Genomic DNA, 288,358 nt, shown 5'->3' on the forward strand with positions numbered 1-288,358 from the left:
CTGGAGCTTCCAGTCCAGAAGCAAGTGACCCCATGCTTTGGGCCTCTGGTAGGGTGCCACATTATTACGGAGGCATGTAGTACAGCAAACTTTTTACTTTATGAGCCCTGAAATGAAGAGAAAGAAAGAAATCAAGGTTCCCCGTCCCTTGCAAGGGCATGTTCCCAGTGACCTGTGGACCTTCCATTGCCACCTATTACTACCCTAGGACCAAGCCTTTAACACAAGGGCCTTTTGGGGGCATTCAGCATCCAAACTATAGTAGTTAATATATACTTAGAATGTATTCTGCCTTCATTGCAATAACATATGGTCAGGGTTTATCATGCATGTGTTCAAATAATATACTAAGTTGATTAGAAACTATGGATAATTTCATTTAGAATTGAAAAAAGCTGGAAATAATTATAAGGACACCCATGATTTATATTATAAAAAAGCAATTAGGGATGCTGTGGGCAGTGTGTAATGGGAAATATGATTATAAAGTGGCTTAAACAAATGGAAAGTTATTTTCCTCATTTAATAGTAATAAAAAAAAAAAAAACTGGTACTATCATCAGGATGTTTGTGTTCTCCCTGTAAATTCGTATAATGAAATCCTAACCCCCAAGGTGATGGCTTTAGGAGGTGGGGCTCTGGGAGGTAACTAGGTCACCCTCATGAATGTATTTGGTACCCCTATAAAAGGCCCAAATGAGATCCCTCACTCCTTCTGCCATGTGAGGACACAGTGAGAAGGCACTCTGAGGAAGCTGGTCCCAAATCTCAAAGCACCTTTATCTTGAACGTCCTCCAAAAATGCCAGAGATAAATTTGTTTACCAATCACCTAGTTTATGGTATTTTGTTATAGCCCCTGGAATAGGCTAAGACATCTGGGTATAGGTAATTTGTCAATGTTTCTCAGATCAAGGTTGTGTTTCTGCAGTCGTCTTGATCTTTCCCTTGTGATTATAAGATAACTGGCTGGTCCTGGAAATACAGATACAGTCAAGATGACAAGATACAGGGGAAGGAAGGGCATCTCTCAGCTTCATCTATCTTATCAGAAAAGTATAACCTTTTTTCTAAGAGCCTCCAGTAGCTTTTATTCCTGCTGGTCTGGATCACTATGCATAACTGTAATGGTGACTGGGAACAAGCACAGGGCTCCTAGCTTCTGGGAGAGGCAGCTGACCATAACTGGAGAGTCATACCATCACCCACTGGATCAATTTTGGGAAGTGTGTGTAAAGCTCCGGTAGATGTTGTGTAGAAAATGATGGACCCTTAATGTGGAAATGAAAAAAATAGTCATTTGTTTTCTTCAAAAAACATTTTGAGCCCCTTCTAATGACAGATGCTACATGGCTATTTCTAATTGATGTAATGAGGTGATGGAATTTCCCCTTGTAGGTTGTTTGTTGATAATTGATGTCACATGGCATCCAACATGAATGATCTGTGTTTGTATTGTTGCCCTGTTTCTTTTACTTTGGACCAAAGGGTTCATATGGAAGGCCTTCATAGTGAAGCAAGGACAGAAAATGCTGAAAAATGAACTGCAGATATATCCCAGGAGATACCGAGGGTGGGTCCATACTACTTGTATTATCAGTTGTACACGTGATTAGAGAAGTGCAGAATTCTGTGATAAAAATATGGAGGAAGCAGAGGGTTTATGTTCCAAAATAGGCTTTTATTCATTCATATTCTTTTCCAGAAGCTTTACCTTCCTACTTGTGGGTTTTGTTTTGTTTTGTTTTGTTTTGTTTTAAGTCCAGGGCAGCTGACTTGATTAAAGGAAGGAAATAGTCTAGAGGTTGCACAAAACCAGAGTGAAGTAAAAATAAGGCAGGTTTCATATATCAAAAATTGATTAATTGATGGGGGACCATTTCCCTCAGTTCCTGCAATTCAGAGGTCTTTGTTTTGAATAAAAGTGTCTTCTCAACAAAACCAAGATTTTGGACCTAATGGTGGTGAATATAGCAAAATGTAATTCTGAGTTTATTGTTATTGAGAGAAGAAAAAGAATTGAGGCTAGATTATTATGCATCTGTCATAATTGTAGAGATTATGCAAAAATGTGTATGATATCATGACTGGTTGATGTAAAAAGGTCTACAATATGATTACAAATTTGTAAGAAAAGTAAACTAATACTAGAGAAAAAGATGATTGTTTTTGGAAAACATGGTAATTTTCTACTCTTCTATATTTTCAAATTTTTATAATGAATTATCAGTTTTTATTTGAATTGCTACCATTGTTTCTAGTAAATTGACTTCCCAATACTGAGAGAATTGGATGAATAAATAGTGTTTCTTCTCAGTCACTGTAAACTTATGAAGCCATTACCTTTCTGGATATGATATCTATTTAAATAAAATGAGCCTGTTGTATTAAATAATTACTAGTGTCCCTTTTTGATAATTTTATGGTCTTACTGTAAAGAAAATAAATATTTGAACACTCAGTGTTTAAAGAAAAGAAGAAGGAAAAAAAAAAAACTATAGCTGGGCACAGTGGTGTACAACAGGCTGAGCAAGAGAATTGCTAGTTTGAGGCCAGCCTCAGCAAGTTAATAAGGTCCTAAGCAACTTACTTAGACCTTGTCTCAAAATAAAAAATAAAAGACTGGAAATGTAGCCCAGTGATAAAGTTTGTTAGCAAACTTCCTCTACAAACTTCCCCAGTACAAAAAAAAAAAAAAAAAAACACAAAACAAAAAAAATAAAAACCTCAAAAAACACAAACATTAAACTTAATGTATGATTTTATCTGAGAGAATGGGAAAACACTCAAAGAATAATTCAGCTTTATATATCAGATATAAGGAAAATGTCCATGTGTCTCTCTTGAATCATGGTAACATTTCAAATCACAGAATGCAAAGTTTTGGTGGGCTCTTAGATGATTTATTACCATACTGTACATGCAAATTGCTTTACACATTTCCCAGTAGCAAGGTATAGGCTTTTGGCATGTTCTGACAATCTGAATAAACTTACACAAAGTAACATTGGCCCTCACTTAAGTCAGTTTCTAAAATTAATCTAACATCCACTTTTGCTGCCATCACACATTCTTTCTTCAAGTTTCTGGAAAACACTCCAACTCCCTTGCCAAATATTTAATCATTGAACTGGATTTTCCAACCTGAATCCAAGAAGATAGTGAGCTCTTGTGTTGTATACCCCAGTCTTTGGGCAAAGGAGAAAGAGCCAATGACTGTTGTGTCCCATCTATACAAAGTAGGAGCTCTGTGGTCAGGTACCACCATTGAAGAATATGGTAGCTCAACCAAAAGCAAATGGGCATGATTTTGATGAATTCTTTACAAACATTTTCTTTATTTACAGTTATGGCCAGGCTAGACTTAATATATGTACCTAAAAACATTGTAATATATCTTTGTATTAAGGAGTCAATAGCACCATTTGACAAGTTTTAAAAATGAAATGTTCACAGCTCCTTTTTTCAGTGCTTTTAAAATAGAAGTTGGGAAGGTAGCCTATAATCTTAGCTGTGCACACTAAAACATTTCATACTTTGTCCTCCAAATCCTACAGGCTTTTGCTGTTGGCTAATGCTTTGCAAGCTAAACTAGTGAAGTTGTTTCCTGTATGCACTATTTCATTAACTTAAGCCTCCATGTGCTATGGAGTAGCTTATGGCCCTTTAGCCCAGAAAGCTTTTGACAACCCAGCAGTGCAAACTTCACATCTAGGAAAGTTCAGAAAAGACACCCCAGATAATGTCACATAAGGCTGAAAACCCCTTTTAGGACATTTTTTCTTAGTACCTGCTAACTTAGGTTTTCTGTATGTTAACTTCTTAGTTTCTTTTTCCTTATTCAGATAATAGTTCATCTTTGTCCCTATGTAGTCATTCACTAATCACACATATTATCAGAGATAAGCAAAGTTGCAAGACAACCAAAAATATTTATACTGTGATCTGATTCTAATTGTATATGTTTTTAAAAACAAGTTTCTTGAAGATGAAGGTAAAAATACTGCCTGCAGTAAGTAACATAAAAAGGAACTGTGGAAGGTGGGGGTTGAACTGTCCAGATCAGATAACTTAAAGGGCTAAAATAATGATAACAGTAACCTTGATGTGGGCCTTCGTTAGCAAACTTCAGTAGGTGATTTTCTGGAGTAGCTTTTAGAACTCCAGTTCTGCAAAACTTAGGCAGATAATTGCTTTTATAGTTTCCTCTGCTTTATCAATGGAGACCTGGCCAATGCCGTTTATGCTTTCAGTGACTGAGTCTCTGCTTTAATCAATGACTTGTAAAAATGTCTTTGATATGTTGGATGATTTTCATTCTGCTGAGGGGCATACCAGATGAGCCAAGCATATATGGCAGATGTTCTGAAGAAAGGCTATACTTGTTTCTGACCAAAAACAAGAAAGGAGCAGGGAATCTAATTCAACTTTGTACCAAATCTGAGGCTTTACTGCTGATTTAGCAACACTGCCCTCTGGATTTTAGTCTTTCCTATCTAGTGTTATTTCTTCACCACTTTGTCTTGCCTTTCCCCTCTCTGCCTATGCTCTCAGGTTGATCTTCAGTCAGACATGCCCCCTTTTCTCCTGTCTGCAAAGATTCTTCTAGTCCTTCAAATCAGCCCATGTGCCCATGAAGCTTTCCTTGATCATTTGTAGCAAAAGAGAGCTTTTCCCTGTTTCCTAGAGGGCTACAACCTGTCCAGATTTAGCACAGGCTTGCCTTTTCTTTCCTACTAAAAGCTCACTTCTGGAGGGTGGCACTGGGTTTAATTCATTTTTTTCTTCTCCACTGCATATAATAGTTTCTCAGTGAAAGTTTACTGGGGAAATGGGTACCTAGAATAGGCTATTTCTGAAAATCTTCAACATTAGCCAATCATGTCCTTAAAACATGCTTCCATGTTGGCCTACTGTTCCCCTAAACTGTGCTGTTTGGTTTTGAGGACAAAACCCAGCTCTTTGGTCTACTCATTTCCAAGATATTTAACTCCATCAACAACAATCTTCAAACTCTGAGCAATTCAGAAAGTAGGAAGGTAAAAATGTAAAGTTCTTTATTTACGTTTTGTCATCTTCATCCTCTTCCATTCCAGTCCCATTCTAAATTGGAATAGCCAAATAGCCAAACAAACATTTCTCTTTCCTATACATACATCAACCATCCAACTGGTGGACGATTCATATCTTTTGTTCCTGTGTTCTATACTATTGATTCCTGCAGTCGCTTAAATAAAAGAGTATATTATTTAGAATCATAATATATATAATTTTAGTTATTCTTAATAATAGGCTGATAATGAGTTTTTTTACTTAAATATCTAACTTAAATATCCTTTAGACTACAGATGTTGAAAGTCAAACTGAAACACAAGAGTCATGAATGCCTAAATGTCTCTCAATATCAAGGTTACCTGCTTCCCTTAAGGCAGATATTTTGGAATGAATAGTTTCTCTGTGACAGAAATAGATGAAGAAAAGGGCCCTTCTTGAATTTCTAAATATGTAAGAAAAGTAAAGGAAGCATTTACTCAAGACCTTCTCTTCAAAGAAATAAAATATAGAACACTCAGAAAAGCATGGGGATTTAAATGTTGCTTTCTTACATAAAAGACTTGGTCATTTGCCTATTCCCTGGTCTGTTGATGAACAAGTCTTTATCAGAGAATATCACATAATAGAGCATATTTTCTAAAATTATTAATGGAAGTTCAATTGATATAAATTGTTTTAGAATATTCTAAGAGATTCAGAATCAAAGGACTCTCATTTCTTAGCTCATTAAGTAACAGCTTCAGATTGGCTTAAATGTGCAAATGCTAGTATAAGGTACAGATGATTATGTATTAAGGTATTTATATGATTTTTAAAATATAAGGATCAAGTTTCTAAAGCACGCTCAAAGTACCAGAAATCTTAACTTCCACTCTCAGCGAACTCCATTCATATAAATTTCTTTTTTGGGGAATGATGAAATTTTGAATTTTCAATTTTGTAGAGAAATTTCACTGTCTTGTGTCCAGCAGTTGTTGTGAGACTGTCTACAACATCAAACAAAACTCACCTAAGTTCTGATGAAGCAAATGAGAATCAGAACCTTAATCTCGGGGGGATGGGGAACTACGGTACAGAAAACTGCATTCCTAGAGGCCATCAAAAAACATGGGGTGCTGCTCTGAAAAACCAGGGCCATCAAATTTTTTTTTTGATTTTTTTTTTTTTCCTGTAAAGGACCAAATAGCCAAACAAACATTTTAGGCTTTGTGGGTTGTATGGTCATTTTTAAAAATACTCAACTTTCCCCTGATTGTATGAAAATAGCCACAAACAATAGTTTGGATATGTTCCAATGAAAACAGCCTTTGAAAGATTTGCTCTGTAAACCACAGTGACTCCTGAAAACTCTTCTTTGGAGATTTCAATTTAATTCCTGGAAAAATTTTGTGGAAATTGATTCTGTAAAATGTATGTAAGTTTTTATATGTATATCTCAAATATGTAAGTCATATTTCCATTAATAAAAGAGCTAAAAGAATGATTGGCATTCAGACAACTAAGAATATAAACACCAGCCCCTGACTCTTAACAATCCCTTTTGCTTATATTCTTAGTTCCTGATCATAAGGAATTACTTAAACCAGAAGTCAGCTGTCCCCACTAACTGAATTCATAAGACATTTTAAAAAATTGAGGGAAAAAGCAACATCTGTTGGACATAGAATGAAAAACTATTAAGTCATTTTGACCTAACTATTAATGAATGGACATAATAGAACATTTTTTTGGCTTACAGATAGCTATGAAAATAATACTGAGACTAATGGTGCCATGAAAAGAAAAAAATAATAAATATGCTATTTATAGTTGATGCCATGGTATATGAATTGTATTGTGGGTGTGTAAAATAGATTAGGTTAAATGGAGGCCATTATGAGATGATAGTTTTCAAGTATGACTATACTTATATTTTGCAAAACAGATGAACTATTATCCATGTATCAAGAAAAAAAGAAAGGGCAAACCTAGTAAATTTTTATCATTTGAAACTGATTGTTAGAATTAGGGGAGAGCTTAAGAAAAACAATAGCTTTCAAAAAAATCTAAGGTAAAGTCCAGGGTATTTGAGTAGCTTGTAATAATCTTTTGAATGGAAAGTAAGGATTATTCAGTCTGACCAAAGATTAAATATCTGTCATTATTAACACAATGAATCATAGCAAAGATCAGATTGGACACAAATATTCCATATCTATGGATTTTCCAGGTCAATCTTAAAATGCACTGAAAACAACTATTTAGAAGGACAAGGTGATTTTTAAGTCTTAATCTTGTTGTTGAGAGTTTCAAACTAAATTCTGGATTAATAAGGATCTTTGTTTCTCCAGCTAGTCTGGATGTTCCCGCCAGGGCTTTAGAGGATCTCACAACCCTATACAATGGGTGGCCACAGGGATGAAATAAAACATTAATTTGGGATTAATGGTAGCAAACCAAGACAAGGAAAGAGTCAACAACTGGTGGAATCTTGTGCCATTATTGATCAATGGAAATATACTAATATTGAAACAAACCACTTTCAAGGTTTCAATCAGAATGTGGGAAGTGGCTTTCTCTCACTTGGCTAATTTCAGCTCAACCAGGTGGCTGCTTTGAATCCTCTCTGGAGTAGCATCTGATTCTTGCAAGCTTCTTAGGTAGTCTGATTTTCTGGCAAGGCTTCTATCTTGCTCTAAGTGTACCTCTGGGCCAGATGATAGGAAACAGAATCAGGAAGAAAGCTAAAATTGTGCAATCAGATCAACTAGAATATCACAGAGCATTTATGAAAATCTTAATTTTAACCAGACATAAATTAATCACATTTGTTTTTGCTCCCAAAGTATGAAAATGACTGGAGTGACATATTATATGAGCTCATGTGATATTCACAAAAATTAATAACAACAAAATCTTGCCCTTAAAAATTTTAAAGTGCAGAAAGAGGATATGTTGAACTTGGTTATTATTGGGTTGTCTCTCCTCTTTTTTCTGTTTGTCAAGGTACTGGAAAATCACCTTAAATGTTTCAGGGAAATAAAAGGACTTAGAAATTTGTATAGAAAATTATTGGGTACATTTCTATTTATCAAATTGTTATGAATATTATAATACCAATGTTGAAATTACATGTCTATTTTTTTTTCAAAAACATTGCATATACACTCAGAGTCTAAACATTAAGCAGTGTTCAACCAATAAATGCTCAAATTTAGCAATGACCCTGAACAGGAGCATTTCACTGCTGATCATTAAGGAAATTGGAATATGACCTAATAGGCAGTAATTACAAGGATATTACAAATCCTATTACATAAGTAAATGCCTACAGACTTTGCATCCTCCCTAGTAGACCTAGATGACCAGACAGTATACTCTGCAATGACAAATATAATTACATAATGGCATTGTAATTATGCAATTGTCTCCATTCTGTATATTTTGTCAAGTATATATTAGGTCCATCTTCATCAAGAAAATCCTAGTGTTAATTCACTTTGTTGACCTCTTTTTAATTTTTTTTAAAATTGACTTTGCAAGAACAACCCTAAAACAGAATAAATGGTTTACTAATTTTATCCTTTGCCTTTTCTGGCATTTACTTTTCTTTTTCCAACTTGAAATGCAACCAGCTGCTTCTGTGCAATAAAAACTAGATTATGAAACAAAACAGCCCTCTTTAAATTTTCAGCCTGTAGGCAACCTACGATCAGTCACCTTGTATGTGAAACTGGAAATAGGCATTGCTAAACATTCTAAATTACAAAATATGTTTAAAATACTATGTAATTGAGGTCACAGTAAAAGGCAAACTTCATGTCTTTTAAAGTCTGCCACTAAAAATGACTATAGAAACTTGATGATTATTCTAAAATCAGTATTTAAAAATTTTCTAAGTCTATTTTTAAAATCCATGTGTAATGGCAGTGTTGATTAAACCCTTCTAACGACGTGTAAAAAATGAGAGCCAATAGTCATTTCAGGGTAACTGGCGTGATATCACCATTCTCATACAGTCTTCATCATGCTAATTTATAAGTTTCAGTAAATTTCTAGAAAGATATATTGCCTGTGACACAAGAATGGTATACTGGTTCAGAATTGCAAGTTGTATTCTGTGTGTAGTCCTTTCTCAATGGGGACACATAGTGGACCCACAGCAGACACTGGTAAGCAGGAATACTGTTGGCTTTTTGACAGTACTCAAGAGGCTCTAGTCTGTAGTTAGGATTACAGGGCCCAGAGAAAAATCAAGAGGAACTGTGGCCAAGAGATTACTTGGCAATGCTCAGGAAAGTGCTGTTTTTTGAAGTTGTGCTAGGAAACATTTCATCAAGCCAAAAGAATGGGCGGGAATAGCCAACAGCTTTTTACTTGTTGCAGTCTACAATATTTCTGAAATATTTTCTTCTTGGCCTCTCTTCAATTCATGAATGTGGGAAACTGAGGCAGCTCAGACATAAGCATAAAACTTCAAGTGTCACTTTGCTTAAAATAAAAAAGTACTCTAGACCAGTGCCATATGCAATAGCCATGAGCTACATGTGGGTTTTGACTGCTTGATATACTAAAGGTCTGATATACACTCCTGATTTCAAAAACTTAGTATAAAAATAAGCAATCCAAAATGTTTCATTATTTTTTGATGATTATATATTGATGTAGCAAATTTGATATATTAGGTTAAAAGATACTATAATTTCATCTTTAAATTTTTTTAAATGTAACTAATAGGAAATTTAAAATTACATATGTGGCTTTATTACAAGACAGCTCTTGTTCTATATAGTAAATGCTACAACCATTTTATTCTAATTTCTAGTCCATGTGTCCCTGGGAAAATGTTTCCTTAATAGTTTGAAAGAAACTACTGGGTTTTTTAAATGGGTTTTTTAGATTTTTTAAATGGGGGATGTAGTTCAGTATTGACTCTTATGGTAAAATAATGTAGTTTATACTATGCATATGAACTTCTCAAAATAGAAACCAATAATGCAATGTGAAATTGTCAGCTCTAAAATGCAAAATATTCTTTGCTGAAATTTTAAAAAATATCTTGCTTTGAGACTACATTGTCAGAAGCAACCTTATGAATTTTTTCCAAATTCTCTATTTGCCTACTGTTATTTAGCTAAATCATCCTTGTGATAGACAATGTATCCCATTTTAACAAGCAATGTTCTTTCAAAAATGATAACATGATGCTAGCTTAGATTTTATTTCTATGAAATCTGAATTACTTTACTGAAATGAACATTTCTGTGAAAGATTGACTTGTTTCCCACTGAAACGACTTCATTAGTTTATATGGGCATTATCAGGACTTAACATGTGGAGTAAAAATCTAAAATCTCATCAATATTTTAGAAGATGCAGTTTACAGATTTAAAAAGAGGAAATTACCTTCATGTTCTTGAGTACTCACTAAGGAAGGTCATGTACAATCATTTAAATGGTTAAAAATGGTTAAATTCACTCTGAAACACACTGTGTGGCTGTGGCAATGGTAATGCTGTTTCTATAATCCACAGGGCCAACTGATCCAGTCAGCCCCAGTGTTGGAAAGATATAACCTTCCCTTGGAACACCAGATGGGAGGGATGATATGGTCTGATCTTCCAACTAATTGCTGTTCTCTAATAGATCCCCATTTCCCTCTCCTATTTCCTCTTTTGACAAATGGAACACTTCACACACACACACACACACTCTCTCTCTCTCTCTCTCTCTCATGGGGAAAAGTTTACCAGGAAATTACTCTTCTTAAATGGAAATCTTAATGCTTAATGAAGAAGGCATTCTTGAAAGTTAAAAAGTGAGCCCTTTATAATAGCCAAAATTTTAATTCTAAGAGGGAATAAAAGAGGGAAGAAGAGGACAAGTACTATTAATAAAAATAAAACAAAAAAATGATCATCTGAACTCAGATTATGTGCTTTTTCAGAGTCTTTTCCTCTATGGCTGTGACCTATCAGATCCCTAAACTATGGAATACCAGAAGCCCTACCTTATTTCCTTTCTCTGAGAATAGGAGATTTGTGCTTGGAATGCAAAATGTACACTGAGATCCAATAACCTCCAGTAGCCACAGAAACTTTGTTTTCCAATGTAATGGTTTTGAGGAGGAGCCAAAAGAAATTAAGATTTCTTTATTTTATGAGAATTTTTATATGCTGGTCATTTTTGTTTTCATTTTGGACTTTGAAAATTATTCTTTTTAAAATTATTAAACCCACCACAAATGTATTATATTACATTATGCAAGATTTTGGTAAAATATTAATTTCAACTCAAATTAGAAATAAATTCGAGATACTTGGACTCAGTGTAATTTCTTTAAGGGAAAAATGGTTCTGCTATTAAAGTCAGAGAAAAATACACTGGAGATACAAATTATAATAAAATATTAGATTGTAGCTTCTCAAAAGTATGATTTGAAATCAGTGTTTTCTTCATTTTTGTTCACTTTTTAAGGCAAATAAAAATTTGTGTACTAAATTTCTTGACATGAAAAACTTTTTCGCTACATTCCAAAATGTGGGCACTTTCATTCCAAGTGTGAGAAAAAGATATACTATATTTCATAAGTATCCTTAAGCTTATAAAGAATTTATCTAGACATTGTCAATTGGAGGGGAAAGTTTTTATATACAATAATTGTCTTTTTCTAGTAAAGTCAACAATGAATGATCTACTCTATTCAGACATTTTGGCACCAATTTGTGGAATAGTTTTTTTTCTAAATATTTGAAACTTTGTAATTATAGATTTATCCATAAAAATGTTTCTATCTATAGGTTTTATAAATTCATGAATTTTATTTGCAAAATGAAAATGAATTAATTCTATTTACCCATTTCCTTCCCTGATTTTCTTTATTCTTTATTCTTCCTTAATTTTAATTCTTCCTTAATTTTGTCTACCTGAAGAGCATCTTATTGGACAATAGGTGAAGGGAAGAATGAAATTCATCATGTGTGTGTAAAATACTTTCTCCAGGATTGTTAAAATGTCAGAATTAATGGCAGAATTATTAATAACATTGATTTTTTTGATATGGTGTATATAAGTAAGAGGACATTCTCCACATAAACTTTAGGGGCATATGAATTCATGGCCCTTATAAGTATGCTTCAATTTCTTACCATTGTAAATGGAATTTTTTGCACATTCTGTATGACTGTCACTTATATATCTATTTCCTTGTAAACAGTTTTGAACACATTAATGCTAAAAAATAAATATTGGGAAGGCCATGGAAATATACTTTATAGCATATCTCCTAGTATTATCTGAGAAGCAGTTCAAAGGAATTACTACCTTGTGAAGAAACCCAAACGATGTAGGATGATGGCTAGGTTTTCAAAGGGAAATTAATTTGCTACTATTTACTTAAAATGTCTGCCACTGGTTGCTGAAAATGGGTGTTTTTAAGGGTTGTGTTTACTTGCAATTTCAAATTTAACTCATCGGTACTAGGTATCCATTACATGCCATAGAAAACACTATTATTTTCATAAAGCAGTCACATGCATTGAAGTTAGGATTACCAACTTGTATATATGTATTTTTTTTTTTTTTTGCACCTCAAAAACAGAATCACTATTAGTGCATATCATGCTTCCACACCCTTCCTTGCTGAAGGACAAAGCACATAAAATGCCAGAGTTTGACTTCCGGATCTAAAGGAAGTCAACTTAGTACTCTGGCAAGATCACATCTTGTTGTGGAACTCCAAGTCCCACGGCAGGGTTTTCCTGCCCTTCTCTGGGGTCTGCTGCTTCCTCCACAGTCTTCAGTTTCTCTTCCACTGGGCTCTCCTCCATTTCTGGGTCAGCAATCTTTATCTCGTCCTCCAGAGCATCGGGCTCCATCATGGGGACTTCCTCAGCATTTATATCTTCATCTTTCACCTCCTCTAAGGACTGCACCTTCATCAGCTCAGCCTCTTCACCCTCAACGGCCACTTGGGGCCCATCTCCTTGGGTGTTCTCTACTTCTGGCATAGCTTTGATGTTCTCGCTGCTGCTTTGGATTGGAGAAGGTTCTTGGCTAGTCTTCTGGCTCTCCTGGATGTTGCCATGGCTGCTGCTGGCACTTCCCAAGCGTGAAGAAGCCACCACAGCCTTCACGGCTGCCTGGTTGGAGACAGAAAGGCATCAGATGTCACCTCCACTTAAAATCCCCAAATCAGAGCTAAACCCCTACTTTGTTTTTAGGGAGTATATTTTATAAGTTAGTGTTCAGTCTTTCGAAGTATGTCATTCTAACACCATTGGATGAAAACTAGTTTGGAGAATGAACAACAAAATCTCTCTAATCTCAAATTAGAGTATTTCATAATCTGGATAACTGATGACTCATATAAAATTTTAGATTGTTTCCCAAAGTATTTGTTTCCTGGAACACTAGGATCCATGTTACATCAACACTTATCCAGGGTATTTCGAATTAATTTGGCCATGGAGACCTTCAGTTTATTTAATCTATATGAGCCAGTAAAAAAAGATTGAAGAGAACCCTAAGTTTGGAGATCCCTTTCTATAACTAGTTCTAAATACCATTATGTCATAGAAAAGTATATAGTCTTTGTTTTATAAGTGTTCTATAGGAAATGGACACATTTTGATGAATAATTTCTAATTTCAATCATGTTAATGTTTATCAAGTATAATTACTTATATTATGAAGTATAGTTTCAAAAATTGTTTTCCAGTTTTCACATATTCAGGAAGGAAAAAACTTCCTGAATAAACATCAGTTTCTTGAAAAATGCTGTTCCAATTGTTTAGCCTTAGTTAGATGAAAAACAACAATAGTGTATTTGGTGACCAAATTTCAGTATAAAAAAAACCTTTTCCCTACTATTAATGATGAATTTATGAGAAGATAAAGAAACTGGAAGTAGTTTAATGTCAGCACTGTTGGGCGCCACTGGTGCCACTGAAGATGGTTACTAGTCCTAGAAAGAGAACATGATTTTTTAAAATAATGTTATTGTATTTTTATACATTTATTTCTTTATTATTTATCTATTTATCATGTGTTGCTGAGGATCAAACCCAGTGCCTCACACGTGCTTAGGCAACCACAGCCCCAATAATTTTTTTTTAAACAAAAGAAAAAATGTCATTTTACCTTAAGTTTACGTCGAGCATTGAACTCCTGGAGCTTCTTTTGAGCAGTATCCATGTGTACAAAATTGGCTGCTTTACCTGTTACCCACGGGTGCTGGAGAGCTTGAAAGGTAGTCAGCCGTTTTTTAGGATCCAAAACAATTAATTTTCTGACCTGAAATGATAAAGAAACAGATTTAAGGAAACTTTTATGGTGGCTTGAACATGCCCCTAGCTTGTGAACTTCTAGGTCTTGTTCTATTTTCTGAGCAGTAGTACTAATTATACATTTTTAAAAAGGGTGTAAGCCCTCACGGGACACAGTGGACAGGAACTACTGCAGGTAGCAGTAGATGATATTGGGACCCTACTGAAACCTGTCCCCCAAGTGGCAGACTGCTTTTTGAGCAAAGGCCAAAGAAACAGGTCCTGCTTGCCTCTGATTCTTTGAAGGTAAAACCAGCATCTGAATCATTCTAAGCTGTACTTCAGAATCACCTAGGATTCAGAACTTAAAACACATCTCCATGGCAACAGAATCATTCATGCATCATCATTCTTTCCATGGAGATTAAATGGCAAACAAAAGGGGCAATAGTCCAACTATTTTATGATACTATTTTATGATACTTCTGGGATATGTAGTTCTTTTTCTTTAATCTCCAGAGGGTGCTCCAGCCCAGAGCTAGAGTAAAAGTCATTTTAGAATCAAAAATGTCACTGGCTTTGGGGTATGATTTGCTTAAAGGGTTAAACTCAACCAAAAGTAACCTGTTCTGAAAGGTCCATTTCTCCTTCTCAGAATGGCAGGCAATAAATTGCCAAGAAGATCAACAAATAAAATAGTTCCAAGCCTTGGACTCAGAAGGAGTGATCTGATATGAGAGATAGTCTATTTGAAGTCAAAAGATGTGTGAAAGTTCTGATTATGTCTCTACTTTTGAGACCTAGACAAGACACAAAGTGGGTGCCTATGGACACTTCCCTAGATCCTTTTCTTACATGATTGGATCTGATTAACAACTTAATTCCCTTGTTTATGCATTATAATATGCATATAATTAAAAAAACTAATATAATCTTTAGAATTAAGGTTACTTAGAATTACTAGCTCCAGTTCTCAAGAGAGGGATTAACAAACTCAGATTTAGTACTTGCCTAAGGTTAGACAATTTCTAGTTAGTAGAGCTTGGATTTAAACTGAGGTCTGTATTATGTCAGCATTCATCTCAAGTCCATCATAATGTCTCCAAGGGAGTCAATCTCTCTGGACTTTGGCCTGGTAAGAAATGAGGGGCTTTGGATGAAGAAGTGAACCCAGGCCAACAAAATCAAGCAGCAAGTAAAATAAGGAATAAATAATATCTGGTTTGCCTTTCAGTCTTTTCTGTAACATTTATAAAGGACTGCGTATTTGGGTTGGAGACACTGGATTTGTCCAGAGCAGAGACTTCCACATCCTGTGTGGAGTGTATTTAAGAAGGGCACAGGAAGAGGCAGGGAGACCCGAGAGGAGGTTGTGGTCCAGGTCCTACAGGATGGTGTCTTGGATTGGGATAGTGGTAACAGAGATGGAGAAAAGTGATGGATGTAAGAGATGTCTGGAGTGTGGTACAAAATCCTCACATGCCACACACAGCGCTCCTCTTCTCAGTCATGCAGGAAAAGCCATGGGCCCTAAGTGATCTGTTCCATGAAATAAGATGAAGTAAAAGGAAGAAATGTTTGATGGAGGAAAAGTCCTGGAACAGGGGTCTGGAAACTGTAGTCAGTTTTAATAATGTTCTCCTACTAGCAAGATGTATGATCTTTGGCTGTGCCTTCAATTTTCTTTTTCTTTTCTTTTTTTTTCTTTTTTCTTTTTCTTTCTTTTTTTTTTTTTTGTGCTGGGAATTGAACCCAGGGCCTTGTGAAAGTGAGGCAAGCCCTCTACCAACTGAGTATATCCCCAGCCCCTGTCCCTTCAATTTTCTGGTCTTTAGCACATTCATCTTTAAGATGAGGGAAAGATCAGATGACTCCCAAGATCCCTCTCAACCCTCTATGATTCAAAAGTCAGCTTTTGGTTATTTCTGTGTGGTTTTCCCCTAGATCATTGATGATAAATGTTTTAACCACACATTAGTATCATCTTTTTAAAAGAGGAGGACCCTCCGAAGAGAGTGTTTCCTGAATGCAAATGAGCTTCTATATTAGCTTATGTGAAAAGCAGTGTAAAAGAAACAAAATACACTATTACTATTTCATGACTGTATGTCAAGGATCCATAAAGGAAGAACTTGTATTACTGCCAGGATATTTTAATAAGTTTGGATGAAATTTCAGGAAGTGACATTATTTTATATGAAGTCTATCTAAATCTAGGTAATAACAAGCCATGTTAAAACAATTTTGTGTAAACTATGTTTGGATTTACCTAGCACAGTTTTTGTCATAAGCAAGTCTCTTCATTTGTCAGGTGGTAGAAACTCATTAATTAATACAATAACAATTGTAGTTTGTGATAATTTAGCTAATGATAAGTCAAAACATATCTTTCATTATCTATAAGAAAAATGCATTAATGCTTCTGCTGTCAAGAGTCAGAGGTTTTGAAGTCAGAGGGGACAAAAAAGGGACTACAAAAGGAATCCACATCAGGGTTTATGATATATATGTTGCCTTTGAAAAGACTGGGGGAATTAATTAACCACTAATTATTAATCAGAACATAATCTTTAAAACGTCCATTAGTTAGTTAAATATGAATTTATTCCATTGTGTTTCATTTTGTTTTGGTCACACTTACCAAGTCCTTGGCATTTAGAGATACTTCATCCCACCAGGGGGAGATAAAGTAATATTCGCAATTCAGAATTCTCCTGAACATGAACTGATCACCTCTTTCATCATAGAATGGTTCAAATCCACAAAGTCTAGAGGGGGAAAAATATAGGAAATAAAGTATCTTTAAAAGACTATATTTCATCAAATTTCTACAGAAATTCAAGACCTCCTTTTTCAATAGAAATAATATACAAAAGCAAGTCTACTCAGCACAAGCATATAATTGCCTTGTTACAATTCATGATCAATAGTGTAAAAACACAGTCACATCTCAAGGAAGTAAGAATAGTGAGTAGAATTTCTGAAAAAATATAATAATTATTATGATGACATAAAAAGAACAGCAATAACAATAGCATACATTATTATAAGCACTATGGTAAAGATTTTTCCATGAATTTTTTCTTCATGAGAATTAAGACAGGTTGATTAGAATTCCCATTTAGTATAAAATGGAAGAGTTAGAATTTTGAGATTAAAGAGGTTAAAAAATGGAAATAAGAGTTTTATTTATTTTTTTATTCATCTCTATTCACTGAATTCCTCTATAGAAATGTACGATCAGGCATGGTGGCTTGTGCTGGTAATTACATTGACTTAGGAGCCTGAGGCAGAAGGATCACAAGTTCAAAGTCAGCTTTGGCAACATAGACAGACCCTGTTTCAAAATTAAGAAATAAGAGAGAGAGAGAGAGAGAGAGAGAGAGAGAGAGAGAGAGAGAGAGAGACATAGAGAGAGAGACACATAGAGAGAGAAAGACATAGACAGATAGAGAGACAGAGAGAGACATATATAGAGAGACATAGAGAGACAGAGACATAGACAGAGAGAGAGACATAGAGAGAGACAGAGAGAGAGAGAAGGGGGCTGGGGATGTAGCTCAATAGTAGAGGACCCTTCCTGGGTTCAATCCCCAGTGCTGGAAAAAAGACTTAATTCAGTGACCAGATGCAGTCAACAAACAGTCTAAATTTGCCTCATCCTTGTAAGTGACCCTCTTTCTTTCATACATCTTAAAGATATTCCACCTATATTCATCTTCACTTTCCACCACAGGATCAACATGAAAATGAATAAGAAAAGTGGGACAAAAAGCAACAGAAGAACATTTCTGGCTTCCTAAAGAGAGGGTGAGAGGAAAAGCAAGTCGCCAATTCTCCACTGCTTGGAGACAGGTGGGGGTTCTGAAATCACGGGGACAAGAGGGGAACTGTCAAAATGAGCCCATGTGTTGCATATGTTGCTTTTGAAAAGATTGGGGATAAAATAATGAATAAAAGACATCTTCTCAAATTATTCCTTTCGTGCTGGCTAGGTTGGTGCAAGTGTATCCTAAAATGATGGGTTTTTATGAAGAATTATTTTCTTGTGTTCTTTTACTCATGGAATATTTCATTGGGAGAGTCTTTGTTTCCTCCAAATATCCTAGAGTCAGCCACATTCTCTTCCCCGCTGCTGCTTCAGGCTGCTCCTGACCTACCTATGGAAGGAAAGCATAAAGACAGAGGGGTGCTTGTCCATCTCTGGAGAAGAGGAAAGTCGTCCTTGTCTGGCCCTCCCACCCCTCCACACCACTAGAAAAGTGTTGCTAATTGTGGAGAAATTAGCCAGCTTTCCACACTCAGTTAAGGAAGCTCCTTGCATTTCCCCTTCTGAAACTCTGAGAACAAAAGTGATAAGCTAGAGTGCTTGAATACTTTTTTTCCATCTCAATTATGTCAACAATAGCAAACACACACACACACACACACACACACACACACACAGCGCACAAACCTTTCAGAACTAGTAATACTTTAATTCCAACAGTGACAGTTGAAGGAGATGCTGGGAGGATATAGGCCTGTATGTTTAAACAGGGAAGCCCCAGGCCTTTGGGAAGAACCACTGTGTTAAAACTGAAGGAGAGGGTTTGAACTTCATTTGCTAAGTGATTCTGGTATGATTGCTGCAGTAGTCAAAGGCCCACTCCTGCAGCTCTCTTAAAGAAAGACCAGAATTCCTGGGAGAAACAACAGAATGGCCTTGTTTCTAACTTAACCTCATCTTTAGAAATGGGCCATGGCACAAAATGGCCTGGTGGGGACAAACTAGAGCTTTTAAGGAGAGAGTAAAGTGTTAAAATGTAGAAGTCATAGATGAGGGGGGCAAGGGGAACAGAGGTATTTATATCTATAGTAAGAATCAAACTTCTATTCATGGCTTTATTCAAAGATAAGCACCAGAATTTATGTACACACAGATAAGTAGATGTAGAACAGATACCTCAACATTTGGGAGATGAAGAAAGGATTTAACTGAGGCTCATAATGTAGCTCTGTCATAACATTTACTTTCCCAGGAAGCATCGGCAAAAAGTCATCAGCTCGAATCCTCCCTTTGGTAATTTCTGTACTTCGCTCCCCTTTGATTCTAGGTCACTTGGTGCAATGAGACAGGTGTCTAGAGGGCACAGTCTCAGGCCATCAATAGGCCACTGAGTTTAGGAGAAAATGTGCCCATGAACCTTGCCAGGTGGATTTCATCAATTATTAATGAACTACAGATTAAGCAAGAGGTCCCCAGGTTTACAGGATGACAGAAATTAGTGTGAAACTTTAGTTCCAGATTAGTTCAAAGTAGCATCTCTGTGTTCATTTTTGGAGCCACTACTTTCACTTTCAATAAATTCCTGTTAATTAATAACCTACAGAGAATAAATATAAAGACTTGTTTGTATAATTTGGTAATGGACTAAGGAAAAGAGTTTGACAGGAAAATATTATCTTCCAGGTCATCATAAAATGTTTCTCCAATGATTGTATTTTCTCTTTTATGTTCCTATGTCAGTGACCCAATTCCATGGAATTTTCTTCAATCCATACTTCCATCTTTCAGGGTGCATGTAACTTAATTTCCTCCTTCCATCTCTCAAAGTTCTCTTATACTATCAATGCTTCAAATCTTCCTAGTACATTTTGACACGGATTGTCATAAGGTACATTTACACTTCATTCACACTCTAAGTGTGAAACCAAACCTGAATCCTTATTTGTATGGTTTGGTTTTACACTTAATGTGAAATTCAAATGCGTATATGAAGTATGATATATTTCCTGCATAATTCAGGGATAATATTCTTTCTCTAGTATAAAAGAAATCTCAAAGTAGAGTCAGGTATTTATTTTAATGAGTTAAGCATTTCATGTGACAAACAGAAGAAAAAATATGGTTCACTACCTGTTCAAATTCTCAAGCTTTAACACATTTCTAGAAACACAGGAAATTAAATATTGAAAATATCTTTTGCGATTATGTATTAGCAGATGCTATTTTATGGGTTGATTTTTAAACCTTTTTATCTGGGCCATCAACCAATGTACCCACCTGGGTGAACGTAGAGTCTACTAACTTGCCTGGAAGTTCTGTTTCAATTATGACATTCTGTTCCAATTATTCCTAGCTCACATGACCTACACATTGCACTTTCTAAGATCACTATTAAAAACAAAACAACAACAAATTTCTGCTATGGACTGATATGTTCTTCCCCGCTCCAAATTTACAAGTTGAAGCTGTAACTTCTAATATGATGGTATTTGGGGATGGGGCCTTTGAAAGGTAATTGGGTTTAGGGAAGTCATGAAGGTCATGATGAGGTTAGTGCATTTATGAGAAAAGACCACAGAGTTTGTGCACTTCCCTCCCACCCCTGCTGTGTGAAGACATGCTGACAAGGGAGTTTTCTGCAAACCAGGAAGAGATCCCCCTCACCAGAACCAGCCAGGCTGCACCCTGATTTCAGACTTCAAGCCTCCAGATGTGAGAAAATAAATGTCTATTGTTGAAGTCACCCACTCTATATGGCAGCCTGAACAAGACTAATAAATTTTGGGCTGGGATCATAATTCAGTGGTAGAATTCTTGAGGTCCACGGTTGGATCCCCAGCATGAAAGGAGAGGGAAGACAAATACACTTTCTTTCAAACCCTCAAAAATCTCTTTCCAGATTTGAACAATATGGGTTCCAAAAATTAATTATGCATTACCATCTAAATGGCAAATACATATGCTTATTGACATCTTGCTTTTCAGTTTTTCTAATGAAATCTTGCTTTCCAGCCAAACCTCTGTTTGGTTTATGACTTCCCTTGTCATTGCCTGTAATTCCATCATCATTTTGATAAATTTTCCAAAATTCCTTATTTTTTATTAGACAGTTGATCTATAATGGAGTTGGAGATACCAGAGGGTGAAATATTTAGCTCATTTGTTTCCTCCCAGAGAAAACTGTGTAGGGTTAGTTTGAAAAAGGAAACAAAATTGATAATGAAGATGCATTTAAAATATTCTGATAAAAAATATACCAATTTGGGATTGCATAAAAAATAGCCCTTTGCTCTCTTAAAAGGACTAAAGGCCTAATTGTTTTAGACAAGATGGCCAATAAAATAAAACAAGAGAAAGTGTAGTAGGTGGACTTGGATTTCACATTCTATATGGTCATCAAATAATGAATTGTTTCCCAAATCTGCTATACATTGCATAGCAAAAATGAGATATAGAAAAGCCCTGGAAGAGGTTCTGGTCCCAAGAAAATTATAAAAGAAAAAAAAATCATTTTGAGAAAAAAATCTATCACCAACTATATTTAGTGTGAACAGAAAATCACAATAATCATCTCCGTTCTTATGAGAACTATAGGTACCTAGAAAATGTTACACAAAGGCAAACAGCTTGCATAAAGATTGCTTGTCTTCACTTACAAGATGTAGGTAATTATTCCTACAGACCACATGTCCACCTCTGGTCCATAGGCACAGCCTCTAAGAATTTCAGGTGCTGCAGAAAGAATGAAAATTGTATTAGGTTGGAGCTTACATGCAACATTCACATGATAATAACAAGCAATGGAGAAGAAACGAAGTTCATCAACAAAACTTCAGAGCCCTTTCATAATCAGACTTCTCTCCCCACAGTATGAGGCTACAGTTTCTTATGTCTACTTTAGTAGGAGATCTTCAGTCTCTCCAGGTGTGGGATACATAAAAAATATTGATTATAAGATTCTTCATTGGAACCTCATGATATTGCTCGAATCAGAGATATATCTCTGCTCCCAAAGACCTCTTACTTTACAAAGAGCTTTGTTCGTAGAAAAGGAAGAAATCAAAGTCAAGCACAGTAAAAGGAAATGAAGGCACAAGGATGCCACTTTGAGATCTGCAGGGGCCACCCAGCAAATGCCTGTCTAAATGTATGTGGGGCAGGGCCAGGGAAGAGGGCAGAAGGATCAGCAAATTTCTGACTTTGGTACGCTGGAAAAGAAGCTGGGAGGGGTCTGGGTACTTGTCCTTGCATTAAGAATTACACGTGGGTCCTCAAGGAAAAGCTATCCCCAGTCAGTTTGGGGTCATGGACTGAGAAAGAGGGACTTCTCTGTGCACAATCAGCCTGCTTATATTACCCCTGCCTACTGTTGTGAAAAGGAAGGACTTCCCAGTCACGAAATGGCCCTGGAGTGGAGAATAAAAAAGTATTTTATATTTTTATTCCTCCAGAGATGTGAAAATGCAAAGTTAACTGGCTGTGGCAGTTTGCACTGAGGATTGGTGTAGTTAGGATTTGCATAACTAACAAAGGAAGAGGAAGAGAAGTGAGAAACCTGCCATCTACGGAGAGAGAGGGTTCAGGTGTACAATCCAGAATAAGATGTTCTTCTATTTTGAACTAAAGCACTATCTGTGCTTTGTGGGTTCCCTGAAGAAGGAGCAGCTTGAGAAATGCTGAGAGTTCCTTGAGGGAGGCCTTTGGGACCAGGACATCACACTCTCCTCCAGGGTGGAGGCTGGAGAGCAAGTGAACTGGATCCCTTTGCCATACAGGCTGTAAACGTCATATTCAGTGGGAATATTAATGTGAGCTCTGGAACAAGGCTGTCGTGATGGGTCTCTGGATTTACTTGAAGGATTACTGTGGATTTCCCACTGACATCTTTCAATACCATCCTCTACTGCACCCCTTTCCAATCAGGATTTTCTCTTTTCTGTAGAAATTGTGTTACATAAAATATAGAGATGAAGAGCATGTACTGTGATACGAGAGTGTGCATACTAGCACACCAAACAGCAATTCAGCAAGATGGGTCCTTAAAGATATTGTATCTGGATCTTTTCTTATCTACAGTGAACTATTCCTAGAAAATAGTCTTTTCAAGATTTAATTTTAAAAAAATTTTAAAAATGCATGCTCAATGCCTACTTTGTTCACTGTTAAGTAGTTCTCATTTCCTGGGACAATCTGCACCTCCCAAAAGGTGCTTTTAAATCTCAGCAGCCCCAACAGTGAACTCCCACTTGCAAATGTTTGTTTATCCCAGTGCAAAGGGAACTCAGATTAGGCAGCCACTTCCAGGAGGGCTGCTGCTGCCTGTATGTGTTCCTGGGAACTCTTCCAGGCTGGGAGCTGAAAGCATGCATAATTAACGTGAATATTTAACATGCATTAGTCCTTCCAGACTCAGGTCATCACATTAGATTTTTCTCTGGTCTGAAGTGTTATCAAATCCCACAATCACATTTAATTATAAATATAGAAATACTGGGAAGGATATTTTATTTACATTTTATGAGCCTTGGGTTTTGTACCTTTCAAATCTAAGTGAATTAGACTCACTGATGTTGAAGTTTAAGTTTTGACTTGCTACCCACTGTGGTATAAGTTAAGGATTAGTTACTGATCATCCAAGCAAAAAGAGAGGCCAGGCACCAGCATTCTGACCCTGCAGAACCTGCTGTACTTCCCACCTGTCCTGCTACTGTGGCTGCTGTGTAGGCTGTCCTGTGGGAACTCATCCTGTCAGCTCTGGAGAAGTCAGGCCTCCCATCCAGTGCTGACCAGTGACACATTCCCCCTAGGGCCAGGTGTTTTCTCACCATTTCTCATAGTTCCCAGCCCAAGAGGTCCAAACAGCCTGAACGTTGGAGGACAAAGTGCCTTTGGGATCCACTCTATGGAGCATCTGAATTTCTCACCTTCCTAACATGGGTGCCAACACACTCTCCACAGGCAGTTTATTTCCTTGTAAGGTATTATGCCGTAATGTGAGTAAACCTGTGGTGTGAAAGGCTAAATATCCCACAACCAGATTAACTGAGACAAAAGAAATATAAAATGGTCTTGCTCTTCATAATAAATTTCTCTTTAAAAAGGATGTTAAAAAAACCCTAGAACTTAAAATATTTTAATCAAAATATAAAGTTAGGGTGAAGCAAAGTCTAAGCACTAGACATAATTAGATATCATTCTCAATAGCCTTTAAATGTTTTCAAGTACTAGTTAGTTTGACCTTGACTTTCTACAGAATCAGCAGAGTACTCCCGTGTAATCTACCTGAGCCCTTTCCAAGAGTCAAAAGCTTTTCAAAATAAATTGTGGGCTCTGGCACTCCAGTACTTTAAGTCTCCTGGGTATCCAGTGTCTTCACAAGTGATTCTCTAATGTGATCTCAGAGTGAGAGATAGTTGGCTACTTTCAATTTAGTTCAAGAAAAGATATTCATTAGTCTACATTTTAATTTTATAAGCACTTGGTTGTTCTTCGTATCTTTTTTTACACCTCATTAGCAAAACAAACTACACAAAATTGGGGGAGAAGAAATCATTTCAAGGTATAAAACAGTTTGTTAAAATGTAGTTTAGAGGTTAAGGGTATAGTTCAGTGGTAGAGTGTGCCTAGCACCAAAAACATAAAAATAAAATATTTAAAAAATGTTAAAATACAACCATCTTTTCTGAATAGTCAATAATCATTTAATGATTTTTCTGGCTGCTTTCTAAGTGAGTCAAACTGTCTGCCACTTTTTAAAATCACCTTATCATTCATGTTACTGCTCATCAAACAACGAATTCCACAAAGTTCTCAGGATATCTCCTATCCCAGTCTCCAGCAGAGTCTAATTTTGGTAAATGATCTCAGAATTCCCATGATTCCAGATAAATCCTTTTAAAAGCAATTTCAATTGCATATAAAATTAAACAAAAATTCAAACTTGATATTTATTTACTAATGAGCACGTAGGCCAGGGAGTGTTGATTTTGTTTTTTTTTAATAAGATGATGACACCCTTAAAACATTTAGAGACTGAAAATCCATCTAGAGATTATAATGAATTCTACTTTATCAAATAAAATCACTGTGATCTGTTTGGGAAATTATCCTAAAATTAAAGTATCAGGTATGGCCAATCAATTACGGGGACCATTGATTCTCGATTTCCCCTTTTTTCCTAAAGTCCTGGGAGAAAAATAAAGGGACACTTGGTTATTTACTTCCTTCCTTTCTTCAGTGTCCTAGACGAGCTGTATGATCCTTTGTACTTATTGAGTTAAAACTACAGAGTGGCCTTCTTTATCAGATGACTTCAAGCTACCTAATAACTTTTGGAGAAAAATATGAAAGACACTAAGTTGAAAATAAGAAATAAATAAATTCATTAAAAAAAGAAATAATTTATTCACTCACTCATTGAGTAAGTCATCTAATAGTTATTAAGCATCCTCTGTATGATGAGCCCCAACAGGGTGTGCTGAAGGAATAATGGGGACCTAAAGGGAACAAGAATCTGCCATCATTGAGCTTACGGTTTAGTTGGGGAGACAAATGCTAATTTAAAAAAGTAAAAAATAAAAATGCAAAGTAACAGCTGGAAGTGCTTGAAGGGTTAATGCTTTCGGTAGGGAGTTCCTAGACTTCCTAGACACAGAGGTTAGGGAAGATGACTGGATGAAGCCAAGTTTGAACTGAGATAAAAAGGACCTAGAGAAGTTAACTAGGCAGAGAAGAGGGCAGTGGTTGAGGAAAGATAGAGAAGAGTTTTCAAGTATTGAGCACCTATGCAAAGATCCATTGGCAGGAGGGGGCAAGGCACACTCAAGGATCTGATAGAAGCCAGTGAGGCTAGGGCATGGCCAGGTGTGTAGTGAGGCCCAGGTGTAGTGAGCTCCCGTGAGGCCAGACTGCAGATTGGGTTGTCAGAGTTTTGGTTTGTTTTTAAATTCTCTCCTCTGCTTTCAGTTGAGCAATTCAAAACATATGGGAAAAAATACCTATGTGCATCTTAAAGCCTAAACTTGACTTTTCAGAACTATTCTCCCTTCTACAGCCGAAGGGAAAACGCAGGTTTTTCACTGTACAGCATTACAGTGGGGAGCCACAAAAATCTACTGTATTTTTAACTCAGCATCTGAAGTCTCATAAACTGTACCCTGGAGAAGCAGGGCAGAAAGAAGAAAAGGAGAGAGGGGATGTAGCTGTAGGAAGTACATCAATGTTTGGAATTCTCTTTCCCCTTCCTGTTCCTGACTTGACCTAGGAGCCAAAAGGGGAAGAGCGCACTCAGGGGCGCTGTCTAGGGCTGGCAGCAGTGTGGACAGCAGAGAAGACTCCAAACTGGGTGCTTTTCTTAGCATCTGTACCTTGTGAAGTCCTTTGTTTAGCTGTCACCTACATTGTAGGCTAAGAAAAGTTCATAGCCTGATTCAGATTTGGTGCACTTTTTGCTTTGACTGCTGATAAGAATGGTAACACTCCAGGCAAGTATGCCCAGTGCCATCCAAAGGAGCCTCTGAGACTGGAACACACAGGAGACTTCCAGAGGGGGTTGCCTCCGACTCTAGCAGCAGCCTTGTCATGTTACCACAGTGAATTTCAGAACAGTATCAATTCTATGCGTGCCTGCCACGCTGAAGGTGTGAAGGGCTGAGAAGGAATTTGAAGCCTCTGTCACTTTAGTTATCTATGGCTGAAGAGCAAACAAGTTAGAAGGATGTTTTCAAACACAACTGCTATGCTGTATGTTCTGAATCTTTCTTTCCATTATCCAGTACTCTCGATTTTTTTGTACTGCAAATACCAGTCAATCCAACTCCCACTTCATGTTTTTCACTTTAGCTGTTAAAACAGTCTTCCTTGCCACATGAATCCTGTAATTTTCTCTTTGTATAAATCCTAGAAATGGGTGAAGAAAGTCTATTCTTCACCACCTTTCTTTTAATTTTTTAAAATAATACCCTAAAGAGAATCAAATACCTCAGAACACCTAGTGCTTTCAGAGGAAAGAAAGGGTGGGGCAGGGGGGAAAGGAACAAGTTGTTTTTGTTAAGCTGAAATTGGCTTTTCTATGATACCATTGAGATAATCACAATTTTCTCCATGTGGTCATCTCACTATTGTGATGGATGCTGGCAAAGGACTATTTGGTGTTGAAAAGTTGCCTTTGGATTGTTGTGGGGTGAAGTACAGTATAATGAATGCAATTCATCCCAATACCAACATCACACAGGACTACCTTCTGTATATGGAGATGCAAGCATGAAGTAGTAGACTTATAATTTAAACTCTTAATCCTATGTTAAATATGGCAAATACTGTGCTTTTCTCTAAGGGATCTATAAACTTTCTGACTGATGATTATCAATAATTCTTTTGAAACTTTTTATTTTTATTTTATGCATATACTTTATGTAATAATATTCTAAAATGGAACATTTTGTGGGTGTTCAAGGCCAAAATAATACATTTTAAGCAAGTCTTCTACCCACTTGCCATCAATCACCCCTTCCTTTTGACCTCTTTTCCTCCCAGCATTCCACCCTCACATATGTAATAATAGAGCCGAATCCTCACAGAACTGTGAATTCTTTGGCACAGTTGGTTCTCTTCTTCAAGTAGTGTCTTATATAGAAGTGGGAATAGAAAATGACTTATGGTGTGGAGATCCAGAAGTTAAGGCTTGCCATTACATTAAAAGACTGTCTCTAAACTCAAAAGAGAGCAAGAGAGGTGAGGGGAGGGTGCTGTTGACAATCTCTTTGGATTCAATTTTATCAGCCATCTCAAACCAAAATATATTTGATTAACACTCATTTATGTAAGTGGTTGCCATAATTCTCAACTTAGTTTACATATACAGAACATATTGGTCGTTTTGTGATGATATTATTTAATACCATCTACTGTATGTCTATTGGGTGATAGACAAATTCACAGGAATTTTCTTTCCCTCCCCTGGCTGAAAGCCCCAGAACCTGAGCTTTTGTGAATATTTTCCAAGCCAGAGAGGCAGCCCTTTTGATTGCTGACAGGCTTAGTTTTGGGAATATTGTTTTGTATATGAACTCAAAAATCCGCGCTCTGGGTGATGCACATCTGTAATACCAGTGGCTCAGGAGGTGGAGGCAGGAGGATCGCGAGTTCAAACCAGCCTCAACAAATTAGCAAGGCCCTAAGCAACTCAGTGAGACAAAGTCTCTAAATAAAATATAAAAAAGATTTGGGGATGTGGTTCAGTGGTTAAGCACCTCTGGTTCCATACCCAGTACTAAAACACACACACACACACAAATATAAAAATATAAAAAAAAAATCTCTGTGCTTTGTGACATCCATTCATAACTCCTAATTCTGTTCTCTGGGGCTTCCCTTGCTACCTGAAGTTCTATAAATGATAAAAATGTTCCTTTTCTCTCCAGCCCCGCAATGGTAGTCCTTGCCCAGGAATCAGCTGGGGTTGTCTCCTTTCTGCCTTGAGCAAGCATGGTAATCTTATGATAAATCCCATCTGTATGTTGATAACACTACATCTGTATCAACAGCTGAGTTCTTGCCCTTGAACTTCAGATACACACCCTTCTGCTCACAGGTTCTCTCCACTTAGATACCTAATAGACATCTCAAAATTAACAATCCCAGACCTGTTTGTCCAAGGGTCAGTTCCATTTCAGTAAATGTTAACTCTGTACTCCTGGTCATGAGCTCTCCCCTCTCCTCCAACCAACCTGTCTCCTTGACGGATCTCACAGACATCCAGGTATATTCCTGTTGTCCCCTCTACAGGAATGTTCCTTCCTGAGTTAGCCGTGTGGCTTTCTCTCTCCCTTATATTGTTCAAGTTTTTATTCATATTTTCCATTTTCCCCATGAAGAGTTCTGTGGTCACTCATTTTAAACTACAATACAGGCTCCTTTCCCAGCTTTATATAAAATTACTCCACAGAGATGATCACATCTGTGTAACTTACCTATTTATTTTATTTGTCTTCTCCCAATAAAATGTGTGATCCCTAAAGAAGAGTTTTTGCTTTATTTTCTTCTGTTTAGTTGTTTGCTATATCTTTAGCACCAAATCTCATAGAAGCTCCGAAAATATTTTAGTAAATGAGAAAAGGACTGAATGTCTGCATAAAGAAAATTCCTCAGAATACACCATGTAGGGAAGCACCAAGCCAATGAAAAGACACAAAGAGACTCATTTTCTTCAAATATCAAACTTCCCAGACCACTTAATACAAGCTTGCACCCAACCTTCAGAGGCCCTGTCCTCTCCAAGGTCAAGAACAAGGTGAGCTATTGATGACCTTTTCTCACCACCCTTTGGGTGTCCACAGCTCCACCCTTCCTCCACCTGGTCTAACTCAAATGTAGCAAACATGCCTATGACAGATGATGGCTTAGGGAGATGATGGCTTTCTCCATACATCAGGGAGAAAGAAGGAGAGGGAGAAGGAGTATTTAATTAATTCTCGAGTGAGATTATTCCTTACTAGGTTAGATTACCAGCAACATTTGATTCACTTATATTTTATGTTAGCTATTCTTTTGGAAATGAACATAAATGTTCTTTTATAAAACTATACTGAAAGCTTCTATTTTAGATTATTCAATTTACTTCTTTTATTCCATTTAAATTTTCCTATATTTTTTTGTTACAGAAAATGTAGCTTATGGGTCAAGTTAACCTTTTTGTTGAGCACTGAAACAAACTTTCCTCTGTTCAACTGTAAACTATTTAAAATTTGTCTTAAATTTTGGCAGAAGTAACCTAATGAGTTATTTTCTTTAAAAAATAACAACAAGGCGAGGGAAAGGGAAAGTACAAAGAAATGATATTGGCCAAATTATGATGCTGTAGTGTACCAGTATGTAACAAATTTTATCATTACAACTATAGTACACCAATAAAAATGTGGAAAAAAATACACATGTAATTAAAAATGTTTAAAAAGTAGCAATGTGGCAACTTTGTGGCATAATTTCTGTAACCATAATTTCTGTAATTGGCACTAATGAAAGACCAATCTTGGAGAGGTGTTTTGTTAGTAGTATTTAAAAAAATAATTTAAGTAATAATATTCACATGAAATGTTGAGTGTTGGGTCCACTTAATATACTGTAGTAAGCTTCTTAAGAAATTTTTGTTATTGAGAAGTTTTCAGTTTCTGGATTCTTTAAAATGACTCTGTACTCTGTGTGCATGTGTATGTGTGTGTACATATGTGTATGTGTATATCTATGGTAGGGAGAGACTGAATTATTCTTCTTTATTAGCTACTAAAACATTAACTAAATTTTAATGTTTTTTCCTTCTGACTATAAAAATATTAGAAACCCATACTCCCAACAAATAAATAATTCAAATGAACTTTAATTCCCTTGATAGTCTGTGTACTCTGAAAAGCTCATTGCCCCCATAAATAAATACACAGCAATGAATACCAAATATATAAGGGGTACTGGTAGATTAGATGCGAAAACTGACTTACTGAATTTCAGCACCTTTCCAATTTCATTCATATTCTTTTTTAAAATCCTAATATTTCTAATTTTGTAAGAAAATTTTTTTTTGTGCAACTGAAAAAATATCAACAAAACTGTTACTTGAAATATCAACCTGGTCTTTAAAAGGTTTATATCTAATTTCTTTACTATTTCTTATGGTTAACTTTTTAAAAAATCTACTCTCCAGTTTTAGGAACCATTATTGATTTTCAGTGAGTTTAAAAATCTAGAAAAATATTTTAAAAGTTGTCATAAAACCATCAAAAAGTTCAGAAACTATCAGTGTGGGTTAAATCTGTGGGGAAATTTTTAAAAGTAAGTCTTTTATTAAAACAAACAAACAAAAAACTGGGCAGAGATGATGTCCTTTCAAAGACTTCAAACCCAATTCCCTAAACATTAGGACTTGTAAAATGAAAGGGACCAACCAAATAAACTAATATATTTTAATAGTAATAATAAAAATGATTATGATAACCCCAATCATTACTATAATTACTTTTATCATGCCTACCATTTATTACATGTTCTAGTTAAAAACTTTGCATATACTATCTTATTTGCTTGTTATCATAGTCCTATGAAAGAAGCATTATTATTTTCATCGTATAGCTGAGTAGACTAAGATTTAGATGTTTTTGCTACTGCATTAAGGTGAAGCCTATAGTATGATCAGGCATAAAACTCCTAAGCCTAGTAAAGTGAAAACACAGAAAACATCCAGCAGTTCCTACCTGATCAGCAGAAAAACACAACGTGGACAGCCCACACCACTAGCCATCCTAACGCTCTGTGGTGAAGGTGGATTGAGAAAGACACCTATTGTGCCTTAGTGCAGATGGGGAGTAGATACGATTTTAATATTGAACATCAGGTCCAAGAAAGTCACTTTTCTGAGTCTATCACTATTTGCTCTTTCTTTAGGAGGTATCATTCTGGAATATTTTCAGGGCTAGCTGGTGAGGTTGTCTCTCTTCTATCCCATGCTTTTATCTTGCCTTTACATGCTGTTATGGCGTGGATGTGAGATGTCCCCCAAAAGCTCATGTATGAGACAATGCAAGAAGGTTTAGAGGAGATAGGATTGGGTTATGAGAGCCTTAACTCAATCAGTGAATAATCCTTTTGATGGAGATTAACTGAGTGGTAACTGAAGGTGGGTAGAGTGTGGCTGGAGGAGGTGGGCATTGGGGACTTAGCTTTGAGCTACGTATTTTGTATCTGGTGAGTCTCTCTGCAGTCTGATCCTGTCGTGAGCTGATTCCCTCTGTCACACTCTTCTGCCATAATGTTCTGCCTCACTTTGAGCCCTGAGGACTGAAGCCAAGAGCCTATCAACTGAGACCGCTGAAACCCTGAGCCCCAAATATACTTTTCCTCCTCCACAATTGTTCTGGTTGGGTCTTTTTTTTTAATATTTATTTTTTAGTTTTCAGCAGACACAACATCTTTGTTTGTATGTGGTGCTGAGGATCGAACCTGGGCCGCACGCATGCCAGGTGAGCGTGCTACCGCTTGAGCCACATCCTCAGCCCTGGTTGGGTCTTTTAGTTACAGCATTGAAAAAGCTGACTAAAACACCATGCCAAAAGTTAAAGTTCTACCTTTAGCCATCATTTTTTTTTTTTTTTTTTACTGTACCACCTCCATTATGGCAGAATTCATTGGTTAATTAGGCAGCATTGGTTTTTAAAACCAAGCCAGCAGTAGTCTGAACATACAGAGTATATTTTTTCCTCTTTATATGGAAACTCCCAGAATATTACTTGTAGGAATAGGCACCTGTGGCCTCTAAGTGCAGAGATCTTTGCATACAGTGGCAGCTCATTCTTCAACTGTTGAACAATTATCTTTCATTCTGGTTTATGTAGAAGCACAACATATTCTTGCCATTGCTAAAACCCACCAATAGGAAACACTGTTATGCTCAGGTGCCTAGAACATGGGAAATTTTTTTATTAATATTTCATCTGAGTTATGCCAATAGAACTGTCTCAGGAAATAATGAGACCTTGGCAAATGTCAAAAGAAAATAAGTTCTTAACAGCTCTGGACTCTGAAGATAGAATTTGAATAAACATAAAAGTACAAATATGAAATATGAGCATACATAGTTTAATTAACTAAACTTATGAATATTAGGTAATTGGCATTAGACAGAAATATTCTTTTACTTAACTCATTACCATGTTGGTTTCTTTTCTACTTTAACAGTATTTAATTCTGTTCTGTGATTCCCATTGCAATTAATACTCATAGTTACATTGTAGCACGTCACTAAGAGTCAGTAGATCCTTCCTTCCTTCCTTCCTTCCTTCCTTCCTTCCTTCCTTCCTTCCTTCCTTCCTTCCTTCCCTCCTTCCTTCCTTCCTTCCTTCCTCTCTCTTTCCTGAGGACAAAGTGTTGAGAATCTCTTCAATGCTGAATATTTTGTGGTCTGCTTTAGAAAACTAATCATTGATTTCATTTATCTGGGCCACAGATTTTAATTTTCTAGTCTGGAATTTGGTTTTGACTATGTATATTTCCTAGGAAATAATGTGTGTTTGCTGAAACATGAAGCATCTATGATTTTTATTTTGTGATTCATTTATAAGTGAACCCTCTCTTATTAATAGCCTGGGGCAATGGTTCTATGAAAGAGACCTAATGGGTAGCTTTTCCTTTTTTATTTCCTGAGAATGACAAATGGTATACATAAACACTCTCTCAGACGATGTAATTTGGAAAGCCTTCCATTAAGAGTAGAAACTAGACACAGTGTATGTAAGAATAATTGACCTTGGATGTAACCAACCTTACAAGCAATAGATAAAGGTCACACCTTTCCTCTGGCAATTATATGGGTCTCAGACCTTTTTCCAAGTTAAGTGTAAAGTTTCTGTATTATAAATACTTAAAAAACTTTTCTGTATATTTTGATGGTTTTGACATAAAACTAACAAACAAAAAAACCCTTTCTGGTTGCAGAAAAACTGCCCCTTTGGGGGCTAGTTAATTCTTAAAGACAACAAAGGGCCCTTTTTGAGGCACCTATGCTTTTGATACACAAGCTAACCAGCCAATCCAGAGCCTTTTCTAGCTGGCTGTTATGTCCCAGGAGGCAATATTCCTCTGCCTTAATCATCTCCCTGCCAGGAGGAAGCAACTGGGACAACCCTGTAGCTTAGAGCCCATCAAAATTATTCAAACAAGCCAATCCTAAAATTCTCAGGCTACCACTTTCTTTCCCTCAGAAATCCCAATAAAGACCTTAACCCAAAACTTCCTTGACTCCTGAATCTTCTGCCTCCAGACTACCCGGGTGCCTTTCCCATGTGGCCCTGCGTGGTATGCTGTGCCTCCTGTTTTTAAGACCTGACAGTGTAATAAATTTCTTTTCCTGAGCCTCTTCTCTGTCTCTGGTGGCCATGCCCACCTGATTATATCATAAAAGGATACAAGGCCCTCTCAGGGTAAAGTTAGGCTTTCCACAGCAGGATAGCGATTCCTGCCAGTGTTGCATGTGATTCCTCCCAGCTCTCCTTATAGATGGACAGTTTCCTCTCCAGCTACTTATTCTTGGAAAACACATACTAGTCTGATGATGGTACTTATATGTGGTGAGGAGAGAAGGAGCTAGAATCGAGAGTGGTTGTCGAAGGTTTGGTTTTTTTTAATTAATTTTTTTTTTAGTTTAGATAGACATAATACCTTTATTTTGTTTATTTTTATGTGGTGCTGAGGATCGAGCCCAGTGTCTCACGTGCAAGGCAAGTGCTCTAGCGCTGAGCCACAACCCTAGCCCCTCAAAGCTATATACCTGAAAATGATCTAATTATTTTATAAGATGGAAAAATATAAATATTCATTTTCACATTAAAATTCTTGTTCTGTTTAAAGCCTAGATCTTGTTTATGGTCCAGGGACATGTGATTTTGTGCTTGGTGTTCCTATGGCTTCGGGTTTTCCATTGTTTCCTATTACTATACAGAAGTGAACCCTTAAAATCCTGCTTCCTCTTAATCCTCAATATTATGTCTATCTATAATAAACTAATTATATATATATATATATATATATATATATATATATATATATGTTTTTATTTTATATATGCTTATATAACACAAAAATCCAGCTTTCTCTCTACTCCCATTTTGAAGTAATATATCCATGTCTTTCCTTTGAGCCAAGAATTTGTATGAATAAATATGTATTTATTTATATACAATTTGAACCTTGCTTCTGTATATAAATATATTAACCTCACTCATTATTTACTTCCAAGTCTGCTTCATCCTATATAAATGATAGTAATTCCATAGGTATATTTAGAGTGCACAGAGCATTTTTATCTTCCCTCTCATCCCCAGAATATTCCCCTGAGATCAGCAGAGCTACCTACCCCACAGGCCTCTCCCCTCCTTACATTATGGCAAATAACTCCTTCCTGGCAAACCACTACCAAGAGCAGAACAGAAGGATTAGTGTAAGCCCTCTCAGCCACTCAACTTCCTCTTTTCCTATTCTGTAGCCTCAAGGGTGACATGTGCATCAGCAGGACAAAAATAATCAACAGAAAACAAACCTCCAAGATAAGATGACATTATCTATAAAATGAGCATATTTATGTCAAGGACAAGATAATAAACTAGTGTTTTTTTGTTTTGTTTTGTTTTTTACAATCATATTGTATTTAAAATCTGACTGGATTTAGGAGTACAGCAAATATGTTATCCCTGGAGATGGTATTTTAGGAGTGAGAGCACGTGTATACATTTCTCCCATTAGAAAAAGCATGAAAGAGCATTTAAAACAGCTTTGTAATTTGTCCATTTTTCTTTCTCTTTCCCTTTCAAATCCATCTGTTATGCCATAATCCAGATATTTATAAAATGACAAATGGTATACATAAACACTCTCTTGATTTCAAAATACTGTCCTGGCCAGGCGTGGTAGTGCATGCCAGCAACCCCAGTGACTTAGGAGGCTGAGGCAGAAGGTGTTGAGAGCCACAGCCAAAGGGGCCCCAGCAAACTTCCAGCTGCCAGCAAACTTTCAGCTGCCAGCAAACTTCCAGCTGCCAGTTGATGATTGGCTCACAGTGGCCCCAGCAAACTTCTAGCTGCCAACTGATTGGCTCCTCTGCGGTGATGCTCACTGGGCTGTTTCCCTGCCCTTTCAGACCACGGAGCTGCTCATTTTGTTTGTGGTTCTAAAAATAAAGTTCATTTCTTTTGATGAGTGGCTCCTGAATTGTGCCCAGCCAGACTGCGGCAAGAAGGATCAAAAGTTCAAGGACAGCCTCAGCAATTTAGCAAGGCCCTAAGCAATTTAGTAGACCCTGTCTCAAAATAAAAAATGAAAAGGGCTGGGGATGGGGCTCAGTTGTTAAATGACCCTGGGTTCATCTCTTCAAAAAGGAAAAACAACAAAAAAAAATCAAAACACTGTCTTGACTCAAAAACTTTTTGAGTCATCATTACCTACCAAATCATCAAATTCCTTAGCCTGAAGTGCAGATTTTTTAAAAATATAGCTCATCCTACTTTTCCAAATCTATCTATACCTTTGATCAAGAACTCTGTGTTCTAGTCTTACAAAGTGGCAAAGTGACAAACAGCCTCTGAACTTGCCAGGTGTTGCCGCTTCCCCATAACTTCACTTTCCCTGTGACCACTGACAAAGGAATGTCCTGCAGCCCCACTTGTTGAACTCCTATTTATCCTTCAATGTTCAGTTCAAATGCCCCTCCTTTAGAAGACCTCTTCAACCAGGATCAATAGTTCACTTCCTTCTGTTTTCCTGAGACTTTGGCTCAGATGAATCTTGACTTATCTGATTTACTATGTAAAGGCCTTTCTTCTTTTATAGACTGTGAAATCTTTAAAGAGCAAGACCACATTGTGTTTATCCTTGTAACCTCAGAAGTTAACATGGAGTCTATTAGACATTCAGTGTTGTTTGTTTTATCCCTGAGTGAATCAGCCTCTCTTGCAGAATGGACACTCTGTAATGCTATAAGAAAGAACTGCACTCATCACTAGTCCCTGAAAGGGTACTGCTTGTTCACAGTCACAAAAGGGATTCTGAGACATCACTAGTTGATCCTCTTTCTGATCCTCCCATTTCAGATATGCCCAGTTCTCAGAAATTTGTTGCAACCTACACACCTTCGGAGAATATTGAATGTTTAGAATTGGATGATGATTATTAAATTGTCCATCAGCTTTCTTCTTGTGGGGAATCCTTAATTTGTTTTATTGTTCTTTTCTCAATTCTCTTTCAATCCTCCTATCAATTGGTCAACATTAGCAATGATAAATATGCAAGGATTTGTTTGTTTTTGTTTTTTGATACTGGGGATTTACTGGGAATTTAAACTAAGGACTGTCTATCACTGAACTATATATATCCCCAGCCTTTTTTATTTTAGTTTTGCTGAGGTTAGTCTTATACTTGCAATCATCTTTCCTCAGCCTCCCAAATTGCTGGGATTATAGGTGTGTGCCACCATACCAGGCTAAGTGGACAGTTTTATTTGGCACATGGTACTAATTTAACTCTACCTCCATAGCCTTAGACACCTAGACACATGAAAGAAATACAGAAGAACAAATAAGGACACATGACTCAGAGACAGGGAAAGTATGTACGGCATTACTAGGAAGGAAGGGCCATAGAGGGATTGACAGAGGTCAGTTCTAAGGAAAATGAAAAGCATTAAAACAAAATAAAATAAAAGAATACCTATAGCAAACATGGTAGAGTGAAATGTTTTTCACTTCCCCCCCCACCCCGCAGGCATGGAATCTTATCTTGTAAGTCTATGATGAATTATGTAATCCAAACTCACTTAAAAAAAAATGTTTTTAGGTGCTATGGATAAAGCCCAAGGTCTTCTGCATTCTAGGCTCTACCACTAAGCCACCCCCCAAAATCCCTCAACCTCATTTTTAATGCTGTGGTCTAAATGTTTGTGCCATCTCAACATTCAGATGATGAAGTCCTAACATCTCCCAAGGTGGTGGATAATAGGAGATAAGTCCTCTGAAAGGTGATCAGATCCTGAGGGTCGACCCTCGTGAATGCAATTAGTGCCCTTACATAAAAAGCTCAAGAGAAACCATCAACTCAATAAATTTTTGTTGTTTATAAGTTATCCCATCTAAAGTATTTTGTTATAGCAGCCTGAATGAACTAAAACACTTAGTAACAGAACACTGAATTAACTTAGGATAGCAGCATGTCCAACCAAAAGAAATATTGCTAGCTTCCCAGACAGAGTAGAGACTGTGACTAAGTATGGCTATTAAGATATAAGTGGAAGTGACATGGGGCTTCAGCAAGTCTGTTTAATTACAAGAAAGTACATTTTTTTTCCATCTTTTAAAATTTCTGCTGATGTAATGACTGATTTCAAACAGCCATTTTGGATTGTGAGAGAGACTGGGTCCTTGATGCTGAGATCCATAGTACCTGCAGAGCCATTGCAATGGAAGCCACAAAGACTGTGTATCTCTAGACTTCTAACATGAGAGAAACTTCTGCCTTGTCTAAGGCACACAATTGGGGTTTTCTGAACTTACTACTAACTGAGATATTACTCTTAGCCTGGCACAATGTAAAGATTTAACAGAAAGACAGATACACCTAAATCTACGCAGTTATTGGATTTATGAAAAATTAAGTTGGAAGAAAATAGTGTGCAAAATTCACTAGGGAAACTAACTCATTAAAAGCAAAAATATAAAATGCTTACATGAACCTGGAGTCATAAGGAGAGGTATAGAAGAAGGTACATAAGGCTATTAATATTGACTACATGTTTTGATTTTTACTCTTTTTGCAATTACTTTTGCAAGTAATACTTCTGAGGTTTAAATAACTAAAATAGAAGACATTTTAAAATAAAAGGAATAATATACATACAATTTTATGACTTATCTATGTTGATTATTAAAGGGGAAATTCTGTGCATTTCTAGGCCCTTCAATACCTGGAGTCTCAAACCCAGGCCACTAATAACTAGATGTGGAATTTGGGGGAAGTCACTTAAACTCTCTAGACCTTTGTAAAATGAGAATGTTAATAAACTCAGGGTTCCTTCCAACATCTAATTCTGTAGATTTAATCATATTTTTATTATTTATTTTTTAGTTGTAGATGCACACAATACCTTTATTTTATTTTTTATTTTTATGAGGTGCTGAGGGTCTGAACCCAGTGCCTCACATGTGTTAGGCAAGTGCTCTAACACTGAGCTACAACCCCAGCCCAATTTAATCATATATTTGCTACAAAGAATATTTTACTGCCCTTCTCAAATCTGATTTCTACGTATCCAAAAGTTGCTAAAATGAGTGAGTTAGATAGTTCTTCTCTATTTCTGAGGGATGATTTAGAAGAACAAGTCCAGTAACTCCGAATGCCCCTCTTTGCCTGTGTTTTCATAATGATCCTTCCAAACACATAACCTGGTATTTCTCAAGGTGCTGTAAGTTGGGGGTTTGCACGTTCTGTCGGTTCTCACCGCCTGGAGTGGGGTTAGTGTAGAGATTCATCACCCTGGTGCCACGCAGTGGACTCACCATATAGTGCCAATTAATACAGGTTTGCTGAAGAAATGAGTGAGATAAAGATTTATGTAAAAAGTCTGATCGTGGGAGGAAAAGTCGATGACTGATAATCTTGTGACTGATGACATACAATTTTATCTTTTTTCCTTTTCATCTACATTAGGATTTTAATTGATTGGTGGCATATTCATTAATCACCAAAATTATATGAATTCTAGCTAATTTTGGCAAGCTTTGTTGGGTTTTTAGGTTATTGTTGGATTAACACAGCCATCAGGAAAAGAACAAACCACTACATTCATGCTAGGATGGACAAAAAGATTTTGTTCTGTTTCTGGATTGATCATAGACTATACATAGGGTACCTCCAGCCCGTTCTGGGAGATCAGGCAAGAGGATGTGAGGATCTTAGCATGGTTCACCTGCAGGATTGGAGGAACTTTCTTGCACCTGAAGTCTTTGTCTTGAGGGGCAGGGGTGGCTAGGCCATCGATATGAATGAAACCTAAAGATTATACCATTTTCATGTTATCCAGTATACCATCTGAATAAATTCACCCTGTTTCCCAAAATACCCTCCTAAGGAAAAGCAAATAAGAAAATGACAGAAGGCTCTTGGCCAACCACAAACTCTGCTACTTCCCTGTCCTATTCCTGGGGATTGCCTTTCTATTCTTGAGTGAGGCCAAGAGTAGCTCCTACCCAAAAGATATTTTAACAGAGATGTCCTAAAACCAACATCATTTTGAACCCCTCAGGAAGAACAGGAGGTGGTCATGGAGACTCACACCAGTTTTAGCCATTTATAAATAGAGATATTAGGTGTTAAAAATAAAAATTGGGTCATTAAATAAAAATAGATTTCAATAAAGGTAAAATATCAGTATCAAAGATCATACCGCAGTACCCTGGGGTTCCACATACTGTCTTCATGAGCACTTGATGTTCCACAATTTTAGAGAGTCCAAAATCAGCTATTAACACAAGAAAAAAAAAATCATGAAGCAAATCTTTTCTCAGTTTTTATAAATATTTTTTCTTTTTACAAAAATAATTATTTATTTGTTTGCTTTTGTAGTTGATGGTGGGGTACACATGTGTGGGGGACAAGTCACCTGAGAGGAAGCTAAGGAAAAAGTATTTAAGTAGAAGAAAAATATGAACTCCCCAAATACATTTGCAAATAAATTCATATTTAACCCTCATTCTTCTAAAAAATTCCAAGCCTTTACCAAATAAGCTATTTTCTTAAGCAACTATTAATTAATAGTTGTGACATCTTGTCTCTTGTTATTAATTCTGAGATTTATGTGACAGTAACTATAAGAGATGATATAGACTTAGTGGTATCATTCAGAATCTTCCATTGTTGAAGGTTAAAAAATTAGATTTCCATAAACGTCCTGGAAATAAACAGAAATGTCAAGACATTTTCTGACTGAAGAGAAATAATGTCTGGCCTATTATATTTGACAGATAATAATTTACTTTCATATGACAAATGTCTTTTTAATGCAAAAATCCTTTTTACTTAATCCACAAAGTATTACCTAAGTAATGTATTATCAAAGGAGCCACCATTGTGCTCTCTTGCTGGGCTACATCTCTCTCCCAGGAAACATCAGGAAGCTGCTCAAGGCCACTCTTCAAGAGAGGCAGGTGCAGAACCGAGACCATTTTAGACTTCAAAGATAAACCCACATTTCCAGGGAGGTGCCTGATCCTTATCAGTGAAAGCAGCAGGAAGCCCTTCAGAACGAAAGGCTCTCCTGCCTCAATTAGTATCTATCTATCCATTTAAAGAAATTTCTTGAAGGATCAAATCTTTGAAAGGGATGTCAAAGGAAATGGAAACTCCCTGCTGTCTGCTGCCTTTCAGGAGTGATTATGAGAACAAGCTTACTGCCAGCAGGACTTTCAGGATTTTTTTTTTTTTTTTTTTTTAGGTTCTTGCATTCATAAGGCACATTCTGTTGTCTAGGCTCTTCCCTCATAGAACAGCTTGATTTTCAAAGTTGGTAACGCTGGTGAACGCAGTGAACATGTCAGCTCAGCGCTGTGACAGAGGGCACCAGAAATACAATGCCTTTCAGAGGTCTTGGTACAGATTCTGCTAAGGAGAATTCATGCAAAGTTTTTAAAAATTTTTGGAAATGATGATGTGTTTAGGAAGGTCTGTGGAAAATAGCATTTAATACATCATTTCCTAATACACTGATTTAAATTTTTCTTTGGGTAGATCAGAATTTCTCAAAGTTCATCTTTGTATTCCTCCAAGATGTTTATTTGGGAAAAAAAGAGTCAACAAACTTTGGGGAAATCCTTGTAGTGCACTATATAATATGTCAGGCTATTCATTAATATTTTTTAAGGTTCTTGGAAGTGCTGCAGAAATACAAAGCCTACTTAAGTTTAAGTTGGCCATTTTCTAACTTATTTGACCAACCATAGCACCTCTGCAAACCACTCAAACCCACGCACTCCAACAAAAAGGTCTTATTCACTTTTATTTACCTTGCCTAGGCACCAGAGTTCTATGAAGTACATTTTGGGAAATACAAACCTTAATTTATATCTGGTTATATAAACAAGTGTCTCAGAGGCCAGATTCATCAATATGTACCAAGTATTTTGAATCAAAGTTCTTGATTATCTAAAATTAGACTCCAAATAATTTGTAAAATAGGAGTCAATAATCAAAGGAAGCATTAAATCTATCATCCCTCCCCCCCTCCATAAACTTATCTACAAAACACAAGGTCATCTCCTCAGGTATGTTATTGGTAAGGACCATAATTTCTTTGTGTCTCTAACAAAGAAGCACCAACTTCTAGCACTGATTTCTGGATTAACATTCCAGGATAAAGCATGAACTTCTAAAACAATGCATATTCCTCCAAAACTCAAATTAGGGATGAAACAATGTTTTAAAATTTCACAGAACAAATTTCTTCTGCTCTGGGTAAAGAGGTCATGAAACATCAGGAAATATTCTCACCGATTTTGAGTGGTGCATCTGGGGCTGGTGTTGCATAGAGAAGATTTTCTGGCTTGAGATCTCGATGTACAATCCCATTTTCATGTAGGTACTGCATAGGGAAAATACAAAGTACATTCACATAATTCTATTTATGTTTTCATCATAATACTTAATCTTTTAAGAACTATCATAATTTTATGTTTGTAATTCAACAACACATTATGATTTCAAAATAAATATCACAAAGTGATATTGTTTTAAACTATATACATTAACAAATAACTTAAGAGAGCTTAGGGTTATAGCTCAGTGGTAGATGCTTGCTTGAGGCCCTGGGTTCAATTTCCAGTGCTGTCAAAATAAATAAATAAATAAATAAATAAATAAATAAATAAATATTTGCTCCTCAGAGAATATCATCACTCTCTTTAGGCATAGTACTATATCAATGGGACATGTTTTATTATTATTGTAATAAAATCAAGGTGCTGTGAATTGAAATTTGTCTAGTTTATATCTGAAAAGGATAGTTGCATGTGTGACCTTTGAAACTCACACCCATAGCAAAGATATCATAATTATTGTTTGTCAGACTTTTAGATGTGAGTAGCTATTATTTAGGACTCTCTTTAATAGGATAAATGTTACTCCATGATGATGAATACTCTCATAAACTCTTCTGAGAATTAGGAGATCTATTAATATGGAAATTGAAAGTTATATTTGAGATGAATCGTAAAGATTACTTCTAGCAGCTATACTCATTTTATTGCAATTAAAATGTTTGTAAAATTCTGTATAATCACACATGTAGCATATTCTCATTGTAAATGCTAAAGTCCTACCTGACCTCTGCTCCCCATTTCTAGTCCTTTCTTCAAACAGAACCACTCATCAATTTAAACTATTTTTCATAACATTGGTTTGAACTTTTTTCTATGCATTTATAAATGTAAATATATGCATACATGCAAGGAAATATACCCGGTTTTCTCAATTTTCTTACTCAAATGTATCATTTATATATTTTTATACTGCCTTTTCCCCTACTTAATACATCTTTGAAACATCCACTTAGCACTTCAGCTTTTTTTATTTAACTTTTATACCCACTATGTTGGATGCATCATGATTAATTTTGTTATTCCTTTTTGATGGACACTCAAGTTTATTTTGATTTTTTAAAAAATTCCAAGAAATGCAATGATAAACATTTTAGCATTTGCATATTTGGGTAGTTCTGCTGGCATTTTTTTTTAGGACAGGTTTGGTAATTGGGCCAAAGTTACACAGAGTTTTTATTTTAATATACACTGAAAAATCACTCTCCAAAAAACACCATCAGTTTTCACTCACAAAACAGCTATGTGTGTATATATATATACACACACATATATATATGAATTCATATATATATGTATATATCAGGTCTGGTTCCTTTCTGCAGAGTCTTTCTTTCTCTCTCTCTCTCTCTCTCTCTCTCTCTCTCTCTATATATATATATATATATATATATATATATATATATATTATATTATATATATATATTTAAATTATTTTAAACTTTTAATTTCTCAGTTTAAAACATTACTGCAGTGAACAATGCTGTATGTAACTTATATAAGCAAAGGCTTATATATATAATCATATATGTATATATAATTACTGGCTCATGCATGAAAAACGGATAATATTATAATATCATTATATTATCATATAATATAATATTATAATATAATATTATATAAAAATATATACAATTATTATAATATAATATTATAATATTATAATATTATCCGTTTTTCATGCATGAGCTATATAATTACTTCTAGCAGTTATACTCATTTTATTGCTATACTCATTTTATTTATATTATATGTATATATGATTATATAGTCATATATATATATAATTACTGGCTCATGCATGAAAAACTGATAATATTATAATATCATTATATTATTATATAATATTATATTATAATATTATAATTGTATATAAATATATAATTATTATAATATTATAATATTATCAGTTTTTCATGCATGAGCCAGTAATTATATATATATTTTTTTTATATAAAAAAAATATATATATGCCTTTGCTTATATAAGTTACATACAGCATTGTTCACTGCAGTAATGGTTTAAACTTATAGTTTATGATAAGAATGTTTAGAAGTCAGAAAAGGAACAGAGTTTGTGGCAATCAGGATTTGAAACATTCTTGTTATGATTTTATTAATTACAAAACAAAGTTATAAGATACACAGTATTTGTCATTGATAAACAGTCATATTTCAAACCCTGTTAATTTGTTTTTGCTGGGTTCTCCCAGGATTCTTGGCAGTTCTTCAAGAGCCAGCCGCAGGGCTACTTGGATCTCATCCCACACCCTCCTACTTCCTGAGAGGCACTGGCCACACATTCTAAACTTCTCTTCACCTCTCCCTCTCTGAAATATCTTTCTTAGCTTTCATCATATAAATACATTCTATATGCTTTGGTCATCAAAAAGAAACAAGAGCCAAGCATAGTGGCTCATGGCTGTAATTTCAGCAAATCAGGAGGCTAAGGCAAGAGGATCGCAAAGGTAGCCTTATCAACTTAGCAAGGCCCTAAACAACTTAATGAGACCCTATTTCAAAATAAAAAGGTCTGAGAATATGGCTCAGTGATTAAGCTCCCCTGGGTTCTATCCCCAGTACCAAAAAAAAAAAAAAAAAAAAAAGAAACAAAAAGGAAACTATCATCACTGGCTGCTATGTCTGCCTTGAATGCTTCCTCATCCTTTGTCACCTGGCCAGTGCTCTGCACTCTCAGAAATCAATTGGAATGAATGTCACCTCCTCAGGGAGACTGTACCTGTCTTTCTAAACTAATGCAGGTGCTCACTGTTATGTCCACTTGGGATGCTTTCTGATTCTCTTCACAGCATGTAGATTTCTTGGCACCCTTTCCATTCAGGATGTCTCTTTCAATAGACTAGAAAAACTCCATGAAGATCAGAAAAGTTCCCCAGACACTTGGTTTCCTTCACAGTGCCTGGCTCTAAGTTTGTGCTCAATAAGTGGTTTTGAATGATTCACAAGTAACTAACTTTTGCTATGGATGTGAATGTTGTTTTAATTTTTAGTGACTAACATAGATATAGTCAAAGAATGATAATGTGAACCTTGTATTCATTTGCCATTTTTTTTTTGTTTGTAATGGAAGTTGAAGTTGTTAAGTAGAAAATTTTCTGCTTACATTGTGGCAATATATTTCCATAGCAACATTACTTTGATATATTTAGCTAAAGTAAGGCTTTTAGCATCTGTATGTTTATAAAACATATGGTATTCTTGTTAGGTAATGGTACTTAGTCACCTCAAAGGTGTTTGCTGAATATTAGATGAGATTGACATTGTCTCTTTGAGAAGAGCCCAAAACCGGGAAGAACACTTTAACTGTAAGATCCAGCAGAAGAGTTTCATCTTGCAAGTGACATTTTGAATAATCATATAATTAGTTTTTATCCTATAGTGGCACCAAGTTGGTAGTTATGGCTGGGTTAATTTCGTTACATCCTTTGAAGTTGATCAGAATATCCAGGACGCTGTATGCCTCAGAAGTTTGGAGAAGTTTGAAAATTCATCTGTTTCCTCTTCCCTCTCTTTTATGTCTGCAACACTCATGTAATTGTGCTTGCCAATGCATTAAAATGGAAGTGATACGGTGACTTAAGTGTCAAGTGGCTAAAGGCGTATTGATGTGACCAGCTGTAATATCCTAGAAAGCAGTGGGCAAGCTAAAAGGCTTCCATTTGTAGATGAAGGAGCCTGACGGAGTCCAGTTGCTGACCTTGCGGGTAGGGTTTGTATGGGTCCCTTGCAGCTCTAGGACTAGTGTAGCCTAAGAGTGTCTGAAGAAAGTGAAATGTTGCTGGAAATGCTTACTGGGGTCGCAGTGTCATGGGGAAAGGGAAGAAGATGTTGGCAGAGAGGAAATTAGGAATGCTACTGAATAGGGAAACTTAGAGTGTCAGGTTAGAGCAGTCAACGGAAGAGGTCAGGAACACTCAGCCTCCAATACTTGTTTCTGCTTGTGGTGAGAGTCTCCTAGTTTACTAAATCAGCTTGGAGGAAAATGGATACTTTCAATATGTTGGAAATTCATTTTCCTATTTCAATATGTGCATGGGATAAAAATCTTATCAAATGCATATTTATAAGAAAGAGCTATATGAACCTGGTGGAAAATACCATTTAATCTATACTCTTTTCCTAAAATTCAACTAAAAAAACTAAGACGTTCATTCAGTTTAGATTTTAATGAAGCACTTATGTTTGATTTCAGTAGAAATCAGTATTAAGTGAATAGTTATTTTAAATTAGGCTTCAGGCACACATACATACACACACACACACAAAAGCAATTAAAAAAAAGCTGTATGTCCTAATTTAAACAAACAGGGCTCATCCTGATTGAACACATGTATATAAAGAAAACAGAAGTAATGTACATATAGTCAACAAATAAATTGGTGTACAAAACTTATTTGAATATAAGATTAGAGCAAATGCATATTGGGAGGCAACAATCCAAGGGGACTTTGAGAATGGTTAAAGAGGAAACACATTTGATACATTTGATACATGTCCCAGAAAAGATGAGAATTTTAGTACTGGAGGCTACAGAAAGTTTTGAATAATTAAATAGAGGTGGTATTTAGGAAATAATGTATAGCTTTGGAAAAGGCACAAAAATGACTTGTATTTCAGAGAACGAAACAGCAAACAAATATTTGTAATGGAAAAGAAGAGACCATGTTTGAGCACAAAAGAAATGAGGAGAGCTCCTGAGTCTGCAGAGTTTGGCCATGCAGGGCCCAGAGATCTTGAGTTTGGCCCCACAGAGAGCATGAGCTCTTCACATTGCCCAGAGAAGCTGACTGCGCAGCACTGAGGGTTAAGGAAGAAATCGCTTCATTGTTAGAGAGTTTCTTCACAAGGGTGAGGAAGCTGGAAGTAATGTTATTAAAGACGACTGTGCTTTAGACTGTGGAATATGCTTTACATATTAAGAAATGCATATTTGGGATGTATTAGAAAAAGAAAATACTTTTGGATGCAAGTGAAAAGTATATCAAACATGAGAAAGGGTGAAAATTTGTACATTTGCCTTGAAAAACAAACACATCCACAGATGTATTTCCTAAATCAAGTACACGTTAAGGCATAATATAGGATAAGAAAGGAAAAAAAGGGAAAACCCCCAAACCTAACTTGCCATTTACTCGTTTTAAAAAGGCAATAATCAAAAGCTCAAATTCCTTTTTAAAGAGACAAAGATAATACGGCTGCTCTGAATTCAGGGGGTGTCTAGACATGTAATTAAACTCTCTCTATGGTCCTAACAAAAACTGTGTCATTGTGTAATGAAAGCTACTACATAGTAATTTAGTTTAATTACCACTATGCTGTGTTCGATGGGCTGTGTGTAGTTAATTGATAATGTCTCAGGAGCTGGTAGGAGGAAGTTTGAATTTCTTTAAAAATCTAACAGGACAAGGAAGAACCAGTCATTAAAAAAAGAAAACAGCATTCTGGCTACAGTTTTTCTATGAGGAAGAAAATTTAAACTGCATGAATTTGTTTGTTTGTTTTTTTTTTCTCAGAAAATTTAGAATCAATATACATGAATTTAAGTAAGAATTTCAGAGTGAATACTCTCCAGTGTTGTGTCATATCTGCTTTGGAGATCTGCCACTCTTATTTTCTTCATCCTTGACGCCTACTCTATGATGTCCACAGAGTAGATGAGAGCCCGTGATTAGATTCACAGGTCTGGTTAGGCTTGTCTGTAGGTGGGATCTGTGGTAAGCCTTGATCTGTAATGCATCCTAGGTCCAGAGGAATCCACTTCAGGCAAGGTGGCCAAGCTCTGGGTCTTGTAGGCATTCTTACCTCTTTCAGGGTCATCCTCCATTGCCTCCTTCTCCCTCACTAATCTTGACCAATCAGTCATAATTCCATTCATATCTGTTCATTTCATTCGTTCTTTCAATTTACATTGTCAGCTGCTTGGTAGAGCCCACCATGTTCCCTATGGATATTATTATATTTGTCTTTAAGCCGCTCCTATGTATCCAATACATTTAGGTATTTTTGTAAATCACAAATTTTACTCATTTAAATGTTTGATTTGAAAACAAGAACAAGTCACTTTAGTAAACCCTCATTGCCTATAACCTAAAGTCTAATCACCTCAGGATAAAAATTAAAAGCCCTCTAAAATCCACACCTAATTTTTGGCTGTGCACCATCCTGGGGCAATTCTCATAAGCCACACAACCTTTTCATTCCTGTAATGCTAAATGTATTCCCACTAGGTTTCCAGAAAATAATTTTTCATGTGCTATTTTCTAAAGATTCTTCTGGAAATAGTCTTACTCATCTCCCATGTTCTTCCAGAATTTGCTACTCCTCCATCTAGAGATGGAATCTAATTCTCCTTCCCTTGGATCTGGGCAGGATTGTAACTTCCTGGTGTCTAATGGAATGCAGGGGAGGTAATAGTGACTTCTGAGTTTAGATAGTAAAAGTCAGTGCAGCGTCTGCCTTGTCACTTTATACTCATTGTTGGATCCCTAAGCTGTCACATGAAAGGTATGAAGTCTCAGGTAACAGACATAATCAACTCTCAGAGATATTAGCAGAGACAACTCTAGGTGATTTCCATCCATGAAGCCCCCAAACATTTGAGTCTTCTCCACTAAGACCTCAAACATTATGCACCAGAGATAACTATCATCCCCACTGTGTCCTGGTTAAAGTCCTAACCCAGAGAATTCATGAGCATGTTAAGCGGCTGTGAGGATATTTTTATATATAGCAATAGTATTTGGAACATTTAATAACCCAGATCAATACCATATCCTCTGTGAAATCTTCCTCCAACCCTACAGAAAAATGAATCATTTTGTCTGCCTCCTGCAGCATTTTCTTTACATCCACAATATAATACTTTGATGTTATCATAGTTAAGTGTGTGCTTGTCTATCAAAATGAAAGCTATTTCTTGAGAGCAGTATTTATCTTATTCACCTTTATACCCATGGGGGACTGTAGGCACAAGGGCTGGTTATATAGTAGGTTTTTGATAAATTTTTGGAAAAATAAGGCATGAAAAAAAGAGTGAAGGATCAGAATTATGGACTAAATAAGCCTCCATGACAGACAGAACAAAGATACATGAAATACTCAGGAATAACAACAATTTGCTTAGAAGTCTAGTACATGTTTTCACTAGCAAATGTTTACTGAATAACTGAAATGGCAGGACTGCCTGAGATGGGACAGGACAACTCCTAATATGTATTGATCAGGATAGATGTTCTCTGTCCATCCCCCTTACAAAGTTGTATAGCTCTGTGCTCACAAGACTTCAGAAACTCAACTCATCTTGCTCTTTGTTTGGGCATTATCAATACTGCTTTGGGTCACCAGTCTGAGAAGTAAAATGCAATATGAATTGATCAGTTCTATTTTGCAATGTACGACCAAATTGCCTCTAGTATTGCAGGTACTGATGAATTGCATCAGATTGTGTGTGTCAGATGAAGTCATTTTCCCTTTAGTTTTGAAAGCTATTTTCATTGAGGTTAGAATATCAGATTCCCATTTTTCTTTTCTTACAGTACATTGATGATCTCATTCCACCATCTCTTCCTGCACCATTTCTGATTGGAAATTTGTCTTCAAGTCCACTATTCTTTTGTTTCTGAAGTATCTAACTTGCCGTTACTTCTGCCCAGTATATTTTTCATCTTGGAAATTATAGTTGTATTATAATTTTCATCTTTAGATGTTTGACTTCAGTCTTTTAAAAAACACATCTTCTATAAATCTGCTCAACATGCTCAACTTTTCCTCCACCTTCTTGAATATGTAGAATAGAGTTCTGCTATTGTTTTTTGTATGTGTCACTTTTATGTCTGTTTCTATCTGATTGATTGACTTTTTTCCTGCCTCTTTGCATGCCTTCTAATTTTTGACTGGAGAATAAACAGTGTGAATTTTATCTGGTTGGGAGCTGGATATGGAATTTTAAAATTTTGTTTTTGATGTAATTAAGTTACATTTCTTAGAAATAGTTGGATTCTTTTGAGGCTTGTGTTTAAGCTTTGTTATGTTTGTCTACTCATCTCTTGGGAACACAAAGGGTCAAAAATACAAAGAGTTTAGTCATTCTGCTGAGTGAAAACTGCACTATTCTTTACATTGTGTAGTGTTGCCAATTCCAGTTAAATGACATTGTAAAACAATCTAATCTGTTAGAACTCATATGAAGAGGTTCAGAGTTAAAATTTCTGAGTCAATAATAAGGTAAAAATGTAATTTTAAAGTCAAATTTGAGGCATCTCAATATTTTCATTTCATAGAAATTCTATGTGAACATAATTGTTTTTATGTTTTTTAATGAAAAATAAGATTTATTTATATGCAAAGTTAATGATTTTTTTAATACACTCTTCAGTACCAAATGAATATATATCTACTATGTTGACTGAACCTATCATAAAAAATCATACTAATTCCTTTTAGCCTATCTCAACATTCTCAGTAGTTAAGAATTAAGTTGTGGGGCTGGGGATGTGGCTCAAGCGGTAGCGGGCTCGCCTGGCATGCGTGCGGCCCGGTTTGATCCTCAGCACCACATACAAACAAAGATGTTGTGTCCGCCGAAAACTAAAAAATAAATATTAAAAAATTCTCTCTCTCTCTCTCTCTCTGTTCCTCTCTCTTAAAAAAAAAAAAAAAAGAATTGAGTGAACAAATGAAGAAAGTCCTGAATTCTGTGTGTTCTTAGTCTATTTGTAGTTAGTCTTAAAAAAGATTTTATAAAATGTTGGAGGAGGAACTGGTAGGGACTTGCATTTGAAAGCACATAGAGCTACAGTCAACAGCAGGCTCTAGAGCCACCTGTGCCAGGTAACAACAACCTAAAAAGTCACTTACAGGGACTGTACTGTATTTTATGATCCTACAAAATAGGCATTGATGGGCAACTACTTGTGAGGAAATGCAATTATTTAATGGAAGTTGAATTTGGTTACAAATATGTGAATACCTCTTCTACACCATCTTTTATTACTAACTCATATCAGAGATTTCAGCTTTTGATTTTTCCATCATTTTAGATATTGAGCAAACTACAGAGCTAAGTGCACCTGAAAGAGTTATACCTGTGGAGCTATTAGTATTCCTACCTACTCCTGCCCTAAAAAATAGAATTTGCATTTGCTCATATTCTTAATTTATTTGAGACAGATTTAATTTTTTAATTACAGCAAGTAAAGTGATTCTCTCTTGTTGTGTCAAATATGTAGTTTCCTAGAACCGAATCCAAGAATAAAAAAAGCAAAGGAAAATATAAATAGGCACACCTGCTGTGGTGATGCACCTGTCTTTAGAAAAACGTGTGACTTTTCCACATTGCATGATATTTTAGATGGATCCTACGTGTCTGGTTTCAGTCTTGGCCCCTGAATTCCTGCCATGCTTAGGCCTCTGTCTGCTCATCTGTGTCTATGGCTTTTGCCCCAACAGTCTATAGAAGGGTATGGTAGTGGGAAGAAAATAACAGAAGGATTAATAGCATAAACTATGAAGATATCTTTTATTCTGTGTTCAAAGCCTGATTCTCTCAAAAAGAATGAAAAAAAATTCTAAATTTTTTCTGTCTTGGAAAATGTACTAAATCTGTCTCAATTTCCTCATATGTGAAATCAACTTCTAAAATGGATCTAGTGGCAGGTAGGTGTGACAATTCTGTGAAATGATGCCTATAAAGCTTTTAGCTAAGGTTTGTGCCACATGAGTAGCTAATAACTCATAGTAGCAACAGCTAAGATTAGTTGTTACTGAGATTGTTATTGTTAGGTCTTTGTCACATGGGTTCCCACTAAATATTCCTCCAGGACTCTATCTACTCTAACCTTCAGTTATTTTCAATAGAGCAGACCATTTAGCTCCTATGCCAAACGGCCCATTCTGTGAGTAAACAGAAGGTCTGAATGTTGTAAACAGGTAAAAAGTCTCCTCCTCAGGGATATTCAAATTACAATAAGATAGTATTTCTAGAATTCTACAAAATCCAGAGCCATTAAACCTTGTGTATGGCTAAGTTTCTGTAAAACAATTTCACTGACAAAGTTAGGAGGATGATTTAAAAGTTAGCTAGCATGGCTCTGGATCATTTCCTATATTCAAGGAGACATTTCAAAGGGTAAATTGCACAGATGGTCAGAACTGATAGCATGTTCAACATATTAATCATAGACATGTAAGTGTTTTGAGGTTAAATTTTGAGAAGTAGAAACCAAGACTAGAATGCAAAGTGAAAAATCATGTTTTTCAATGTGGGCTTCTCCTTGTATTTACCATGTCAAGTTCTATGAAATTAGATGCCTTTTCCAAAATGTGGGGGAATATGCCATGTCTCGCTTAGACTTTTAGAAGCAATTGTATTCCATGAAAAGTGCCCTTGGATTGGTATTATATTTAAAAATTTTGTTTTAAAAACTAATTGTAATTCTAGCAGCTCAGGAGGCTGAGGCAGGATGATCACAAGCTTGAGGCTAGTCTCAGCAACTTAGCAAGATCCTGCCTCAATATAAAAAGGCTTGAGGGCTGGAGTTGTAGTTTAGTGGTAGAGCACTCATCTGGTATGTGTGAGTCACTGGGTTCAATACTCAGCACCACATAAAAATAAATAAATAAAATAAAGATATTATGTCCATTTACAGCTAAAAAATTCATAATAAATAAATAAATAAATAAATAAAGTCCTGGGGATATAGTTTACTGGCAGAGTGCCCCTAGGTTCAATTCCCAGTCTTCCCCAAACAAGAAGATAAACAAAACAAAACTATGCATTTAAGTCTAGCACAAAAATATTTTCAGCACACAAAATGCAAGGACCCTAAAAATGTATTTATAAATAACAAGGGGTTTCAGTCAATGAATGATAAATTGTTCCTGTTCCAAGTACAAATAAAAAGAGGCATATTGAGGGTGTGGATGATAGGGGAAAGGATGACAGATACAGATGAATAAGTCATCATTCCTGTCTGGCAACAACCCCAACTATCCTAAGAGAGAACTATGGACAATTAATCATAATATAATAGGATGAGTGCTAGAAGCTGAATGGTACAAAGTGCCATGGAATCTCAGAGGAGAAAATTTCTTGAAATCTGGAACTTAAATCTCTTAGGAAATGAAAAACATAAAATCAAAAAACAAGTGCATGCATTTACCTTCAGAATTTATCACAGTGAGAAAGATGTGGGTTGGACTTCAGATGGAGAGTAACTCCTTTCAGAATTTGTTTAAGAAATGGGCCATGAAATCACTCAATTATGTATGACTTCAATTCTTGCACTTTACTGTTTTTAATTCAAATTTTAATATTTTATTTGATTCTTGTAACCTTATGTTATTGTCAAACATCCTCATCATTTATGCAAATACCTATACAAAGCTTCACTTTTATTTCAATTTTGTTATTTGTTGATAACTTTTTCAACATCAAACTGGCTTCAGTGTCAAAGTACATGAAACTTTTGAATAAACAAAGTATATGCTTTTAAAAGACCTCTCTTCATACCATTTTAATGTTTTCCTAAAAGTATGCAGTAACTTGTATGTCTTGAAGACATTCTCTCTGCTTTTGCATTTTGCAATATTTTAGTGTGTTCATTATTGCTTTTCTTCTTTGCTTAAAGTTATTTAAAAAGGGGATGATCCAACTCCAGTGTCTATCAACAGATGAGACAAGTAGATTTCCTTTTGTGACTAATTATAACCATCTACCTCTTAATTCTATGCTGAAGGTCCTATAAAGCTACTCTAGTCACATTTCTATTCTCTAGCAATTTTCTCAGTCAAGGTTTGACCACTTGAGTATGAGGAATTTATTTCTGAATAGTTACTTGGAGTGATCTGCTATCTTCTCTTGAGGAGAACATCACATGAGGGTCAACAGTTCTTCAAGGTAATACTTCCAAAGATCCAACTGCTTTTCACATTTCAAGCTTTTTCTTAGTCTACTTTTTCACATTTGTGAGACTTGAAGTTCGAGCTTAGTTACTGGGAAAATAAAGAAGTCGGAATTGACTCTCTGAAAAAATAATTCCCATAAAGTCAGATGATATGCTAGCTACATGTCATAACAGGTCTCAGTCTGGTGAGGGCGCCCTAGTCAACTCCTGCTTTTTTCTCTATCTTGTCTTAGTGTCTATCTTCACTTTACTCCATGGTGATCCCTTTTACAGTTTGGAAGCTTGTCGACAAATACTTCTTGTGCCCACCGTTGAAACTGTGAAATTATTTTTGTGTGTTTTCATTATACACAATAAAAATTGTGAGAAAAGAAAGTAAAGCATCAATAAGTAAACTCATCCTTAACCTAGAAATGCTAACACCTCCATTTTGCATATTACTACCATACCTAAGAAGTGTGAGGCTATTATTTAATCATAATAAAACTCAACTTTCATTAACAACAGAATATTATATTTCTTGAGAGTTCTCATTCTGACCCAGAAATACGATATATTCTACCTGATTATTTCAGAGAACTATTGATTGTTTTCAACACCATTCCTGAATTAGCCATTCCCAAAATAAAAATTAATTTCTTTATGAGTCAAAGACATTGAAAACACCAGATTTACATCATTCCATGTAATACACAATAGGGCTTATGTCCTCAAGACAGGAAATTTTTCATATTTTTTGGCAAGTAACTATTGCCAGAGAGTTAGGAAATAAGTATCATGGCCCCATCCTCATCCTCCAATATATAATCAATAAAAAACAATATAGAAATAATTAACCAGAGGTTAATCTTTTTTCCCATTTACCATCCTAGGAAAAAAATACACATAAAGAGAAAGAATCACTGATCCCCTTCAAACAACAGTAACTCTTTCTTAAAAGAGAATCATTGTCAAAGGAATCTTGCCAGCTAGGAGCCTTTTCCTTGTGACTGGAAGTAGGTAGGTAGATGCTATCCCACACAAACTGTATATGTGCAAAGAAGAAACTGTCCTCTTGGAGAGCCCATTGTGGATGGCAAAATTCTTTGCATAGGAGTTCAGTTTTTCAGACAATTCAATATCAGAATTACAGGCTATGTTTTTTGTGCAGTACAGAGTCAAAGGAAAAAATAGGCACAATTATCAATTAGGGTGAGGTTTATTTTTTAAAAAAGGTATTATAGGGTATAGCTCAGTGGTAGAGTGCTTGCTTAATATCTAGGAGGCCCTGGGTTCAACACTCAGACTGGGGGGAAAATGGTATTGTGATAAAATCCTCTTTCCTGGGCTATGTACTTGTGCTTAGCAGCTTTAAAAGATGTAATTAAATGTGTACCCTTAAAATATTATTTTCTTATAGCTTGATTTTCTACCTTTCCCCTTTATTTTATTGCTAATAATCATATAGATGAATGGACATAGAAACAACGCATGCCTTTCCTGACCTCAATGAGTGCTTATGTTATTTCCTCTTCTTTCATGCTGCCATTAACTATACAGTATGTCTTATCCTCACTTGGGTGACCCAACTGTCTTTCTCCAAAGTTGATAATTCTATGACTTTCATTCCCTAATCAACTAAAACCTGGCAGGATAGATAAGAAAGAACTTCTGAAGACCATAATCCAAGGACATCAATCAAGAATCAGGTCATATCCATTCAGTAACTGCACGTTGATGACATGTTAATGGGTTTTTGTAAAAGTAAAGATACTCATCTCAATCTCACAGCTTCTGTTCCAATAAAGGTAAGTGAGATTCTTTTTTTTTTAAATTTTAATTTGTTATATATGACAGCAGACTGCATTACAATTAATATTACACACAAAGCACACATTTTCTCATATTTCTGGTAATACACAAAGTAGAATCACACCATTAGTGTCTTCATACATGCACTTAGGGTGATGATGTCCATCTCATTCCACTGTCTTTCCTACTCCCATGTCCCCTCCATTCCCCTTCCTCCCTTTTTCCCTTTGGCCTTATCTAGAGTTCATCTAATCTTCTCATGCTCCACCACCACCACATTATGAATCAGCATCCTTAAATCAGAGAAAACATTCAGTACTTGGTTTTTTTGGGGATTGGCTAACTTCATTTAACATTATATTCTCCAATTCCATCCATTTACCTGCAAATGCCATGATTTTATTCTCTTTTATTGCCGAGTAAAATTTCATTGTGTTTATGCCACATTTTTTCTTTATCCATTCATCTACTGAAGGGCATCTAAGTTGGTTTCACAGTTTAGCTATTGTGAAGTGTATTGCTATAAATACTGATGTGGCTATATCCCTGTAGTATGCTGTTTTTAAGTCCTTTGGGTATAGACCAAGGAGTGGGATAACTGGGTCAAATGGAGGTTCCATTTCCAGTCTTCCAAGGATTCTCCATACTGCTTTCCATATCACCTGTACCAATTTGCAATCCCATCAGCAATGTAGAGTGTGCCTTTTTACTCACATCCTCACCAAAACTTATTGTTGTTTGTATTCTTGATAGCTGTCATTCTGACTGGAGTGAGATGAAATCTTAGAATAGTTTTGATTTGCATTTCTCTAGTTGCTAGAGATGTTGAACATTCTCTCATATGTTTGTTGATTGATTTTGATTGGAATTATATTAAATCTGTATAGTGCTTTTGGTAGTATGGTCATTTTGACAATATTAATTCTGCCTATCTAAGAACAAGGTAGATCTTTCCATCTTCTAAGGTCTACTTTAATTTCTTTCTTTAGTGTTCTGTAGTTTTTGTTGTAGTTTTGTCTTTCACCTCTTTTGTTAAGTTGATTCTCAAGTATTTTATTTTTTTGAGGCTATAGTTAATGGGGTAGTTTTCCTCATTTCCTTTTCAAAGGATTTGTTACTGATATACAGAAATGCCTTTGATTTATGAATTTTGATTTTGTATCCTTTGCTGAATTCATTTACTAGTTCTAGAAGTTTTCTGGTGGAATTTTTTTTTGGTCTTCTAGGTTTAAAATCATATTTTCTGCAAATAGTGCTAATTTGAGTTCTTCTTTTCCTATCTGTATCCCTTTGATTTCTTTCTTCTGTCTAATTGCTCTGGCCAGTGTTTCAAGAACTATGTTAAATAGAAGTGGTGAAAGAGGGCATCCCTGTCTTGTTCCAGTTTTTAGAGGGAATGTTTTCAATTTTTCTCCATTTAGAATGATATTGGCCTGGGACTTAGCATAGATAGCTTTTACAATGTTTGTTAATGTCTGTAAACGAGTCAAGATGGCGCCTGGCATTTTGCCAGAGGGAGTAGTTTGTGAAGTAACGCCAGTGAGCCATTAAGTGTGGAGATTCCTTATTGGTTGACTGCTGTATCTAGTTTATGTTAATTAAGATAAGCTGTGTGGAATGTAAATATACCCCTCCTGTCCTACAATAAACGGCTCCCACTCCTGCTGTATCAATGTACACAAGTTGTTCGTCACCCCCCGGTTATTTTGCTGCAACCGGACTGTGGCAAATGTTGAGATATGTTCCTGTTATCCCTAGTTTTTCTAGTGTTTTGAACATGAAGGGTGATATAATTTGTCAAATGCTTTTTCTGCATCTATTGAGATGATCATATAGTTCTTATCTTTAAGTTTATTGATGTGATGAATTACCTTAATTGATTTCCATATGTTGAACCAACCTTGCATCCTTGGGATGAATCCCATTTGATCATGGTGCACAATCTTTTTGATATGTCTTTGTATTCGATTTGCCAGAATTTTATTGAGAATTTTTGCATCTATGTTTGTTAGAGATATTGGTATGAAATTTTCTTTCTTTGATGTGTCTTTTCCTGGTTTTGGAATCAGGGTGATATTGGCCAAATAGAATGAGTTTGGAAGTGCTCCCTCTTTTTCTATTTCCTGAAATAAATTGAAGAGAATTGGTATTAGTTCTTCTTTAAAGGTCTTGTAGAACTGAGCTGTGTATCCATTCAGTCCTGGGCTTTTCTTGGTTGGTAGGCTTCTGATGGCATCTTCCATTTCATCACTTGTAATTGATCTTTTTAAATTGTGTATATCATCCTGATTCAATTTGGGCAAATCATATGCCTCTAGAAATTTGTTGATGACTTTGATATTTTCTATTTATCATAATATAGGTTTTCAAAATAATTTCTAGGTGTCTTTTGTATTTTTATAGTGTCTGTTGTGATATTTCCTTTTTCATTTCATATGTTAGTAATTTTCTCTCTCTTTCTCTTCATTAGCATGGCTAAGAGTCTGTCAATTTTATTTATTTTTTCAAAGAACCAACTTTTTGTTTTGTCAATTTTTTCAATTGTTTCTTTTGTTTCAACTTCATTGATTTCAGCTCTGTCTTATACTGCTTTTGGTGTTGATTTCTTCTTGTTTTATTAGGGCTTTGAGATGAATAGTAAGTCATTCATTTGTTAACTTTTTCTTCTTTTTAAATTCCAAGCAATGAACTTTGCTCTTACTACTGCCTTCATAGTGTCTCAGAGATTTGTATATATTGTATCTGTATTCTCATTCACCTCTAAGAATTTTTTAATCTCCCCCTTGATGTCTTTTGCAATCCATTGTTCATTCAGTAGCATATTATTTAGTCTCCAGGTGTTGGAGTAGCTTTCATTTTTTATTTTATCATTGATTTTTAATTTCATCCCATTATGTTCTGATAGAATGTAGGGTAGTATCTCTCCTTTTTTTAATATTTGCTGGGGGTTGCTTTGTAGCATAATATATGATCTATTTTTAGAGAAGGATCCATGTGCTGTTGAGAAGAATGTGTATTTGCTTGTTAAAGGATGAAATATTCTATATATGTCAGTTATAGAGGAAGACACAGAGTTTCAAACCAAAGGAAGGCACAATCTCTTCAATGAGGTAATATCAGAAAAATTTCCAAACATGAAGAATATTGGAAAATCAAATACAAGAGGCTTCCAGGACACTAAATGTACAAAATTACAACAGATCTACACCAAGGCACATTATAATGAAAATGCCTAGCATACAGAATAATACAGAATAATGATAGAATCTTAAAGGCTACAAGAGAGAGGAATCAGATCACATATAGGGAGAGACCAATTCATATCTCAGCAGATTTTTCAACTCAGAACCCTCAAAGCCAGGAGATCCAGCCTCTGAAAGAAAATGGATGCCAATCAAGAATCTTATATCCAGCAAAATTAAGCTTTAGATTTGATGGTGAAATAAAAACCTTCCATGATAAACAAAAGATAAAATAATTTACAACTAGAAAGCCTGCACTAGAGAACATCCTCAGCAAAATATTCCATGAAGAGGAATTTAAAAACAACAATGAAAATCAGCAAAGAGAGGTATTAAACTAAATGAAAAACTAATGAGAGGAGAAACCAAGACAAGTTAATAACCAAAAATAAACAAAAATGGTTGGGAATACAAATCATGTCTCAATAATAACCCTGAATGTTAATGGCCTAAACTCTCTAGTCAAAAGACATAGACTTGCAGATTGGATTTAAAAAAAGACCCATCAATATGCTGCCACCAAGAGATTCATCTCATAGGAAAAGACAACCATAGACTAAAGGTGAAAGGTTGAGAAATATCATATCACTCCCATGGACTGCGGAAGCAAGCAGTGGTTTCCATTCTCATGTGAAATAAAGTAGACTTCAAGCCAAAGTTAATCAAAAGGGATAAAGAAGGATATTTCATACTGGTTATGGGAAACATTCATCAACAAGACATAACAATAAGAAATATATATGCCCCAAATAGTGGAGTGTCTACTTTCATCAAACAAACTCTTCTCAAGTTCAAGAGTCAAATAGACCACAACTCAATACTTCTGAATGACTTTAACACACCTCTTTCACCACTGGCTAGATCTCCCATACAAAAACTGAACAAAGAAACTACGGAACTCAATAATCAGTCAATAACTTAGACTTAACTGACATATATAGAATATTCCATCCTTCAACAAGTGAATATACTTTCTTCTCAGTAGCATATGGAAATTCTTGACTAGATATTTTAATACCCTCTTACTTTGCCTCACTAATTTTCGATCCTATGCAGCTCACAGGGTGATGGTCTGCCAACAAAAGTTTCCTCTAGATCTCCTCCTTAACAGAATCACATGACCTTTTTAGCAAGTCACCTAAGCCCCTCAGGACAAGCCTCCTTCTCCCTCTTCCTCAAGCCCCAGGCCTCCCCATATGTGCTTTGTTTTCTAGTAATACCACTTTTACTCCATTAGATTCCATAAATCCATAAATTCCTATTCCAGTAATTTGTTTTCTTTCATACTGACTGTGTGACAATTTTTCTTTAAAACCTCAATTCAGTTACAACTTCCTCTGGCAAGATTTTTCTGAATTAGTTTCTCTCTAGACATATAGAATAGCTTTCTTCTTTCTGGTACTTTTAGGTCCCTTGGTGCACTGATACCCTCTTAGAGCCTTGTGTCTGTGTGTCTGCCTGCCCACTGTATTTGTGAGCTTCTTGATTTCTGTATCCCAGGGCCCAGAACAGAGTCTGGCACAGCCCAGAGGATGAGGAATGGTCGAACAGACCTGTTGACATCATCCGACATTTACAAAGCCCTGAAACAACAAAAGGTATTTAGAATGTAACCAGCAACATAATATTTTGTGCACAATAATTGGAAAATTCCTAGATATGTGGTCTAGAATTCATTGTGACTCTTTTGGGAAACAAAAGAGGCCACATAGATAGAATTGGATGAACTTCTGATATCATTATTATAATTGCTAACAATTATGTTCAGAAACATTTAAGGAGAAAGATACTCTTCTTTCCAACCCCTGAATTTTTCTTAGCTCTCTAATTTCCCAATATTGACCTATAATTTAGAACGTAGATCATACTTCTGATCTAAACTTTCTGTCTGACAAAATATCTATGCCTTTATTGAGCACTAATCTACTATGTTTATAAACTAAAATACTAGAATATGAATAGGAATTTTGTTATTTATTTTCTGCTAACTATGATCTCTCAAATTCTTAGTAAAAATATATGACAATGTTTATGTTTTACTGATAAAATTTTCATTATAGTGATTCAATGCTTTGAGCCTTGCATTAATTAAAATCTATTCTCTAGAAACTAGTGTTCAAATTTGAGTAATAAGAAATCAAATTTCCCCAGGAAAAAAGATGCAAATAACATAGGAACTGACAGATTTAAAACAAAGAAATGAAAAAAATCTTACATTTTTTGTTTTAGCCTCTCATTGCTTGACCGAACTTTCAGAACCTTTTTATTGACAGTAAGCAGACAAAGCAGGAATGATAGTCACAGAAACAAAGAACAAGTGTCAGAAGCAAGCTTAGTTTTAATATCCTTAAACCTTATTGTCCCTTCACATCATACTTAATCCTGATTTAGCAATGTTCTAGTGCTAGAGATTCAGTGAAATTGAATTTTTGGAAATTTGTGGGACGAGAATCTTTTTATCTAGGAGTATGCCCTTTTTGCTATGCTCCCATGAATGGAAAATTATACCACAGAATCATTATTAGGATATACTCAAAAGTTTATCCAGAAGGAGTTCAGTATCTTATTGTTTCAAGTAATAGGATATACAACTAAGGTCACTGAAATATTGAGGGAATAGTATTATCTTCTACAAGATATCAAATGGGAGGAAAATTTCAGGGGTGTCGTTTTCCTTTTTTCTCTGCCTTCTTCAACATGAGTTATATTGCTCCTTGTAATTATGAGATAGTGAAATAAATTTCCAGCATCATGTGCTGAATAGTCTCTCTCCCTGGGTTCTCATGGTAAGTTTTCTCCCAAATTCATAAAGAGTCTACCCCTCAGAATTCACCAGGCAGCATCAGTAGTTGCCCGTGCCCCAGAGGCAAGACAGTGCCTCTATGGAGTTCTGGCATTTTCTATCTTTCTATAAGAGCTCCCCTGACAAGGAATAAGAAGTCAGAATGGGAGATAGCTTTAACCTGTTAAATCATATAAAGCCCAATAATACTAATGCTTCTTAAATGTATAAATGTTACCAAGCACTTAGTACTAAATACTTAGTACTAATACTTAGTACTAAATGCAAATGGTAATTTATATTAGTGTTGCTTCTCTTACTTTGATTTTCATTGACCTATAGAACCATCTCATGTACTTTAGTAGACAATGAACATTTTAGAAAACTCTTTTAATAAAAATAAGAACTTTGACAATTTATTTTTGTATTTTAATAACTTCCTGTAGAATTTGTTAAGCTATTGTCTCTCACTTTTAAACTCATGTTTTTTGTTTTTGTTCTTTTTCCCATACTGAGGATTGAACCCAGGTACACTCTACACTGAGCCACATCCCCAGGCTTTTTTTTTTTTTTTTCCTTTTGAGATAGGTTCTCACTAAGTTCCTCAGGCTGACTTTGAACTTGAGGTCCTTCTGCTTCAGTCTCTGGAGTTGCTGAGATGATAGATGGGCACCATTGTGCCTGACTAAAGTCACCCCTTTATCGTCTACGTTATGATGCTGAGATTCGAAACCCAAGTCACATTTTCCTTACCTGCTGACTCCCTGTTTGATTTGTCATAAGAGGGCATGAGGGAGAAAGGGAGGGAGGCTGGGGGGCAGGGATGAAAGGAATTTCTCCTTTCTGTTTGCTTTTGGAGTCTGTTTTTCTGCTAGTTATTCCCATGTGACTCTAAACCACTCCTTCACCTTGCAGGGGCGGGTCCTTCTGTGGCTGATGTTGATTTTAGTTTGTGTTTTTCTCCAAGGCTCATCAGGACAACGTCACTGCCCCTCCTCAGTAACAGGGCTCCAGTGGCTGGGAGGAGGGGCATGTCCTCAGAGATCTGCATTCCAGGCACACGATTCTTCTGAGCTCAGTGACACCAGCACCACAGAGCGAGTCCTCATCATCGCTCCACAGAACATCTCCTTCAGTCTTGTCGGTTTTAATATTTTCAACCTCTTTGTTTGGTTTCCCCAGCACGAGGGGGGCTGTTTCCTGACACTGCCACTTTTACAATAGTTTAGAGATCCCCTTTGCCCTTTCAGTTCTTCAATATCCAGCTCAATATCCATCCATTCTCTAAGAAGTGAAATCTGTTTGTTTCTTAGGGGAAGAGTTAGAGACTAAAAACATTTTTTTACCCACAGATCTTTTGCTATTTTATCTTTTCCTGATTCCTTATATCATATTCATTTCCTGCTTTTCTTTGATGTTCAAATATCATATCATTTTTTTATAATTTTAAAGGGTTCAGTGCTTCTGTTTGCAACTCTTCACGGCCATATCACAATGCTAACACTATTCTAACCAAAAATCTATGTGATGTGATAGAAGAAACATTTAATAGTTCTCCTCAATTACTCCCTTGTACTGTTTGTACATATGTCTGTGTTTATGTATTTATTGTTCCTGGGGATTGAACCCAGGCGTGCTTAACCCCTGAGCCACATGCCCAGCCCTTTTTATTTTTATTCTGAGACAGGATCTTGCCAAGTTGCTTAGGGCCTTGCTAAATTGCAGAGGCTGGCCTTGAACTTGTGATCCTCTTGCCTCAGCCTCCCGAGGTGCTGGGATTACAGGTGTAGGCCATTGTGCCCAGCTACTTACTTCTATTTTTTAAAAAATCATTTATTACTATAGACCATATGTACAAGTTTCTCTGGGCTCCAAACTCTTGCCTTTAAAATCAAGACATCCCGAAGAGAACTGTAGCCAAAACAGAGAGAAGAAAAGCTGTACCATTGGTGGGAAAGTGAGAGGGATGAGGACATCTGGGGTACAGAGGCAGAGCAAGATATTAATGGTGGCGAGGCAAGGACTGGAGGTAGAAGCAGCAGCAAGAGATGTCAGAGGAGATTTCCACAGTTATTGCTACAAGTCTTTGGAAAATTGTGACATTGTGTTAGGGCAAGATGACCCTTCCAGAATGTCCAGAGTGACCTGGACTGTTTGACTTGGGACTACAGGAATTCATTTCAAGAAATAATACGCAAGAAGGCTTAAGAATCTGCCTTCAAAGGCTAATAGAATGAACTCAGATCCAAAGGGGAAATCGCCTTTTAATTCACTTTAAAAACTTCTGCAAATACTATTGAAGGCCCGCAAATCAGAAGTTGCAAGGTTATGTTGGATAAATACCGTAAAATACACGGGGCAAGAACTGGGATGGAGTGGGGAGTGAGGGGTAGATTGTGAGATATGTTGCAGAGGGAGCATAATCATACCTGCAACATACTTCTACCAAACTTTTTCAATCTTTAAGCTTTCTGCTTCTGTGCTTTCAACAACCAGCCTAGATATAGCCTTATAACTGTGTGATTTGGAAAAATGTGAGATGTATCACTGATTACTTTGAGTTCCCAACTGTCCCATTTTTTAGAGCTATCTATAGCTTTGTAGTTGACAATAAACTGTTTTATAAATGTCAGCCATTTCTCACAAGTTTAAAATTGCCTTGCTTTCTACCTGTGAAATTCTTAGAGATATTATTTTAATTAAAAAAAATTAACCCTTAGTTGCAGTAACTAGAGAAAATTTGATTTTTCTAAAGCTTTTCTCAAAGACTGCTTGCCTTAAATGTGATAGCCTAGTTTCTAAATAGGAGCTTTGTGAGTAGGTAAAATAACATTTAAAAATATAGGAATTGGCAGAAGATTAATCCATTTATCTTTGCAGACCTGGAATAGGTTCCTCTGTTCTATGTGGAACACTCCTATCTGGAGCATTTTTGCTTACGGTTTTTTTTTCTTAATTGGTGCAACTCTGAGAGGTGGAAAATCTGATGCTGAAAACATGCATGTCTCATTTACTGAATGGGAATAGAGTTTTCTCTGTTAGCTGCCTGAGGGATCCCAAATTAAAGAATGCTCACCGTGATAATCAAAAGAGTCAAGAGCTGATCTAAATGAATGGAGGCAACCAGCACAAACATACTGAAGAAGGTGAGTTTTGACTTACAGGAAAAGAATGAAATGATAATACAAGAGCAGAAAAATAATTTCACGAGTGGGAACAAGTTATAACACTTTGCTTTATATAAAGTGAATAGGAAGGGCTGGGGATGTGGCTCAAGCGGCAGCACGCTCGCCTGGCATGCGTACAGCCCGGGTTCGATCCTCAGCACCACATACAAACAAAGATGTCGTGTCCAACAAAAATCTATATATATATATATATATAAATTCTCTCTCTCTCTCTCTTTAAAGTGAATAGGAATGGGATAGTAGAGATTCAATCTATGTGTCATCATCTAGAAAGATAAGCTAGATGGTAGCTATCTTGTAGTGCTTTGATTATTTTCATTTACTTGCTCAGTAAATATTTATTGAGCATTTACTGTCCTCAGGTACTCTTTTAGTGACTGGAAATATGAGAGAACTACACAAAATTCCTACTTTATGGAGTTAGATACGGAGCATCAAACATGGACAAAATAACGTATACTTTCAAATAATTGTGTCAGTGACAATAAATCATGGTAAAAGAATTGAGGGTGGCTTGGAGGTAGTGGTAGGCACTATTTTAGAGTGGTCAGGGAACATCATTCTAGAGAGGTGACACTTCAGTAAAGAGCAGAAAGAAATAAGCAAGCAAGTTAAAAAAGATGTAATCAAAGGTGATTGCAGGCACAGAAACAAGTACCTTGAGACAAGGATGAACTTTGATCTCTCTGAGGGTCAGAAAAAAAAGCAAAGCAAAACAAAACATAAAACTCAAGAAACAAACAAACTCACAAAAACAAAAGCCAGTGTGACTCAAGCACAGAAAAGGAAAGTGAAAATTGTTTGCAGTGAGATTGAAATGGCAGAAAGAAACCTGAATGTGGAAGATAATCCAAGATATGTTAAGAAATTCTGATTTTATTCTATTTTTATTTTCAGGGGTGGGGAGGCTGGGGATTGAACTCAGTGGCAATAGATCACTGAGCCACATCCCCATCCCTATTTTGTACTTTATTTAGAGACAGGGTCTCACTGAGTTGCTTAGTGTATCGCTTTTGCTGAGGCTGGATTTGAACTCAGGATCGTCCTGCCTCCACCTCCCAAGCTGCTGGGATTACAGGTGTGCACCACCATGCCTGCTCTATTTTTGATGGTATGCTATTGGTGGTAAAAGCACGGAAATGGTCCAGTTGATTTATGATTTTTGGCAGGGAGTTATTGGGACTAACTTCAAACTTGCAATCTTTCTGTCTTGTCCTCCTGACCCACTGGGATTATAGGTGTGTGCCACCATGTTTGGCAGATTTGTGATTTAAATAATAACTCTGAATGATACAAGGGGAATGGACTTTAGTTAATGGATGTTAAGTTGACCAATTAGAAGGTTTTGCAGCATTATGAACAGGAGATGATGGGGACTAAAACCAAGGGCTAGTAAAGATGAGGAAAAAATGGTCAAATTTATGTTGTGAATTGTAGATTATTGGGATGTGAGGTAAACAAATGGAGAGTGAATTCTAGAATTTTAGCCAACAATTGTTGCATGATAGCAACATTCACCAAGATGAAAGAGATTGAAAGAACATTGTAAAAGTTCTATGCTTGTATCAGTGAATGAGAAAATAATTACATACATCTACTGTAAAACAGCTTGACTTATAAAGAATATGGAAGTATGGGAATGTGGGGAATGACTTAGTTGTTCACAGAAAGGTTAGTTCTTACATGATAAATAATTAGGGCTTCTGCCAAAATGAAATCATACCCCAAATGTTTTTATGGCAAACAACATACTATTATTCAAAAATGCACCTAGAATGAATTTGGTAGTGTCCCCCTTTCTATTTCATGCAATAATTTGAGGGGCATTGGCATTAGTTCTTCTTTAAAGGTCTGGTAGAATTCATTGGGGAATCATTGCAGTCCCAGAATTTTCACTGTTATAAGGCTTTTTATTATTGCTTCTATCTCATTGCTTATTATTGATCTGTTTAGTTTTTCTATATCCTCCTGATTCAATTTTGTAGGCCATATGTGTTCAGAAATCTATCCTTTTTTTTTCTATGTCTTTCATTTTATTGGCATAGAAGTTATCAAAGTAGTCCCTAATGAGATCTTAGGATTTCAGGCATATCTGGGGTGATATCTCCTTTTTCATCTCTTTTCTTGATTTGGGTTTTCTCTCTCTAATGGTTATTTTGGCTAAGAGTTTATAAATCTTATTATCTTGTCAAAGAATTAAAATTTTGCTTCATTGATTCTTTGCATTATTTTTTAAAATTTTCTATTTCATTAATTTAGCATTTATCTTAATTATTTCCTTCCTTCTACTGATTTTAGAAATAATTTTTCCTTGTTTTTCTATAACTTTGAGATGTATTGTTGGGTTGTTTATTTGTTGATTTTTTTAACACAGGTACTAATAGCTATGACCTTTCCTCTTAGAATTACATTCATTGTTTCCCAAAGATTCTGGCATATCTCTACTCTCATTTGATTCTAAGAATTTTTATATTTCTCCCTTAATTACCTTCACTGTCCCTTCTTTGTTCAAATTTGCTTTATTCAATCTCTGTGTATGTATGTAATTTCTATGTTTTTTATTGCTGTTAATTTCTAATTTCATTCCATTATGCTTTGATAAGATGCAAGGAATTATATTGATTTTTTTACATTTATTGTGAGTTGATTTGTGTCCTAAAATATGGTATGTTTTGGAGAAGGTTCCATAGGCAGCAGAGAAGAAAGAAAATTCAGCTGTCTTTGGGTGAAATATTCTATAGATAAATTTATTTAGTTCTGAAGAGTCTTCAGTGATTTTGTATTTGGATGATGTAACTATTGGTGAGAGAAGTATGTTGAAATGACTCAATATTATTATACTGGAGTTTCTGAGTATTTATATTGAATAGTATTTGTTTTATGTAATTACATGCACCAACATTTAGGGCATAAATATTTATTATCATTATATCATCTTGTTAGATTGTTCCCTTTACCATCATGAAGTGACCCTCTTTGTTTCAAGAGACCTTCAAAGTTTGCTTTGTTAGATATGAAAGCAGCTATACCTGGTTACTTTTGGTCTTCATTTATATGGAATATTCTTTCCATCCTTTCATTCTCGGTCAGTGGATTTCTTTGCTTGTAATATGAGTCTTTTGCAAACAACATATGGTTGGATGTTGTTTTTTAATCCACAATGCCAGTCTGACTTCTAATTAAAGAATTGAGACCATTTACATGTAGTGTTATTACAGAGAGATATGTATTATTACAACCGTTTTAGAATGCAGTGAAAAATCAGGAATGGAGAGGAACATGAATAATTAGTAGCAGAAAAAAAAAATACCAGAAGAGATAGTAGCAAAAGGTATGTTTAATGTGTCAGACTCACTCACAAGAAATAACTGCCCTTTTCCCTCTGAGAGCACCAAATCCTACACTAGACAACCAGCCTTTTCCCTTTGAACAGCCCCTTCTTCCCCATCCCAGGCTGGTTCCATTGGCCACTTTTATTACAAAATTCCCATCCTGTTTACAACTGGTTGGATGAGGGAAGGATGCTTGGATAGAGTTGAGTTAATCCAAATGTAGCTTTTGCCTTGAAATTTGGAGTTAGGATCAAATAATATTTACATCCATTTTGAGTTTTATTGTAATATGCTAACACAGGAATGTTAAGTTGACCATATGTCACTTTGTGAGTCTGAGAAGAGAAAGTTGGTTGGAAGAGAGAAGAGGAAAGCAGATAATGAGAAAAACAAACAAACAAACAGCAATGGGAGAAGAGAGTCCTGACTACTGTCCAGGCTGCCTGGCCAGGATTCTTCACATAACTCTGTGTCTTTGCAATAACCCCCACCTGATTGTCTGTGTGCTGTTAGGTACACTGACAGGCACACTAGAAGCTCTCAGAACAATTATTCTGAAGATCACCCCAACCTGAAATATCTTGTCAGTAGAATGTCATATGGGGAGGAGGGTGGAAGCCTGAGGGGCAACTGTCCCTCTCCTGTCACATTCCTTGATCACTGTCTCATGTAGCATCAGAGCATAACACACTTTTGTCCCAGGAAGAAAAATAATCTGTCTGAAAACAGTATGTGATAAAATTTAAAACATATTCAAGTACATGACTGGTCAGGTAAATTGCAAATACACATACATGGCATGCTGACTCGAGCACTGATGACCGGTTATAACTTTATATTCATACAACGTTTTCAGCACACTTTAAAAAAAAAAAAAAAGCTTTGTATTGGTATAATATATAGAGAGGACAGTAAACAAAGCCTGTTGACTTTTCACAACTGCACTTATCTGTGCAATCAGCATCCAGATCATGGAACACATGATCATACAATTGTTTTTATTTATTTTAGTGCTTAGGAAATAGGAATATTTGAATAGATTTACAATATCAGATAAATCTTTAAATGAATATTCTGAATCTGAAAATTCTTCTCATATTTTGCCCTCTCTATTGAACATTTCTGTGACTTCCTTACATTGTCTCAATTAATCTTTTCCACAACACTGTTAGGTTGAATGTTTGTGCTTAATTTCTAAGAGGAATTTGAGGCTCAAGGGTATTTAGTGATGTGTCCATGCACATACGTATATAAATTGAACTCAGTTCTGTTTGACTCTCAAGGTACCCTTAACGGCTGCCTTCCAGATTTGGACAAAGTGATGTGGGTCATAGCCATATCTTTATTTGAATAGATAAGCTATGGTGAATAATAGTAGGGAAAAGTGTAGTTTTAAAATGGGTATTTAAGAGAAGGGAATGAAAGAGTTGAAATCATTCACAAGTTTGCAAGTCTAGGAAACTAGGGTGATAAAAAAAAATCTGGAATGAAGTGGCATAGTGGCATAGTGAGAATATGAACTTGATATTTGATACTCATATAATTAGGAGCTGTGTTGCTCCTTCAAATGTAAAAATTTGTGGCATCCTTTCTGGTGTTGTTTACTCTTATTTCAAACTTTTTTATTCCTCACTATTGCAAAAAGACCTAATACTTTTACAGGAAGGTGTTATTTGGAAAGACTGAGCTATAAAGTAAGTTAAACCTGGTGTTGATAGTTCAATAATGGATTTGGTTAGAACATAAACACTGGTAATTTCTATGGCTCTATGCAAATATTGTGAAACTTGATTCCTCTTTTCATGATTGGTGTGTAAGCTAGTTAGATATCAGGGTCCCTCCCTGGTCCCCTCCTCCCTCCTACTCTCTGTTTCTCTTTGCCTTACTTCCTTTCTCCTTTCTTTGCTCCCTTGGTTTTTGCTGTGGGTATAATAGGACATGTGCTTGTATCACTGGCTGATTTGAATTTTAGTTAGATTAACTAACTCTGAATAATATCCTATATTTTGATTCTGGCCATATTTTATATATTTGGCTTTTTAAATGACTATGATATCCATCCTCCCTTGGGCTCTGTTCTCTTTGTTCAGAAAAAAAAAAATTGTTTTGGGTTCATACTCAGTAAATGAATCACCAAGGTGTCCTAGCATGTGTTAGACACCATTAAACATATGGGAAGGTTTTAACCAGCGTAGTCTGTTTTATCTAGGCAAATATTTCCCAATATCCAAACAAGCTTCTCAAAATTACATATATGTAAATGTGTATATATTTGCTTCTATCATAACTTGGTAAAATTCATATCCATTGTAAATTTTTAATTTGTATTTCTTCCTTGGAAAAAAATAAAATTGCCGCATTTTTTCCCCTCCTAATTCAGTCATTTCTCATCTTGATGAAAAATCAATCATCTTTATGCTCCAGGGTCTATATTTATCTCATCCAACCTTTCTCCACTTCCATACCAAATTAAAAAATGATGAAACAATAAGGAAACAAACTCAAGAAATGGGGAAGCTTATTACAGTCTGTGCTTCTTAACTGAGGATTCTGTAAAACAAAGAGGTGATGAAGAGCCAAGCACCGGGTTGCTGTTATTTCTTACTTACAGCGACTGCCTCCAGGATCTGTTTGACAGCATTTGCAGCGTCTCGCTCACTATAATATCCCTTTTCCACAATCCTAAAAAAAACACGAAATGCTTCTCAGACACATACATTTAGTTGTATAGATGTTAAGAGAAGTTAATTAAATCAATGTCAAAGAAGATACATCTAAACAATTGCTACAAGCTACCGTAACACCAGGGAGAGAGAGAGACCCATAAACTGGCACTCTAAACATTTTACTTTGTTTAGGAAAATGAAAAACATTTATTTTGTCTCAGCTTAAACTGTCCATCCTATTTAAGGAGGAAAAAAAAGTCCATCTTGTTTAAACTTTATATGGTGAATTATTTTAAACATTCCAAGTTGATATTATAAGATGAAACATTCCAAGGTAATTGTCACACAGCTTTAACAATGATTTATTCTAGGCAGTTTTATCTGTTGGCTTAAATAAATATCTATTTTATTTTGCATCCTCCTTTATTATTTCAAAGAAAATGTCAGACTCATCATATAACTTTATTCCTAAATATTTGAGGTATCTTTAAAAGATGAGATATTTTAAAGTCATAATCATAATGAAAATATCATACCCATAAGTTATAATTCCTTAATATTATCAAATATGCAGTATTTTAAGTTTCAAATGAAGCTTTAGTGAGTAGACTAACTAGCCTAATCATGAATTGGAAAATTTGTAGTCTTGTAAAGAAAATATCATATAGACAGGATTTTCAAGAACCACTTAATAATCATCTCCTGAATATTATTATTATAATCTAGTTTCTCACTTTATTTAACCTAATGTACCAACATCATCCAAAAAAGTACAAAGATGGGAAGGGATATTCCCTCTCACTCTCATTCTTTGAAAAGATGATGCAAAAAATTCAATTATTTAATTTTCCAATCCAGTTATTTAGAACATTGGCAAGAAACACTGACATCATCTTTCTTAAAGGTTGAGAGACAAAATATCCCTCCTCATCTTTTTACTTATTTATTTTGGGACACTGTTATGCATTAGGTTAAATAAAGTGAGAATGTGGACTATAATATTCAGGGGATGGTTATTAAGTGGTTGCCTGAAAATCCTGTCTGTATGATATTTTTCATACAAAACTGCAAATTTTCTAATTCATGATTAGGTTGGTCTACTCACTAAAACTTTAACTGAAATAATATCTGGAACTACACTTTCTGAACATTTAAAAATTAAGTATGAGAGAAAAGAAAAAGAAAGACTATTGTGACAGAGTAAGTGGAGTACTCTGACTGCCATTACATCACGTTCTGCATTTTGCTCTAGATGTAGACTTTGTGATACATCCATCAACTAGCACAAGTGCAATTAGATGATCTCTGTGCACTGGACTTGCAGCCTTGGGATCTTGGCTTTCTGTAGTCTTGTTAAAGAAGAGGAATTTTTATAAAAATGATGGAAAAGGCTGACTGATGGTTAACTTCCTTTTCAAACATTCCTTCTCTCCAGAAGATAAAATTCTTTATTTCCAAGCCTGCAGAAGAAGAGTGTGGATTTTTCCCATAGTCACTTACCCAGGCTAGAGCTTTACTACAAGTGCTACATCCTGCGGTAATGCTCATGTCTTAGTCTACGCAAATGGCACATCTTGGAGTTAACAGAGCCAATCTGCAGAACCATGAGTCATTTCCCCACATTGTCTATTAAATGAACAGTTCTTTGTGGGCTTAAATGTCATTTGTAGAGGCGATGCTTCATTCAGTAGAAGTTTCTATATTTTGGTTTATTATGAAGTCTTAAATTTTGACTTAGATGTGGTATTTGTCTATGTTTATTTGGCTATAATTTAGGGCTAAATATCTATTATGGACTAAATGTTTCTGTGGCTCCGAACATCATATTGAAACCCGATCACGAATGCACTGAGCACTAGTAAGAGAGGTGAGTAGGTCATGAAGGTGGGGCCCTCACAAGTGGAAACACTGCACTTCTAAAAGAGGCCTCAGTGCTGCCTTCCTCTATACATCATGTGGGAACACAGGAGGAAAGCATCACTTATTAACCAGAAAGCATCCTTTCACCAGATATTGAATTTGATGGCACCTTGATCTTAGACTTCCTGGCCTCAGAATTGTGAGAAAGAAACTTCTGTTGTTTATATGTCACCCAGTCTGAGGAATTGTGTTACGGCAACAGTAACGAAGGAAGGCCTTTATTCTAGAACATGCTCTTGAGTGAATGCCTAGGGATGGGCTGGATATAGGAATGAATTTTCTTGGGAGTTGTTTTCAGGTAGAATGGAGGGAAGAATAAGTATATAAAAATAGTTACTGGAAATTTCACTAACTTCCCTCAAAATGTGCTAAATCCTTAAAAGAATTTGTCTAATTATAAAGAAGATGCACTCCAACAGTCATGCCCATTCATGATTTTATTCGATAAATATTATGGAGTGACTATTATGCACTGGGTACTCAGTGGTGAATAAGATATGGTCTCTTCACTCCTGGGGTTTCTCCTGGTATAAGTGGGTAGACAACAATCAACGCGGTGTGCTAAATGCTATTACAGAAGCATTAGGGAACAGTTTAAGAGCTGAGAAAAGGCAGTAATCTTCTGGAGGCCTCCTAGGGTAAATGAAGAATTCCAGAAATTGCTCAGTTTTGGCCTGAAGTGTATAGAAGTTTCCCAGATACGGGAAGAGTGGAAATTGAGGCTGGGAACAGGTGAGAAAGAGAAGCATGAAATCAGGCAGGAGGAAAATTGTTTTGAAAAAAAAATAAAAGAGAACAAGACTACAGTGAGAGTTCAAGCATGAAGGTAGGATGTCAACATTCGTCAATATTTTGGACTGTCTAATGTGAGCCAGGTACTTGCTGGGTATAAAAAGATTTGGCTCTTCGCCCAGGTGAGACCACAAAATGTAAAGAAAGTAAAGTTATAAACAACAACAACAAAACATTATTACAGATATGATACAGGTTATAATTGTGTTTGTGCAGTGGGTTTGGAGCAGGTATTGGTTGATTCTGTAGTGAGAAACAACATCCCTAAAGCAGGTATGTGGAGCAAGGACACCAAATTGAACACCTTCCTGACTTTATCTCAGTGCACACTCCAAGCACATAGGTCATTGGAGGGTGACTAGAAAGATCAATAGAAGTGAACTTCTCAATTCACCAACATAAGTTTATAACTTAGAACTATGACTATAAGTGAAGTTACTAGTGACTGATCAAAGGAAAATAAAGTCTTACAATCCTTTTCTGTCCATTTAGGTCACATGACGCATAGCAGGTATGTTTGTTCAATACCTTCGGCAGGATGCTAAAGTAACATTCTCAGTCTTTGCAAAAGACCATTGGTTGGGGGCCGGAGTTGTGGCTCAGTGATAGGGCGCTCACCTAGCATGTGCAAGGCTCTGGGTTTGATCCTCAGCACCACATAAAAATAAATAAATAAAAATAAAAAGGTATTGTGTCCAACTACAACTAAAAAATATAATAATAATAAAGGAAAGACCATTGCTTGGATCAGTCAGCAGATCCTTGCTGTGAGCCTTGCTCATGGTAGATAGTCAATAAATACTTTTGCATCAATACTAACCACCAAGTGAATGGATGTCAGAAACATTTCAGACCATAAACCTAATTCCTTATCATGGCAGAACAAAAGCACTGGACTTGGAAGTAATCACCATCACAAGTGCCTTGGCTGTGGCTCCCAAGGAAGGTGAATGAATGCTTCCAGAAGGTGAATGCAGAAAGCAGAAGGGTTATTTCTGGACTTTGATATAAACTCAGTACTATATAGTTTTAGATAATACTATAATAACATGCATCTTTTTCAAAACTTAAAGTAAATTATATCAAAGTGACTTAAATTCAGCATTTTAAAATAGATATTTATGTTGTAAAAGTAACACAATAATTCCTTCATACAATTTGGCTGGCATTTTAAAAAATTGTCAATTAAATTGAACCATGGATAGATGGTCAAGGATTTATAACCTTATATGAAAGATACTAGTAACTGATTTTTAGAAACAATGAAGGTATGCAATCATTGTGGGGATTTTTAAAGCTATAAAAATAGGGAGATAATTTTGGTTGGTATTTTTATTTTTTTCTATTTAAATTTAGTAATTGCTGTATTTACCTTCATTTCCTCTTCATGATTTGTAAAATAGTACAAAAGCAGTTAAGATGATACCAGCATCTTAAGATCAATTTCAAATGCCCAGGGTCATGTAATTTACCTCTATGCCACATAGTTCCACAGCTTTCCACTGTGGGCTGAACTAGAAAGCTCAGTGTTAAAGCAAATGTCTCCCAGGATTTTAATCAAGACACTGACCCATAACCAAAGGTCTTAAAGTCAGCATACTATGGTGATACAGCCACATCAATGTTTATAGCAGTTCAATTCACAATTGCTAAGCTATGGAACCAGCCTAGTTGCCCTTCAAGAGATGAATGCATTTAAAAAATGTGATGTGTGTGTGTGTATATACACACACACACATTATATATATATATATATATATATATATATATATATATATATATACACACACACACACACACACACACACACACACATACATACACACATAATTAAATATTACTAAGCCGTAAAGAAAAATGAAATTATGGCATTTGCAGCTGAAACTGGAGACTATCTGCTAAGTAAAATAAGCCAATCCCCAAAAACCAAAGGCCTAATGTTCTCTCTGATATGTTAATACACAATAAGAGGGAGGGAGGGAAGAATAAAAGTTCACTGGATTAGACAAAGGGGAATGAAGAGAAGGGATGGGAATAGAAAAGACAGTGGAATGAATCAGACTTAACTTTCCTATGTTCATACATGAATACACAACCAGTGAAACTCCACATCATGTACAACCACAAGAACCAGATCCTAATTAGAATAAGTTATATTCCATGTATGTACAATATGTCAAAATACACCCTACTGTCATTTGTGTATATTTAAAAAGAAAAAAAAACTGACCCTAAAAGCTGTCTGGGGAGCGCCATTCTGCAGTCGTCCAGAGGTTCTGTGGGGACAGCACATTCTCCTAGCCTCTCACTGCAATCCTCCGGCCTCAACAGGCCTTTTTCCTCTGGTACTGTGCCTTTTACTTTCACTGCTTGCCACACAAGTCTCTTCTCCTCAGTAGGTCTGTTTTCCTTCTCACCATTTTAAACTTGTAAGATAAGAAAACATGTATGGGTAATGCCTGTTTCTCTCCAAGGGTCTGCTTTAATACGTGACTCTTGTGCATTTGCTTTGACACACTAATTGCAGCAAATTGAATTGAGCACATCTCCATCCAGGCAGTCAGCACAGGCCCTGCAGCTGAGAAGCTCTAATCTGATCATATCCTAAGGCCCCCAGACTTCCTGGCATGCAGATTAGGAAGTGTACTGCTCTGTCCCCTAATCGCAGCGTTTGCCCAAATGGCTGAGTTATTACATGATTGTAGGCTTAAGTGGGAAAGACTTGGTCTGATGAGAATGTGTATTAAGGACCAAATGTCAGAGGAGAGAAGCCCCAAAGAATAAGTTTCAGAAAACAAATATTAAGGATGCCACTACACTATGATGTTGCCACATACAAAATTATACTTAATTCAGCAGTACCTGTATAAGTCTACCACTCCTCTATAAGTTTCAGTTAATGCTTTTTCTCATTTCATTGATGGTATTTTTGTTTTGCTTTTTTTCTCTAAGAAACTTTCTCATGGAGTGCTAAACTCATATATTTTTTTAAAAAAATTTATGTTTCAAAGGTGCTGCTTGTACCTGTTATATTGAAAGCTAGGGAGGGAGTCAGGGATGGTGGATCAATGTGTGTGCTGGCTAGGGAGTTGCTGTACAGGAGAAATAGGAAACCAAATCGAATTGTAGACCTTGGAATGGGCCTAAGGGATTCCTAGTCCAATTCTCTCATACTATAAATGAAAAGCTTGACCCAAAGACTTTATATAAATTGCTGAAGAGCCGGCTGCTTATTCAATCATTCACTTGACAAATATCTCACAACTGTTTGCTTTCTGCCTAGCCCAACATTTGAAATGGGGATTGAAAAAACATCCTTACCCTGGCCAGTGTGCTATGCTTTTGGATATCACTTTGCTCCGCAAGATTTGTCCTTCTACCTTCTAGCTGCTAATTTTCAGTTTCTCATGTAAGATTTAGTTCAAAAGATTCTATTCCTCTCTGAAGCCATTTCAGACTCCATGCACAGTTTCTATATCTCAGAGCAAAGATCAGCCCCACATGAATATTTGGAGCCAAACTTGGGGCCAAGAACCTGCAAATGCAAAGTATACTATGATATGTCCTTTGTGTATTGATTTTTATCTTTATTTTCTCTTTGGGGTCCCCAGCCCTCATTTATTTTATTTTTATCTGACCCTAAAAGCTGTCATAATATTATGACATAATATTATGGCTGTCTGCATAAGCCCCAATACACATTTTTGAAAGTTTATGGCAATATTAAAAATATTAGAATCCATAACACAGAGTTCTTTTCTCTTTTCTAGTCCTTGAGTTCCTTGAGGGTGATGATAATGTACTGTGGTTAACATGGTAGTAAGAAGAGAATAAAGTGGATAGTGAAGTTAAAGTCTTTGGGTCAGGCTTTTCATTTATAGTATGAGAGAATTGGACTACAAATCCCTTAGGTCCATTCCAAAGTTAGAAGTTAGAACATTGGGCTGAGTACAGTTTGTAAGTGGTTTTGTTTACATTTTTTAAAAATTATGGACTTGAATGGCAAGGAGGGAGTGGTCTTCTGGACTGACCTGATCGAATCCATGTTTTAACTGTGGAAGGGGGTGAAATTAACTTTAGTTAGGATTCTACTGCTATGAGAGGGAATGTGAAGGCTCCAAGGGCAGAAGCAATGGGAATGCAGGGAAGGGACAACTTTGAAAGGCTCTCACAGGAAGAATTATGGACTGAATGAAGTAAAAGGAAGAGGGAGAAATCCATGCTGATTAGGTTAGCTGGTGAATCAGTTCACAAGGGTAGGGAAGGGAAACAAGATTAAGAGTTGAAGAAGGATGTTGGGTTCATTTGAGGACATATTAATTTACAGATGCCAAAGAAGCATTTTGATAAAAATGCCTGGTGGATTGTTGATAGCATAGCTTCATCTCTGCTGAGAAGGCTGTCACCAGTGTGGCCCAGGCCACAGGCAAGTGTCAGATTGGCCTGCAGAGAATGCAGGAAGACGGTTCAGGGAAATGTGGACCGCTAGGAGGTGGAAAGGCGGAGAGGAACTCAGGACAGAGACCAGGAAGGAGACAACTGGAAAGTCAGATCAAAATCAAGGGAAACAGAAGCTGTCAAAAACTGCATGGGAGATAGGGAGAGGTGTAGCCCCATGACACAAGATGACACAGATCAGATGTGTGTCAGTTGCTGAAGACTACACATCTTTGGAGATATGTGTCTCTAAAATCTATGGCCCTCAGCTTCAGCAGACATTTGGTGCTCCTCAGAAGTTTTTATTTTGCCATTGTGTGCTCTCACATTTCCACTTTGACACTTTAACACTTTCATCTCCCAATGCCCCATATTTCTTATATATGTATATAAAATCTTCCATGTTTAGGCTTTTTTTTTTTTTTTTTTTTTTGCTTAGCCTAGCATTTTTAAGGTTCATCTACAGTATGCATCAAAAGAAAAGTCCTGCTAATATGGAATGATATTGCATTACATATTTGTTTGTTCATTCACCAGTTGATGACATTTGAATTATTTTTTCTTCTCTTTTAACATGCCCCACTCTACATGCAGGAATACACACTGAAACTCAAAGAACATAAACTTGCTGATGCCCACAATGTTTGCTGGGCTATGAGAAATAAAGTCCTTTGTCTCTCACCCAGGAGCCTCAGATGTCATGCCAGCATCCATAAAAGACTAAAAGGCTAATTTAGTAGCTGATAAGTAAGATAAAATTATATTTCAGCTCAAACAATTATTCCTCCAGCTCTGTACTTCAAAATTGTTTTGACTAATTTAGGTCTTTGATTCTTTGGCATATTATCTCTTTCTTTCTGCTTCTGAGGAAGAAGGACACTTTTTCTATGCTGAACAAATTCCTTTATTTGACTCTAGATCTCTTTCCCTCTGAAATGTTCCAAATATAAGTCCCTTTCTTATTTATTTATTTATTTTTTAAATACATGACAACAGTGGAATGCATTACACATATAGAGCACAATCTTTCGTATCTCTATACATAAAATATGTTCACGCCAACTTATGCCATTATACATGTACTCCTTTTTTGCATTACAATTTTTAATATACATATATACCATAATTTTTCATATCTCTGTTTGTATATAAGATATATTGGCCCCAAATTCAAATCTTCATATATGGATTTTGTATAAGGATGACCATCACATTACACCATCCTTGCTAATCCCCTTCCCCCCTTTCCCTCCCACCAGCATTCTCTCTGCCCTATCTAGAGTTCATCTGATCCTCCCTTGTTCTCTCTCCCTACCCACTATGAGTCACCCCTCTTATATCAAAGAAAACATTCAGCATTTGTTTTGGGGGGATTGGCTAACTCCAAATATAAGTCCCTTTCACACAGACCTTTCATGCTTCTCCTTGTGGGCTTCTTCCCCAAGAAAATCCATGTGTCCTTAGTGCTCCATCTTAAAATAACCAGTTTCCATTTATCCTGGGTCCCCTTCAACTACCTCACTTCTATCCATTCCTTTATAGCCAAGCTTTCAAAAACAACAATAACAACAACAAAAAACAAAACAACACCCCCTCCCCCCAAAACAAAACAAACAAACAAAAAAAAAAACAGGACCATACATCTTGTTCAAAGTATGTTTTCTTTACATATGGCCATATAAAGCCACACAGAGAGATATCCATGATCAAAAAACAACTCTGCATATTAATGCATAAATTTGACCCAACACTCACATTGGACAAAATGTTGACTACTAATCTGAAGTTGTTTTTATTTATTTATTTAGGGGTGCCTGGGTTAAAACCCAGTGCCTTGCACATGCTAGGCAAGTACTCTACCATGGAACTATATTCCCAGCGCAGAAGTTTTATTTTTAGATATACACATATCAACATTTGCATGATGTGATAGAAAATTCACAGACTTTGAAATGTGATATACTTGAGTCCAATCTTACTTCATTACTGTTGTTATTAGAATCTATAAGCTAAGTGACTTATTGATAAAAAGTTATTGGAAGTCTCTGATCCTCAGTTATCTTGCACAGATAGCAGGCCTTGCCTAGGTAGCAGGGCCGACTTTGCATACATACTGCTGCGATAAGGAAATGAGATGATGGTAGTAAAATGTCTTGCACACCACAAGGTTTCCAGTAGGAATTCAAATACGGCCCACATATAGTAACCAATTACCATTTCTGGATAATCAAATATTGTAGAACTTTACTTCAGACATATTAATGGTTAATATTTAACACAACAGTCTTCACAAATCTAGACTTTTCTTGAATTTGGTTAATCCGAATATCAACCACCACAACAACCCTAAGACTGGGGCAAGAAATAGCCTAAGTCCGACTTTTGGAACATCTTCCTAATGGCAATTGGTTTTCATCATGAATTAGAAGCCCAGAAATGCTGAAATAGAAAACTATTAAGACTGATATTTAAAAAAAAAAAAAAATCTATTTGAAGACATTAGAGAGTTACCAAGGATGTGAAGGCTTCATCAACCTACATCCAGGAAAGAAAACCCAGCAGAGCAAAGCTGCCATTGCTTGCCTCTGCTTTCCCTCTGAAGGCATGAACCGATTCTAAAGCAGCAGCTAAGAGGTGAGAAGCTGGAAAAGCTTCTGGCCATCTCACAGAACTGAGGGGACGGAAAGCAGGATCTGAGTTTTGCCATGGAAGAAGAACCCCAGTAAAATCCCCTGGCTTAAAGTTGAGACCCTTAAAGAGCAGAGCCCTATGAATAAGAATTGGCATGAAATAGAGGAGCCCTTAGGAAACCCAGCTTTGAATCAGCCCAATACCCGATTGCATCAGAGTGATCTCTTTTGTACCTTAAATGCTTGTCAGAATAAAAGAAAACCTGTTCTTGCGGAAGGAAACAGCATTCAAAGCTTCAAATTCTAAAACCTTTCATATATAATATTTGGCATTGGCAAGCAAAAGTATAAGAGGAAAGCAGAAAAGGCAAGAAAAGAAATTTACTAGGTGTTTGGATAATGGAGTTACCAGACAAGAATCAGGAAAAAAAATGCTTTTGATTTAATCAGAAAACAAAGGATATTGCTAAATTAGTTGTGGTAACTATGATAATTTTTTGAAAAAAAAAAAACCTTGAAAATTTACATCTTAAAGCAAACACCTTCTCCATTTAAAAGGTTCAATGAAAATGATGTTGGGGTTTTAAGAATTATGATCAGATTGGGAAGAATTGAACAATAACTTTGGGTACTTTCTTTTTCAACTGATGGCATAATACACTTATATAGATAAATAGATTTTAATCTTTTTCTTGAACATCAAAAGCATTGCTTTTATTCCAAAATCCATCATAATTTATCCTATGTAACTCATTATTTAACTTATACATGAAATAGCAGCAGATTCCACCTGGAGTTTGACTATGTTTAATTTTTTACATATAAGCATCATAGAATATAGATCTTCTGCTAATAAAATACAACCAGTTTGACTATAATGAACTAACATAATTATCTCTTCTTCAATTGCTCCATTAGTTCATTCATTAGGTGCTATTAGAGTCATCATTAGACAAGGAATGAATTCTCATTATCACAACTAAATAAATTTGAGTTTGACTTAAGTACAGGAAGAGATCATATTATGATTTCTTTACTTTCAAAGGAAAAAAAAACCTCAATAGATTATATAAAAAAGCAGGATATATTTTCAGTGTGATGTAATTTACAGATAATTGTAGAAATAAGTAACTTAATGGAGATGCCAAATTCATCTCAGCTATGTCAATGATGTGGACAATGTTTAGGGGAAAAAGTGTATCTTCCAAAACCACTAACAGCTTGGGAGTGGTTGAGTGCTTTACTGGCTATCTGCCATCTTTTGGGATGTCTTCTGTTAAATATGAATATTTTATCCATTTACTTCTGCAAATGAAATTTGTCAATAGCACTTAGGTTTTTATTTTTTCCTAGAACTGAATTAAATTCTACTCCAAATTCTTCCATGGAAGAAAGCTTGGGACACAGTGATAACATAGAGACTTTTGACTCCAAATTAATTCAAATAAACAGAGGCAGGAGGTAAATGGTGCTATTAGTAGATGAGAGCTTCAGTATGTCATTCTAACTGCAATTATTTACTATTAAAGAGTGTAAAATTTCTCTCCAATAAACCATAATTAGCAGAGAAATATGCAAGGTCTGCTCAGAGAAAACTCATGGCTCCAAAGCCAGTGGGATCTGCCTATAAACTAACTCTGCTTGGAAAAGAGTCACCAAAAGGGGTGTGAAAAATGAAGCCTTAATAGGCAAATTTTGTCAATAGCCAAATAGGTTAGTTCAGAGGAGCACATGGGAACTTGATGGTTTTAGAATAAGACTATATATTCTTAAAGTGTATTCAGGTTGTTAAAGTTCTCTTCACACCACAGAAAAATTTAAATTTGTCCCGAGGTTCAGAGAAGTTAAGGAAATTACTCTAAGTTAGTTATTCACCCTTGAGTGGTACAGTCTGGATTCAGAACTGTGAATCTAACAAACAAATAACCATCACCGGAAGGCTACCCATGCCCACTTTCTGTAGTGGACTCATTATTGAAAATATGAAAAGAGTAAAAATATGAAAATATGAAAAGAGTAAATTTTTTTAAAAAATCCACCTGTTCTAAGGAAACTTCAACATACATACAAACAAAATTAGATTTCTGTTAAAGATACATATGTAGTTACAATCCAGGTGGCCCATTTTGTTCCTTCCCACCTAAAGATTCAAATCCTTACTGGGTAAGGTTCAAAATAAAAGACAGAACAGTTGAAAAGACAATCCAAGCACTTTGGGACACTTTTGAAGAGGCGGCAAATTCAACTGGGTGGAGTAAGGATGGGAAGGAGGTGTCTCAGTTCATTTCAGCTGCTATAACCAAATGTCATTACCTGGGTGATGATAAACCACCATGGTTTCTTTCTCACAGTTTTGGAGGTTGGGAAGTCCATGCTGAAGGAATCAGCAGATTCAGGGTCTGGGCAAGTACTGGCTTCCTCACTGAACCTTTTCGCTAAGTCCCACACACAGAGAAAGGGGGAGGTATCACTCTTGAGCCTCTTGTATAGGGTACTGATCCAATTCATCAAGGCACTGGCCTCACAAACCCTCACCTTGGTGGTGAGGGTTTCAATATGTGACTTTGGGGCAACATAAACATTAAGGAGGGAGAAGGGTTTCTCTCCCTACACAATCAAAACTAATCCCCTTTAGATATCTTTTTCCTCAGAGTCTACTCATTGTAGCAGTTACTTAGTCATTCACTCAGCAAATGTTTATGGAGCGTTTACCATGACCCAGGCACCCAGTCTCTCCTTTGTCTTCCCCTTAAACCATAGCCCAATTCTCCCTCACTGCAGGCACACTCCACCAGTGAAAGCTTCTTACCATTTCTAGTGTGTAACCTACTTAGTCTCTTTACCTTCTTCCAATTCCATCTTGAACATAGCAGAAGACTCCCAAGAGCCCAACAGTGCAAACAGGGAATTTTCCTGAGTAGTGGGGAAGGTGGGAAAACTATAGAAACATAAAGCTTGTTTGCCTGTCTGTTCTGCCAGATTGAAAGGCATCCTTCCCTCCCGAATTCTCAAACCATTCCTTTGAGAGATGAACTATGAGTAGACAACTGAAATTGGCAATAACTGGCAAGTAAAACAGAAAATGTTTTACCCTGAAACATGGAACTCTTAACATAAAAGTGGATTTAAAAATAATCATTGGAAAAGTATTGATTTCTATAAGTTTGGGGATTATTGTAAAGAACACTATTAGAGTGTAGGTTTGAATTCTTATGGTTTTCTGCAAATATTTTTTCAAATTATTTTCATAAATATTACTATTTAAATTAATATGATTTTCAAAATTCTATTTTTTATTGTGTTAGTGTTTGCAAAGTTAAAAAGATGTTATAGTGGTTCTCTATTTATTCCAAATTTTCATCTACCTCTATCTGATTAACTACTATCCACCTTTTTTCAACATCCTTCTTAATATTTATTTCAGGAAAATTTATCAAGTAGAATGCTCTTTTATTATGCTCTTTTATTTATTCAATTTCAGGAGAATTTCCCTTAGATTATTTTTTGGGGCCAAAAGCAAGCATTCCTGTGGTTAGATGTCTAGGTCTACCTTACCTGTCAAATAGTTCTCCTCCTGTGACGAGTTCTAGGACCAGACTGATTTCTGCAGGAGTTTCAAATATTTCTTTAAGTTTTATCTGGGGAAAGATATACACATATGTCAATGATATCACAAGTTCTTTATTTTAATCTTCCTTGAAACTATCTAAGATTATGGCTAAAATAACATTCTCTCCAATAAGTAGTATTGGATCATTGTTAGTAAAAGTCCCTCTTTCTAGTATCAGGTAGATATTTGTCACTCTCCTTTTGGGTTGTTGATTTTGTCAGTTACATCATCTTTTTCAAAGGTTCTATTAAGTTTTGACATTTTTCATTTTGGCAGTTGAAGAATAACTGCCTGAATTTTGCTAAAATATTCCAACTTCTGAATTTCATTAGAGTCAAAAATAAAACCCAATTTCCTAAATCAGTTGGACAATATCATGGTTGCTAGAGATGTAAAATGCTTCTTTCTCTTGGAAAGAAGGGACTCTGAATTAGGGGCCTGAGTCAGCATAGAATCCGTTAAAGCCTATATGTGAATGATATCCTCAACAGCTTAACAGTTGCTAGTGGGCAAAGGAGGTCCTTAAGAATGAGTGGTGGGCCAGGTGCAGTGGCGCACACCTATAATCCTAGTGGCTTGGGAGGCTGAGATAAGAGAATCACAAGTTCAAAGCCAGCCTCTGCCATGGCCAGGTGAAGTGCTAAGCAACTCAGTGAGACCCTGTCTCTAAATAAAATACAAAAATAGTGTTGAGGATGTGGCCCAGTGGTCAAGTGCCCCTGACTTCCACCCCCAGTACAAAAAAAAAAAAAAAAAAAAAAATGAGTGGTGGTAAAGATTTCATGAACCACAACAGCATTTTCGTTACATTCAGATAATCCAAACTGCTTTTTATGTTTTTCTACATACATCTGAGAATCTAGTGTCCAGTACTGATCCACATTTGAAGAAAATTCCACATTGGCCTCTCTTTGAAGAGAAAAGAGAAACTATAAAAGTAGTGATTGGGTATGGCAGATTTTTATATTGCTTTCCCAAAGCCCTTTTCCCCCTACTTTATTGCAAACAGAACCCTGAATTTGTTCAGGAAAGCAGGATGCCTAGGCTTCCTTGAATAAGATCATAATTTTGTTCTGTTTTGTGGATCACAACTGGTCTAAATGATTTGTGACAATCCCATTGTCCAGTCTAATAGCATCCATGATTTTGTGACAGCTTTAGCCAAGAAAATTTGAAAAGAATTCTGCTATAGCAGTTCCTGAGAAAACTTTTCTCATCTGATTCAGCTGGTGAGACCTTTTCCCTTGAATACAAACCTGAGGACTTGTGAAAACTGTGCAGCCATCATTTTGGGACCATGAAGGGAAAGCATGAAGGTGAAATTCAATGCACAGAGGAGGGTAAGACCAAGCATGGGTGGCATCTGGGTCCTGGATGGTGTCAGTGAGGTGAATCAATGCTGGAAACCTTCTGACTTCTGATTATTTGTTTTAATTGTTTTTGATTTTTAGTTGTAGATGGACACAATACCTTTATTTAATTGATTTATTATGTGGTGCTGAGGATTGAACCCAGTGCCTCACATGTTAGGCAAGTGCTCTACCACTGAGCTACAATGCCAGCCCCTGACTTCTGATTCTTATGAGAAAAGCATTTGCTGATTTGTGGCTAAATGCATTTCTAACTCAGACATTAAGTTGTAAGCACTTTGCTTTGAGCCTCAGCATTGCAGTTCATCCCCTCAGAGAGCACAAATTTCTCAGAGAATGGGTAAAATACATTTTTTTTTTAAGTAGATGGCTTAATTCATAAAAACAAGTTATGGCCTGGAAAGTGATTTTGTTCTTTTTCACTTCATTGGTTCAAGAAAGCTTTTCACTAGGCATTTCTCTCAGAGGCTTTGTCTGGACATAGATGGAAGCAGAGATTCTGAGGACATTTTATTTTATTTTATTTCAAGTACATCATCTATTTGCATCTTCACATTGTTTCTGAAGCAGATACTCTCTCAAAGGAGACAGAAAGGACTCTTGAAAGCAATGCATTTTCATCATTGGCCCTGTGGGCAATGGCATATCAGTAAGATAGGCACACAATACTGAGAAAGCCAGTGTTTTATGAGAGTGAAATAAAACTTCCCAAGTTCTATGCTTGTATGCATGGAAATAAAGGTTGTATATATTACTTTGGAAATGAATGAATGCATTTGCAGGGTTGATTCAGACCAAAAATGGAAAATGTGATGAGACAAGGACAAGAGCTAGACCCAGTGACCCCCAGAGGTGGAAGAAGCCCTTTCTCATTATTAACATGGACAGTGAAAAACAACAATCCCTTTCTGTAACTTGAAAGTATTTGAAATAATAGGTTAAAAACCACTTACAATGTTTGGATGTGAGAGGCGAAGAAGAACTCCTATCTCAGTTCTTACGATTTTTTTGTCCACCTAAAAGGCAAAATAAAAAGAGATAAACTGAAAGAAAGTCCCACCTTAGAAAAATCTTCATTGTAACAGAGATCAGAAACAGCATGAACCCCCTGGGTGAATCAGACAAGGGGAGAAGCTAATCCCTAGGGATTTTGCTTATGTCTCTTTCCTCCCTTTCTTTTTCAGCTACATGTCCCACCTTTCTGCTTCAGACGTAAATTAGAGCTGGTGACTAACAGGGACCACAACTTGTCAGACCTCTTTCTTGTCATCTTCCTGCCTTTCTTGTCAAAAGTTGTCATCATCACTATTACCATATGGCACAAGTTCCTCTCAACCTATCCCTCCTCCTTCTCTTCCTTTTTCATTCATAGATGTTTCTGTCTCAGACCTAAAGGAACTGTCAATCACTTCTTCTGTGTTCCTCATACAAAGGTGGCACATATTCACGCCTAGCCAATCAGAAAATCCATTCCCTGACCATGTGGTGATGGCATCAAAGACATTCAGCAGGCCCAAGTCATTCAAGAAGGTCCTATCCAGAAATTGTGCTTAAATAATCAAGAATGAGGTATTCTCTTTCTCTCTGAAATGATGAGACCAAAGAGGATGGACTGTGCATCTATCGTGACCAGTTTTTATATCATATGGAGTTCACTGCATTGAACATGAATCCGACAAGGAAAAAAGAAAGTTTGCTGAGATGTGAAGAAAGAGTACTCTTTATATAATTCCTAGTGTCCATTTATGGTCTGTCCTTTGAACTTTCTAATTATATGAGCCACTAAATTTCCTTTTTTATGATTTTCAGTTTCTATTGCTGGTCATTAAAGAACTCTAGATGGTTTACCATTTGATCTCAGTGTTGGGGATAATGGCCATTTAATTTACGACATTCAAAATTAGCAATGTTTTCCCCTCTCTAGGTCCATGATTAACTTTTCTTCATCACAATGAGTATTTTGGTTCTCTAAAAGTCATACGCAGACAGAAGGGTTGAGCATACTCTTCTCCCAACAAAAATCCTAAATATACAAATACACACACATACACACACATTTACACATATCCTATATTCTTACTGTGGTTTCTGCAATATGAGCTGTCCATATTGGATTGGCAGAGATCACATGGTTTAGAAATGAGTGTGAAGAAATTTATGTGCAATGTTAGCCAAACTGTGGGTATATCCAACAGCCTACAGAAGAATGGGTTCTACCCGTTAAATTACTTCTCCTGAGGAAGAAATGGTGGGCTTGAATAGAAACCCAATCCCATTTAAGTGGTGACAACTAATCACAACTTTCAAGAGGATGAACAACACCTATTAATTTAATTTTGTTCTCTAATGAAAATATTAACACAAATGGACACATTATTTGAAAATAAATAAAAAATATTCAAAGGAGTGTCATAAGTTTCATGTGTTTTTTTCCTCAGTTGATAGTCTTGGTGAAGCCTCTTAAACTATTAAAAAAAAAGTCTTGACCATTAATGTTATCATTTAGGAAACTCAGGGTATTCTTTTGGGGGGGATACCAGGGATTGCATTCAGGAGTACTTGGCCGCTAAGCCACATCCCCAGCTCTATATTTTGTATTTTATTTAGAGACAGGGTCTCACTGAGTTGCTTAATGCCTCATTTTTGCTGAGTCTGGCATTGAGCTTTTGATTCTCCTGCCTCAGCCTCTGGAGCCGCTGGAATTATAAGTGTGCACCATCATACCAGGCAAGCTTGGGGTATTCTAACATGTTCTTGCCTGAGAAAATTAGACTAAAAAAAATTTATAATCTATTTGTAAACAAAACAAAATATATTCTACTTTGTCAAATGGATGCCAATCTGTGCAATCTAACATACTTCTTAAAATGTGCATGAACAACCCATATAAAAATGCAGCATCAGATATAAATTCTGACTGAAAAGAGGGGAGGAAGATATGATCTGTCCATTTTAATACTTGACAGCTAATCTAGACAGTTACATGTGAGGACAGATTCACTATGAGTAGAGAAAAACAAGTTGGTAAGAAATAACCTAACTCAAATGACTGTACCTCACATTGACATGTTCTGGGGCTTTCATAATGAAGAAATATAGGAAAACACATATTTTGATACATCCAGTACTCTGAGACTCAAAAACTTTGAAAGCTGTTTCACCAGTCTTCCCCAGATACTAAAGGATAGCTACTTTTCTGGACAGCTCATACTATAGGATTCAGATAGACTATGCATTGATTAAAATTTTTTCAATGGCAAGTAACTGATAGTTAGTTTGAATTTGCTTAAGCTAAAAGGTGACTTATTGGAACACTCATATAGAATTATCTAAAGATATAAAAAGGTACGGTTAAATCCAGAGGTTCTGGTTTGGTGTATCTCTTCTTGCCACCCACCCTATGTTGATGTCTTATGTGTCTTCCTTTTTTCTAAATAGTAGAAAACGTGGCCACAGAAGTTCCAAGTCTGTATTCTTCAGTCTCACATTAAAGGGAAGAGAGGCCTCTCTTTCTACATTTATGCTAATGTCGAGTAGTATTCTCATTGGCCTTGCTTGTTTGCTATGCCTACTCCTAGTAAATGTGTAACTATGAGAAGACTGAGCATGGGTCATGGGCTCTTCTCTTTGAGCAAGATGGAGAGGGATGGGGAGGGTTAATTATCAGGAAAAATGGATGTTGGCAAACAACAAATGTTCCTTATTGATTGCTTTCAATATTTGATCCCTCCCTTTTACATTTGCAGAAAATCCTGAAGTATTACCTTTTCTTCTTCTTCTGTTTCCCAGGTTAATAAATAATTAATACTTAATTTTAAAAAAAGCACTGATATCAGTAGATTTAATATTCCATTGTTTGACCATTTAGCAGAAATCCACATGGGGTTACAAAGTAGTAATCTAGGATTTTGTTCCCAGAAACATTTTTTAATCCATTCTGAAAAAAACTGATTTAAGGCAATTGCATAGCTGCTGAATGAACCTAGAAGATTATGGAGCATCTGTACCTGGAGTCCGATGGGTTATTCTCTATTTCTGGGCAGTAACTTTGTCAACTATTTTGATGTTACTGGTGATGTAAATTGGAGGAAAACTAAAGCAATCTAGAACAATGACGACTCTAGCCAATAAGAAAGGTTGGAGCTGAAATTTGGATGAAGCAGTTCCTGAAGCTGTATGCTTTGGGGAACAGAAGACAATCCACAGTTTTTGTCATATCATCAAAACTTGAAAGAGAAAAAAAAAAAGTGACCTATTTAAAAACAAGAAAATGGGACTGGGGATATAGCTCAGTGGGTAGGTGCTCACCGCACATGCCCAAGACCCTGGGTTTGGTCCCCAGCACCACAAAAACAAACAAACAAGAAAAAACTAGAAAATGTGGTCCATGTAACTGGAGGAGTCAAGTATCTCTGAATTCATTTTTTTAAAATGTGTCTGTAAGGAACACATGGTGCATAGTAAGGGTCTCACATAGGTTTTATCTGCTTACCTCCATTTTATACACTGTGGGATATATGAAAACAAACAAATAAAATAAGCTCTCTCCCAGAGAAATGTTACAATCTCATTTGGGAGATAAGACTTATCTACATAATACCATCTGAAGGTAGTGAAAGATAGTAAAGAAAGACTATAAGTTTTGTTTTAAAAGTTGCATTGTTCAATGGAAGATCATTTTTTGTGAATTGCTAATATTTAAAGGAAGTATATTCTCAAAGACTTTGACATCACTATCCATTTAAAACCCACACTGTTGTCAATATGAAATGAAGACTGAACTGTTAAGAGCCTGCACGGGGATTGTGTGACATGTGGGCTGCTGATAGCCAATGAGTGACAGCAGACTGCCCAATCCATAGGACAGCATGGTCCAGGAGGAAGCCAAATGATAGAACAAGACTGTAAAAGCTCACTGACTTTGTGAGTAAAAAAAATGGTGAAAAATTTCCATTGAGAAATAGGTATTCCACTTGTATAAATGAGAGATCTTTGAATAACAGAAACATTGCCAGAAAAACCCGGATGACATTAATTAATCTCTTCCAAAGAACTCTTGCCTCACTTTTTGTTTCAATTTTAGCAGATGCTGTTGAAGAAAATTCTGATACAAATTATTATTTTTGAAAAATCTTAGTGTATTTTTAAAGTATACAGCATGACATTATAACATATAGTATAAAAGTTATTAAAGCGAAGCAAATTAACATATGAATCATTTACATAATTACCCATTTTGTTGTTGTTTTTGTGGCCTTAGCAGCTAAAATCTACTTCTGTAGCATGAATCCCATATACAGTACATTTTTACTACCTGTAATGATCATGTTGTACTTTAAATCTCCAAAATGTTTAACTCTGTGATGCAAATTATTTTTATCTAATTGTCTCTTCAGGTTGACAGTGATTTTTGGTATTAGGATCTATTTTTCTGCCTATACATTTAGGGATTATGAAATTTAAGGTTGTCCCTCTTATTGTCATATATTTCTGAAGAATGTAAATGATAACAGAGGGAACCTTGAAATTTTTTCACATGATATTTTTTTATGTTCACTAAATATTTTTCCAATACAAATATGAATTTCATTTTTTATTTTAATGTTATGTAGAACATATTACATATTAACATGCCTTTCTCTTTTAATTCTCTGAGAGTTAAATTATATGAATTCCAGAAATATACAGAAGAGGTTGGATTGCAAAGTCTAGAATAGCAATCTTCTAGTATGATCACTTGTTTTGAATTCAGAGTTAACTTTTCTTTAAAAACTATTTTGAAAAGGGTATTTACTTTCCCAGTATACTTTATACGATTGTTTCTCAACTCCAAATGTGGTCTCAGGGGCCTGGAAGGACCTTCTAGGAACTGTGAAATTCTCCCCTTTCCAATTTCATATCTAAGTAAGTTCAGATCGTGTCATATGGTACAAACAAAACAATGAATCACAAGAAATTGAAATCAGAAACAGCTGAAATCAATTTGTCTTGGATTAAGCCAGATAGTAAAGAAATTAGTAAAACAATGCTACTTTTTTCACCAATCATTTTTAATTTTGGATAGTATTGTTACAAATATAACTATACTATATTATATATTAGTATGGTTATATTATTACATAATAATGAAATTATTATTTTCATTACAATGAAAATATTTTATTACAAATATTATTTATGTTAAATTATTATAGTTTATTTTTAAAAATTAATTAACATTTAAAATTTCCTCAGTTTTACTATCTTATACAGTAAATATCTTTATCTATTTGGGGTGCTTAATACTTTTATGAGTATAAAACATTCCTAACCTCACCAAAGTTTGAGTACTATGACTCCTATAACTGCAATATTCGGAAATAGAATAAAAATAAAGAAAAGAAAAATTCTGGTAACAGCAATTTAAATGAAAGAAAAACGTGAATACAGGCTCATTTGTATTTCCTTGAATGCTGGAGTTGAGGTTGAATAATGTGCAGGTCATGACTTTAGGAGAGGCTGAGAAGGTTGAAGCAAATAAGGATTTTAGAAGAAGGAACTCTAGAAGAAGGAACTGCCTAAAGAAGAAAGAGTGGTGATGGCCAAAAAAACAATCAAGGACAAAGCTGAGAGGGAGGAGGATAAAAGGCAAACAGATCAGACTGTGAAGCCAAGAACAAGACCCAACTGAGGCTGGGAAATACTTCCCAGAAAGCTAAGCAGAGAACCACTTATGGTCTTTTTGAAAGGATGTCTCAAAGCTTGCTAGATAGCCCTCCATTGGGGGCCAGTTCTCTCCAAAGATGTTCTATCTAGGAGGTCACATAGGAGTGGGTCTTGTCAGCCTTCTCTTCTCAACTTTACCCACATTCCTCTTCTCTTCCTCCCACTGCTGAATTCCTCTGCTGAACTCCTGGGGATCCCCGTAGTGTGAGCTCTCACACTGCTCTCACATTCAAAATGAATAGTAGTTTGTAGAAAATAATTGTCAAGCAAACCACAAAAGTCCATGGACAACTATCTGAAGAGTCATTAATGCCACTTGAAATTAGCATCCAAGTGCTACCATAATTAGCATCTTGAGAAACATCAACAGATAGCTTGAACAAATCAACATGACAAAAATATTGAAACCCAAAAGACATACCATCAGTATCTTCAAAATACCTTAAAGAATGTTAGATTTTTTTTGTTATTAATAATTTTTAAATCTAAAAATAAATTTTTACAAAAATTTTACTAAAACTTAGGGGATATATAGAACAGGTTCCCAAGAAAACAGACATGGGGCAACATTCCAATGTTATATTTGAGAGGTACAAACCCATTTTCAGTGAGAGGAAAAATGGAAGTGCCCAAAGGTAGGAGGTACCAAAATGTAGTCAGCATAGTGATTACTGTGTCACAATGAGTTGTAAAGATATCCTGCAGGTCATCAGGCAATAATGTCCAATTAGCACACAGCTCTTCACCACAGAGCTGTCCCAGGCCACCATCCCTTTAAGCCGCCCATGAGAAGCAGGAAGGGAAAGGAGCTTAACTGCCCGAGAACCTCCTCCTATTTCCAACTGGTGAGATTTGGCCTCACAGGTTAACTTTTGCATACTCCTGGGATGCATATGCATTTTCTTTGGCAGTCACTTGTGATGCCATATCCCTCCTCAGGAGATGTCATTTCTTGTCCAATCCAAAAGAGGCTGGAAGACCCAGAAATTTCAGGTGTGTCTTGGTGCCTGAAGTGCTCAAAGGCCATTCTTGCCCTCCTTCACCCCAGCCATCTACCAGCTTGGGTAGTAGGTGGGCAGACTCCAAGGAGGCCCATAACAATATTGTCCAATCACAGAGCATTCTGGAGTTTTTGATACCAGATAAAGTAGATTGACAGCAGTGGAACTGCCCTCATGCTTTTCTAATTTATAATGTTTTACTGCTTATCAGAAAGAGTTTGTCTCCTGCTGACATTCTTTGTCGTTGCTCTAATTGCCAACATAAAATTAATAATCATCAAGTAGCTTGGGCACATGGGATCTTTCTACAGTGATTTATTTTAGCTCCTCTACTTAAACTACCTTAAAAATTCAAAGAAATATCTTCTTTCATTGTTGTAAAGTCGCTGGTGAAACAGCCAATATTAAGGGCTTCTGATATACTTTTTTTTAACATTTATTTTTTAGCTATAGTTAGACACAATACTTTAATTTTATTTATTTTTTCTCTTTTTATTCTTTTTTAAATTGATTTTTTAAAAAAGATAAATGACACCAGAATGCATTATAATTCTTATTACACATATAGAGCACAATTTTTATATCTCTGGTTGTATATAAAGTATGTTGACACTAATTCGTGTCTTCATACATATACCTTGGATAATGATGTCTATCACATTCCATCATCCTTGCTAGTCTCTGCCCCCTCCCTTTCCCTCCCTCCCCTCTTCCCTATCTAGAATTCATCTATTCCTTCCATGTTCCCCCTCCCTACCCCACAATGAGTCAGCCTCCTTATATCAGAGAATACATTTGGCATTTGTTTTGGGGGGCTTGGGTAACTTCACTGATATACTTTTAATATTAAACATACTTTTTGAAGATTGTACAAGGAAAAATTAATAAAGCAATTTAATAAAAGAAATCATACAGATTTATATAGTTTCAAAACTTCATGGAACTCAAGATTTGTTAATACTGAAAGAAATCCCAATTTTGTATCTATTCTGATAGTGGAGGTGGAATAGAAAGAAGTGGATAAAAAATATGATCTTAGAGTAACACTACAAAAACGTTTCCATCATTGACTGGGTCTGATCAGATATGAACCCTTCATTAAGATTCACTATTAATGAAGCCATGTGTGGTGGCTTAATCCCAGGTTAAGGCAGGAGGATGGCGATTTCAAAGCTAGCCTCAGCAAAATCGAGGCACTAAGCAATTCAGTGAGACATTATCTCTGAATAAAATACAAAATAGGGATGGGGGTGTGGCTCAGTGGTCAAGTGCTCCTGAGTTCAACCCTTGTATCACCACACCAAAAGGATTCACAGTTAATGTATGGTTGTGCTGGTGCTGAGATTATTGAAGAGAAGAGGAAGGATTGAAAAATATGTGAAGAAGAAACAACTTAGAACTTAAATAAGAAAAAAGAAAAAGCTCCCCTCCCGTACACACACACTCACACACACACACACACACACACACACACACAAACACACTCTTGAGATTGAACCTGGAGGTGCTTAACCACTGTGACACATCACCAGCCCTTTTTATTATTATTTCTTAGTTTTAGACAGCATCTTGCCAAGTTGCTTAGTACCTCACTAACTTGCTGAATCTGGCTTTAAACTTGACATCTTTCCGCCTCAGCCTCCTGAGCTCTTGGGATTATAGTCGTGTGCCACCAAGCCCAATGACCCTTGGCTTTCTTAAATGCAGCCTTGATGTAAGCTCTGTAACTTAAAATCCTTTTGACAAGTCGAGATGACATATATCACTAGGGATGCTGTTGTTCTTTTCTCCCCATCCCCAGTTCTGGAGATCAAATCTTGGGCCTCCTGCACGCCTGGCAAGTGCACTGAGCTACATTCCCAGCCTTTGTTCTTGTTTGAAATGTTTCAGTCAAGTTTTATGCAAAGCACTTCTGCATAAAAAACCTAGCCTCATTTTATTTTCCCTGAAGGATCTGGGATCATGTATCTCTATCTTCCTCCTTTGGCTCATTTTTGGTTTGAATGACGCACAGGGAACGTGATGGGAAGTGCAGAATTGGGCTTCTCACATCCTTTATGAGACCAGGCAGAACATAAATTACTAATGGATAAATAAACAACCCAGTCTTTCAGCTTTCACAATGATTCTCTTCTGCATAGGTTCTGCTTAATTTAGCTCCCTGATTTTGACACTCAACAAGCATATGTTGACACTAACATGCTTGGTGAAAAGACTTGACAACTGAAGTTGTGTTTGATTCAAGACTGACAGTTCTAGTCTACAAGGATTAGAAAGCTTAGAATTGCTGTTTGAACATTCAAAAACCAAATGCGGGACACATACAAATAGGTTTTCTTATATGAAGTGAATACATTCAGTAACTACAGAGTTCTAACCAAGCCTGATTATTCCCTTCATCTTCTTGGTCTAATAGCAATCTGGGCAGGTCATGACTGTTTTACTTCTTATACCATCTCAAGAGCTGATCTATTTTTGTTCCACTAGGAAATATGCCACAGTATCTGGAAGTATCCAATAGATGTTTTTCTTGCTCATTGTTGCTATGTCCCAATTATTTCTGTTCCCTTCTCCCTATAAAAATCCCATCTTTTAAAAATGTCTACAATCAGACAATAAGACCTTCATCTTCTCCCTGCTGTAGTCATATTCCTATGTTCATGTCACCCATACTTATATTGAGGATTTTAGCCCATATATCTCTATCCCAACAATTGGGATGATTAACTGGACATTCTTGCCTCAGTTTCTTTACCACTTACTTGATTCCTCTTAGGTATACCTCTGATTTCCCTTAGCAACCTATTTCCTTGGTCACATCTCAAATCTCATGATTATCATCAACTGAACCATCTCAAAATTCTTGATTGCAAACATTACATACTCAGATTTCTAGTTCCTATCTTAGCAGCTCTTACTTAGTTTAGGTTCCATAGTTCATTAGTATAAGCACTGCTCTTCATATACCCCAACTTCTCTGCCTTTTCTCTCTGTTATACTTTCCACACAAATTCCCTAATTTGGTTAAACTCCACTTTTACTCTCTGTCTGGGCCTGAACTGCAGTGGCTGAAAGAAAATGTGCAATCATGTTGGCTGGACCCATTTTCAATTTACATCCTCAAGTCTTAAAGGACCCTTAGCTCCAGAACTCTGCAATAGAACATTTTTTACCTTCTCTTCTCCAACTTATAGAACACTCTTATCCCTTCATCCTCCTTTCATGCTCTTGCTTCTATATCACTGAGAGGGTATAAACAATCCAAGGAGAACATTATCTTCTCATCAATCATTTGCCAATCCATCTTCACTGTATTCTATTGGTTTTATCAATTTATTTAACAAATAATTTTGAGCACCCATCATGTACAGATGCTATTTTGGGCATGAGAATAAAATAGACTTCTGGCCCTGAACAAATAAATAAATGAAAAATCCAAAGTTGGTAAGTACTATATAGATAAGAAACAAAACAGGGCAAGGCAAAGGAAACAGAGTAGTGAAAGGTACCACCTGAGTTGGAGAGTCAGGGAATCTCCTTCTGATAAAGTAACATGTGACAGCTATATGGGTAGAGACAGAGAAACAAAAACTATAAGAAAGGCTCTTAGCTATGACTAGGGCCTGGAGCCACTGACAGCTAGGTCAGTTTAGCCAGGGCAAAGTGCTGGAGGAGGGAAGTAGCAGATGACAGCAGAGGCTCTTCATGGGCATAAGACACCGTGTTGACCATGGTTAGAAGTCTGTATTTTAGTATGAGAGGAGTCAGGCACAGTCAGAAGTTTGGAGAGAAGAATTATATGATCTTAAGTTTTAAAAGGATACTCCAACCCTTATAGAGGTGAGGATGATGAAGAGAGTAAATTCAAGGAGACAACAGTAGGCTGTGGAAGTTATTCAGGAGAGAGATGATGGGAGTTTGGGCAGGCCCAGGTAGAAGCAATGAGGGAGTTGAGGAACGAGTGGACATTTTTTTCATGTTCCTGATTTTTTCAAATTAATTAATTTATTTTAATTAGGTATATATGACAGCAGAATGCATTTTGATTCATTGTACACAATTGAAGCACAACTTTTCATTTCTCTGGTTGTCCACGATGTAGCGTTACGGTAATGATGTTCATCTCATTCCATCATCTTTTCTGCCCCCATATCCCCTCCCCCTCCCCTTTGCCCAATCAAAGTTCCTCCATTTTTCCCATGCCCTGCCCCCATTATGGATCAGCATCCATTTATTTTAGAGAATATTTGGCCTTTGGTTTTTTGGGATTGGCTTACTTTGTTTAGCATGACATTCTCCAACTCCATCCGTTTACCTGCAAATGCCCTGATTTTATTCTCTTTTAATGCTGATTAATATTCCATTGTGTATATATACCACAGTTTCTTTATCCATTCTTCTGTTGGAGGGCATCTAGGATGGTTAATGAACATTTTTTTTTAAGGAAGAGTCATAGAATTAAAAGATGGGTCATCTATGGAGTGTAAGAGTCATAGAATTAAAAGATGGGTCATCTATGGAGTGTAAGAGAAGTATAAAGGTTTTCTGATAAATGGGAACAATAAAATTGTTTTTCAACAAGGCGAGGTAGATTGGGGAAGAATGCATTGTACCAAACTCTGCTGCTTTTCTTCCTCTTCTTTTGTTCCAGCTCACTGACCATCTTTGAAGAAACCAGGAGAATTTCCTCTTGTGGTACTTCCATTTTGCATTTATTCATCTTTCGTCTCCCATACCTTTCCATGTGAGTTTGGTCTCACGGAGAAGAAAAGGGAAGATGCAGTTACACAGAAGAGGTGATGGCTTAGAGGTAGGTAGATTGACAGGGGCAGGAGGTAGGCGTAGGCTGTAAGAGAAACCAGTACCCTATTTTACATTTATCACTGTCTAGCATGAAGAAAACTTTGTTGTGATCAGTATGAGAAGACAGACTCTAAAAAAGCATTTCAATCAAGTAATCTTGGCTTTGAAAATGGTGAAATTTAATGTTTTTTGATACTTCTGTTACTAATCACCTCCTACTCTCTGCAGACTCTAAGACAGTAGGAAACCCCAAAGAGGAACAAGCCAAGGATTGGACTAGAATTGAAAACAGATGAGAATATCTTTAAGAAGTTTAATCCAAAAAGAAAAGCACCTGTATTTAAGAATTTGAAGCCTCTATAAGACAGGCAGCTGCAGAGCAGGGCAACTCCTCCAAAGGACGTCACCTCTGCTCCTTCTTCCTTAGATCCTCAGTACAAACCCTCATGCTTACAGATGCTGGACAGCCTCTTCACAGGGAACAGTCTTTTATTTGACAGTGAATGAAACAGCCTTAAGCTTCCTGGGAGAGAACAGGCAGAACAAAGATTATACAAAAGATCTGGATGACGCCAGACTTACTAGAATCAGGTTTGCTTAGCAAAGGGAGGAAGAAAAGAAAGGAAACCTGATAGAGAAAAGACCTTCAGGTATTTACACAGCACCCCTTTCTCTTGCTTCTTTTGTCTCTGCATCTCTCCCGTGAATTGAGAATGCATAGAGGTAACCCTGATCTATGTTTCTCATTTTAAAAAGACCTCCTCTCTCAATCCCTCATCACTCCCTTCTGCGTCCAAATCATGTGTCAGTTCCCCCTCCAATGAAAATGAAGCATTCTTTCTCCACCTTCTCACTTGGGAGTGAAAGAAATGAAACTGCTTATTCTCATATCACTATTCTGGTCTGGCTTTTCTTATATTTTAAAGGCTGCAGCAGCTCTGTAATATTTCTTGTTTCTCTGCTTTGATTGTTACCCTTTAGAATCAGTCCCTCTGCCACAGCAGCCCGAATGATGTCTTTAAAATGTAAATCAGATCATGTCACAGTGGGTGTCCCACTGTGCTTAGAATAAATTTAAACACTACCATGTGCCATTAAATGCAGGCTGACTTGGTCTCACTCTATGGGTCTGATGTCATTTTCCTCCCTACACAGGCAATTCAACTCCTAGGCCAGGTTTCAATGCCATTGCACTGGCTATTTCCTGTTCCTCCAGTTTTTCTTCTGCACTCACTTCACTGAGATGCCTTTCCTGGCCATCCATCAAAAGTAGCTGCACTCATAAGCCATGAGCCATACCATTTTGTTTTATGCAAACATTTAGAAAACTCTATGTCGTCATTTAATTACTATTTCATTATATTTTGCTCCCACCAGAGTATAAGCTTTCTGACAGAGTCTTATCTATGTTTTACACATTGGAATCTCCAGCATTATTTACCCAATCTCAGTGCATAATAATTTGTTGAATGGAGGAATAATGTAAGGGAAATAGTGGCTAGATGCAAAAGGTTAGTGGTTCAAAAAAAAAAAAAAAGATATCCTGGTACAACATAAAACTTTGGTTAGATGAAATCAAAATTTGTTATTCAGTTCTCATCCTCTCATTTGGGGACTATCTGACATTTTTTTCATGCCATTGACACTGATGGAGAGGAGAATGCCTATCTTGCAGCCAGAACTGAATATCTATCTGGAACCTGAGTTGCTTATGGTTTCCAAATTATGAAGCTCAAAGAGTTACTCCACTACTTATCTACATTTGAGTTCTCCCAAGGTAAGTGAGGGGCACTCTAAGAATGAAATTTATAGACTCTCAGGTGAAGTTTCTGATTTTATAAATCAATTGGAGTAGATACTGAAATTCCTGCCTGTTGCCCTCACCCATGGCAGGATGTAGAACTTTTATTGTTGCCAGAAAGGAGTCCTGCTCGTTTTCTTTGAACAACTTATTTGGTCTTTACTTAGAGTGATCCATGTTTGCATCAAAAATAACCACACAAGTGATTGAATGAAAATGAAATTATAGAGAAAAGAAAATTGTAACAGAATTGGAATGTATTATCCCTCCCTAAAGAAGCTCTGTGTCCTCAGTAAGTAGAGAGTTCTAGGGATGCAGCTATGGATTCTTTGTTTTGTCTCTGTGTCTTGCAGGGGCACAGAGCTTTCCTGGGTACCAACTCTCCATATCTCCCAAGAAGATGCCAGCACCAGCATGGTCAGATCTCAAAAAGGACACATATATCCTGTGAGCAAAGGAGAAGTGATATTAAGCCTTCAAATTATTTCTCAAGTCTTATGTTGTCAGAGCTGGAAGAAAACAAACCTATCACCATGTATAGGTAACATACATATGAGTTATATATATATATGTATGTATATATGATAGCCACATGTTTTTAAAATAAAAATGAGGGTCTGGTATGTGGCTCAGTGGTAGAGCACTTGCCTAGCACATGTGAGGCACTAGGTTAGATCCTCAACACCACATAAAAATATAAATAAGATAAAGGTATCATGTCCATAAAATAAAAATAGGTAAATAAATACATAAAAATGAAAAGCATATCCACCATTGTAACACAGCTGATCATCAGTGTTTTATTTCCTTCCAGCTTTTAAAACTGTCTATTTCAAATAGGAAAATGTGATTTGCTATTTTTTCACAAAAAAAAATCATAAAACTTTATGGATACTTAATATTTATAAGCAGATTACCAGACAGTTTCTGAGGGATTCAATGGCATCAATGCCTAACCCAAATGTTGGACATTTAAAATTCCTTTCAATTTGTTATTAATATGAATAATTCTGTAACGAACATCCTTGGGTGTATATTTTTAAATACTCAATTCTATGGCTGGCTATTAAGAGTTCTTTGTCAGTTCCCTTAATCTATGTAAAGATTACTTCAACTTCATCATGTGTAAAATGGGGATTATAATTACAACCATCTATTGTTATTGTTATAAGGATTAAATGAGCGCATGTATGAAATTTCCTGGTCCATACAGATGATAAGAACATGTCAGTGCCTTTCCTCAGATGGCATTTAGAAGGTAAGCATGTTCTGTTTCCAGTTTCCTATTTCATGCCAAAGAAGCCACCACAAAGTAGAAGATAACTGAATCGAAATCCTAAACTATAGACCAACAGAATCTTCTAGCCTGATGGTAATCAGAGAAACAGATGCCATTTGCATTAAGTAACTACCTTCCCTCACCTTTTCTGAAGAGTGGGATAAATGTTGCACTGTTTTGTTAAATTTTCAGGAAAACTTTAAGACCATACCACTGACTACCAAAATCACTCTTCTGTTGATTATGAATCAGGATATCAGCTATTCTGTTGTTAAATTCTGGTTCTAATAGAACCATCCTTTCTTCTTAGCACCTTCCATTAATTTTCATATGATCATGACAATACTTTTCAAAATGCTTTTTAAATTATCAGAAAGTCATGCATACTACACAATTTAGTTTCCATTTTATATTCTTCAGTCAAATGATGATTCAGTTGCATGATCCCCAATGTATCTGAAGTAAGAAAGAGAACTTTACACTCCTGGCAGTCCTGAGATATCCTTTTGATCTTTTTCTTGAGTCTTCAAACCAAGTGATTAGCTATTAGTTATAAAACCAAGTAATTAATTATATTCAAAAGCTTATGACTTTATAACCTATTAAATAATAAAAATAAAGAATATGCCTAAATTATTAGCATTTTAAGACTCTTCAATTTCATCTTAGGGTTAAATTCTTTACCAAGAGTATTTATATGTAAAAAACAAAATACCTGTGTGCTTGTGGGGGAAAAGCTTTAGCTTATTTCCTACTTTTTCTGGGCAATTAAGACCTTCTTCTAATATCCTGGTAATTATTGCACAAGGATATGAAAAACTTCCTTTTAAAAATGGGCTATTGAAGAAAAAGGGCTTTTAAGTGATTCTTCTAGAGCTATTCATTACCAGAAAATACACAAGCAAACAATGTTGAATGAAGAGTATATAATCATTCTTCAGGGCTGGATTCAGAAAGAGATCTGTAGAGAGATTTTAAGGATTTAAGGTTTGAGGGCAAAAATTCATTGCCAACGTTATTCCATAGTCATATGTTCTTCCTAGATGTGAAAGTCTGGATTTACCTTCCTTGCTGAGTAGGCATGAAAACCTTGAATGAATATCAAAGTTTTAGTATTCTTGAAAAGACCAGATACTTCCAGAAATCAGAAATGAAAGTGCACCAACTCAGTACTTCTCAGCATCTTTTTTCATGCAATGATATGCATACCCTCAAATGCTCTCATTAGCACATCCTTAATCTCCTCTGCATTAAAGGACTCAAGGTTTAAAAGTTTCATGTAAATGTTTGGGTAGGTATGCACACATTTAATGTTAATACCCCATCACTTCTCCCTTTCTCAAACTTTTGTAGACCATCAGGATTCGAGGAGGCAGAGGCCAAGGGGCCTGTAATACATATAACTGGTCTGATCTCTGATTTTGTGCTGCTAGGATGGTTTGGTTCTGGAGTGTGTGTCAGGTTGCTTTTTTTTTTTTTTTTTTTTTGCCTTTCTCACATAGCTGGTGAAGCCTCTGGTCTGTGCTGAGCAATCTGTAGCTACAGGTGTCCTCTGGTGACAGTCCTGGTGTGGGGCCTCTTTAAGGAGAACACACTCCAGGCCCTAAGACTTTTTCTGAATCCAGAGGCCATTGAAGAACAGGGCAATGGAGACACAGCTTTTAGAGAGAACTGAGCTTAGACTCAATATTTATCCTAAAGAAGAATCACATTTGAACCAGAAGAAACTAATAAATTTTTGACTAGAAATTTGAAGTATTTCTCCCCAAGATTTTCAGGGATACCAGGTTCAGGAAGATATATATATATATATATATATATATATATATATATATATATATATATATATATATATATATTTCAAATTCCTCTCCATTTCCTTTTTTAAATTTGTTCAATTAATTATACAAGACTAGAATGTACTTTGATAATTATACATACAGGAGTATAATTTCTCATTCTTCTGGTTGTACATGATGTAGAATCACACTAGTCTTGTAGTCATATATGTACATAGGGTAATAATGCTTGACTCCTTCTACTAGCCTTTCTTCACCCATATTCCCTGCCCTCCTGCCACTCTCTTCTACCTAATCTAAAGCAAGTCTATTCTAGACTCCCCAGTTTTAATTGTCATAATAAATACAGTGTACTTTTACCTTTTTTTTCGTGTGTAGATGGAAGTTTAGTTTTGACTTGTCACTCACCCACGTTCCCCCTTAAAAATATGAGAAAAATTTTAAAGGTAGTAATCTTGCATATGCTTTTACTTATCAATAAAAGGTTCCATTTACAACATAGTACTTTATTATGTATACTGCACCTTGAAATTGATTAGAACATTCAGTATGTCTGATTCCATGATGGAAGAAACAGTTCTAGACTATTCTGATCCCCAAATCTCAGAAAAAATATTGCAAGTGACAGCTTGGTATGGTGTGAGAAAAAATAAATGGATATAAATATCCATTTGATACATTTCTCAGACTTCTGAAGTAGAGATAAATATAAGCAACATTAGCTGAATTTACCCTATGTTAGACATTTTCTACAGAGGAGAAATTGAAATCCTGATGTACACAGCCTGTGGACTAACTGCATACCATCTACTGTTAAGACAAAGAGTTAAGGGATTCATACCAATACCTGTGTGCAATTTGTATATCTCATGTTGTTATTTAATTTGTTAATTTTGTGTTGCAATAACAGAACACCTGAAACCGAGTATTTAATAAATATTAAAGAAATTGATTTGGCTCATGATTCTGGGAAATGGAAGGTCCAAAAGGCATGGTGCCAGAATCCTGGTTAGGTCTTTTGGGTTATGTCAACATGGTAGAAAAGTGGAAAAAAGGAACCCCATTTTAAATACCCCATTTCTAAAAGGAAATTTTTATATCCTTGTGCAATAATTACCAGGGTTTTGGAAGAAGGTCCTAATTGTCCAGAAAAGTAGGAAATAAGATAAAGCTTTTTTCCACAAGCACACAGGTATTTTATTTTTTACATATAAATACCCAGTGTGTGGGGTAGCCTCATTTTATAACAGCCTACTCTGGAGACAGCTAACTTGGTTCTGTGGGAACTACATTAATCCTGTCAATGATGGTGTCTCCATGACCTAATCATCTCCTATAGCCCCTACCCCTCACAACTACCCTGTAGCATTAGGAACCAAGATTTTATCATGTGAGCCATTGAGGACAAATGATATCCAAACTATCACAGTTAATACTGTATGAGAAGACTCATCAAACTAAAGTTCTTACAGAATTTGGAGAAAAAAATATGTTGCTTATATTCTTTGCTCATAGAAAATATTATTTGCCCTTATTTCACAGTGGGGCATAGAAGCTGAGTTAGGCTTCCCTAAGTCTGTGTCAATAAAGGCTTGTCATGATTTATCAGCTTGGCAAGGGGCAACATTTAGTTGCAGCTCCAAATCTTGGGTCAAGATTATTCCTGACATCTTTTTCCCACTAAGGGCCTTCATGGCATAAATAAGAAAGGACCAGTTCAGGGACTCACAAGACTGGGTTCCATTCTAAATGCCATGTTCACTTTGGATAGTCAGTTTTCTAAAATTCCCATAAATAAAATACTCCCCCAGAGAATTCTGCACTAATGTGAAAGAGGATAGTATATTGGGCTTAATAATTAATGTGGGATTTATTCTTATTTAGCATTATACTCCTTTACTGTTGAAACTACTGAAGTGACATATGGCTATTTGAGAATGCTTAATTAAAAAAGAATTGAAAATTAATTCAATCTTGAAAACTATTTGGATATCTTCTAATTAATATCCCTTGGTACATACTCATTATTTTTTCCTCCTTTAGCAAATTAATGGCTTTGAAGTCTCATGACTTGACCTCTTCTTAACATTCCTTCTCTTTTCTTTTATTGTGTGGATGGGTATAGCTCTTACTACCATTTATCTCTGTATTATAAAGAAATATATAACTAAAAATTTCTTAAAATATTTTTCTCTGCTAACACTAGGATTATAGCTTTCCCGCTGCTCACTAAGCTGTGAATATTGAGACTGACAGGTCACCTTCCTACTTTATCTCCCAGCATTGTGGGTTGTGGCTCACTGTGCAGCACTCCAAGTTCTCAAGTCATGACCCTGAGTTCCTATATACCGCCCCACTGCCCTGGGCTCTCCCTTTGGGCACAAGCCATTTTCCTACTCAGCTCCCTGAGAAGTTTCTCCCTCTGATTACACATGTCCTTTTTCTGCTTCTTTGACTTCATTAGATGGTGGAGATCATTTTAGTTCCAACCACACATGGCTTGTCAAAGTACCAGGAGTTAAATGTGGTAATTCAAGCAGATGGTTTCAGCCAAATGTGTTCACTTTTCACATGTGTTTATCTTTTGTTCAATAGCACAAAGAACTGTTTGATCCCTCCCCCCAACCCATCAGCTTGCCTCTGGATTACAGTGTTTATTTTTTTTTAAAGGCAGCAGCAATGAAATATGAGGGCTCAATATATGAGAAAATGGATAAGCAAGCAGGATTATAATACATTCCAGCAATGTTTACATCAAAAACAAAAAAGCAAGCAAACTCATTACAATGAGCTTTCTACAAGAATGTTCAGACTTCTAAGTGGACCATCAGAAGGTAAAGCATACAAATCAGGCCAAGATTTAAACATGCTACTCTGCCACCTTCTCCCTTTAATAGTTTGAACAAAAATATCCCTGCTCCTCTTCCAGGAAACCTGGCTCAATAGTCCCTATGAAAACCAGTAGGTTCCAACTGATAAACGCTTGAAGAAGTTACACTTCACTTGTTATCTGAAAGCTACTTTCCTTAATGTGTTCTGAGATCTCAAATGGGCCCCCCAAAGTCTATTTGAGCTGGTGATTTATTATTCTCCTGTCTATCATTGACCAAAGTGACTTTGTCTGTACTTCCAGAGCACACAAACAAGTGGTTGAAAGTAGATAACTGCAGTATATAATAGAAGCATATCTTTAACCAGATTGAAACATCCATCTCTCATATGTACAAAATGAATGATTCATGTTCAGTTTTCTGTCTTACCAAAGGTTAGGCAGAAAGAGAGAAAACCTCCATCTTCCATCCCTGAAATCTGTGCAGTTGAGGGTTAGTGATGAAGTATAGAGGCTCTTCCTAAGGAGGTTGGAGGTTCCTACTCACAAAGCTAGAGAGTAGATACACTTCCTCTTCTCACTCAGAAGGAGTCCAATTTATTTTGTAATTTATGTATTTATTTTAAAAATTTACAGCATTTATTGAGGTATAGTTGACAAATAAAAATTATGTATATTGCCCCACCAACCAGCAGACCCACGCTGGAGCCCAGGCCCAGGCCTAGTACCATCCCTGCTGACCTGTGGTGGGGCCCAGGCCCAGGTCAGGCCCTGCACTGCCCCACAAACCCACCCAGGAGCCCAGGCCTAACCCACCTCTATTTTGGGATACTGCAGCCATCACCATAACCCTCCCCACACAGTAGCCTCCATCTTGGTATAACAGACAGGGCCTGGAGGCAGTTGCATCTCTAATCAGACATTCCAAAGACATTGTAAAGTCCACTCTTTCAGTCTCATCTTTGAAAGTGGCTGCATCTATCTTGGGACACCCCTACTGCTATTTTGAGTTACCTCCATTCTTGCCGCTACCACATTTAGTTGTAGTAGCATCCATTATGAGACACCACCTTGACATGGGAAGCCCAACACCAAGGTGAGGTACAGGTAATGTACAGGGACACTACAAGATTATAGGGTAGAAACTGTAAACCTCAGATCTGTACTGCAAGAAAGGAAGACACATAGACAACATGAAAAAAAAAAAACAAGGGAAAAAGTGCCCCAAACAAACCAAGATAATACAGTAATAGAATCCATGGAAAGTGCAGTTGATGAACTGTCACATAAAGAGTTAAGAATGTAAATAGTTAAAATTATCTGTGAATTAAAGAATGACCTAGTGAGCAACTATAGGCAATACTTGATCACTCCAACAAAGAGATAGGAGAGCAAATATAGGCCACTATTGATCACACCAACAAAGAGATAAAGGAGAAAATACAGGTATCAAAAGATTACTTCAAGAAAGAGATAGAGATTGAAAAAAAATCAGAAATTCTTGAAATGAAGAAAACAATAACCAAATTAAAAAAAAAAACACCCAAAAACCTCAATAGAAAGCATCACCAACAGACTAGATGACTTGGAAGACAGAACATCAGATAATGAGGACAAAATATACATTTTTGAAAGTAAAGCCAACCACACAGTGAAGATGGTAAGAAACCATGAACAGAATATCCAAGAATTATGGGATAGCATCAAAAGACCAAATATAAGATTTATTGGGATAGAAGAAGGCACAGGGATTCAAACCAAGGAATGCACAATCTCTTCAAAAAAATAATATCAAAAAATTTCCCAAACATGAGAATGAATTGGAAAATCAAATACAAGAAGCTTACAGTACATCAAATGTACACAATTACAACAGATCTATACCAAGGCACATTATAATGAAAATACCTAGCATACAGAATCTTAAAGGCTGCAAGAGAGAAGAATCAGATCACATATAGGGGGATCCCCAATCAGGCATCCCAAAGCCATTGTAAGGTCTCAGCAGATTTCAGCAGATTTTTCAACATAGACCCTCAAAGTCAGGAGATCCTGGAACAACATATACCAAGCTCTGAAAGAAAATAGATGCCAACCAAAAATTTTATATTCAGCAAATTAAGATTCATATTTTATGACAAAATAAAACCCTTTCATAATAAACAAAAGTTAAAAGAATTTACAGTGAGAAAGCCTGCACTACAGAGCATTCTTAGCAAAATATTCCAGAAGGAGGGAATGAAAAAACAACAATAAAAATCAGCAAAGGGAGGAACTACACTAAAGGAAAGGCCAATCAAAGGAAAAAACAAGTCAAGTTAAAACCAAAAATAGACCAAAATGTTTGGGAATACATATCATATTTCAATAATAACTCTGAAAGTGAACGGCCTAAACTCATCACTTAAATGATGTAGACTGACAGATTGAATTAAAAAAAAAAAAGACCCAACAACCCAACAATATGCTGCCTTCAAGAGTCTCATCTCACAGGAAAAGACATCCACAGACTGAAGGTAAAAGGATGAAAAAAAATACCACTCATATGGACCACGTAAACAAGCAGGGGTTTCCATCCTCATATCCGATAAAGTGGACTTCAGACCAAAGCTAGCATTTCATACTGCTTAAGGGATTCATACATCAATAAGACATAACGATCATAAATATCTATGCCCCAAACAATGGGGCATCTATGTATGTCAAACAAACCATTTTCAACTACAAGAACCAAATAGACCACAACACAATAATACAACACAAGAAAAACTGAACAAAAAAACTATAGAACTCAATAACACAATCGATAATTTAGACTTAACAAATGTATATAGAATATTCCATTCATCAACAAGTGAATACACTTGCTTCTCAGCAGCATATGAATCCTTCTCCAAAATAAACCATATGCTATGCCACAAAGCAACACTTAGCAATACAAAACAAGAGATACTACCCTGCAATGGAATGAAATTAGAAATCAACAATAAAATAAAAAATAGAGGCTACTCCAACACCTAGAGATTAAACAATATGCTATTAAATGATCCATGAATAACAGAAGACATTAGAGAAGAGATAAAATTCTTAGAGGTAAATGAGAACTCCAATACAACTTACCAAAATCTCTGGGACACTATGAAGACAGTGCTAAGAGGAAAGTTCATTGCATTAAGCTCATTCATTAAAGGAAGAAAAAGTCAATAAATAAACCACCTGATATTACCAAATTAAAATCAGGGCAGAAATAAATGAAACTGAAACAAAAGAGACAACTCAAAAAATTGACAAAATGAAAAGCTGGTTCTTTGAAAAAATAAATAAAATCGACAAACCCTAATGAAAAGAAGGAGAGAGAAAACTCAAATTACTAAAATCCATGATGAAAAAAAAATATCATGACAGAACACTATTGAAATATGGAAGACAATTAGAAACTATTTTGAAAGTTTATACTCCAGTAAAACAGAAAACCTCAAAGACACCAACAAATTTATAGAGGCATATGATCAATCCATATGTCAAGAGGACATACACAGGGGCTGGGGATGTGGCTCAAGTGGTAGTGCGCTCGCCTGGCATGCGTGCAGCCCGGGTTCAATCCTCAGCACCACATACAAACAAAGATGTTGTCTGCCAAAAACTAAAAAAATAAATATTAAAATCCTCTCTCTCTCTCTCTCTCTCTCTCTCTCTCTCTCTCTCTCAAAATAAATAAATAAATAAATAAATAAATAAATAAATAAATAAATAAATAAAAAAGAGGACATACACAATTTAAACAGATCAATTTTAAGCAAGGAAATAGAAGATGTCATCAAAAGTCTACCAACCAAGAAAAGCCTGGGACCAAATGGATTCACAGCTGAGTTCTACAAGACCTACAAAGAAGAATTAATACCAATACTCCTCAAATTATGCCATGAAATAGAAAAGGAGAGAACCCTTCCAAACTCATTCTGTGAAGCTAGTAGCATCCTGATACCAAAACCAGGCACAGACACATCCAGAAAAGAAAATTTCAGGCCAATATCTCTGATGAACATTGATGTAAAAATTCTTAATAAAATTCTGGCAAATTGCATACAAAAACATATTTAAAAAATAGTGCACCATGATCAAGTGGGGTTCATTCCAGAAATACAAGGATGGTTCAACATGAAAATCAATAAATGTAATACATCACATCAATAGACTTAAAAATAAGAATCATATGATTATATCAATGGATGCAGAGAAAGCAGTTGATAAAATATAGCACCCTTTCACGTTCAAAACCCTGGAAAAACTAGGGAGAGTAGGAACATACCTCAACATTGTAAAAGCTATCTATGCTAAACCCAAGCCCAACATCATTCTAAATGGAGAATAATTGGAAGCATTCCCTCTAAAAACTGGAACAAGACAGGGATGCTTTTTTTTTTCCACTTCTATTCAACAGAGTCCTTGAAATTCTAGACAGAACAATTAGACAGATGAAAGAAAATAAAGGGATATGAATAGGAAAAGAAGAGCTCAAACTATCATTATTTGCTGATGATATGATTCTGTACTTAGAAGACCCAAAAAACTCCACCAGAAAACTTCTAGAATTAATGAATGAATTCAAAATCAACACCCATAAATCAAATACATTTCTATACATCAGTGATGAATTCTCTGAAAGAGAATTTAGAAAAACTACCCATTCACATAGCCTCAAAAAAAATTAAATACTTGGGAATCAATCTGACAGGTGAAAGACTTCTACAATAAAAATTACAAAACACTAAAGAAAGAAATTGAAGAAGACCTTAGAAGACGGAAAGATCTCCCATGCTTTTGGATATGCAGAATTAATATTGTCAAAATGGCCATACTACTCAAAGTGTTATACAGGTTCAATGTGATTCCAATTAAAATCCCAACATCATTCCTTTTAGAAATAGAAAAAAGCAATCATGAGATTCATTTGGAAAAATAAGACACTCAGAATGGCCAAAGCAATTCTTAGCAAAAAGAGTGAAGCAGGAGGCTTCACAATACCAGACTGTACTCTAGTATACTACAAAGCTATAGTAACAAAAACAGCATGGTATTGAAACCAAAATAGACATGTAGACCAATGGTACAGAATAGAAGACACAGAGACAAACACACATAAATACAGTTATCTTATACTAGACAAAGGCACCAAAAACATATATTGGAGAAAAGATAGCCTCTTCAACAAATGGTGCTGGGAAAACTGGAAAACCATATGTAACAAAATGAAATTAAACCCCTATCTCTCACCATACACAAAACTCAACTCAAAGTGGACCAAGAACCGAGGAATTAGACCAGAGACTCTGTGCCTAATAGAGGAAAAAGTAGGCCCAAATTCTCATTACATCAGATTGGGCCCCGACTTCCTTAACAAGACGCCTAAGTCACAAGAAATAAAATCAATAATCAATAAATGAGATTGATTCAAACTAAAAACTTCTCAGCAAAAGTAACAATCAATGAGGTGAAGAGACAACCTATATTTTGGGAGCAAATTTTTGCCATACATATGTCAGATAGAGTACTTATCTCCAGTATATATAAAGAACTCCAAAAAACACCAAAAAAAAAAAAAAAAAACCCACAATTAGTAAATGGGCTAAGGAGCTGAACAGACACTTCTCAGAAGAAGATATACAATCAATCAACAAATATATGAAAAAGGTCCAACATCTCTAGTGATTAGAGAAGTGAAATTCAAAACTACTCTAAGATTTCATGTCACACCAGCCAGATTGACAGTTATCAAGAATACAGACAACAATAAATGTTGGCAAGGATGGGACAGCGGGGAGGCACACTCATACATTGCTGGTGGGACTGCAAATTGGTTCAACCACTCTGGAAAGCAGTGTGGAGATTCCTTACAAAACTTGGAATGGAACCACCATTTGACCCAGCTATCCCACTCCTTGGTCTATACCCAAAGGACTTAAAGTTAGCATACTATAGTAACATAGCCACATCAATATTTATAGCAGCATGATTCACAATAGCTAAATTGTGGAACCAATCTAGATACCCTTCAATAGATAAATGGATAAAGAAAATGTGGTATATATACACAACGGAATATTATTCTGCATTAAAAGAGAATAAAATCATGGCATTTGCAGGTAAATGAATGGACTGGAGAATATAATGCTTAGTGAAGTAAGCCAATCCCCAAAAACCAAAGACCAAATGTTTTCTCTGATAATTGGATGCTGATCCTTAATATTGAGGGAGGGCATGGGAAAAATGGAGGAACTTTGATTGGGCAAAGGGGAGGGAGGGTTGGGAGGATGAATGGGGTCAGGAAAGATGGTGGGATGAGATGAACATCATTATCCTGTGTACATGTATGACTGCACATATGGTGTGAAACTACATTGTGTATGACCAGAGAAATGAAAAGTTGTGCTGCAATTGTGTACAATGAATCAAGATGTATTTTGATGGCATATATACCTAATTAGAATAAATGAATAAATTAATTTTTAAAATTATGTATATTTACGGTATACAATGTGATATTTGCATATACATTGTGAAATGGTTATCACAATCAAGCTAATTAATATATCTATCACCTCACATAAGTACTTTTTTATGGTGGAAAGAATATTTAATATCCATTCTTAGAGCAAATATCAAATATATATTACTATTCACTCTGGACACTATGTTATCGATGAGGTCTCTAATTCATCTTATAAATGAAAGTCTGGACATTGTGGGCAATGTCTCTCTCTCCCATCCGTAGTCTTCTACTCTCCTTTTCTATGAGTTCAAGTTTTTTAGATTGCACATGTAAGTGAGATCATGCAGTATTTGCCTCTCTGTGCCTAGCATATTTCACTTAGCATAATGCTTTCTGGGGCTGTTGCAAAAGGCAGGATATCCTTCCTTTTTAAGACTGTGGATTCCATTATATATGCCACATTTTCTCTATTCATTCATCAGTCCACAGACTAAGTTGTCTCTAAATCTTAGTTTTTATGAACCATTCTGCAGTGGACATAGGAGGGCAAGAACCTCTTCATGTATTGATTTTGTTTCCTTTAGATTTGGTATTGATGGATCATATGGAAACTGTTTTAATTTTTTGAGGAATCTCCATGTTGTTTTCTGTAATGACTGTGACAATTTACATTCCTGACTAATGCTTTCCTTTTCTCCACATCCTCTACAGCACTTGGTGTCTTTTGACTTTTGGATAATAGCTGCCCTAACAAGGTGACATCTCATAATGGTTTTGATTTCCATTCTCCTGATGATTGGTGAATTTAAATCTTTGCATAAATATCTGTTGGCTATTTATTGTCAATTTGTAAGACTGGGGCTGATGGTTTCCCTCACTGAAGGAACTTGTTCCTATATTATTAAGGCTGTCTGTGCTTGGCAGGTTGGCAATTGCTGTAGACTGAATGCTAGTGTCTTCTAAACATCATATTAAATGAAGACAAAACTTATGTATGAAGGATAAAAGATAGCTCTGTTTCCTTCACACTTGATTCACAGTTTACAAAGTGCATAGTAAAAATTCCACTGATAATTAATTGCAAGTCAATTGGTCATATGTCTGAGACAATTAGGTGATATATGAGCAACAAAAATGGCACTTCCTGTGAATCTGTAATATTTCAATATAAAAAGTGGAAAAACAGGCCATCTTTGTGCAGGAGAAGTTCAGTGCCATACCTTGTGATTTCACAACTTCCACACTATGAGTCTTTAAGTGGAAAAATCAACCAACCAACCAAAAGAGATCTTCAATCCATTTTCCTCTCTTGTTTACCTTACAACTTTCAAAATTATTCACACCAATGATGCAATGAGACAAATGGATATTGTTACAGGAAATGTCCAGGCTTTCCAGTATAATAAAATAATGATTACCTTTCATTTTCTATTTTCTGACACTTTAATACATCTATAATAGTCACTGATATTTATCATAACATTAAAAGGCTGCAAGACCTTGAAATTATTCCTGAATGGCAAAAAAAAAGAATATTCAAAAATGTTCAGTTATTTGAAGATGACCTCACTGTTAAGTCTGTTGTTTTTCTCCATACTTTTCATAATGAGAATGTTCATACATACTGAAATGTTAAAATTACACTGTCCTATATTAAATAATTTGCCACATTTGTTTTCCCTTTTCCTATTCCCATATGTTCCCACACTCATATATAACATACTTTTTGTTGTTGAATAATTTGAAAGCAAATCATATGATGCTGACGGATATGTATTTTAATGTATTCTAATTCTTTCAAGTATATCTGTATATAAAGTACATCATGTAATATCCATATATAAAATAAATATTAACACAAACACGTTTTTCTTATTGTTTTTACATGTTAATTTCTCACAAGGATTGTTTGGGGTTTTTTTTTTTTAATGAAAATGCCCAGTTGTCTAACATGAGAATTGATTCATGTTTATTATCAGTATTAACTCCATCCTGTACCTGACCACCAATGCATGTGTCCTATCTTAAATAATTACCTTACAACTTTCTTTTGGATAATAGCTGCCCTAACAAGAGTAAAGTGACATCTCATAGTGGTTTTGATTTTCATTCCCCTGATGATGAAGTTAAATCTTTGCATATAAATGAGGATAAAACTCAACCTAAACTGGATCAAAATCTTAGACACTAGAACATAGACCCTATGACTGAAAGAAGAAATATTTGGCCCAAATCTTCACCTCCATAGACTTAGGAACTGACTTCCTTAGCAAGACTCCTAAAATCAAGAAACAATAAATGGCATGGATTCAAACTAAAAAGCTTCTTCTCAGGAAAGAATCAATAACATGATTTTCCATATGAAACCAGTGCTTTGATTTATATTCTTATAGATAAGTCATGGCATTTTCTGTCACCTAGACATTTGAGAGACTAACTGATTCTCAAAGATGAGTTCTCTTTTTTCCAAATGGAAAAATAAGTCCGTTATTGCTAGTGTAACCCAAAACTTCCTAAAATATTAAGCTGTGAGAAAGAAATTTAATATTGGTAAATTTATCAAAATTTAGGTCAACTCTCATTAAAAGAGTACTTAAATAGATCCTGAGAAAGGCAATTAACATTATCAAAGAATTAACTTTAAAAAAGATAGGGGGGTGAGGGTGTAACTTAGTGGAAGAGCACTTGCTTAGCATGCAAGAGGTCCTAGGTTTGATCCCCAATATAGGGAGAAGGGAAGAGGGAGGAAAACTTTTACATTAACTTTATTACCACAAATGGGATGAGATTTCTCGGGTTAATTAACTTTGGAATATGATGTGTTTTACTCATCTCCATATAACATGTTGAATGTAACATTTTGAAATTCACCTTAGAGATCCTGCTTGATGGATAGTTCTGTGGGTAGAATTGTTTCTGCCTCAAAAATATGTATCACCTTAACCGCCAGTACCTCTGAGTGTGAACTTACTTGGAAATTGTGTTATTGTAGATGTAATTTGTTGAGATAGGGTCATGCTGGAATAGAATAGGTCTCTAACTCAGTTGTACAGGTACCTTATAAGAAGAGCAAGATTTGGACACAGACATTCAGCAAGACATAGAAAGAAGATGGCCACATGATAGGGGAGGGAGGCAGAGATCAGACTGATGGAATACCAAGGATTGCCGTCTCTCTTAAGAAGCTAGGTGAGGGACATGGAACAAGAAATGAACCCTACCTACACTTTGGCTTTGGATTTCTAGCATCCAGAACTGTGAGAGGATAAATTCATATTGTTTGTAGTTTTTTTATTTTTTGTTTGTTATGCTACCCTTGGGAAACTAAGATAGATAGAGAAAGAGAGAGAGAGAGAGATAGCAGATGGAGGAAGGCAGACTAAGATTAAGATTCCAGCCTATTAGGTTTAGGGGTAGGCATAAAATGAGTTCTTCAGAATCTAGACTTAAATAATATAGTGGTCCTATTAGTTTTAAGTGAATCACATAAAATTGCTATTTTCGGGGCTGGGATTGTGGCTCAGGAGTAGAGTGCTCACCTAGCTAGCACTGGGTTCAATCCTCAGCACCACATAAAAAATAAATAAATAAAATAAAGAAAACTATGTCCAACTACAACTAAATAGATATATATGTATAATATTATATGGCTATATAAATATGTTTAAATATTTATATAATATATAAAATTGATGAGAAAATAATATATATTTATATATTACATATAAAATAGATATTATATATAAAAATATAATATGCAAATATATATAAGCCATTTTCATAGGGCAAAAATGAATTAATAGACAAAACTGTATTATATTCAACTCATTAGATGGATACATAAATAATTTAAGTTTCCCCAAACCCCTTTTCATCTTCAGCAGCAAACCCATTGTGGAATTGTCTAGGAAAATATTTCCCCTGCATGACTTTCCCTCTATAAATAGCTTTTCAGAGTCCATTCATTTCATTTAGCTGAGGAAGTTTCTTTCTCCATGACCCATATAGAATTAAACACTAGAGGCAATCGCTGTGTAAGGTTTTGCCTGCTCTCTCTCTCATTTGCACATCGCTGTGCACAGTTTATCCTAGAAGACAATACTGGGGATTCCATCTCATTTACATTCAAAGCTAAGGTTCCTCTAGGGGATTTTTTTTCCTCATTCCGTTTGGCACAGCAGTAACTGTGTTTGACAACATCTGCCTTACAGCTCCATCTGACACTTGGTTCCCGTCCACATTCTCTTCCTGCTTGTCTTTTGAGGAAGATATTTTCACAACAGAGGTGGAAAGAAGGAAAGTAAGGGTGAACCACGACTGCATTTTTTCAATTAACATGAGTCAGGAGCTTACCAAACATCTTTACCTATCTCTTACTCCAAAGGTTGTTGACATAAATCACTATTCTCTAAACCAGCCTTTTGTTCTTTGGGATTCTTGAGCATTCACAAGTAATTTCTGAATGTTTATTTCCTAGACTTTCAAATATCTAGCCCTTCACAAAATGTTTTCAGCTAAAAAAGTAAAACACAAAACAACGCACACACAAATTTTACCAACGATGTTTTTGATTAACAAAAGATAGAACTCAGTTTAATGATATTTTGTATAAACTGCTGCTAAAGCACAATTTGTTTTCAATACAAGTAGATATTTAAGAGGACATTCTTTTCCATAAATTTTTAAATAATCTTTCACTCAGATAAATTATATAATTAAAGGAAAATTCCAAACCTTGTAAATATTAACTTGTATAATTATCTACTCCAAACAGAATTTTCATAACATAGAGTTTACTAGTAGCAATTGCCTATTTTGATTAAACTAGGGTTTTTTTTTTTTTGTTGTTGTTGTTGTTATTTTGATACGGCTTTAAATTCTAACAGATTGTTTCAAAATGTTATTCTATTTCCACTTGACAGGAAATCCTATGCTATTATGCTATTCATTATATGAAGTTCTAAAATTTCCCTGTGCTAGACAATATATAAACAGCTGGTGATATTAAGCTGCCTTTCTTGGCTTAAAAAAAAGGTAATATTTGACTTCAGAATATATGACATTTCTCTGTTCAGTAAACTTTGTGAATAAGTTTTCAGAAATATATATATATATATATATATAATGTGTATGTATATATATTTCACATATTTGTCCACATAAAATTTGAATAAGGGAGAATGTGGTTGTAAAGAGTATCTTGGCTTTTATGGATTTTTGAGTAGAAACTACTTAAGGATAGAGAGTGTAAATGAAGGATTAAATCTACACACTTCTCTCTCGGGGACAGAGTATTACAGAGGTGCCTGCACTTATTTTGGAATCTCACCTGCTACGTTTCTTACTTATTAGCGATGAACAACCTGAGACACTTTGCCTCTTCCAGCTTTCCTATTATTTGAGAATAAACTCAAACAAATCCCTCTTTCTTTTCCAAATACAAACCCAGCCATTGAAAGTTAAGGCGAATTAGAAGCTGATGACTCCTTTCACAAACACAGATATCTGTGTTTCATTTCAGCTTCTTATCAATGGCAAGCTTCTCTAGGATATCAAAGTGTGACTCTAATATGGAAATGTTAAAATGCGCCATCTATGTACATACATCTCCCAGACCATGGCTGGTATAGAAAGCCAGGCTTCCCTACCAGCTCTCATGCATCTCCTTTGCACAGTTCTCCCCACAGACCACATTCGCTGCCACATCCCGTGGCTTTCAGAGAGCCATGAGGATTCCATCAGACCACCATCAACTTGGGTTGCTCTCTCCCCTTCAGGAGTCACACCAGTCAGCTGCACATAGCGGCTCCCTGGCCCCTTAGTCCTTTGAGTCAGGTTCCTGACTGCTCCAGGTCACAGGTCCCCCAGAGATGCTATTATATAATGAAATAAACTTACTGTTTTCTTTAACACTTTGAGAGCATAAGGCTTCTGGGTCCCCTTCTGTTTGCATCTGTACACAATGGATGTAGCACCCCTTGAGGGGGAAAAAGAAAAAAAGAAAATGTTATGCTTTGGACATGAATTAAAGGGATAAGTTTGAAAATAAGTGTCTCTTACAATTACCCTCTCAAACGACAAGTGTTTATAAGTTCCACTATACATGGGCCCTATATGTCAAGAGTACTTTTTTTCCACAATTGAATACATTTTGTTTAGAAAAGTCTAGGTTTTTAGACTGCTCTTTTAAGACCCTCTTTTCCTCTCACCCCTTCTCTACACCAGTAACAAACAACAGGGCTGCTTCATTCGGCAGGTACTCAAGTAAATCACGTCCTCCAGTAAACATAATTTTTGAAGAACACCCATCCAAATCAGAATCCCAGAGTGCCTAAAGGTACCTGTTGAGTAAAATAAGCTGTATGACTTCAGGGTGGGGGTTTCAGTTCAGGACTTTTGTAAGGGTCCTAACAGTGCATTTCTGCTACTTGGCAAGGGAGCTGAGGAACCCCCTACCCCTTGCTCTTTTTTTTTTTTTTTTTTTTAACCTATTAAGGAGAATGATAGGGAGGAATGTAACAGCTATCTTCCTATGTTTGTAAGGTTGCTAAAAAAAAAAGAGCATTCAAAAGCAGGACAGTGTGGTACAAACGTTCCCACTCCACACACAAAGCAAGAGAGTAAGAGAAACAGACAAAAAGAGAAGTACAGACCAAACAGGCTAAAGTTTCAACTTCAGAAGGAGAATATCTGGAAGTATCTAAAAATAAGATCAGCTTGAAGTAAACCTCTCAGACTTTGAAGAGCAAGCCAAAGGCCCTCTTATGATATATTCAGTCCTATGGTTCTGAAATTCTAGGTGGGCACAAAGGTTCATAAAAAATCAAACACATATCTAGCTATCTAAGCACAATAAACTTTTAATATAGCCAAGAGAAGTCGGTTCTAGTGGGTTCTATTTACTAATGGCCAAGAAAAGTGTTACTATTTTTAAAGCTCTTTGGTAAGAAAGGACATATACACAAAATAAAGTATTCTAGAAATAAAATAAGCGACAATAAATATGAAATTTACTTTTTTTTACATTTACCTGCTTTAAAAGATAACTAAAGAAAAATATATTTTTAATATCTTTATTTATTTTTATGTGGTGCTGAGGATCAAACCCAGTAGAGCACTCACCTAGCCCATGCTAGGTGAGTGCTCTACTGCTGAGCCACAATCCCAGCCCAATTAAAGAAAAATATTAACCACACATTGCATTCAAAGCATATGTGTAAGTAAAATGAATGACAATAAATGAAGGATAGAAAAATAGGAGTTGGTAAAATACTGCAGTGAAGCCTCTACGTGTTAGGTGCATGATATTATTTAAAGATAGACTCTGATTAACTAAAGGTTTGTATTATATGACCTCGCACAATGGCTAAAATAATTATTTAAAAGAAAACTCAATAATAAACCAGTAATAAACCTAAAAGGCAAATAATCAAAACTGCAAATCAAAACCACAATGAGGTTTCATTTTTCTACCTTTTAATTTGGCTGTTATCAAAAAAAATGAACAATCCCAAGTATAGCTGAGGGTGTGGACAAAAGGAAACCCTTGCACAGTGTTGGTAAGAATGTAAATTGGTATAGTCATTGTAGAAAACAGTATGAAAGTTATTCAAAAAATTAAAAAAATAAAACTGTGGTAAAACTTATGATCCAGAAATCCCATTACTGGCTATATATTCAGAGAATGCAATCAGCATGCCAAAGAGCTCTGTTCTCTCGTGATCATTGTAGCATTACTCATAATAGCCAAGATATGGAGTCAACCTAAGTGTCCATTAATAGATGAATGACTAAAGAAAATGTGTTATATATACACACTGGAACACTACTAAGTCTTTAAAACAAGAAATTCTTGCTATTTTCAACCACTTGGATGAAGGTGGAGGACAGTAATGAAACAAGTCAGACACAGACAAATATTGCATGATTTCACTTATATGTAGAATCTAGAAAATGTGAACTCATAGAGACTGAAAGCAGAATGGTCAGGGATTTGGGGGATGTTGCTCAAAGGAGACATGAACGATGTATTGTATCTTGAAAATCACTAAGGGAGCAGTGCATATGTTAATTAGATTGAGTTAGTCATATCACAATGTATACACATCTCAAAACATCATATTTTATGTCATAAGAATGTATAATTTTTAATTATAAAAAGATTTTATCAAAATTGTATTGAAATTTCAATTGACTCCAGTAAGAATGGAATTTATCATAAATAATGATAAATGCTGGTAAGGGTATGAGAGAAAAGGTACACTGACACATTGTTGGTGGGACTTCAAATTAATGCTATCACTCTGGAAAGTGTGTGAAGAATCCTCAAAAAAATGGACCCAGCTATCCTACTCCTCAGAACTAAAATCAGCCACATCCAAGTTTATAGCAGTGCAATTTACAATGGCCAAGTTATGGAACTAGCCCAGGTGCCCATCAGTAGCTGAATGGATTAAGAAAATGTGGTATATATACACAATGGAGTTTTACTCAGCCATAAAGAAGAATAAAATTATGGAATTTTTCAGTGGATGGAAATAGAGAATATCATGTTAAGTAAAATAAGACAGACTCAGAAACTCAAGGATTAAATGTTTTCTCCCATATGCAGAAGCTAGAGCAAAGTAAGGGGGGAAAAGAGGGGTTGGGGGCAGATATCATAAAGATATAGGGAAGTTCAGTGGAGCTGAAGAAGGAGATTGATGGGGAAGAAGGAAGAACAGGAAACAGGAGGAAATGCAGAAGGAATTTGACAAAATTATGCTATGTGAACATATAAATATGCCACAGTGAATTCCACCTTTATGTATATCTATAAAACACCAATTTAAAATGAATAAATAAATGAGTAAAGTAGAGAAAGGAGAAAAAAGGAGAGAAGTTGAGAGGGAAAGAGGGGGCCACGAGGGACCGAAATGGAGTAAATAAATCCCGTGCATTATGGTTATGTCTCTATGAACTCAATTATTATTTATAACTATAATGCACTAATAAAAACATTAAAAATAAATAAATGAGAGTCTTGAGCATATATCTCACCAAATAAAATATATGGATAGCAAATAAGAACATGGAAAGATGCTCAACATCATTATTCATTAGGGAAATACAAATTAAAACCCTAAGAAAATGGCAACTACACACCTATTTGAATATCTTAAAATAAAAAAGACTAGCAAGGATGCAGAGCAACTAACACTCTCATGCTTTGCTGGTGGGAATGAAGAATGGTGCAGCCACTTTGGAGAAGAGCTTGGCAGCTTCTGCTGAAGTTAAACATATCCCGGGACCCATCTGTCTCACTGGCAGATATTTATCCAAATGATATAAAAACTGTGTTCATTTACAAACTTGAACACGTATCTTCAGAGCAACTTTATTAGTATTCATCAAAATCTAGAAATGCTCCAACATCCAACTGTGAAACAGATCAACAATCTACAGTATATTCTTACAATGAAATTCTACCTACAAAGGAAAGGGAATAAACTAGGGTGCACTTAACAACTTGAATGAGTCTCTACACAATATCCCAAGTGAAAGAACATCATTTCAAAAGGCAATATAATATATAACCCAATTTGTATAATATTTTAAAGACAAAATTATAGGGATGGAAAATATATCAGTGGTTTTTAGGGGCTCAGAAGTTGGGGAGATATTGACTGCAAGTAAATATGGAGACATTTATTTTTTCTCATGAGAGAATTGCTCTATATGTTTTTTGTGATGGTGTTTGCACAAATATATTCACTTGTCAAAAAGGCAGAAGTGTGTAATAAGGTGAAACTTACCATAATTTAAATCATATCTTAATAAAAGTAAGTAAAACATTGTTCTAGAAAAACCATATTGTTCAAAGGCAAGGGTAAAAACCAAATTACCAAAATATAGCCTATAGTATTCATTCCATTCTATTTTCACTTAACAATAGGTAACTGATGAAATCTTAGAAAAAATTTAAGAAAATGTGACTTGCAAACATTTGAAGTAAAACCAAAATTTAATTTTCATTTTTATGAATAATTGAAAAAGTTAGCAATTGAAAAGTTAATATTACTCAATAATTCATGTAAAATAAAATGTATTATAAGGTATATATTGCTTAATTTCCTAATCTCATTAAATTACCTCATCAATAAAATTTTCAGTATATCAATTCTTATTTTAGCAAAACCTTTTTAAAAAAATTAACAAACTCTCAAGACACAAGTATAATAGAAATAACATTTTAAAGACTGAAAGTAATAAGTTAAAAGAATAACCTAAATAGATTTATATGAAAATAACATTTTAGTAATTTCTCAAAAATATAGATATATTCTTTGTTGAAATTAAATGGCTGCTCAAGTTTGTAAATATAGAAATGGAATCGTGTTTTCGGTATATTTATATAAAAATAGTGTTTTTACATAAAACATATTAACAGTTAACTTTTAATATAGATGGGACATATTGTACATTTTGCATCCTCATTTCAAAATATATTATGTAAAGAGAATTATCAAAAAATTATCTGAGATCCAAAAGAAGCAAGAGATTATAGAATAGAAGATATTATTTTTATGAGGTTATTCAGCTAAAAAATAATGCTTCACTTTTCATGTCTACTCATTTATAGCATGTTCTTTAACAAAAAGACCAGAGTATAAAAATTATTCCAGTGTGATCTTTTTCTGCTATGATTTTTATGACAAAGAAAGGAAATCAATACTCTTGAAGTTTGACTTTTATTTTCAAATTGGTTTTCTTTAACAGAAATGTTAGGGAAGTTATTTCCAAGATCTATCCCCATCAAATGGCTGGATATTTTTAAAAACATCTTAAGGCAAAAGGTTAAAAACATAGACCACCATGTTTTTCATCAAACAGAAAGAAGAGAATGTAGTTCAACCTGTAATGTTTCTAATACTGTGTATAGTGTAATGATTATAATACTGTGTACAAATCACAACATATTTACACAATACAGTGTATCACACACACACACACACACACACACACACATGCACAACTATTATTTCATTAAAGCTATTAAGAAACACCTGATGTTGGCATCTGGCACTGTGTGAAACTTATGGGTGTGGGGAAAAGCTCTACATGTAATTATTTATTTGCCTCAAGATGTTTCAAGTATACAGTCCTTTACTGCCACATTTAGAACTATGCAGCATAAAAAGGGGCTCTTTATCCTGTAGTTCATCTTCACATATTCCTCATATTCAATACTTAAGGACAATTATCAAAATCTTTGCAACTATGTCTGGCTACATGCTTTTCCTCTTTATTTTTTATTATTATTATTACCTTATCCCTTTGCTCTTCTTGTTGCTTTAAAGAAAGAAAAACTGATTTAATTTTATATTTTACTCCAAATGAAATCCAGGTGTTTTGACATAAACCACCCATCCACTAGTTCAGAGACAGATACCCAAATGCATTCAAAGGTCAAGTACAGAGTAAATATGATTCAAAATGGAAGCAGAAATTCCTAAGTCTGGATTCACATTAATGCTTTGGGGAATTTTGACGAGATTGTACAATATTAAGTAAGGCATTTTAGCAGTAAAGTCCTTCTCCCATCGAGGGAGGTTTTAAATCAGAGATTGGCTTTCTCTGGGAGGATCTAATGGGACATTTGAGATCCTTTGGGTCACAGCAACAAAGCTTGGCTTCTTTCCTTGCTCTTTGGAAATGCAAGAAAACTTCAGACACAGAATATTCTAAAATGTGCTAGCCTGGAGGAACTGTTGGCACCTTTGTTTTTTGGTTTCAGCTGTGTCTCTGCAATGATACACTTCATGGCCATGTAAAATTGTCTTTGCTAAGGTTATTAGGTCTCATAAATTACTAGAGTTTTGTTTTTTTTTTTTCCCTTGAAATGGAAGCAAAAATCATTTTCATCTTTTTTCTAATGTTGAAGGTGCTTGGTTAAAGTATATTTATGTCAAAATATTAATCACTCTTTTTAATTTCTTTTTAGTTGTAGATGGACACAATCCTTGTATTTTATTTACTTATTTTTTATGTGGTGCTTAGGATCAATCCCAGTGCCTTGTAGGTGCAAGGCAAGCGCTCTGCCACTGAGCCACAACCCCAGCCCCCTATTAACCATTCTTAAACATCTCAAAGCATTTAATATTGTTTGTTTCTGTATTTGATTTTTAGATTTTTAAATTTTCCTTGTGTGTGTTTGTGTGTGTGTGTGTGTGTACTGGAGAAAAGATCTTCTAAATGATCTTTCTGAAAAGGTCTAAAAGCAAATCTGTGACTTCTAAAAACTGTCAATCAAACTTGAAAATATAACGTGTGCAATGCTACATCCACCGCATTTCTCCTGAGTGACTGACTTGCTATTCACAAGCCTATTCTTTTCATTGATTTTTAGATTGGATGAATTACTAAAATTTAACTCTTCTTAGGTGTGAAAGTAGAGTCACATGAAGGAACACAAATCCAAAAAAAGACAAATTCTCTCAGTGTTTAATGTCAGCATACATCTTGCTCCATTTCCAGTGACAGTTTTTCATTGTTTTATTCTCCATCTCCATCTGCCAGGAACTCCTCCATGCTCTTTAACACTAGGATGCTTCAAGGTGTTCTAAAGTCATCAAAGAACACCCCCCCACTCCAGATTTGAACCTTAAATCAACAAAGAACAGGAAGAAAACTTCTCAATTGATTTAATTACTGATTTGGCATTTTCAATGTGAGACTTGAAAAATGGCTAACCTTTAGAATTTAGAAGTTGCTATTAGACATTGAAGCAGTTAAAATTACAGTCCTAAAGTAAATCTCAAAAATATCATGTCAAGGAATGATACTGAACCCCAGACCTTAAAAAATGTCCAAGCCAAGGATTTTAATAAGCTAAGGGTCAGAGTCCATCCATAAATATACTCTCCCTTTTCCATTTCATTAATATGCTGAATCGTGTTGGAAGCAAGGGTGAGCGCCTCATTCCATGTCATCCCACGGTCTACTTGGCGTCTTCCATGTCATCCCACGGTCTACTTGGCGTCTTGACTGTTTTGACTATCTCTGTGACAGATTCCTTATTTGTTGTTTCATCCTGATGTCAGCTTACTCCACATACACTGTGTTACAGGTCTAACTCCTGACCCACACTCCTCTCTAAAAGACCTTACTCTGGCAACCACTTAACTCTTCCACTCTGATGGCCAACTTGCGCCATGAACCATTATCTTTGTGTGGCTCCAGTTTCTCAAAGCCTTGCTTGCCTGCCTAACAGATTCCTTCAGTTGTTGCTTCTCGGCATCTAATTTTGACTTTGGTCCTAAGGCTGGAATCTCTGCAAAGATTGACTTAAAATGACTCTGTCCTTTGATAAGGTAAAAGCTTCAAAGCCTTGGGATTAAAATGCCGAATTTTAGCTACTACAAAATAAAAGCAAAAGCAGCCTCAAATCATCAGGTTAGTTTAAGTTATTTGTTCCCAATCACAAAGTAATATAATAGCAAAAACTGTGGAGTAAAGGGTCATAATACTCATGAGGCCTTCTCTTTGTTTTCTTCAAAATGTTTAATGTCTCACATTGTTAATCACTGGTATCAATTAACCAAACTTTTGGTGAATATTTTTCTTTTCTCGGTGAGAGTGTATGTGCACATGTGCGTAGCACACACACACAAATTAAATTTTTGATCGACCATTTAATTGTCTTAATACATTATGAGAATAACTACAGCTCTTTTTTCACCTTAACCCTCCATTCTCAATTCTGTTTCCTGCTATTCCATACTATATATTGTAATATATTTAATGTATATCTGTCCAACTTTCACACCTTCACATAAGCTTATTTACATTAATAAGCAATATGTACCATTGTTTTATATACTTATTTATCATAACTTATAGAAGTATTAGTTATACCATTTACCTAAGCCCTCAAGTTGCATGTTTTCCACTGAAAATAATGTTCAGAGCTCTGCAATGTTGATTAATATAGATCTAAATAAGTCCTTTTTTTACCACTCATATTTTATATATTCAATGTGGCTTTGATGGACATTTAGCATTTTAGCAACTTCAATAAAAAATGTAATGGATATTTTATAGCAGTTTCTCCACAATTTATTACTAACTTCCTTGTAGGCCTATATTCTTTCCTTTGTACAAGACAAATCTTTTGATTTATTAAGTAAGAGCCCCAATGTTATAATCCCTGAAGTAAAGCACACCATAAAAATGTACTAGGTCAGCCCAACAAGAATATGTAATCATTTAGAAATCTTGCCCTATAACATTATGGTTGCATTACAAATAGGACCAAGGATAAAATATGATTAATTTTGAAGGAAAATGACTTCATTGTAGTTAACTCCATTGTAAGGATGAGGCTGTTAAAAAAAAAAGAATGCATAAAACCAGGGACATAGCTCAGTTGGAGAGCACTTGCCTAGCACCCTGAGTTATATCCCTAGCACTGCAAAATAAATAAATAAATAATAGAATTTTAAAAAGCTTAAGTTGTGTGGGTGTGAGCAAGATTTGTTCACATCTTCAAAAGAATCTGAAATCACTGTGTTTTTTTTTTCCCTCAAAGTGGAACTGAATTAATTCAGTAAAGATATATAAAGCCCTGTACAGGGCACTTTGGGAGATGATAAGGATGGTTTGGGTCCTTAATGGACTTCTGAAATAATATGGAAACAAGAAAAGAACATGTAAAAATGTAATTTTTAAAAGCAGGCCAAATACTAAGAAAGATTAGATTATGGGACTTTGGTTCACATGACTTTATAATTATTGTCCAAGCCAGAATGATTTTGAGAGTGGGATGGAGAGACATTAATGCATTATGTCAAAAACGTACACATAAATCAGAACTATCTTCAGCACATTGGAACCTTTAGTCTCATTGTTGTTGAGGACTAAGAAGGAGAGAGCTGGGAGACTTCCTGTAGAGAGGCAAATTTAAATTTATCTTTGAAGTTGATAGAGACTAATAAGAGCAAGAGAATAGACCTGCAGGTGTTCTAAATACATGACCTACTGCAGCCTCAAGGGACATGGGAGAGTTCAAGGAGTATTATACCTCTAACAGGCCTCTTTGGGAAATGTGGAAGAATATATAGTGGAATATTTTGTTGGAATAGCAAAACTGTTTTGAAAGACTACACACATGAGACTACGGAATTCAAAGCTTTAATCTATATATAAAGAGGGATATTAAAAACTTCTGAGCTGGAGAATGGGGTGAGGAACTAGAAAAGTATTTTAGATAACTATCTGGCATGTAGAATGGAGGCAAATAAATTAGTTTTTGACTCTACAGCAATTAAAGACCCAGCTCTCCCACTCCTTAGTATTTATCCAAAAGAACTAAAATCAGCATACTAGAGTGATACAGCCACATTAATGTTTATATCGGCACAATTCACAATAGTGGGGGATCCCATGTAAAAAGTAGGGAGATCAGACTTTCATGATAAACAGAAGCTAAAAGAATTCATAAGTAGAAAGCCTGCACTACAACAAAATATACTAAGTAAGATATTTCATGAAGAAGAAATAAAAATAAAAATGAAAAAACCAGCATGGGGAGAAATTAGACTAGAAGAATAATCAAGTAATGAAGAATCAAGTCTGATTTAAACATTAGAAGTAAATAAACATGGCAAGAAATTAAATAATTTCTCAACAATAATAGTGAATGTAAGTAGTCTAACCCTTCAATCAAAAGACATAGGTTGGCAGAATGAATTAAGAAAAAAAACCTAATATGCTGTCTGAAATAGACTCGCCTCACAAGCAAACTCATCCATAGACTGAAGAGGAAAGGATGGGGGAAAATGCCATTCACATAGGACTCATAAAAAAGCAGATGTAGTTATTTTCACATCAGACCAAGTGAATTTCAAGCCAAGATTTATCAGAAGAGACAAAAAAAGTTCATTTCATACTGCTTAAGGAATTCATACATCAACAAGATATAATGATTGTAAATATTTATGCCCCAAACAACAATACAACTATATACATGAAATAAACCCTTCTCAATATTAAGAATCAAATAGACTATAAAACAGTAATTTGGGGTTACTTTAACATGCCTCTCTCATCACTGTTAGATCATCCAAACATAAAGATTCTACAGAACTAAAAAATACAATTAATAATATGGACCTAACAAATATCTATAGAATATTTCATCCATCAATGATTGAGTTCACTTTCCTCTCAGCAGCAAATGGAACATTTTCTAAAATAAACCATACTTTAGGTCACAAAAGAAATCTTAGCAATATTTTAAAAAATAGAGATAATACCTTGCATTCTATTAGATCATAATGGGAAATTAGAAATCAATGATAAGATTAAAAACAGAAACTACTCGAACACCTGGAGATTAATAATGCACTTTTGAAAGATGAATGGATAGCAGAATAAATTAGGAGAAAAAATAAAAGAAAATTCTTAGAAGTAAATGAAAATAGTAGCACAACATATCAAAATCTCTTGGACAATATGAATGCACAGTTCTACGAGAAAAGTTCATAGCATTGAGCTCATACATTGAAAGAATAGAAAAGTAACAAATAAATAATCTAACTTTACATTTCAAGGCCCTAGATAAAGAAGAACAAACCAACACCAAAATCAGTATAAGACAGAACATAACTGAAATCAGAGCCAAAATCAATGAAACTGAGGTTAAAAAAAATACAAAAGAGTAATCAAACAAAAAATTGGCTTTTTGAAAGGATAAACAAAATTGATAAACCCTTAACCAAACTATTCAAAAGAAAGAGAGAAAAAAATGCATATTAACAAAGCCTAGGATGAAAAAGAAAATATCACCACAGATACTACTGAAATCCAGGGTTCATCAAAAACTATATTGAAAATTTATACTCCAATAAACTATACAATCTTTAAGATATTAACAAATTTCTAGAGACATATAATCTACCAAAATTGAAGGAGGATATAGAAAAATTAAACAGATAAATATGGTAATAAAGTTGAACCAGCATCAAGTCTTCTAACAAACAAAAGAAAAAAAAAACCTGCATAGGTTCTCACCTAAACTCTACTAGATCTTTAAAGAAAAACTAATACCAATACTTCTCAAATTATTCCATGAGATAGAAAAGGAGGGAACACTGCCAAATTCAATCTACAAAGTTAGTATCATCCTGATGCAGACAAAGACACATCAAGGAAAGAAAACATCAGACCAATATCCTTGATGCACATAGATGCTAAAAATCTTATTAAAATATTGGCAAACTGCTTATAAAAACACATTAAAAAGATAGTGCACCATGACCAAGTGAGTTTCATCCCAGGGATGCAAGTTTTGTTCAACATATAGAAATCAATATATGTAATTCACCAAATAAACAGACTTAAGGACAAGAATCACATGATTATCTCAATAGATGCAGAAAAAGCATTTGACAAAGTACAATACCCATTCATGTTTAAAACACTTAAAATACTAGGAATTTACTCAACAAAGTAAAGGCTATATATGATAAACCCAAGATCAACGTTATTCTGAATGAAGAAAAACTGAAAGCATTTCTTCTAAAAACGGGAACAAAGATGCCCACTTTCACCACTCCTATTCAACACAGTCCTTGAAACTAGTCAGAGCAATCAGGCGAAAGAAGGAAATTAAAGGGACGTGGATAGGAAAAGAAGAGCTCAAATTATCTGTTTGCCAATGACATGATCCTATACTTTTAAAACCCCAAAACTCCACCAGAAGACTTCAAGAACTCATAAATGAATTCAGCAAAGTAGCAGAATACAAAATCAACAGCCATAAATCAATTGTGTTCCTGTACTCCAATGATAAATTTGCTGAAAAAGAAATTAGAAACATGATCCCATTTAAAATAGCCTCACAATAAAATAAAATAAAAAACTTGGGAAATGATCTAATGATGTCCACAATAAAAAAACTATAGCATATTAAAGAAAGAAAATGAAGAAGACCTTAGAACATGGAGAGATCTCCCATGTTCTTGGATAGGCAGAATTAATATTGTCAAAATGGCTATACTATCAAAACGCTATACAGATTCAACACACTTTCCATCAAAATTCCAAAATGGTACTTTTCACAAAAGTAGAAAAGTAGCCATGAAATTAATTTGGAAAAATAGGAGACCCAGAATAGCTAAAGCAATCCTTAGCAAGAAAAGTGAAGCAGGAGGCATCATGGTACTGGACCTCAAATTATGTTACAGAACTATAATAACAAAACCAGCATGGCACTGGCACCAAAACAGGCATAAAGATCAATGGAATAGAATACAGGACACAGAGATAAACTCACATAAATATAGTTATCTCATATTAGACAAAGGCACCATAAACATAAATCAGAGAAAAGATGGTCTCTTCAACAAGTGGTGCTGGGAAAACTGGAAATCCATATGTAGTAGAGTGAAAATTTAACCCCTCTCTCACTCTGCACAAAATTCAACTCAATGTGGATCATTGACCTAGGAATTAAACCAGAAAACCTGCATCTGCCAGAAGAAAATGTAGGTCCAACCCTCCAACATAAGGTTCAGGAACTCACTTCCTTAACAAGATTCCTAAAGTGCAAGAGGTTTAAAATAAAAAGTCAAGAAGTGGAGTGGCAACAAATTAAAAAGTTTCTTTACAGAAAAGGAATCCAGAGTGTGAAGAGAGAGTCTATGGAATGGGAGAAAAATCTTTGCCACCTATTGTTCAGATAGGGTATTATTATCCAAAATATACAAAGAACTCAAAAAACTTAACACACACACACACAAAAATCAATAAATGGGCAAAGCAACTAAACAGACACTTACTTCTCAAAAGAATAAATACAATGGCCAATAAATATATGAAAAAATTTTCAACATCTCTAACAACTAAGAAAATATAAATGAAAACTACATTGAAATCTCATCTCACTCCAGTCAGAATGCAATTATCAAGAATACAAGTAACAATAAATGTTGGCGAGAATGTGGAGAAAAAGATATACTCATACGTTATTTGTGGGATTGCAAGTTTGTGCAACCACTCTGGAAGGCAGTATGGAATTTCCTCAAAAAAGTAGAAATGTAACCACCATATCACCCAGCAATCCTGCTCCTTGGTATATATCCAAAAAGTCTGAAATCAGCATAGTACACTGATGCAGTCACATCAATGTTTATAGCAGCACAATTCACAATAGCTAATCTATGGAGCCAACCTAGGTGCTCTTCAACAGATGAATAGATTAAAAAAATATGGTATATATACACAATAGAATATTATTCAGCCATAAGGAAGAATGACTTTATGACATTTGCAGGTAAATGGATGGGTCTGGAGATTATTGTGCTACATGAAACAAGCCAGTTTCCCCAAAATCAAAGGTTGAACGTTTTCTTTGACATGCAGAAGTTAATCCAAAATAAGGTGGTGCTGGGGGAACAAAAATTACCAAGAAAGATCAATGGAGTAAACAAAGGTGAATGAATAGAAGAGAGGAGGGATGGAAGAGGGAAAGACAGTGGGTTGAATCTGACTAACTTTCCTATGTGCATATATGAATATACCACAGTGAATCTCACCATTATGTATATCCACAAGACACTAAAAAAAATAAAACACCCCAAACTACAAAGAAATAGCAGAAAGATCAGTAGAATAGAGAGAAGGGAATGAGGGGAGGATAGAAGGGCAAGAAAAGGGAAGCACTATAAACTGAATTAGAACAAATTATATTTCTTGCTTTTATAATTGTGTAAAAATGAATCCTGATATGATGTATAACTAAAAGAAATTAAAGAAAAAAAATGTGTCTCATTTTTTGCTAAAGTCAGTTCTTATTGTTTTATATTTGACAATTATAATGATGTTTTAGAATTTCCTTTTACCGTAGTTTTAGTACAAGTAAATACAATTTACTTTTATATGATGACCTTTTGTCCTAACCTTGCCAGATTAATTTTCTAGTCTACTAGATTTTTGTTTTCTGGTAGAATCCTGAAGATTTTTTAAGACAATGTTATGTTTTCTCCGAATGAAGAGCTGTTATGGTTTAGATATTAGGTGTCTAATCATGTGTGAGGCAATGCAAGAAAATTTAGAGATGAAATGATTGGGTTATAAGAGCCTTAGTCTAATTGGTGAGTTAATTCCCTGGTAGTGATTAAATGAGTGGTAACTGTAGGCAGATAGGGTGTGGCTGGAGGAGGTAGATCCCTAGGGGTGTGCCTTGGAGTATGTATTTTATCCTTGTTCAGCATAGCTCTCTCTCTCTCTCTGCTCCTGGACTGATATCTGAGCTACTTTCCTCCACCATGATGTTCTGTTCATCTCAGGCCCCAAGGAAAGGAACCAGCCCTCTATGGACTGAGTCCTCTGAAACTGTGAGCCCCCACATAAACTTTTCCTCCTTAAAATTGTTCTTGTCAGGTCTTTTGGTCACAGCAGGGGAAAGGCTGGCTAAAACTAGAGGGTTTGACTTCTTCCTTTCCAATTCCTTTTTTCTTAACCAAACACACTGGTTGGCCCTTGAAAACATTTCGCTGAAGAATTGAGAGCAGACATCCTTGCCTTATTCCTAATTAAATAGTTGTTTTAGAAGATAGTAAGAAAAAAAATAAAAATGGATCTTTTATATTACCTGCATTCTTCTATTTTCAATGCTCTTCATTCAGTCCTATAAATCTGAATTTCTATCTAATATTTTACTTCAAACTAAAGAACTTCCTTAACATTACTGGGGCTCAGGTGTGCTGAAATAGATTCTCTCAGCATTCATTTATTTTTAAAATGTCTTTACTCTTATTTTTGAGGCATATTTGTTTTTACTGGATGTAGAATTCTGGGCTGACAGGTTTCTTCTACCTACCCCCTGAGCACTACCTTCTGGTCCCCATTTATTCTCATGGGACATTCACCCTCCTTCATAGCATTGTCTTCCTATTCTTCTTTCTTTGGCTATTTGAAATCTTCTCTTTATCTTTGGTTTCTGGTCTTGACAATATGCGTAGGTTTGGTTTTGTTTGCATTTATTATGCTTTTGCTGCTCAAGAGCTTTTTGAGTCTGTAATGCTCTTAACCCATTCTGGGAAATGGTTCCCTAGTGTTCCTTTAAGCATGTTTTCTGCCCAGTAATTTCCCTCCTCTCCCTCTGGAACATGCATTCCATGTCTGTTGGCCTTCTTGGTAATCTACCATGAGGCTCTAGCCTTTGTTCCTTTTACCAGTTGTTTTTCCCTCTACTCTTCATGTTGGATAACTTTTATAGATTTGTCTTCGAGTTCACTGTCACTTTTTCCTGCAGCCTCCAATCCACTCTTAAGTTGATGAATTTTTATGATGAATTTTTATTTATATAACACACTTTTCAGTTGTAAATTTTAATTAGGCTCTTTGTTATAGTTCCTGTTTCTTTGTGGATATATAATTTACTCATTATACCTATATTTTTCTTTATGTTCTTTCATGTTTTTAATAGTTGATTTATAGTCTTCATCTGTTAAATTCAAAATATGGGTCATCTCCAAGTATTTTTTTTTTTTGGGTATAGGGACACTCTATCACTGAGCTACATCCCCAGCCCTTTTTATTTTTCATTTTAATACAGGGTCTCCCTAAGCTGCTGAAGCTAGCTTCAAACTTGCCATCCTCCTGCGTCAGCCTCTTCAGTGCTGGGATTACAGGTGTGCACCACCACACCTGGCTTTCAAATCTACTTTACTGACTGCTTCCCCCTTCCCCACCCCACTGATTATAGATCACAGTTTCCTGGTTCTTTGAATGTGTAGTATTTTTTGTCATAATTAATGATAGATATTTCAAATGACACACTAGTGAGTCTGGGTAACAACTTCTTTTCAATAGAGTTGAATGTTTTTCAGTATCAGGCAGTTAAAATCTAAAAACTTCTTTTGATCTTGTCAAACTTAGCTTTATTTCTTGTTAGGATAGATCAACTTGAGTTTTGACCTTGATCCTATGTTATGGTCCTTGATTCAGGGTGTGATTCTTACTCTTAAGTGTGATCCTTTTGAGGTCTTAATCAAATATATGAGGTTCTGAATGCTGTCTCTCCACCCTGTCTTGGCCAAGGATCTAATGTCATCCAATTGTGCTTGAATATTTAACGTCTCTGCTTAGCTCTCAGCCCCTCCACAGTTGTTCCTCTTAGTCTCATAAAGCCTCATCGTGTTCCCAGCTAAAGAGCCAAAGTGAATGTGGTTCTCCCCATAGTTCAGTGCAAGAAGACAATGTCTCTTGCACTGTTTCCAGTTGTTTGTACCAAAGTTCGAGGGTCGGTCCTGCTACTCCATCACTACCAGAAGCAGAACTCCTCCCTCACAGTCTTAACTTTTATTGCCTCATTGAGTTTGAATTGAATATTATTGTTACAAAAGAGAAAAATGTTTACTCTTCATGCATTTGTTAAGAGTATATTACCAATGCTGACAAAACCTGTGATTGAAAGAGATTAGCAAATGATATATCTCTGAGAGAAGAATCAACAAATTCCCTAGGGCACTCCAGGCAGCTTTTCCAACATCTACAGCATCTGTTATTGCTTCTGGAGAAGAAAGGAATTTTGAGGCATGAGATATAATTATATTATGTCAAAACACTGTGCCCCCCAATTTTTCCTGTTGAAGAGATGATCAAGGATACATATTTTAGGACAAAATGGGTTAGTTAACCCATTTCAGGCCTTGAGACAACCCCCACTGCTACTTCTGAAGGATTTATGTGGCTGAGAAAGCTCTGCCAGATGGCCAATCTAGACAAGAAAAAGATTTCCTCTCTCCCAGCTGTGACTTAGGCTTTCACTGAAATTCAGCAACATCCAGCATTTATTATTAAGCAACTGAACGGATTAGAAGTCAGTAAGCTCATGCCTTCAACAAGAAGACTAGCAGAGACAAGGCTATTGGTTTATTTAGCACACAGATGTGTTTTGTTTGGCCAACAGGGTGTGTTGAAAAGTCGAATATCTTGCTAACATTAAAAATTTGTGATATTTCATAAAAAGACTCAGATTTTCCGCTTCTCTTGAATTTGGTAATGTTAACCCTGTGTCCAACAGCAGGTGGTGAGACCAGTAAAGGGACTGTCTATTTCGGGGCGGGGGGCTTATATTGCTCTTAACCCTTCCACACATGATCTCACCACCCTCCCAGCTCTTGTTGCCCTAAACATTTGCCTTTCCTGACCTCATGAAGTGGGAGAGCTGGTAAGCAAAACAGAGAAATGTCTCAAGTCTCCTTTCCAGAGTAGGTAGGATTATCAATTAAGAGAACTCATTCCACATCTCTGCATTACAATATAATTAATCCAGTTTAGTGTTTAGGAGTTCTATGATTATCATTCCAGTTCTCTAAAACAAAGACACCATGGATATTAAGAGGAGTCTTAATGCCATGATCACTATAAAAGTTAACATTAACATTACATTAACATTACATATTAACATTGACATTCCATGGATTGAGGATGAATCCTGATTGCAGAGGTGTTAAAATATGAAAATTGCAAATTTTAATGTCAGTTAATAATGGTAATGTTGTATATGACTAGTACAACACATTACTGCTTCCTAGGTTGCAAATCACTTTCAATTTATAATTTCTATTCCTCTGTAGCCTCTTAAATAGGCTGCAGGTCTCTAGTATTGATTTTCTTTGGTCCTTCACCATTTCACTCTTGGAAAGATCTTTCTAGGATAGAAATATGACCATGATTATCCCCTATGTTCATATTCCTGTGACAATGAGAATGATTCTTTAGCATGTCATAGGAAATCATTTACATCTTACCCTTCTCTTTTTTGGCTCTATCTCCTTAGTACCAAATTCATGGGGTCTTAGAGCATGCCATCTTTTGGTCTGAATCACCTCCTTCAACTTGCTAGTGAACAAGTTTTTCATTTTTCTTTAATTCAGCTCAATTTTCATCCATTAAGAAATACCTACCTAGGGGCTGGGATGGTGGCTCATTGGTAGAGTGCTCTCTTAGCATGCATAAGGCACTGGGTTCAATCCTCAGCACCACATAAAAATGCAATAAAGATATTTATTTAAAAAAAGAAAAAAAAAGAAATACCTACCTAAAAAGAACCAATAAAAACAAAAGAAATATGTTCCATGGCATCCTTATCACAGTCTTTCTACTCTATGCTGGACTCCCAGGAAGCAGCTTGACTCACTTTTAGATTTAATTTTTGCCCATGGTCTATGTATATGCAGGCCTTTCTAGACCAGAGTTTGCAAATAGCCATCTCTTAAGTTGATTGTATGCTTCACAGCTTCATTTTGCCTATGAAATATTTAGAGAACTTTTAATTGGATGTCAACATTAAAAGTAGGGACATTTCAAAATTTAAAGAAACTAAGTCTAGAAATATGGGGCTGATATTTCTGTAGAACCATGATCAGCTGACACTGGCAGGCCTGCCTCATTGAGATTGACATGCTGTCTAGATGTGTCAGACAAGGCACAAGTCCCCTGGTTTCAGTCATACAAGTGTGGCCTCCGCAAGCACTGGAATTCACAAATACTAGTATAGACTGGGAATTCTCTGTATTCAGGAAGCGTCTTACTGATCTATCTATGCCTGGCACATAGAACTAGAGTTCAGGAAATATTTTAAAGATCAAAATATGTACTCTGGTATGCTAATCATAATAGACCAGCATGAGGAAAGGTAGGTATTGAAATGTACAGTGTGACTTCAAGATGAACACCTGTGCCCAGCTACCTGGTGCATTTCATGTAGACCTGCAATACTGAATTGGTGAATTTAAAAAAAAATTGAATGAATAACTCTCTATTCTTCACTATTTCTGTTATAAGATTTTGAATCTTACATGAAGGGAAGAAGGCAAAAAAAGGAGGAAGGGTAGAAGGGAGGGAGGAAGAATATTTTTTTCAAAGAAGAAAAATATAGCACAGATTCCACTTATACCTATTTACTATTTTCCATCTATTGACAGTATTTGTCATGATGAAACTGATAAAATCATGTTATTTCTAACCTATCTGGGATGTAAGGTATTACCTACACCATCATCATTTATTTGTTTAGATATTTGTATTTGTTTCCATTAGGCCACAGCACAATTCCCTGATGTTAATATAATTGCCTGTTTCTTTCATTGAGGCCAGGAGATTTGTTCCATTATATCAAAATTTAAGAGTCAGTCTTATAATTAGAAATGACAGTACTTCTCTGGACAGTGTTGTCTGAATTGAATAGCCATGAACTGATAGCAGAGCTTGGTGTTTCCAGTTTATTGATGCCCCCCACCACTGAACAGCCATATTGTCTTCTTTCCTCCTCCCCTGAGGTAACAAATTTGATCTGGGAATGAAAGAACTGTGCTGCACAGTTATGTTAAAGCAGCAGCCCTAAGAGAATCTTATGCTTATAAACAGCATTCAAGGAGCCTCATTTTACTCCACCCAGAAAAAAGAAATCATTGTTAGGATTTTACTATCGGACAATTTCTAGGACTGGCACATGGTCCACTAAACAGCCAAGTGGACCGTGAAGAACTGATTCAGCTAGTCACATTTTAGGGTATTACTTAGTGAGTCATTTTGTGTAATAGATAGTATACTTCCATCTAATGCATTTACTTAAGTAATGTACTTACATAAACTATTTATTAATTTTTATAAATACCTTCTTGCCATAAATAAAAGGCCAAGATATAAAGGTTTAAGTAATTTGTGTAAATGCAGTTCTCTCTGCATGTAACACAAATCTGCCCCCTCTTTCTTAGCAACCTGTCTTCATGCACTGTACTAAAAGACATTTTATCAATATATTTAATACTTTTCAAAAAACATGTAACTCCATTCTTTTTTAGGATACTAGATTCCAAGTTTATTTGAAAAGAAAATGTAAACTTTGCATTCAGACAATACAGAGTCCATTTTCAAAATTTATTGAGAACTTTAACTTGGCCACAGCAGAGCGTTAAACCAAGTTCAGAGCCCTCCCTACACAGAAACCTGAGGGGACTATACAGTTCACATGTCCATGAAGCTGGCCCTGACCAGAGGTAAACCATTTGGCCTCCATGAACCTCAGATTGCTCCCCTGCAAAAGTGGCATAACCACATTGCCAAATTCACCTCATGGAGTCAGTATAATGAATCCAAAGATAAGTTTGGACTCTCCATAGGCTTGAAAATGCTTTATAAATATGTGTCTTTGTTACAATTATTATTTGAGGTGTATGATCTTTTTCATTTATTTAACAAATATAATAAAACATTACCTAAGGGTCAAGATTGTTGTGAATGAGCATTGCTTATTCCCCTGTGAAAACACAAAGTCTTTCTTGGAACTACAAGTTTACCATGATCTTATACCAACTGGGAGATGGACAATAACATATTCGTTGGAACAAGGGTCTACTAAATAGCGCTACCTAGCACAGGTGGGATGCCTTAAAACAAACCTAAACTGCTTCAAATTCCCATGTAATTTAACCCTGAAGTTTTACTTTGTGTGTGTGGGGGGGGGTGAGGGGTACATTTAGTCCCTGCATTGACCTGCCTCCAGTTTCACAAGCCTCCCTTCCCCGCTCAGTTTCCAGGTAGAAAATTTTCGTATACATTTTCTAATCAACAGCAAAGGCAGATTTATTCCATCTTGCTGATGTCAGTGTTTATGAAGAGGGAAGCCTGAGGTCTCTTCATTTCTGAGCTCTTGGGTCTTTGGGGCAGGATTTTGTTCCCTGTGGGAAGAAGTTTATGGTTCTTGTTTGTTTTTTTTTTTTTTTTTAATGCCTCTTCAGTTATTTTCCTGCCTTTGACGTTTGAGTCAAAAGCAAAGAAAAGAGATTTAAACTAGTTAGAAATTTCAAAGTGAATTTCCAATCTGCTCTTTATCCTCAAAACAAATCAGAATCCAATTACAAAAATCCTTAAATTTTATGGTGGAGGTACAATATCTTCACTTTTTGTTCTGGTTTTGTTCTCACCAGCTTTTTCCAGAGAATATTTAAAGAGCAGTGAAACAGTACAGCGTCGCCATTCCTATCACTGAAAATGTGCTATTAATTGAAATTATAGATTCCTTTTCCTTGGTGCTGTATCAATGCAGGCAAAACATTGAGAGAATGTCCCTTTCCTCTTATAACTTGGGGGCTAGGGACATCACTCAGTGGTACAGTCCTGATTCTGGGTTCCTTTGCCAGCACCACAAGACAAAACAAACAAAACAAAAACTATAATCTAACATAAGAAAATCTGTTTATTGTTTATTTGTTTGTTAAACAAGAAATCCTATCATGAATGGAGTTCTCAGGTCAAACACTGTCCCCGTGACAGTGAGAAAGAGACTTCTCTGTGGGTCTTCATGCTCTTTACTGCTCCCACTGCAACATCCATTTAAAGCTAAAGGTTTAGTCCTCAGAGGTGGAGGAAGATAAGCCAACATCTCTCAGAGACTCAGAGTTAAAAGAAAAAGTCATCTTGGGTGCTCTAATCTTCAAAGAAAAAGAGAAGGAAAAGTGTGTTTCCAGATGTCAGAGTAAGCCTCCTGGGCAAAGGGCTTTGGGGTGGGACTAAATGGTTGAAAACTGCTAAGCAGTCCAGTGGCCATCACAAGTACCCCAAACTGAAGGCCCAAATGCTGCCCATAAGAAAAGGAACTGCGCTGATCCTTTACCTCCCCTAGGGCACTGGTGATATCTCCTGCCCTATGACTGTTGGGTGGCAATAGCTAAAGGCAGCTGGTAGAAAAGGATTAGACTCCTGGGCCACAAGCCAGGGCTTTGATGTGATTAGAAAGTATTGGAAATTCTTGGAGAAATGTCAATTTTCTCTTCATTATTCGGAATGCTTGCTGAAGGCCATGAAATAATTTGAGTTGTCTAAAAAGGTGCAAGAGGTAGAGGTAGCGGTATATTCTGGTTCCTACATTAATTAGAAATGCATCAAATTATTGCCTAATAAGTCCAATAAATGATATCAAAAAGCTTTTCAATGCCCTCTTTAAATTCCATCCTGGATGACTGACCTGCCTCCTGAAGAAAACAGAGGCATGTGTAATTTACACAGACTAAAAGGATTCTGGTTATGACATTGCAGCTCTTTGCAATCTTTTAGGTGTCAATCAAATCATCTAGCAGAAGAAGCTGCCACTGGCTGTAGACTGGGGAAAACTGAGAAAGAGACTATTCAACAAAACATGGTAGAAATTGTCTAAACATTACCAAACAGAAAATCACTTTTCCCCAAGCTTTTATTTAGCTCCTCCTACGCACCTTGAGGGAAAGAAAAAAAGATTAGTGAGTTTAAGTCTAAGAGGAAAGACAAGAATGAGATTGAGAGTTTCTTTATATCCAAAAAAATATATAGACCATAGTCTTTAACAATTAAAATTGTCATGAGAATTAAATGAGATAATTTACATGAAAATCTCCAGCACAATGCCAGGCACATAAATAGAACTGAGTGAATTTTAGCTTCCTTTAGTCTTCCTTATTTTATCTGACTTCAAAATTCCAAGCAAAGACTAACCTAATCAGATAGACAATGACTCATTAACAAACTTGTTCCAGTTCGATTCACCACCTACAATATCAATGTCTCAAATTAATCTGAATTAACCAATATCATTGAACTACATGAGCCAAAGGCTACATGAAATTAAAAATAGTTTACTATTCTCTCCCTAATCAATTGAAAAACTAATGCTAGCAAAAGTTTCATCTGTGCAAAGGGAACTCTTTTTTTGCTGATCAATTTTGAGGTCAATTAACAGTTTTCTTCATAAAGAACTCTGGCCAAAATCTCACCCAAATGCATATAAATTCCTAATACAGTACAAAATAATTTCCCAGACCATTTATCAATGAATAAGATAGTCAAACATTTATCAGGAAGTAAAGTGTCTCAAACAGAAATAGCCATGTGAAGCCATAGTCTGAAACCTGTTTGTAAGATCATTTTCTCATTTCATTCTTTTTTCCTTGTTAAAATATTTTTAAAATCTTCCATTTGTGTTCTGAGATTTCTGATTTCCACTAGAAACTCTGAAATGTTTTATAAGGAAATATTTCATTTAAGAAAGCCTCTACTGCTTTGATTAAGACTGCTGGAATCATGAAAAATGTGGGCAAACCAGGTCTCTTGGAACACAGAAACAACTGGCATTTAATAAGCAGTTACTCTAGACCAGGCATTGTATTACACTTATCACATACATTATTTCATATAACTTTCAGAACAACTTTATCAGCTAGGTACTTTAATGTCCATTGTATAGATGAAAAGAATAAATTATAATTATATAATTATTCAAGGCTGAACAATTAGTAGGAGGTGAATTTGGAACTTGAATCCATTTTTCTCTGGTGTTAGAGCCTATACCTATAACCACTATAACATCTGGCTTATTTAGTGATCCCTTAGCCCAGATCCTCTGGGTGTCTATGAGCAGTTCACTCTGGTCTTCAGGTTCTGGCATCCAGGAGCACAAGAAACCCTTGTGCCGTGTTGCAGGGTGCATCACCATGAAATAAAGATATTTCCTGTAATGAACAAGGAAACCATATCCTATTTGTGCCTCCTTGACTTTTCTAAAAATCGCTATAACTTTTTTTTTTTGTGTGTGTGTGTGTGGTACCAGGGATTGAACTCAGGGGCACTTAACCACTGAGCCATATCCCCAGCACTTTTTTGTATTTTATTTAGAGACAGGGTCTCACTGAGTTGCTTAGAGCCTTGCTAAGTTGCTGAGATTGGCTTTGAACTCATGATCCTCCTGCCTCAGTCTCCTGAGCTGCTGGGATTACAAGTAGTGTGCACCACCATGCCAGGCTAAATTGCTATAACTTTTAAAGTGGCTCTCTACATATGCCAAGAGTTGGCAGATTAAAGAAAAAAAATACTAAAGAAACAAAATCAAAACCATACTGCAACAACACAATCTCACCTCAGTGTTAATGAAGCTTGAGAAGACCTACAAATTATCCAAACTCATTCTCTACTGGAATGACACCAACTACAGAAACATGTTTTTATATAATATTTATGATTGTCAGGCTTTGTAAAACTTCTCAAGGAAAGCAGAGTCCTTCAATTTTGCTTTGGATGACAACTCTGCACATGAACAGAATGTGTGAGGCTAGCTCCGTGCAGCCTGAACACTTCCAGGCAATCTTTGGGAGGTCACAACTGTCCAGAACACATTGTGTTAGAGTGATTATGTAAAATTTGCACCCTCTCCTGAGCCCCTTTTCCTTCCAAAAAGAATATAGGTTCCATTGGCACAGCATGTATTTTAGAAATTTTTTCATATGAAGAGGAAAGACAAGATCAATAATCCTTAAACCAGATATCGCAGAGAGGCAAGGCAAGCAGCACAATGTTCTAATCCCAGCGCCCTCGCTCAGGAAGTCTTCCCCAAACCCCGAAGCTATGCAGGTGGTGACTGCCATGCAGCACGAGCTACACCCTCCACCAGCCAAGTTTAGAAAATCCGAGGAAGAGGAACTAAGTTCTTTTTTCCTTTTTTCCTTGGACATGATTATAACCTTATGCCAGCTAAACTGAAGCCACATTGCCTTGGAATAAGAAAGGGGTGGAAGGAGGTTATGGGGGGAGGGGGTCTGAAATTTTCACATTTACCATCAGTGGTCTGACTACAGAAAGATGAATGACATCAGATTCTTTAATAACTTCTTCTCTGCACATAAATCCCACTATTTAAATCCGACTGTATTATACTGTCATTCTTAGAATGGGTATGTGCAAGATCTGTCCTGTGGCAGTGAGAACGGAGCTCAGTGCTGCTGTCAGATGAACAGAGCTGCGGGGGCTCACCATAATCACAGGCCAGAAAACTGGACAAAGCATCTCAATCGAACACAAATAAATGTCTTATGTGATAGAAAAGAAGCATATTTACAATCACTTGTTCAACTAACAGTAAAAAAAAAAAAAAAAGAACACAATACACTTTTATAATTCACTGCAATTTTCCTTAAAGAAATGTGTCAGAATATGTTCTTAATCTTAAAACTATACTGCATTCCATAGGACAGGGATTCCTGAAGCATGAAAAACAATACTAGCTATCATTGTTGTGGAGTTTCAGTGTACTAAGTGCCAGGCTTTGCATTTATATCTACACTGCTCCAAGCCATCTTCCACACTGCTGTCAGAGTAAGTTTGAGCCTTAAAGCTGATTTTGTCATCTTCTTTTTAAAACCTTTCAATAACCCTCTGTTGCCAGTGGATAAAACTCAAATTCCTTAGCATGACATCTAAAACCATCTATAGGTTGGCTCATGTCTTACTTTGTCCACAGACTCCGTAACAACATCAAGCCTTACTGAACTTCCGGCAACCCCTTGGAATCTCACTATGCAGCACAATACCATTATGTACATCATAATACACACAGAACAAAACTTTTGTGTGGTGGTGGTGGTGCTGGGATTAAACTCATGGCCTTGTTCATGATAGGTAAGCACTCTATCCTGGAGCTAAACCCCAACCCCTTTTTAAATTTTTTTTTCTTTCTTTTTTTTTTTTTTTTTCTTTTTTTTTTTTTTTTTTTTTTTGAGATGGAGGCTTGCTAAGTTGCTGAGGTTGGTTTCAAACGTAGCATCTTCCAGCCTCAGCTTTCCAAGTCACGGGGCTTCCAGGTATGCAACACCAGTCCTGGCTTTAATTTCTCTTTTTAAAATGAGCTAAGCTTTAGAGAACAGACATTTTGAAGAGATGCTGAAAATTAAGGTGGTGATAGGTGGACACCTGTGCCATGATCCAGAAGTGAAAAATTGAACTCAGGAGGAACAAGTTGAAACTGAAGAAACAGCTATGCCTCTGTCCACCCAGAGGAAGGTCAAATATCACGACTAGGTAGGCAATAAATGGCTCAGAACCAGGGAAATGCAAACTCATTCATGAATTTGGCTTTAGATGGTAGAACTTTAGCTTCAATGAGACTTTATGGAGACCATTAAATACAGCACAGGCATACATTCTGCCCAAGGGTTGACAGGGCCCCCAGAGAGGGAATGAGATGTTGATTGCTAACCTGCAAGACTGACCACACTGCCTTCTCTGCTGTTTACTCCCAACCACCCAAGACCCAAGACCTGGTACAAAGGCTTTCCTCACCTACACCCTCAGCCCCAGCAAAACTGATGTGACCTTCAGGTGGTATGGCTTGGTATGGATGCCTGACAACTTAATGCCCTAAAGTTATAACTCTCTGGAATTCTTGACCTCTGTCCCCTTAGGATTCCTGAACCTGTGATAACCATGTTGCATTTTTGTGTGTGCTTGTTTTTCTGAACCCACAAGATCCAAGAACCACACCTTATTCATTCAAGTCTCCAGCATGGATCATAGACCCTGGCTCCTAGAAGAAATTCATTACATGTTTATGGTGTAAAGGAATCAGCAATAAAATAAAGCAAATGTAACCACAGTATAGATAAACCTCATGTGCAAGTGGAAGGCAAATTACATCCCAATTATTTTATTTCTCACCTATAATTAACATTACTTTAAAATCACTAGGTATTTAATTTTTCCTCTCAAATAAATAATGGGATTTCATTGTAAGATTACAAAAATATTTCTAATGAGTTCAATATATAGTGCTAAAATCCAGATAATAAGCTATTGCATAAATAATATTAGGAGTATTTTACATAATTGGCTTCTCTAAAACATGAGTCACTAATTGAACATCTCTGAATCATATCCTATTTCCCCATTATATTAAATTTCAATACCAGAGATATTTTGCTGTCAGTCAGATTAATCTTTAAAGAGGATTGTTCCTGAAATTAAGTTTTAAATTTTATCAGCACACTTTGTGGTCTGTAGGCAAATATCTATAAATAAATCATGATAAGTACAGTAAAGGAAGCTAATATTTTAAAAGGGAATATTGATAAGTTCTCTCATAATAATCCTTATTACCACTGCCCATCTTATATATCTGTATATTTGGATTTTTAAACCTTGGGTTTTCAAAATTAAGGCATACCTATATTTTATTAATAAATAAGATACTTTTTAAAATAACCAATTTTGATGCATTTACAAGGTAACTCTGGGACCCTAAGGATTTTAGGCAGTTTCCCAAAATGTTTTAATTCATAACCAGTTAATAACTTGAATACTGAGAGAATATGTATGTCCTGTAAATATAAAATTCTTTAAGTATTGTCACCTAATTCAAGTGCCAGGTGGATAATCATGCCAAAATCTCTTCAGAATAAATGTTCCTTAAACAAAGAGACATTTTTCTTATATGAAAAGCAGCTGAATTTAATCTTTTTTCAAGTGAATTTCAGAGGAAATAAATGATGGAAGAATCAATACACAAAAAACCACAATGGTTTATACTTTAGTACAATCCTAAAACATGAATCTGAATCTCTAAATGAAATCAAGTTATGCATAGATAAGTTTCAAAATCCAGTTGAAACAGGAATCTCAATATGATGGTGGAGGGGATGGTATGAGAAGGTTGTCTTACCAGAGTTCTCCCCTGAATTGGAAAATTCAATTCATTGGTTATTTTATCATCTTCAGACCCAGGTAACCTATTGAGGGTTACATTTATCAAGAAAAATCCATCTTCCTCCCTTGGTCCTCTCCCATTCCTGCTTCAAGAGATGATAATGCTTTAAATGTACTGAGGGATCCCTGCCAGACATCTCAATCCCAGGAAGAGTTTTAAGTAAGATCAAGACCTAGTTCCTTCAGTCATCCTGTCTGAGTGCCACCACCATCCATGTGAGAACAGGTCAGCACTTATCACCAGAATCATTCTTTGTCAGTTCCTATCATTTGATGACAAGTAAATGTACATATTTATATTCATTATGACTATTTAGCTTTGATATATGCTAATCATTCCATAAAACGTGCTGAGTTGTTCTTGAAAAAGCTATTTGTTGCCATTTTCTAGTAAATAATCTTTTCAATTATGGATAGGAAAAGATGTTGCCTGAAACATACAGAAACAAATAGCAGTTGCAGTCAAGATGTCTACTAATGGCACCTGAATAAGCCTGATTAAAAAAAAAAAAAAAAAAAAAAGGAGTAAGACGAAGTCATTAAAACTTCTTCCAGTGTGTAGATTTCAATTATAGGTCAGTTCAAATTGCAACTGTAAATTGTAATTTGCAAATTACAAATTTCCCTTACAAAAAATAAAAGTCTATATCTAAAATTATGGTCCCTGAGTTTATGAACACATAGGTAGAGAAGTTTTTAATCTATTATTTTTCTGAACCTATTTGGCTCCTCAAAATTAACTGGTGGGCTGGGGTTGTGGCTCAGTGGTAGAGCACTTGCCTCACACATATGAGGCTCTGGGTTCGATCCTCAGTACCACATAAAAATAAATAAATAAATAAAGGTATTGTGTTCATCTACAACTAAAGATTTTTTAAATTAACTGCTAATTGTTATGCATATTCATTCAACTAAATCTAATTTAAATATGCAGTTCAAATTCTTATCTGGAGCATGTTTAAAAATGATATTAAAATAGCCACATTTGCTTCTGATTTCAAAATTTATAATTCCATATTTTTCATAGCCTCTTTCTCAAGCTTATTTAAAAGAAGTTACAAAAGTTGAAGTGAATCAACTTTAAAGTGATGTGATGTGTTGAAGTTTGTCAGTTTCTATGAAATGCCCCTTATTTATTCATTAAAAAGTCAGCGTATAGGAGAAAGTAAAAAGATCTTCAACAAAGTACTGCTGCATCTGAAAGTTCCCAAATAAACATCTTAAGACCTCATCTCAAGAATCTGGGGGAAAAAAATAAACTGAATTCCAAATTAGTATAAATAAAGAAATAATAAAAATCAGAATGGAAATAGAGGTCACACACACACACACATACACACAAATGAAACAAAGAGCTAGTTCTTTAAAAAGAAACAAAATAGCAAACTCTTATTATCAAACTGAATCATGAATAAATATAAAACCTGGACAGACCAGCAAGATTGAAAAAGTAATAAAAATGTCTCCCATCAAAGAAAAGCCCAGAACTAGATGACTTCACTGTAGAATTCCTACCAAACATTTAAAAAAGAACTGATATAAGTTTTTTCTTAAGTTATTCTAAAAAAAGAAAAAAAACAAAAAGATGAGGAAGATATTCTTACAGTCTAAGAGAATAAATAACATTAGCCTTACAGTCTAAGACTAACATTATCATGAAACCAAAAGTAGATAAGGACACATCAAAAACAGAAAATGTACAGGGCAATAATCTGATGACCTTAGATGCAAAAATCCTCAACAAAACATTAGGAAACTGAATGTAACACACATTATAAAGAATACGATTGGAGATATGAAAAATTGTGCTCTATGTGTGTAATATGAATTGTAATGCATTCTCCTGTCATATATAACAAATTAGAATATAAATGTTTTTAAAATAATAAATAAAGATTACTCATCATGATCAAGTGGGATTTAATAACTGATACACTGTGTCGATAGAGGGAAGGACAACAACCATATGACCACCTCAATAGATGCAGAAAAAGCGTGAGATAATGTTCAATATCTCATCATGATAAAAAAACAAATTATATATCGAAAGAACATACCTCAACATAATAAATGCCACTTATAATAAACCAACAGCTAACTTTATACTGAATGGAGAAAAGATGAAAGCTTTCTAAAATCTGCAACAAGATATATATGCCTTCTTTGAACATTTTCATTCAACATTGTACTGGAAGACCCAGACAGAACAATCAACAAGACAAAAATTTGGAAATTAGGAAGTCAAATCACCACTGTTTATAGATTACATAATCCTATATATAGAAAAGTCCAAAGACCTCACCAAAAAAGCTATTAGAACTAATAAATAATTTCAGAAAAATTGCAGGCTACAAAATCAACATACAAAAATTAGTAGCATTGTCATGTGCTAGTTGTGAATTTTCTGCAGTAGAAATCAAGAAAGCAATCTGAGTTACAGATGCTACAAAAAAAAAAAAAAAACTAAAAATACATTTAACCACAGAGGTGAAAAATTTCTCCACAATGACAATTATATACACTGATGAAAGAAATTAAAATCAAACCAAAAAATGGGAAGATATTCTGTGTTCATGGATGGTAAGAATCCATATTATCATAACATCCATACAATTCAAGTAACTTACAGAATAAGCCCAATTCCTATCAAAATATCAATGCATTCTTCACAGAACTAGAAAAAGAAATTATAAGATTTGTATGGAACCAGACACACACACACACACACACACACACACACACACACACACAAAATCCAAATAGCCATAGCCATCTTGAACAAAAAGAAAAGGAAAAAAAAAAAAGAAAGAAAAAGAAAAAAAAACCAAGAGGCATTATACCACCTTACTTCAAAATATACTACAAAGCTGTATTTGTCAGAACAGCATGGTCTTGGCATAAACACAGACACAGACAATGAAACAGAATAGAGAGCCTAGAAATAAACCCACACATGTACCACCAACTGATTTTTGTCAAAGGTGCTAAGAATACACATTGAAGAAAGAACAGTTTCTTCAATAAATGGTGCTGAAAAATATATATATATCCACTTGCAAAAGAAGAGAGCCCCTTAGTTCTCATGAGTTACAAAAATTATCTCAAAACAGATTAAAGATTAAAATGTAAGATATGAAACTATTTGACTACTCAAAGAAAACATGGGGGAAATGAATCAGAATATTGGAATAAGCAAAGATTTTTTTTTTGTACAAGATTCCCCAAGTACAGAAAACAAAACCAGAAATAGACAAATTGAATTAAATCAAACTAAAAATCTTCTGCATACCAAAGGAAACAAAAAGAATGAAGAAACAACACACAGGATGGGAAATCATATTTGCAAACAATACATTTTTGCTATCCAGAATATTAAAGAAATTCCACAAATTCAGTAACATAGTAACAAACTATCTGATTTTTTAAATGGGCAATAGAAATGTCAACAGACATTTCTCAACACAACAATTACAAAAGGACAACAGATACCTAGAAAATGCTCAATATCAGTATTATACAAAGCAAAACTATAATGAAATATCACCTTGCCCCAGTGAGAATGGTTATTATCAAAACAACTAAAGAGAACAGGTGCTGACTAGGATGTGGAGAAAAGGGAACCCTTGAATACTATTGGCAGGAAGGTAGACTAATATAGACATTAGAAAAGTCAGTATGGCACTTCCTCAAAAAATTAAAATAGACCTGCTACATGATTTAGTGATCCTTACTGGGTATGTATCCAAAGAAAAAGAAAGGAATACGTCAGACATTTGCACTCCCATGTTTACTGAAGCACCATTCACGATAGCCAAGACATAGAAACAACCTGAGTATCCATCAACTGATGAATGGATAAAGAAAATATGGTACATACACAACATGGAAAACTATTCACTGTAAAAAAAGAGAATGAATCCTCTATCTCTCAACAACCTGGATAGAACTGGGGATCATTATGTTAAGTGAAATAAGCCAAGCATAGAAAATCAAGTACTGCAAGATCTTATTCATATGCAGAATCAGAAAAGTTGAACACATACAAGTCGAAAGTAGAATGGAGGTTACCAGAGGCTGCGGAGAATGGGGTGGGATAGGAAAAGGTTGATTAATGAGTATCAAGGCTCAATTAGATAGGATTAAGAAGTCTTAGTGTGCCATTTGCACAATAGGATGACTATAATATAAGCTATACATTTCAAAAAGCCAGAATAAAAGATTTTGAAAGCTTTCATCATTAAGAAAAAAGACAAATATTTGGGAAAATAGATATGTTTAGCCTGATTTAAATAGTATACAATGTATATGTATATTGAAACATCATGTTTTCCATTCATATATACATCTTTTATTTTTTTTGTATAAGAAGCCATTTTTTATTTAAATTTAAAAGCCTGTTACAATATTTTATTCAGCTACTTTTCTAGTTCTTCTACTACTGTACTATCAACAGCCAAGAGTGAGTAAATATTTCCACAAAAAGGGGCAAATATTAATTGTATATTTATTTTATATCTCATATTTATTTCAACCTTCTCTCTTTGAGAAGAAAACAGACTGAAACACTATCAGTGATTTTATTTTTACTAAAACAGTACCTATCACTAGGAGCTTTCTCCAAAAGGACAGTTCTAGAAATTTTAAAATAATTTTAAGAAGAAGCAAGTCGTACTCCCAGACAAAGGAAAGTTGCAGACTACTGAGGAGGAAAAATGGAAGTGTCTTAACCTGCAGTCATTCTGAGTGTGCCCTTCCACTCTCACATTTTTCAGTTTTATTAGCGGTAGCAATTCTATTTTGTTTCACAGTCTTAGGAGCAAAGCAGCCGCATGACTCAGACATTAGCATACAATTGCTCTATGATTTCTATAATTTTGTTTAACTTCATTGCCTCGTGCTTTGTCTCATTTTTACACCCTCTCTTATTTTCTTCAGCTGATAGACATGGAAGGCAAGAAGTGCAAAGAGAAGGAGCCTGGGTCAGAGTCCAACCTTAGCTGCCTCTTGTGAGCAGGAGAGGCTATGTGCAGGCTTGCTCAGTGTGTGTTCCCCATGAGAAGCTCTGCATAATAGATGCAATTTCAAGATATTGTGCAACAAGTAAATTAAGCAACCAAAAAGAAAAACCTGTACTATGTCAAATATGGGCATATGATTAGAAGTTATAAAAAATTTTAAAAACACATGAATGGGAGGAAACCACCTGCTTCCAAAAGTAAAGTGCTGGCTATAAATACTGACCACATAGACAACTAAGAATTTCTAGTACTACATTTTAAAATGTAAAAAATAAACAGGTGCAATTAATTCAATAATATTTCAATATAATCAACACATCATGAATTTTCCAAAATGTATCTAATGTATGTTGTATATGTCCAAAAGATGGTCATTGTAATATGTAACCAATATAAAATTTCTAGTGAGATACCTTACATTATTTTCTTGTATTCATGTATTTATATACATTATGTGTATTTCTCATTTACAGCATACCTCATTTCTAGCAAGCCACTTTTCAGTTGCTTGTAGCCACACGTGGCTGGCCAGCACATTGGACAGCCCAAGTCTTAAATATCAGAAAGAATTCTGACCCTACAGCTGTTTTACTATGGAATTTGCATTTCACAACTGATTTTTCAGGGAACCAGATAATGAGATGTTACCACTATACCTAGAAGACTTGCTGATTATTTAATTAATTCTTTCAACTGCTGCCTCAAGCCCCTTCTCCCTTCCTCTCACCTTTTGGGTTTCTACACCCATCTTCAAAATCATCCCTAACATTTCATTCCTCCTCAGAGCTTCCCAGAAATACTCCACTTCCATATTTTCCCTTCTTTGTTCTCCCAAGCCTTTTTGCTTAACACAGTTGCTTGCATTCACAAGATACACTGCACATTGAGTAAACAAAAAGTTATTTACACAGTTAACTTTTTCCTTTTAATTCTGAACTGGCTTATACTTAAACACAAAACAGCATGGCCCATTCCTTAAAAAAAAAATGTTCTCATAAAGCAAACTCCATACACAAATTTCTCTGTAATTTCCTTGTCTTCCTTCAGGAAATACCTGAGACATTTTATGATATCTTAGAGAAGTTCAAAACCTTTTTACTTTAGATCAGATTATATCTCAATAACCCCATTGTAAGCCAAAAATATCATATGTCAAAAATGCATTTAATATACCTAACGTACAAAACACTATCGTTTGGCAATATGGTATGCTGTTGAATGTCAGTTATTTCCCTTCATGTTTGCAGGCTGACTGGGAGCTGTGGATGGTGGTGGCGGCTGCAGCTGCTGCGGCTGCTGCGGCTGCTGCTTCTATTCAGTGTGTATTGTACATTACTATCCCAAGAAAAGAACAAAATTCAAAGTACAGTTTCTATAGAATGTAAATCATGTTGGTGCCATTGCAGAGTCAAAGGTAAGTCAAAACATCATTAATTGAACCGTGGAAAGTCAGAGTCTGTCTGTATAGTAACCCCTAAGCATAATAGGTGGTATTTTCTCAACTGGCCTCATATACACCTTTTGTCCCTGTCAGACCTCATCTGTTTTGCTCTTCTGACATGTATTCCTTTTCTTCAATACCCTCTTTTTCTTTCTCCTTGAAATTACTATTCAAACTGTAGTTTCTGTGTTCAAATGTTGCTGGTAGACAGAAGGACATGTTCTGCACAAAATGAATGCTAGCCACAAACCATAAAACTGCTTCTCTAGGGCCTGAACTGACTTGGAAGAGATGATGAAAGTCCTGTTCTCAAGTCCTGTTCTCCTTAGTCAATCCTACTAGTGTTCTCTTCAGGAGTCAATCACACACACATTTCATCTTAAATCTCAACACACATAGAGAGGAAAGGGTCAATAATGCCAAGTGCCATGGTCTAAGATCTGCTCATTGTTCTCTCTGGTCACTTACAAAGTCACTGCTGATTCAATGAGGTGGTTTTCCTGGAATACTGAAGATGGAAAAGGGGGCAGTAGAGGAATGAGAAGTAAATGGAAATTGAGAAGTAAAACCAACTTCCTTGTTTATAAGGAAGCTGGGTTTTAGTACTCCTTTCTCACTGCCCTTCCCAAGCACAAGAAGTTGGGCAGAATGTCAAAGTGGGGCTCCAGCAGTCTTGCTTTCACTCTTTCATGCTGGACTGCACTCTATAGCCCAGTTTTCCCACTGGTTCCATGGTCTGTAGACCCTTTTATCTACCTACTTTGGCCTCCTTTGGCTTTCTCTTTTGGAGAGCATTCCCCTAGCTACAGTCTTGGCATTACCTGGATGATAATTTGGACACTTTTTCAACCCGTGTAAGCTAACATGCATGCCTCAGCTGAACCCTACTTTCCTCTGTGTGGTCTTGGGGCTCCTGTCCTCACTGTACTTCCAAGGATAATATTTCTACCTGCTCAGCTGGGATCTATGAATGATAACAAGATGGAATGGAAGGAGAAAAGGGCAGTTTAATTGTTTTTCTGGATAGAATAAAACATAGCTGAGTTCCATAGCTTTTATTACAATTCTGCAAAGGAGATCATTCAAAATAATCTAAACTAAGTATTTTACATTAGTTATATTTCAATGAAAAATATACTTGTTTTATTTCAAACAAATACTTTTACTATTGTTAATATGAACTCCAATTTGATAATGCATGTTTATAATTCATATTTATTTAGAGATTTGATATATATGTATATAACTTTTAAGTGGCCAGTAATGAATTCTAAAAATAAAAGCCTACAGAAATGTAAGCTATTACCCAATTGTAAAATGTTTCAGTATGGAGAAGCTTAGAATAAAATTAAGCAATATATTCCTATATTAGTTGTTTTGGTGAGCACTTGGTTTGATAAACTTGAAATACCACCAATTGTAAAACATAACAAAAGGGAAAAAAGAGTTGTGAAGTACAATTATAGGATGCCGCATTTATTGTAACACATATCCTAATTTTAGAGAGGTTAAAACATGCAAAACCTATGTGTCAAATTATTGATGAAATTCAGCATGTTTTACAGGTGTTAACAACTACAGATGAGAGGTCACAGTTTCAATTAGCCATGTGTTCATGGTCCTGGGGATGGTTTTTCAAGCCTAGAAGAGTTAGTGCCAATAGATGATGTATGACAATTGCAATGTTAAGATGCTTGTATTGCCAGGCATGGTGGTGCATGCCTATAATAGCAGCGACTTGGGAGGCTGAAGCCGGAGGATCACAACAAGTTCAAGACCAACCTCAGAAACTTAGTGAGGACCTAAGCAACTTGGTGAGACCCTGTCTTAAATTAAAAAATAAAAAGGATTGGGGCTGTAGTTCAATGGCAGATTTCCCATAGGTTCAATTACCAGTATCAAAAAAGAAATGCTTGTACTGGCACATAAAAAACATGAGATATATTTTACAGCTCTATTTATCAAAATCATTAGGGTCAAAGCCAGGTGGGAGAGGTAAGTCACTCACCTTTTTTAAAAAATTAATTTATTATTTTTTAAGGTGTAGATAGACACAACACAATGCCTTTATTTTTATGTGGTGCTGAGGATCGAACCTGGGTCCTGCCTGTGCTAGGTGAGTGCTCTACCGCTGAGCCCAATCCCAGCCCCAGGTGATTCATCTTTATACAAAATTTAAGGGGGCAAAAAAACCTTAATCATGAAAATTATATAACTCCCAGCCAATGCAGAAAATGCATGCTATTCAAAATGCAATTTTAACTAAAAATGGAATCAGTATAGCTGAATTTCTTTTTGTTGTTGTTTTATTTTGTTTTGTTTTTTTCCATAAGCTCCAATATAACTTGGCAGGGTACTGAGAACCACTAACATCTTAATTGGAGGTGAGTTAAAATCTATTTCAAATGGGTTTGACAGAGCACATTGAGCTATTTTTCCCACATTTTAGCTTGACTTTGGAATGCCACACTGCCTCAGGAGAATTTTTAGAAGTTATGAATAAGTTGATTCACCTACACAATCAAATTAATTGCATGGTGTCCATACAGGTGTTGAATATTTCTGGAAAAAAAGGAGAAAGTTTATTATTTTCACTGTTGGATTTTAAAGTGTATTTTTCTAAATTTAATTTTTAAATGGTGCTAGAAATAACTCATTGTAGCAATGGAAGTCTGAGCAAAGTTTTAAGAAATTGAAATTTTAATTTGTGTTTTAATTATAAATGTCTGAGCTTTCATAATTAAAGACACTTACAAGCAAGTTAGATGAACCACCAGCCAAAGCAACTCAATGCATTTTTTGTTTGTTTGTTTGTTTGTTTCTGGTCAATCTTAAATAATTATAAGAAGGGATCATTACAGTTTAGTCTTTTTAACTTCATAAAGGTTTTAGTCAATACCAATTTCACTGAATAGAACCTTTTTTTTTTTTTGGTTCATTCCATTATGTGTCTGAAATATATGGATTCAGAACTGAATATCCCATAACTGATTCAGTATTGTGCACAGATCCAGAATTGCTGCTACCGAATCAGAAATGTCTATCTTTGGAGGCATTAGGCTCATCATTGAACAGAAGTTCTCCAAAATTTGCAACAATATCATAATGAACCCCATCTCCTGGGGGTTTCATCTGTTTTTGTTTAAATTCCTGCTCATTTGATTACTACTAATTTCTCATGCCAGCCTAGCTCTTCTCCATCCATGGGTTATTCATATATATACATGAATTTGCAGACTTGTCTTATGCATATGTATAAATGATAAATTATTTTTGGTTCACGATATTTATTTAATAAATCAGTCAGAGAATGCAAATGTGAAAACAAAGGAAAAAAGCAATTAATAGCAAAGCTTAGAGTTTGCCATCTGCCCCCTTTAAAAAATGTTGCTGAACTAGGAATTTTTGATGAGGACTTTTATACGAAAGGCCATCCATCCATGGCATCATTCCTGTTTTCCTAAGGGACAAAATGCAGGCATGATTATAATGGAATTGTCTTCCCTTGGTTTTAGTGCTTCCATGTGTCCTGAAGGGAAGGAAGGCTGACTTCTTTCAGAGGAAGCTTAGGTTGAGCTGTCAGATGCTTCTTTCTCCAACATGCACAATGAACATGTTGATATTTGCTGTATTCCGCAGGGGTATAGGTGGGATGTTGAGAGGGTGGCAAAAAAAAACAAAAAAACACTAAAACCAAAAACAAACAAACAAACAAAACCACCCTGCTAATTTTCTAAAGAATGGCATATGGGCTCCTATATGATTTTGTTTTTAGCAGTTGAACTTCCTGAAAGAATACATAAGTTCTAACTTTCCAAATAAAAACAGCTGTAAGGACATAACATCATCCACCCTCGTTGTGAATACAATAAAAATTCCCACTCTGAGAAAAGTCCCCATGCCCCATGGTCAACTAAATAATAAATGAAGGCTGATAATAGGTGCAGAACTCAAAGACAACCCATAAACCCTAATTTTAGTCATATACTTAACTCCATTGTTAAAAATGATATGACAGAAATTGAGGAGATCCAACATGGCGGCGGGCGTGGAGAGATCAAGTCTCTGACCTCTTCAGCTGTGCGGGCATAGGGAGTCGTAAACTGTCTAAATGCTGTTTGCTCAGGATCACTAGGCAATGCTGAGCTGACGTGGATCTGGGGCGAACAGTCTGGGCCTCTCAGAACACACACACACTGAGCCCGGATCGGCTGCATTCAAGCTCCCGTTCGCCTGCTTCTTGCAGCCATACTGCTGTGACTCAGCACTAACGACCCTGCTGAAACAACTGGTCGACCCTTCTGAACTTACGGAGGTAAATGCCACCGAGCCTTCACAGGCAGTGGCCACAGGATTGAAATGGGGCTTGGGAGAGACAGTCAGGACCCACCCGTTGCATTGGTCACCCGGCAAAGGGAAGGAACTGTCACCATTTGCATGGGATACCACCATGGCAGAGAACTGACTTCACCAGAATGCGGAGGAGGAAATAATTTCATTGAAACCAGAGGCGACAGGTGTGTAATCCCCTAGCCATCCCTCTTCACACAGCGGGGAAACCTTAAGGGCCCCTCCCAGCTCTCCCGAGAGCGCGATAGCCAGACTGAGGGAATCAGGAGTGGCGCGGGACTGGAGGCACGGAACTCCCGGCTACCGCTCCCACCAGTACTGACAACTGAGGTCTCTTGTACCAGCTAAGGGGGCTTGGCTACCAGAGAGCAAGCAAAATCGCTGGGGGTTCTCAGCCCCAAGCTCTACAAACTTAGGGTCTGAGGGAATGGCAAACAGGGAGAGTGTACAGGGCTCCCAGAAGCAGCAGACCTGGCGTGTAGCCAGTATTGTGGTGAGCGTCAATGGTGAGCGGGGCCTGGCTGGAGGAAAAGTGGGGAAGTGACTAGACACAAGAGAAGGCCCTAGGCACTCAGGATTGGAGACCCGCCCAGTCTGGGAGGAAGAGCTGCTGCACAGTGATTGGTTCCCGCCTATTGAGAGGAGAAGCTTGGCCCAGTGGGCACAGCTCCACCAACTGGAAGAGAAGTCAATCAAACTCTAAGACTGCATTTATTAATTTTTTTTTAATTTGGGGGTTTTTTTTGGTTTTGTTTTGTTTTGTTTTGTTTTCATTTTCATTTTTTGTTGTTGTTTTTTAAATTTTTTTAAAATTTTTTTATTATTATTATTTTTTAATTTTAATTTTCATTTTTTTATTATTATTTTTTTTAAAAATGTTTTTTTCTTTTTTTCTTTTCTATTTTTTTGTCTTTTCTTTTCTTTTCTTTTCAATTTTCTTATTCCCCCTTCCTTGAATTCTACCTGCTTACTCTCATTCTCTTTAGTGACTACTTCCCTTCCCTTATAATATCTTTCCTCCCAAGCATCAAATAAATTTATAGGAGTAAACAGTAACTCAGCAGTCAAACAGAACAAGAAGTAACATGAGCAGCATAAAAAAGCAAGGAAGAAAAGGAGTACAAACAATGCAGGACAGCCTATATATTCAGGAGGACCTAGAGTCATCAGAAAAATGGTCATATAAAGAACTCAAGGAATTAACCTTAGACAGATGGAATGGAACCTTAAAGAGGATATCAGACAGCAAATTCAAACAGTGAAAAAACACATTGAAAATGAATTACATAAACAGATAAAAGAAGAAGTTAAGCATCTTTATCAGGAGATAGAGATAATTAAAAAAATCAAACAATAATTCTAGAAATGAAGGAAATTATAAACCAAATTAAAAACTCAAATGAGAGTATCATTAACAGAGTGGAGCAAGTAGAAGCCAGAATGTCAGATAATGAAGACAAAATATATCATCTTGAAAAGAGTCTAGCCAACTCAGAAAGGCTGGTAAAAAATCACGAGAAAAACATCCAAGAGATATGGGATAACATAAAAAAACCAAACTTAAGAGTCATCAGGATAGAGGAAGGTATAGAGGTTCAAACCAAGGGAATAAGCAACCTGCTGAATGAAATAATTACAGAAAACTTTCCAGAAATTAAAAAGGAAATGAATATACAAATTGTAGATGCATACAGGACACCGAGCACACAAAATCACAGTAGACCAACGCCAAGACACATTGTTATGAAGATATCCAATATATAGAACAAAGAGAAAATATCAAAAGCTACAAGAGAAAGGAGGCAGATTACATTCAGGGGTAAACCAATAAGGTTAACAACAGATTTTTCATCACAGACGCTGAAAGTGAGAAGATCCTGGAACAACATATTTCAAACACTGAAAGACAATGGATGCCAACCAAGAATTCTGTATCCAGCAAAATTAAGCTTCAGGTACGACAACGAAATAAAAATCTTTCATGATAAACAAAAGCTAAAAGAATTTGCAGCCAGAAAACCAGCATTGCAAAGTGTCTTGAGCAAAACACTACACGAGGAAGAAATGAAAAACAATAAGCAAAACCATCAGTGGGAAGTGCCTCGGTAAAGACAGAAGGCGGAGGGGGGAAAGCTAATCATGGAGAAACAAATTAAATTTAAAAAACGATAAATAATCAAACATGGCTGGAAGTACAAACCATATATCAATAATAACTCTAAACGTTAATGGCTTAAACTCTCCAATAAAGCGACATAGGCTGGTAACATGGATTAAAAAAAACAAATCCAACAATATGCTGCCTCCAGGAGACACATCTGATTGGAAAAGACATACACAGGCTGAAGGTGAAAGGTTGGGAAAAAATATACCACACACATGGTCCTGGTAAGCAAGCAGGGGTGACCATCCTCATATTGAATAAAATCGACTTCAAGACTAAGTTAATCAAAAGGGATAAAGAAGGACATTATATACTGTTAGAAGGAACCATTCACCAACAAGACATAACAATTATCAATATTTATGCACCAAATAATGGTGCTGCGACATTCATAAAACAAATTCTCCTCAAGTTCAAGAATCAAATAGACCACAACACAATAATTATGGGTGACTTCAACACACCTCTCTCACCATTGGACAGATCCTCCAAACAAAAGTTGAATATAGAACTCAATATCACAATCAATAACCTAGATTTAACTGACATATATAGAATATATCAACCATCATCAAGTGGATATACTTTTTTCTCAGCAGCACATGGATCCTTCTCAAAAATAGACCATATATTATGCCATAGGGCAACCCTCAGTTAATATAAAGGGGTGGAGATAATACCATGCATTTTATCTGATCATAATGGAATGAAACTGGAAATCAATGATAAAAGAAGGAAGGAAAAATCCTACATCACATGGAAAATGAACAATATGTTACTGAATGATCAATGTGTTACAGAAGACATAAAGGAGGAAATCAAAAAATTCTTAGAGATAAATGAAAATACAGACACAACATATCGGAATCTATGGGACACAATGAAAGCAGTTTTAAGAGGGAAATTCATTGCCTGGAGTTCATTCCTCAAAAAAAGAAAAAAAAAACAACAAATAAATGAGCTCACACTTCATCTCAAAACGCTAGAAGAGGAAGAGCAAAACAACAGCAAAGGTAGTAGAAGGCAAGAAATAATTAAAATCAGAGTGGAAATCAACAAAATCAAAACAAACCAAAAAAAAAACATTGAAAAAATTGATAAAACTAAAAGTTGGTTCTTCGAAAAAATAAATAAGATCGACAGACCCTTAGCCATGCTAACGAAGAGAAGAAGAGAGAGAACTCAAATTACTAACATACGGGATGAAAAAGGCAATATCACAACAGACACTACAGAAATACAGAAGATAATTAGGAATTATTTTGAAACCCTATATTCCAATAAAATAGAAGATAGTGAAGATATCGATGAATTTCTTAAGTCATATGATTTGCCCAGATTGAGTCAGGAAGATACACACAATTTAAACAGACCAATAACAAAGGAGGAAATAGTAGAAGCCATCAAAAGACTACCAACCAAGAAAAGCCCTGGACCGGATGGATATACAGTGGAGTTTTATAAAACCTTCAAAGAAGAATTAATACCAATACTTTTCAAGTTATTTCAAGAAATAGAAAAAGAAGGAGCTCTTCCAAATTCATTCTATGAGGCCAACATCACCCTGATCCCGAAACCAGACAAAGACACTTCAAAGAAAGAAAACTACAGACCAATATCGTTAATGAACTTAGATGCAAAAATCGTCAATAAAATCCTGGTGAATCAAATCAAAAGCATATCAAAAAAAATGTGCACCATGATCAAGTAGGATTCATCCCTGGGATGCAAGGCTGGTTCAATATATGGAAATCAATAAATGTTATTCACCACATCAATAGACTTAAAGATAAGAACTACATGATCATCTTGATAGATGCAGAAAAAGCATTCAACAAAGTACAGCATCCCTTTATGTTCAAAACACTAGAAAAACTAGGGATAACAGGAACTTACTTCAATATTGTAAAAGCTATCTATGCTAAGCCTCAGGCTAGCTTCATTCTAAATGGAGAAAAACTGAAGGCATTCCCTCTAAAATCTGGAACAAGACAGGGATGCCCTCTCTCACCACTTCTATTCAATTTAGTTCTTGAAATACTAGCCAGAGCAATTAGACAAAAGAAATTAAAGTCATAAAAATAGGAAAAGAAGAACTTAAATTATCACTATTTGTGGATGATATGATACTATATCTAACAGACCCAAAAGGGTCTACAAAGAAACTACTAGAGCTAATAAATGAATTCAGCAAAGTGGCAGGATATAAAATCAACACGCATAAATCAAAGGCATTCCTGTATATCAGTGACAAATCTTCTAAAATGGAAATGAGGACAATCACCCCATTCACAATATCCTCAAAAAAAAATAAAATACTTGGGAATCAACCTAACAAAAGAGGTGAAAGATTTATATAATGAAAACTACAGAACCCTAAAGAGAGAAATAGAAAAAGACCTTAGAAGATGGAAAAATATACCCTGTTCATGGATAGGAAGAACTAACATCATAAAAATGGCAATATTACCCAAAGTTCTCTATAGGTTTAGTGCAATGCCAATCAAAATCCAAACGGCATTTCTTGTAGAAATAGATAAATTAATCATGAAATTCATATGGAAAAACAAAAGACCCAGAATAGCAAAAGCAATTCTAAACAGGAAGTGTGAATCAGGCGGTATAGTGACACCAGATTTCAAACTATATTACAGAGCAATAGTAACAAAAACAGCATGGTACTGGTACCAAAACAGGCAGGTGGACCAATGGTACAGAATAGAGGACACAGAGACCAATCCACAAAATTACAACTATCTTATATTTGATAAAGTGGCTAAAAGCATGCAATGGAGGAAGAATAGCATCTTCAACAAATGGTGCTGGGAAAACTTGAAATCCATATGCAACAAAATGAAACTGAATCCCTTTCTCTCGCCATGCACAAAAGTTAACTCAAAATGGATCCAAGAGCTTGATATCAAATCAGAGACCCTGCGCCTGATAGAAGAAAAAGTTGGTTCCAATCTACATATTGTGGGATCAGGTTCCAAATTCCTTAATAGGACACCCATAGCACAAGAGTTAATAACTAAAATCAACAAATGGGACTTACTCAAACTAAAAAGTTTTTTCTCAGCAAGAGAAATAATAAGAGAGGTAAATAGGGAGCCTACATCCTGGGAACAAATTTTTACTCTTCACACTTCAGGTAGAGCCCTATTATCCAGAGTATACAAAGAACTCAAAAAATTAAACAATAAGATAAAAAATAACCCAATCAATAAATGGGCCAAGGATCTGAACAGACACTTCTCAGAGGAGGACATACAATCAATCAACAAGTACATGAAAAAATGCTCACCATCTCTAGCAGTCAGAGAAATGCAAATCAAAACCACCCTAAGATACCATCTCACTCCAATAAGATTGGCAGCCATTATGAAGTCAAACAACAAGTGCTGGAGAGGATGTGGGGAAAAGGGTATTCTTGTACATTGCTGGTGGGACTGCAAACTGGTATGGCCAATCTGGAAAGCAGTATGGAGATTCCTGGGAAAGCTGGGAATGGAACCACCATTTGACCCAGCTATTGCCTTTCTCGGACTATTCCCTAAAGACCGCTCTTTTGAGCGTACTATAGGGATACTGCCACATCCATGTTCATAGCAGCACAATTCAGAATAGCTAGACTGTGGAACCAACCCAGATGCCCTTCAATAGATGAATGGATAAAAAAAAAATGTGGCATTTATACACCATGGAGTATTACGCAGCACTAAAAAATGACAAAATCATGGAATTTGCAGGGAAATGGATGGCACTAGAGCAGATTATACTTAGTGAAGCTAGCCAATCTCTAAAAAACAAATACCAAATGTCTTCTTTGATATAATGAGAACAACTAAGAACAGAGCAGGGAGGAAGAGCAGGAAGAAAAGATTAACATTAAACAGAGACATGAGGTGGGAGGGAAAGGGAGAGAAAAGGGAAATTGCATGGAAATGGAGGGAGACCCTCATTGTTATACAAAATTACATATAAGAGGTTGTGAGGGGAATGGGAAAAAAAAACAAGGAGAGAAATGAATTACAGTAGATGGGGTAGAGGGAGAGGAGGGGAGGGGAGGGGGGATAGTAGAGGATAGGAAAGGTAGCAGAATACAACAGTTACTAATAGGGCATTATGTAAAAATGTGGATGTGTAACCGATGTGATTCTGCAATCTGTATTTGGGGTAAAAATGGGAGTTCATAACTCACTTGAATCTAATGTATGAAATATGATATGTCAAGAGCTTTGTAATGTTTTGAACAACCAATAAAAAAAATTTTTTAAAATGATATGACAAAATACAAATTGTCCTTGCTCTCCTCTCTCATTCTCTGTTTCTTATGTTCCCCTAACAACCAGAAGGCACTTGAGAGAAGGACTTGTCCAGCATCTGAATATTGTAGAATATTATAAGTTCCCTCCAGCAAGTACTGTCCAAGATAGACTTTGGAGCATAAAACAAACAAACAAACAAACAAAAATGGCATCCTTTCCCATGTGTTCCATGAGAGCGTTTCTCTAAAACATAGCTGCCTTATTACAGAGAGCATTTGCAAACACAGATCTGGGCTGACATCATCTTGCTCGCCAGTCTTAATTAGGTTTTCATGGACACCACGTTGGAGGCTACAGAATAAACGTACACTTCTTAGGAATCATTTTAGGTCTAGAGTTCTTGAACTGAAATCCCCATACACTTCCCTCTCAGTATGACAGAAATAGAATACTGATATCATTATTTTTAGATTGGTAAGTGAGCATGATGATGCATTTAAATGAGAAATTTTTCAATATGGAAGGATGTAGACAATAGTCGCATTTTAAAAGATGTTCTTTGTTTACTGTTACTCGCTCCTTTTCACACAGTGCTATTCATCTGTAGATATTCTGACTTCTTTTTTTCTATTTTAGACTTTTAAATAGGAGAAAGAGAGGAAAGTCAATTTAAGAGAGAATTATCATGAAGAGCTAAATTTGAAAGCCAGAACCACTTCAAATAAGCCCTACTAAACCACAGTAGCTGGCAATATGTTTTTAATTTGGAATTTAAATCTGTAAGATTTTGTCACATATTTCTAAAACAAAGTTCGCTTCAATGTTGTGTGTAAAAAATCACCTCTCTGTAAGGATATCAGAATTTAAGGTAATCAGCTTTTTAAACTTTCCATATCTAAAATTTAAAAATATAATATTTTCATGTACTACACATAGCATCTGCAGCAATTTCACCATTATTTAAGATAAAAATAACTTGATGTTTTATAATCTTCTTAAGAATACAACCTGCTTTTACAAAGAAGGGAGAAAAAGTCCCCTCATCTGGGGACATGAACTCAAACACCAAGGGACTTGCCTCAGGGCTTATTCATGTCACTCAGATTCATGTTTTTCTGAGTCCCCATTGGATTCTCTCCAAAATACTAGGAATCAGCAACATTTGCAACAGAATGGTTTTTGTGTTTATGTAACCTTTAGATGGTGCTGGTATTTATTTATAAGAAATCACAATCTTGCTTTTGAACATGAATAATATAAATCTCAGTCATGACTCTGGAAATCCCAGGATGGAAAAAAAAAAAAAAACAACTTAAAAAAAAGAGGTAGAATATGCACATTTAATCTTTTGATCCTTTTCTTTTTTCCTTTTTTCTTAGTTTAAAAAAATATATCATTTTTTCATAGCTTGAGGCAGAGAACCCATATAAGATTTTTAGTTCTGTGAAATTTTTGAAATGGCATGCACCTATTTATCTATGTACAAACCCATGCGGTATTTGCAGGGCAAAGAGTCTGAAGCTGCCTTCACATTTTCTGTGATCCAAAGTAGTTGCAGGATTATTCATTATTATAAAATTAGATAAAGAAAATTTTACATTAAGGAAGATGAAGAGTCACAGTGGATTTTCTTTAATGGAGCATTGGCACAAATCTTGCCACAGAAAATTGACATATTTTTTCCATTCAAAAATACTTTAATGTTAATTTATCACTGGTTTTATTATGTTAATAAAACTACTGGAATATCACGTTTATTTAGTTAAAAAAAAAAAGCAAAATACAAGAAATACTTGTGCCCCTAATGAAGTTATTTAAAATTATGCACGTATGTATATGTAAAACAACTAGAAGACACTATGCAATACAAAGTGTAATGGAATTCAGGGCATTCCCCCCAATTTACATGTATAAATAACATGCTTACCATTGTACATATTTGAGGTTTTATAAGCCCATGAATCATCTGTGCAGTTCTTAACTTTTCTGCTAGTGGAACAGGCTGCCATTTCATTTATGACATCAAGATAAACTTGAACAACACCCTGTATATTCTTGTTTGAACAAACACATGAACAAATAGGGAAGTAAATAAATGTAGAAACAGAAACCAATGAATTTTCTACCATTTTCTAAGAAAGAAACTCACTCAAAATATGATAATACTGTAAGGACTGCCAATATGATCCAAGTTTTTGAAAGGATAGTATTTCCCCCAGGAACTTAAATTTACATATAAGCTTAATTTGAAAAGTCCAGAAAGCCTCATAACTAATATTTTCATAGGGAAGACTACTCAACAACTAACTAAAGGTGTTCTGTCAATCAGTAAACTTTGTATCTTGGTCTTCTGGGTATCCTAGGATCCAGAACAACACAAGACATATTTTTCTTCTCCACACAGGTTTGCGGCAGGAAAGGATAAATGAGCATCAATTATGTGTCCTTTACTGACTTTCCAATTAAAGAAGAACACTGATCATATTACTTTAAAAATTATTTACATTTACTTTAACAAAAATCAAAACCTTGTTCTGTCAACTCTTCCAGAAAAGAAAAAAGAAAACATAGCATGAAGGTTGTTTTTTTTTTTCTTTCTTCTTCTTTTTTTTTTTTTTTTTTTTTTGTGTGTGTGTGTGTGTTGGGGGTTGAACCCAGGGGTGCTCTATCACTGAACTACATCCTCAGCCCTTTTTATGTTTTGTTTTGAGACTGGGTGTCGCTAAGTTGCCCAGGGTTGATTTCAAACTTACAGTTCTCCTACATTAGCCTCTTCAAGTAGCTGGGAGTGCCCTCATGCCCAGCCTATAGGTAGTTAATGCCCAAAATGCTGCTTTCAAGCATTAAATTCCATAAGAATTAATTCAAAAAGATATTTAAAATATATTTTAATGATTCAAATTTATGATTATCTAATGTCTAAGAAAGGAGTTGGCATTTTCACACAATACTATTAAGGAGAGAAAAATACATATTTTCTCAAATTATAGTCTTTTTTGTAACATTAAAATAATCAGGTGCACTTTTGCTACACTTACTATCTTTTTTGCACACATACACATACATACCTCACATAGCAATATTTCACTTCATTAAGTAAGTTGTGGCTGACAGTATGTAGTTTGAAAACATATTTTAAAGGAATATAGGTAAATTCAAACATGATTGTGATTCAGAAGATTACTGAAAGCCAACCTGTTCCAGACACATAATAGCCTTTGAGGGTGACATGGAGATAACTGTGAGGAAACAGTGTCCTTTTTGCTACTGTCACACCAAATGAATGTGCCCACCTTGTGTTAGCATGACCTAGGTTACACATTTCTGGTTTCATGGAAACAAAATCACTGTAAACATGCATGTTTATACCCAGAAGACCACAGATTTTTGTGCAGAATGTTAGAAATAAAAATATATATCCACTGTAGCTTTTATATTTTCTTTTATTAAGAACCTGTACATTATTTTAACACATTTTGTTTGATGTTGAAATGTTATTCTTACAAAATAGCACATTCTTAAGAGAAACTGAATATCTAAAACAATATATGAATAGGTTTGAATATGCATATATAAATGAATATATATATATAAATATAACTTCAAACGTAGATGAGGGGAAAATGTAAGAAAGTAAAAGCTCTACATAGAAGTTTAAAAATATAGGTTAGTTAAAGTCTTAAGAGAAATATCAGATAATATAAGTCACCAAGGAGCTGGATACTACAAAAACATAAGAATGAATAAGAGTTTCTACTGCCTGCTTTGGTTAAATTGAAAAGAGATGCGGTATATCTATAGATACCAAGGAAGAAACTTTGATTTTACATGGGAAAAATAAACAGTCATTTCTCATCATTTTGACATTATTTTATTTTTAATATGCCTTTATTATATTTTTTCTAATAAAAAACATAATGCATGTTTCTTATTAAATATTTAAAGAATACATGAAAGTATATAGGAGAAAAAACTTTAAGCACTAGAAATAGTCATTGTTAACACTAAGATTCTTCACTGGAAATAATCATTGTTAACACTAAGACTCTTCCCTGGAAATAGTTATTGTTAACACTAAGATTCCTCAAACTGTCATCATTTTTGAACAAATAGTGAACATATCTTCTGTTAAATAAGTTCAATGCATATCTATACTAGATACTGTGGCATAAAGATGAGCGATTCTTAAAAAGTTGGCACTTACTTCATTTCCAATCTTCAGTCTTATAAATACACAAATCACAGGAACATTGTTTCTGCTATTCTTTCCTGAGGATTTCTTGTGGTAACATAAAGAGCCAGGTGGCATTTTCTTAATTTAAGTGACATTTGGACAATATAAGCCTAAGTTTCATGATGGACTCCAAGTCTGCATGTGTAGTTCCTTGCATTTTACATATTCTCTTGTATATAAATCTTAGAGAGGCATGATTTTAGAACTGAAGGGCGCCTACCTCATACCTCCTCAGCAGGTCTCCTGTTTCCTACCATGGGATTTCCTTTCTGGTACTACCACTGACCACCAACATGCACCCACACATGTGTAACCTACACATGTGGGAAAGTTAACACTCCTTAATACATTTCAGTGACCAACTAAAGAGCCACCGGACAAAACTTCCTCTTTGTTCTGCCCCGATCCCTGCCTCTGATGAACACGCGCAAGCATCATTTTATAAGGCCTACCAAGCCATAGTCCCATGAAAGCCAACAATCAGTAATGCTTGATGCTCAATGGCTCAATAACACAATTTCATATTGGCCCTCCTTCATTTTCTATTTCATTTCTCTTCCCTCACTTCCAGTTCTTGGGATTTAATTCCCTGGTTATGTGATAGATCATAAGAACTTTTTCTCAGGTTTTTGAAATGCTGGGGAGCATTTTGTGGCAAGAAGATATAAAAATGTTTTCACAATCATGAGAACCACTGGCCTCCCAGTCTTCTACCATTAGAAACCGTTGAGCTAATCACACAGTGAAACAGGCAGTTCTAAGATCATCTTGAGTAGCAGCTCAGGGAAATTCTTCGGGGTTGGGAGGTGTGTGTCTTCTCCAAAATCAGATTCATGTATTGCACCAATAGCATATATATATAGTGATACTGTACAAGTCTAGACTGCTTGGTGACAGAAGTAAAACTGACCCTTCTCACTAATACGCAAAATGATCCACTTGTGGAACTTGTACTTACTGCCCCCATAATGTTAGATTCTGCCAGAGTAGAAAATTGTGTTCTCAGGAAGATGCTGTTTTCACCAGGGGAGATAGGATTGCTCTAACTAAATTTTAGATATCTCATGCTTAGGGACCAAGAAGCAAAGAAATGAATCGCTATCCTCTGATTCCCGGGAGGGACAGTCAATCCTGACCATTGACTGAAGCAGGAGTCTCTGATGTACAGTGAGGATGTTTAGGAGTGTGAAAGAAGTGTGATTCACTGGACTTCTCTCGGTTCACCTGTTATAATGGTGAACCAGCAACTGCTATAGTCACTGGTCAGCAAAATCAAGGCATCTGAAGGTTCATTCTTCTTAGGGATAAAGAATTGGAACTATCCAGAAAGCAAGCCACCAAGTTTGGTGCAATTGCTGACCAAAACTAAGAAAATCTCGAATGGATGGTGAGAGAAATTCACAGTGACCATCAACTACAGCCGTGAGAGTGCCTGCAATAATAAAGATGATTATTTGTTTCACTACCCCTCTTAATTCTGTTAAGAGATTATGACAGAGCACTGCTCTGATAGAAGCTACTGTGATAATTAGATATGATGAGGACAGCTTGTATCCTCAAAAACTGGTCCCATTATGAAAGTGAGATACTTTACCTCGTGCCTCCCTAAGGATGCCAAACCAACAGACTCCACTCAGCACCTACACAAATGAAACCCAGAGGTGTGGGGTAGGGAACATCCTGTGGATGTGCCTATGACCAATAGCAGGCAGGAGCTGGCAGATAAATATTTCTCTTTTCTTTCCTACAGTGTCTTCAGAGGCAGGTTATTGCTTATACAGAACAATTCTCTGAGTTTGAACAATCAGTTGCAATGAGCAGTGCCCTGCTCAGTAGTGCATCTCTTCACCAGCTCTCCCTGCTTTGCTCCCCTTACAATTTACTTCTGTCTCTAGGGATTTAAACCCTCTTTCTCATACTCTGCTTTAAGGGGAAAGAAGACTAACAAAGATTGTTACCGGAATATGTAAATAGTCTTCATAAACCAACAAAAATGATAGATAAAATAATTGAAAAATTAGCAGAAGGTCTAAATAGAGGCTTCATAAAAGAGAAATCTTGACAGGCAATTGAAAAAAAAATGAAAGATTGCACAACTGTTAGCAATCAGAACAATTTAAATTAAAATGAGTCAGACAAAGTATTAAAATAATGTGATTTAGTAAATGCCAAATAATGAAGATTCTCATATGGTATTGGTGGGACTGTAAATAGATGCATCTTCTTTGAGAAAAAACACATTATCTAATAAAGTTGATGTATGTAGCCCCTAAGAGCACCAACTTCATTTCCAAATATCTACCCTAGAGAAACTCTTGCACGTATGCATCAAGATGCAAATCAAGATATTCAGGGTATCATACTTATATCAGCCCAAATCCAGAAACAATCCAACTGTTCATGAACAAATGAAAAAAAAAATAATAGTTTTTTTTTTTTACAATAGAATACCATATAGCAATGAAAATAAAGAACTACAAATTATGTTCAAAACATGAATAAATATTAAAAACAATTTGGGCAAAAGAAAGAGAACAACATACCACTGTGTAATTTCATTCATATAAAATTCAAAACAGACAAAACTAAACTATATTATTTAGGACTGTATCCTTACTGGTAAAAATACAAAGCAAAGCAAGGAAATTGATTATCATAAAAAGTGAAGTGTGTGATTAGAAAAAGGCCTGCCAGAAGCGTCTGGAGTGCTGATTCCCATTACTTCTCCTGGGTAGTTGGTTTTACTTTATAATTTCATTAGAGACTAAATCTATATCTTATATAATTTCCTATACCTGTAGGGTTTTTTCAATAATAAAGGTTAAATGTAATTTTTAATTTGCTTTTTGTATGAGATGCCCACCTTTTTTAATGTTACATCATCTCTAACAGTCACATGAGTAAATGTTATAGAAATACGATTGAATAAGCATGTAACCCTTACTTCCATAATTTTAAAAGTATTAAAATACAAAATAGAATGAAAAAATATTTTGATATTTTGGGAAAAAGGTCAAAACAATATGACTGTCAAAATAGTAAATATTATGTTTGTAAACTTTTCTTAATATCTCATCATACTTTCCATTACCATTGTCAGTATTGAAAATCTAAACAGAATAAATGAAATCTAAATCATTCAGGATTTCTGATCACCAGGCATAATGGAGCACATCTGTAATCCCAGCAGCTCGGGAAGCTGAGGCAGGGGAATTGCAAATTCAAAGCCAGCCTCAGCAATTTAGAGAGGCCCCAAGCAACTTAGAAGACCGTGTCTCAAAATAAAATATAAAAAGGGCTGGGAATGTGACTCATTGGTTGAGCTTCCCTGGGTTTAATCCCTGGCACCAATAAATAAATAAATAGATAAATTTAAAGATTTCTTATCAACTGTAATATGAAAATGGAATTTTATGTTGAAATATTAATGAAATCTTTTTTGTCGATCGCTTCTAAACTTTAACTATATCCACTAGTACAATCTCCAAGTTCCATGTTACTGTATCTAGAATTTTGTTCCTATAATGTCATCATCTGCCATGCTCCATCTCTCTACCCTCTGTAGTGTGGACTGTGTACTCTGAGCAGTACTCAGGAGCTTTTCTAATGGCCTATTTACACTTTTGGAAAGAGAGAAAGGAAGGTAGCTTTCAGTCTGCAGGGACTCCTAGGTACCTGACATAACGAAAAAAATAGTTAAAAATGGTTCAGGAAGAACATTCTTATGAAAATGTACTAGTATCTCCACCAATCAGCAATCATTTAACAAAGATTGAATTAATACAGATTGTAATTAAAAAAAAACTCTCAGAAATGCACTTTAAGGATAAATAATTTTACTGAATGTGTAGTGAGGGGAAAGAAAGAAAGGGAGAGAGAGACAGAGAGAGAGAGAGAGAGAGAGAGAGAGAGAGAGAGAGAGAGAGAGAGAGAGAAGCGCTAACAAACCTACAAAATGATAAATGTTGGGAAGGAATGAACTGTCTAAAAACACCGGAAACTTTACTTCAAAGAGGTTCACCCCTTAAGGAATCAAATATTTATTTTAGTAGCATTAGTTGTGGATTTTTTGTTTTTGTCTTCTTCTTATTTTTCCTAATGTACATCATCTCACAATCTACTAACAGGATTAGATTGAATTTTAGGAGTTTAATGTTGTGAATTCAAATACATGAGTAATAAAAATACTAATTTTTAAAAACTTCATAATCTTAATGGTTTTACAGTCCTTTTTTTTTATTTTTCAGGGCTAGAAATAGAACTGAGGGCCTTGCACATGCCAGGTAAGTGCTCTATCACTGAACTACACCCCCAGTCCACAAAGTCTTTATAACACAAAATTCACATAAAAGTCATTAGATACATAACAAATGGCATGCAGTTTGGAACCAAAAGAACAAGGTATGAGTTGTAGCTTTGAAAACAGCCACATGATGTTGGATACGCTTTGTGATGAGGGCTGCAAAGGGCTGTTAGACAGAAGAAGGTGTGTAAAAACTGCTGTGCGATTCACACTTGGACTCTAATGTTCACCTTTGTTGTTCTAACTTAACTTCATACTTTCTATTCATAGAATATGGATATATGTATGGCAAAAATCTGCCAACTATAGGTTATCAAGCAAAATTTATATGATACTGGGAGATCCCAAATGGCTCAGCGAGGTGATTCTAGACCAAGGCTTTACTCACTTGAGCCCAGAATCTCCATCTTGAAGAAGAGAATTTGCTAAAAATTACCCCAAAAGAGTGGTTATGATGATTACATGAGATGATATAGAAAAGCTAATCTCTATAAAACTTAGAACACTCTAACATTTTAGAAATTACTATCCCCACAGGAATGTGGGATTCATTGAATTTTACTTTCCTCCATTGTTTTCTTACCAGAGTGTGTCCCCAGCTTGATAATATACACTTTGTATTTTGGCTGTATACCAACGCAGGCCATGACAGATTCTGGTTAATATTTTATCCATCCCAGGCTTGGGAGATGGCAGTATAATAGTAATATAGATAACGAGTCTGTGGGTGATAAAGGATGCCCCTCAAAGACTACTGAAACTCCTATTATGGGTTTAAAGTAACAGAAAATGGATGATCATATGCAAATATCAAAGGCAGTTCTCCTAAGACTGCCATGCTATCAAAGGGGAACCTACATGACTGAGGAGCAGAAATTCACCTGACAGCAAATAACAATAGCTTTTTTTTTACTTGACTATAATAATATTGACAAGGAACACAGGCAGCCCACCAGTAAGGAGATGACCACAAAAGTAGGTAAACATGCTGCTCTCTCTAACAGCACAGTAGAGTCACAACAGCAATCAAGATAGAGGGAAAGGGAGAGGGAGACAGAGACAAAGAGAAGACGGGGGAAATTATCTACATGCACAAGCATGGATTTTGAATAAATTAAGAAATTACACCCCTTAGAGCCATGCTCACAGCACAGTGGGTGACATCAGTATGCACAGAAACCTCAGTTTTGGCAGTGCTTTTAAGTGTTTATAGAAAAAGATTTAGAAAAGCTAATAGGTGTCATCTTGCTAATGGCATATGACACATTATGTTATTGCACAGTTAAATTGCTAAAATATACCACAGCATTCTGATTTTCATTGAAATAACATTGGCAACCTGTGAATTATTTAAGCATATCAGAAGCTGTTAAAAAGTGTAAATTTAGTAGGATTCATAATGCACAGAGAGATTACCTGGATATCTCAGGTGTGCGTTTTGTGTGTGTGTATAATTTTTTATATATTTTTATATACATATTCTGTATAGTTTTTCCCTCTCTGATGTTCCATGATCATTTTAAGATGATTTTCATTTATTTCAATTCCTTGGAGTGTGGCTCTATTTTTATTTTCCAGCCAAAAGAACAATATGTGATACCATTATTTTAGTGACAAACATGTTAAGAAATTAGAAATCATTTATAATTTCCAGGCTATGTAACATATGACATAATAATGGCTTCTACTGATATACAATTATGTTCCAGATGTAATTTTGTAAGAAATTGATTTTTTCATAATTTTTTGGAGGAGATCTATTTTTTATGGTTTAAAAAAAGAAATCCGAAAGAAAAGAAAATGTAAGTTAGTTGAGCAAAAAAATATGACTAAAATTTTGCTTTATTTCCAATCCAGACCAGCACTAATACTTAACTTTTCTAATTAGAAAAAATAACATCAGGAAAAAAGATGTGACCCTTTTGCCTATTCACTGGTCTTAAAACTTCCCTGGTTTCCCTCTTAGATGGAGTATGGGGACATTGAGCAAGAGGGGATATCTGAGATGGGTGTTTTACTTGCATCCAGACTGGCCCTCCAGATGTTCTGGTACAACATGTACAAGTCAACCCTCAAAGTCAGAAGAATCCAAACTGAAGTGACAGTGAGAAGAGGGAGAATATTCTGCACAAGGGCCATGATGTAGAATGGAACACTTTCTGATTTCTTGCTGGTTCATCTTTATATTTTACATAATTCCCAACATAGGGCCTTGCATTATCATCTTTTGATCAAATATATCAATTAATGTTTATTTGACAAATCCACAGTTACATATAAGTTAAAAAATATGCCAAAGCCAAATATGAAATGTGTGGTGCTTTCATAGTAACTTTCTATAATTATAGGTATTAAAAATTCTTGAACTTCAGAAAGTCAAAGTTCAGATGTTTCATCTGATATGTGGGAGTTGGTACAAAATAAGGGGAGAAAAGGGAGTAGAGGGAATTCCATCAAAATGGAGGAAAGATCAACAGAATAGAGGAAGGGGCCTACAGGGGAGGGAAGAGGAACAGGATAAAGGAAGAACAGTGGAATGAATTTGACCTAACTTTCTTAAGACTGTATCACAGTGAATGTCACCATTATGCACTTTCACTAATTTTAAAAATAACTATAAAAAATCTTCAGGCTTACAGTATTATAATTGAGATTCAAAGTACAATGTTTAAATAATTTATTGTGGAAATAACATGTTTAAAGGGAAGAGACTACAATTTTTACTTAACAGCTACCTTGTTATTAATTTAGTGATTTATTCTGATTACATAGTAAAGTTCAGCCATATTTAAAATGTTCCATATACTCACAATTTACTTATTGTAAACTTTATGACACAATTCACATACAAAAAGATTTTCAAACGAAATTACCAGCAAAACAAAGAAACAACCTAAATGCTCATGAGAACAGGAATTGATGACTAAAATGTTGTATTTTTAACGAGAATACAATATGTTGATTAAAATGAATAAACTGCTAGATTTCACCAATTCCAAGGTACTTTTTTCCATTTTATTACAAGAAGTGGGATTTCTCTTTGCAATTAGTACGTGCTTCTGTCCCAATTAAGAGTGCAAAAATTGATTATTATTTCTGATGGTTCGCTTGGGTGACTATAGCCCTGTAACACTGCATTCAACACATCATATAGAACTCCATGAAGAATAGGTATGAATTCTGATTTTTATCTGAAAACCATCTATTCATACCTCTAGTGAGAGCCTCAGACTGATATAATGTGTATCAAAAGCTTGGAAGAAATTATTGGAACGTTCATTAAAGAAGTGCTCATTCATCAATACTTTTTATGGCAGAGAAGACAATACTCTTTGGAAAAGGACAAGCATCAGTAATTGAATCAAGCAGTGATTCAAGAATACTTTACCTCTGAAAGTGAAGAGGTTTTAGGAATATCTTAATTAATTTTTGTCATGTTTTCTTTTCTATGTACATAGAGTAATAAGTGGTAAAAATCTGCATCTGAAAAAGTTGAAAAGAACACTTTAATAAGAATATCAGCTTAATTGGCAATGTGTTTTTCCTATCTTAGTGAATACAAAATACTGATGAGTCAAATATTTTAGATCTATAGGTACATACAAGAATAAATCTCAAAAGCATATTGTTAAAGGAAAATAGGAGGGCTGGAGTTGTGGCTCAGTGGTAGAGCACTTACCCAGCATGTGTGAAACATTGGGTTCAATTCTCAACACTGCATATAAATAAATGAATAAAATAAAGGTCCATCAAAACTGATTAAAAAAAGAAAATAGGAGGTTACAGGAATATACATACAGCATGATTCTAATCATATAGATAGAACTCACATAAAATAATGTATATTTTGTGGCTACATATACATAGACATCAAAATATTAAAAATAAAGTGAAGAGAAACATCTGAAGTTAATTATAGAAATGAAGTTTGACCAGGAGGAGGTAAGAGGGTAGAATTAAGAGCCATAGAACAATGTGATTTAACTGAATCATTCATAACATTCTTTGAAACTGGGAAATATAGTCTTACATTTCTGATATTTTTTAAGGAACAATATCCCTGGAAAATTAACCAAAACAATACTATACATACAAACATTACTCAGTGGTTAATTACTAGTGATTAATGGGACTGCCAATCTTTTTAATTTTCTAATTGAAACTTGCTCATTTTCCACCTCAGCCTTCAAAATTTTTAAAGTAGAATAGCATTAAAGAATTGCACGTTTGATTTTAAATGTCAGATATAATAATACAACATCAAATTGACTGTGCATCTATCAGAGTGATCCAGCAATATTAGCCAAATAGCCCTGAGTTTGCCTTGTCCTTTGATTCTGTCTTTGAAGAAAGAATGCAATGAAGAAAGATGCAATAAATTAGGATTTCATTGCCCTAATTCCAGGAAATCTCTTCTTAATTTTAGACAGCAGCTTTTTTTTTTAAAAAAAAAAAAAAAAGAAGCCATTTTTTTCAACTTCTATTTTGATATATGTAAGTTACAGACATGGCTTTAAACCCTTATAAACTTTGCTTCTCGGATTGAATGCTTTATTCGTATCTCTCTTGATAATCTTCTCATTTTCCAAACTGGTCTCTGTGTGTTATGTAATGAACAGGCTTAATTCCTTTTTCCTGAAATATTATTTTACTCTTTCTCCTATCGATAGATGCATGAGATTTGTGCTTTATAATTCAGCATGAAAGGATTATATAAGATTCACCACAGATTACGGGAGAAGAGATGTGCAGGAAACAGCCATCTTTTATTCTATGACATGTATCAGTTAAGACTGGGTTATAGGAGAGAACAATATTAATATTCTAGGTATTTTAAGTTAAAAATTCAACACAGGAAAGTAGGAATTTACAGAATCACGGAAGCTTGGGAGCAGCAGGCTTCACCTAAAGTCCCAGAAGTGGGTTCCACAAGGAGACCACAAAACTGTCCATCATCTGGAATATTTGTGGATCTGGAAACCACCTATGTCTCTGCTGTAATTGTCTTTTGACACCTACCAAACTGGTGCCTTGGCTATAGAACACTGTTACAGAAAACAAAGAAACAAAACTTCTCCACAATTGACTTGCCAACATCAATAACACAGCAGAAACACTGCCCCCTCCTCACTTTTTTCTTACAGATTTTATTTGAGAACATATAAATGGCAGGGCCAAATCACATCCAGAAACTTAGCAAAACATAAAGATGATTCTAAAAACTACCCAGCCCTCCCCACTGTTGGTATCATAGCAACAATCCAACCAATACTCATATTCAATTAATATTCTGAGGAAGTATATCCAAGCACTCTCAAATTTCTTCTGTGTTTTAATTAAAATTCTCAGAGGTCCACAGTGAGATTATGTTTCCTCTCTAGCCTGTTTCCTTTTGAGTTCTGATCTCTGCCAATTTGCATGTAGAGCTCACTGTGTCACAGTTACCATCTGTTTAAATAACCCACATCTCAGAGATTTACACGGCTGCACGTGTCTCAGCAAACCTTTCAGTTTAGAGATCTAGGTCAGTCCGCCTAGAATTTTAACAGAACAGTTGGTTTTCCTATGGAAATAACTATTTCGAATTTTGGAGTGTTCATTTTCTTTACCAAGTTTTTGATCATCTGCACATATTTATATTTTAATTATAATAAGACAACATGAGAGGGTGGAAGAAGCATGGGTATTAATGGCAACACTTTTGGTAGGTCACCTAGAACCAGACTAAAAACTAGGTTATTAAGGCAGACTTACTTGAGTCTCAAGAAAAAAATAAAAATAAAAGAATTTGAAGTATTACATTTATTTTCTGCCTTTTAAGATACAATAATCCTTGTCCAGTGTCTTTAGAATGCTTTTTCATGTCAAGCCTGTAATTTGTTAGAGCTGATTTATAAAGTTAAGATATTATCATTATTATCTGACAAATTATTGTCTGATACTCTTCTAATAGAAGAATAATTTAAAATCTTGTTCTAAATTAAAATGGCTAGGGGATATTCTTATTCCATTAACAAACCACCACCAGTTATATGAAATCAGACATTTTGGGAGGCATTCAGGTGCCCTTTATGAAAACAGTTTCCTAAAGCCTTTGCTTACAAACTATATGTCAAATCCACAGCTCTGTTTCAATACCTTCTGACCTTGATGCTGCTCTGAATTATTACTCTGTTATACTCCCTTCTTCCAAATAAATGACTGTTCCCCAATCTACCCATCCAATGAAAGCTAGTCGAGAGTGGTTCCACCATTCATTAAACTTAATCATTCCTAAATACATTGAACAATGCAAACAGCATTTATGGTTTGCCTAACTAAATACCAGATCTAGAGGTAAGCACAAAGGATGAATACCACACAGTTCCTGCCCTTTTAGCATTCAAAACTATTGGAGAATACACACTACACACACAAACATATGCACACCATGCAGATGCACACATATGTGAACACACTCACATGTAGGTGCACCAAGGCAATTAATTAGCCATGGGAGTCAGGATTTGTTGAATTAACTGTCCTTTGACACAAAATAGAATAGTTGTGTCTATAATTGTTGATTCTATCTGCCATATTAAGGAAAAAGATCACTTTCAGAGAAAATTTTATTTTCCCTCTCCCTCTGGCATATCTGTGATGGTTTGTGCATCTTTGAGTATGTAGCATCTGGCATTTTTTGTAAATGGATTTGATGGCTCAGGGCCGGAGCTGATTGGCAGAGATAGCTAAGATCTGGAAAAGTGGTCCCAGTGTTGCTATGGTGACAGGGCTCATTCTTCCAAGTGGCTCAGTCAGGGTTTCTCATAATGAGCAAGAGTTATTGGGCTGAGAACTCAAGTCCCTCTGAACCCTAACCTGGCCTCACTTCTTTCTTCAGTATTATCTGTTATTCTACCCCAAGTTCTTAAGTGAATACACATGATTCAAGTCTACAGCTTAATCCACTTTAGAAAAGGGGAATTTAAGGTACAGGGTGGACTTATTTCAGATGAATGATACAGTCCTTTTCTCTGAGCAGGCCCTTTTTTTGCAAAATTCCAAGGGGTGCCATTTACCAAGGCTGTTTCCTAGGAAGCATCATTCACTAGAACACTTTAGGATTGTCCACAGAGTTAGAAAGTTCATACTGAGGTACCCTACTGCCACTGACTTAGTGTCAACCAATCTTAAGGCTTTACAATCCATTCTATGACTCTCCAGGGTTACTATGTAGATTATAGATAAAGATATATAGATTTTTTCCCTGTAATCACCGAAACCAATCATTCCCCCAGCCTCCTTAGTTCTTTGCAAAGGAAAGAACTGAATAATTTTTTTTTTTTTTGTATGAGACAAAGACCTAGTTTTAAGATGTCTGGTAAGCTTTTCTAAAAAAATAAAAAATAAATAAGTAATTATAACATCCCTTCAGATTCACTGTGACAAACTGAATTGCTAAATAAAAATATTACCATATTAGACTGGGAGCTTCTTAAGACCAGGATTTCTTTTCATTTTGTACCTGTGAACTGTTTACACCACCTGATGCATTGCATAAATGTTTGTATAATTAGGTCTCTCAACTATTCAGTTATTTAGATATTATAACCAGGGTCTATGATTATAATATTATACTATAATGCAATATACAGTTATAATTCAGTGTTACAAAAATTCATTTGTTTTAAGTTTCTCATTAGGTTAGATACTTTCATAATTGTCAAAGGTCTTTCCAAAATTATACTAAATTACTTAAGCTGTAAAAAAATGGACAAACCTGGGGCTGGGGTTGTGGCTCAGTGATAGAGTATTCTCCTAGCACATGCGAGGCGCTGGGTTCGATCCTCAGCACCACATAAAATTAAATAAGTAAAATAAAGGTATTGGGTCTAACTACAACTAAAAAAAAATTTTTAAGTGGACAAGCCTGTTCCTCTTGATTTCATATTGAAACTCATAACTGCATAGATCTAAAAATTACAACCATTACGTGCATTTCAGTCAGTGTCCATCTCTAACACAAGGCAGGCATGCCAAAGTGTTCAGAGGTATGCAATGACTTGAATGGTACAAAATATTCTCTTCACTGAGCACTCTGCAAATCACTGGAATTATTTATACAGAATGGAGTTAAAAGAAAAACTTTCGCCCTTAGGAACTTTATAATCTCAGTAGAAATAAAACATACAGAAGAATGTCCTAACGATATAGTTAATGAAACGTAAAGTAATGTGATGCATCTCAGTTTCTCTTTTCCAAGTTACATGCATTCTAAAATTATTAAATGATTATTATCTCCTCCTGATAAAAAATTAAATATTACCTTTGGCATTACTAAATCTAAAATTACTGGGTTTGCAGCTTTCATATACCAACATCCTTTTACCCCAATCTAAATTCTCACTATGAATAAGCAGTTTATAATCATTTGCACAAAACATGACTGAGTTTCATGACCAGTATTTTAAAATTCACACTTCATTATTGTTTTAACATCTAAAAACTGTATTAATTGCAAGGTAATATTAACTATTTTTACTCTTTTAGAGATGCAAAAATTAACATCCCTTACCCAAATTAAAATCACTGCCATCTTATTATGGGAAACTTTGAGAGGGAGGTAAAAATATAAAATGGCTTAAGCATGTTGAAATTGTAACAAGCAATTGATGGTGTTTAACATTATTTTTAATCCCAGAAATTCAGTGGCAGAGTCTCTGTGATATATTGTGTTCCTAATGCCTTATGACATGGTAAACCCACATGCCACTGCTTAATTCAATGGATACTTTTCTGCCAACTGCTACAAGATCAAGTTAAGGACAAATTCCAGCTTCTACTAGACTCTAGCTTAAGTGGTTGAAAGCCAATTGCCTCCCAAAACACAGCCAACATCTTCAGGATTCAAATACTTCTGCTACTCATGAGCTTCATGTCTTTCATTGATAACATCTAGTTTCTCAAGATTTATTATCTGTGTATTAAAATCTTAATGAAAATGCAAACTAAGAGTAACTTTCCCAGTAATAAATTTTGGCTATGTGAACACATCCCCTGAGAAATGGAAATTCAGTCAAGTGGAGGTTTTCGTTTAAAATTACCAATTTAAGTCTAGCTAAATACTGTCTCTGGCAAAGGAATAGCAAAACACATGCTTAATAAGATCAAATTGCTTATAGCCTTTGAAGGTGAAAAGGAGCTAAACTTTTATGATTGGGAAAGATCACAAGTAATGATAATGGGAAAATGGCCAAGAATCATACTTGTAAAATATCTTGAAAAGGATTCTTCAGTCCTTCAGACTTCTGAAGTTTAACTGTTTATGATAGAAAAGTTACCGCTGTTACAACTCACTAGGGAAGGGATGGGATCAAGATGACAGAACAGGAACTCAAGGAAGCATCCATCCCTCCTCAAACTCACGTCAAAGAAATATTTAGATGACGATACACAAAATACTGAGTAAGTAAATAAATAAGAGGCAGCCCCAAGAGAGCCACAAGCTTTAGGGGTTACACTGCTGATTGGAGGTGTGGAGGCAGCCCAGTTTTTAACCAGAATGAGCCAGAAACAAAAGAAAAGGAAGCAAAAGAGCTTGAAAGAAAAACAGAGACCTAGAGGATAAACATAAATTTTTGAACATTTATTTAATAGTAATTCTTGAAACAGAATAGATACAGCAGATTGAAGGAAAGACTTTAACAAATTATCACAGAATATGTCTTAAACCTCAATGGAAGCATTGGCCCTCACAATCAAAGGATGGGAGCGTTTAGAGGAAGATAAGCAATACAGATTATTCATATCAGAATTGAACCGAATACTTAGCCCTTAATACAAGAGAACAGTGCAACTATGTCTTTAAAGTTAAGAGATATCTGACTTTGAACTTGAAACTCTATGCTCCCAACCTATAATTCACATTTAAAAACAGAAGAAGGCCTGGCGTGGTGGTGCACACCTGTAATCCCAGTGGCTCGGGAAGCTGAGACAGGAGGATCGCAAGTTCAAAGCCGGCCTCAGCAGTGGCAAGGTGCTAAGCAACTCAATGAGACCCTGTCTCTAACTAAAATATAAAAAAGGGCTTGGGGATGTGGTTCAATAGCAGAGTATCCCTGGATTCAATCTCTGGTACACCCCCGATTCCTGAAAATAAATAAATAAATAAACAAAAAAATAAATAAAAAAAGCAAAACGAGGACATTTTCAGGTATATAAGATTCTAAATTCATTCTCAGGCACTGAAAGAATCATTGCAGGAGAAACTAAAGTAACATGAAAAATGAATGTAAGAGAAAAATCAAACACATAGTGCTAAAGAAAATAGTAGGATGTGTGGTTAGTGCATGGTATGAGTTGTTACATTTAAAAATTGCAGTAACAGTTTAGAATGTAAGTTCCAGGTGCTATCAACATGAGAAACATCAAAGAAAGTAAGGGAAAAGGAAATTAAAATGTTCTAGGGTTCTGGTCTTGTTCTGGGGAGAATATAACTACTGAACATCTCTCATTACTGAAAATGAAATATTAGTTTAAATATTCATTAAAATTGAAAGTTTTGCATTAGAAGAATAGAAAGGGAGAGCAATCAAATTTGACCAGTGCCAATGTTCTCCCTGGTCAATTTACTGACTTTTCTTCTTTAATAAAATTAAGTTGCCAACACTTAAAAATAGGACTATTGACATAAAATCTAGATGGTTTGACATACCTAATTTTTAAGAGGAAATAGGCATAAAAAGGGGGATATTATTAAAGTAGTGAAGGTATTTTTAAAAAGATTAGAGAAGAACACTGTGAGAAGCTTTATACAATAAATTTGAAAATCTAGGTTAAAAAGCTCTTTAGGAAACATCAAAATTGACACAAAATACATCAGAAACATTAAAAATTCCATAGCAAAAGAAGAGATGAAAATATCTGCCCCCTCAACATGAAAATTAGCTTGTAAAATAGTTTAGAGTAGATTTCTACAGCTCTTCAAGGAAGAGATAATTTACAAATTGTATAAACTATACCATGTTATCTGAAAAAAAATGAGAAGTTTATTGAAGTCAATCTATAATTCTAAAATAACTCATATATTATAGATAGGGCAACAAGAAGACAAAAAGTCTTACATACACATTGTAAAATTTTTAAAGAAAAATGCTGGTGGCTAATTGATTTTATAGTGACAAGTAGGTCACTTATTTCAGGAATGCAATGATGTCTCAATACAACTCACTACAATAATTGAGAAAAGGAGGGGAAAATGGGCAGCAGAATCTCTAGCCCAAAATCCAACACCCATTTTGATTAGAATTCAACTCATAGCATACTAAAAATACACAGCAAATTAAAAAGCATTCTTGACCCAATAAATGATAGCTAAAAGAAATTTACAGGACGGTGACAACAGTGAGTAATAATGTATGTGTATCTCACAACTGCCTACAGTCCGTTTTAAATGTTTTAAATGTCCTTACTGCACAGATATAAGTCTGTGAGATGATAGGTGTGTTAATTAGCCTGACTCATCACTCCACAGTGTACATATGTGTCATAACATCACAATGTAACCCATAAATGCATATAATTATTACTTGTCAATTAAAAATAAAATAAAAGGAAAAAGTAATCAAGAGCAACACTTATATTGATTGGTGAAAACTAAAGCTAGCTATAAAGAAAAGAATACCCCATCTCTTCTATTATACAACATTGTACTTTTTCATCAAGTTGACTTATAAATCCAGAAAAAAGTAACATAACTTGTAAAAGAAAATGAACAAATTTTCAGGTAGAAACTGAGAGTTGACAACCCAATCATAATGTTTGCTTTTTTTTTGGGGGGGGGGTCATAACAGACTTCAGATTTTGCCAACAGATAGACAAAAATAACAATTTACTTCACACATAATATTGGTAAGAATGTAAGGAAACAATGGTTGGGAAGTGGCTCAGTAGTAGAACACTTACTTAGTATGTGCAGGGCCCTGGGTTCAATCCCCAGCACTGCAAAATCAAGCACATACAAACACCCAAATGTAAGGAGACAGGAACTCCCGTATTGGAGGGTATGAACTGGTGTATCCTTTTTGGAGGACTATTTTTCTTGTCCATTACAATTTTAAAAGGGCATACACACTAAGCCAAGGATTTCTCTTATCAGAGTCCACGCTAAACACATCTCTATCTATGCATGTAAAAATGAAAGTAGACATATAAGAGGATATTCCTCATCACATTGTAATAGTGTAAATTTAGAAACAACTATCCATCAGAAAAATAATGCTTAAATGAACTACATAAAATTTCATATTAGTCACCCCTTTATTCACAAAGATTTTTTGTGTGCCTGCCATCCTTCTAGACCCTAAAAATGTACCAGTGGACAAATTCTAAAAGACAAACTCTACATTCTAGGGAAGGAAGACAGACAAGGATGCAATACATTTATTACATGCTGGTTAGCAACATGTTGTGAAAAAAAATAAAGCAATTTAAGGTAAGTAGAAAGAAAGAGGGGGACGGGATGGGAAGATTCAGAAGATGGATAGGAACATCAGGGGCTTCTGATGAGGCTATATTTGAGTAGAGACTTGAATAAAGCAAGGGAATCAGCCAAGAAAATATGGAGGAATAGAGCTTTCAGACAAGGAGATGGAATTGGCACTGTGTTTGGTGCATTCTAGCAATATTAATGGATAGCCAGTGGGGTAAGGAAGAAGTAAATAGAGAATGAGATAGGTGGCCATAATCTATGTATCTGATCAGGGAAGGACTTTGGACTTTTTTCTAAATCTGTAAAATATAATGCCACTATTAAAATTAATAATATCAGCATATATTCCCAAGTATGGAGAGTATACAGGGCATGCAGATTAACAAAAAAGTTGCAGAACAATGCCCACATATTAACACATTTTATATTAAAAACAGATGGGGGCTGGGGGTGTGCCTCAATGGTAGAACACTTTCCTAATGTGCATACAGCTCAGGATTCAATCCCCAGTACCATAAGAAAAAAGAAAAAAAAATTTTACAAAGCTGAAATGTTGTATAAACACATTTTTTTAAAAAGTGAAGAATATATTAGAAAGAAAAAATACTAATTTCTCTGGAATGGAGAAAAGTGGTCATGAGAGATTTTGGTAAATCTATTGATATATTTTAAAATTTATTTATGATAAGAATGAATATGTGTTAAATTAAAAATTGGAGAAAAATAAAGATCATCTTTAAACATCCAGAAAACTTTTGTATACTTAAAGACTGGCATATAAAATTATATTCTTCTCTAGGTGAATTCTATGAAATCTTATGTTTCTATATAAATGGTATTTAAACATGATAACTACCCATGCAGACGGCCTTTTTCTGGACAATTCTATCCACCTTAGTATTGTTGTTTGAGTACCACATTACTTATGTAGTTTGATAAAAGAATATAAACATAAATTTATATATTTACATATAAATATCATATCAATGCATTTGGGGTTGGGCCCTCAGCTGGAGATGGAAACAAATATGATAGTGATGAATGAGCAATTGCAACTAAAATCACAAGTGACTGTTGGTGAAGGGATAAAGGTGATGTGTTCACCCTGACAAAATTTCTAGACTTGCAGAAAAGTGACTCAGAGTCAGGCAGCCCTTTCCAAGGATTCCTGACTCAGGGAAGCACAGATATAAATATGGTACTCATGTGCCTTCTTGGAAAGGCAATGCTTTAGATGAGTACTGATGGTTAAGTTGGAACTGTGGTCCTTGAAGTCATACCCAAATGTGTCAGAGCAGGAAAAAGTGACGTACATGATCCAGTGATTGGGCATGGATAGCCATAGCAAATTAAATTTCTTACTGCTAAATAGTTTTATAAAAACTATTTGATATAGACAGGGGATTTTTCAGAGAAGTGATGTAAAACATTTTAGAAATCATTGATTCTTTAAGTGTTCTATATACTCTAGAAAAACTGGTGACTCCCTCTTCTTAACAGAGATACCCTCCCAACACAAGATCACATCTGATATTTCACCTGGGTTTACACATATTTTAGTTCCTTCCACTGGCACTGAGACACTTTGCAACTTTGTTGAAATACTTGAATAATTTTATTTACAATATTTTCAAGTAATTATCTTAATTATAAAAAGTCAAATATGTAACATTAGCTAGCTTCTAATTTGCAATCAACAGCATCCTACGTGAACACAAATATGTTAAATCAAGTTTGTATTTTATGGGAGTTTATGTAAGCTGTAGTCTCTTAAGATTATGGTTCTAAAATATATGTTCCAATATAGGTTCTTGTCACTTAATAGCTTGGGCAATTTGTTTAACCCCTTTGCACTTCAGTTTTTTCACCTGCAAATTGGGTAGATAAAAATCCACTTTGGTTTATTACTGTGGTAATCAAATTACTTAATATATAAAAATATTTAACACATTATTGGCATTTTCACATTGATTCTCTCTCCTATAGTATGCTATAGAAGGAAATGTGGAAGAATGGAAGGAAGAAAGCAACACTGGCCTATAAAGTATTTTTGAAAGACTTAATGAAAGATTTGACTAGTGAATACTTTGGCAAGATTAAAGCAGAGAACAGATTTCATAAATTGGAACAAAAATGTTCTTCACACCTAGATGGATATTCAGCCTTCATGGAAAATTATCTATTTTTAAGTTTATAAGCATGCTCATGCATGTGCACGCACACACACACACACACACACACACACACAGGACTAGAGGACTAGTCTAGAGGCCAGACACCATGATTGGTACCAGAACCGGGGGGGGGGGGATATATCCCACCTCTTTAGGGGTATCAGTTGTAAGATACTCAGGGAAGACTTCCCAGGTATCTAAAAGCACTATTGAAGAACAGAGGGACAGAGATGACATTGTATTAAATGAGCTGTAAAGAGATGTCAATGACCTGTGTGATAGTATCCATTTTGTTCTTTATCTTCCCTGAAACCTTGAATGCAGAGCATAAAGGAAACTTCATGACATACTTAGAGGACCTGTGTCCTGGAAGGAAAGCCTGGGGACTGAACAAGAGAGGGAAGAATGGTGACTAAGAGAAGGGGAAATCCACTCAAGGACAAAGTGTAAACCCAGGTGAAATCTCAGATGTGATCTTGTCAAAAATTAGGATAATTCTACACTTTGCAATGAATTCACTTCCCTTATAACAGTAATGGTAAGAATTTATACAGAAAACCAGGCACTTAACAAGAAACATTGTTGCTGAATTACTGTGATCATTTTATTACCTGCCTCCTAATCCTTGCTCCGGTCTCCTCCCACCAGCCAATCCAGTCCTGGTTATTTGAACTAGTAAAGCAGTGTGATAGAGGAATTCAAGCCATAGTAAAAATATCAGTGTCTGAGTCATTCTGCTCCCACCACTACACATTGGCTAACATGCCTTGAAGTGCCATGATCTAGCTGCTTGCAAAACGGTTTACTTTCACATGCTTTGAATCCTACGTATGGACTATTGTTATTTTTTATCTTTATGGTAAAGAAAGTTTTATTAACATACCCAAAATCCCACAGTTCAAAATGTATATAGGCTTATCCTAATTTGATTATCTTAAATTTGCCCAGTATGCATTTCATTGATTTTTATTCATTCAGTAAATATTAGAGATTTACTACATGCTACATTCTATGCCTGGCCCTTGGGAGTCTAGGTTTCAGGGTGAAGAAATTGAACTTGACTGATCCAAATTGAGATTTTTGTCAGGCTGGTGAAATGAATAATGATGAGTATAGTGTCAAAAAAATATGGAAGATGTGTTTCATGTAATTTAAGCAGAAGGAGAAAGGAAAAGGACAGGAGGAAAAGGAGAGGCAACCCAGCGACAGAGGATCCAAAGACTAAAGTAGAAAGCTTGTTTTGACAGTGATCACATCAGAAAGCTGAACAGAGAGTAGGAGAGTTAGTGGTTCAAGACTGGAATATAAGGGTTCAATAGTTTCAGATTTGGAACTACTCTGCAGTTAGGTGAAAGTAATTTGGCACTCCTCCCTGTATGTGGTTGGAGGAAGTGCTCATGACCATGCAAGGCATACAGTAGAAGTACAGAAAGGAGAAGGGGGCTCAGTGGTAGCTGAGTTAAACCTCCAGGCTCCCCATACTCTCTAGTAAAGTATGCAGGAAACACAGAGGTTCCCATAAGCCTCTGAGGAAGGTGAAGAGATGCTAACAGGGCTGGAGGTGAGACAAAATAAGCAAGGTTTGAGGCAAATAACTCAAACCAGGGTCACTGGTACTCAAAATGCAGGTCATGGCTATGTGGACATCAACAGCCACCAATCCTGAAAAGCAAACTAAACCAGTTACCACACAGCAAGGACCTGGGAACTCCAGAAGATGTAGACTGGTTATGCGACCTCCAGGAATCCATCCCAAGAATTCATGGAAGCACTATTCTTCTAAACAATCAGATGCCACTTGGGAGAAGAAAAGGGGAAGAGAAAGAAATACAAAAGAAAAGACCAAGCTATCCACAAAAGGTTACTGAAATCAGAAGACAGTATGATAACATAATATGTCAAGTTTAAGATTGACTCTTAACAAACCCCGCTACCCATTGCAGAAGATCAGTTTTCATATAAAACATTGGTACCTCCATTTTTCTTGGTAAATATACATGCACTGTGCAAATTTACAGTTTTAATGCAAAACGCTATAAAAGTATTTCTTCCAAGTTACCATAATTAGTAAAAACTTACTTTAACACTAAACTTGCCATACCTGGATTTCATTTTATCCTTTCTAGTCATATACCTATACATCACCAAACAAATCTTTCCTGTTTTAGAGTCACTTATTTTTTGCCACTTTTCATTATTTGTAAGTTTTATCCTTTCTTAAACTCATATAATTCACATTGTATGTATTTATCTTCTATCATCTTTTCAATAAATTTTCATGTTCTTGGAGCCAAATTTTTCCTAACCTATTTAATGTTTTAAAAATGTTTAATACTTGTCAGGCTTAGAAGTACCTAGAAAAAAAAATGTTGGGTTGCTGATGTCTCTTTAAAATAAAGCAGAAAGAAATTATCTTTGCTATATCACACACCATGCATCATATTTTCCAGTGATTAATCCTCTCATAAATATGTGTAATATGATTTCCACTATCATTTTTCTCTCATTTCGCCTTATTATTTTCAGAATTAGATTTGAGTTTGCACATAGGTTAACAAGCCTTTCCATTTAATTTTTCCCACTAACTTCCTGAGGATATTAAGATTACTTTAAATGAAATAATATTTAAACATTGAAAGTAAGTGGAAAACATTCTTTGTCTCAAGGTGCTCACCAAAGTAAAAACTCCAGTGTTTCCTTATTCCCATTGAAATCTACTTCAGCTTAGCTTTTCCTCCAAAAGCATGAACAAACATGTTATCCAAAATTAATCCATTAAATGCCTTTTCTATACTGGTTCTGTCATTAAAAAAAAAAAAAAAAAAAAAAAAAAAAAAAAAAAAAACCTCGATTCTTATTTGAATAATTAAACATCTTCTTAAAGTTGCTTTCAAAAAGATTGGCTATTAACAGTAGCAGGAAACAGAAAATCATTAATTGGAAGAAAGCATATAAAGGGAGAATTGTTGACTTCCAATACTTCTAAAGTTTCTTGGGTGTGGAAGTTTCTTTTACTGGAAAAGGAATAAAAAATAATGAGTGATAGAGGGTCTACCTCAGGTCTCCACCAGGCACCGCCTCGCTGTGAATTGCCCTGGGCCTAATTATACCAATCTGCCTGTCGAATGGAATTCTCAGTAGACTCCTCTTGGAAACCACGGAAAAACTCAAGTACAGAGAAGAGCATACTGAGGATGAATCTTTCCAAGTAGCAGCATTATTTTCTACACAAGAAAATAAATAATATAGAGATCTATAACTTTAAATCAATTAGAATATGTATATAACATGTTTATAAACAATCTCACTAATTTTCTAAATGAAAAGCAGTACATAAATCATACTGGTGGTGACGGTATTAGAATCATTATTCTGCGACTGTTGTGCTTGTCTTTATAATGTGAGCTATTCCCGATTCTAACATCCCTTGTGTTTTTAAAACCAAGTTCTTAATGCTAACTTGTGTATATGTAATGGAAATTTCTGGAAACAATGAGAAATCTTGTAATAATAAGCACCTCTGAGGCCCAAATTGTGGTACTGACACTACTTTTCACTAAGAAGACCAAGACTTCTTAAGAAATGGTTAGTCACAGGTATAGGGTAGGACATATACAAATAAGCTTAGCATACGTTAGCCACCTAGATAGCAAGAAAGCTATCAGAGACTACCAGGGTCATAACACAAGATCAGGAAGACTAGGGATATGACTCAGTGGTAGAGGGCTTGCCTAGCATGCCCTGAGTTAGGTCCCCAGCATTGAAAAACAAAACAAAATAAAACATTCTAGAGACAACTTGAAGAGGTTTCAACTGAGGAAAGATGTAAAATGAATGCAACAGCTGGAGTTCATGCAAAATTAGAAAAGAGGAGGACCCACCCTTGGAAAATGTTGATATTTAATAACCAGTTAGAGAAAGTAGAGAAGAAATAGACTGAGAGGCAAAGGGAAAAGAAATCAAAGAGGCTATTATGGAAACCCAGGGAAAATAGTGTTTCAAGGAGGGAATGTTCATTACTATCAAATATTGCTAAGAATTCAAATAAGATGAGGTTTGAAACACACCTACTGGAGTTAGCACTTTGGCACCCTTAGCTGGAGCTTAAAAGTATAACTCAAAAAATATATATATTTGTTAGAAACTAAATACCACAGGGGCTAGGCACCTCTGTAATAAGTTTGATTCAATTGGGGTCATGTGTGTGTTGGGGCAGCGGGGCTGGGGAGAGGTAGGAAAGAAAACATTCAGTAAGAAAATTCAGCCTACTGTCTTAATCTGTTAAGAAAGCCTAATAAATGGCAAAAGGAGAATCCACAAAATAAAGAGAGCATTGGTGTCTAAATTTAAATCTTGATGTTTCAACTGCACTGGAAATTTGGAATTTTGAGGATTCATGTACGTCTTAAAGATGTTTTTGGATATCAGAGAAGACTAAAGTATACATAAAGACCTGTTAATAAAATTGCAGCCTACATAAAGAACTAATTCATGAGTACAAAGGTAAGAAGTCTTGGGTTTGAAGAATGAAGCAGTTCAGGATAAATGTAGTAAGTGAAAAAGTCCATTATGGGTAGACAGTTGTGTCTTTCTATATATATGTGTGTTCACCTTGAATTTCTTTAGGAAGACTTCCATCCTGCGTTTCAAACCCTTATTCTGTTCTATCTGGACTGCTATATCACAAAGGTTGGTAATTGGTTGGTCTCTCTGCTTCCTGGTTGCCTTCACTCCAATTCATTCAGCCAAAAGATGCCTCAACTTCTCTCTGTAAAGAATTACTGTGCTAATGGCAGTCCTATGACAAAACCTCAATGGCTCCCAGCAACTACAAAAGAAATTCAAAGCTCTCCTTAATAGAAGTCCTTTCTAAACCTTTGTGTTGATACTGTTGCTCAACTGGAAAACTCCTTTTCTTCCTTGCCATTTCTTCTATATCTGACATTTCCTGCACCTGTCAAAATGATTTTTACAGTTCAAGATAAAGCTAATCTCATAAGGAACCATTTCCTGTTCATCCAACACTGTGGGATTACTCCCTTCTCTGGATCCTTCTAAATCCACTGTGCTTCCTTTATGGAATTTATAAGATACAGGTGTATTTCATATTTACCAGAACACAGAGTTTGTCTCCATTAAATTTCACATTCCCTTAAGACAGGGTAAATATCTTAGCCTCAAGTGTATATCTCATAGTGAGCAGTACAAAGCCTTGAATCTGGTACATGCTGGATAAGAATATATATTAGTTGATGGACCTTTATTTTATTCAGTTATTTATATGCAATGCTAAGAATCAAACTCAGTGCCTCATACATGTGAGGCAAGTGCACTACCAATGAGCCACAACCCCAGTCCTGGATAAGACCTTATTAAAGTGAAAAAAATAACAGGTATAAAATGAGACATGCTAATTTTTAGAATTTACTGGAAAGTATAGTTAGTGAACCAAAGTATCTGACTATCTCTGAATGTGCTGAAATATCAATTCACTTTGATTCCCCAAACAAAATTTAAATTTAAATTCTAAAAGATGGTTTGCTAATGAGATGTCCAGATAAAGATAGTAGCCAGACAGTAAGCTACAAGAAGCATAAAACCAGGCCACATTCATCTTTGACTCTCAAGGTAATGTTGAATTAGACCTGGCAGATAATAGGACATTAAGTGATATTTATTTATTAAATTTATTAATGACTTCACTGAAATATTTACTAGGCATATCCATCTTTCAGGGAGTATTTTTGGTGCTTGGGTTATAACAAAGTATATGATAGGCAAGATCATTTCCCTCATGGGACTTATATTCTAATGATGGTGGGCGAGCAAAACAAATAAAGATAATTAAAGATAATTATACCTATAAGTATTATAAACAAAACAAAACTGGAAGCAGTTATAACAGGTGACTGGGGAGAAAAAAATGATATGCATTGGGTGGCCAGGGAATCCTCACTGATGAGGGAACACTAGTGCTAAGAGATGAATGGCAGGACAGCCAGCCACAGGAAAGAAACCAGTTGAAAGCTCTCTGGGGAGAGGGGTAAATGCAAAGACGTTCAAAGCAGAAATAAGCTTGGCAATTTTAAGGAACATAAAAGATGGTGTGCCTGGGAGTGCATGAACCAGGGAAGAATGGTAAGAGATGAGGTGGTTGAAGGGTAGTTAGACTCTGGAGACTACTGGGTTTTGAGAGCCACTTTTAGGGGTTTGTGGGGGTAGGACAGAAGAAATAAGTAATAAATAAAAAGGAGACATAAAGGAAGGATAAGAAAATAGAATTATCATTCAGAAGTTTCACACACTTTTCCAGGCCTGTTACTCCCAAATTCCTGGGAAATCTGTAAATCTACCTGTGCCCTATTAATTAAAACCCCAATAAATCAATTAAGTAAAGAGAGAGACAGTATTTCAAGAAATCCATAATTTAGAGGACTTTTCACTGTTATCTACTAATTAGATAATGATGATCACATCAACCTGAGGATCCTGAGATTAACCAGACCACCAGAACCCAATGTGAGATCCTATATACCTTTCTATACCTTTCTACCATCCTACCAATTTTATACCCACTCTTCACCAATTTTCCTTTGAAAGAACATCTGGGAACCCTAAAGCTGCCTCTCTCACTCTCAAGATGACCTGCATTCTTATTTGAATGTGTAGTCCTTGCGTTACTCCCAAAGATGTCTTTCCCTTGAAATTGTCCTCATTCTCCCTTGAATATGTGCCTACTTTCTAAAGTAAGCCTCTGTCTATGCCTCAGACTGACAAATTATTTTCCATAACATGGGCCAAGAACCTCACTGGTCCTGAATTGGGTTCCCCTTCTCTCCAGGAATTCCTAGCCCCCTTCTTTGGAGACACCTCTTCTCCCATGATACTTTAATCTTATTCTGAGTACACTGGAAAGCTATGGTCACGTCTTATACCTAAACAGAACAAGGTACACTGATGCTTACTCTATGTAATGAATGGATTGTAGTAGGATGTCCAATAAAGAGATCACTTCAGTAATCTATCTGATAGGAATGGACATAGCAATGATGGTGGAGTTTCAAAGTGGACCACGGAGGGAGCCGTACAACTGACAAGAAATGGAGTATCAAATAAATAGGTCAATATATGCTACAACAAAATTACATTTTATGTCTCCTTTCTATTACTTATTTCTTCTGTTCTACCTCACAAACCCCTAACAGTGGCTCTCAAAAGCCAGTAGTCTCCAGAGTCTGAATTAAATAACACTACTTCCCAAAGAACTCAAGGTATTGTCATCTGCTAATAGCCTCCACTGACCCTCTTTCAGTGCCCTAACCAACTACCATCTTTACTTGATTTTCCCTATTTCAAGCAACTCCATCTAAAAGGCCAGGTCACAGAAACAATTATGATGTATGTGATACAATGAAAATTTCAGTACTGCCTTGAGATCACTAGCTGTGTTTATGAAATGTATTTCACATAATAGGTACTGCAAATGAATCTTTTCCACAAAGTGAAAAAAGAAAAATTACCTACTAGAGTCAAGATGTATGCTGAAGTCGCTCCATTTAGAAGAATGGTGACATGAACTATGATCTCTCCATGCCATGTTACTGACTACTTCTTTTTTCTTTAACGTATCTGCCCTTTGGCTTCATATGATTCACTTATATTAGAAACAGCTCAGCTAGGGTGTTAAATCATCGTTTTTCTGTTCCTGAAAGACTCACCCTAATGGATGTTTCTAGGTAAAAAGAAAGCAACACTATAGATAAAACCAAAGTATTTGCCTGTTTGAGGAATGCTTTCAATGCTAATAAATAGTCAAAGGAAGAAAGCAGTAATAATTACAAAGTATTTATTTTGAAGGGCTTCTTCATTTTTCTTCAAAAATGACATAACCTAAGAGGGAAATTGTTCACAGTTGTAGCAGATTATTAAAATCTAAATATGTATAAATTTCATTAATAGTGACAACTGTCTTTGTATGGCCCATTTCATTGTTACGGATGGAATATAAAAAGTCATGTGAGATCATGTTAAGTGTATAATTATTTACATTTTAGGCTATTCTTATGCATCTGGCCAGGATGGCCAGAAAATTCATTCAGCTTGACTGCCAGACAGACTTCTTCCTGAAGCCTCTGAATACTCCCTCTCCTTTTTTTTCTTACAGCATTTACTTTAGAAAACTTACCATAATGAATTCATTCTCTGCCTCTTTGAGATGCAAATCTTCTACAACCCAAGAAGGACTTTCTCAAGGACCTAGGAGTCACCTCTTTTGAAATTTAATCAGGAAGAAAATAGGATCTCTTCCCCTGGGGCTCTGTAGGAGGGTAGGAGCCTAACATCAATACACACCAAATTAGTCAAAATGAAAGACCTAATCACATTGATCAACACTCTACTAACTCCTCCAGGACTTTCCCACCAGTTTCCTAGTGCTTAAAAACTCTCCTATCTCTTTTACAGTGGAGTAGAGTTTGATCTCTCTCCCCTAATGCAATATTCTTAAATAAAATCTTGCCTGTTTAACTTATCTGTACAGATTTTCTGACAAACATCAAAGTTTCAGTAGGTGGACCTAAACTGAGTCTCCCCTGCCTGTGAAGATATGTTGGTGGAGGAAGAGGCCCAGGTGCTAATGAATGGGCATAAGTGTAACTGCAGCTTTACCATCCTCAAACTGTTCAACTCAGGGATATGGACTTCTTAATGCCCCATGTTGTATACCTTGGGGGGGAAAAAAGAGGAGGCTCATTGTAAAAATTTTGCCTATGAACAATGGTTAAAAGTGTGGAGGAGAGAGAAAGAAAAAAGACTTTTTTTTTTTTTTTTCTGTTGGTGGTGCTGGGAATCAAACCCAAGGCCCTATGCATGCTAGGCAAGCCCTCTACAATTAACTACCCATATAGCCCAGGGGGGGGGAAAAAATAGTTTTAAGGTGAGCAGTTTCAGTGACTCAGATTGGCATTTATTCCAGACTTAAAGAGCTTAAGCTGGTTCATAAGAGCAGGGGGATACGGAAACAGAGAGTCATGCGTAGGGTCTTACTCCTGGAGAGATGAGAGGCAAATTCTGCCTGTGAGCAATGCACACACTGGAAGAGAAAGCAACAGAGGTGGAGTGGAGTGTGCGCTCACCAACTCCTGTAGGATACAGGTGATTAAAGAGGGACTCTCCTTTAATGTCAGAAGCACAAAAGAGGCCCAGCTGTGGTGATCTAAAAGGGAACTGTTTAGAGGCAAAAGTGAAAATCATAAGAATAATGAGATGAGTTGGATCAAATCAACTACTGTTATGACTGTGATTACAAGAGGCTACCCTAAAATCTCCAAAGTTACAATGATGTGGTACCTACTGCCATGGCTTGAATATTGTTTATTTCCTTTGAAACTCAGGTTAAAATCACTCCATCATAAGATCTTACATGCGGGACCAGGTGGGCCTTTAGAGGTGATTGGGCTCTGCCCTTAGAAATTTATTAATCCCTTTGTGTGGTTAATGTATTGGTGGGTGAATGGGTTATCTCCAGAGTGGGTCTCCTACAAAAGCCTATTTGGCTAGGGCATTCCTCCTACCATTATCTCCATGTGATGTTCTCTACAGCTTTGAGACTCTGCCAACAAGGAGGCTATCATCACTAGAAAAACTAGGGATAGTGGGAACATACCTCAACATTGTAAAGCTACATATGGTAAACCTAAGGCTAGCATCATTCTAAATGGAGAAAAATTGAAAGCATCTCCTCTAAAAACTGGAACTAGGCAAGAATGTCCTCTTTCCCCACTTCTATTCAACATCATCCTTGAAACTTCAGCCAAAGCAAGTAGAGAGAAGAAAGAAACTAAAGGAATACAAATAGGTAAAGGTTCCATTTATCACTGTTTGCTGATGACATGATTCTATATCTAGAAGATCCAAAAAATTCCAGAAAATTTCTAGAGCTAATAAATGAAATCAGCTAAGTAGCAGAATATAAAATCAACACCCACAAATCAAATGCATTCCTATACATCAGTGATGAATCCACTGAAAGAGAAATTAAGAAAACTACCCCATTCACAAAAGTCTCAAATAAAATAAAATACCTGGAAATCAATCTAACAAAAGAGGTGAAAGACTTCTACAATGAAAACTACAGAACACTAAAGAAAGAAATTGAAGAAAACCTCCGAAGATAGAAAGATCTCCCATGCTCCTGAATAGGCAGAATTAATATTGTCAAAATGGCCATACTACCAAAAGAGCTACAGATTTACTGCAATTCCTATTAAAATCCCAATGACATTCTTCATAGAAATAGAAAAGGCAATCATAAAATTTATTTGGAAAAATAAGAGGCTCAGAATAGCCAAATCAATCCTTAGCAAGAAAAGTGAAATAGGAGGCATCACAATACCAGAACTTAAACTATACTACAGGGCTATTGTAACAAAAATGGCATGGTATTAGCACCAAAATAGACTTGTAGACCAGTGGTACAGAATAGAGGACACAGAGACAAACCCACATAAATATGGTAATCTCATACTAGAGAAAGGTGCAAAAAACATTCACTGGACAAAAGATAGCCTATTGAACAAATGGTGCTGGCAAAACTGGAAATGTATACATAGCAAAATAAAATTAAACCTCTATCTCTTACCCTGCACAAAAGTCAACTCAAAGTGGATCAAAGATTTAGGTACTAGAACAGAGCCACTGTGCCTAATAGAAGAAAAAGTAGGCCCAAATCTTCACCATGTTGGCCTAGGATCTGACTTCCTTAACAAGACCTCTAAATTGCAATAAGTAAAATCAAGGATTAATAAATGGGATGGATCCAAATGAGAAAGCTTCTTCTCAGCAAAGAAAATAATCAATAATGTGAAGAGAGAACCTACAGATTGGAAGAAAATCTTTACCACATGCACCTCCAATAAAACATTAATCTATAGGATATATAAAGTACTCAAAAAAGTAACACCAAAAAAAAAAAAATACCCAAATAACCCAATTAATAAATGGGCTAAGGAACTGAAGAAATACAATTGATCAACAAATATATGAAAAAATGTTCAACATCTCTAGTATTTAGAGAAATGCAAATCAAAACTACACTAAGATTTCATCTCACTCCAGTCAGAATGGCAATCATTAACAATACAGGGAATAATAAATGTTGGCGAGGATGTGCGGGGAAAGGTACACTCATACATTGCTGGTGGGACTGCAAATTGGTACAACCAATATGGAAAGCAGTATGGAGATTCCTCAGAAAACTTGAAATGGAACCACCATTTAACCCAGCTATCCCACACCTTGGTTTATATCCAAAGGACTTAAAATTAGTATACTATAGTGACACAGCCACATCAATGTTTGCGGCAGTTCAATTCACAATAGCTAAACTATGGAACCAACCAAGGTGTCTTCAATAGATGAATGGATAAAAAAATGTGGTATATATATATTCAATGAAATATTTCTCAGCTTTAAAGAAGAATGAAATTATGGCATTTGCCAGTAAGTGGATGGAGTTAGAAAATATCATGCTAAGCAAAATAAGCCAATCCCCCCAAAACCAAAGGCTGAATCTTTTCTCTAATATATATATACTAATTCACAATAAGGGGGTGGGGCACTAGAGAAGAATAGAGTTACCTTAAATTATGTAGAGGGAAGTGAAGGGAGGGGAAGGGAGGTATGTCAGGATAGGAAGGATAGTAGAATATATATACATTATTACTTTATGTATATACATTATTACTTTATGTATATATATATATGACTACATGACCAATTTAATTCTACAATGATTCTACAACTCAGAAAAATGAGCAGTTATATCCCATCTATGTATGATATATCAAAATGCATAAATGCGTTCTACTGTCATGTATAACTAATTAAAATAATTTTTTTAAAAAATAAGGCTATCAACAGATTCAGCCCCTTGACCTTGGACCAGAACCATAAGCCAGAATTAATCTTTCTATAACTTACCTAGTTTGTTGTATTGTTATTAATGACAGAAAATAAAATAAAGCAGCTAGACTCCCAGATTGGTTTGACTGGGTAATGATATTGTGTTGTTAGAACTACTAAGAGGGCTAAAACAGGGTCTGTACATCCTCAGGGGTTCACCATTTTGCAAATAAATAGTGTTAAAATGACAGCAGGAGTTTAAAAATAACTCGGAGTAAAAGCAATAGTTGGGCTTAGGAATAATCAGGGAACACTTCACTGTGAACTATATCCAAACCACACAGTAAAGCATGATGTAGAGCTCACCAGATGGACAAGATCTGAGAAAGGGCATTCTAAGAAGAGTGACAATCCATTTTAAGACGAAAGTCTCAAAAATTAAACTGAGTGTTGGAATCACAGCCTATTTATATATTCAGAAAGGTAGGGTTGGATCAGAATGCAAAATGTCTTAAGAGCCATGAGTGAGAGGATTAGATTTTAGTTAAATAATTCTGACATCATTGAAGAAGAGAGATAGTAAGGGGGAGAAATTAGAGACCAGGGCACATATTTTTTAAGTTTAATTTCATTGGTTCTTTTAGTTATACATCACAGTAGAATCCATTTGGATGAAATTGTTACCACTGCATAAGTGAGAAAGGCTAGTGTTTCAACAAACATAGTAGCTGAAGAGACATAAAGAAGGTTGTGAATTTAAGGATTATTTAGGATTGGGAACTGAGAAAGTAGAAAAGAAGGGTTTGTTGTTGTTGTTGTTGTTGTTGTTGTTGTTTTAGAGAACAAGAAAATATTTGGGTTAGAAAACAAGGCCTATAAGTTTAGAAGAGAGTAGTTATGGGCCGTAGATATATATTTGAGATAAGAACACTGGGCTATATCAAAACTTATAGAATGACAAGGAGGCTGAGGGTGAAGCCTGGGCAAAGCCCACATCTATGGGTACCTCAAGGATGAGAAGCCAGTGAATAAGGCCAAAGGGGTCAGAGAAGTTTTACCAGCAGATAGTGTAGGTGGAGCCAAAGGAAAGAACTTAGAAACTTTTGGATGATTAAGATGATTAAGACTATAAATGCTAGCAAACAGTCAACTAATACAGGAACTGAAAAATATTTTTTTTGAAAAAAATATTCTTTTTGAATCTCCATTAAAAGGAGATCTTACTGTTAGTAGCTTTAGTGACGTGGTGAGACAGAGTTAATATTGGCCTTCAAAGAGAAGACAAAGAGAGATCAAGACTGGGGGTGAGCATGTGGGCCGACTAGTCCTTCAGGACTGCTAGTCATAAAGGGAAGAAAAGGAACAATCATTTCCTCTCTCGAAGTTCTTTTCAGCTATTATTTATGATGACATGAAAAGAATTTACAGATATTACACAAGTGTGTATAATTGATATGTTCTTGCAAAAGGGCTTATAAATTGAGTTATTTTCTGGCTAATTCATAAAGCTTTCAAGAATACTCTATGTCACTTTTGATTGATCTTCAATTGGCATTGCTTCCTAACACATTGGTTTTATATTTTTCTACTCTCAGAACCTGTCAGGTTGTTAATGATCTATAAAATTCCACTTTCACACCCCAAAGGAGTTCACTGTTAAATGAATGTCACAGGAAATTCTTTGTTAATATGAAAAGTTCTTTTGTTATACTTTTAATTAGTTTTGCAAAGTGGATTTTTTTTGTGAAACTCATTTTCTTAATTCACACCAGAACAATTAGATGACCCATTTGAATATGGCATTTGAAAAAAATGACACCATTTTCTAATCACTGGGAACAATGCACGTGGGCTGCCATCTCAGGTGGGGAGGAGCATCAGTATGGTGCACATTTGCCCGCGTTCCACTCTCCAGAGACAACAGGCCCCAGTTGTTTCAAAGGAACTGTTGGAAACTTGCCTGAGTTCTATTCTTTCCAGGGATATCATGAGTTCAATATGAAAAACTTGGGTTAAAATCATTTTTTTCTTTCTTTCCTATATTTCCAATCAAATTACACTAAGATAATCCACTCATTTTTTAATAATTGCTGCAATTTTTCCCTGGACTATGCACAGTTTTTTTTTAAAATTCAGTTCCCAGTTATTTAGGACTCTTTAGTTTCTAGTAGGTAAATATTAAACTTTGTGACAAAAACTGAGGTATGGAGTGAGAGGTAAAGATTAATATAGAGTGTGTTACCTCTAAGAAGCATATACTCCATTTTTAAGAAGGATGAAGAAACCATATTCTTTGTGTCTCATTTGGTAGGTTCTTATTCTATGACTATGTGTCCTTTCACTGCACTAGAAGAATGGGAGAACAGTTTAGAAAGGTACATATAGCATATTCCCTAAATGAGTTGTCACTTGAAAAATTGGGACAAGCAATAAAGTATAAACTTCCTCCCTTTTTTGTCCCTGGATTTGAGGCTGACAGTTTTACATAAATCTCTTACCATATGTTGAGATTTATTTTCTTAAGGGTTTTTCTTACGTTCTCTTTGACATACATAGCATGAGATTTATGCATTGTTAGCCAGCTTCAAGGCTTGCATACATTTTTAATTTTTCCTAAAGTGTTAAGCAGAAAATACATAAGTTCCATGATGACATCAACATTTCACAACAAAAAGGAAAGACTGCACACATTCAAGCACAATGTAACTATGAAGAGGTAAACAGATACCCTACTTAGCATCACTGTGGTGCTTATTTCATAAAGCAGATATGTGTCAAAATATCAAGCTGTACATATTAAATTTACACAATTTTTATGTCAATGATATCTCAATAAAACTGTTATAGGAAAATTCAGAGTAGGCACTATTGTAATGTCCAGCTAAGACATATCTTTTTAAAAATAAAATGGATTTGACTTAAGGACTGTGGGAATGTTGCTGGCACAAATTTTGAATCCCAATAGGTGGTAGACTTAAAATATGGAAGAGCAAGCATATTGTTTCCAGCTAATAAACATCACTTTACTAGTGTGTTTGTGGTAGTTAATAAATTATCAAAAATAATAAGACTGCTGCCAAGAAGAGAAGCTATAAAGAGCTAAGAAAATTAAAAGGCTAGGACTGCAACATTATTCTGGCATTTATGTGTGAATATTATTAAGTCTTTATAGCTCTGAGAATCAATTACTGAATTTATTACCAAAACTGATAAGGAAAGGTTTGTTTTCCTTAGGCTGCTTTATAAGTACTAGCTCATTCAGAAAAAAAAAATTTGAAATAATTATAGACTTATAGGAAGCTATAAAAATGGTATAAAGGTGCGGGAAGCCACCTGTGAATTACATGAGGTTCTTCTCTTGGTATGGTAGCCAGGGAGATTTTAGATTTAACCTGAGAACTATCTGTGGCTCTCCCACTCAATAGATTGCCCAAGGTACAAGATCTTTATCTCTGCTCTACGAGGGTTAGGGCGTAACACACTGGGAACTGGACAGCCCACCTATAACTTTTTTGGTAATGAACATTCAATATGGAAGACCTTTGATGTACTCCAATACAAATAAAGCAAGCATGGGCTCCATTTTGCTTTTTATTACAGAAGCTCGCTCTATATGATCAGCTAGCCCGTCCTGCCTCCACTTTCAGAAAATATTTTCTGTGTCCTATGGTTTTTTCATCATTCTATCTTTCTTAGCTTTTATTTTGCAGCCAGCCCATTCTACCAAGGGGAACTCCATTCCTATTGCCTGTGCAGGATGCAGGCAAGATAAAGGGATACTGTATATTCTTCACTAATGGCCATATATTAAATACTTTTAGTACAACATAACAACCAGGAAATTGACATTGGGACAATGTGTGTCTAGTTCTGTGCATCTTATATGTCTTGACTCATCCACCTGCCACCATAATCAAGACACAAAATTATTACAGTATGACAAATGCTTTTCCCATTCCCCTTTTTGGTCACACCCAATCCAACACCCTATCACCACCATTCCTAACTCCATCAATAACAAATCTGTTCTCTACCTCTGTAAGTCTGTCATTTTGAGACACTTCCTAATGAAATCACACCTTTTGAAGTTGAATTTTCCCCAACTTTTTTCACTGGAATATGGCCCTCATGGTCCATCCAAACTACTTTGTGTATCAATAATTTTCTAATTTTTATGGCTGAGTAACAGCCCTGGTGTAGATGTAAAACTCATTTCTTTTTAATAAGACATCTAGCTGGATGTTGTGAGCAACTAATTGATACAAAAATGTATACAGTTATGTTTTGTGTGTGTTTAAATATGAGGAAACTTACCTACTTACCTTGAGGAAATGTCTTTATTTTTATACCATTAGCCTTAAATTCATTTATTTAAGCAGTACCATTATTATCACCATTAAGCAGTACCATTATTATCACCATCATTCAAAAGAATGTAGGTGCCTATGACATTGCTGATCCTAACCCATTATCCATATATCCAAAAATTACACTGGGGAAGTTTGTCATGTTAAGCATTATAAAACAATGTTATAGTAGTTAGGAAATGTACACTGAATTAGAATACCATCAGAGGCTCTAAATGATCATTGATGATGATATGATGAAGCCATAAATGACAGGATTCTTGTCTACAAAGACAAGTAACAGAGCCTTTACCACCACAGTTTGGGGCTTTGGGAATATAAACACAATCCTTCTGTTGTTTCCCTTCCCAAGACAGATTCAACTAAGGTGGTACAGAAATTGTTACTCTAAAAGCCACCAGGGAAGATCTTACATAACTTTAGGTAATGGTTTTCTTAAGGCTACACTGAATTTACACAAACCCTGACCTAGTCAAAGTTATTAGTGAAGATAAACAGTTTGGTAAACTCTACCAAGAAATGTACAGAAAATTAGAAAATCAACCTACTCTCCACAAAAATAAACTTTCTGGGCATGAATCCAAGAAAACCCACTCAGATGATAATAAAGACTGCTGCAAACATTTTCTATTTGTAAGGGGAAATGTAGCTGCTTGGTACGTGGGAAGAACTTTTCCATTCATAGCTCACCAAAGTGAGCAGATCCAACGGGGTGATGATGGCATAGAGTGGGCTGACCTGCTATTTGTAACACGCAGGAGTCAAGACTGCCTAACCGTGAATAGCAGTACAGATAAAACTCAGCCATGATTTCAGATCTTCAAATAATGTCCATCAGAAATATAACTCAGTCACACCGAAGAATTCCAATAGTTAGCTCCAGTTTAAAAGACTCTAAAAGCCACATGAAACAACTCTTTTATTTTACAAGAGTTCTAAATAGAAGCTAGACAAACTTTAGCTTAAAAGACATTGGGACTTAACTGAACCCTTGTAGCCACCAAGCTCACTGCAAATACTATTACCATAGAGTGCACTTCTGATGGCACATGAGCCTCATCAAGGTCAGCACAAGCAATTTCACAGGGTTATGAAAATAGCTTCAAGAACCATGGTAGACCCCCAGGGAAAACCTGGGGACTCAAAGCAGTACCATTATTATCACCATCATCCAAAAGAATGTAGGTGCCTAGTGACTTAGGGTTCTGGGCAAGATGCAGTAATGAAGGATTAGCACAGAAGCGCTAGTGATGTAAGGTGAGAAATCTATGCAATCATCTGGAGATGGGAAGCGAAGATACGTTTATGTAAAGAGGTTTTTCTGTGAATCCTGAGAGTATAAGATCTCTTGGTTTATCAGTTTTTTTTTTCTCAATGCATTAATTTTTTCAAATCTCATATGAACACTGTCTCTGTCATACTTTAAAATTTGCATTTTGATATGAATGCAGTTCATGTCATTACACAGTGGAAGAAGTTGAGGGAGGTTAACTGTTCTATTCCCTTTGTTTCATCAAGGGTGTCGATTCTGCTCATATCTAGGAAAAGAATTTTGTACAGAGACCTGGGATCATCTCACAGTCCACTGCAATGACCATATGGCAGCAATCTCTGCCAGTTTCCAGGAAGGTTTGTGTATTATGACCTCCCTTTGGACCTCAGTGCCTCCACCGGAACCCATTTCCTCCCAGCTTCTCTCTGTATCAAACTCAGAAATATTCATGAAGCAGCAGCACAACCATTTCGACAGCTGACCATATGGAAGACAGATCTAAAGCCCTTGGCCTCACTTCCAAACAGATTTTGGTTATATCAAGAACAAAATTTGAGTCACTGTTACCTCCATGTACAGCAATAATCCAGAGGAAGATAATTTATTCTGGACCTCTATTTTCCATTGGCTAGATTCAATGTTCAAATCTTAAACTCTGGTATTTTTATCAGCATTTTATATCTAAACCCAAAATTTCTGAACTGTTTTCTGGGTGAAAAGAAAATGCTCAAATTTAACACAAAAAGCAATTCATACCTTAAATGACTGAAATTTATTGGAAAGAATTTTAAAAATGGGTTGATTATTGTGTAACCAAATGAAGCTTATAATGACAGTCTTGTATAATATGAAGAAATATCAGTGTGTGTGTATGTGTGTGTGTGTGTGTGTGTGTGTGTGTGTACATATCAAGTTGGAAAAGTAAACTGGAAATTTCTGTCAAATTTACTGTTGAAAAGTGAAAATACATAATGCAATCTAATCAACAATCTATCAACAGATAAATCTTTTCAATCTTCCATAAAATGGAATGAAGTTGAGATTCTAGAACTGTAGTTATGCATCTTAACACATGTGTCGTCTTCATTTCTCTCCCTTACAAAAAAATATTGTCTTTCACCCTTGTCAACATTGAAGTTGCTGGCTCTTTTAATATAGCATTGTGTTCCTCTTTTGGCTTCTCTCTGAATGAAAAGTAAATAGCAGAACATAAGACAACATTAGAGTTCCCCAGGAGACAGGACTGAGGAAACTAAAAGCTGACCATCTGCTACAGCAGCACAGCCCAACTCTGTCCGGAACTGAACTGCCTCATCTTCCATGCTCTTGGGGCAAGAAGGGTGGACAGCACCTGCTGTCGGTTTGAGAGGTCTGCCCGGAAAAGAAGCTCAGCACGTGGCTCCAAGGCTTCTCATAGTGCAGCCGCCAGAAACCAAAGGTGTTTTGGAGAAAGATGAAAGGCAGGAATGGAGGGACTGGAAAGGTGCATTGAATTATCACCCACGCAGAAGTTATTATCCCCCTTAAAATCTAAGAATGGAACTCTACCAATGTGTGTGTGTATGTGTGTGTGTGTACTCATGCATGTTCATGTGTGTTCATACACATACATGTGTCCCAATGACCTAAGAAAAAAATCTCTGTACACAGGAAATGAGGCTTGACTAAAATAAGAAAACCAAGACAAACACAAATATACAACCAACAATCTGATCCCTGTATCTCTTTCTGCATCATCTATATAGACCTGTCACCAGTAGAAGTAGCCTCATTTCTTATCCTAAGTAACTGTCAGATTGAAGAAAACTTTTATACTACTGAAATTATTATTCTAGTACATCTAATGCTGTATTAATAATTATCATTATGCCAGGGACACATTTCTTATTTTGCCTTTATTTTGAAAATCAGTAGACCAAAGAATGTCTCAAGGAAAAAAAAAATGTAGTGAGTGAATAATAATTAGTCAAGGTTTTTCCTACAAATTCTTTTGGTTAAATTACATTATAATTAACTTATAATCACATTATTGTTATTAGCATATTTTTATTAGTATATGACTAATTAATTGTTAGTTATTAGTCTATAATGCCATTGTAGATTCTTAAAATTCAACATTATGTTTGGGTCCTTTTGGAACCTATAAGTAAGGCTATTGGAGTTTGGTTGTACTAACTCCACTAGTAACCACCAGTTCTACAAAAATGCTTTCCAATTTAAAGTTGGTTAAATGGTGAAAATATATTTTTAAAAATCCACTAGTCTTAAATATATAATGAAGATTCAAACAAGGGGCAGATTTATTTGTGTTGTTCCATATTTCTCCATACTAAACAAAAACATAAAGAAGTCACTCATCCTTCATGGTTTATGGTATGTCATATTATTTACTGCATATTACACTGCAGCAGCCAACAATCAGAGCCCCCACATACATCAGTGGAAGAAGCCAAGACAAATGACTCTGGCAAGGTTTAAAATACCTCTCCAAATAGATCCATTCTTGGAAAGTGTGACTACAGACTTGGGGGTAATTCCCAAAGTTGCAATGAATATGACTGTGCCTTGGCATCCTGTAACTATGCCTATGTCTTGGCACCCCACAACCCCGCCCCAGCCCAGATGCTTTCTGTTACACTAACACAACTCAGAAGTATCACAAACAAAGAAAAAGAAGGAACAGGGATGCATGAGTTTTCTGCCATCTTCATCAAATCTGTCTGAGTTCATTAGTAGCAACCAGTCATGAAAGCTAAAGACCTAGTAAGGAGCAAGTCAATGAACTCCACACTCAATGCCATACAGTCCCTTACCAAACAAGACAACTGAAAGAGCCTGGGCTTCTTCAGTGAGCTTATGTAACAGGAAACTTGCATTAGTGAATACATAGTGAAATTTTCTTCCATCACAGCTCTGTATGACATTCTTACATATTTAGATTTGATATTTAGAAGCATTTAAAGGGAAGGGGAAACTAAGCAGGAAGAGAAAAAAATAAAGAGCAAAGGGAGAGGGTTAAGGAAAAGCAGATATCAGAAGACTCACAGAAAGAAATGAAAGCTCTCTCAAACTGAATATGTTGGGTATTTGTTTTTCATTTGAAAAAGAAATTTAAAGGAGAAGAGTACAAATGACCCAGCTCTGCCTTCCTTTCTTCCTTGTAATGCAGCAGGCAAGTAAACATGCTGAACATGTCTTGTTAGTTAGTTCCTTTCTGTGAAGGCCTTGGAGATTTTCCAAGCTATTACTGTCAGTGCATTTGTGTATTTCAAAGATCAACCTGGACTCCCGTGTAAACAAGGCCACTGCTAAATGTAAATACCCCTAGAGAGAGAATTAAGTGGCTTGGTCAGTGCAGAAGGGACCAGATGTCATTATGTGGGTCAAAAGCCTTTGTGCAGAGCACAACTGATTGTGGAAGAATAAAATGTAATCAGATTATTCACAACCCAAGAGTCTTTCCACTAGTCACAGAATAATGACTTCATCAAAGTGTAGTAGTTAAAAGGAGTAGATAATATGAAATGCAGTTATTCAATAGGGCCTTTCTTAAAGAGAGAAAAGTGCCCTCCTGTGTTAAAGTTTTATCTAAGTGCAGTAAGCTATCACAAAGAATGTGAAAGCATTTACAAAGTGAAGGCAGCTGTGATACTGGACAAAAGTCACACACATTGAATTGCTGAAATGTGCTGGGAAAATGTAAGAAAAACATGAAAAAACTTACAGATAGGGCTCAGAATTGGAAGTCTGGATAGAATATATCTGTGACAGGAAATGGAAAATCAAAGAAGAAAAGGAAGAAGAGATAGGTGGTGAAATGGAATCCAGGGAATAATAAAAAGGATGAAAAATGAGCATTGCAAGGATGGAGACACTCCATGAAGGAGAGGCAGTATACTGGCTAGTGGAGTTGCACCTTCAATCTGGAGCAGCCTAGAAAGTCTCACATAATGAGCAATAGACATATTGATAATGGGTCAGCAAAATATGTGTTATCAGGTAACCTCAAAGCACCCGATTCAGGTTTTCCAATACTATTTTGAGTCCATTCTCAGGAATAAATCCTATTTTAAATAAAAGTCTATGGAGAAAATCTTCCTTCTTTGAAGAACTGCATCATGCCTTTTATCAGATAGGACTAGGCAATAAGCCATCTCCCCTGGATACTTGCAGCTGCCTAATGGTGCTTTCTTTCCTCCCTCTGAAATACAAAAGCATTCAGAGTCAACTCTGTTGAGTTCTGAGCATCAAATTTGTGTGCCTGGCCAATTTGCCCATAATTTAATTTCATCATATTTCAGATATCTTCTGTGGAAGATATTAAATTTATGTGGAATTCACTGCAAAAGAGGCAATATGACAGTTTTAAGAGTGTACATCTTGGACTCAGAACAATAATCGGGCAATCTGAGCTAAGGCACTTCCTACACCTGTATCATGGTCAGGTGATTGTTCTCCCAGACCTTTTCAACTTCTGGTTAATAATACCTACCTTGCAGGTTACAGTGAGAATTGGTGGGGAGAGGGGAACATGCCTAGTGCACACCTGTTATATGTTAGCTGCTGTTGTTGTATTGTGTTATTGATTTTAGATACTCAATGAAAAAATACATGAAATATGTTTTATGTTTTAGTCAAATTATATAAATCACATTTTAAAGACAGTCAACTATAAATATATTCTTAAATTTGTAGAAACATTAACCTTAAAGCCACAATTAAGTGAAAAAAATCACCCATGTATATATAAATGCAAGCAAAATCAAGAATAATGTGAATAGTGACCACTTCTGGTTAAAAGAATTAAAACTAATTTTTGCTATCTTCCTTTTGTTTACCATTTCCAAAATGTCTACCCTCAGAAAAAAAATTATGATTTTATAAAAATCTAGGTTACTTAGATATTTAATGTATTTGAATATATTAAATTATTTAAACAGAGATATATGTTATGCATAAAACAGGATAATATTTGAAATATTTAGTTTGTTAATTTTATAATCTTCTAAAAAAAAAGGGTTTTAGAACTAGCCCTTTACAGTTTTCAGATCATTGTCTCAAGTAGAGAGGATGATTTCATGCTCATTCTGTTCTTGGGATGAGAAAACTTTTAGGTTTTACAAAATTGGGGCTTATCCTAACTCATTGAACAAAGGCTTGTTATTCATGTATGATAAGGAAAGAAACAAGAAACCAATACACAGTTTTTATGACTATACATACAAACTAACTTTTAGGTAATCTATTCAATTCAGTCAAACTAGGTAATTTTAAAATAATAATCTCTTCATATTCAACCAGTACCTGCCCAATTGCAACAAATTTTAAAGTTTGACTTGTTTTTCAAACCCATGGTCACAACACCCACACAAACACGTTACAGTGATCCCCCAAAAGGAAAAACTAGCTGGGAGGATTTGGTAGTAATCCAAATACAGCTAGCCAGGTTGGAGGTTGGCGGGTTACTGGTGACAACCACACTGGTTTCCCTTCCAGGAAAATGGATCTATGCACAACTAAATTACTGCTCATAGTCTTTGGCCAGGACTCTAGTACTACCAGGTATAGGAGAGCTCTTTTTGATCCTATAATATGTAATTACAAGAGGGGATTGAACAGAGTTCAGAGGAAATATTTATCTCTTCTAAGTGTCAAGCACAACACACTGCTAAACGAGTAAAGCAATGTGCTGGATATTGTGAGAATAATACAAAACAAAACAAGCCAGACCAGACTCACTTTCACGAACTCAACCTGTTCTGTCTCATTTTCTCTGGATTTAAATAATTTCTTAAGTGAAACAAAGTTATAGTCTATCACATTAAAACAGAAAAAGTAGTAAGACGAGAATTGTGAGGCTCAGATCAGAGGTTCTGCTTATCTCCCTAATTACCCACCTTGAGAAAACTTCCAAAGAAGCAGCTGATATTTTTAAGCTATGACAATTTAATTTCTGCCAAGGAAAAGTGATGACTCTAAGCAAACAGGAAGATCATTAACCCAAGACTTAATAATCATTTATTTATCTAAACATATCTACTTAGGCCAAGGAACTAATAATAATAATAATAATAAAACTCTCTTTAAGAAACACCATAAATTCCTATCTTACATCCTGTCTTCCACAGCACAATTATACTCAGATAGCAGGAGCTATGTGTCCAGACTCACTTAATTCAAGGTATTAATAAATATTGTTACTTACTGCTCAGCATTTTGTCTGTCGACAGTCAAACATACACACACGAAAGTTGTGACTGCCAAAGTCCTAAAAGTAGACACTGTCTCACATAAACCAACAATATCGTCACATCCCTTTTGCCTCTGTTGAGGTATGGTGTCTGCTAGTTCACGGACATCTCCCTGGCCAGCAGCCTAGATTTCTGGTTTATTAAATAGGGAAGTAAAAACCCCTACTGTCCTGGGTGTGATGGTCGATTGCCAGTATTAGCACTCAAACTGCTATATTTTGCTACCATAAGAGAAAAGTGGTACAAGGACAGAGCCCATGCACTTAGGACAAAAAAGTGCAGAAAACTAAACCTGTGACAAACCCCACACAAAACCTAAACAACCTCTGGACTTCACTTAAATGAGCCAGTAAATCTATTCCATTATTTAAGGTGATCTGAGCTGAGTTTCTTCCTATTTTTCTTTAGTTGTAAATGGACACAGTACCTTTATTTTATTTATTTTTTTATGTGGTGCTGAGGATCAAACCCAGTGCCTCACACATGCTAGGCAAGTGCTTTTCCATTGAGCCACAACCCCAGACTTGTGCTGGGTTTGTTTTGATGCCTCTGTACATATTTTCTAACTGACATTTGCACATAAGACATCCTGACCAACAAAGGGAACAGAGAAGAGGTAAAAAATAGGAGTATAGGAATATAGAAAGCACTTCTGGGATAGATGGACTGGGAAGAGCCCCAGAAGAGGGAAATAAAAAGTTTGCTAAATGAGTTAGTCAACACAGGCCTCGAGCTCCCCAGCTATTCTTGTAAGAAAATGTGTATATTGATGAATCTCAAATATTAGCATTTTTTAACATCTTAGAGAATTTGATGAGCACTGTGGTCACTCTTCTCAGAAAAATGCTTCCACTAACATAAAACTTAATCTAGGCACAGAGGTTTATGGATCATAGTTAGAAAACCCTGCTGTACTATACACAATTCACAACAGCCAAGTTATGGAACCAGGCCAGGTGCTTATCAATAGATGAATGGATTAAGAAATGTGGTATATGAACACAATGGAGTTTTACTCAGTCACAAAGAAGAATGAAATTATGGCGTTTGCTGGCAAATGAATGGAACCAGAGATCGTCATGCTCAATGTAATAATCCAGACTCAGAAAATCAAGGGATTGAATGTTTACTCTCATTGGCAGAAGCCAGAGCAAAATAAGGGAAAAGGAAGGGGTATCGAATGTCATGAAAATATAGGGAATATTAGTGGAATAGGAGAAGGAGATTGAGGGGAAGGGAGTAGAAACAGGAAAGGGGAGGAAATGCAGGGTGAATTTACAAAATCACACTATGTGCCTATATAAATATACCACAGTTAATTCCACCTTTATGTATATGTATGAAGCACTAATCAAAAATAAATAAATAAATCATTAGAGGAAGAATAGGGGAAGGGAAGAGGCGAGAGAAAGGGAGGAAGACGGAGACTGAAATGGAGTAAATGAAATTCCATACATGTATAATTTTGTTAAAATGAACCCAACTATTAAGTGTAACGATAATGTTTTAACTTAAAAAAAAACAAAACCTGATATACATGGTCACAGGGTTATCATTGACGCTTGTTATAAATACAGAAGAATAAAAATACAAACATACTTTGACTGAAGACCAGTTCTTTTCTACAAATTGTAACTATTGGTGAGAACCATTCACTCCTGAGACTGAAAACTATTCACATGATTATGATGCACACACTCAACGAGATCTGTATAGGTTTCATTTTTGACAGTAAACATTGTCCCTGAGTGCTCAGCCTTCCATGGCACACAGGGCACAGCCATCCTATCACTTTTAAAAAGGTAATATTGATTATTGATAGATTGACAGACAGTGGAGAGGTTTAAAAAATTATGTTGGAGAATTAATTTGAAAGGTGGAAACCAAGTGGAACTCAACTGCCACTTTATAATGAAATTATGAGCAAAAAACCAGACAGAAGAAAACAAAGTAGAAGTTTTTTGAAAGAAATACAATATGGTAGTATTGACTTATGTCAGATGAGGTAAGCCAGGGGAGGAAAAAAGAGAGGGCTATTTATATTATATGCTATATAACGCATGTATTAGAACTTGCATTCTTTAGGCACAAGTTTAGATACAGACATGCAAACAAAATAAAAATGACATTGTGATTTTTCCTGTTATTGATAATGGAAACTTCTGCCATTTTTATCAATAATAAGTAAAAACAATTTATCTTATCAGTTAAAGTAACTTAAAACTTTACTATTGCTATAATCAGGAAGAAAAAGAGTATATACTTAATGCAAATCTGGTGCTGGCAGACTTAATTGAGCTTAAGAATAAATATAAACAATATATTTCTCTTATAAATAATATAGTTGGAGAATCAAAGTGTCCCCAGCTATAAGAAAATAATCTTGGTCTCATTACATGTGCAAGGCCCGTCCATGAAAGTACTACCTTGTGTGATTTTTCTAGTTATGTTGTGCTAAATATTGTAGCAATATATTAATGAATCTACTTGCTCAAACATTCAATTTTCCTAGAGTCAGGAAGAACAATGAAAAGGGGACTTATTTGATGTTATATTTTAATTTAGGTAGGCTTTTAAAAATGGGTTAGACATTTGCATATTTGATGTTTCTTTAACAAGTTGTATAAGAATGAGTGCCTTAACTCCCAAGTCACTTACAGATAGGAACAGAATGAGAAGTAACAAGCAGGCCAGGATTCTTAGATGTAATTTCAACACACATGAGACAAAGGTTTTTTATAAGGTGAGCACTATCCAAAATGAGAAAGAAGTCAAGGGTAAAATGTTTAATATTTTTTGTTACGTATTAATTTTTAAGGATATATCCTCTGCTCCCCCAAACGTAAACACAATACCCAAGATATAAAATAGTGTAAGATTAAATGTAGAATCTGTAACAGCTTCTTGGAGATAAGAAATCTTGCATTCTGAAATAATTCAGGAAAGCTGTAGGAGGAAGAACCGGTACTGGCTCAAACCCAGGTTTCTGAAAATGGCACTCGTGAGAAGAGGAGGTATGTCACAGAGTCCAAGTGCAAAAGACTATGGTTCTGGTCCCCTTTTTGCTCCCAACTGTTTGAGTGCTAAGAAAGATGCACAACCTCTCTCTGCTTTAGTTTCTTCACCAGGCTAATAAAACACTGCACAGGGTGATGTCTCAGGTTCTGCTCAGCTCTCAGCTCCTGAAAACTCTTAAGTGAGAACCCTAAGAAGGATTAGGACATATGGCTTGTCCAACATGTGGATACAGGAACAAGGTACAGTTATGACACCTTCAGAGACTTTAAATTTGAGGCTTAACCTACTTCAAGAAGTACACGTTTTTGAGCACAGGAGAAAACCATTGTCTATGCTTCTTTCCCAGATATTTGTCTGAATCTTGCTTTATCCTCTTTGACAGGAGAATAGGGGACAGCAAAATTTCCAGTTAGGTTAATAACTGACATGATATTACCTATTTCCTAGCAGGTACTTGACATTTTAAATATATACCCTTTGTGGGCTAGGATTGTGGCTCAGTGGTAGAGCACTTGCCTAGCACACATGAGGAACTGGATTTGATATTCAGCACCACATACAAAAATAAATAAAGTTGTTATATCCATCTACAACTAAAAACTATATATATATATACATATATATATATATATATATATATATATATATAGAGAGAGAGAGAGAGAGAGAGAGAGAGAACGCACTACACCAAGAACTTCATAATGTATGATTTCACCCTTTGTGACAAAGATTCTTCAATTGGCCAAACTTTAGTGAGGTTCTCAAACCTTCTCCTAGGTCCACTTGTGTACCTCCTTGTAAATATGGATTTTTGCTTAGTTTACCAAAAACCTCACCCTCAATTTCCAATCATCCTTAATATCTGCTTGGTTCACCCTCCTCCACTGTTCTCCATGTTATGTCTGATCACCCTTGCTGTCTTCAGCAACAGTCCTACCAGACTGGTTGAGCCAAAATCCCCCTCATTCCTGATGTTCCCTCTTAATAACTTTCTGTCTACTGTCCCTGCTTCTTGGGTACAAATTCTCATTTGCTTATACTGTATATGAAGTTCAGCCCAATTTCTCTTCTTCACAGCAAGACCCCATTGCTATGGTCCCTGAACTTATCTCAGTGGTCCTGAATAAAGTCAGTCCAAACATGTTTTAATAACTGTCATTAAATAAAATTTCTCTTTAACATCTGCTAGGAACTGTCAAGGCACACAGGAACCAAAAGATCCTAGAAGAGTTCCCCATGCAGACACACTGGCAGACAGGTCCTGCAGCAGTGCCCCGGACAGCAGAGGCAGAGTAAGTTTACCTGCCTCTGAGTCCAGCAGGGCTTTCCTGAGATATCACATGCTTTATACCAAGGAAGGAAAAGGTGTTTACAAATAGACAAGGAGGGATGCAGAGCGAGTGGTACAGTATGAAGAAGGGGACAGGGGAGGAGCCACGCTCTGACCTGGAACTGCATGACACATTCTTGGTGAGGAAAAATAACAGGTAAGGCTGGAGTCCAAGGTGAGAATGTAGATATGAGAGTGGAAGAGCAAGAGGAGCTGTTCTGAAAAGACCTGCTACCTGTTCAAAGGACTTCCAACTCTAAATAGGACTGAAGACAGCAGAAATATGACATAATCAGACTTGGCCTCAGGAAGGTCATCTTGCAAGTAGAGTGGGAAATGGATGGGAGTAGAGACAAGATTTAAGATACCAATGCCATAATCTAGAAAAGAGCTCCAAATAAGTTCAACTCAAAGGACCAAAGGCCATGTAGAGGATGGGACACATTTCAAATATATTTAAGAGATAGAAATCATTCTTATTAATCTTTACTGGATTATGCAATGTATTGAGCACTGCACCAAGAACTTCATAATGTATGATTTCACTGAATCTTCATAAGATCCCTATGTGTTTATTATACCTCTTCCATGATAAGGGTCTTGCCCTGTATCATGCACTTATTAAGTTTGAGGTATGTCTTATTAGTGTGAGTAAAGGAGAACTCTAGAGTGCCTCCAATCATTCTAGGTAGCCAAGATAAGGGGTGGCAGAAACTTTTACTGAGATGGGCTACCCAAGTAGAAGATCGGATTTTGTTGTGGCCTTGTTTGGGGGCAAGTAGAGGCTGGAGTCCGTTTTAAATAGCCTGCATCAAAGTTCCCTGGCTTTCCAATGAAGAGTTACAACAGCCCAGGGACTGGGCTGTTCCTGCCATAAATTGCACCACTCATACAGAGACTGCTGATTGCCTAGAGTTGATCTATTTCCATCAAGACAAAACAGACTTTCTGACTTTGCCCTCCCCTTAAAACATCATCTCCCATGCACTCCATTGTCTAAGAGGAATATTCCGGGGACAGGTTTTCCTACCAGACTCAAAGCTTCTGGTCCTTTAGTTTATGACCAATTACATGATTTATTGGTAGTAATATATTTTGTACAAGATTTTTTAAGGAAAATAACTTAAAACATTCAATTATTTTGTACATGTATAAAAATTTATTGCTGATACTGAATACATAGTTGGGAAGAGATGCTACACTACACACTCTTGTATAGTATATATTGCATCCCAACTATATACATTACACACACAAAAAAAAAATAATAATAATCTAAAGAGTAAAATAAAATTAAATATTTAAGAAATGAATTCTGAATAATTAAATACTTTCATTTTTAATATAATTTGTTATTTATAGTTTAGTTTTTAATCATGACTGTTTAACCATGACTTCTGGAATTCCTAAAAATTTAAGTCAGCTATTATAAATTAGTACAAAGTGCTTCCAGCATCCTACTGGATGAACTGTAATTAGTGTAAGAGGCTAACATCTTGAATTTGTACTTTGAACAATTATTTTAGGCATTATTAGTTTCCTTACCTATACAATGGAGGCATTGACTTTGTCGGTGTGTTGCTGTGAAGGGAATGTTTGTAAAACAAGATGATTGACCATTCCATGTTGACTAATAAATGGAATATATTGGTATTAAAAATAATTGATTAATAATAGAATAATATCTCACAAATCTTCCTTACAGAGAAATCATAATATATGTAGATATCTCCATCTTTGGAAGAAAGAGTTTAACTCTCTCCACTTCTAAAAGTGGGCCAAACTAAATTCCCATTTCCAAAGATTAAGTAGAATAAAGAAAGGGATAAATAGTAACTGTACATGGAGAAACTAGCCAGTGAGGAAGGTTAACTAAATGGAGATTCATTTGGTATCAAATCTCCTCTGATATGGTGCCACAAGGAGGACACTCCACTTCTTGTCTTTGCAAAAACTTACTACCCCATGTAAGTATAAAAACAACAGACAATCCAAAGTGGGAAATATTGTGCAGGAAACTTGGCTAGCATTGCTCAAGACTTTCAAGGTTACAAAAAACAAGAAAGGACTGAAACACTGCCATAGACCAAGGGAGACAAGGCAACTAAATGCAATGTGATTGCTTAAATTGGACCCTGGAAGAGAAGTGGGCATTAATGGAAAAATGGAAATCCAAATGAAGTCTGGTGTTTAGTTGACAGTAAAAAAAAAAAAAAAAAAAAAAAAAAAATCATTCAAGTGAAAAATTCATTATGCACACAGACTTTTTGTTTAATAAATACAGCCACAATTGATATTTTCAATCTTTGTAGTAATCCTGTGAAAAAAGCATGAGAACTAACTATTCTTCATTTCTGAATCACAGGCAGGCTACAATGAGTAATCCTAGGTCTAGTTATTTAACTTGCCAATGAAGAATGCATTAGTCTGTATAAAAAGATTAATGTAGCTATGAAAAAAAAATTAGTACAAATAAGATCTTAGAGCAAAACAAAAAATAATATTTTCTAATTTTAACATTCTTCTTAGAATTAAAGAAGCTGTAAAATTCATATAGAAAGAAAAATGTATGGCAATTGTTTTCAAACACAAACTGTACCTTTTTTATTAACAGATATGGAAAATCTTAAGGATATACTATACATTCTTTTCAATATGTGAAAGACAAGGAACAGTGGTCAAATGTTTACAAAAATTGCACAGTGTGCTTCCTCTGGGAAAGGGGAAACTTGGAGCTCAGAGAGCTTGCTTGGAAATGGCAAGCAACAGCAGAAAATTAGTAAACCCTGCTGCCAACACAGTTATAGAACCTGGGCATCTAAAGACATCTCTGAGAGATTTGGCTATCTCATTACATACAAACCCTCCACCTTTACAGCAGCCATTCCAGAATTAAACCAGTGATATCTAATGCACACTACTATGTATAATGTGTGCACTAACCTCATCCAATTTTACCTCCTCTTACATATGAAGAAACTGAGATTCATTGAAAACTTGCCTGAAATGAAACAGTTCATAAGTGGCTGAATTGGCACTCGGCTGCAGATTTTTTTAACTTAAAAGTATTCATTTAATTTGTTTTAATGTTTAACTATCCCCACAATCAACATCTCTTCCCTTGGATTTCCTCGTGATCATATAAAGTAACGCAACAAACACCCTTTTGCAGTGTTATGTGCTAGCTGTTCATCAATTTGAGAAATATGAACCTTATTCTTGGAAGTTTACAATTCAAGATACAAAACTGACGCTAACAATAAGAGATGACAACCTAATGTCAAAGAAACACTGATGGGTTGAAAAGTTCAACTGCATCAAGAAAAACATTGGTAAAATAACCATCAAGTTATCATAAGCATCCCATGTCTTTCAACGTTGGAAATTACATTTGGAATAAGTGGATGAAAATGTGGTCAGGGACCCGAAGGAACATTGGGTTCTGTCCTGAGAGAGGTGCCCAAAGTGATCATGTAAGCTGTGCCAGAAGGCAGATCCAAGTCCTGATGGAAACATATGATGCTCACGATGTGCCAAGTTTTATTTTTTAATAGCTGAGCTTCTAGTTGGCAACAGAAAAATCCCGTGCCAGCTGCTGAGGAAATAATGTACCAGGAGCTGGCAGGCACTGGCACTTGGAAAGCAGACAGGTACGGATACGCAGTAGGACACCAAGGTGTGAGTGCCTGGAAGGCTGAGGAGAGGAAGAAAGGATGTGGCCACAGAATTGCCCCAGTCTAGGATCCAGCAGGATGCAGTGTAGGAGACAGTCCTACTCTCATTTAAAAAAAAAAAAAAAAAAAGAGCAACAAAATGCAGAGCCAGCCCCAGTCATTCTTTGATAAAGAAAACACAGAGGCTGCATTCCTTGTGAAGAGGGTCTCTGATCTCCATTCCCCAACACCTGGGAGAAAGACAATGGCATGCATCACTTTTCTAGAACTCTGAGACAAATAGGTACCAAAAGGAAAAAGGAGCAGAAGTATCACAGTCTGCGCAGGCTGCCATATCAAACGCCACAGACTGGGTGGCTTACACAACAGACATTACCTCGCACAGTTCTGGAAGCTGGAGGTCCGAGCTGGAGCGCCACATGGCTCTGGTGAGGGCTCTCTTCTCGGCTTGCAGATGGCTGCCTTCTCACCATGTCCTCACATGGCAGGGACAGCTTGCTGGTGCTTCTTCTTACAAGGTACTATTCCCATCCTGAGGGCCCACTCTTATCACCTCATCTAACCCTAACTACCTCCTAAAGACTCCTTTCCAAATGTCACTGCATTCAGGGTTTGGGCTTCCACATGTCAATTCTGGAGGGATATAAACATTCAGTCCATAATAAGGGGAGACACACGGAAAATAAAAGGGATTTAGGCTCTGGTGGGATAAAGAAAAATATCAGAAGATGAGAGAGAGGTGCTTTTGAGCTGAGGACTCAGTAAATGGCTTTTGAACACTATCCCCAAATAAAAATAGGCACAGAGCAAACTATGCTCTGACCCGCTTCATGACCCTCTCCTTAACCATTTTTTCTCTTCCTGTGGTAAAAACAGGGCATGTGCTACAGGGCCATGTGACAGGACATTGGTAATTGATTACATAGTAACAAACAGATCGTAAGTCAAGATTTTTAAGAATAATTCACTTTAAAACAAAATTGAAAGGGGTAGGGAAAACAGGCAATGATACCTTCTTGCTATATTTTACCCTAGATATCCACAATTATTACCAGCATTTGTAGGGTCCTCGAAAGGAAGTGGAGATGAGCAAATTTAGCAATAAATACTTTTTTTAAAAAAAAAAGGTGTAACACTATAAAGAAAATCAAAATCATGTCATTTGCAGGAAAATGGATAGAACTGGAGATCGTCATGTTAAGTGAAATAAGCCAGACTCAAAAAGACAAGTCTGACATGTTTCTTCTCATGTGTATAAACTACGGGGGGAGAAACATGACATGAAAGTAGAAGGAAGACTCTTAGAGAAGGGGTAGGAGATTAGGGGGCAGGAGAAGGGAAGACAGGGGGAGAGGGGTTGGAAATGATCAAAATAGATTATATGCATATATAAATATTTTAAATGAAACCCATTATTTCATATCATTAATATGCACTAATAAATAAGGAGAATCTACCCACTTTAAAAAAAAAAGGGCGAGGCATTTAAAAAGCACAGAATAAGAACAAAAAGTATTCAACACAACGACAGTTACCTTCTAACACAATTACAAAGCCTTTGGAGCTTAGAAAAGTACTTACTCCAGAAGCTGCCCTGACTCCTGAATACAAGTAAAGAGAATTCAACTGGGAGAAAGCAGATCTTGTGCCTAGAAGGGAACTTAGAGGTAGATCTAATCACAGAAGGCACATAATTCCAATAATTCCAGCCACAGATGTAACTCAGAGGTAGAACACTTGCCTACCATGTATGAGGCCCTGGGCTCAGATCCTAGTACTGCAAAAACAAAAACATAACCCACCAGTATTTCAAAGACAGGGGCCTTTAAGACAGTGATACAGACACAGATAAAAATCAGAGACCCTTGCATTCTAAGAAAACTTAATCGTAAAAATCCTATTTGTGTAACTGACTCAAGACTCAACAAATATTTAATGCTAGGCATTATGTTAGGTGCTGCGGACATAGCAGTGAATAAGGAGGCAGAGACTGGATGCTCAGTGGCTTACACTCTTGAAAGGGAGACAGGTATCGAAAAAGTAATTTCTGGATGTGATTCGCTGGGGGTTGCTGTAGGGAAAACATCCTGGAGAAAGAGATTTAATCTCTTGCCTGTTCCTGCAGCTGTTTGCCTAATTCTTGTATTTTGGGGGTTTTCACAAGATATTCCACAAACACTTCCTTTTTAAAAAATTGATTTTGAGACAAGTTCTTGCTAAGTTGCTGAGGGTCTCCCTAAATTGATGAGGCTGGCCTCAAATGTGTGATCCTCCTGCCTCCATCTTCTGAGTTGCTGAGATTACAGGCATGCATCACAGCAACAAACACCTATGTGCTGAAGAATGGGCTGGGTATGGAGATAAAAGATAGGTAAGATATGGAGCTCCTTTGTCCAAGGAGCAGATGTTTTGGTGGTGAAGGCCACAAGTCATTTACCATAAGACCACAAACATTAAAATTGGGCATTTATGAAATGAGATGAGTGAACAGAAGCGGTAGAAGCTTTCTACCTCGGTGGGTAGGATGACTCTTGTGAGGATTAGCAAAAGTGCGTTTCAGACTAAGAGGGTTTTGTGCACAATGCCACAGAGGTAAGAGGATCATACGGGATCCATTTCTTCATGGCATGAACAACCTGCTTCACCATTCATTCTAAATCTGAGATTACTCTTCTGTAAAATGGTGGTGATAAAGATCGCGTAGTATTATTGAAATAATTAGAAGTACACTTTAAGGCAGTAGAACCATTCCAGGTTCCTGGTTACTATTGCATGATGGTGATCTGGAAGAGAAATGATAGTAGGTAAGGTTGGCTGCCGAGAACAGCTTAGTTTGCTAAAAGGGCTCTATAAACCAGACCAAGTAAGATACTAATTCTGTCCATACCCGATTTAGAACCATTATTCCCTACTTCCCACTTTGTGACCTGTGAATGATATTAAGTGCATATGCCAGGTACGGAGCTAAGCGTTGTTTTACATATGTGATCTCATTTAATTGTCCTAGCAATGCTGAAAGTGACATACTCCCAGTCTGCATTTTAAAAATGAGGCTGAGTGAGGTTCAGTTCTATGCCCAAAGAGGCTCAGCCACCAGGTAGCAATGTTCCTTTCTTAGCCTCTGTCTTGCTCAGCAGTGCTTCTCTTACTCCCACTGACTCAACTGTCCAGAATGACCTTCTTGGTGCTCCAGCCTCAGAGTCACCCAGGTGACTGCCTTGCCCAGGAGTCCTCCTTGAAGACTACTCCCCTCCACCCTTGAGGACTACCTGCCCCCACCATCTGCCAGCTGAAGCCAAGACCAGTGCTCTGCCGCACTCACCTGGCTCAGAACAGACCCTGCCAAATGCTCCTCTACTGCCCTTGACTCAGTCCTGACATTTCACTTCCATTTCTTGCATCTCAATAGCTTAAAGCTGTGTGTTGGTTTGTTGGACATTATCCTGATCATGTCCTAGGGTTTCCCCTTCACTACTGTGGTATACATGACAAGCTTTGTTTATTATGTTTTTAGTTCACCTTTAGCTATAGGTTGCTCTCAGGAGAGCTCACACGTTTACCTCAATGAACATTTTTATTAGTTTACACACACACTAACGTTAAAGGAAAAAGGAGAAGGACCTAGAGTTCTAAAAGAGCCACTGCCACTAAAAACAATTCCTCTCACTAAAGAAATACCCAGAGGCCTGTTATGACTGAACACTTCAGGCAAGACTGACTTATTGAATTGTATGTTTTGAATTTCATTTAATAGCAGTCTTATTTTCTCAGTGGCTGTCTTGGCCGGGAGCTTTGAAAAAATATATAGGATCTACTAGAATGGATGGGTAACAGAATACTTACATCTTGCTAAAGAATGAATTTGGACCAGTTGTCACAAATAAATGACAACTTTGCATGTCTATTAGAATCCCAAATGGAAAGTAGTTCGTTACTAAGTTAAAGTGGTCACTAACTGTCCCCATAGGATGGTATGACAAAAAAAAAAAAAAAAAGACTGTATGACAAGTGAGGCAGACCAAGCCACAATTGGAAGAATCTGAGCAATAAAGGATAAAATGTGAGCAAATATCTCTATTCAACAATACATAGGATTTGAAGTAAGAAGAAATCATTCATATACTGCATTGTAGGTAAAAATAAATGTGGGAATATAACTACAGATTTGCTATCCCCTTCTCTTTTATGTCTGATGTATAATATTAGCCAATTCTGTCTATGGTCATAAGTCAAAGAAAATTTATTCTAAACAAAGAGTGAACATGTCATATCTGTTATCTTTTCCATAGAACATGCCATTCAGAGGGTAGTCTCAAGTCCAACCCACTCTCTTTTGTTTTGTTTTGTTTTGTTTTGTTTTTAGGGAATACCTTTGTCCCTGGTGGGTTTTTCAATAATGTCACCCTGAAGTGTGACTCAACAGTAGGTGGTGATGATGCACTTGTTAAGAAGGTAAAACTTCACATCCTGCACTAGTGCCCACAATTCTCCAAGCACAGCTCACAAACAGACATCAGGCTGATGCCTTCAGCCTCCTAAGTAGGCGGTGAGCAAAATTTTCCATGAAGTAAGTTAATTAATTAAAATTGAAGTCCAGGCAAACAAAGAACCCCTCTTCTCTCCTCACTTCCATACCAGATCAGATTTCTGACCACCCATCTTTATTACTGAACCCAAAATTCATTTAAACCTCCACTTGATGTAGAATCTGTATTTCTTTACTCTTTTTCTGTTTTCCTCTATGTGACTTTTTTGGTTGCAATGGCAAAAGTTCTTATCAAAACTTTTCATCAGGTAACTTTAAAATGCATAACAACTACATATATGTACCCACTTCCCCTTTCTGCACAAAGACACACCTTGTAATGGGATTTCTTTTCTATTCACACTTTTATCCATTTATCTGATTTAAAGTCATTTTCATAAAGTAAAATAGCATTTATATGTAAGTAAAGAAGTTTATTTGGTTCCCACTTATCATTATTTAATCCAGTAATCATCCAGTAAAATGCTTTTGAACACAAGTATTATCCACAATATTAAATGTTTACTCTACCTATCTCTTTTCCTGGTCTAAGTAACAGATCTCAATCCAACAACACTTCTTCCTTCTTATCTAGTCAGTCATGGGATTTGTAAGAGTTCTCCCCCCGCCCTCTATTTTTATTTTTTAAACCAACATAAGTTTTCTCTTACCCACTCCCATGTTTTATTTTAATTATAGGTTAGTAACAAGTTCTGACAAACTCAGCTGAAGATCCAGATGCTACTTCTATAGCCACCTTTTGCTTCTGGGTGTAAATATAATTTCATATATAATTACATAAGTTATATATATATATATATATATATATATATATATATATATATATATATATATATATGACAAGTGTTCATTATGTTGCTCAGGCTGGCCTTGAACTTGCAATCTTCCTGCCTCGGTCTCCTGAGTAGCTGGATCAGTCATATACCATGGTACCTGGCTTCTCATAATGTTTCATTCCTATTTCTGATGGGTGCTCAGTTTTCAGTTGACAAAGTTACTGGGTCACTTTTTTTTCATTACGGGCCCTCTTTTGGTCTGATAGCAACTTATCCTTCCAATTTATCTGCCACTGCAGGGCTCATGCCTTGTAAATTTTGCAAAACAAAATGTATGTCTTATATTTTTCTGTTATTTTACTACTTTTACCAGAGCTATAGCTATTAAAATCCTGGCATATTTCAAGGTCAAGCACTCTCCCATGAAGATACCTCAATCCTCTCAGATGGAACTATCACTCTGCTGAAAAGACTGCTGTGGTTCTTATTTCTCTGTCTCATATTAGTTTTTGTTTTCTTTCAACTTCTTTATTAAGTTGGTTGCATAAAAGATACACATTCTCATATTTACAATTCTTGTCATAAATAAAATTAACAAAAATAAGATATATGTACTTCAAATATATACGATCCTGTCATTAAAAATGACATATACACATATATACATAAAATATTTATATGTTATATATATTTACATATGTGTGTGTGTGTGTGTGTGTGTGTGTGTGTATATATATATATATATATATATATATAATCTGGATCCCTGTTACACAAAAAGATTTGGAAGCAAAATGTAAATAAGCTCTGTTTTCAGAATACACCCCAATGTGTGTGTAGAGACAGTATACCCATATTATGGTTCATTTTGGTTCCTTTGTTTATGGTGTATAATTACTTAATCATCCACTTGTAAAATAAGAATGAACATTAAGAAACATGAAATCAAAGTTGCACTTGTTTTCACATTGATGCTAAACTCAAAACAGCAACCTCCTTGGCTCTAAATGGTAAATGTTTTCAAAGTAAAACAATTTAACTTTTTCTTAACCTTCTGAAAAGGGTCTGCAAAAAAAAAAAAAAAAAAAAAAAGTAGATTCTTTCATTCTACGTGTAAGAAAACTAGGTTCATCCTGAAACACAGCATGAGCAGCAAAGACAGCAAACAAGCATCACTGTCTGTACACATGAACAAGCCCAGTTGAACCACACTCTTTTACACAGACAGCAAGTCTATGAAATCTTCAACATGGAGCCTCATGCAACAGAAATACAAAATTAACTACACATCTATTAGAAATTTCCAAATCCCTGCTCTCAGCATAATTTTAGTGTACTATTAAATACAGCAAGTCATCTAGAAAAATGATTTTTATTTATTTGCCTACTTATTTATCTTGTATTATTAGATGTATTGCTGATGACTTATTATCAGTAAACTATGCATGTGGAGGCCAAATAGTGTTTTATTCATCATATTCATTCATACTCTGGCCTTCACTGAACAACACACATACTGCCAACAGACACAGTCTAGGTCATAATTATTCAAAAGGTCATATCTGTAAAGATGTGGACTTTAGGTGGCTCAAAGGCATGGAATTAAATAGCAAGCGATCAAAAAATGAGTACATCCTTCTCCTTTCAATTATTTTTCAGTCACCCTGATTACATCAGGAAGAAAACCTCAATTTGTACTACTATGGTTTTAACCCTGCTAATCTTTGATAATCTCTGTTCTTAACAAAGAGAACAATCCTCAGGCTTGCAGCCTTCAGTAGACAAACATTTCTAGCTACAATTTAATATTAATGTTATGCTTTCATTGTGATTTATTTTTATAATTTGCTTCTATTTATGAATATTCAATTTGGTTTTATTTATGGTTTTCAATTTAGTGAAATAAGCATTTGTTCTAAGTAAATTTAGGTTAATAAAGATAAAGTTATTTAAACAAAACATTAAGCAAGTTACAGCACAGATTGTATGCACCTATGACAGAAATCTCGGTGGTATATACAGAAATGGGAGAAACATTTGGTTGCAGCAGATATCCAGCAAATGCACTTAATCTGTTGTTCATTGTCTATACAGATGAAAGAAAGTCATGAAAAAGACTAGCTTCAAGCTTCTAAGACAGTGGATGTCAGTAGGGCAAGGAGACTACATTTGACCATATCCAGAGACTCTGTAGTGTTCATACTTGAGAGGAAGGTTGCTGTTGGTATCTAGGGGCTAGCAGCCAGAGACATAGCTAAACATCCTATAATGCATAGGAGAGCTTCCACACAAGGCATTATCTGGGCCTGAATTTCCATGATGCCCAGCCTGAGAGACCCCACTGTAAGAGAAAAGAGAAAGGTCTACATGTATTACCCCTGACCTTGATTCATGGTGAATCACCCTCTCCTTTCCTCATTTGATCTTTGCCATTGATAAGATAAAGCCAAGGAAAATCCTTACCTTTCTCTACTTTACCTTACCTACTCTTGCCCTTCACTTGCAATTAGAATGAAGAAAATGGACTGTATTGAAGGATCTGTGTCCTTTATGTGCTAACACTATGTCCTCAATATCTGGACGTAACCTCCTAATTAAGCCATTGGAGTTAAGAAGTCTTCGGATGATCCTGTACTACAAAGAGATAAAAAGATAGTTAAGGTAAATATTAATATGATCTGAGTAAAAACTTGACTCTAGCTGTCACTGATCTTCATGGAAAGTTATTCTTTGGCCTGAATGTTATGGTTCCTTGACTCAATTAAATATTAATATTTCACAGATAAACCTAACCTTGAAATTTTAAAAGATCAACATTGGTTTTATTAGATATGTTAGCTTTCCCAAGAGGGAGTTTTAGAAAAATTAAAAACTACCTCTCAGCCATATTTAAGAAAGAAGAAAAATAATCAACAAGCAAATAACAGCTAGTAGTTGAAGGAGTTTACTTGGTCAACTCTCAATAAGTTGTCTCAAACGTATTTCTGCAAACACACAACCCACAAATTTATGTCTGAGGGTTAAGTGCTCACAATAAAGTTCTTTGAAGCTATTTTGTGGTTAGCATTCTCCCTCCTCCACCCTCTCAATTTCTCCAGAACAGTTTAGAAGTCTTTTTTTTTTTTCAAAACCAGAAGTTATTTTGAACCTTGTAACAGTATTTAAGCATGGAAAAATAGGGTGTTCTTAAAGCAGTGATCCTATCATACAGTCCTTAATAGACTTTAAGCCTCTTTACAAAGAGTGCATTTCCAAGTACTTTAGAGGTTGGGATAGCTTGGAGGCATTTCATGACTTTAAGTTCAACGTGATTTAATACCTAATTCTGACACACCTGTGGTAAAGTGATAGTGAAGGTGAAACTGAATTCCTTTCATTTCAGAACCACAGAATACTGCCAACAGAAAAATGGCATTATTTCCAGCCCCTATGAGCTACAGAGGTTGTGGTTATCAATACTCACACTGAGAAGAGTGCTGAGTGAGATGAGGGACATGGTCACATACGTTTTAGGAAGAAGATAAATAGGTTACAATATTTCACTTTTCCGGAGTCATAAGAATGGAGATCATAACATCAAGACCAATAGGCCCCAGCATTTCAAAAAAAGAGAGAGGAAAGAGGAACACCTCCTGTGCCCAGTTCACTTTATTATCATTGAGGATTTCTCCCTAAAATCATTTATTGAACACCTGCCAAGTACTATGCTCAATGCTAGACAATGCACACACAATAGTGAATAAGCCAAACCCACAGACTCTGCCTTCCGGAAGCTAACAGTCAGTATTCTTGCAAAGAGCCCACACAGTGTCAGTTTCTATTCTACCACTTGCAATCCCACCTTGCACTTATGTCCACTGCCTAAGAAAAGAATCATGCACAAAGAACAAGACAGGGACTGAACAGGTATATTTTTAATTCCAAGTCAGATAAAAACCATACCATCCCCAAAGGGTGTAAGCTTCAAAGGCAGTATGTGTGGCAGAAGATCAGTAGCCAGAAGTATACCCTAGATAGGCTGTGGGGGCCTAAAGGACAGTCTAAGGGTAAAAGCTGGGGCATGAGAATTATTAGCCAGGAGAATGACCCAGGGAGAGGGCTAAACAAAGAAGAGGAAGGGGGAAGGGAAAAGAAAGAATCTGATCCTTCACCAGCCATGGTGAGGACTGACTGTGTCCCCTCAGAATTCATATGCTGAAGCCCTAATCCCTAATACGATGGCATGGAGGTTGGGATTTGGGGGAAGTAATTATGTTTAGTCATGAGATTGGAGCCCTTATGATGCGATGGATTGGAAGGAGACACCTGAAAGCTGGGTTCCTCTCCCCGGCCCGCCTTCCTCTCTCTACCTTCTGAAAACACAGCAAGAAAGTGGCCACCTGCAAGACAGGAAAAGGGCTTGCCCTCACTGGGGAAATGAATCAGCTAGCACCTTGAACTTCTCGGCTCCAGCTCTGTGAGAAACAAATGGTTTGTTGTTTAAGACACCCAGATATTCAAGCCAAGAGCACCCATTGAAGCCCTTCTCTTTGAAAATACATACTTTTCATGCTCCCTTACAGGAGACATTTGCTGACAGTTACTTGGGCCACAGTTAGGTATTTCTATTGGAGCACCCTGCTTCTCAGGCCTCTGAGTTCCTCCGCTCCACAGTGAAGCTACTTCAGGTGCAGCCCCTTGTCCTCAGCCAATCCAGATTCTTACTTGCCTAGTAGATAGATCTTCAGGAGACACCAGTGTTTTTCCAAAAATCTTGGAAAGGGAAACCCAAAAATGACTCGGAAGCAAAAGTAGGAGAATTTTTCTCTTACAGAGTTGTGCCAAATGGACACTATTCAATGCTGTCAATTGGTCTGCAAGACAATTTTTAAAAGGACTCTGCTTCATAGTTCAATCTGGCATGCACAGATTTATGGCCTAAAACAGAATTCTCCAACTGAATCACAACCCATTAGTGGGATGTGAAATCACATGAGTTCAGCCAATATTTTTCTAATAAAACAGAATACAATCAAACAGCATAGAATAGAAAATATTAGAGTCCACTGTTGATAATAAGAATATGTATCATATCATCAAATCATTCTGTTTTATACACACACAAACATACACACATATACACACCTCACTATCTAAATCTACTTGGTTCTTGAGTCCTATATAATTATATTTGAGTCAAGCTGCAGCATAGATGTATCTTTTAATTGTGAATTGGGTTGGGGAGGCAGGTACTAACGTTCACCAGCCTAAAGAAACTATAGTAAGTGGAATGGAAATTTTCTTTAACTTTTTTTTTTCGGTTATAGATAGACATAATATCTTTATTTTATTTATTTATTTTTATGTGGTGCTGAGGATGGAACCCAGTACCTCACACATACTAGGCAAGTGCTCTACCACTGAGCTACAACCTCAGCCCCTAGAATGGAAATTTTTAAAAAATATATAAAATAATTGAAAAACTTTTTTATTTTGTCCTAATTATTCTTCATTTCTTTTTTGGATTTGTGCATCTGTAAGTACATCTGGCTTTGTGATAAATGTTCTCTCAAACTGCTGAAACAGAAGGTAGGAAACAAAAGGTAGGACATACCTGAAAACAGGATATGGGTTTAGATGCCCAAGGCCAAATCCCCACCACAGAGTTGGCCAAACCCATTCTTGTCATTCCCTGTGCCAAACCACTGGGCAGAATCTGAACCACAGGCAAACTCCTTTGTACATTAGAACAGCATTTAAAATGCCAATTTCTCAAATCACTGGGCAAAACACCAACTGCTGTCTAGGATACGGAGGCCTAACTGGGATCATGACCAATTCCATATTTTTGAGTAGAATTGAATTTGTTGGTATATGATGATTTTTATAAACTGTTTGACAAACTTTGCAAGTAATACAGAATTTCAAATGTGATTTTAGAGAAATTAGTTCACCTGACACTTTTAAATAATCCCAGTACATCCAAACCCCCATAATGAAAGTTAACGCATCTGCCCTGCTCTAAATGGCTACATATGGATCAGTGCTGCCAGCAGCGGCCTTCACAAGCACCATCCAGGGCTGTAGATGGGTCTAACCTTGGAAATTTGCTCTCCTGGAGTTTCTAAATATGTTGGCCCCCAATGGTCATAAATCCAATCCTCTTGAATTCAGTAGTCACTAACTTATAATAGATAATTATAACAGAGGAACCAATAAATCATGAATTAACTTAATCTTGTAGGGTTTGTCTACACTTTGGAACTTGCCACTCTTCAGTGGTACCACACAACTTCAGAGCACTGCTTTCTTAGCATGTTAATGACAACTGTGTACTAATAATGAATTGAATGTTTTGGCCTTAGAGTCACCACTGGTGAGCAGATTTGACCCAATATGTGAGAGTAAAGACCTGAAACCAATTAACTAAGTTCAACTTGATCACTAGTGTGGGAAGGAAGAGGACTTTATCATTTAGCATATATCTAAGTGATAATTTTGGTTATAAATTATTAATAATTACATTCAGAATACTAGTTGCTGTAGGTTTCAGGTATATTTTGTTGAAAAAAAAATAAGTGGTATCATGAAGTTATATTTTTCAAAGTCTTAACCAAATAGTGTAAGCATGTAACTCACCAATGCTGCCATCTACAGAAAACTTACCTAAACAATTACACATTACTACTGAAAAAACAGAGTTCACAAGTTTTAGCTTTTTTCCCCTAAATATCTTAATTTTGTGATTTTTAAGAGCAAAATATACTATAAGTTTTTAAGAGCAAACTTGTTTGGACTTGTCACCCAAAATTTATGCAATATATAACACCAAACTTGAAATTTAAAAAAAAAAAAAAAATCCTTAGGCATTCCCTGTGATGTCTACCATCCCTTATGCATGTACAACTGACAGTTGTTGTTATTTTTTTCTCACTTTTTCGTCCCTCAAATTAAAGGAAATTTCTTGAGTTTCCTGATGGCAAAACTTATTCCTAAAGACAAGCTGTACTGATGTTAAGTCAGAATGGATTAGAAGCATCTGGCATAGTTGTTACTCTGAAGGAAGTTAGGTTTGCTGCTGGGACAGTCCCTGTAGCATCATCAGGCACTTCCTCAACTATGTGTCAGTTTCTAAAACACCAAGTAAACAATTTTAAGTAAACCATCCCCTTAATTAGAAGTGTACACTGCAGTACTACAGCACATCACACAATTGCATACACACAATTGTGCAGCACATCACATCATTAGGTTTTGAACCTTGCAAACCTATTTCTGTTATTTCATATCAATCTATATGTAACAGATCGTCAGATGGACACTGAAAAACTTGACCAGAAATGGAAATTTTGCATACATTATCCAATGCTAAAGTATTTTGAGACATTTTTAAGCATAACAAACTCCTAAGTTTTCATTCAGAAGTTTTTCATTTTCACATATCATCCATTCTCAATGAGTCTGAATAGTAATAGCAAATTGGAGACAGGTAAGGCAGCGACGATTACACCTTCTAGCCAACTACCAACATTCAGAATTCTACTCTGGTCTGTAATGACATTTTTAAAACAGTTGTTAGCTAAAATATTTCCAGCAAAAAGAGAAAGGAAAATAAAATTGCAAAGAAGTTTCAATTTGTTAAGAGTTTAAATTACACCTTCAGATTCTGTATAGTAAAGGGCCCTGCATCTAAACTGAGTGTTAAAAACAGGTCTCCTCACCTATGAACAATAGAAAAAAAAAGAAGGGGAAAAAAGGAGGATGGAAAGAAAAATTCAATGGATAAAAATATTAGAACACATGGAATCATTCACAAAGAAAATCTGCTACCTGTTTGGATCCCCAGGGAAGGGATGAGGGACTTTTATGCTTCCCTGGGGAGATGGGGTTTTACATACATAATTTAAATAAATCAGCAGAACTCTTCACTAATTACAGTGCCTGCACCCCATGTGCTGCTTCCTCTTTAAAGCCACACTACTTCATTATTCTGCCTTTAACTCTCTTAAATGATTCATTCCCCCTTTCACTCCTGAGCACACTCTGTAGGGAAGCTAGTATTTAAGTTTAATTCCTAGTGCTACTTGATTTGGAGAGCTTGATAAGGCGAAAGAGGAGGAATCTAATTTAATAATTTTGTCATGATATAAGGGGCACCCTCCAATCCCCACTCCCCCAAATAACTAAGAGAAACAGGACCCTCTAGCAAGCTACAGCCATGAGCAAAGACACTAATTGGGAAAGCAGGGCCCACGTGCGGTGAGAGCTGTCACCCAAGAGAAGTGGCAGCCGGCGGCGAGCAGAGAGCTTGGGAGAGTAGCGCTGATGCCAGCCACTCCACCGGCCTAGGCACTCCGGGGAAGATCTGAGCCGCACCTGAGAAAAGCTTAGCTCCCTCCCAGTCACTAACTAGGCAACGAAAAATAGCAGGGCAGAGAGGCCAGTCCCCCATCCTTGGAAGCAGTCACTGTAAGGGGGACAACCCGGGTGCACGCTGCAGGCGTCCCCAGCCCTAGCCCGCGCCTCAGAGCTCCGCCTGGTCCAGGGAACCTGCCTCGCCCCGCCTTACCGTCCCAGCTCCGACTCCACCTCGAAGAAATTGCTCAGAGCATCCCTGTTGGAACCGTCGATCCAGTAATCCAAGACGACGCTCCCAGCCCCCGGGGCCACACTGGAGGTGACCGAAGAGCAGGACGAGGAGGAGCAGGAGGGCACCGTGACTTTGAGCATCTTCGCGGCGGGACTCCGGAAGCCGCCGCTGCTGCCGCCGCTGCTGCCACCGCCGCTGCCGGAGCTTGCAGCCCCGCCGCCCGCCGCCTGAGAAAGCAGGATCGAGAGAGAGGTGGCGTCCTTCACACACACGCACACACCCACCGCCTTCGCCTCCCGGCTCCGCCGCCGCCGCCGCGCGCGGGCTGCGGCTCCCCTCCGGCGCGCTCCGGAGGAAGGGTGGGCGGAGAAGGGGGTGAGCCACTGCGAGCGGGTGTGGAGAGGGAACCCGGAGTCACCGCCAGCCGGAGAGACGAGGGGGAGGCACCGCAGAGCCGAGAGATTCCCTCCCCTTCGCTCCTTCCCTCCCCCCTCCCCTCCTCCCGCTCGCCGAGCCTTTCCAGCCCCCCTCCCTTTTCCCTTTCTCCCGCCCAGGCGGTGGCTGCCGCGGTGCCAGCTTAGGGCGGCTCCGGATGCTGGAGCTTGGAGAAGGCACCAGGACCAGGGAGCATCATCCCACACGCCCTCCCGCGGGAGCCGGCAGCCTGGAAGGAGACCGCGTGCAGTGGGCTGAGAGCTCCGGGAGTGGCGGGCACCCAGCGGATGGTGCGAAAGGAACCTGGTCATTGTTGGTGCAACTCATCCCTCCTCGAGCGTGTCTCCTAGCGAGTCCCTCCCACCCAGCACCAGCCAACCAGCCATCCCTCGTTCGTCCCTGTGTCAAAGCTTATATTGGTGGCAGAGGGTGTCCTGTGGTTTTCAGTCCTCCAGGGCTCCGGTGCTCGCATCCAGTGGGAGCTGGAGGAAAGGGAAAGGCCTAGGTCTAAGCTAACTTGACTCACCTTTGAGTGAAGTCTTCAGATGGAATAGATGTTGTTGTTGCTGCTGGTGGCACTGCTGCCTCTGACACCGCTGGAGCTCCTAAAGAGGCACATGCTTGGCTGTGTCTAGTTGGATCTCAGCGTCTGAAGGCCAGCAACAGAAGTGGCTTAGAGAATTACAGGTCTGGAAGGGCCCTGGAGAACCCAACTAGTCGAACCTTCTGCCTTAAGGCAGGACCTGTCACCATTCACAGCAGTAAAGAATGCTACATTTAAAGTTTTCTTCTTCATAAGAGATGTATTCCATCAGAAACATTCTTATGTCCGTCCATCACCTGTCATGGCTGTTCTAAGAATTGGTTGAATATCTATCACCATATTGGTGAAAAAAAAACAATGATAAATTCAATCAAGTAATGATAAGTGTGTGAACACTAGTTGATTGAAACTGGAAAATTAACACAGTACCTTTACCTGACAGGTAATATCATGATGATGAACACATGCTCAATTTACAACTATTCTTGGAAATGTCAAATATATGTAAGTTCATACAAATTCTGTTACATAGTGGATTATTTGGTGAGAGATTGAAAATACATGATGTTATTATCTGGAGAATAAATTTACTAACCTTCATGTCAGAAAATCAACCTCATAAGCAAACCAAGATAATAAAGCTCTCTAAAGCAAATTCACTAAATAAGTTTCCTTTGGCTTGGTGAAAAGATGGGCATAAAGTAGTTAGCTAAGCCATTTTTATTCACAACTCTTCCAGTCAGGTCCAGAAGTGGCAGCACTGCATGTAAATGCTTGTGCATCATGAGCAATTCTGTTCTCTCATAGATCCAAAGCAAGCATGTTACATTGAGAGACATGATTAAGTTTCTTATCCCCTGCTGTTCTGGGGATAATGGATGGAAAAATAGCCATTTCATGGTACATAGATGATTATAGAATTGATATTTACATTCAGCATACACTGTGTCATTTGACACCTATTCTTTTCATAAATGACTTGTAAAAGTGCTACTCACTCAGGTTTAAAAATAAGGTCCCAACTTATCTGCAGTTTCACTCTATGGTATCAATTACCCTTGGTCAACTGAGATCTCAAAATCTTCAATGGAAAGTTCCAGAGATAAACAATTCATAAGTTTTAACTTTACCACTTTTCTAAATGATGTGATGAACTCTTAATGCCATTCTATTCCAAATCATCCCTTTGTCCAATGTAACCTCCCTGTATATACTACTACCCATTTGTCGCTTATAATGTCTGAATGGGAAAAAAATAGAATATATAGAGTTGAGGACTATCTGTGGTTTTAGGCATCCATTGGATGCCTTGAACTCTGTGCCCTGCTTATAAGCAGGAAACTACTATATTTTATTTAATCCCGGCAATAAAACTTTTATTTTAAAAACAGATGGATGTAAATTATAAATATTATTTTAATACAGGATAGGGATTAAATAACATATAATTTACTCTTAGCAAAACCACAATGAAAATGACCAGTAAAGGAATAGAAGTATAAACCCACAAAAAGAGAAGTAATGTTAAAATCTTGAACATATGGACAAATGGTGATTGACTTAGAAGACTGGGAAGACACGAAATATAGATTTGTAATGGAAAAAAGACAGTTAGAAATATCTAATTCTTTCCATAGAATCAAGAAATACTCTGAAGTTAGAATACAAGGTAGTTCTAAATGTGGGGAGGGGACAGAGAACAAAACATTGGTTGAAACTTTTAACATGAAACTCCGGCCTAGATTCTTTCTCCTGACCATTCATAGTCCAAAAACACTCCTACCAAACTCTAGGAAAATACAGTAGATTTAACTTAAAGTAGGATAAAATATTTTAGGTTAAAAAACATAACTGAGGCAATAATGAAAACAGATTAAGTGAAACTCTGCAAAATAAGCAGTGAGACTCATGGGCTCTAGAGTGCTGGAAAATTGGCTTCTATCTATCCTACCTCCATTCATATGGAAACTGGAGGATTCTTCACTAGGAAAATCAAATCACCCAAGGTTAGAGAGGCCTGTGGATACCAATAATTGGGTATCCAATTAGGATACCACCAGCACAATATCCTAATTTCTATAATCATCTTGGAGTAACACCCACCATTAAACAGGCTCAGCAACCCAATGTTTCTATAAGCTATTTAATGTCTTACACATGAATGGACAAAGTTCCTGTCGTATAATGGCAGAATAGCTGGTATGAATAAGTCTCCTGTATATAAAAAATATGGTTTCTGGATTAAATAGTAAATCAGTAGTATAAATGTACAGAATAACAACCAAACCCAGATAACTGAGAATAATGTAACCCAGGGAAGAAAACAACTCATCTGAGGAATATTTATTCAGCATTTTCCATGAGGGCACTCTGCAGGTGGCACAGGACAGCTATAACTCAAGCAGAAAACTTCAGTATTATTAGCTTGAGGAATCAGAAAGTAGAATTTGGGGCTGATGGAGATATTAAAAATTGAGAAGGGAATTCCAGAAAGAACAAACCACAGTGGGGAATCCAAAAATCCATATGTAACCAATGCTTCAATCATAGGCTAATCTCAAAGTGTGTGGGAGACTCTAATGAAAGCAGAATAAAGAAATAAACAGTAATCGAAAGGTTAAAATAGCTGAGAAGAAATTTTAAGTGTTACCACTTTGAAGTATAAGTCCCATCAAGTTCAATGTAGGTTGAGGGAATAGAATTTTAAACCCTCTTTAAGAAAAAGGTAGCAGGATTCAGAATGTCTACAAGAAATCATTGACAATATCCAGTAAATAATAAAAATTGTTAGATATGTGATGTGACAGGAAAATGTAAATGAAAGAAAATCAATAAAAAAACAAATTTCAAGATGATTCATAGATTGATATTCATATAAAATTATTTTCAATAGCTATTATACATATGTTCATTTGGAAAAATAATGACTGACATTTTCCAAAAAATGTTGGTAAATTGCATCAATTTTTAGATCCCAAAATTTCAACAGGCCAAACAATACAGGGAAAAAAAAACATACCTAGACTGAGACCCATGTAAGTCAAACACTTGAAAGTCAAGATTTAGAAAAATATTGTGAAAGCATCCTTATTGCGGGGGGAGGTATATTACTCATTTAGGAAAGTAGTGATACAAATAACACATGGCTCCTTATAAAAAATAATGAGGCCAAAAATCAAAGCAATGTCTCCAAAATAATTTAACTTTGAAATTAATGAATTATTGGAAAAAAATTTATAATTCTATATCCAGTAAAAAATCTTGAAAATTGAAATCAAATAGAAATATTTTTAGATAAACTAAATACAAAAGAATTCATAGCCAGGAGCTCTCACTATAAGATGTGCTAAAGAAATTTTTTGAGGCTGAAGTGAAATTAATCAGATGGAAATTCAGTTACACAGAAAAGGTGAAGAGTGGCAGGAGTGAAAAATATGTGTAAATATAAATGGCTGTTTTTCTTGTCCTTTTAATGTATTTAGAGACAATATAATTTAAAATAAAAATTATAAAATTAAATTTTGTGATTTATAGTATATATGGTAGAAAATGACACGAAATACTATATATCACTTCCTCTACATAATATTAGGAAAAGGCTAAGCTAAAGTGACAGAATGAAGATTGGTGGCTCTCAGGAGACAAGGTGAGGTGGGAATCAACTGCATAAGGACTTAAGGGGACTTGCAAAATGATAGAGAGGTTTATGTCATAATTGTGGTGGTGGTGATTACATACTTTTATGCATCTGTCAAACTCTCTAAATTATATGCTTAAAAATGAATTCTTATATGCAAACTGTACCTCAATAAAGCCAGTTTAAATAACAATAGAGGCATAGCCAATACTCTAACTTTGGTAAAATTAAAAGCCTAAATACTTGAAAAAAGAAATTAAGTTGTTTTCAATTATCAAATTGATTGAAAGTCCTAAAATTAACCAGTGAATTTGGCAAGGTCACAGTATACAAAGTTAATATAAAACAATCAATTGTATTTCTACATATAAACAGGAATAATAGAGAAACTCAATAAAAACATTCCACTAATTATATGATAAGAAGCTAATGTTCAATTTAATAGAAGCTATCTAAATTCTTTGCATTAAATATTGTGAGAATTTAAATTAGACCCAAATAAAATGAAAGGTATGCCATATTGATTGATTAAAGAATTCAATGTTGTTAACATGTCAGGTCTTCCCCTAATTGATATGTAGACTGATCTTAATAGGCTTTGTTTGCAGAAAATAAAATGTTTATTCTAAAATATGTAAAAACAAACAAACAAAAAGCTGAAGTACCAAAACAATACAGAAATAGAATGAAGTTGGAAATCTCTATTTTATTTCAAAATGTACTATTAAGGAACAGAAATGAAGACAGTATGCTACTCATGTAATAGAAAAAAATAAGTCTGTAGGGCAAAATAGAGAGTCCAGAAATAGAATCATATATATGTGGCCAATTATTTGAAAGAAATGTTAAGAATTAAATGGGAAAAAAATGAGCCTCAATATTTTCCTTGTATCCAAAACAAAAATAAATTTAAATTGGATCATAAACCTATGTATAGAAATTAATACTGCAGTAGTACTCCAAAAAGAAAGCACTAAAGAATAAGTTCAGGGATTTACAGTAGATAAAAATATCTTAGACAAGATACAACATACTCTAAACATAAAATTAAAATATTTCAAAATTGAAAGTTACCAAATTAAAAAACTTCCGTAGAGCATGAGAAACAATTAAGAAAGTGAAAACACAAGCCACAAGGTAGGAGTAAATATTCTTAAAACAAATATTTAACAAAGATTACATATCCAGAATATATTCAGCATTCTTAGAAATCAATAAGAAGAAAACAAAAATCCTGATGAAAAGTCTTTTGTTTCTTCGTACTGTATAGAGAGCTAGAAAGAACACTACATCCACCTTTACAATAACAACAAAAATTCAGGGTCAAGATTTTCTCTAACCCGTGAGAGGAGTGAGGTCACAGAATCACAAAGTAGTCTAAAGTCTAAGGAGATGCCTGCCCAGGAGGAAAGACGGCATTTGCTTACCTGGGGCAAACACAGCCCAACATCAATTAGAATTTGGTTGGAAAAGTTTACAAGATGGGGGTTGTTGAATGTGGGCTTACAAGAGAATGCAGAGGCTCCAGAAGTCACGTATATTGAAGGAGTTGACCATTTCTTCACAAACTCTATTGGGCGTACAAGAAAGATCTGATGGGAGTCCTTAGAAAGCCTGCCTGGTGGTGCAGATCTGGGAGAGAACAGCAGCTGTGGTGAGGGACAAGGAAACCAGACCTTTCTCTCCCTATAAATCAGAGACCTCAGTCTGCATCAAGCAATGTCGCCTTTAGGCACTGGCATAAACCCATTGAAAGTGGAGGAAGAGAACAAGGAGAGAGAAGCAAGAGTGTGCTGAAGATAGAACTACTGATGTTAGAAAGTAAGAGCTCTGAGGTCATGTTCCCAAGATCCAAACACACAAGGTCTACCTAAGACTGAAGTTTAATCATAACAAAGACAGTTCCCTGCTCACTAACACCAGCCAACAAGCCTCAAATACAAGTCAACAGTGGGATGCTGAGAGGAGACATCACATGCAAAGAAAAGGCCTAAAACTGAAGGTAAAGCAAAGAAAGTGTCTCAGGAAAACTAAAAGTTTTCCTAAACTGAACTAAACCCTAAATTAAAAGTATTGGTGCAGAATTCAAAGAATGTGTTGCTCTGAAAATTCAACCAAACTAGGTTAACTCAAACCCCTATAGTAAAAGCCTAGCAGAGGAAAAGCCCTGCGTGCTTACAGGCGTACAGTCTATTATCTGTTTCCACTGTTCAACACAAGATGCATGGTGCTCAGCATAAATTTATGAGGCAAACAAACTGGCAAAAAAAAAATAAACATTATATTGCTAAGAAAAAGACTATAAACTGAACCAATTCAGATGTGACAGAGATGTTAGAATCATCTGACAAGTGATTTTAAAATAACTATAATTAGGATGTTCAAAATTCTAATGGAAAAGGTGAAAAGATATGAGATTAATGGGAAATTTCAGCAGAGATGAGAACTCAAAGAATCAGATGGAATTTCAAGAAACAAAAATCCCAAAGTAACATAAAAGAAGAATGTCTTTGATTCACTCCTCAGTAGACATGTCAGACCCAAGAAAAGATTCTGTGAACTTTAAGACAGACAGAGAGAAATTACCCAAAGTGAAAGGCAGAACAGAGCATCTGAGAGTTGTGGAAAAATCTTAAATATAATAAATATGTCATTTGGATACCATCTTAGTGTATCTTATTCTAACATAATGCTTAAATGGACTCCCAAAAGAAGAGAGAATTAGGACAAGAAAAATATTTGAAGAAATAAGAGTATGAATTTTCCAAAATTAATAACACACACTAAACCACAGCTCCAAGAAACTTAGAGAAGATCAAGGATAAACATAAAATATTATATATGTGTTATGTGTATATACACATACAAACATACCATCTAGGCATGCCCTGTTTAGTCTTATGCAAACAAGAGAGAAGGAGAAAAAATTTAAGGTAGTTAGAGAAAAAGACACATTGCATAGAAAGGAAAATGATAATAATCCCAGCAAACTTTTTGTCTGATAAGGGAGAAACCAAGACAGTGAGGTAATTTTCCCTGTTATTTCTATGCTGGTATGTTTCCTAAACAGTTTTATGGAAGCTTAATTGACAAAATAGAAATTTCAAATATTGGAAGTATAAAATTTGATAAGTTTTGTTGTATACATTTACTTGTGAAGTCACCACCATAGTCCACAGGGTAAACAGGTCCATAACCTCTAGTCCTGTGTGCCTCTGCAGTCTCTCAATGCCCATTCCTCACCCACACCAGCCCAGGCAGGCACTGGTCTGCTAGCTGACACTAGAGATTTCTAAGGTTTAATCTAAAAGTCATTACAGTAGCACTTTAAAAAACTAGCCTAAAATTTTAAACAAACTAATATAGACGTGTCTTAAACATTGTATAGTATTTCCAGACTTATTAGACTGCCTTATTCTATTTTCAATTTCCACTTCTTAAAGGACAGAGTGAGTCCAAGTTTTCTAAATTTACCAGGTTTCCAAATAATTGCAGAGCTTTTTTCTTTAGCAGACTGATCTAACTTCTCCTGTCTCATTCATTTTTTCCTAACATTTTCTGGCTTTGAGGTGCAATGATGCATCACAAAAAAAGTAGAAACATAAAGAAAATGAAATTATAACTGAAAAAATGTGAAATAAAAAGGGGGGAAATCAATGAAATAGAAACTTAATATACCATAGAAATACTCAGAGAGCCCAAAGTTTGTTCTTTAGAAGGATCCATAAATGGGTGAACTCCCTAAGGAACAGATCAATAGAAAAACAACAGATATGAGTAAGTAATATAAGATTTAAAACAGGGGCAATCGCCACAAATTTGATAAATTTTAAGAGTCAAAAAGGATATTATAAAAACTTGATTAAAATGAATAAATCCCTAGAATAATACCACTTAATAAAACTGATACAAAAAAGAAAAAATAAATCCTAAAGATCTGGATAGTTCTAGTCCTACTAAAAAATTGAATCTCTAATTGTAAAACACACACTAACCTGGAGATTTCACCTGTAAATTCTACATTTTAGGAAACAAAGAGCAAATCAGTCCTACACAAACTTTCCCAGAGAATTATAAAGAGAACAATTCTTCACTTGTCTTTGGAGCAAGGAGAAGCTATTTTATAGCAAGTAAGAAAATTTTCAGACCAGCATTACTCAAAAACTGAATTTCAAAATAAGCACTATATAAAAGTTATACCATATCATGACCTAGTTAGGTTTATTCTATTCATTCTAGGTTGATTTAACACTTCAAAGTCAATTACATATTTTACCGACATTAGCAGAAAGCCAAAGAAAAATCATATGGTCACCTCAATAGACGCAGAAAAAATTTACAAAAGTCAAGACCATTTATAAGTGGAAGATATTTAACAAACTAGGAATAGAGTCTGCAATAAAAATCACACTGGTGTAATAAATAAAAACTTCTCTCTGAGACCAGAAATGATAGAAACATGTTCTTTATTGCCACTTCCAATTATAGTCAATATCATATAGGAGATATTATCTTTACAATAAGAGCAATAAAAAAAGTATCAAAAGGGAATAGTGTTGAAAAGAAGAATCTATCAGTATTCACAGAGGATATGCTTGCTTGTGTTGAAAATATAAAAAAAAAACTATGAATTAATTTATAATTTAATTATAAATTAATGAATAGTCACTAAATACAATGTCAATATGCAAAATCCAATATAAAATTGTATTTCTACATATTTGTAACAAAACAACTGAAGAAGAAAAAAATCAAACGTTAATACTCAGCTAATACGAATAGAAACATCTGAGTCTCAAAAACATTGAGCTGAATGAAAAAAGCCAGACCCAAAAGAATACAAGTTGTCTGTTTTCATTTAAGTGACATCCTGCAGGAACAAACTGAAAGGAAAAATTTCTACATGGAGATATACATTGATGCTATTTAAGAACACTGAAGTTTCTTAAGAGAAAAACTAGATTGCCTACAATGAAATCAGAGTCAAAATTCCATAACATTTCTTATCAGTAACTTGGGATGTGAAAATACCTAAGCAATTGCTTCCAAAGTTCAAAGGAGAAAAACTGCATTTTGAATCATGGTCAAGCTAACTAACATTAACAATGAATTCATTCTTTCAGAAATAGTCACTTTATGATGAACTACAGTAAAATCTTCAATTTGTATAAGAATGTGAGTTGTGAGTTACAAGAAAAAAGAAGCATGCAAGCAAGGAAAACATAAAGTTTAAGAATTGTTAATGCATAATATAATAAAGTGGTATTTATAATATAGCCTAGGTGTGTGAGAGGGAGCAGAGGAGAGAGGTCAAGAACAGAAATAGGTTACAGATGAAATAGGTTACAGATCCCATCCCATCTGGAAGAAGAAGAGATACCCTGACTAACCATGGACATTGACAGAAAGCCATAAGGTTAAAGATACATTTTTTAAAAGTAAGGATTAAGCAGTGCACAGTGGTGCACACCTATAATCCCCGCTACTCACGAGGTTGAGGCAGGAGGATAGCAGGTTCAAGGCTATCCTGGACAACCTAGTGGGACCCTGTCTCAATAGGATAAAAACAATAAAAATAGAAAGTGCTTTTATTTTTTAAACAAGAAGGTAGAAGAGTAGGAAATAGGACAAAGAAAGTTTGATAGATGCAGAAGGTTAAAACAGAAAAAAAACTAATAAAATATTTAAAATGATAGTGTATGAGAAACTGATATACCATCAAAAATGACTTTATTCAAAGTTAGACCCCCTCCCTGGGGGCAGCTTACATTCAATAACTGATCTCAGACACCTTGCCTCAACTCAAGACAACTCTGAAGGTTCATCCCATCTCCAGAACTCCCTGAGGAACTGATGGAGACCGCAGGGACAAATGTACAGCAGTTTGATCTCCTCCTTCTGCCCAACCCTGTCCCTCCATCCTCACAGGTGTTGTTCCTGCTTGTGCTTCAATAAACATTTTGCATGTACTCTGTCTTCTCTGTCTCAACAAATATTTCTTAGAGGACCTTACTTTGAACAGTTGGTGCAAAGTGGCCCAGGGAAGCAGATTTTGAGGATAGAATTTTAGAACCAGATTGCCCACTAGCTGGCTAACAAAAAAGATTCCACTATTGGTTAATGGATGGAGTATGGTAACTCCTGGAATACTGTGGCAACATATCATGATTACATTTTGTTGCATAAAGAATACCTCTAAAGCTTAGTGGCTTAAAATAACTATTTTATTATCTCTCATAAGTCTGTGAGTTTATTGGGCTCAATGGGGTAGCTCTCCAGCTCCAACAATGTGTGCTGAGGTGGCAGTCATCTGGGTGCTTAATTGGGCTCATTCACATCGTTGGAAGCTAATGCTGGCTTCAGCTCCAAGATCACTTGGGACTGGTGATGAGGGTTCCTGAAGATGAGCTTTCCACAGCCTCATAGGAGAGTTCCAAAAGGGAACGTCCCAAGACCTGTTCTCAGAGGGAGGAAGTGAAAACTGCAGGATCACTTAAGGGCTAAGCCAACACCTTGCATAGTACAGCGTCACTTATACTATATGTGATTGAATGAAGAAATCACAAACATAGGCCATATTCAAGGGAGAGGAAACAGGAAGTGTGATGTGTATATAAAGGGTGGGGTAAAACCTGGGCCAGCTTCGGAGACTAGCTACAGCACAGTATGTTCAAAACTTCACTAGTGGTGAACTCAGATTGAAAAACCGTAGAAGGCAAATCACTGATGGGTGCAAGAACTCAAATGTTTGAAAAATTGGGGGAAAGTAACATTTATTAAAAAATGGAGATGGATGAGGAAGTGCTTGCCTGTAATTTCAGCAACTCTGGAGGCTGAGGCAGGAGGATCATAAATTCAAGCCCAGCCTGGGCAACTTAGCAAGATCTTGTTTCAAAATCAATTTTTTAAAAGACGGGAAATGAAGCTCAGTGATAGAGTATCCCTGAGTTCAATCCCTAGTCCCTGACACATAAGGGAATCAGATGGATATCACTTCACAGAAAAGCATATAATAGCTAATTTAAGAAGTGTATAAAATGAAGCAATGAGTTTGCAATTAAAATCTACTCTTTCAAAAGACCTTAGGTCCAGATAATTTTACAGAATTCTATTAAACTTCAAGCAGGAGATATTTTTATGTATGTATATAGTATATTTATATATATACAGTAAATATATGTGTATATATATACATATGTGTGTGTGTTCCAGAGCAGAAAAAATATAAAAAGCTTTGTGAGCCATTCTCACAAAGAATAGAGAAAACTAAGCTATTAATAAAGGATGTAAAATGTACAAAAAAGAGATCAATAATTGAAATTGAATCCCATCCCAGGCACATGAATATTAAAATTCTAAAGTAAATATTAACATACTAAAGCCAGTGGAAAATGAAAGAATACAACATAGTCAAGTAGAAGTTATTTCTGTCTTAAACATTTGCAAAAATCAGAGATGACTTGCTTCTCTGGGCATATACATGATAAAGAAGCAAGACTTTCAGGACTCTAAGAAACTTAGAACATTATTACACTAACTACTTACTATCTTTCACAAAATTCATACACTTGTGTCAGCTTTTTCTTCTATGATTCCATTTCTGTTTTTTCCTGATGTATGAACTAATATTGGCCCACTTCCTCCTCACTTCATGGAAGTTGGACAGTCTCTCTCTGACCTCTCCTGGTATATCTGTGTTGGCAGTGACCCTAACCAGTTATTGCTCTACCACCTTATTTACACCAGTAAATAGTCAAGTTTATCTCTCTGTTCTCTGGTAGGAATGGGAAAGGGGGGGAAAATCTTGAAATGTACAGTTACAAGAAAGAGTGTAACCAAAGATTTCCCAGAACACTTGGTTAGACATCAAAAAATGAACACATATATCATTATTAGGGCACCAAAGGAGAAAATCCATTCAATTATATTCAATGTTCTTTGGTGATTCAAAAATGATTAGCAAGCAGAGACCAAAGAAAAACATTCTCAATTTAATAAGGGTGCTTACGTGAAATCTACAGGAAATACGAAATGAAAATAGGCAAGGATTTTGATTAAAGACAAGAACACAAAAAAGATACCAGCCATGACTATGGCAATATTTAGCATAAAGAAGGTTTAGGAGAAAGAAAGACATAATCTAGAAAACAAAGAAACAAAGTTAATACTTTCCAATTAACAATATCCAGTGAGAAAAATAGATCTCATTAAAAATGTAAATAAATACATACATCAAAAGAGTATGTATTTATTTACCCTCTTATATAAAAATCTATTTAACATCTTCTTAAACATGAAAGAGAAGATACCACAACAGAACAAAACCTTTCTGAAAGACTATCAGTGAGAAAGGACTTTCAATTAGATATGAGTACATGCTACCAGGCTTTTATAATTAAACCTAGATATTTTAAAATAAGGAAATAAACCAATGAAATTGAGTAGCATATGTAAGAGACCCATGTATATGTAAGACTTTAATTTGTGATTAATTTGGTCTTTTAATCTGTGGGCAAAATGTATGATCATTATATTTTAGGTAAAGTTACTATCAATATGAACAAATTGAAGCAAGATAATATTTATGATTCATACTTACTAAAACAAACTTCAAATGGTTAAAGCACTAAACATTAAGTAAAAATATAAATGTGCTAGAGGAAAGTACAGAATACTTTCTGAAGCCGTGAGGTAGCAAAAGTCTCCATCAGTGAGACCTCATTACAGAAACTATAAAGTAAAAATAGTAGGTTTTACTTAAGGAACTTAGACCAAGAAGTAGCATATTCCCTGTGTAATTGGAAAAATAAAGAAAAGATAAACTGCAGGAAAAAGAGATAAATTACCACAACACATTTAGCAAAGAAGATATTAATAACCAGAATTATAAAGACTGCTATAAATAATTTACAAAAAGGCAAACAACTTGACATTAAAATAAGTAAAGGATGCCAGATGGTAAATCTCAAAAAAAAAAAAAAAAAAAGAAACAAACAAAATGGCCAATAAACATATAGAGGATATTCATTCTTACCCGCAATCATGTGTATGTGGTTTTCACTTATTAGATGGCATAAACTGTCAATCTGTGAAATATGAGGGAACTGGCACATTCATAACACAGCAAGAAGATGGTCTTTTTGATGAAGTATTTTGAGAAGGCAATTAGGGAGTATATATCGAAATCTTAAATTTCCTTGGCTTAGCAAGTTAGTCTCTAGCAATCTATTTTCAAGAAATACATTCACATGTATTCAATGATGTGTATTCAAGGCTATTTATTAACTTTATCATTTGTATTAGAATAAAATTGGAAACTCTGAGATACCCATCAGGAGGGAAGCTGGGGTGGAATATGATGTATGGCATGTGGAAAAGAATAGTTCTGCCTACAAATATTCCATGAGAGATTTTTCAGTCATACATTTTTATAAGACCAAGGAGTAGCATATTCCCTTTGTGCTAAAAATTGAGATGTAAATATTTATGTAAACATATGCAAATGCTTGAGAAGGGCTGGAAGGATGACTCTAGACTCTTGACCAATGGTACGCCAGGTAAGGCAAGGTAGGAAAGGCGAGCTTCAGGGAGCATTTCCGGGAATACCTCTGTATTTTAAAAATCTTTTGGAGAGAAAATATATTCATGTATTAGGGGAATTCAAAAGAAAATTTTAAAAAGACAATTATAGAAGTGAGGTAGCAAACAATTCCTTTTGGGTCCTTGACACATCTTATGATGGACAAACTGGTTCTCAGTTTGGCCCCTCCATTCATTTTGACCATTTATTCGTCATGCTTTGAGACAGGGCCAAATTTTCAATGAATATAGAGGAAAAGAAGGAGCATATTTTCCAAGCAAATTATTCACCATGACAATCACTTCAAAAGCTTTCACTTTAGATACATGTTTACCTACCTCCTGCATTTTCCCCCCACTGGAATTGAGAATTTTCCTTCCTAAAACTTCTAGTTGCTAAGCAACATTTCCTTCTTCGCTGTGGAGCATGGATGCCATATTATTCTCACTTTTCATCAGCTTTATCTTTCTCTTCTTTTCTCCTCATCTACCCTAACACACACACACACACAAAGAATTTTCTAGAGCTTTTCTATGTACATGATATTTTTTCATTTATTTGCTTTGTAGGAAATGAAGGTCTTTTTTGTTGTTGTAAGCTTTTAACCAAAAGAACCAACAGAAGCTTCCTTCTCCATCTTCTATGAGGATGACGACCTAGAGATGCCTTTCCAAAAACTCAGAAGAGGATTTGTCTAAGGGTCACAGTTTGGGGACAGAGTTCTAGGTCTGAGGACTTTAGGCTGATGGCTCTCAGATGGCAAAGACCTATTCAGTGTTCCCTAAAGCAGTCACCAACCTCATGAAGGTCACGTTCACTGGACTATACATTACAACTACACATCCTGCCCCATCTTATTTAAAACACTTTTCCACTTTTCCTTGATCAGGAGGCAGTTGGATATGTGCAAAGACTCTGCCCTGCCTGAATGCTTAAGGAAAGATGGGTTGAAGGACATTTTTCCCTTCTGGACAACAGGGCACGATACTGGCGGTGGACAGGCCTCAAACAAGTGCCTGAGCCCTGAGGTTTTGGAAAAAAGTCTTGGTCTCTCCAGAGAAGCTGTGGATCTCCTTTGCCCTGTGTAAGTACTGAGGACCCTTACATGTGACTGAAGTGCCTATTGTTTGAGAACTATGGCTAAGGACAACGAGTGCCTAGCTAATAAGTTCTAGCATGGTTACATTCTAGTGGTGGATGCTTGGGCAGGTTTCTCACCTGTTTTGCAAAATGGAGATAATAGTATACAGATTAAATGGTAGTTAAAACAAAAAAATTTTAATTTTATAAATGACTTAGAACAGGACCTGGAACATAATTTGCTCAAAGGGTCTACTTTCTATTCCAACAGACTGACACTTTGCAGTTGAGGAGGGAGAGGAGAGAGTCTTCCTTTGGAGGTAGCCATGCTTGTCTTTGACCAACTTCAAAAAAAAAAAAAAAAGCCATTAAACACTTTGGGGAAAACTCTGTAGTTTCAAGAAGTATTTGATTCTTTAAAGTAAAAGAGCTCACTGCAGGTGAGCAAGCCAGACTTATAAAAGAAAACACCTGTATGTATCATGGTAAAATGTTTGAATCTCAAAGAAAACAAACAACAGAAGCTTCACAAAAGAAAGGATCAGTTAAAAAAGAAAAAACGAAACCAACTGACATCAGATTTCTTATCTGTGATCCTGGAAACCAGGTGGCATTTGAATAGCATTTACAGGTTTGTGACAGAAAAGAACTGTGACCCCATCAGCAAGAATTCAGACAGTATCAGCATACATCTTATCTGAGAAGAATAGTCCAAAAAAAGAAAGAAAGAAAGAAAAAAAAACTAGCCAAAGAAAGTAATCCAAATGAAAATCTTAACATTCAGAAAGGTGAATAAGAAAGAAAAAAAGTAGTTAAGAAATGAACTGGACAATATAAATCTGGGTGTGTGTAGAGCGATTTGAAATAACACAGTACTTTGAAATAAACTTATATAACTTACATTCTTCAAAATAATATAAAATAATAGTATAGGACTAAAGCATAAAATAATTTCACAAAAAAAAAAATTTTCTGAGAATGAAAAGGAGGGGGTTGAGGGGAAAAAATTCCAATCATAGCATGGAACGAGTAGAGAATTAGGACATTCATCTAATTCCTGTAATGGTGGGGAACATCTGGGGATTAGATGTGCCTTGTTCGGGGCAGTGTGATCATTAGGATTATGTTCGCCCATACAAGTGAGATCTGTGACTACAGAGGGACTTGCTCTCCTCACACACCACGATTCTGAGGCAGGCAGTTCAGCACAGTTCCTGAGTATCAACAGGACCTGCACTGCCACATTCTGCTGTGTCCCCTTTCTTGTGGCTTTTGTTATCCTGACCACAAGATGACTGCTCCACCTCCAGGCATGATACATACATTTTCGATAAGCAGCAGTTGAAGGGCAACAGAAATACCAACTGAGTATACAGTCATTTTCCCAAAACCCCACTTAGTGTCTGCTTGTGCATCATTAGTCAGGCTGCAGTCCCCGAGTCAAAAGAAATACTTTTACAGAAACTCCACCTCCCCAAAATTCTGCATTCAGGTTAAAGCAGGAGGAGAGAATCAGATAAGTAACTAGTAGGGTCCTCAATGGAAATAGTAAACAATTCATATTTTGCAATTTGTGAGAAATTGTGTTTGAAGTGTTTAAAAACAAAACCCAACACAGTTATTTATAAAATATATATATAATCTCCACATCCCTAGCTGGATGTGGCAGTGCACTTCTATAATCCCAGCAAATCTGGAGGCTGAGTGAGGAGGATCCCAAGTTCAAAGCCAGCCTCAGCAATTTAGCTAGGCTGCAAGCAATTTAGCAAGACCGTGTCTCAAAAAATAAATTAAAAAGGCTGGAGATGTGCTTTAGTGGCATAGAGCCCCTGGGTTGAATCCCCAGTACCAAAAGAAGGGAGCGGGGAGAAGGGAAAAGAAGAAAAAGAAATATACCTAAAGCAGTAACTACAAATGACATTAAAAAGAGACATAATTACCAGGAAAATGTAAAAATAAAGAATCAGAGAAAAACATATATGGAGCAAGGCACACTTTATTATACTAAATACAATCACTCCTATATAATATATATAATATAATATAATCACTCCTCAGACAAAAATTCATTATGTAATGATAGAACGCACAATTTTTGAAGATGTAATAAGCAGATACTCAAATGTACCGAACCACACAATGATGCCATGTGACAACTGTTTCAACTTTAAAACTAACAACAACAAAAAAAATTATAGAGGTCAATTTAAGAACTCGTCCCATTGAGTAGACAAGAAGCTTCTTTCTAAGAAGAGATGTCGGGAATGAGGGAATGGAGAATGAGAGACCAACAAGGAGACAGGTCACTGTGACACAGGCACAGAATCGCTGTGATGGAATTAAGAGGGGTATTCCTGACCCAATTTCTTTTCCAGTGGATGCTACAGTCACAAAGTAGGTCAACAACAATAGTTTCCGCCTGTAGGAGGAATTCATAACGAGGGCAGATAGTTCCATACCGGGACACTCTTCAAGGTCAAATTTTGCTTCTGAAGTTTTTCCTCGTGGAAGGAAATACCTTCACCAATACCAAATACTAAAATGATCTCTTAAAAGCACATATGACTTCACTAAATAGAAAAATGTTTCAAAACAGGGAATGTGATTCCTTTTTTAGATCATTGATGCCATTCATCAAATATTTTTAATGAAGTAGATGTCTGGGGAAAACACTTAGCTAATTAGTCATTTTCTCTCATTATGTGAGTGTATGAAACAGGTGTTCTCAGGTCCTTCAGAACAGTTGCTGCTGCAGGTTGAAGGAGTTGGTTCCCTTGCTACTGTAATGCTATACGTGGTGGTGGGTTCAGGGGCCCCAAGACTGACTTTGCAACTCAGGTCTCCCTGCTTCTTCCATATCTTAGGAAAGTCAACAATTTCCCTACTGTGTTCCTCTCCTCCTCCAGATTTATCCACCTTCAGTTTTTCCCCTGAACTTATTCTGATATATTTGTTGTTGTCGCTCTCAGTTGTGATTTGAATATGTAGTAGTTACTAGAGGCACAGTTCACATTAAGAAACCTTGAATTTTAAAGAAAATAGAACTGTGAATTATACAATCCTGTTTTTCTTTGAAATAGTGCCTTAGTAAAATGCTAACATAGAAAGTTGCTTATGAAATCTGTACACAAAATTATTTACAAAAACCTATGACTACAGCTTTACATATAAATTCTTTTAAAAATATGTCGTGTTTGGATTACATGAGAATATCATTGCATCTCTGAATTTCAGATTTTTTATTTATTCTCTAGTGATTGCTTCACTTCTTACAGCTTTGTGAATGCTGGTCACTAAAAATCATTATGCTATCTTTAAGATCATTACTAAACGTTCTCATTCTTTGAGTCTGCCCCTAACAAGCTGATAGTTTGATAGTTAAAATCTACAAAAGCAATTTTTAGAAAAGATTTACTACAGCCTAGTGAGAATTCTGTAGATTTTCAGGGCCATTTTTGATTGTCACAGTGATTGGAGAGTGATTTATATATATATATATATATATATATATATATATATATATATATATATATATATATATATATACTTATTTACTTACAGCATATGCAAAGGACTGCACATATATAATGTGTACAACTTGATGAGTTTGGACATATGCAAACACCCATGATACCATCAACATGATGAAGGTCATAGAGGTATCCAACACTTCTCAAAGTTTCCTCGTGTGCTTTGTTTTCATTTTTTTGTGGTAAGAACATTTAACCTGAGGTCTACCCTCTTAACAAATTTTAAATTGCACAAAACAACACTGTGGACTCAAGGTACTATTATTATACAATAGTAATCTCTAAAAGTTGTTCATCTAATATAACTGAAACTTTATATCCTTTAAATAATTCCTGATTTCTCCCAACCATCAGGCACAGGCAACCACTATTGTAGTCTCTGCCTCCATAACTTTGGTTATTTAGAATACTTCCTACAAGTAGAATAATGCAGTATTATTAGTAGTTTAATTACTAGTGAAATGCACAGAAGCAAAGAATACAATACTGGTTGCTACTTGCAGCTGGTGAGCAGATAAAACAGGATACATTCACACAATGGAATACTCTTTAGCCATAAAAAGGATGAAGTACTGTCCTTTGTGACAACATGGGTGGAACCAGAGACCATTATTCTAAATTAAATAAGTTAGGCACAGAAAGATAAATACTGCATGATCTCACTCACAAGTGGATTCTGACAAAGATGATGTCATGCAAGTTGAGGGTAGAATGGTTGCCAGAAGCCAGAGAGAGTGGCTGGGAAAGGGACAGGAGAGATTTATTAATAAGTACTTACAGTTAGATGACAGTAAGAAGTTCTGATGTGCCCTTGCACAGTAGGGTGAATATAGATCAACAATTACAAACTATATCAAAAAGCTAAAATAAAGGATTTTGAATGTTTTCACCATTAAAGAAATGAAAAATATTTCAGGAAATAGATATTTTTAACTTGATTTAAACAATACACAATGTATGCATATATTCAAACATTGCATATTACCCTACTAATATGTACAATTCATATTTTTACATATCACTTAATACCTTAATTAATTCAAACAAAAAAGGAACTATGCTTCAATGTATTATCCCCAACACATGCTTTGCTTGATTCAATAGATGATAATCTATAACCCACCATATTCCTGGGAATCTTGGATTAAATAATGGTTTTAAATGTTGCTATTAGCTACCTAGTATTGAAATGAATTAGGCTTAACAAACTGAATCCAGCTTAGGTGCCCATTGATGGATAAATGAATAAAGAAAATGTGGTATATGTACACATGGAGTTTTATTCAGCCATAAAGAAAAATGAAATTATATAATTTGCAAGAAAATAGAACTAGAGACCATCTTGTTAAGGGAAATAAGCAAAACTCAGAAAATTAAGGGTCCTATGTTTTCTCTCATGTGTGGAGCCTAGAGAAGAAAAGGATAAAAAAGGTGTGTGTGTGTGTGGGGGGGTATCTTATGAAAATCCAAGGGAGATTAATAGAGAAAAGGGACAAAAAGGTAGGAGGCCAGGAGAGAGAAGGTGAGGGCTGGAGAGTGATACTGGCCAAATGATATTGTTCTATTGAGTGCATGTACCAACATGCAACAGCAAATCCCATCATTATGTACAACTATAATGCACTAATAAAAACGTGGAAATAAAAATGATCCTAAAAATTGGGCTTGAATTGGACATATGTAGTATATACAAATATTTTATAAAACCTCCAGAAATATTTGAATGAAATAGAGAAAGAAGAACATTAATGTTTGATGCATAAACATTTAGGTCTCCTCATAAAAATCTCTGCCAAAATTTATCTATAGTTCACATTTCTGAAGAATGTTTCCAACAACAACAAAAAAAAGAGGAATGGTCCTATTAATATCACTGTGGAAAGATCACATGGTTTAGCAGAGAAAATGGATATTTCACAAAGGAAGATGCTATTTGGATTAATGGGTAGGTGGAAACATCCATTTTAGTTCTTTCTTTAGAAGTGTGCTGTAACAAATTGTACTTGAACGCAGAGGCATCTATTACAGCAAACTCTTTTTGGAGAATGTCAGTGATTTTGTGTACTTCTAATTCCTTTCTGTCTTGAACATCTGAACCTCATAAAATAAAAATGACTTATTAGGGGGACATGCAATTAAAACCAGACCCTGAGGTTATATCTCATAGTTTACTGTGTAGTCTTTGGAGAATCTAACCAGAGACACAGCAAGTGGGGAGCCCTCTTGGGCCACTACCCTGCAGTCTCAGCCAGGGTCCTTGCAGAGACCACCCTGAGGTGGAGAAATGCAAGTTCAGTAAGGTAAAGCATCATTGGTACTACAAGCTATGAGCATCTCTCAAAAAAATTTTAATGGAGAACATGCAGTTTATCAAAAATGATGAAAAACAAACTGAAAGTTTCAGTAATTAGGCCTCACTAAAACAAAATGTAGTCATTTGATGTTTTAATTTTTTTCTGTCAATGTTATTTCAAATGTAAATTTCTCTTCCAATCTTCCAAAATTAGAATTGCAATTCAATTTCTTTTTTCTATTTTGCATATTTTATTGCTATCTTATGGGTAAACTTACAAAATGTGTAAACCTTTTTCTTGTCTTAAAAATGTAATGAATCTATTGGTCATGGTCCAGTAGTGAACACAGAAACCACATGGTTATTTTAGTAGAGCCAATTTAATTTAAGGAATTTGTTTAAGAATTACTGGACAACTGAGAAGGCTAAGGGAAGCACTTAAATAATAGCACAGGAATTACAGGAAGCAGCTCCTAGCTGGAGAGCTGGAGGGAAAAGCTGAGGTTATTAAAATTGACCAGCTGGTGTTGGTATATGAGAGCTTGGAAGCCATCCTGCGTAGCTGAGCCCCCAGTCTATGGAAGACTGTCGTGGGCACCTGCAAGCTGGTGCTCATATCTCTAAGGGGGCAAATAAGGCTGGATCTGGGGGTGTGGGGAGCAAACTGTTGCTGCCAGGATGAAGAACTCTGGTGTGGTGAAACCTCAGGAGTGGGGGAAAAATAGGAAGAAGCAAGTCCATTTCCCTACCTCAGGTTTTGCATTCTGCCTCTTAAGACCCATTTTGGCAGGAAAACAAGTGGCAGGGAAGAAATGCAGTGTGGAAAATTCCAGTCCCAGGATCATAGAGAGGAATGAAGAAGGGTAGGTGTGAAGCCAAGAGGTAAAAATCTAAGAAACCAAAAATATTGATACGATGCTTCTACATCTTAATGGTAACATATACCCCCCAAACTGAACTATTTGCTATTTTAATTTTTATCATTTCTACAACATATAGAATGCAATCCTCCTAAAAGACTCAAATTATAATTAAACTTTTTTTAACATCATGTTTATGAATATATAAAATGTGGTGTTTTCCTTTGTCTTATTACAAATAGTAGATTGTGTCATATTCAAGTTGCCGTAAACTATTTCATAGCTTAAACTTTTATTCAAGTTGCCTTAAAGTATTTAATCCCTTAAACTATTTCATAGTTTTTGAAAAATTCTATTGAAATTTTTTATTAAATTATAGTCTTGCAATCTTTGTTATCATTTAATCTCCAAGATTTTTAAAAATATTTTTCAAACATTAGTACTAATTACAAAAATAAGATAATAAAAATTATAGTATAAAATAACATAATTTTAGACTAATTAGGGAAAAGACTTTATAAATGGAAATATATGTATGTGATATATATATATATATATATATATATATACACACACACATAATTTTTCTATCTTCATACATTAGAATAAATAATTATAGTATTTTTAGAATACCTACTTTTTGCCAAATACTACCATTTTTATTAAATAGATGATCCTCTTTTCAATTTTTGAGTTAGGTATTATAGTTTTGTTTTATGATTAAAGGAGCTGGGATCTAAGACCATAAGTAATTTCATTAAGATTATATGGTGAATTAATGTTAATAATTTTTGTTATAGTGCTCTTAACATCAATACATGGCAATGTATATAAATTGCCTGTATAACCAACTGGCAAGATTTCAATGTTATTTCTTCTGTAAATATTTCAATGCTTCTTTTAAAGAAGTGTAATCTAAAGAATTTAGTTGTATTTTTATATACTTCATGTAGGAATTAAAAAAAAAAAAAACAGCACCCACCCACTAAACACCTAGGAACAGTTTCAGCAGATGATGGGCAAGATTCTTATACTCAAAATTACCAAATATTATTTAAATAAATTAATAAAAGGTATATTGCTTAAAACAAGGTGGTACTGGTAAACAAAGATAAGAGAATGGATCAGTGGAATACAGTAGAAAGTGAAAAACCATTTTAATTTCTGACAAAGATGACACTCCAGCCTATTCAATAAATAACATATGGTCAACTGAATATCCACATAAAAAATGATTTGTGTGTGTGTGTGTGTGTGTGTGTGTGTGTGTGTGTGTAATGCTGGGGACTGAACTCAGAGCCTGTGCATGCTGGGCAATCACTCTACCAATTGAACTATATGTATTTTGTATTATGTATTTTGACTTCCTCCTCACATCATATGAAAGAATAAATTTCAGATGCTTTATACACTTAAAAGTAAAAGTAATAATGCAAACCTAGTAGTTAAATACACAGAAGAATATTTTTAAGTCTATGAGGTTAGGCAAATATTTCTTAAACTGGGACAAAAAGCAAAAGGAAAAAAGTGGATACATAGAACTCTATTCAAAATAGATGACTTTTTGTATTACTGTTAAGAGAATTAAAAAGGTCAGGTCATAGGACAACTCACGTTCAGTAATTTAAATGAATACTACAAATCAATAAAAAAAGGTAAAGTTAACCAAATAGAAATATGGATAAAAGATACTTCCATTCAAGTGGTGAGTAAACATAAAAATGGGATCAACTTCATTAATAATCAGGGACATGTAAATTTAAATTTAGACCAAATGCAATACCACCGTATATCTATCAGACTGACTAAATTGGAACAAAAAAAAAAAAAAAACCAGAAAATACCAATGTCAGTGAGGATGTGGGAAATGAGATCACTCAAATGCTGCTAGAGAGAGAAAAAAATGACTTGTCACTTTGAAAATTGTTTAGCAGTATCTTAAAGTTGAACATAGGCATGTTCTATATGCCTACAGAACAATTTCATTCTTAGGTACATAAAAAGTGGACATACATACATAACGTCACCAAAGCTATGTAGAAGAATGTTTGTAGAAACTCTGTTTAAAAGAAATCAAAACTACCCAAATGCTAAATTTAAAACAATATGTAATATTTTCAAACAATTGAATACAATATGCAATGGTAATAAATAGGTAAAACTATGTTCAACAGTATAAATAAATCTCACAATATCCAGTAATGAAGTCAGACAAATGAATGCATACCACATGATTCCATTCATACAAAGAAGAAAAGGAACAGTAAAGTTTCGATGCAGTTAGAAATGAAATAAGTGGTTTTTCTAGTTGATATTGCAACTAGAAGAGGTCATTTCCTAGTGACTAGAAGAGGTCATTTTTTAGATCCCATCATTATTCAAAGTATGAACATGTCCAGTGCAGCTGCCCTTGCAGACAGTATAAGTGTTAACCCTCTCTGTCACTTATTTATAAAAGCAAAAGTTCTGGGCTGGGGATGTGGCTCAAGTGGTAGCGTGCTCGCCTGGCATTCCTGCGGCCCGGGTTTGATCCTCAGCACCACATACAAACAAAGATGTTGTGTCTGCCGAAAACTAAAAAATAAATAAATAAATATTAAAATTCTCTCTCTCTCTCTCTCTCTCTCTCTCTCTCTCTCTCTCTCTCTCTCTCTTAAAAAAAAAAAAAAGCAAAAGTTCTTTTGCTGAGTCAGGGCAAACCCATTCTCTAACCTAATTTTCTGATTGTAGACAGAAGTCAACTGTGTTTTAGGCTCATCCAGCTAACACTCCATTTACCCTTTGTGCAGGTATTAGTCAATTCATACTGAAACTGAGCAGTACCACAAACAAGCTTGTTATAGGCTAGGCAAGTAGCATAGATGTGGAAGGGAAGCCCAGCCTCATTATAATAGCATAGAGAAGCTATGATGAAAGGAAGAAAACACAATGTAAAGCATTCGTGCTCAATTTTTAAAGTACCTTTTTGACTCATAAAATTAAGTTTATGAGCTTTAATTATTTATAGCCACCAGTTTGTCACCTCCCAGACTCCTCCATACTAAGCATTGTTTGAGATGCTGTGGAGGATACTGAAAAGCCTAATACCACTGCCCTCTAGAAACTTATAATTTCCTTTGGATGGTGGAATAGATAAGCATGAATCATGAACAGTAACACAAACAGTATGTAATTAATATTAAGGCATCTTTTATTCTCCATAAATGTAGGCATTTTGAAAGATTCATATGAATAAAGTCTGGTAGAAATGGGAATTTTTATGAGCGGGCTGGCTCTGATCCTAAGAGTATGAAGAATTTGAATAGACAGATCTATGTGAAGAATATTGGGAAGCCATAAAAGGAATTCAGAATGAAGACACTAAACTGGAATAAGCCCAGAGTTGGAATGCAACAGTAGAGATTGTCTTCATGGAGACTGATAAGCATTTGAAAGAAAGGTAGAAACTATAGGTAAGTTGGACCAGGCTACAGAGGATTTGGAAATGGCTTGTGAAGATTTCAGACAGCAGGAAAAGCACAAAAACCATGAAAAGAAAAAAAATTGAGGGCAAAAAGTGTGCCACAAAAGAAGCTTATTGAGAAAAGTATTCAGGAAGATTAAGAAGAAAACAGCCAAATACTTCACTCAGATAAATAAGCTATTTGTATTCGTTCATCCATGCGCTGATTTCTGTATGCAATAAAAATTGATAAGGACCTATTATATGCCAGGAACTAAACTAGGTTTTGGAGTTACAATCCTAAAACAAACAAACAAAACCCATGCAATTGGATTATACAAATTGCAGTGGAAGCCTTTTCAAATATTAAGAGTCTCCTTGTTTAAGTGCTCTGAACCTAAAATCATGCAGTGAGAACATCTGTACAAAGAATGGTAAGTATGGTTCTGAAAGTGCTAGCTGAAATAATTAGATACCAGAAAGATGAACTATAAGAAATGGGAAGGACAAAGAAAACATATTATTAGTAGATCATAAAGTTGTCTTTCTAGAAAGGATAACAATTGAATATAATACTCTGGGTGTATACAAAACTAACACTGAAAACCAAAAGTCTTTTGATATACATGCGACTATTTATCATGTGATGAATGGAAACAATACCCCTTCCAACTAAGAAACGAACTCTAAAAGGATATAAAACCTATGAGAAGAATATTAAATAACCTCCTGAGAATATAAGATAAACCTTTAGCAAGTAGAAAAGCATGCCTTTCCTTGGTAAGTGCTTTGTAATGTTTTGAACAACCAATAAAAAAAAGAAAAAAAATTAAAAATAAAACAAAAAAAAGAAAATTTAAATAATAAAGATGACTTCTTAAATTAGCTTATAAATTAAGTATGTTCACAATTAAATTATTCTACCTCTCAGTGACTCAATATCTTTATCTATACCATGGAGATAATATTAGGACTTACCTTTTAGAGTGGTTATAAGAAGGAATTAAGTTTTTACAGTGTTTGATAAACACTGTTTAAAAGATGGATGGATGGAAGGAAGGAAGAAATGACCAATAGATTTCTATGGTGGGAGTAAGTACAGACAAGATTCTTAGTTTATATAAAAGAATGAACTTGTAAGAAATAATCCAGAAACTTCTAAAAAATAAAACTACAATAATTAAAAGTTTGATACTGTCATAGATTAAATAAACCAAATGAAGAATTCAGAAATAGGCCCAAATATTTACAAAAATTTAGTATGTGAGAAATGTCATTTCAAATCAGTGGGGAAATACGGATTACTTAACAGATGAGATTAGAACATGAAAACTATAAATCAGTACTGAACCAAGTTTGTTACAAACTGACCTAAGCCCACAGGGTTATGAACAGTTTCATTTGAGTTTATAATAACAGCCACCAAAAACCTCTGATCAGATGGACAATGTCAGATATCCCCTTGTTTAAAAAAGAAAGCAAGCTTCCAAGCCTCCTCTCCTCTCTCACACATATGCCTCCCCTCTTTCTCTCTCTCTCTCACACACACACCAAACAATCAATGCCAAATGACAGAATAACCCAGACATAACCTGTTTTGTAAACTTGATGAAGTCCCAGTTGAACAAAGTTTGAGGTGCCATTCTCTCCACCAATTTGCATAAGAGATTCACATGAAGCAAGACCTAGCAAAGTTTCTGAGAAACAGTTCCGTTACCCATATCATCAACATCATTATATAATCAGCTTCAGCCAACATTTTAAACCAATGTCTTGATGCAGAACTATTTCAGGGATTCAAGACTTGAGCTCAATCCCTAAGGATGCACTATGGCTTCAATGGATTCTTAAGCCTTATTCACGCATGTGTAAAGGGCATCTCTAAAATATTTGTGAACTATCCAAATATCTTAAATATCTTTAACTTCATCAATGGGGTTCCATTTCTAATTTCTTTCAAGCTAACATTTAACTATTTTTAAAAGAACTTATTTAACTTATTTTAAAAGCAAAAACAATTTTTGACATCTGTTATATTAATTAGAAAAGCATGTATTGATGGAGATCAGAATACCAGAAGAACTCATGCTTGTTCCTGGGGAGTATCTGTCTTCTAATACAATACTAAGTGTCCTGCATTATAAATTACACTTAGTAACAAACATATACCATGCTACAAATACTACAGAATTTTCAAAGTATATGATCAACATCACAAAAGTTGGACTCATTTGTCAAGTTTTAGACCAGAATGTATCTGAGGTAGAGCATTTTAAAAATGTAAAATAAGGCAGATGAGAGTACTAAAAGAAACTATGAGAAACTTATTGTGCTCTCCTATTCTTTCCCCCTCTCTCTCTGTCTCCCATTCCAGAAGCAATTAAGATATAATTTGACCCCTTACAATGAAATGCTTCACATAAACTAGTACAAACAATAAATAAAAATCAGGTAAAAGTTATTTGCAACAGAAAAGATAACAAGAATTAATCCCATTAAAGTAATAAACATGTACAAATGATCTTCTTACCCAAGGGAAAAACAGGTATATGAAATAAGAAGACAAATCACAGGAAGTCAAATGCAAGTGGACCTTAAATACATGAAAAAAATGCTGAAATTTATTTGAAATAAATGTAAAATAAAATGAGATTCCATTTTTCAATAAGAATCCACGTTGCCAGAGTGACTATAAACTGGCACATTGGAAATGACTATTAAAATATTAAGTACATATATATTATGTTACAACAGTAGGCATTTGAAAACTTGTTCTACAGATTTTGCTACTTATATGTGAAGAATTGTGTAGTACAATATATATCACCCTATTTCTTTTAATTTTTTGTTTTAATTAGTTATACATGACAGTAGAATGCACTTATATACTTTGATGTATCATACATAGATGGAATATAATATCTCATTTTTATGATTATACATATTGTAGAATCATATTGGTCATACAGTCACATACATACGTACAGTAATAATGCCTGTTTCATTCCACTATCTTTCTTATCCCCACATCCCCTGCCTTCCCCTCCTTTCACTTCCCTCTACCTAATCTAAGGTAACACTATTCTTTTTTTTTTTTTTTGCATTACAATTCTTAACACACATATATACCACAATTTTTGTATCTTTGTTTGTATATAAAGTATGTTGACACCCAATTCAACATACTTTAATTCAAGTTTTCATACGTGTACTTTGTATAATGATGCCCATCACATTCCGCCATCCTTGCTAATCTCCTGCTCCCTCCTTTTCCCTCCCATCCCTCTTCCATATCTAGAATTCATCTAATTCTCCTATGCTCTCCCTCCCAATCCCTCACCCTATTTTTTTGTAGTAACAAAGAAGTGAAAATAACCTACACTTTCATCAGTAGGATATGTCAAAGGTTGCTATAGCCCTGACATGGCAGTCACACTGCTGTCAAACAGCATGGATATTCATGTAGAATCTAAGGTGCCTTATTAAGCAAAAAAAGAAGATTCAAAAATATATGTGATATACAAATATGTGGGAAAAATAGAAATTTAATGTCTGTCTGTATACAAGTATATAGGAGAGAATACATCTGGAATGAATAACAAACAATTGACTGCCCCAGCAGTTGCCAGTGGGAGGAACAAGAGGCCAGTGATGGTCAGAGAGACTTTTACTGCACACCTCTGTACTTCAAGTTACTTACTATTGATTAAGCTTATTTCTTCAAAGTGTGGGAGGAGAAAAAGTACAGAAGGGAGGAAAGACAGAACAAAAGGAGTGATGAGTGTAATACTTTATTAGAGTCAACATAAGATCTTCACCTTTGTAACAGCTGGAATATTCACTTCTAGTATTACTAACAGTATCACTTTTTTAATATTTATTTTTTAGTTGTAGTTGGACACAATACCTTTATTTCATTTATTTACTTTTATATGGTGCTGAGGATCAAATCCAGGGCCTCGCACTTGCTAGGTGAGTGCTCTACCACTGAGCCACAATCTCAGCCCATTACATTTAAAAAAAAATTTTTTTTAGCTGTAGATGAACACAATATATTTATTTATTTATTTATGTATGTATGTATGTATGTATGTATGTTTATGTGATGCTGAGGACCAAACCCAGCACCTCCAACATGCAAGGCAAGCACTCTACCACTGAGCCACAACCCCATTCCCTAACAGTATCACTTTTGCATTGAGTGATAAATGAAAATATGGTGAGGTTTTTTTCTTATTCTTAAAGTCAAATGGGTCTCGCTCATATAACTCAATAAATGTCAGTATAACTGTATATAAGTATGCATCCATAAGTTTTTTCTTATTTCCTACATAGAATGGAGACCAATGCACAGTCCATTGCAATGAATGGACATTGGACTTTGATATGGAGAGTACATCAGTGTACTGATTTTAGGGAAAGAAAAAGCTAATCATTTCATCAACAACTATTTCTGAATAGAAAGCAGTTCTTGAAATTTAACATTTACATTTTTTTCTGGGAAAACAAACAATGACAGTGCTGGGAATTTATTATAGTGTGCCACATATCATAAAATGAGATTTATTTTTCTTGACATATAATGACAGCAATTTGCTCTGTTGCCATATTCTGTTTTTCTTTCTGAGTGAGATTTAATCTTATTTAAAATCTAAGCAAGATGCTTATATTGACAATAAGCTGATTAAAATACATAATGAGAACTGAATAGAAAAACTAGCCCCTCCTGTCAGATACAAATAATTCAATTAAAGCCAAACACACTCTGATGGAAAAGTCCCTATAAATGAAGCCTCAAAAAAAAAAGTCCCTTTTCTCAGTTGTGCCTGTATTTTGCAGTGTACAAGTTAATTAAAGTAATTACCTAGTGAGAACCTATGGTGGTTTATCTTGGGCTAGAACTCTGATTCTACAAAATTGAATGTCATAGGTATTCTCTCAGGGGATATTCAAATTAGTCAAAGAGACAGATGAGTAAAATAATAACTTCAATGCTATGGGCAGCTTTCTAGTTGATGAAAGCATATGAATATGTGCATTTATCTTCATTTCCAACTGAAACCTCAGTAAGATGGTGGTAAAGGATGAAATAAGCTTAAGGTATAGACCTACGTGGAAAAATAGAATGAAAACAGAAATTTGGAGCCATAACATTTATTAAGATGAAACCCAGGTGGATGATCTGTGAATAACTTAGTAAACCTGAAATATTTTGAACCTATGATGACTTTGAACATTCGCTCATTGCTCAACAGTATTAGAACTCTCTGTTCATCTGTCATTACTGTAGTGTTGGAAAAGCTGACAAGATAACTCATCCTTTCTATTAGAATGCTTCTTTTGAAATTTAGCTTGATTTTTTTTCCAGTAAGAAGTATTGATTCTAAAATATTTTAATGATTGTATATACTTTTCAAGCTGCTTATTTATGTGCAAACATTGGCATAATGGTTAACAGCAAGAGACAGTGCAGGACTTCATTCCCAGGTTTGTAATATTCTTGCCCATTAACAGGATTAAGGCACACATTGTACAAAATGTGGATTTTGTAAAGCCCAAAAGATTCAACAATACTTTATTCTTCCCACAACACTCAGAAACAACGTAGTAGTGGTGGGAGACAGATGATCAAAATAAAACAGTGAAAAAATCACCCAGGGTTGTGCAGAAACTAGGCATGCTATTCGTGGCTCAAATGGTTATGAAATTACCTCACTCATGAAATGTTAATAGAGACCTATGACAGTTCTGGTTATTAAAAAATGATATTCCTGGTTAGAATTGGCACACGACATGAAACATTAAACAGAAAACAGAACCAAGAAGGAAAATTCCTTATATTACAAATTTAATGGTTCTTTGTCTCTAGTCTAAAATTACAATTAAGTAACCACACACTGACTTCAACCAGCTCCAGTCATTCAATCACAAGTTTGGTTCAGTACCCTCGCTCTGAAAATCAGCTCTTCCCTAAACTCCATGTTAAATATTAGCCAGTGCTTCAAATCTTTTAATTCTAGAAATCAGCCTATTCTAAATCTGCATGCTTCCTCAAGCTCTGTGAAGTTAGCTTTTTGTTTTATTCAGAAAGACTTTTTAAAAAATATTTCTATCTTCCATAACAAGTAGCAAATCTTGCTTGGTTTCAGATTAATTAGTGGTAATCTTTTCCTGCTTCCCACTTTCTACTCTGTCAATTGAATGGAATAGAAAGTTCAAAAATGAATTAAATTCACGGATTTATCAGCTTATAAAGTTGTGAATCAAAATGCAAAAGAATATGGCCTGTTAAACACATGATGTTTGGGTAACTGAGATTTATATGGAAAAATAAAATAATATCCATAACTCAAGCTAAACATCAGAATAAATTCCAAATGAATCAAGCATATAAGTGAAAAATATATGAACAAAATATATGGAAGAAATTTCTTATTACTTTGGTTTTGGAAAATACTTTCTAAGACTCAACATTCAAAATCCATGAAAGAACTACTGATTTAAAAAGAAACAATCTCCAGGCAAATATATATAACAAGTAAAGCCCAAAACAAATGACATTCTGGGAATAAACATTTGTAACACACAAGAGCCAATCTCTTTAATTATAAATATTTCTTCAGTACACTATAAATAAGAAAAAATCAATAAAGTCATAGAAAAATAGGTTAAAAATAAACATAGATTATTCACAGGAAAATAAATGCCAATTATTATTTTATGTATTAAATTGTTTAACCTGACTCATAAATGGGGAAATGTAAATTGAAGCTATAGTAAAATATCATTTCTCACTTATTATATTGTGAAAAATGCAAATTTGATAATATTTTATGATGGAAAAGTATTGATAATATCACTATATTAGGAGTAAAAAATTACACAGCCAATTTTTTAAAAAATTTGAAAGTATTTGTCAAAATTACAAATGCATTTATTCTTTAACCTAGTAGTCAAAACTCTGAGAATATATCTTGAAGCTGAATTAGTATACATGTCAAATAAAATATGGATAAGTTTCTCATTGCAGGCTTTTTAAATGATAAAAGATAAAAAAAATGACTTAAGTATACATCAAAGTAAACTGGCTTACTAAATTATAATTCATTCATATATAAAAATACAACTGAATGCTAAATATTTAGGTGAAAAGATATCAAGAAAAATATGAAAAATTAGGTTGGAAATATTAGGTTAAAAACAATATAAAGTTCAGAATACCACATATTCACTATCATTTGTGTTCAAAGGAGAAGAAAACAAATATTCATTTATAACTGCTTGTGTTTGCATTTAAAAAACACTAGAAAGATAACACAAAAAAGTAAGATGCAGGAGAGAGGGAAGGGCAAAAGTGAATGGAGATGAAGAAGGGAGTAGCACTTTTCAATACACATATTTTTATATTGCTATGATTTTTAATCATGTGACTCTATTACATATTAAAAAATTATTCAATATTTTAAAAGTGTAGAAAAGTATGGACGTTTCCCTACTACTTTACTAGCCCCATTTTGTTTTTTGCTCCAAACTCTCATAAGAAGATAACAGTGCCCTCTTTGGGCTATCAAAAAAGTATGAAAAATGGTTACCTTTCCAGATTTGGATCTAATAATGTACGCTCAGAAAACTGGTGACAAAGGCCCTATGACACCCAGCTCCTCTCACCTGAATTGAATGGCTCTGATAGACTTTGCATAATATAACTCTTTTTCACCTCAGTGAAATGACATGGATGTACCGATTTTTTTTTAACTGACTTACATACTTGGATTAATGCTCTGTGTCAACAGTGACATTGTGGGGCTAGGGTTGTGGCTCAGTGGTAGAGTACTTGTCTAGCATGTGCAAGGCTCTGGATTCAATCCTCAGCACCACATAAAAATAAATAAATAAGTAAACAAATAAATAAAGGCATTGTGTCCAACTACAAATAAAAATATTAAAAAAAAAAAAAACAATGGCTTTGTGTTCTTGGAAGAAGTACTTGCAGCTATACCTAAGCTGTGCTAAAATTGTGACTTTCCTGAATTCTAATGCCATTTTGATTTGGGGAAAATCTGCAGTTTAAGAAAATATGACACTCTCAAAGGCACGTATTTTATTTGTAGAACCAATGTTTACCCATGATCTCTTGGGCTATGCTATACAAATTAATTTGCTCCTGTCCTAAATGAAATATTGGTTATATTTATGATTGAAGCACATTGATATGGAGAATGCAATGATTTTTTCACAAGGGGTTGACAGTTCTTTGAGGAATAAAGAATATTAACCTTTTAGAACAGGCCTACTCTCCCAAGCTACTCACATTGAGATGATGAGATATGACCATTAGACCTAGGTCTTTAAGGGGTTACACAGGATTTTCAGAAACACTTGATACTCTTAGAGGCAAAGAGTGCTATGCCTAATACCTAAAAAATCAGAATGTATTCCTGATTTATCAGTCTGCATTTAAAAAAATTAAATATTGTTAAACTGTACCAGTCTGAGAGTCATAGCCTCCTTATATGGGCTAATAGCCTTTCAAGGAATTAAGGGATAGAATTATATTCTTTAATAATTTGGGAATACTGGTTTATTCAGGGTAATAATACATATAAAATGTTTCATGAATTATAACCTTAAGGAAAGACACCAGAAGCCTTTTCATCTGAATTACAAGCAAGCAGTGCAGAACTTATAGGGTATTTAGGATAAGTCTGAGGAATAAAATCTGAGTAACAAGAAGTAATTCTTTCATGTTAAAAATCATTTCCTATGTGCCTTTCAGAGAAGAGGGATTTGAAAGGCCCCCCAGTCATCTCGCTGAGTTGGAAAGACAGGATTGTAATTCCAAGGATAAGGCAGATAGAATTTGTAGGAAAAGAGAACAGAAAGAAAGGAGCTTCACATGAGTGAGCTCTAAGGTGAAAATCCTATTAAACGTCATTTTAGAGATACTAAAAAAGCATCCTAACTTAGATAAGACCATTCAACCTTAGGTAAAGCAGTACCAAACAAAATTGCAACATTCTGTATTTATGAACAAGCAGAATCTCATATTACTTATCTCCTGTTGGTTGAGGTTTAGTCATGGTTACTAATATGTATATATGCAAAGATAAGTAATGCTCACTCTCGAGAAAATAAAAAGCATGAATAGTCATGTCAATTAAAGAAATTGAGTTTGCAGTTTAAAATTTTTCCCTAAAGTAAATAGGGCCAGATTAGATTTGACCCTACTTAACAAACTATTAAATTAGTTTGTTCCTGTTCTACAGATTCTGATAGATGACAAAAGATTTTTGTGTTAGAAAGTTTTTTTTTTTTATTACAGCACAAGTACCCTAAGCATTAGCATATGTGATCATGTCTCCTTGCCTCATTTCCCATGGGTATAACACTGAGGGATCCAGATGGACTCTACACATATAGTGAGATTGTGTTACAACTGAGGGACCCTGAACTTGGGGATTCCACTACTTTTATAGTGAGCAGTAATGAAGTCTTCCCTCTATCTCAGAGGGAGATATAACCTCATACCTTGAGATAACTTGTTTTAAATACAAGCCAGCACAGAGAAATGGTCCAGGTAGTGTGGTGAGGACATTTAATTCTTGAAATTCTCAGGAAGACTTGTAGAAATACAAAAGACCCATGGGAAAATTTTTATCCAACAAAATCTTCATGGATCAGATTTCCACACAAAACCCTTTTAGAATACTAAAGAAAAGAAAATACCTGTCTGAAGTCAGCATCAGTCTGATACCCCTACCAACATTAGAAGCTACAACTATAGACCAATATCACTCATGAGTACAAATGTACATAAATTATAAGCAAAATTTTAGTAAATCAAGTCAACAATAAATTAAAAGACAATAAATCATGACCATGTGGAATACAAATGACATTTGAAAACCATTCAAATTAATTAACAAAATAATAGACTCATAAAAAAGAAATTAATATGATTATGCCAATAGATTTGTAAAAATATTTGACAAAGTTATCACTGAGAAATTATACTCCATTTATGTATGATGTGTCAAAGTGCATTCTACTGTCATATATAACAAATTAGAACAAATAAAAAATAAATTCTAATTTTAAAAAAAACTCAGAGAATTAAGATGAGAATAAAACTTTTTTCAGTGTGATGGCTTTTCCTCTAAAGGGAGGAACAGGACAAGGACATCTATTTTCACCACATCTATTCAACATTGTACAGGTAATTCTACTTTTACAATGGGTAATAAAAAAGCATGAATTGGAAAGAAAAACTAGGACTATTTATTCACTATATTTATTGTCTATTTTGAAATCTGATGGACTCTATTAAGAAAGCAACTAGAAAGCTGTGGATGTAGCTGAGTGGTAGAGGGTTTGCCTGGCATCATATGTGAGGCCCTGGGTTCAATCATCAGCACTGGAAAAAAACCCAAAAATAATAATAAGGAACTGGGGATGTTGCTCAGTGGTAGAGCACTTGCCTAGCATGTGTGAGGCACTGGGTTCAATTCTCAGTACCACATAAAAATAAATAAGTAAAATAAAAGTATCTACTTACAACTAAATAGAATTTTTTAAAGTAATAATAAATGAGTTTAAGATGGGGAAAGATAGAAGAAAAACCAATAAAAATAAACTGCATTAGGTTTGTATTTCTATATGTTAGCAACAGAAAATTGAATATAAGCACCATTTATAATAGTATAAAAATATGAAATAATTAAGAATAAATCTGACAAAATATATGCAAAAACTATAAAATACTACTAACAGCAATTAAAATAGCCCAAATCAAAGTAGAGCTTTACTGCATTCATCAGTCAGGAGACTCAATGCTACATTAGGATTACATTCTAGGTAATGTAATCTACATGAAAATATCTGCAGAATTTTAAATAAAAATTTTCAAACTGATTTAAAAGTTCATATAGGAATAAAAAAGTCTGCAAATAGCGAAGAAGAAGAAACAACAACAAAAATAATAAACAGCCTTGAAAAAGAATAAAATTGGAGGACTAACACTACTTGATTTCAAGACTTATTCAAATGTTGGCAAAGATGTTAAGCTACTGGAATACTCACAATTTTTTAGAAAAATGGTTTGACAGTTTCCTTGAACATTAATAATTCAATCATTTCCTAGGTATTTACCAAGAGAAATAAAATCATAAAAACTTGTATAGAACTTTTCATATCCATTTACTCACACACACACAAAATACTTGAAACAAAACAAATGTTCATCAACAGATGAATGAACAGATAAATGGTAGATGCGCACAAAATGAAATACTTTACAAAATAAAAAGAAATAGATTATTGATACATGAACAATCTGGATGATTCTCAAAATAATTAGTTTAAATAACCAAAGAATTACATACTGTTTGATTCTATTTATGTAAAATTCTAGAAAATTCTAATTACTCAAAAGTGTGAGAAAGAAGGTGAGTGTGAGCAGAGCCATGGGCATGGAGAGACGGAGAGACAGGAAATGGTATAACAAAAGGAGTCTCTTAGGGTAATGAACACATGCAATTTATTGATTGTGGTAATGTTTCCAAAGGTAACATATGTGTGTCAAAATTTGTCAAATTGTATACTTTCAAGACACGCTGTTATTGCAGAGTATTTATATTTAAATAAAACTTTTATAAATATTAAAAATTTAGAGATAAACAACAAAATGTATGCAAAAACTGTATGCTTACACCTACAAATTCTGATGAAAAAATTAAAGAAGGCCTAAATAAATGAAGAGATACATTGTTTATGGATCTAAAAACTAAGCAGTGTTGGACAGGAGGGAAAAGGGATGATCATAAACTGAAATCAATTTTCCTGCATGTCTGAGTTTGTTGGGATGAACCCAACTAGTATGTATAACCATAAAGATCTAATGAAAAAAAAAAAAAAACTAAGCAGTATTGAGATATAAATTCAAAGTGAGATACATATTTAATATAATATGAATCAGAATTCTATCAGGTTTTTATTATAATATTAAAAGTTTTTATTATAATGTTAAATATACATTCAGATGAGATAAAGTTTAAATTTATATGGAAATTCAAAGAATGTAGTCAAAACTTTTATTAAAAAAAAAGAAAAACTCATAATTTATTATTATAAAGCAACAGTAGTCAAGAAAATATGGTGCTGGCATAAAGATGGACAATGGCCCATGACTGAAAAATTAAGACAAGACAGTGTAAGTAGTAAAGGCTGGTCACTTGGTGATGCTGAGTTAGAAGTAAAAAAGAAAGCAAAGAGAAGTAGCTGACTTTGGGCAGGAGGACATTATGTTTCATAAAAAGGCTTATGAAAGTGCTTATTTAAATCATGTGCATGTATTGCCTTAGTGACATTTAAAAATTTTTAAATCATAAATAAGTAAGCAGGACATAAGAAGTTCCAGAAAAAGCCAAACAGGATTCTTTAGGAGCACAGTAGCTCAACAAGGAGCGGAGGTAGAATTCACGAAAATCTTCTCAGAGAAAATTATTCTTTACTTCCTCATATGGTAAATTAGAGTTAATCATAAGTTGAGACAGAGGGTTAAGTGGCATATTCAGGTAATGGCTGGTAGCTGGGAAACCCAAGAAGTTCTGTTGGGTTGGAACATGGAACCTGGGAGAGGAGGTGGCTGCTGAGGAGTGGGATTGACTGCATCTATGTTTAAATCATGGAATATTTTTTATGCTCAGAAGGAAACTGACAAAACAGATTTGCACTGAGACAAGAGGGATCTTTCAAATGGGAAGGGTGTGGGAAAATGTAGGCACTTAGGAGACAGCTGAAGTCATCTAGGCAAGAAATGGAAGCCAAGGAAATGCAAGGTAAATACACATATCTGACACATTGTAAAGAGATAGAATTGATAAGCCCTGGAATAAGTGAGGAAGATGGAGAAACCACAGGTGAATATGGAGTTTCTGTTTTGGCTACTGGGAGAATTTACTGGAAAAATAAATGAAAGAGAGGAGCACATTTTCATAGAGAATGAGTGCTATTCCATATTTGATTTTGTAGAGTGTTAGGTGTTTAGGCTCCACTGTCCAATGGACAAAAGGTTCCGGAAGTAGTGTGGACTGTAGACACAGGAATTGGAGGTCTTCTAATGAGAGTAGGTGAATTGATAAGAGTGCCTATGAAAGAAGCCCACTGGACACCAAAGTTTGGGGGAACTTGTAGAGAAAGGGGATTGAAGCCACTAAAAATGTGCTCCTGTCTTTCATTTATTTCTTTTCTTATTCGAAAAAAAAAAAAATTTACTGCCTGGTGTTCCAACAGTGCTGCATTATCATGACTCTTGAGTGTCTTCAACAATGACCCAGGCAAGAACAAAAGACAGGCAGCAGTCTTATCTCAAGATTTTGGCTCTGAGGTTGGAGGAGGGAGTAGTCTTTGTTGCTGTCAACGTACTTTCCTAGGTTAGACACTTTTATATGGGTCTTTAAAGAAAGTCATAATATTATATGGCATTTTTTTTTCATGTTGACTTGGCAAATTTTACAAATCTATATTCTCATTTTGCCAGCAAGTTACTAGGTAAGCTTAAAAAATCTTTAACAAGATAGAAAAATAAATTAAGGGGAGCCTATTTCTGTCTTTAAAAATTCTTTCAAAATATCTTTACATAATAAAAATAAACATTATAAATAACCGGAAAGCAGATGGTATTTGGAAGACAGTTAAGAATAAAAAAAAAATATATTCCGTAAATTCTCAAAATACGGAAATGTTTAGGCAAAGAAAAGAACTGAGGTGTGGACTGGAAGGAGTCCAAACAACACTAGTCCTATGTGATCCCAAAAAGTTGCCACAAGTTCTAACCCAACTCTAAGGCTTAGAGAACAAAACTAGTGGAGTGTTGCTGGGAAACATGGAAAGCTATGCGACAGGTGCGCAGCATCGACTCTTTTCAGAGCTGTGTTGTTCTGGGGACTGAAGCCTCACGGCACCTTACTGATAGGACAGAGGCAGATTAAATTATAATAAGTACTGATTCAGCTCCCTGGGGCATAAACCTTCTCCATTCTTAAATACTAGAGCATAAATATAATGTTCTCATTTTCCCTTTGAGAGAAGCAGCAATTGGCTAAATTTCAGCTCTGGAATTCATAGGCATAGGGTAACATTGGCTGAAATGAAATGTCTTTTTCCCTTAATGAATAGAGTCCTTCCTAGGTGGACCTCAGCCAGGGCTTGGAAATTGCTTATTTATTCAGTCACTTGTTCATTCAAAATCAAAACATAGTAAAGACCCCAACCTCAAAGTTAAGACAGGCTTGATGAGTTAATAAGCATACACAAGAAACCCTCATATGATTTCATTTCTTTGAATGAAAAGTGAAGAGGATGGTTGGATAAGTTAGAAAAGACTGATGGTGGGAATGTGAAACAGAGAAGCTGATGTTCAGTCACAAAGCTCTTGATAAAGGGAGGCAGAGAAGTGGGTTATAAGATGATAAGAAGTGGGAAGTACAAGGAACAAATTTTTTAAAATAATTAGAATGCACAACAGTGCTGTAAGACTTCTGGTTTTGGATGAAGTTAATAGTTATCTTTAATCTCTATTTAAATCTGTGTCCTTTTAATCAAAAAGGCAATTTATCTTTACAGCTAAGCCTAGAGATAAAGAAATGCTAAGTCTTTAATTATATAAATATGTAACTTATTCCCATGGGAATAGGTTAATTTATGGAACCATTAACTGACCTGGAAAAAAATTAAAATCACGTTTGAAATTTGCATCATTAAGAAAGAACAAGCAGCTTAAAGTTTCTTCTGCACTTTCCATCACTTGATCACAGCCCAAAGCACACATGCAGCTTCCCTTGGGATCTAAACCCGTGTTCGTGCCATTTTATAAAAACCACCAGCCTTACGTTATTGAAAACAAAACCTAGAACATTTTCTAAATCATAATGATTTCTGGGCTTGCCTTCCTGAATATGGTAAGAGTTCTTGTAACCAACCATAAATTATTACCACAACCTACATCTCATGACCTACATTATGCACATGCATATTTTTCTGAAGAAATTTATATCTCTAATAATTTCTGGGGGAAAAGTGCTTTTCTTTTTAGATAACGTTCTGAAACATTTTCAAAGACCTTTAACTTGGAAAGGAAAACCCAAAAATTTGAATTTTAAGGAAGATGTCTCGTAATTGGAAGCAAGATAAAAAGATTTTGGTTATTTAAGAAAATTATTTATTCTAATGATACTTGCATTGACCTAAAAATTTCAGGAAAAAAAAGATGGAGAAGGTGCTCATAAGTTGTGCATGCAGGAGCAATATGTAAAATAACCCCCCAAAGTGTCCTGCCTGAGATGCGAATGCCACCACCATGACTGACATAACCACAAAGTATTCAGCTTGTTCTGTCAACATCACCAGCACAGGATGTCAGGCGCTGCCACAGCACTAGTGCCATGGCTGCCCCAAGCATTTTTATCTTCTGCAAACACCAATGCTACCAGTGGATTCCCCATAGTTTCTCACACTCAAGTACTAACTTGCTTTAATTGACGGATTGGTCAGTTGCATCCGACTGGCAGAGCTAAGACACATCCTTGCCTCTCAATAAAAGTAGAGCTGGGAAAGAAGTAACCAGGCATCATTTAACCTCTATACTATAAGATAGATTCTTCTAATAAAATTTGGGAGATGAAGAATTCATTATATTTAGAAAGAAATGCTGGTCAGGCTAAAAGAATGACAAGTGTTTATCCAAAAAGTCTGATTGTACTCCCATATCTGTGTACAGGTCTTGATCTCCTTCCTGGGCTCCTCTTAAAAATGTTAGTGCTTCTTTCTTTGCGTTCTTTTCTGATCTGTGCTCACTTTCTCTGGCCTCATTTACTCTCATAGTTCAACAGCTCCTAGACACACATCTGTAGCCATTTTCACATACTTAATTTGCAGAGATTGGTTACTGTTCAACAAAATCCATTTTACAGAAATAGGACTGCAGTCTGGTATGAAGCTTCCTTGGCATGTAAAATTTCTCAGTCATCCTTGAAGTTAACGTTAGGGTCACATTGATAATTTCTCCTCCAAAGAGAAATGACCACTTCCAGCTCTGACACTGGAAGGTGTCTAGACCTGTTTCCTCCATATTCCATTTTTTTTTTTTCCTCTTTGCCTGTGAAACCCAGCCTCAAACATACAGATGATGATGAGGCTTTAGGAAAGGGAGGAGCAGATCAGGAACCTGGGTCACTGAATGAGAAGCAGACTCGCCAACCTGGAATGCTGACCTTGGACGGATGGTTATCAGACCTGAGTAGACCTTATCTAAAGTTCCATCTTTGAATCAGATAGCTTCCATAGTTCCATGAACAGGTGTACACAGGCTCCCTCCCAGGGGCTTCCCAACTTCATTGTAACATTGTGACAATGTCTTGCTATACCTGTCTGATAAGCTTTTACAGTGTAATATGTGTGATTTTTCTGAAGCAAACCTTTTCAAGGTTCTTGCTGCCTTTTTTACCAGCATTTGAGGGACGATCTTTTACACATTTGTAACAGATTAAAAAAAAAACAAAAAAACAGATTTCAAATCATTTTCTTTTTCATTTGTTTTTTTTTCTTTTTTAGTTATTCTTGACAGTAGCATCTATTTCGACATTTTTATACAAATATGGAGATCCCAGTCTTGTGGATGTACATGATGTTGAGATTCACTGTAGTGTATTCATTTATGTACATAGGAAAGTTATGTCAGATTTGAATCCTTTTTAAAATCTTAAACCATGTACTAAGTTTTTGGTGGAAAATTATATAAGATAAATTGAACTTAGATTACATTCTATTAACCAATATGAGTATATTTCTGTAAACATAGTTATATCAAAGGCAAAGTGTTTAAAAGAAAAAAATGTTCCATCTTTGGCAAACCATTAAAGTATTATTGATTGTATTTTTACAGGTGTTTCAACTTATGCTAACATCCACACAGTACTCAAAAATTTGCCAACTCAGTTAAACCAATATCCGTTTAAGAGGTATTGTTAGAAAAACCTAACAATACCTTGGGGTTCACCTTGACTCCTCTTTCTCCCCTAATCTCCAAATCAAACAAATTATTGAATTGTATCTTCTGACTTCATTAATCTATCTCTGAAATCAAAACTACCACTTCAGTTTGGGCTCTCGGTTTCTCTCTCCTAATGTGGGCTCATTGTCTTTGCTGTCCCTTCTGCATTGAATGTCTTAGCTCCTTCTTTTTATCTAGCTATTTTTTTCTCAGTCTCAAATTTTCAGGACTCAACTTAGCCAGCAGTTTCAAAGAGTGGCCTCTTTCTGTAATCCCCTAGCAACCAGTGGCTTTGTCTAGTTTAGCACTTACCTTACCCTAAAACAATGATATTACCTATAAACATGAGTGACTATGTCAACTTTAAACACCTTGAGGCAGGGAACATAGGTGCTATTAGAATGACTACACCCCATCATTCTGATGCATACAGAAAACAGTGCATCTTTAATTTCTACAACAGCCTTGTTGCTGGCCTGCCTTTGAGCTCTCTATGCCAGTTAGCAAGAAATCCAGATGCCTTTTATGTACATGAGAACAGAGGCAGACTCAGAGAGTCTCTGCCTGTTTCTTTGCCTAAATCTCTTCCCTAGCCACTATGAAGCAATTATCTACAAGGCAGTTTGAAATCTTCCCATTTTCCAAAACATCAAGGAGCAAGCTCCCTCTCACTGGAACTGTCCAAATTTAATCTTAGAATTCTAACCATACTGCCAGGGTTTGGGTCCAGGGGAGGTTCACACTGTTCACATTGTGTCATTTTCTTGAGGAGAATTTTCTGCATATGGAAGCCAGTCCCCAGAGAAAATACTGATGGAAAAGATAATTACAGAATCCTAAAACATTAGGCTTCCTGTCCTGATTACAGCAAAGAGACTCATGGCCTTTCCATGAAACAGCCTCTCCCGGAAATGATCCTGTAATTGGGATAAAAGGCAAGAGGAAAATGAAATTCAGATCAATTCCCTCGGGTTCTTCCTGTTTGCCCTTAATCTAAAATTGCCACGTGATCAGATGAAGTAAGACTTCAGCGTGCTATTCTAGGATTCACTGCCTCCCCACCTTTGGTATGTAAGAGAGAAGACCCTGACCTGGCACAGAACAGCAGAAGATCCCCACGCTGTGCCTCTGTTTGGGTGGAATCATCATCCTGTGCCAATGCTAAGCAATGCAGCTCCCAGGGAAAAGAAGGGCATCTCTGACCTTGCAAGTCATCACCATGGTTCATGGCAGAGCATTTTCATGTTGACCATGGCGATTATCCATATGTTTTTTGCCTGTCCTGTTATAACAAAATGCCTAAGATTGGGTAATTACTAAAAACACAAATTTACTTCTTACTGTTCTGGAAGCTGGGAAGTCACAATCAAGGTGACATCCTCACAGTGCAAAAGGGCTGAAAAGGGCAAAAGCAACAAACATTCCTACCCTAGCACTAAAGTCTAATTCCCAGGCTGACTCCAGAAGAAAGGCAATAAAGGACCTTGCTGCTTTCCTCTAGCCCTTCTGTAAGGTCACTCATAAAGGTTCCACTCCATACTACCACATTGGTGATTCAGCTTCGATATATGAATTTGGGGAGACATTCAGACCATAGTGCAAATAATAATCATGGAAAATAATGGACAACGTGTCATGTCATCATATTGATTCAACAGGTTCATTTTGCTCATAGTATTGAACTCTGATCTTTTTATACTACAAAATAAACAACTTTATAGGCTTTAACCCAATATAAATAGGAAACTAAGGTCTATAATAAATTGAGTGACTTCCCCAAGGTAACACAACTAACTGGACAGTGCCAGTCTCTATGATGAGTCCTCTTAGATTCTGTTTCCTCTTACCATTAATCAATATTTCAATGAGGTTAAGTGGAAAGAGCACAGGAATTGGGGCCTTTGATACGTTTAGAATATGGTACTCCAAGTCATTTAAGCCTCAAGAGCTATTGTACCTCATCTACAAGATGGGAACAATAAAACCAGAGTCCTAAAGAGGCTGTGTATAAAGCATCCAGTTCATTCAGCTAGATAAGTACAGATTCTTATTATAAAAATCAGAAAGCTTGTCTACTCTGCCAACAATATAAAAACCAATTTTAATCAAATATTTTCAAATTAACAGGTAAGAAATTTCAAAAATTCCAACTTTTCCTTTTACTCCCCCCTCCTAATTTGAACACACACACACACACACACACACACACACACCATATGTCCCTTCCTCTGAAAAAACTTACCAAGTATGTCTATGATAATTCTTCTGATACAGATATAATTATTTATGCTAAGATTTATGTAGGTGGGTAGCTATCACATATCTAGAGTGTTCTTTGGCCTCCCTGCTCCCCAAAATATACCATTAAGCACTCCCACCTCACATCTTCTACTTCCCTCATTTCGTTACTTATGGGGATATAAATCATATCATGGTGAAAGATTTTTACTTGTTAAGATGTTCTTACCTGGTAGGGGTTTTGCACTTGTCCCTTTATTTAGTTTAGTTCATTTGGATCAGTCATCTGTCGTCCCATTCAGCAAGCTGATTCAATTCTACTGAAGTCTTGAAGGGAAAATGAGAGAACTATATTTGAATAATGACTGACTAGTGTCATCAGTCATAGAATTCAGATAATGGATATATTAATTACAACTGAAGGTAAAAAGGAAAGTTTCACAGAAGAACAAAAATATGTGAGCAAAGTCTTCAAAGATAGCATCTAACTCTGCAAATGCACAAATATCAAAGCAAGTTAAATGCAGGAAGACTTTAGAAATTCATAGAGGAATGCTTATGAGTTAAGATTATTTGTTTTAGGGGCTGGGGTCATGGCTCAGTGGTACAGCACTTGCCTAGCATGTGTGAGGCACTGTATTCAATCCTTAGCACTGCATAAAAAACAAGTAAATGAAATAAAATAAAGATATTGTGTTCATCTACAACTAAAAAACATAGATTATTGGTTTTCAAGTAACAGAAAAAAACTCTGGCCGCTTAAGCTAAAAGAGAATGTATTAAAAGGACAGCAAGTAGCTTATGGGTCAGACCAACTTGGAGAACCAAGTTTATTAGGTACAAAGCAGAATCAGAACAGATGAAGAAGCAGCTCTGGCTACATAGACAGCATGTATTTTCCTATGTATCTCTCTTCGTAAGCCCAGGAAGAACAACAACAACAACAACAAAAAGTGGATTAGTTCAGGTCAAGTACTCAGAGAATAAAGCTTCTGATTTGCAGCTGCATCAAGACTGTCAGAAGAGACAATTCCCCCTAAAGAAAATCAAGTTGCTCTCAGAAAGAAGACAGGATGCTCAACAATCATATGAACTCTGGAGTGGAACTCAGGTTAGGTTGGTTTGGGGTAACAAAGGAAAGAAACAAATTTATAGAAGACTTTGACATTGATATCACAGTACTTTCTATTTTGTGTCATGTAACTCTCACAGCAACCCTGTAAATCTCTTTTCTCCATTCTTAACGAGAAAATAAAGGCCAGGTTTAGGGAAGGAGGGGAGTTTTGAATTGGGGTCTTCAGGCTCTGTCTGCTTTTGTGCTTTTTTGGAATGAAAGACAAGGCAAGGTCAGGAGCAATTAGCTTCTAGAACAAGATAGTTTAGTTGTCATGGCAGGAGGCCAGGCAGAGCGATGGGTCCTGCAAAAAGGAGAATAGAAGAGAGAGAACCATGGAGACAGAAGTATGCGGGCACTTTTTTTCCCAAAAAAATTCAATACTAAAAAAATGCTTCTGGGATCCTTGCTCTAGAGATCACAGTGACAAAGAGAGGTTTGAAAAACAGGCAGAAAATGAAGTAGGCCTTGTAGGAATGAGCACTGTTATAATCAATTATAATAAGGACAGCTGGAAGCTATTGAAGGATTTCAGAGGAGTGGAATGATCCTATTTTCACTTTACCAAAACTATTCTTCCTGCTAGATGACAAATAGATTGGTGTGTTAGTCAACTTTGCATTGCTGTGACCAAAATGCCTGATGAGAGCAACTTAGAGGAGGGAAAGTTTATTTGACTCACAGTTTCAGAGATTTAGTCCATGGTGGGCAACTACATTGCTCTGGGTCCAAGGTGGCTGAAGGGCATAACAGAGGAAAACTCTCTTTCCATGTTGGGATCAGGAAGAAGCAGAGAGAAAGGGCCCACGGTGCAGAAGAACCATTCCAGGGCGGACCCCAAGTGACCCACCTCCTCCAGTCATGCCCCACAATTACCACCCAGCCAATCCATTCAAATTAGAACGGACTGATGAGGTTGTAGTCTCACCACCTCATCATGTCATTTCTGAATATTCCTGCATTAACAGGGGAGCTTTGGGGAGACACTTTCTATCCAAACCATAGCAATTGGGAAAGAATGATAGGAGGACATCTGGTGATTCCTATTTAGTCACTTCCTGAAGAGACTCTATCTTAATGGAACTTAGTCCCTATGACATTGGACTTTGCTGGCACTCAGGGAAGAATTGTGCTTTGGGACCCTAGAATCCTTCCCTCCCTTTGATAATGTTCTAGCACTTTTGAGTCTTCTTTTTGTTTGATACCTACTTGGTCACCTGACTAGGAAGGGGCCTCCATACCAATTCAATAACTGACAACATTTCAAAAAGTGAACTTTTCCCCTTGGGAAGGATGTTCACATTTTAATAGGTCCCATCCTGTGAACCAACAAGAGTACTAACAGTGACTTTCCAAGCTTGAGTAACTGAATGGTACTATCAAGATATGTGGGATTGTCACTCAAATTCAGCACCCAGTATGAAACTCCTGTAACCACCTTTGGGTGCCAATGAAAGGTTACTTTTGATGTTGAAAAGCATGTCTTCGTGTCTCAGCTGAAAACCATTCTCCTAAAGTTTAGCACAAAGACCTGTTCTGCACATACCGCACCACAAAGTGAGTCACCAAGCCCATCACCATGCCTACTTCTTGGACCTCAGTTCAGTGATCAGACTGGATTCAGTGTCAACCACACACTCTCCATTGAGGTACCTAATGTCTGTGTCATTCATAAGCATCATATTTGTGATCATGATCAGTTACAACTCAGGGTATAACTAACACATCTGCTCAAGTGCTGATGTTGCAGCACTAAGGGGAGTCCTATGCCATTTTGTTACGTCCTGAGTGTAGAAATAGAGCAATCAGTGCGAGTGAAATGAAGATGTCAAATACTTGTCTCACCTGATTTCAACACCTAACCCTAACCCTAATCTTTGCTCACTGTCTCCTCAAGATGATCAAACTGTAACGTTTTCTTCCCTTCTGTCCCTTTCCACAAAGGCTATCAATTGAAAAACAAGGAATAAAATAAATCAACAGCAATGTTGATTCAAGCTCAAGAGTGTGAAGCTCATGACTTGTTTGTGATTTGTTTTATTCTCTCTCTGCAAAGAGGAAATGCACCCATGATGGTAGGTGGGCAGATATCCTGGCTTTTCTCTAAGGAGGAAAGAAGACTTTCTTATCTGTGGGGGATCTTTGTATGAAAAAAATCTGTGGGATGAGAAAGTCTTCTTCCAAACTCTGCTCTGGGTTTGGGAGATGTTGGCCATTTTAACCAAATGATTATATTACCCAGTAATGGGAGCCTCAAGCCATGGTGGAAAAGCTACTGAAAGGTTTGATTCTCGGGCCACACCCCAGACTGATTAAGTCAGAATCTTTGGGGATGAGAACCAGGCCTCGGTATTTTTTATTAGCTGCTGATTCCAGTGTACCGACAAGTTTGAAAATAGGCCCTAAGGCTTTGAGGCCACAACAGTTAAACTCATCTAATTTGTTTTCTTCTGGCTCCTTTACAAGGTAGTCTTTTCATCTGGAAAATTGTGTATAACAAGTCATTGCCATTGCCTTGAATATGACTTTCTAATAGAATTAATTACCATTAATTAAATGATGAATATGTGACTGAGTTCTGGTATTTGATTTAACCATTTGAACATGTGTTTCTTATTCTAAGATCAACTAGTAGAAACTCAAATTAACAGGCAATAGAAAATAATGACTCCTTACTCAAGGACTCAAATATAAAGGTTTGCCTATCAGGAGGCTTCAAGTGTTAGATGATGCTGCCATCTACTGGCAATTTGTGATATTGCAATTTACTGACGCTGAGAACAGTAACATCTGGGCCCAAGGGACTTGCGATTTACTTGAGAGAAGGCATAGGTTTTCAAGTCCTAACACATGGATTCAACCATCCTCCAAAGAGTCTTGGCTCTTGTAAGTAAATATTAGCACTGGTACCCAGATCTAATGCCAGGCCTGAATATGGAAGTTAGTATTAGATCAAACTGCTTTAATACAAAACTAAATGAAGAATCAGAATACAGAAATAACATTTATGGAGAAAACTTTAAAAGATTTTCATGGACAGGGGATGGTGTTGTGGCTCAGTGGTAGAGCACTAGCCTATTACATGTGAGGCCCTGGGTTCCATCCTCAGCACCACATAAAAATAAATAAAGTTGTGTCCAACTACAACTAAAAAATAAATATTTAAAAAAAATATTTTCATGGATTAAGCTAAAATTTGAAAGAGTTATAAACCCACAATACTAGAAGCCCTCTTCATTCACTTTTTGTATTTACTGAATTATGCTTTGGGTGTTATTGTCAGCCCATTTGGAGGGACACTGTAACAAACCCTGAGATCTGTTTGAAGTACCACTTCAGAATCCACTCAGTCCTTTATCCTAACTTACAGAATCACAGTTCTGTACCAAACAACATTATCCTGAGCTGCAAATCTGAATGTCTGGATCCCATCTCTTCAATTAGAAATGACAACAGTTTCCATATTTAAAATTTTTACTAATCGGATGTAAGCAAGTATAGTAGGAAGTTCTAGGGGAAATTTTTGCTTTTGATAAATATGTAGCTCTTTTCATCCTTTCTTCTAGCAAGGCAAGCAGATGTAAACTAGGTGTTCTGTGGTCTTTAGAACAGAAGCCACATGCTTTCTACAGCAAGGCAGAGGGGCAGGTGGAACTTGGGACAGTGCTGTCTTCATGGAGCTGCTATGCCCGTCCTGGGTGCCCTTCTTCTGGATCTTTATATGAAGAAAATCGTGTCATTGTTCTGATTTTTTTGTACCTGTAGAATTCATACGTCCAAGACCTACCCTCCAATGTGACTATATATTTGAAGATAGGACTATTAGGAAATAATCAAGGTTATATGGGTGACACTCTAATCTGGTGGGATTGGTGTCTTACAAGAAGAGCAAATGATCTTAGAAGACCAAATTGGCCAACACCTTGATCTTGGGCTTTGCAGCCTCCAGAACTGTGAGAAATACATTTGTTTTTTAAACCACCCAGTCTATAGAGATAGTAGCCTAAGCAGAGTAATACAACCCCACTGGAGAAGACAGTGGTACAGACTTTCTGCTACTTGCATATGCATTATTCACTCATGCAGGATGTGTCATCTAGAAATGAAATGTTGCACCCCAAATATATTAAGGTGTGAATTTTCTGGTAAAGAGAGTTGAAAGGTGGAGAGTTAGGTCTCATCTACTTCAAGCTGGGAATGCTTATGTGTTGACTAAACATTTGATTTCATGTTCAGACTGTGTTTACGGCAGCTGTGGTATTAGGAGAAGTGATAAGAAAATTTTAAAATGTGTAGGTTACTGACTGCTGAGTTTTGCAAAGTACTCCTTGAAAGAGATGAACTCACACTAGAACCAGTCACTCTAGCAACTGGTCTGCAAGCCAAGTTGCCTGAGACACCTATGGTCTAGAGTCTTCCAGCTTTGAGAAGAAAGCACACTGCTTTCCTATCCTAAATTGATGCCTTTCAACTGGAGTTGGAACAGGAACCTTTCTTCAGGTTTCTGTTAGAGAGCATACCTGATGGTAAAGAGGGAAGCAAGGGGTCTTGCTTTTCACATTGCCCATGACAACCAAGCTGAATGGAGAGAGGCATGAGAAATGAGCGTGTTAACTAGGAACCCATATTTCTCAGACCTTAATTCAATGGTCAAATAAGACTTTCGGCTGTGACTATTCACAGATGGAATTGACCTGAAAACACTGAAAGCTTATTAAATTTCAGAGGGAAAAGAGCTTCTAAGGAAATGTCAAATACCATGGAATTACCAATTCATTGAAGAAACAGAGCCCCCCCCCTCCCATTTTACCCACAGGGAATGAGTTATGAAAGTGGGAAAGCTGTGCAGCCTCCACAGATGGATGTCTTTACAGCGCTCCCTTGGATGTTTGCTGTGGAGAGCAATAAATAAGAGGACCTTCCTAAGTTCAGCCAACCAAGGAGCTGCTGAACTCCCCCTTGGAACAGTAGTCCTTGTTGTTCCTGCCCAACCAAGAGCTGATATGATGTGTGGACAGTGGCACCTGGGTTCTTATTCTCCCTTTTCCCAAATGGAGACCTATATAACTTCTTCAAGACTAAACTTATTAATTACCAAGGATGAGGTGGTGCCTCCAGATTCGATGACAATGACAGAAGGTCACACAAAGACCTGGCCTTTGAGTGACTCAAATAGCTGACTGAGATGATGGTGCCCAAGACCTGGGGATATGTGGCTTACCAGTTACCCTTTTTGACATTTTTTGATGAGAGGCTTAGGGCGGAGTTTGTGGCTCATCTTCAACAAGGGCTCCATGGTTACCCTAACAGCCTCATTCTTCAGCCTACCTTATCACTCCACCCAAGGGTTTCATTTTTATTTTTCACTTATTTTCATAAATAATATTTTGCTGCACTTATCCCATTAAGCCACTTAAAAGAAGCCATATAGGAGGAGCAATAAAAGAGAGCCAGAATAAATGGAGAGGGAAAGAGGAGGGATGAAAATTAAAAGAGAAAGGAAATGAAGCAAGAAGGAAAGAGAAAGGAAAAGAGAAAAGGAGGAAGGAAAGTGGGGGAGGAAATCTCATAAAACAATAGATAGGTGAAGAAGAATCTTGCAGGTCCAAACCTATGAAGGGAAAATAAATGCCACAAGTATTGATGACTCACTAGAAGAATTATGCAAAATGATTTGGAGAGCAAGACTGATAAAAGAATGAAGAAACTACAAAGGGATACAAAAATAAAACTAATTGCCCGAGGCCTATGATAGAGTTCCACGCTTTTGAAATATGCTGTCAATGCCTGTGTGGTGTAGGAAATACCCCGATGCGTGGTGACCAGTGAGCACGCACTTAGGCATGCCGTTCCAGGGGCAGGTCCCAGGTGCACACCGTTCAGCCTGCAGAGCAGCTACGTTTTTAATCTGGCAGAAAATGGGTGGGGCTAGAATGGGTGTCAGCATTTGATTGAAGATCTCACAAACATTGAGTATCTCAAGCATGTTATAAATATTTAGGATTGGTCCTTTTGTCACTGTGTTTGCACAATATTCTGTGCTTTATAACATACCTAATGGCCACCAGCTTCTCTGGTTTGAAGGTTTGTCTCCTCCCAACCTAATGTTAAGGGTTGATTGTCCTCATAACGGTGTTCAGAGGTGGGATCTTGAAGAGGTAATTAGGTCAAAAGTGGGTTGCGTTTGTGAATGTCCTTCCCACAAGAGTTTAGTATCTCTGAAGTATGTTCCTTATAAAAGGATGAGTTTGGCCTCTTTGTGTCTTTCTTACCCTCTCTGCCTTTCAGCCATGGAATGATGCATTGTGAAAGCCAAAGCCCTCCCAGAGCTGTTCCCTCCATCTTGCTGCCAATAGATGTCTGTTCATTGTAAATTTCCCAGTCTCTGGTATTCTGTTATCGCAACACAAAATGGTCTACAACCCCAACTTACTGCTGCTTAACAACATAAATTTTTCCATTTGTTTGTTTTTTATCTTCCCTCTGTTAGCTTTCACTGTAATATTTTTTCTTTCTACACTTTTTAATAAAAAGAAGAAAATATCAAGCTTTGAATTTGGTTTATCGCATCTCACTAAATATATATATATTTATATATGTATCAATTTATATATATATCAATTTAAATAAAAACCGACCACATAGGTATATATTAGAGTTAACTAGAGTTTAATTTGTCTTCTCAGGCATAATTTATTATGTAATAATTCTCTTATTTTCAAAAGGGCATTGCATTTCTTCTGGCATTTTCTCATAAATTCATACCAATTTTATATTCAACAGACTATAGACAATTTTTTTCAACTACATATTCTATAAAATTTACAAGAAGACTCTGCAGCTTTGAATTACCATCACAGTCCAAGTGTGATTTCAAGAAGCAATAGAAAGCTTTGGTCCAATTGTTTCCGGCAGAGCCAAATATTAATGATATCCAATAAAACCATGGTTTACTTCAGATACCCCTCAGTATTCATGTGGGCAATAAAAGTAGAGACTAACACCTACACGAACAGTTGCTATAGCTCAGGTAGTAAATAACCACATTAAATAAGTCAGTTTACTTATCTTTCTGAAGGCATATTTTGCAACTCATTCATCTGAATGGTTAATATTTCTATTCACATCCAATCACTACAGAGATGCTGCAGCATAAGGATTAGTTTTACAAATGTAGTTTGTGTTGAAGATGTCCCGTTAGGGACAGTTGCTTTCAGTTGATCATATTCTAGTCCAGCATGCATTTTCAAAAAGACAAGAAATAACAAATGCTAGTGTGGTTTTCTTTCTAGAAGAAAAGATATCCCAAAGTTTGAAATGTATTGCTCTTCAGGAATTATCTTTTTGTCTTTTTAAAAGTAATTTACCTTCATCCCAGTGAGAATGGTCATTATCAAAAAGACAAGAAATAACAAATGCTAGTGTGGTTGTGTAGAAAGGGAGACTCTTACACACTAATGATGGAAATGTAAATACAATATAGGAAAATCAATATGGAGATTACTCAAAAAAACTAAAAATAGAACTACCAAATGGCCCAGAATTTCCACTACTGGACATATACCCAAAGGATTTGAAATTGTTATACCAAGAAGATGCTTACCCCTCGATGTTTATTATAGCACTGCTCACAATAGCTAAAATATGGAATCAATCCTGATGCCCTTTAGCAGATAAATGAATGAAGGACACGTGTATTTACTCAATGGAACACTACTCAGCCATAAAAAAAAGAGTAAATCCTGTTGTTTACAGTAACATGTGTGCAACTGAACATTATTTTGAGTGAAACAAGCCAGACCCTGAAACACAAATGCTACATGTTCTCACTCATTCAAGGAAACTCAAAAGTGAAACTTGTTGAAGTAAATAATGGAATGATGGTCTCTAGAGACAGGGAAGGGAAAGGGGGAAGGGGAGATCTTAGGTACTGGGAAGGGTGCTGGGGCAAGAATGTGGGTTAGAAGGGATGTGACCAATGCATGATGTATGCATGTACAAAAATATCTCAGTGAATTCCATCAATCTGTACAATTAAAATGTGTTAATAATTATAATTTTAAAAACTGAAGGAAAAACCCCAAGGAAGAAAAGGGCCAGAAATAAAGATTAAATGTTGGGACATTGCTGCCACAGTTGGGCAGGTCTGATTATCCAACCTCTATGAGGAAATCCAGTGACCTTCCAAGCAAGAAAAGAACAGGCCAGGTTTTTGCCATGATCAATGTTAACGTTTCTACCTGTAAGCAAGCATCTCAAGTATATACTATAAAATAACACAGAATACTTTTACATTGAGTCCTTATGGGAGGTCTCTGCATGTTTAAATATTCTCAAAAGAAGTTTTTTTTTTTTTTTCTTCAACTTTAACCGTCAGCAGAGCTCAGGGTGTGTTAATGAACAAGTGTGTGAATGAACATATGAACCAAGCATAGCTGACATTTCTCCAATGAGCAGAGTCTGTTCAGACAGCACAGCACAACCTGAAACGGCAGCTACTGAACTGGTTTCTTGTGGGGGGGGGAGTGGCTGCTCACCCCCAAATCAATCAGAAAGAGTATCATCAAGGTTGTTCAATAAAGGAGATTCCACATGTTCCTTAGGAAAAGATTCCCACGTCCATCAAATCTTATTGTTGAGAGCTTGAGAAAGTTCATTTGAAATTCACTGTGTTCTAGGACAAGCTCAATCCTGTTTTCAGAAAAACCTTTGTTAGAAAACCCTCCTCTTGTTTAAACATTCTTTCTCAATCTCTCCAGTTACATAATCTGAATTCTTTAAAAAAAAATCAGTTAACCCTAGACTAGAGACAACCAAAATATCTATAAATTGAAAAATAAATGTTAAAAGCATACTAGGTTTAGAGAAAGGCATATAGCTTAGCAACAAAAAGAAAAACAAAAAACTACAGATGCACTCAGGAAACATGGAAGAATCTCAAAGCACTATGTTGAATGAAAAAAGCTACACCTGGGACCATACATTGCATAACTGTGTGGATATGGAATTCAAAAACTACAACACTGAAATATGACTATCGAAACCAAAGCAGTACTTGCTTCTGCAGAGTAGAAGGGTGGGGAGCTAACTGCAAAGGGGCAAGAGGAGGCATGCTGGGTGATGGGCATATTCTATACCTTGTTGGATCCGTATATGAATGAGTTTATTGTCAAAATCAATTGACCTGAACATTTGATATCTATGAGTAAAAATTAAGTAAAATAAACTTCAAAAAGAAAACCTGGAAAAGAAAGGGCCATCACAGACTTTTCCAACAGCCTTGCCAGTACCTTCCCTAAGTCAAGGATTCTGAAGTTTCAATTGCCTCCTTGAAAGAGAAAACTACGACCAAATAATCAGTTTCTGTCTGGCTGCATTTTTTTTCCTTCTGGACATGAGGAGGTTCACCAGAGGAATAGGTGAGTCAGGAATCAGTTTCCAGAAAATTCTATATTTCTGCATGGACTGCAATGGTGGGCAGTGAAGGGGATCAAACCCAGTAATTAATGAGTGCTGTGCTCCATTAGCCAGGTTGTTTCTCTGAGGCAGTTCCCAAACAAACAGGTCCAGAGAGCAATCGCATGTGAAGTATTGTAGTCATCTTCTTCTAGGCACCAGGTCAGTGAAAGGGTTCTCCAGTCGATGAGCAAATTAATAGGTTCTTTATTTGCACAAGTACAGACCTTTCCTCCAAGGTAGAGGGTCTTGGTACTATTAAATAACCCCAGCCCAGGACACCCCAGCATTGATGCCATGCTAAAATATCATCTTGTTTATTGTTAATTATACTACCTGATGGCCTGTGGAGACAGAAGGACAGAAAGACTGTCTACTACTAATTGGTCAAACTACTTCACTTCTCGGAAGTAACCGGAGGATTAAATGAGACAATTTATTTAAAGTTACTGAGTGAAGTCAATAAATGTGAATCCTAAGATTTTTTTTTTTTTTTTGCAACTTTCTCTTAGAGCTCTAAAAGTCTAACACGTGTGGAAAGACAACTTTTATTTTCTTTTTTTCCTCAGAAACATAACTGAGCCAGGTGTGGTAATACACAGCTATAATCCCAGTGGCTTGGCGACTGAGTCAGGAGGATCGTGAGTTCAAAGCCAGCCTCAGCAATGACAAGGTGCTAAGCAACTCAGTGAGACCCTGTCTGTAAATAAAATACAAAATAGGCCTGGGGGTGTGGCTCAGTGGTTGAGTGCCCCTGAGTTCAATCCCCAGTACACCCCTCCCCCCAAAAAA

At 35.8% G+C, this 288,358-nt stretch overlaps 1 protein-coding gene across 1 annotated transcript; it reads right to left on the minus strand.

Annotated features, from left to right (window-relative positions):
* Positions 1-12,733: 12,733 nt before the first annotated feature.
* Camk4 (calcium/calmodulin dependent protein kinase IV) lies at positions 12,734-232,450 on the minus strand. The gene is made up of 11 exons (XM_076856004.2): positions 232,290-232,450; positions 118,531-118,609; positions 86,878-86,940; positions 84,500-84,582; positions 71,109-71,181; positions 42,135-42,225; positions 40,036-40,110; positions 21,725-21,800; positions 16,941-17,067; positions 14,175-14,327; positions 12,734-13,174 (listed from the first exon to the last, which is right to left on the minus strand). The coding sequence occupies exons 1-11, from the start codon at positions 232,448-232,450 to the stop codon at positions 12,734-12,736; spliced, it is 1,422 nt and encodes a 473-aa protein (XP_076712119.1).
* Between the last annotated feature and the right edge of the window lie 55,908 nt (positions 232,451-288,358).

The sequence above is a fragment of the Callospermophilus lateralis genome, chromosome 5, assembly GCF_048772815.1.
Source record: "Callospermophilus lateralis isolate mCalLat2 chromosome 5, mCalLat2.hap1, whole genome shotgun sequence".
Lineage (NCBI taxonomy): Eukaryota > Metazoa > Chordata > Mammalia > Rodentia > Sciuridae > Callospermophilus > Callospermophilus lateralis.

Excerpts from the sequence above, each read along its gene's own strand:
- Camk4 (XM_076856004.2), bottom strand. The coding sequence starts at position 232,450 with ATGCTCAAAGTCACGGTGCCCTCCTGCTCCTCCTCGTCCTGCTCTTCG. Across the intron at positions 21,801-40,035 it reads TGGAACCCCAGGGTACTGCG|CACCTGAAATTCTTAGAGGC; the intron begins GTATGATCTTTG and ends TTCTTTCTGCAG. Across the intron at positions 13,175-14,174 it reads ATGCTCGACGTAAACTTAAG|GCAGCCGTGAAGGCTGTGGT; the intron begins GTAAAATGACAT and ends GTCTCCAACCAG.